Genomic DNA, 250,429 nt, shown 5'->3' with positions numbered 1-250,429 from the left:
TTTTTGTTTTTATATTCTGTCTTTTTATTTTACTTTGACTTATGTACAGCACTTTGGTCAGTCTTGTGACTGTTTTTAAATGTGCTCTATAAATAAATGAACTTGAACTAATATATTGCATATACTATTGTTATTCAAATTTACATATTTACATAAATTAACATTTAACAAAAGTTGTTTTAGTTTTAGTTAACTATAACATCCTGAATTTTTGCTAAACATAATTTTGTTCATTTATTTTAGAATTGTTAATGCTGTTTATTATTGTTTTGCATACAACAATTCTTCATTTTTAAAAATTATTTATTCCAATATTTTATTTTTAATTAATTTAAAAACACCTTGGAGGATCTGGGGGAGTTCTATTCAGACTCTCTCAATCTCTGAGGCTTTTTGTGAAAAGTCCAAACAACCCAAAACAAATGAACATGATTGGCCAAGATTGGCGATAATTTAAAAAAAAATGTGGTTCAACCGGCATACTTAGAGCTGTGCATAAATAATAAAAATAAAAAAAAACAAACAAAAACACTTTGGATTACCTATCTGATGTACTAAGAGTAATCAGTCAAACATAAAAATAGTATTAGTAAAATTCTGAAATAAAGTCTTATTTGTTAACATTTGATGTTAATTCCTGAATTTATAATGTGTGACATATTTTCATAAAATGTGTTAATGTTAATGAAAATGTTCATGTTGGTTCACAGCACATTAACAAACTATTTCTTTTGGTGTTTATTATTGACGGTTGAAATTAACTTTGATTATTAAATGCTGTAGTATTTTTAAACTGCTGTATAATCTATTGAATTAATACTAACAAGTAAAGCCTTATTGTAAAGTGTTGCCAATTAATGTTCTAGACAAATACATGCTACGGACATTCAAGTTTATTATTTAAAAAAACCATTGGGGTATCTGAGGGAGTTCTATCCAGCCTCTCTAAATCTCTACGGCTTTTTGCTGGTTGTGAAAAGTCCAAACGACCCAAAACAAATAAACATGATTGGTTAAGATTGGCAATGAAAACTATTAAATGTGGTTCAACCCATATGGGTTCAACTGGCTTACTAAGAGATCAGGATAAGGAAAAACCAAACAAACAAAACATTTTGGATGACCTATCTGTTGTACTAAGACTAATCAGTCAAACATAAAAAAATAGGTTTTGTACAACTTTAAATTAAGTTTTTTAAGTTAACATTTAATAACTTATAGTGAGTGACAATTTTGTTCATAAAATGTGTTAATGTTAATAAAAACATAAACAGACTATATGTTTTTAGCATTTATAGTATTAATTAATGTTGAAATTACCTTTAAGATTATTAAATGCTGTAAAATTTTTAAACTGCTGTACAATCTATTGAATGAATACTAACAAGTAAAGCCTTATTGTAAAGTGTTGCCAAATAATGTTCTTGACAAATTAATCCTCAGCACATTCAAGTGTATATTAATGAATGGGTCAAACTGAGAACTTTGAAAAACAAAGCAAAATTCAACACTGCTGTTTTCTTTTAACCAAAGAAAAATATCATGCAACAGACCGATACATATTCAAGAGAGAGGACTGAGGAATATTAGATAGACATTCGTGACAATCAGACAAAGGCATTTTATTCAAATTTACAAGAACATACAAAAATCCAAGTTCAGGTTAGGCTGTCTATTCAGTCTTTAAAAAAAAAATCCACCACAAAAACCTGCAAGCAAATAAACCAAAATGTCAGCAATGTAAATCTTTATGAGGAAAATACTGGGGAGGATGTTTGGCGGAGTACGCAGTGCTAAAGAGGGCTTGTGTGAACTGCTGGAATCAGTAGATGGGACGTGGAAACACTGTAGATTGTCCTAAACGTCCCATCACATCATCTGAGTTCTGGCCATTGGGTCTTGATGATGACCCGGGTACCAGTGTCCGAAAGAGTTCATATATCCTCCAGAGTGGATTGGAGCACCTTTGCTGGGCATGGAAACATCCCATAGGGGTGGCATGCCTGGTGAACACGGGGCTCCCGAAGCAGACGCTGCTTGAAGGTGTTCTCCTTCAGGTCCACTTGAGCCATGTTTCATGATCTTTTTGTACTTGGAACGCTTGTTCTGGAACCATATCTTGACCTGCAATATGCAACATCATTTAATTTGATGAAATGAATATTGTGAAACTCATTAAGTACAAAATACAGAAATCTAACTAACTTAAATATCAATTTATTTAAATACAAAAATGTATTAATTAATAATTTAAAATATTAATTAAAAGAAAAAAAATTCTGGGGTGGGGTGGGGGGGTTGTAACCTTTATTTTAAATTAAAAAATTAAATATTTTGTTATTTTTAATTATTATTATATGCATGCAACTTTATAAATTTTCATACATTTTTGTGTACTTGAAATGTTTGTTCTGGAACCAAATTTTGAGCTGCAATTAGCTTCAGTTTAGTCTTTTTAAAAACATATTGCGAAAGTTTTTTATAAGTCATAACCTGTTAAGTGGCACTAGACAGAATCAGCAAAGTGAATAACAAAAGAGTATTTTTCCCTAAAGAGTTTTTTGTTGTTAAAAGTTGTTAATAAAACAAAACAAGGTTATATGTTTTATTTAGAAAGTAAAAAATGATTTTTATTTGTCTACTTTACTTTTTTTATTATTTATTCATTCAATCTATTACTTCTCTTATTAATTTTTATTTTTTGCAAAATGTATCATTTTCTGAGTAAAATATAGTTTTACTCTAAATATTATTAAATAAACTGTATATATGGTGACATCAAATAGAAGGCTATATTAATACTGCATTAAAAACTACCTTTCACAATAAATAAAAAGCAGAATACCTTAAACACAGACACTGAATATTAAAATAATGCTACAAACATTTACTTAACAACATACAAATAAAACTCATCTCAAAACTGAGATACTATATACAGTGCTCAGCATTATTGAGAACACTTTGAAAGTGAATTTTTTCTCCATTTCTCAGTGAATATAGTCAATGTATTTTGGTGCATTTAAACAAAACAGATTTATTAAACAGATATATTTATTAAAATAATATTTTAGACACCAAACATATTTACAAATTGGAAGATAATCCAACTAAATTCAAGCTAAATATAGCAAAAAAAAGAATCACAACCTACAAACTAATTTTTTTCCATTTTTTTATTTGCTTCTCTTGATTTTTCCTTATTTAAAATTGTGTTTAAAATTTATTTATATAATAACATATCAATTTTGGTGTTCAAGTTTTTGGACCGTTATCGCAAGTTATTTTGTTAGATAAGCTCCAGATTTGGCTTTAGTACTGACTAATCTAATGTATATGCACAAATATAATATTGTATAGCTTCCTATTAAAAATATTAATTCAAAAGCTAGATTTGTGAGGGATGTACTTATATATGCTGAGCACTGTATATGATGAGATCTTTAGCATTTTATAGCTCATTCCTTTATGTTTTATTAACTAATAAAATAGCATAAACATCAACCAGAAGGCTATATTAGCACTGTATATATTCATCATTAAAAACAACCTTTCACAATAAATAAAAAGCAAAATACTTAAAACACAGACTGTGAACACTAAAATAAGACTACAAACATTTGTTTAGCAACATACAAATAAAAATCATCCCACAAATTAGATACTGTATAACTGTGGACTGTCTTGCAGAGACCTATGTCTCTTAAATTTTAAACTGTAAATTATTTTGTATGTTACAAATAGTCATTTAAATGTCCTGTGAAATGCTTTGAAATGTGTATTTTTGTTTGTGTGTGATGTAATTTAAACTGAAAATGAAGACGGGGCGGAAGTAAAGTAGCTTTCTCTCTTTTTAAAAAAAAAACAGCCAATTAAAGTTTGTTTAAATCAACAGCTTTGCCAGTGAGAGTGGTTGAGCGCATATAGCAATAGCTTCTTGAAGGGGGCAGGACATGTCAGATACTAGAGAGCGTTTGATTGTTCAGATTTGATGAGAAAAGGCAGTATGAGCTGATATCAAAAAAAATGTTCATTCATTTTATACGGAAGTGATAAACTTCGGTTATTTTTATGTTTTTAATGTGAATTTGTTCATTTTTTTTGAAGCACACTAGTTTATAGATATTCTTAAAAGTGGCATACTGATACTAACATATAAAAAACGTATGATTTCAGACTTAAAGTGCTATGACAGTATTCTTTTTAAATGCATTAAACACATGGTGTCACGTTGGCGTAGTGGATAGCGAGATTGCCTCACAGCAAGAAGGTAGCTGGTTCGAAGGTGGAGGTTCATTCCGCTGTGGCGACCCCTGATTAATAAATGGACTAAGCCGAAAAGAAAATGAATGAATGAATGAATGCATTAAACGCACTATAAATGTACATGTATTATCTTTCTAGCTTGTGTCTTTCACAGTAAATATTTTAAATGTATAATCTAACAGTTACATGTTTAGAAAAAGTTTAGTTTTTTATACAGTTAATGCTTTACTATTCAAAATAACTCAATTTATAGTAAATAAAATGTTAATTTTTTCTTTAAGTTAAATCTATCACAAAGTTGTTGCGTTATTCTAAACCTTCCCTAAATTTTCTCTCTCAGGACATCCAAGATGGAGGGGGTTTGTTTTCTTTAGAACATTAAAGAACATTTTTTTAGCTGAAACTGTGATCTTTGGTATACATAAAATACATTATTGACACTTTGAGAGTAAAAAAAAGTGAGGAAAAAGAGAAAGCAGACTAAACAAAATTAATTATGGCTCCTGACTGAACAACGTTACAATTTCTTTCATTATTTGGCCTTATAAGGCATTGTACGATCAAAAGCCTCATGTATTAATTTTGTTTTGGCTATGTGTGAATAGATAGATAGATAGATAGATAGATAGATAGATAGATAGATAGATAGATAGATAGATAGATAGATAGATAGATAGATAGATAGATAGATAGATAGATAGATAGATAGATAGATAGATAGATAGAAAGAAAAGAGTATAATATAAGTATATATAAGTATATATAATATAATCTTTTACCTGCCATTTCTTAGTAATTCTTTTGTAAAGTTTATAGCCATTTTGTGAATAAATATGACTTCTACAGTATATACTAGCCAATATGTAATGTTTGTAGTTGTATGGTGACATCTTGGGGATTTTATAGTTCATACCTTTATGTTTTATTTAGTGATCAAATTTAACAAACATCAAACAGAAAGCCATGCTGAAACATGCTGACGTATACATTTATCATTACAGTTACAATAATTAATGAGCAGAATACATGTGCTCATAACCGTTTGCTGATGGATTAGAGGTATAAATGTTGTAAATAACTGTCTTTGCTATATTTATGTGTATGCGTTATTATTCTTTTGTTGATGTATTTATTATTGGTGTTCTAACGGTGAAAAGATCAACAGTTATCCCTTGAAATGAACTAACCCTTTAACTTTTACTAAACAATACAAAGCAAAGAAAGGCAGAATTTTTCCCTTTCTTTTTGAAGTCGAACAGGGAGTTCTGAAGACACAGATTTTAATTTTTGCTTAGACATTGTAAGTGTGAATTTCTGCAAGCTTTCATTCTGCACGAATGTTTGTGGTAAAGCAGATCTCTTGCCAACATCAGCTCGCCTTCAGCTTGCTGTGAGTGAGAGAGAAAACGCTTGACAGTTCCTTGGATGCAACAAAACTCCAAACTTGCGATCGGTCCAAATTTACCCCAAACTCTTCCTAAAAACAAACATGCACGCCTTTTCAGGGATAGCTATATGATATAAACAAGCCTCGATATTATACTCGTAGTGTTCTTAATTATGTGATTATTATGTGATGTGGAGCGTTCACGCTAATTGCGATTTTACAATGACACCCACAGAGCCGTAAAATCTTCTGTAATGAAGCATAATTAAAGCGATGTTTTCCAAAGGACTTTTAAACAGGATTAAAGTCCAATTACCCTTTTAACGTTTTCTCTGACACCCAAAATAATTATTTTAATTTGCACTTTCACTCCAGCCACATTTTGAACACCTCTGTCATGTGGTGATGCCCTGCTTTTTATAACTAAATCTTTGTTTGCATGTAGAAAATAGATGAAATGAGCCGACTTGAACAGGTGCCAGAGGCAAGATTCAGCTCTCGCTGACTGAAGTGATGACAGGCTCAATTGCTAATTAAAAAGTATTTGGCTCTGCAAACTGGCCACACACCATCGGTTATGATACCTGTGTCTGCTCTCTTGAAATGTAAGAGATTTGAACCTGTCCTGCTGAACAGATAATCATCTATAAACGTCTTCAGAGAAAACATTAACACTTATCTGAAATATTCATTCTGATGTGGATGATTCATTATGAAAAAAAAAAAATATCATATAGCTACAGTGTAAACACACATATATATATATATATATATATATATATATATATATATATATATATATATATATATATATATATATATATATATATATATATATATATATATATATATATATACATACATACACATACTGTACATATATATATATATATATATATATACACATACATATATATATATATATATATATATATACACATACATACATACATACATACATACATACATATATGCTACAAAGTAATTTGTAATTAAGAATGTATGATAGTGCAATTAGATTTTATTTTATTTCAATTCTGCGTCAGAATTTCATATTATGAGGGATGAATGCCTCAGTGATTAGACTAAATCTGTTGTGATGTTAATATGAATATGATAAATTGTACAAATAAAACCAGCATGGTCTAAAGTAAATTCAACACATCTAACCAGATACTACAAGTGATTGAGATAATGATTTCTAAATACAGTATGTACATGAGTGAGAAATGATAAAGCACTGTTTGATGACATGTATATGCTTTAAGTGATAGTTCACCTCAAAATGAACATTTACTCAGCATTTAGTCACATAACTTACTCACACAGTCATTGACATTCATGATAGGAACAAATAAATACAATGGAAGTCAATGACTGCTGCTTTCTGACATTCTTCAGAATGTTTTCTTTTGTGTACAGTAGAAGAAAGAAACTAAAACAGGTTTGGAAGAAATCGAGGGTGAGTAAATGATGACAGAATCTTCATTTTTGTCTGATCTATAGCCATTTAACTATCTTCAAAATGAAGTTGATAGTGTAATGATCCACAACTTTATTCAAGAAAAAATCAGATCAATTCATTTGGAAATGTTTACCACAGACATGGTTCTTTTCATCTCAAGTCACCACACAGATAATGTATTATAAATGCCTTTTTTTGGTTAGAAGCAGAAACTGTTATTTTGTGTGTGTGTGTGTGTGTGCCTCTTTAAATGTAAATGAGCTCCTACTCCCCGCCTCCTTTTTAGGGGCTGTGCCTACATAAATACAGTTCAAGACAAAATTATTAGAAATGTTCATTCTTTTTCAAATGTTCTCTGACTACTGTTTAATAACAAGTTTTTTAAAACACATTTATAATAACATTATTACAATAAGAAAAAAATAATAGTTTTAAATAATAAATTAATAATAAGTTATTTCATTTGTCTTTGGCATTATGGCTATACGGAATTATTTTGCGAGATCTATTATTCAGCTTAAAGTGTAAAGGCATAACTTTAGGTTAACTAAGTTACGCTGTAAAAATGATCTGTTAATTAACAGTTTCCATATCTTGTGATTCACAAGTGTTTTCCCTTTGTTTTATGGCTGAGAATTGCGTTATGAGATGTTGATCTCTGCTCTGTTGACTTTTGATGTTGAAAATTCAACTCTGCAGTTTAACAAAGTGACTTTTATTGACATATTAGTTGTTTGAAATAATATAATGTATGAGAAATAATATAGAGAGAAATAAGTCTGTAAAATAACAGAAGTACTGGCAGTTTATTACTGGCAGTTTATGTACCATATTATACAACAACAACTCGGACAATAAATCACTTTAGACGATTAAAAGTGTTCATAAAAGTCACTTTTTTAAGGTAAAAGTGGTTTGTAAGAAAGATCAATGGTCCATAATGCAAATCAAAAGCATAAATAAATAGGGAAAAATACAAATCAGAAAATATGGAAAACTGCTAATTTACAGATCTTTTTTTTACAGTGTAATAAGGTCAGGTTATCAGATAAGAGTGGTTTGCTCTGTAGCCAAAAAATTAACAAGGAGCTAATAAATTTAGAAGAAAATATAATTGACAATAGTGTGTAAAACAAATTCATATACTGTAGGTTGTACATTTGGTCGGTCCAGACACTTAACATGTCTGCAATCTTGAAAAAGGTCAACGTGTCATCACACACAACATCAAAGCATGTTCAAGTTTCATTTACCACAGACCGTATTTACTCATAAACTGAAAAAAAAATCTATGATAAAAACCCACTGGCAAATCTCAAGGGAAACAGTGGTGAGTTAATATTGTGGGTTTTAATGTCATCCCTTGCAGCACACTATTGTGGACATTTGAGTACAGTTCTGAAAGAGACATTTGAGGGAGTTGAGAAACCGTGCTTAGTAACGTTAGAGTGGACTTTTTAACTTTGCAGATCTTATTCATGTCCGAACAGATATGTTATCTACACTAAAGAAAGCTGGAAGTGTAATAAAAGCATCATAAGGCTCATTTAATAACATCAAATAATCCTATGACCACATTTACATTATGAAAAAATGTATCTGTTTTTATTTTTTATTCAAAATATGAAATATGATGTGAAAACATTCAAACGCGTATTAATGTAGCAGTTATTTGCCCACTCTAAATATGGAAAACTTCCCTTTAGTTCTTTGCTTTTAGATTCTTTTAGTTTTATGAATGTAATAATTCATGTTAGTTAATATTGGAATTGTTTTACTGCCCTCCCATACCTACATTTCAATATGTAGCATTTTCAATATATTTTTATAGTAGTTTTCAAGAGTTTTAATTGAGCATTTATATTACAAAATAAAAAGTTGACATCAGTTTTTTTTATAACAGGTAAATAATGTTTTTTAATACAAATCATGTAAAAGTGCCCATGGTTAAAGAAACACCCATTTATTATTTCTTAAAAACTGCTTTATATTTTGTTAGCTGCAGGAGTTTGAATTGTTTTTGAGGTCAGACCTCGTGTGGGTGGATGGTTTGTCATTTTTCTAGGAGGTTCAGTCAGTGTGTCCTTTCATTACGCTCTCCGAAGTGTATAGGGTGAAGTCAGGTGAACTGGTCACTGGGTTATATAAAGTTGCAATAGAAAATTATTGAGTGAAGACGAAAAATTAAAGGGGGCCAAAGATGAGGCTTGTCAATAAGATCTGAAGATTAGATTAGATTTTTGAAAAAAATATTGGATTATTTTATCATATGTGTTGCTACTCATTATAACTTAACTTAAATCTCAGGAGTTTGCAGGTTCCTTAAATCAGATTTATTGAAACATTATGAAGCGAATTCTTTAATTATCTTGGATGAGTATAATAGATTAACATTTCATTTAAAATTGACTATCATGAACAATTATTTATTTAGTACAATTGTGTCTCTAACGGCAGGCACTTGCACCTGCAATAACTACTTACAACTACTTACTACTAATTCAGATAAAAGCAACTAAATAACTGCTCGATATTATTATTATTACCAAACAAAAGTGTTATACATGTTATGTTACAAACAGGACATATTTTTAAATATTAAAATAACTCAAATATTTTACATGCTCAAAGACATCTTAACTCTCTGGTGAAATGGGAGTTTTGTATATATAGTTTTATATAGAGAACTGTGGTTACCTCTGTACATATTTGTGCATATTTGGAAACTATAACTGTCCTGCATCATAAATGCACTGCAGATCTGCATATTGCTGCTTTTTAGAATAATTTTGACTGTCATTGTGTATTGTATGGGCTGCTATGTTTCTGACTGCAATTGAAAAATCAAACTACGCTTTCTCACTTTTCTTTTTTGATTTTGAAATAAGTGCACACTGTACACTGTTTGCAATCTAATGTTATTTGCAAGAAATATTAATAAAATACTAATTTAAAAGTAGTTTTTTTTATTCAGACCATAAAGAACCATTTTTGATCCCTAAAAGGACAATTATGTGCTGTTCTTAAACATAGTTTTTCCTTTTTTCTATAAGAGTTTATAACTTTTGCACAACCCACAGTACTGTAAAATATTAAGTTAAACATTGCATATATTTTAAAAAATGAAACCTGATGAGCTTATTAAAGTTAAAGTAATTTAAAAACATCTGTAGTGATGACTTATTTTATATAATATTTTAAGTGTAGGCTTTGTCACTTACTGTTATTTCCAGTACATAAATATAAACTAATAGGCCTGCAATGATATTTTGTTTGACATATGATTCTATAAGTCGAACTAAGTTTTCGATAGGCCTTATTTTCCACTACGCGTTACATGTTTTGTCCTTTGTTCAGTCCTGTCAATCCTATACACACATTTACCTAGTTAAACACACATTTACCTATCGTTTGGATTTGATTTTATAGATCTGACCCAGCCTTCAGCCAGTTATAATAGTAATAAAGACATTCTTTTCGCCGTTTTTCATTATTTCATTTGAGGATCGTCTTCAAAAGCATGGTAAAAACAGTATCATTTTTCATCTTAAATGAGGTTGTCCTGTATACATACCTGCGTTTGTGTCAGACCCAGTTTGGCCGCCAGATCAGCGCGTTCGGGCAGCGCGAGGTACTGGGTTTGCTGGAAGCGCTGGTTGAGCGCCTGCAGCTGTAAGCTCGAGTAAATCGTGCGCGGTTTGCGAATCTTCTTCCCCTTGCCGTTCAGCCGTATTTCTCCACTTTCGATGGAACTTTGCTTCTCGGAATCTTGCGTGAAAAAGTAAAAAAATAAATAAATTATAATAATTATAATAATTGTCTATAGTTATTTGTTTTTTTAAAAGATGTGCTCACCGTTCAATCTATAAAATGGTTGTAAACCCCAAACAAAACTACTGTCACGTTGTCATTTTGTCTGCAGTTGTAGAGTATAAAATATCACTAAAGTTGTTGTATGTAATGAATGATCTGAAGCTTTAGTTAAACTACATTTTAATGAAAAAGATAGATAAATTATTATAAAGATAACATTTGCTATCATATGTAAATGATGCATTTTAAAAGCTAACCACGACTAAACAATCATTATAGTATTTTTTTTTTTTTTTTTTTTTTTATTGTGCGATTTTAAATGTAAAGACAGGTTTCAAACAAATGAGAAACTTGTAGCCTACCTGTGTGTAATTCAGGTATTCTTGTTGGATCTTACATTATAAATACTATATAACATTCTATATAACATCTACTAAATGGTTTTTAAAATGTTAATTTGTTTCTGTGAGGGTTGTATATTATTGCAGCAAGGCTATATATCCATTATACAATTAAACCCTGAAATATAGCGTGTTTGTGTGTGTGTGTGTTTTCGGGATCCATCGATCGTTGTTTTGTTAATTGGAGTGCTCACAGTATATTAATCCTTCTGAGTAGCCATACATTTTATTGTAGCATTTAGTACTAATATCTGGATTTAATTAGAAAAACTAAAGTAAAAATCAATTAAAAATGCACGCGTTCATATGCCAGTTTAACTACTTTTCAAAAAGAATGATTTAATGTGTATTATATGTCTAAATAAATTAGCACTTCTTTAGTTTCTCCAAAAAAATGTAATGCTCTCAGTTTGTTTCAAATTTGTAAAGATACGAAAAACGCCGATAAATTCCACAGGTTGCATTTTAGGCTACATTTTGATAAATAAAATTAAGTGATTGAAGATTTAAAGTACAACAATATGAAGCCCAACTGCACATTGCTGCAATTAGTCAGAAATCCTGCGCCTTGTGGCATAATTTTCCAAAGCCATTTTTTAGTAAGTGAATGAAAGCACACTCTACCTGCATCCTCTACTCTTGAATATCCGACTGCGCTGTTGTGTTGATAGGGTAGGTAAGCTCCTGGATGGTGGTGTGCGGTGGAATAGTGGTAAGCGAGTGGACGGCTGTAGGACGCAGCGCCAGGGGAGAAGGCCGCGTCGTATTGCGAATGCGCGCCTTGATGCAAACCGTGCACCGGATAGTGCGCGTGAGACACACCGGGTGAATGCTGCTGGTGAGACTGGTAACCGTGACTGAACTCCAGAAAAGCCGACTTTGAGGGATCTGAAGCCTCCAAACTTTCAGACAGTGAAGTCATAGTCATGTTTTAGAGTTATGTCCATTAGACCGGTGCACCATAAAAGTGGCATCTATTTAGAAGTCATGTAATTTCCATCTCTTAAAGAGGGCCATCAAAAAGATCCATGTCCGTGGGGCTCGTGCGTTTGCTTTCGTTTTGGCCGTGTGTGAAGTCTGTGAAGTTCATCTGAACAGCCTCGTCACATACTGGAGTCCTGCAGTGAGAACGCTGCGCTCTCTTATTGGCTGCATGCGCAGACCGCGTCATTTCTTAATTCTTCGTGACGTCACTATAGTGTAGTATGCGCATAGCATTGCAGTTTGCCCTTTTGTGTTTATATATATATATATATATTTTTTTTTTTTACGATGAACTGGTATTTAAAGAACAAAATTTTGCTTTGGGTCCATACCATTTCGGGCGTACCAATATCTTAAAATAAACAATTCTAAAAATAAACTATCTGCTAGCTAAAGATTTATAAACCATAACAAAACAAATTAATCATGGGAACTTGATTGTGTAAACAGACAAACTGTTATCGGAAGTGTAATAAAAAAAAATAAAACTGTAGTTCACATAAATATAGTATTTGATTTAAAATGTTAATGCGCATTAAATTGACATACGCATGTACAAAACTGAGCATTAAATATGTTGATACTGTGCAGTCATTTTGCTACATTCTTTATTTATATACCACCTTATAATGTTTATATTAAGAATAGGAAAGGGATATGGAGAGCAGCATGTCTTAATCTGAACTAAGTGTTTAAAGGTGTGATTATTAAAAGGTGAAGAAAACATATTTGGTAACCAATATTATCGTTGCCAGGCATGCGTTATTTTGTAGACAAGGTTTCCTGAATTGGAAAAATGTTTAGCAGCCATATCCTAAACAAAAGGATGTGAAAATGTTCAACAAAATAAAATAAATAATAATAAAAAAAAATAATAATACAGTTAAAGTATCAGCCCTATAAGAACATAGAAAACTTAAAAGATACGACTAAAAACAGTAAAGCTACATAGAAGGTGAAGATGGTGACAGGTTTTTTTTAGCCTATGCCTACTTATTTTTATGTGAAGAGTTAAGATGCAAAAAGTGCCGTCTGAAATTTCCATTAAAATGAAAATTTTTCTCAGCCTCCTTTGTTTATGTTGAGTTATTTCAAGTCAAAGACCATGAAAGGGAATTATTCTTTGCCATAAACGTGACATTACTGATCCTACACTCAGGAGCCTGATAAAAATGCTCATTTTAGACGAACATTTTTTATATGACATTTAGAGTTTTTTGCATCTGAACTCTTCATGTATTTTTCTTATCTCATAATCATATATTTTAGATTGTCTACGTTTATTTTTCTATAAAAAAACAAGCATAAAAATAACAGAAGCTTTAACTTTTCTAAATCAGATTCTGCTGTTTTAGCAAAAACAGTTTAATATTTTCAAACAAATTAATATTGAATAAGGAAGTTATATAGACAACACAGAATGGCTGCAGCATCCCACGGCTAATTAATCCGCCTCGTTTGATTTCCGTTGAAATTCATGTTTACAGTGGTTGAGAGGAGGAGCGACAAAAAAAGAGCCGCTTATTGATGCACGAGGTTGTTACATGTTTTGGTTGAAGGACACGTGTTATTAAACCAAAATAGTGACGTGACGAGAGAATTACACAAATTATAGGTGCTTTCATCTTGTGCCAACATTCCTCGACACACAGGTACAACCAACCGTCACGACACGCCCAGAATGTGTGTCTCAACCCCGGTCCAGACAACGCTGACAATGCTGAAACCTGACATTTAATGGCCGAACTCGACGAAAAATATAGCGAAAGACACCTGCGAAATATAATTTATAAAGGTATATTCAGTCCAAAACAGAAATGTCCTCACCAGGCTACTAACACTCTAAACCTGAATTTCTTTCTTCTGTTGAACGAAAAAAGAAGATATTTTGAACAATGTTGGAAAAAAGCAGCCATTGACACCCAAAGTAGGAACAAAACATGGAAGTCCATAGCTATGTTTCTTATTTGTCACATAAAATATGATAAATAACCAGCAGTGAAATGTTTTTTAAGAAATTGGATAGCCATTTGGAACCGCAAATTAATTACAAAAAAACTTTGGTTAAACTAGCAATAAACTATAATTATTCTTCTTTTTTATTTCATACAAAGATTTTTTGTTAAACCATAATTTCTGTCAGGCTAACTTAGACAAAACTTAGTTACATTATTCAATTCAGAGAATTAATTAGCTGAAAATATTCGTAATTGGCTGATGGCTTCTGAAAAACGGTCATAATCCTCTTATATAATTGAGTAAGCATCGCTTTAATAACAGATATGACAAAAAAGGAGAGAATCGAGAGCGGGATAATGAAGGATAGAGAACGGTTGAGTCTTGACAGGGATTAGAGATAAAGACGTAAGAGAGAAAGAAAGGATAGCGCGATAGACACAGAGAAAGAAAGAGAAACGGAGCTCCATCACAGTCTGTAATTACGTGTACATTATAGAGGAGAACAAAGCAAGCCCCTGAAGTCATAACACAAGGATATACCCTCACTTTGGTTTTCATTCACACTGGGGGAAAAAGAGGTTAATAACAATACTTCTCGTCCTAGGCCAGACTAGCTGGCGTCATAAATGTGTGTCTCTCTCTCTGCTGGTGTGTATGGACATTTCCAACGCTGCACTCGGTTGCTAAGATGTTGTGTATATGTGTTTACCGTATAGATGTCACCTTATGGTTTGAGGGCAGGTGTTAATATTATCGAACTTCAGATATGCTAGATAATGCAAAAAAATAACAAATTAGATAATTTGTTAAATTGACAGGCAATTTAAGCTCTTTGAAGTTCTTTGCAATTAGTTTAGGTGTGGATAGGCTGTCCATCAGTTGGCTAATGATGTCTTGTATAAGCAGATCCCTAGTCTGATGCCCAAATGACATCCCACGCAAAAGTCCCTGCAAGTCCGCTCACAGCTCTTGATATTGTCAGTAACTACCTGCTTTACGAATGGTTCAAGAGAGTGCGTTTTAATGAAGGTTTCTCATTCAATTGGCAACGTAAATTCTTCTAAATATATCTTGGAAATTTTCGCTAACTGCTCGGCTGATTCATTTAAAATGCTCTTAAAAAGAACTGAAAAAACGCGACTTTGTTATAAGAGAAAACGCGCATGCTTATAAACGTGCTGACTAAACATGTACACTATTTTAACATCCAAAATAAATGAAATATGTCTTTTGGAAGTTTATTATAAGAGTTTAATAGAGATTATTTATTTAATGCATCCAGGCGTGGAGGCAGCAAACAAATTTAAACGCATCACATAATTATAATGCACGACAAGTCCTCATTTATGTCTAATTTTTCATGCGTTTCTGTCAAATATTTTGGCCTACCCATTTTAACGAGGTTCCATAATCGCAAATCTTCGCTTTCAAGACGAAACAGCATGTTCAAAACCATTTAATTTATGAATTATGTTAAATAATAGACAGTCTGGTACATTTTAGCTCCGTTAATTATGAGGCCTATAAAAACTTGAATAATTTTATTTTCCAATCCCATCATTATTAGTTTTATTGTTATTTTAAATCAAAATGTTCTCTTTAAGTTTTTTGAAGCTAAAGTTATTTATGCTGTCTAAAAGTTAAATTATGTGGAAGAATGACGCATTAATACATAACACATAATTAAAATAATGCCGTAAAAATACAGTATGAACGACTCAAACTGTTGTATAAAAGCATATCTGGAGCTCATTTGATAATTTCTATGTACAAACTTTTTATTTAGAAAACCTCTTAAACAAAAATCTTATTGAAAAGACTAATGGTTTATATAGTTTGATGCTTTAATCAAATTTATCCAAAAAACTTCATTAATTTTACCTCATTCTCTTTGAGGCAAATTGGATAATGGTTACATGGAATTAATTGCTCAGATGAATGTGGAATATAATGCGTTTTAATATGATATTGTTTTTGGGAAATTAATGTATACTAGCAATTTACTAGCAGCTTACTTTTATCGTCCTAAATTTTATTTGTGGACTATAGTTAATGCATTATTACCAGGCTTAGTAAGCAGCAAAGACTTCAAAATAAAATGTTCAACTTAAACTGCATGTGAGAATATGTGAATGCGTTGGCGCACAGACCTAATTCTGCAAAGGTTCTTTCCTTTTCAGATTCAGAAAATAATTATTATTCAAATTTGATATGAAATGTTTTTATTCAAAAACTAATTTTATGCAAAAAATTGAATAAAAAATAACAAAAAGTAAAAGTCATTAAGTTTTGTTTTCAGTTTGAGGTAGTTTGGGAACATTACCTAATGTCTCCGCTAGAAAATTAGAAGTTTCACATTTAGTTGTGACTTTTCAGCAACATTTAGTCTTTGTTTCAAGTCTGTCAAACAAACAATACAATTATAAATACATAACCTAAATAAAAAATACACCCCCAAGGGTTGTATATTATTCATTTATGAATTAACCATAATATATATTTTTTAATTTACTACAAGGTGAAACAGATGCTCTCTTGTGGTGTCTCATCATCTCTGTGCATGATTTCCTGGAAACTTTCAGGAGAAAAAGTCAGTTTCTGTAGCACTTTAAATGACCAAATGTCTCTGAAGCCATTTTCTAAACATCAGGTTAAACTCAAGCTCTGACGCAGTAATCTGTGACCTCAATACAATACACAACCAGACTTGAATGATCAGCCTCGCTGGAGTGAATGAGTGACTTATCTTTCCTTGTAAAGGGCAATTAGTTTGAACAATAGTCCAGATATTCAAGCTTTTGTCTGTACTAAATGGTGAAAGTGAATATGAGAGATATCAACGTTCAAGATTGACCTGTGACCCTGCGTCTCACCAGTGTCTCAGGTGCCTCTACCTGTCAGTGTAATTGAAGTGCTTGACGAGCACGTTTCTGTGAATGTGTTTTAAAACTAGCTGCAGGGTTTTGGGTGGTTTAAGGCACTGCTCAAGCTGGGCGGTTCACCAGAGAGACAGATTGTCTCCTTCTGTCTGGCGGCTGCCAGCAACTTCAAAGGTGTTGATCTGAACTCATTTTGCCTTTGAACATTGCTGAAGTTCTCTCTACCTTACACTGTGTGCTTGTTTTATTTCTGTCTTGTCTCTCGCTGACTGTGATCTGCCATCTGGGAGCAGGCTCTGGCAGGTCTATCCAAGCCTGGGGCAGTGAGGGATGAGTGGGTAGATGGCGTTCTGTCTGTCACTCTGTCTGTCTGCGTTATTGCTGTGTCATCCATCCATATATCCACCGTTCTGTGTCATTCTGTTGCATGGTTTTGCCCATCCTTCCATTCGTATATCCATCCATCTATTCTGCTGGCGATCTATCCATTCATTCATCCTTTAATCTGTCATTCTGTTAGTCTAGTTTTATTCATTCATACATCTATTTCTATTCAGTGATTCTATGATTATTCTTTCTGTTTGTTCTGCCATTTATCCAATCTGCTGTTCATCCGTACATCCTTTCATTCATCGATCCATCATTATATCTGTCCTTCTGTCTATAGTTTGCCTATTCATCCATCCATTGAGCTGTTGCTATATTCCTTCCACCCATCATCCATCTGTCCGTCTGTCCGTCCGCCATGCTTCCATCCATCTATCTGTCCATCCATTCATCTGTCCATCTGTCCAACCAACAATTCTGTAGTTCACCTGTACATATATTTGTTCTGCCATTCATCCATTCATCCTGCTAATCATCCAATTTGCCATTCATCTGTGTGTTGTTCTGCCGTTCTGTCAGTGTATAGTTTGCCCATTTATCTTTCAATCTGTCCTGCTGTCCATCCATCCATTCATCATTCAATCTGTAATTCTGTTGCTCTATAGTTTTACCCATCCATCTGTCCATCCATCCTTGCTAGCATTCCATGGTTCATCCAATCAGTCATCAAACCATTTTGTGATTTGTCCGTCAATCCATCCATCCATCCATCCATCCATCCATCCATCCATCTTTCCTTCCATCCTTCTTTCCTTCCTTTCTTGTTTCATCCATCCATCCATTCCTCCATCCATCCGTCCATCCATCTGTTCTTATGTTCCATCCATCCTTCTTTCCATCTTTCTTTCCTTCCTTCCTTGTTCCATCAATCCATCCATGCATCTGTTCTGATGTTCAATCCATCCATCCATCCATCCATCCATCCATCCATCCATCCATCCATCCATCCATCCATCCATCCATTCATTCATCCATCCATCCATCCATCCATCTGTTCTGATGTTCCATCCATCCATCTATCCATCCATCTTTCCATCCATTTTCCTTCCTTCTTTGTTCCATCCATCTGTTCTGATGTTCCATCCATCCATCCTTCCATCCATCTGTTCTGATGTTCTATCCATCCATCCTTCCATCCATCTATTCCGATGTTCCATCCATCCATCCATCCATCCATCCATCTTTCCTTCCTTCCATCCTTATTTCCTTCCTGTCACAGGTGAAACCCCACAGGTGTTACCCCACCAGCAAAACAAAACAGTGGAAATCTGAAAATGAATGTTTGTAAGTGAGTGATGAAAGAAGGATTTCCTCAAAAAATGCTTGGTCAGGGGAAATTCGTGGCAGAGCAAGGTATAACATAACCACGAGAAAACTCTTACCCTCATCCTGGAAGTACAAATCAGGTAATTAAAACAAGCAACACAAATGTAGGCATGAAGGTTATAAAGGAAGGGGAAAATAAGCTACAGAGAATCAATCTAATGACTCTTGCTTCAGTGGTTACAGCTAAAGACAGGTAGAGATCTGTAACACACAGAAATGAAGGAAATAGAAGGAGTCCAGCGTTGTGATACTGTTCATCTATCCAATTGGTTTGCCATTCATCCATTTATGCATTTGTATATCCATCTGTTCATCTACAAATTTATATTTTCCATTGTTCTGTCTGTTATTCTCTCAGTTTGTCCATCCATCCATCCTTCCGACCATCTATCTATTCATCCATCCCATCTACGGTTCATCTATCCATTCATTCTTTATGCCATTAGTCCATCTATGCATCCATCTGAAATTCTGTCAGACTATAGTTTTTCCCCACCCATCTGTCCTTTCATCCATCCATACTGTGGTTTATCCATCTATCCGTTCTGCCATTCATCTGTTCATCCTTTCATGGATCTGTAAATATATTTATTTTGTGAACAGCATACATTTACCATTTGTTTCTAAATATTTTTATACATCAAAGCTATAAATTTTTCCTTCCCCCACTGTATTGAAGACTGTATCAATGCACTCATTACTGTATGGTTCAATATCACCTTAGAGGACAGATTATTCAATTGGTGCCCAAAGAATAGAAGAAGACTAAAGAAGTCAAACACAAAATATTATGTTCAATAAACTATTAATTTCTTTAAGATAATTGAAGATTAACGTTGAAATGTGTAAACATAAATAGTCACAATGCAAATAAAATAACATAAATAAAATAGTCTAGGCTCACGTAAATAACAATTAACATACAAGAATGCCAATAATTACAGTACTGAAAGGTGGTAATACAGTGGTGAAATGAGTTCCAATATTTTCAGAAAATATGTCCACTCTATAAACAGGAGGTGCAGTGATCCCTTAGAAGTGATGCCATAGACCAGCATGCAACATTGTCCGGGTCTTATCTTCGAATGTTGTGAATGTACGATGGGGTGTGTGTATTCAGTGATCAAGATGGATTTAAGTGTTTGTGTATATTTGTAGTTGCGAGTGACTGTGTGTCTGTTCTGCAATGACGCACACCATATAAAGTTCTGTCGAACTCCGAAGCAAATCACACCACATCTACATCCCATCTGGTAAGATTCAGTCACACTGATCACTCTGCGGATGCTTTAGTTACAATCCTAGCAGTTTGTTGGCTATAATTCTCTAAACTGGCGACTGAGTATGACGATGCACACCTGCCTTTCCCTTTGTTCATCCTCCATTACTATCTAATAACCTCATGATATAGAGCGGAGGAACTATGATGTCAGCTTGTAGGCTAATCAGCTGCTAGCATAAAACTGGTTCCCTCTATAAAATCCCTATAGGATTTTGCCATTGGCTTTTTGAAGATTTCAAATAATAAGCTCTGTGTTCAAACACTGTTCATCACACTTACATGTTTTGTCAAACAGATAATCCTCATATGATAAAATAACTTTTAGCACATTTAGATCTTAAATGCAAACGCAAGAACTGAAAAGCTAACATTAGGCTATAAACGGACTACAGTGCCTTCAGATAATTTTAGCTACGCTAATTTTTAGAAATATGGTCCGTGACAAAGATTTACTCTCTCGGTTTATTATATTATAATCCACACTATATATTATAAACAAATAAATGCGCTATAACACATTTGTAGAGACCTACGTGCCTTTTGGATATTTTTTTACATGGGAAATACATTTTATTTTGCTTTACGGTTGTTGTAAAAGTTTTAAAACTGTATGTATAAATGTGCCTACATAGTATTATCATAAGACATATTTCAATAAGTGTATCTCTCATGTGCACAGACCGCTTACCTTAGTAATAGATGACAGAAATGAGGCATGAGGGACAAGTCTATATGCCTGCAAGTTTCATCATGGATAGAGAACAACATTCAGTATTCTTTTTTTGTCACAAAGTACAGTGAAAAGCAGCCCATACAGTCACATATGCTGTAAATTTAAAGGAGGAGGGTAAATATTGCAGTTATGGCATAGAGTTAATGTGTTAAAAACTGACGAAAAATCAATTGATCACGTTAAAATGACAGTTAATATGTATTTTTACACATTTATTCACACGCTTGCATTACTGAGAGCAGGAAAGAGAAAGGCTGCACTGGTAAGCATTATCCCCATAATACTGTTTAATTAAAATAAAGGAAAATACTACAAACTATAAAATACTATTCATGAAAATACTTAAATGACAGACAAATCCAAATGCCCAACGGTAGCGAGTTGTGTTCCAGACCAGTTCAGCTCAAAGACGTATAATGTCTCCGACACCGCCTGTAGTCCCATTTAGCAACCTAAAAGCAACCGTCTTTTTAAAGAAGCTTTACCGATTTAAAAAATCAAGAGTGTGATGTGTGATGATCTTGAGTTTGTGTTAACCACAGAACCCTATTTAAGCGATTTAACCGAAATCCCATGAATAAAAAAAAAAAACATTGACTTTGGGACGAGGGAACTGGAACTGCTGAAATGCTAACTTGCTTCCAGGTTTTTGCATTCAAATTGACGTCCACTCTATTTAATGAACTCGCGAGAGGGCTGCTTAACCACGACCACATAATAATGTAACAGGTAAAATAACGAATGTGCATTTAGAAAACAGAATAATTAAACAATCTTTTGAACACCCATTGAAGTACATTTTGAATGTTTTTATCTGTCTTAATAGATTTGATTGTGTTAATAATGTGGTGGTGTATGTTGCAGATGTCTGTAACTCCTCATTGATAAGATATTTTAGCACTGTAGTACAGTGAAAGTGAACTTTGAACAAGTTCACTTTTTTCCCTTGGCAGATTTCTTCTTACTCAAAACAATTCACAAATAATAAGTGGTAATTACCTAAACAAGTGGTCAAAGATACAAGCGAAACACTCCAAGCACTTAATTGCTAAAAGCACTAGTATAACAGAGCGCATCTGACACTTTGATTTACGACTACAAGTAGCCTATTGTCTGGGTGTGATTGTTCATTGTTTCCAGATAAAAACCTACAGGTAATTTATCAATGTCAGTACAAGTATTCCTTCATTGATTATTCTTTTATTTTAAGGCTTACAAAATGTTATATTGGCTCTGTATTTCTTGTTTGCACCTTTAACCAGGATATGCGGAAGTTTATACTAAAAACTGGCGCCATTAAATATGATTAATGAGCCTAATTAGATGATATCAGTTGTTGGTGTTTAAAAAATATCATTCTCCACAAACATTACATTGAATACCTACAGTAAATGATGCTTTGGGTACAGTACACACTTCCTGCTCACATTGGCTGAACTGCTCTTACTCCAACTGGGGATTTCGAATGCTGTTGTAAAGGTTTTGAATGGTTTCCAAGAGCCACATCTCTGCATTCACTTTCGCAAGTAATCTGCCAGAGGAATGTTGTCCTGCTACTCTGACCGATAAGCCAAGTCCGCTTTTAGCAGTGGGTGTGTCTCTGTCCCGAGGCTTTATCGAGGAGGCTCAAAAATGCAGGAGAATCAAAGATGGAGGATTCACACCTCTGCCAGGAGGAAACACCCAGTAGCCTCCTCGCAGGTGGTAGAACTTAATCTCCCAGTACACACACCCTCTTACATACTCTTTTTTTAAAGGTCATCAATCATTCAGGGGCTAACGTTACAGCTGAGTGTCAAAACAAAACCTCATGTAAGAGGATAAGAGCAAAAAAGTTTCAGATCCAAAGGCACAAAGCACATCAATTCAACAGCTGGTGCTTTGGTTAGAATGGTTTTGGGCATTATGTAACTTTGTATATTCGATCAGTCAATTTGGTTTCATTTAACCTTTTTTTGTCTTTGGATCTATTTTGTCACATTATTATCTAATCTCCCCTATATTTAGTCTCATTCTGAATATAGTTTTCCATGATCTTTGTGGAGTTATTTTTGCAGATGATTAATTTTGCATGTGAGATATTCACATTATAGCCTACAGTTCACTCAAGAATGAATATTGTCATTGTTTATTTACCCTTTACTTGTTTCAAACCTTTATGAGATAAGATTTTGAAGAATGCAGGTTTCATAGTATTGGTTTTTCCTAAATGGAAGTCAATGTTCATAGGTTTTCAGCTTTTTCAAAATATCCTCTTCGTGTTGAACAGGTGAAAAACTAATGGAGGTTTGAAACCACCTGAGGGTGCAAATATAGTGAGTACATTTTTTTGGTAAATCCCTTTAAGGACAAGAAGGATGTTTTTGGACATGTTGTACTCTAATGACCTAATTCACAGTCTGTGTAATACTTTGGTCAGGATGGTTAAAACATTCCACAACTGTTCTGAGTTTACTGAATACTGCCCCAGCCGTCTGATCTCATCCACTTTATGCACCCAGTGAAATGAAAATTGAGGTTTGTGGCTTATATTCAATGTCTTTTAGTCTGCACTTCTAAAAGCTGTCAAAATGTCCTTTTAGTAGCAGATATGCGCATTTGAAAACTTTAAACTGTTCAGGTAAATTGAGCAAAATCATGATGACTCATCCTTAGGCATGGACCGGATTCTGACGGTATGATAACCTTGGATAAAAATATCCCGGTTTCATGGTGATGTGATTACTGCTCTAAAATATATTCTTTTTAAATGTCTGGGTAAAAAACAACACCTTTTCCCCTTTGAACACAAAATATTTTATTTTGTGAAACATTTACAATATTTTGGAGCAGTAAACATGTCAGGCTAATTGACTTCATTAGTTTCAAAAACACAGATTTCATTACAACTTAAAACAGCATCTTTGGATATCTTTTCTGCTGGAGATGTTGTTGTCCTTGTAGCTGCCGTCAGAAGCAATTCTTATAAATTACACTCTATAAACATACACTTTACAGTTAAAAGGTCAATAAATAGTTAAAATGTTCAGAGTAATCATTAGAATAAATAAGTAATGTATATTTGTTGTTAATGCATGTTAATTCATTTAAAGTTATTTAACTAAAACTATAAAGGGGAGGGAGGAACCTTTTCTTGTTATGTTTAGCTTGGGAATTATTTCATTGTTGCAATCAAGATATTCTTCCGATGCACTACAAGTAGAACAGCCACGAGGTGCTGTGCTAATAAGACCGATTAAGGATTAAGAAGTACAAAGAATTAAAGAGAAACTGCTACCCCTCAAGTTTATTCCTCTTGAGTTAGAGAGGCCAATGAGGTATGTGTCGTATAGTGTTAACGGATGTGAACATGTATGATTATGTGTCCGTATGTTAATGTATAATTAGCCAATTAAGTGTATTTCTTTACATGTTTAATGTGCACTTTATCTTTTGATTGTATGTATGTTGTTCATTATGTGCAACATCACTTTTAAAGGGTTAATTTAAGTTTATGTATTTATTTTCGTAGTTCTGACGGCATTATTGGGACATAAAGGAGTGCAAGGCTAGAATGTACAAGACATACTACAGACTCGCGTCCGAATAAATGTCTGTTAAAATCAAAACGACTTGAGCCTTTGTTTCATCTCGAGGGGAGTAACAGTCTTAAAGAACTAAATAAAAAAAAAAACATAAATAAAAAATCTTGTACATACCTTAAGATAAAGCAGAAAATTTTGTAAGTAAGTAAAGGTTTATTTATATAGCACCTTTCCCAGACATTAAGTCACAAAGTGCTTTACAATAAGAGAAAACAAGTAAAAGAACACATATCAATAAAAGAAAACATGTTAAAACATATTAAAACTAATTAAAAATCCAAATACAGAAACACTAATACTGTTCATTAAAAGCTTGACCAAAAAGGTGCGTCTTTAAATGCTTTTTAAAAAGTTCAACTGATCCTAGAGTTCTCAGTGCTATCGGTAGAGAGTTCCAGAGCCGTGGGGCCACCACACAGAAAGCACGGTCACCTTTAGTCTTAAGACGAGTTCTGGGAATGGCTAAAAGGTTTTTGCCAGCAGACCACAGAGACCGGCTGCATGAGTGACTGCTTAAAAGATCTTGAATATACATGGATGCTTGACCATGCAGAGCTCTATATGTAATGACCAGAATCTTGAAATTTACTCTAAAGCTGATAGGAAGCCAGTGAAGTTCCTTAAGCACAGGTGTAATGTGTGACCTCCTACTGGTGTTGGTTAAAAGCCTCGCCGCTGCATTCTGCAAAACTTGCAATCGATCCATGGTGGAATTGTTCAGACAAGTGAACAGAACATTACGATAATCCAGTCTAGAAGAGATGAAGGCATGAACAAGCATCTCCATCTCTTCTTTTGACACAAGATCTCTTATGGCGGTAAAACCTTGACCACTGTATACTTTGAAAACATGCCTACTCATCCTGCACCACACAATTTTGTGCTCAATCAAATCACTAGTTGATATTGTGGTTTCAAAACCATTCCAGGGAATACATCATTCACAATACCAAATATATAGAAATAGACACTAAAGACCAAGTATCCACACTTTTTTTGCAGTTGGCCACTTGTCTACTTATTTTCCAAGTTGGTGTTCAAGTAGGTTTAAATTCTGCAAGTGTGTGTCAGAAACACCTGCAATGTTAAACAAAGTAGCTTTACAAAGCTTTATTTTATATTTTAATATTTTGCAAATTAAAATAAACCCCTAAATGTCTGTTCAGTAGTCCCTCTAGAAGATGACACAATTTTGTAAATGTGGTTGTAATCGATTGTACCCACAAAAAGAAAAGTACTTTATTTTACTTGCAAATTGTATATGAAATTGAGTTAATTTAACCTAAAATAGAATGTTTTCCTCTACATTTTGGGGATTTATGCTCAATTTAATGAACAATGGATTTTGCTTCGAGATTTGGGATTATATTTGAGAGCTGATGTGCGTTAATGGCACTGCGCTGTGTTTTTTATAGACACCGGACAGTCTTCCTATTGCTTGCATGTGTTCTCAAGTTGGCCAAGACTGTAAATGTGAGAATTTGGAAGGGCCCAAGATACAAGACATTCCTCTTTTTTCTTGCTTAATAGAAAGATTATTTCTTGTTTAATTTGTTTTTATAACAAAAGTCATACTTGTTTTGTTCAACTGAAATTAAATAGAACGATTAAACAAAAAACTAAACAATATAGCTGTATATTTTTTTTATATTTAGAAATGTATTTATTTTGTAAGTTGTTCCAATTAATACATTTAATCAGATCACAATTTAACCTTCATTGCAATAGCGTCATTATATAAAAAATATTATATTGCTTCAAACAGCTCCCACCAAAAAATCATTTCAGAGCAGTGCCATCCTGCATTAGAACAATAAATTACAGCTTAGAGGAAACTTGGCCTGGCTGACTGTGGAGTCTGCCAAACATATAATCATTAAACTCATAAATCCGTACAAAGAGAAAACCAATTTCACTGTAAGATAAAGTGATATAAGACCTCAGCATAAAAAACATCCTGGAGAAAACCTCTGGGGAAATGTACCAAATCTCTTAAGTGAAGCATTAAGTGACATCTGACTTCATTCGATTAAGCAACTTTCCTGCCAAACATCTGCTTTATCGTTTTCATTTGTATTAGACTGTCAACAAACGTCCAGCTTTATAAATCCTTATGATAGTCAGGTGTCTTAAATCCAGAGTATTTTATATTGTTTTCAGCCCTGGTATCTATAATCTGGATAACTTTATCAGCAAGCACTCGTACATGGATAAAATACAACAACACTTGTCTTAAACTGGATTACATAGATGGCTGCGTCAAAAGACCCTTCACTCGGGTTAAAAAGAAACATAGATGGACACAAATACATAAGAAGTATTGGTCACACTTTATTTTGATGGTCCGTTTGCTGAATTTAAGTTACATTGCATCTACATGCCAACTAATTCTCATTAGATTATAAGTAGACTGTTAGGTTGGGGTTGGGGTTAGTGTAAGTTGACATGTACAGTACTTGCAAAGTTTCTTATAGTCAGTTAAATGTCTGTAGAACGAGTAGTATCAGCAGATATTAAGCAGACAGTCTACAAATACTCATATGGACCATCAAAATAAAGTGTTGCCAAAGTATTTAGTCATTAAAGACAAATAGTTATCAAAACAATTGGAAACAAATGTCCTTAACACACTCTTTAAAGCAGTATTTGGTCAAATTAACAGTATTACCAGTTTTGGATTATGTGGATTTAATTTACAGCATCAAAAACTCCTTCTAAACTGGATGGTATTTACCATGCAGCAATTCGTTTTGTTACTGGTGCACCATTTAATACTCCTCACTGTCAACTGTATTCTTTATTGAACTGGCCTTGGCCTTCACATGGACAAATTCATTGGTTTCTGTTAATTTACAAAGCTCTTATTGGGAAAGCTCCACTTTATTTACAGTCACTTCTTAACATTCAGAAAACATGTCGAGATCTGTGCTCTAGTAATTTTATTTAACTTTGTATACCCAAAGTTGGATCTTCATTTGGTGACTACTCTTTTCAGATTTCAGACCTTAAATCTCAACACTTTCATTCTACAATCATGCTTTAAAAATTCAACCCAGTCAATAGTACAAGATCACTGTGCTTGTTTTAATTTTTTTTTTCCTTGGTTTTATATGTTATTATCGGCATCTGTGAAATTTTGTATTGTGTCCCTTGTTGTTTTTTATCTGCTTTTTATGTTGCCTCTTGGCCCGGTCGTCATTGACTATGCATACATGGACATAAGTAATTGAATTATTTTGCCTTAATTTGAGTAAGATAATAATATGATTAAGGTCTTTACATGAGTTGCTTTTTGAATGTTCCATTCATGATCCAGTTTTACATGTTATAGCACATAATTCGATTAACATCATTGCGTCACCACGCAACCCACATTTTTTCTGGAGTTTCATGTAATTTCAGATGTTTCAATTTCAATTTGTCGACTTTAACTACAGTTTGACACTTTCACCTTTATTCAGGAATATGTCATGCATGCCCCCATCACAAACAAGGTACTGGATGTAAGTAAGAACTGCTGAAAAAGTGTAGTTGTAATGGAATTTTATACCGCTTGCAGAATGGTAGAAAAAAACTCTTCACTTCGCGGCGTATTTGTCTGTCATCCTTTACTGATTTGATAGGTGCAGAGAATAGTGTATGGACTATCCTGTCGCAAACATGGTGAAAAGTCTTACATGATGGTAATAGTTTGATTAAGGTGTTTCTGCAATTGGCAAAATCGGCATACTCCATGTCTTAATCTGATTTCTGTTTAGTTCGATTATGACCATAATCAGATTAAATTAATCAAAAATTGCTGTTTACATGGTAGACTCTTAATCAGAGTATTGTCTTAATCGTATTAAAATAGGATTTTTGGTGTTCATGTAAACGTACTCCTTGTAAATGAGAACTGGTGCTCAATTGACTTACCTGGTTAAATAAAGGTTATTATTATCAAATGTATTTAAATAAAATACAAAATACTGCTGTGAGAAATACTTAAATATTGAATTAAAATACAATAAAAAAAAGATTTGCTAACGTTTCAAACATTTAAAGAAGCGCAGTTCTTTTTAAATCTGAAAAACTGCATTTCTTAAAACACAAAACTGCTTGGTGAGCTGAGCTTGTAAGACATTGATGACATTGTGTACCAGACAATTTGCCAGTTTGCTCTAAACTACTTTGAGACAGTCTGGATTATATAAAGCACTATAGGAATAAAGATTCACTTAACTTGGCTGGACTTGATTATGGAGATATACTAATGCAAAGATGCTGTATATTGATCATTTTTATTTACATGAACATTTACCAAAATGACCTTTTTAACAAAATTTTGTTTGCATTTAAACTTTTAGTAAATGACATTGTACAAATTTGAATAGATCTTTCCATTTGACTGGGCTGGGCTTATGACCCTATGGTTTTGCATTTGGTTATCATTAGAGTGAGTATGACATTGAATTATTTTTCTTGGCTTTACACACCATTGAGTACAGTTTAAGAACATATTTAGCCTCTAAAATTAGATTTCGTTAATAGATTAAAAATAGCTGGCAGCTAGCTCTCTGCTCTTACATGGTCACCCACTGAAGCTAAGCAGGGCTGTGCCCGGTCAGTACCTGGATGAGAGATCTCGTGGGAAAGCTAGGTTGCTGCCGGAAGGGGTTTTAGTGAGACCAGCAGGGGGCACTCAACTGGCGGTCTGTGTGGGTACTAACACCCCAGTATATTGATGGGGACTCTATACTGTTCAGCGAGCGTCTTTCGAATAAAATAATTTAACCGAGGTCCTGACTCTGTGGTTGTTAAAAATCCCAGGATGTCCTTCGAAAAAGAGTAGGGGTTTAACCCCAGCATTCTGGCCAAATTCGCCCACTGGCCTCTGTCCATCATGGCCTCCTAATTATCCCCATATCATAATTTGCTTCATCATTTTGTCTCCTCTCCACCAATCAGCTGGTGTGTGATGTGCAGTCTGGCGCAATATGGTTGCCGTCGCTTCATCCAGGTGGATGCTGCACACTGGTGGCAGATGAGATTCCCCCCAATGTGTAAAGCACTTTGAGTGTCCAGAAAAGCGCTATATAAATGTAAGCAATTATATAAAAAAAATGATCTATGTTAGATAGCAAGCTTCACACATCACCTGCAGTAGCAAGAAAATTCTCAAGTTGTACAGTGCAAAAAAAAGACCTGTATGATGTACAGTAAAAAAAACAGCAGCTGTGGTCGACGGAGTCTAACTGTTAAAAATACTGTAAAGGAATGTAAAAGAAACGTAACATTTTATGGTAAATTGCAGTAAAAACATCATAAAAATTGAAGTGTTATGCATTGAATTCTGAGAAATTGAATTTATGGTTATTCACTGTATACATCAAGGAAACTTACAGTTAGGTTATGAGAAATCTACAGTAAGGTTATGAAATTTTACCGCAGCATTTTTACTGTATTTTACCATTGTAATCACAGATGTTTCTTTTACAGTGTAGAGCAGTGCAGTTAGTTTGCTAATTGCTTTATTTTTCTAAATATTACTGAGCAGGATGTGAGTATTTTTTCAGCTCGAGCGATGTGTCATGATTTAATTATATCTCAAAAGCTGTTTAGTAGACCTTTTAAGTGTTTTAGGTACACATTTGAGATTAAAAAGCATTTTAAATGCAAAATGCAGATTTTACTACTACAGATAGGACTACAAACAAAACACTCTAGGATGTTTAAATATTTTTAATACATTTAAAGGGCCAGTAGTTCACTCAAACGTGCAAATTCTGTTATCGTTTGTTCATCCTTCACTTGTATTAAACCTGTTCTTTCATTTCTAGGAAGCTATACTGAAAAATGACAGGGAGAAAAAAAAAAGTTTCTACTATTGATGTCAGTGGCTGTTTTTTTTCCCCCAACATTCTTTTATATATCTTGTTTAGATGTCAGTAAATTTAAATTAGAATCAATTAAGTAAATGGTAAAGTATGGTGACATTTAAATTTTTGGCAACTATGCCTTTAGAAAAACAGCACAAATCTTTCTTGAACAATAGTTGAAAATCATAACTTAAGGGTTTATATTTACTGAGTTGTAAAAAAAAGGTATACGCACTTTAGAAACACATTTCTCTGGTTTAAAGACACTCAGGTTGAGTAATATGAAAATGCTGCTTCTTGCACACCTTTGGAAAAGAACCAAGAAAACCCAGACGGATACACACTGTACCTTAGGCAACCCACAGGCTGAGTTGGCATTGAATTTATCAGGCGTCAGTGCCCTATATAATTCACACCTTTGAAAAACTAGGTGTCACAGTGTCTGCTAAACACTGTGTTTTGTGTGGGATGCATCTGGCATTAATCATCTACAGACAATTCGTTTGACAGAACACAGCACCTTTTCTCAAAGTTTGCGTGCTCTGCCACCACAATTTTAGCATATTTGTGATCCTTCTGGCCTGATATCAAAACCTCACCCTTAAGTGGGAGACATGCAGATGGCTAAAGGGAGACCACACAATATACGTAGAGACAACAATAAATAGAGAATCACTATGTTTGCGTTAATGGAATCAGTTGACAATGTAAAGCTCTCTTTTTGCTTAAAGTAAAATGTTCATGTGAAATAACATTTCCAGATATATTTTTTTTCTTTATATATAATTAAATATGTTTTTATTTTACTTTCATCTCCATTGTAATGCTTTCATACTAAAAAATCTGCCAGAAAAAGTATGGTGCTATATCAGTCTCAAGAATAATACGTTTACAAAATAAAATGTATACATCCACCACACAACTTACATTTACAAAATCCAATTTGTAAGTTCAAAATATGATTCAAAAATACACAAATGCAATTTGTAAATTCAAAACACGATGCAAAAATACACAAATTCAATTCATAAATTGAAAATGAGATTTAACAATACACAAATACAATTCGTCAATTCAAAACATGATTTAAAAATACACAAATACAATTCCTCAATTCAAAACATGATTAAAAAATACACAAATACAATTCGTCAATTCAAAACATGATTCAATAATACACAAATACAATTCGTCAATTCAAAACATGATTCAAAAATACACAAACACAATTCGTCAATTCAAAACATGATTCAATAATACACAAATACAATTCGTCAATTCAAAACATGATTAAAAAATACACAAATACAATTCGTCAATTCAAAACATGATTAAAAAATACACAAATACAATTCGTCAATTCAAAACATGATTCAATAATACACAAATACAATTCGTCAATTCAAAACATGATTCAAAAATACACAAACACAATTCGTCAATTCAAAACATGATTCAATAATACACAAATACAATTCGTCAATTCAAAACATGATTAAAAAATACACAAATACAATTCGTCAATTCAAAACATGATTAAAAAATACACAAATACAATTCGTCAATTCAAAACATGATTCAATAATACACAAATACAATTCGTCAATTCAAAACATGATTCAAAAATACACAAACACAATTCGTCAATTCAAAACATGATTCAAAAATACACAAACACAATTCGTCAATTCAAAACATGATTCAATAATACACAAATACAATTCGTCAATTCAAAACATGATTAAAAAATACACAAATACAATTCGTCAATTCAAAACATGATTAAAAAATACACAAATACAATTCGTCAATTCAAAACATGATTAAAAAATACACAAATACAATTCGTCAATTCAAAACATGATTAAAAAATACACAAATACAATTCATAAATTGCAAATGCGATTCATAAATACACAAGCCCAATTCATCGATTCCAAACACGATTCAAAAATACACAAATCCAGTTCGTAAATTCAAAACACGATTTAGAAAACTCCACATCCAATTTGTACATTTAAAACACAATTAAAAATAGACAAATCAAATGAATTTGCCAGAAATATTTACAATTTAAAATTGTGAATCTATAAATTATGTTTACAAAATTTCTAATTGGATTTTGTAAATGTGAATTGTGCTGTGCATGTATTCATTTTCTTTGTAAATGTGTTATATTTGAGACTAATCTGGCTTTATAGTAAAAACACCAACAGTGATATGCACGCGTATTATTAATTTGCATGATCTAAATATAAACATGTGTACTGCAGCTCTGGTGTCCATTTTCTATATAAAGGTTTGCAGAATTTTTTCAATAGCTTTGACATGTGACAGGATTTGAGTGAGAAATTCACAAAAATTTCAGCCATTCACCATTGAAATTCTACTATAAATGTTTTATTGTTGGTTTGTTTTTTAAATATGCATAATGATGGTAACATAACTTTCATTTTCATATACTTTCATATACTTGTCATACAGTATATTTATATGCTGAGATCCAGAAACAATCATATACACTATTCAATATTTCCCCAATGTTACAAGAAAACTATGTTGTGTGTGTGTGTGAGGGTGTGTGAGTGTGTGTGTGTGTGTGTGTGTGTGTGTGTGTGTGTGTGTGTGTGTGTGTGTGTGTTTGTGTGCGTGTGTGTGTGTCTCTGTGTGTGTGTGTGTGTGTGTATTTAAATTAATTGATTTCTGTTATGGCAAAGCTGAATTTTGATAATCTTTACTGAAGAAGCAATTATGAAGATTGAAAACAGTGCCTTAATATTTTTAGAAACTGTAAAGCTTTATTGTAGTTTTCTTCAGTGAAAAGAAATTTGACAATGGCAGAACTTGATTTGAAAGAGAAATAACATCAAAAGCCAAAATCATTACTACTTTTTTAATAGCTGCTGTAGTATATTTTGGAAGATTAACATGAATTCAGTAATTCAGTCACAATTAGCACAGCTATGCATCATTTAGGTCAGACTGAAAAAACAGAAGTAGAAGAAGAATGTTGCTTTTTCAGAGGCTGAATGCTTTGGTTATGTACAGTCAGAGTGTGATTGGACTCATAGATAAGTGAGTGAAACTCCTCCCTGTCTGACCCGCCGCTGCCGCTCCTCTCCACCGTGCCCTCTGTGTACTGCCAGAGATGGCAATCAGTCTGTGCCTCCCCTGTGTTTACCCACCCAGCGGTTTGATCCTGGAGGCTGAGCCGCAGGCCTGGGGCACATATGGGAACTGGTGGTCTGCTGGTGGTGCCCCTTCCTGTGGCTGTGGTTCATTACTCTCTGTAATCACAGCACTGTGGGTGTCTGAGCTACAGGAGACCTGCATGTCGTAGTGGGCATCAGGACACCCAGGAAAACAAGATGATGCCTGTCTGGCTGACCATATGCTGCTTCATAGAGGAGAAAAAAAAAATTTAGTTTCACTTTTAATTAAACTGTGATTTATTCCATTTTAAATGACTTCAATTAATATTGATAGGTAATTACGTAATTGGTTTTGCAGACTTTGTGAAAAGCATTATGCAAATAATAGTCACTGGAAGTATTTAAAAATATATTAAATTAAATGAAATAAATATTTAAAAAAATAACTATTTACAGTTAAAGTCAGAATTATTAGCCCCCCTTTGAGTTTTTTTTTTCTTTTTAAATATTTCACTAACGATGTTTAACAGAGCAAGGAAATGTTCACAGTATGTCTGATAATATTTTTTCTTCTTAAGGATAAGGAAGTCTTATCTGTTTTATTTCGACTAGCATAAAAGCAGTTTTATTGCAATTTTTTAACCATTCTAAGGTCAAAATTATTAGCCACTTTAAGAATATATATTTTTTTGATAGTCTACAGAACGAACCATCATTATACAATAACTTGCCTAATTACCCTAACCTGCCTAGTTAACCTAGTTAAGCCTTTAAATGTCACTTTAAGCTGTATCGAAGTGCCTTGAAAAATATCTAGTCAAATATTATTTACTGTCATCATGGCAAAGATAAAATAAATCAGTGATTAGAAATGAGTTATTAAACTATTATTTTTAAGAATGTGTTGGAAAAAATCTGCTGTCCGTTAAACAGAAAATAGGGGAAAAAACAAACAAACAGGGGGCTAATAGTTCATCTTATTTGGGATATATTTTGCCTCAAGCAAAAAACTTTTGGGATATATTTTGCCTCAATGAGCGTTGAATGTATGATACTGTGTTTTTTTTAATATGTCATAATTTAATGCTGTAGTAATATAAAATCTTGATATTCTCGACTTTCAGTTTCCCATTTTTTAAAGATCTTTTAAGGGTTTAAATTCGTAATTCCCCCTGAAATGAAAATATCGTCATTATTTGCTTATCTTTAAATAATAAGAATAAAGTTATTTTAGTGAAATCTGGGATATTTCTGTCTTTCTGTTGAAGTTCTGAAGTCAGATCTTTAATTATTTATTTTATTCAAATATGATATAACGCAAGTTCAAGGATGATTGCTTGATGCAGGAGAACCAATCAGATCCATTTGTGTATGTCACATGGTATGTTTGAGCATCCGCAAGAACCAATGAGATTTGTTCTCATGCAATTGTTTTAAATGTTCATATTCAGGGGGACTATTCCTTTCTTTTATTTTACTTTAAGTAAAGCATTAAAACATAGTTTCACATCAGAGCATGCATTTACAAATTTATTTTGTGTAGGTGTGTGTATGATGATATTTTGGAATGTGAATACATTTTACAATAATAAGACAGCTTTACATCTTGTTTTAGAAATGCATTTCTCCAGATCTGTTTGTCTAACGGCTAAAGAAAAGCACCAGACACAAGGCAAACAGAGAAAGAAAGAAAAAAACATTGGAATTTTTTCTCAGATCTTCAGGGTTTTGCAGCAATTATTGTGAAGTGTTACCAGATGGTCTCGTGGTGGAGGTTATCTTATCCTTGAGCTTTGCTTTGCTTAAAGCTTTCTCAGATTAAAACAACAAAAACACCATACAGCCACATGGCAACAAGCTATATGATTTATGATGCCATCCACGCAGAGTATAGCTGCATCAGTAAAACACAAATCTAACTCTGTACTTTTCTCACTATGGAGTTTATTGACAGCCCATCCTGCAGTAGATCGCATTTCAGCTTTCAGCCTTTCTTGGAACGAGCCATTTTACCTTAATCCCCAAATTGCGTTGGAAATTTAGCTGCATTAGCGGTTCTTTTCTCTGCATAGATGAAATATTTACTTAATCTATTTTAATCATTCAGGGTAGTCTCAGTTATTTAACCGGGGCGGTTCTGATTGTATCCAACAGCGTTTTTCAAAGAGAGAGAGCTCTGTTGTTTTTGGATGAATCGGTATCATGCCACGTTTGCTCTCCAGCAGTTTTCAGTGTGACGGCTGAGATTTTATTTAGAGAAACATGCGAGGCTGCTTTCAAAGCCAAATCTCCAATACCCCAGAGAATGGGTAAATTGCAACGGAAGCCTATGCTACTAAGCACCGGTTGTTCATTTCACAGATAGGGATCAGCAGGCAAAAGAACACACATCTGGGAGGTTTGATGCAACGTACATGAGACGTGCCACGAAACACAAAGGTTTGCACCAGCTATCTTAATTGACCTTCGCAGGGTCGGCGCACATAACATTTAATACCACATAATCTACATTGTGCAGATGATTTTGAGCACAAACACCAAGCGCAAAGCATTCATGAATGTCTGGCATGAGATGAAGATGGCAAAGCCTGCGTTCTCCATTCTGAGGTGACAAACAACCCGTAAAGTCCCAGCTGGAGGTGTAATTGAGGCATAATGGAACTTTTTATTGTCTAGTAATTGTGGGATGAAAAAGAATAGCTTTAAAAGCAGCACAGATGCGCTCGCACGTGCGCGCTCACATTGGTATAAATTCCCTCTTTGTAGGGCATCGAGTCTCTGAGATTTGATTGCATTCTTGTATAACTTGTGTCAGTTTAATGACAGGATGGCAAACCCACGCTGTGTTGTGTGGAAGCCTCCAGCCCTGTAACTTGGAGTTCATGGAGGCATTTAATGAGGGACCTGCAGATTTAAGAAACAACATTTTGAATTCGGTGTGCGGTAGGGCAAGAACACAGAGGTGGAAAGAAAGACTGAAGAGAGGAGCAAATGAGGAGGAAGGAGAAAATCATACGCTGTAAATATATCTGCTTATAAAACCTGCATCAGTATGGTTTGGTGATTGACTTGGTGGCCGTCTAGCTGTTGGAGTAGTATCTTAATGTTATTAACCATGAAAACTTTATAAGCGGCTTGATTTTCTGCTCATGTTGGTGTATATAAGTTGATAGTTTAGCTTGTTTGAAAGCATAATCAACAATTGATATTTCTGCAGATGCGTGATATGTTTTTAACATGGATTTCCATGAGATTCCCCCCAAAAATCCGTAAAGTGCTTTGAGTGTCCAGAAAAGCGCTATATAAATGTAAGGAATTATTATTATTATTTGTATTATTATTATTATTTGTTCATTTAGCAGAAACTTTGATCCAACATCACTTACAAATGAGAATAAAAAGCACTTCAAATTATCAGAGAGCAGCAGAATATAAATATTTAAGTTTAAGTTTGTGTCTTGAGAATATGTGTCTTACAGGTGGTTTATCAAGCCCACTCACCAAAATCAGAATTGTGCAAGAATTGCACAATATTTTCCAAAAAGCATGGACTGTTTATAAGGCGTCTGGTGCATATGTGGAAAAGAATGTGTTTCTACAGGTGGTTTTTCAAGCCCATTCACTTGCATCAAACACACTAACGCATACAAAGTTTTCCCGAAACATTGTGTTGATAAGAAAGTGTCTGGTGCACACAAAGAGGATAGAGTATGTCTTACAGGTGGTTTGTCAAGCCCACCAACCTACAATAATAGACCCTTTTCACATTTTCGCGTTACTCAGTAGCGGAAGGCGTCATAGTTGAGTAAACTTAGAGCGCAGTGAATGGGAGAGTACAACAAATATTTTTTTACAATCATATTTGCTGAAATAATAAAAGAAAAATGCCACGATCGTGTTATCAAGACTTTCAGAAAAAGGAAAAAAAATAGTGTGATACTGATGACGGCAGCCAGAGAGGAGAATAACGTCAAAATTAGTCTCAGCCTCATAGATGCTGCATTACAAACACATAAGCGGTAATTCTTTTTTTGTAATTTGACAAAGATGATATAATGCATACATATATGCATATAAATATACATGAGTTTTTGTTTTCAAATAATGGATTTAAGATTATGATGACCATTAAATGCGTCACAACAGTCTTTTGAAAAGGGTCCAAAGAACAAATAACATTATATTCAAATGTATATGTTGTAATTTACTACATGCAGAGAAGAGATAAGAACTCCCTATATATAGTGGCATGTGTGAGTGTGTACATGAAATTCTCCAAGATTTACTATATTACATTATTATCATATCATCATAATCATAATAATAATCATCATCATAATAATCATAATATAACATCATTATTACATATTATTATACTACATGTCAAAAGGTCACTAAAGTGATCCTTATTTTATAAGGTATGCATAAATCAAATAAAATTATTCTCATATCTTCATTTTTTTTAATGACAGTGGGATTGGCTACTAATTATTAAAAAATGAACTTGACTGTTTTATTTAAACTGTATTTCAAGAGTTCACACTTAGCCGATGATTGGTAATAAAGCTAGCTTGGCATGCTGTCCCGGGAAAGAGCCCTGAGCTCATAAGATCCTCGAGGACGGGGCTCCCTCTTGTTTGCAGGGCGAGAGGGGAGTTTGAGCTCAGGTAGATCTTGAGAAAAACATGTCTCATGTTTTGGACTGTGGAAGGAAACTGGAGGACTGGGGGAAAACCCACGCGAGCACGGGGAGAATATGAACTCTGCACAGAAATGCCAACTGGCCGGGTAGAGACCCGAATCGGAGGCATGCTTGCTGAGAGGCAACAGTGCTAGCCACTGGGCTGCCGTGCTGCCCTATAGAGGAAAAAGAGGAGGAGAGGGGGTGGAAGGGGGGATTCTTCAAGACGAAGATGACTAAGGTAAGATGCTTTGGTTTTTTATACTAAGTTAGGAATCGTCTGATTGGTGGATCGTACATTAGCTTGACTCAGGGCCAGCCGTGTCAATCATAAGCATATGATCCTCTCGAAATTAGCTTATAAATAAACTTCACATAGCTTTACTGAGGAAACCTGACGATATATTGGATTATACCAATAAGAATAAGGTCGAAACATTGCATCAAATGCATCACTTTGTAAGCACATAGCTTGGCTTTGAGAGATTTCAAGAAAGTTTTAAATGTTTGGGGCTGATAAAATTGTCCCAGATTTCCCTTAAGGTGCAGTTCTGATACATACAAAGTAAACTGTGCCATGCTTTTGCTTCCCCTGAAGCAGTTCAATAAGTCCAGAGAAACATCAGTCACATAAAGCAACATGCTTGTTGTAAACACTTCATCTGAAGGCGTGTATGTGTGTGTGTGTGTTAGTGGGAGGGACAGTGGAGGTCCGTCCTGCCCCCAGTCCTGCACGCAGATGGCTTCAATTCAGCAGGAGATGGTGGGTGGACGGGCTCAGTGCTAATTACTAGGACACCTCTATATGATTCCTTAAATAGCAGCCTTGTTTAGACTAAAAATAAACTGTGGAGTACAAAAAGGAATCGTGACCTCTGACCTTTGACAGGAGGCTCAGAAGACTTTGACCATGGCCCCATAAATAGCGGAGGTCCCATTTACAGCTCACCTGCAACACACACACACACACACACACACACACACACTCAGACGTAATGAACGATAATTGTAGCATAGCCTCAGGCAGCAGGGCTTTGGCTGAGGATGGATGGCAACTCTAGTTTAGATTGCAGAAGATTGTAGTCTAGAAATCCCATTCAAGTACTCTACGACTGCAAGTTAGTGTTAACTTTCGAAGCAGCCTCACTCAAAACATCAAGATATCAACTGACAGTGGCATAGTGACTTTGGAAAATAATTAAATGCTGGAAATGCTGTCTTAATATATTGACTGGATCATTTACTTCACGTTGTCTGGCAGGTTGTTTGATACACATGCCCATGCCATGCATGTTGTGGCTCGCAGACACCTAGGATGAAAACTATAATAGCTATAACATTTTAATAATCTTTCTAATTCTAAATCTAATTCTGAAGACACAGCATTATAGCATATAGCATAACAGAGGAACAGTATTGCTGAAGTTACTTTCAATATGGTAAGATGATAATTAGGGGGCGGTGCGGTGGCGCAGTGGGTAGGGCTGTCACCTCACAGCAAGAAGGTCGCTGGTTCGAGCCTCAGCTGGGTCAGTTGGCATTTCTGTATGGAGCTTGTATGTTCTCCCTGTGTTTGCATGGGTTTCCTCCGGGTGCTATGGTTTTCTCTACAAGTCCAAAGACATGCACTATTGATGAATTGGGTAAGCTAAATTGGCCGTAGTGTTTGTGTGTGAATGAGAGTGTATGGGTGTTTCCCAGTAATGAACTGCAGCTGGAAGGGCATCCGCTGCGTAAAACATATGCTGAATAGGTTGGTGGTTCATTCCGCTGTGGCGACCCCTGATTAATAAAGGGACTAAGCTGAAAAGAAAATGAATGAACGAAGATGATAATTAGTAAAAACAAAGATGGCTAATCAAAATCTAACTTTGAGTTTCAAATGATCAAGTGTTTAATATGGCAGTGGAACACTGTAATGTGCTTATAAGTGAGACAGCAAGTTATTTCCATAATATGGTTTAACTAAACTAACTTCGACTTGTCATGGCATTTACACGCACCGGCTAGTACCGTGTTGGACCCTCTTTTGCCTACAGAACTGCCTTAATCCTTTGTGGCATAGATTCAACAAGGTACTGGAAATATTCCTCAGAGATTTTAGTCCATATTGACATGATAGCATCACACAGTTGCTGCAGATTTGTCAGCTGCACATCCATGATGCGAATCTCCTGATCACCACATCCTAAAGGTGCTCTATTGGATTGAGTCCTGGTGACTGTGGAGGCCATTTGAGTACATTGAACTCATTGTCATGTTCAAGAAACCAGTCTGAGATGATTCACGGTTTATGAAATGGCATGTTATCCGGTTGGAAGTTGCCATCAAAAGATGGGTACACTGTGGTCATAAAGGGATGGACATGGTCATCAACAATACTCAGGTAGGCTATGGCGTTGACACGATGCTCAATTACTAATGGGCCCAAAGTGTGCCAAGAATATGTCCACTACACCATTACACCACCACCACCAGCCTGACTGTCATACAAGGCAGGATGGATCCATGCCTATATATTGTTGACACCAAATTCTGACTCTACAATCCGAATGCTGCAGCAGAAATCGAGACTCATCAGACCAGGCAACGTTTTTTTCAATCTTCTATTGTCAAATTTTGGTGAGCCTCAGTTTGCTGTTCTTAGCTGACAGGAATGGTACTTGGTGTGGTCTTTTGCTGCAGTAGCTCATCTGCCTCAAGGTTTGACATGTTGTGCGTTCAGAGATGCTCTTCTGCATACCTCAGTTGTAACGAGTGGTTATTTGAGTTACTGTTGCCTTTCTATCAGCTCGAACCAGTCTGGCCATTCTCCTCTAACCTCTTGCATCAACAAGGCATTTGCGCCCACAGAACTGCCGCTATAAACATTAAAGGTTGTGCTTGAAAATCCCAGCCCGTCTGGCACCAACAACCATGCCACGTTCAAAGTCACTTAAATCACCTTTCTTCCCCATTCTGATGCTCGGTTTGAACTGCAGCAGATCATCTTGACCATGTCTACATGCCTAAATGCATTGAGTTGCTGCCATGTGCTTGGCTGATTAGAAAATTGCATTAACGAGCAGTTGGACAGGTGTACCTAAAAAAGTGGCCTGTGACTTTATATAGCTCTACTCTCTATTATTCTCATTTGTAAGTCATTTGTGATAAAATCATCTGCTAAATGACTAAATGTCTCATGGAATGATTTGACAGTGTGTTTGGTTTCTTTTGTGGTCTTTGAATGTCTCATGACCCTTGTTGTACATGGAGGGTGAGGGAGCTCTAATCAACTAAAACATCTTGAAATAAATTCATTGAAAAGACTGTGTTAAGGAATGGAATTTAATGCAATGGGAACAATGGGATTTAATGCAATAGGAACAATGAGATTTATTGCAGTAAAGCTTGTCCATGTAAAACCAACTTTATATTGGATCTGCAAACCAGATCTTAAACTTGGTGAGTTTATAATATCATGACAGTTCACTGGAAAAGCGCTTAAGTGGACTTACAGTATTCAAAATTTCCCATGCATACAGTTTACCACTCATTTTCATTATCTATGACCACCAATATAAGACCAATATAAGATTCACAAAGTCTATTTCTGTTTTATGTAGCTTATAAAATATCCTATTTTTTCTTGAGAACATTAGAGAAATTCACCTGACTGCTGGTCTTCACCAGATGTTTGGACCCAGGTCTAAAACCAACACAGAGAAGCACACAGCCACAAGCAAATGAAAATCTTCTTGTTTCACCTGGTAACACTCTACATCCAGCCAATGCCCAAAACCATCAAACCTGCATGAACTTTGACCCGGCCTTCACCATGCTTCAACCAATAGAGAGTTGGCCTGCCATAGACATAAAGACAAATGGCCCTATCAGAGTAAAGTGTCTAATGACTGACAGGTGTGTGGGTTTGGGGGGGCCTGGTGTGGTCAGACACATGTGGTGGCCCTTGATAAAGCCGCTCTGAAATGAAAGGGCTCATTTGTGGTGCTCTGCAGATCAGGAGCCTCACCTCCAGCTGAGGGAGGAAACAGCAGAGTCTACCACACAACCATTATCCCAACTTGACCGTGACTGACAAGTGTACTCGAGCGTACAACCAGCATCTAGGATGCGTCTCAATTATGGTTGCTCTGCTGTAATATGCAGTGGATTGTCATAGAGGATTCAGACATGGGTTCTTTCATGGCATTTTCGCAAAATCATCATTGATTTCTCATTTGGGTGTGAGCTTGAGAATAGTTTAATCTGAGTATTTAAGCTCAAAAATCAAAACAATGCTGAAGAAATGGGCTCTTTTTAATTCTGCCCTTTAGTTTGACCAACTTAAAGTCTGTCTGAAATCAAAATTTACAATGTTTATATTGCTAGCATAGATTGTTATTCTTTAGGTGAACAATTAATCCATGCAAGTTACTTCACTGGAATTAATGTGTTTGTTTTGATAATCTCCAAAGTCTGAAAACGTAACGTATTGTCAGAAAAATGATGTATTGCAAATGGCGTAAAGGCAAATTTTAAGTATTGTCAGAAAAATGGGTAATTCGTATGAATTCATAAGATTTCTTTTGTATATGAATGTATAATTTGTAAAAGGGGCGAGCTCCCAAACCCCACCCCTAACCCTACCATTCATTGGGGGATGAGTTTATCATACTTAAATTTATGTGTCAGATTGTACAAATGAATTACGAATTAACGAATTACCCACTAAATCAAAAAGTTACGGATTCCCATGAGATTGCATTGAACCATTTGCTTCTTCATTTGCTTTAGAGTGGCGATGCTTCTCAGGTGACATCGATTTTAAACTTGAGCTACAATATTCTTTACCTCGTCCCTTTTACTATCACTTTGCTATGAGGGAATGATGCGCAAAAAGATAGCCCCGCCCCTACACAATATTCAGTTTCAGTTTGAAGTACAATTATACACTGAAACAAATGTCCAGTTCATGTGTGTTAATTTATTTGTTGCTGGAACGCAATCTCATGGTAATTCGTAACTTTTTGATTTAGTGGCTAATTTACAATTTAGTACGATTTTCTCATCACCCAATGATGGTTGTGTTTAGGGGCGCGGTTGGATGCCACGCCTTTTTTTTTAATCATACATTTTTGTACGACTGAGATTGAATGAATTTGTACGAATTAGCCACTAAACTGACAAAACGTAAAATACTTACATTTTCTCGTGAGATCAGGCTGGTATTGACCTCCTATTGACTTCAAATGATTAATAATACCGGGTTTGTAAAAGTGAGAACATCTTATTCAAATTTGTAAGTCTCTAAATTGGTTGGCAGTGCATTACAGGGTTGAATAAATAAAAAGTTTGTTTTTAAGTCCTTAAAATTTGCAGGAAAGAAACAGTTGCTGAGAATTTTAAAGTTGTTAACACGTATGTTAATGTACTGAGATGGGGCTTTCTTTTTGAATATCTTTCTCTTGTAGGAACTAATGGTGAAGAGCGTGGTTAAGATTATTGTGGCTGAAGAGATCAAACTGACGTCAATAAAGAAAAAGTAATCAGTGGATTAACTTGCATGGACATTTTTCACATAAAGAATAGCAATGTGCACTAGGAAAATAAACAATGTAAATTTTAATTTCACACTTATGTTAAATGGTTTGACACTTTCTTATTTGTCTGATCTTGTAAATGAGAACAGATCAGCCAGATGTTTGCAGTTTACAGACAGTTCTACCCAGCAAGCAATAGCCATCATTTCACCAGCAAGGTGAAGTATAGACCAGATTTAGTCCGGCTATGTGTAACAAAATTTTAGCCCGAATAACCTTAAATTTGGTTGCCTGTTTTTTTTTTTTTTTTTTGCAAAATAAAGCTTATGATATTTATACTTCATCATGTAAGCAAAGTCAATAACATTTATGAGGTGTTTGGGTTTTTAAAAATATATATGTTATTTTCATAGCCTGAGCATAGCCTTGTCATAGCTCGTCATCAGGCAGGCTTTTTATAGCCCACTGATAGCCTAAACTGATTCTCTGTATTCTCTGAGCACGTGCATCACGTATGCATTATCGGTACTACATCCACAAGTGTTAAGGTGTAATTTCAAGACATGTTCTTCTATTTGTAGTGATAATTTAGCTTTTAATTAGATGGGCTTTACCCACCTCGCAAAATTGACATAACATTTTTATTGTAGACTTAATGCCTTTTTATTTAAAGTTAAAATAAATATGGTATAATAAATCTTATATATAATATCTTATATATCTTACGGTGTCGAACAAGCCAGATCTATCAGTTAAGCAAAATTGACGCAGCTCTGTACTCCACACGATAGATGGCGGTATTGCACATTTGTCAAGTCGGCTGAAATGGACCAGCAAATCAAGAGAAAGCTGTTGTCGTTGGAAATTTGTAGTGCAGTGGATTGTGAGCACGAGTGCCCTGCAAGGTAAGTGTAATCTGCTTTAATATCATGTTGTTTGGCAATGTTTTTATTATATGTGCATGCTTTAATATAGTATCATGCTAATATCAGTGCACAGGGACCCTTTACTCCGTAAATCTTACACGAACATAAAAACGGTGTGAGGGAGAGTTACAACATTTTAAACACGCAAAATGAAACACTTATTGAGCAAAGTTCGGCGATTAAGAGCATTTATTTTGTACATTGCGAGTCATCTTAATTAAATTGCCTCATGAAGTCAAATAAAAAAGTCAGTCATGAAATGAAACTTCTGCAGTTCTAGCTTTTAAAAGAATTGTTTACTTGTGATTTCATAACAAAAAGAGAAACTAATTCAAGCATAATTTGACAAGAGCGCCTCCTCTACTGTGTATGCTGATACAAGGTTATTAATTTAGATTTGATAAATAAACTTTACTATTTTATGTAAAATGTCATTATTTTAGGAATATGAGTAACTGTATTTTGACTAAAATCAGGGATAAAGTAAGCTGATAGTTGTTGTTATTATTATTATTATTATTATTATTATTATATTGCTTCTCTAATATTTGTAACTATTTGTTTTTCTCCACAGATATTTGACTTTGGCTATGTAAAATGAGCAGTCTAGCAGGTATGAGTTGCGTAAACATTTTAGACTAAAACATTTTCACTATAGCCACATTTGCTGGTTTTCCTGTCCATATACAGATTGCCCATGTACATTTACAAGCTGCAAGAAGCCTTCGAGTCACATCAAACACACAGAATGAATATGAAACAATATTTATGCATTATTCATATAACTGCTGTTGACATAAAGAAACAATAAATATAACACATTGATTCTAAAATAGTTAAAAGAAGTGAATAAATAATTGCATTAAAATTGTGAATGTGTAATCAGCCTTAAGCTGTAAACTTGTGGCTAAGGTTATATTTTTGTTGATGGGTGATGGTTTTTTCTAGTTTTAATACGTAACAATCAAGTGTGATTGTGTCACATGAGTTTAGAACACATCTCAGTATTTTTTTTCCAGGACTGAAAGTGCAGAAGCTGAATTTCAAAATGCACACAGCAGTAGAGATCTTTATCATTTGGGCTAAGGATGCTGGTCTGGAGGACAGACCTACAGATGTTGGTGTAGAAGTTCTAGAGAACCTGCTGAGTGTCACATATGGATTAGATGGACTTTTTGGGTTCATGTACACTTAAAGGGTTTGTTCAACCAGAAATTAAAAATTTGAATTATTCATGTCCTTCCAAACATTGATTTTGATAGTACAAATTAAGATACTTCAGGTGAAATCTGAGAGCTCTCTCATTCTCTATAGACAGCAATGGTCCCAACTTGGTTAAAGTCCAGAGAAATAGCTAAAATATCCTCAAAACAGACCACATGCTTTCAGTTGTTCAATCAGAATATTATCAAGCTACAAGAATAATTTTAAACGCATATAAAGCAAAAATAACAGCCTTCTTTCTTCTGTTGAACACAAGATCTTCTTCTGTGTTCAACAGAAAAAAATCATTGTTTTATGTTGTTTGTTTTGTCATAACTTTAATATTTTATATATATTTATTTTGTATTGTTTAATGTTTTTAATATTGCCAATGTTGCTTTTATTAATAAAAGCTTTAAAAATGTTGATATGCATATGTATATAACAGTCATTCATTGGCTGAAATTTTGATGACTTGTTTATGCTTGGGCTGTACTTAGACGTTTATTAGATTTTTCAAATTTAGTCTTGTTTTAGCCTAGACCAAAATTCACCACCTGTTAGACGTATACATGTAGTCGTTGTATAGGTGTCTAAATGAAGACTAGTCTAAACTTGGGCTATGGTTAGATGTCTATTAGATTTTCACTGACAGCCCAAATTTAGCCGTGATTTAGCCTAGACGTCTAAGCTATGTTTAGACGTCTGATAGACGTCTTTTAAACCAAAAAGTGCTTGCTAGGTACTTAAAGTCGAACGGTGAGCATGCATTTACAGTGGCCAGTTATGTCTTGCCTTTTCTGTGAGATCAGCATCTTCTGTATAATTTAAAATCTAAAGTTCCAAATCTAAAGTTACAGTCTCGTTTTCTTAGTCTTGCTATCTTCATTTCTATCTTCTTACGTAAGACGTGACAATGAAATCAGCTAAATTTTAGGATGAGAGGTTTTTGAGTTTACATTGAAATCACTTGTGTTTGCCAATCTGAGCAGATGTGTGTGACATGCGTAACATGTCTTTTGAAGCTCTAGATAACACGCATGAGATTACCACAGCTTAAATCTCTTTTTCAGCCTCAAATTTTTTAAACAATTTAAAGCTGTTAAAGCTTTGATTTAAGACTTCGGGTAAGGAAAATAGATGATTTATTTCAAATTTGAAAATAATGGTCAATTTACAATAAATTTATAACATTATAAACTTCTGTTTTCTTTAAAAAGAGACCGAACAAGAGACCTGTGCTCCAAAGCTCTTTAAGTTTACATTTTACAGAATTAAATGTTGTGAAAAGGTGATGAAGAGGGAAAATGGATTTTAACTGCTGTATAAATAGAATTAAAATAAGGAATTAAAAAATCTTTGCTGAATTAAAATAGTTCATTCATTTTAAAGGGGGATCATAGTTGACTGCCATGTAAGCAGAGCAGAGAGTTAATTTTACTGTTGAAAATGTTAAAAGTTAATAAGAATTTATTTCTGACAGAAATATATTACATTGTATTATATTAAATTATTACAATGTAAAAAATGCAATGTTTACTGTCATCAGCCTTGATGAGCAAAGACCCCACCTAGCCACTCCCCCCACTATTTGATCACTATTTGATTAGTGAATATATGAAGAGTTTATAATGTACTTGTAAATTATGACAGCAAAGTGATACAATTAAATGTTCATTAAATTATTTACTCATAAATTCTATAATTATTTCAATTTATAATGTTGCTGCATTTCAGCTGAGTATAATAAAATGAGACAAAACACAATGTGTTTTTAGAAAAGTTATATTGTAAAACATGACCATTTTCTTGTTGGTTTGGGTTTTTTGGGCTCAGTCATTGCTCTCTCCAGAGAGGTTATGGCACGCATTTGGCCCCAGTGGCTCTCCCTGAGACTATAGGAACTGATGATTGTTTCATTATGTCTGCTGGTCCAAAGTCTCGAGAGTGTAAGAGGGAGGGAGATCCGTTCGGCTGCACTAACAGAAGAAAAAAAAGGCAAAAGTCTTTTCTTTTGTGAGAATTCAGCCTGATGAGATCTGTTTTTTTCACTGTGATCGTCTGACATCCTGGATGCTTGTTAGTTTTAGCTTTGTCACTTCCATTAGATGTTATTAGAGCCCATTTTACTTTAACTGAGCAATTTGTTTGAAGTTAGAATTTGCTTCGCGGCAGTCAAGGTTTACTATTTAATCAAGTATAAGAAAAAGTGAAAGGCTTTCTATTTATTCAAGTAAAAGAAAAAAAGTTTAGACAAATTATAAGAATAGAAAGGGATTTTAATTTCTATTTAATCCAGTTTTAGACTAAAAATAAGTTAAATGTGCTTAACAACTAATTCAAATCCTACAAAATGCTCGCAAATAATCTTTGGTCATTATTAATTAAAATGTCACACTTTTTTATTCTCAGGCATGTCAAATAAAAAATAACTATTAGCAGCAAAACATTACACAATCTCTTTTGATATCTCATTGTTTATTTGTAAAAGAAAAAACCCAGTGATATTATTTAATGTAGAGCATTTATTTCTGATTCTTGCTATGTATGTTATCTTATAATCAAGCCGTCTGTTTATGTTTATGATGTGAAGCCAGGCACTGAATGCTGCTTTCTTTCTGTTTATTTACAGTATTGAACGCATGCTTTCTTACTATACAGCTAGAAGAGCGGTGATTGCAGTAGAACAACTGCTCTGTAAAACTATTACGAAGGCCAGGAATGAAACATCCAGCTGTTCTGTAATAGATTTGCAATGGCTGAAAGTAAGCGCTCCAGCTGCTCTGTAATAGAGTTATAATGACTGCAAACAAACCCTCCAGTGATTTTGTTCTTTACTCTCGCGTCGGTTAAATCAGCTGCTGTACTCAAGCACAACTGAGCTTTCCGTAATGCTGCATTTGCACATTTCTCAAAACTAAAGCCACAGGCCTACTTCAGATACCACAGCCTTTCAACTTTTGACAGCTTGTGTTGGTAGACAAAAATTAAAACAAGTCTTGTCATTTTTTATGTACTATAAGTGGTTATTTGACTTTATTTTGTGTATTTAAGTATTTATTTAAATATGATTAATTAGAGAGAGTTGTAATATTCTTTTTAATTGTTTTTAATATCACAGAGAGTAAATGTTTATTTTACTGATATTCTGAAAATGAGCAAATAGTTCATATTTCTATTTCTTAAAGATTTATTTTTTATTTTTTTATTAATTTTCCAGATTTCTACAGTATAAATTGGACGATTGTTTAGATGGAAACAACGACCATACAGCTTATAATAAAATTTAACTGAAAGTAAAGTAAAAAATGTAACAAAGAAATACATTTTTAAATCTATATCTTCACATCATCTCAGATTATGCAGATGATTAGGACACTAAATTCAAACACACTTATCACTAGTTTATTTTACCAGGTTTGTGAGAGAGAGTATGAGCATAATACTGTACTACAGGTGAAGCATTTATTGTCTGATCATTTCACTGCCTCACAAATGTGTTGCCATTTTGCGAACACTATTGAGTTGCTGCCCTCTACTGGTGATGTTCATTGCCTTTTGAAGGGGTGTTTCACCCTAACATTAACGTTTACTTACTATTTAATCACCCCCAAGTGGTTCCAAATCCATTTATGAGTTTCAACATAACCTGTAATCATTGCCTGTCTGTTTGTTTGAATTTCAGTTAGTGAAATAAGTGTTTATAAATATGGACCCTTTAGGTACAAATGTGTACCTTTTGAAAAGTTGCAGCCCCAGTGGAAACTTTTGTATCTTTATTTCTACATTTAATCAAACACTTAAACATTTAGACAATATTTGGGTTGCAAATTTGGACAATTACAACTTTTTGGTGTCACAGACATCCAGACGTTGAGCAATGCTAATGTGAACTCTGTATGTGTGTGTGTGTATACGTGTGTGTGTTGAGTCTCATCCTCATCAGCTCTTCCCACGGGCTCTTGTCCACTTAACGCTCAAACCCCAAATCTGGCTTTGCAAGACTACAGGGAGTGTTTGACTGTTAAAGTTAAATTAGCATTAATAAGATAATTGATAATAATTGAAGAAGCCACAACTGAACAGTTAGCCCAACTTCAAAGCTTGCGAATAACATCCAGAAACGGAGGCGGATGTACATTTCTTTCTTTCTTTCTTTCTTTCTTTCTTTCTTTCTTTCTTTCTCCCCTTTTTTCAGAATCTGTTTCAACATCAGATTCAATATCACCAAAGAACCCTTTCAATGAACTTTCCAATAAAAAAATGTCTATTACTTGATAAAAATATTGCTAAATATATAATATTGTCCATTTATATGTCTATTTATGCAGGCATGGGATCAGAATCAGATTTATTGATTTATAGAAGTCACTGATGTTTGAGATTCACATAAAGACAACAATATCAATGAAGCTAATGATAAGAAGAGAAAAGGTAACACCTTATTTTGATGGTCTGTTTGTTGAATTTAAGTTACATTGCATCTACATGCCAACTTATTCTCATTAGATTATAAGTAGACTCTTAGGTTGGAGTTAGGGTTAGTGCAAGTTGACATGTACATGCAAAGTTTCTTATAGTCAGTTAAATGTCTGTTGAAGGAGCAGTATCAGCAGATATTAAGCAGACAGTCTTACACTCAAATGGATCATCAAAATGAAATGTTACCAAGAAAAGAATTAAAAGCAAACTGTTCTTTGCTCAATTATGCATTGTAAAAGTTAATCTATAAAAGGCATTCTTATAGTGTCTTGTGTGGATGGGTGAATATATCACTGTCACACTGTTCTGAATAGTGCAAGCCACTTAAAGTACAAGGCAAACTCAGTGAAGTAAAAAGTCATTGGTAACACTTAAGGAAAAGCGGTTTTCTGTACAGCGCATTTTTTTAAGATCTTAAGATCTTTATGAAACTTGAAGCCACCTCATTTTAATAAAATTACTGTAAGGAACAGGATAAAAAAACATTACAGGAGAATTAAGGAAATAATGTTGGCTGTTTCATTCAAATAGGGCATAATGGTCTGTTAGTTTAGGACTAGCTGGATTTGCCCTTAAAATAATGCAAATGGGTTTTAAAAATAGCCTTGACATTAGACCAAACACTTGTCACTTAATTTTAATCCCATTTGAATTACATTAAAATAAAAATGTTGTGTATGATTATTATTTTATTTTATTTTATTTTTTTCTATTACAACCACTACTACTACTACTACAATGTCTACTACTACTGTGAAACTATTACAATGACTACTACCACTGATACTACTACTACTACATCTATTACTGATACTACTACAGCAATGACTGCTACTACAACATCTACATCAACAACGTCTACTACTTCTGATACTACTATACCAACAACATCTACTACTACAGATACTACTTCAAAACCCCCAACTACAACTACAACCACTACTACTACTATGACTACTACAACAACTACAGTAACCTGAATAATGACAATAGTAGAAATACTTGTAATAATGATAATGAGGAGATAACAGGAGGACAAGTCAGGACAGTACTAAAAATAATGATTACAAAAGTAGAAGTAATAATATTAATGATAATAGTGAGGAGGTGAGGGGGGTTAGGAATTCAGGAGGAGGACACATAATATTAATAATAATAATAAGTAGAAAAACGAAAGAGAAGAAATGGAAGAAGATTAGTAAAAGAAAAAAATTGAAAAGGAAGGAAAAGAAAGAGTAGAAGAAGAAAAGGAGAATAAGAAAAGAAAGTGGAAACAATTTGCAGCAGACAAAACAATGGGAATATTGACAGAAGAAAAAAACATTACTATAATAATGATAATATAGAGATAGCAAAAACTCAAAGTAAAGGATAATATTGAAAAGAAGAATTTAGGTAATATTATGATGAATTAATAATAATAATAATAATAATAAAAAGAATGAAAGATCGAGAGGAGGAACGATAAACGTGATATATATGATGATAATAATACGAATAATAATAATAAAACAACAACAGCTTTAACAATAATTTGAGGTGGTGGAAGATATAAAATCAGATATAAGGGCAGTTGCTTTGTGATGCATTAAAATAGTATGACGTGTGGCATGGATCAGTCCACTGCAATGCCCAGGCTGCCATGCCCACGCCACACTTACCCTGTGAGTGTAATGTATGTAAGTATATGCAAGGAGTTTTTTTTTGTTTGTTTGTTTGTTTTTTTTATTAAATCAAATAATTGTTATTGTTTAGTCTGTTGTTGGACTGGTCAGAGGAAAAACTGGTGAAACCAAGCCCCACATATGTTTGGGGCCAAGTTCAAGTTATATGGAACTTGGGTGTGGAAAAAGGAGAGGAAAAACTAACTAAATAAATAAATAATAATAATAAAAAATGAAAAAATAAATTTGATAGAAACAGAAATAAAGAAGTGTGTAAATAACGAATTATAATATTGGGAAGTATTAATAAGATTTATATGAAATACTTTGTTTTGTTTTTTCCTTTCAATTTATTTATTTTTAATTAAACTTCATATTAATGACATTTTTTTTAACCTCTACCTGACTCCCTCTCCCGCCCTCCCCTCTTGTTTATGTACTGATGAAGGTGTTGTTGGGGAATGGCTTCAGGCACAGAGAATCTTCAATGGAGATGAATTCTGTTAATAAGTTTTTCCAGGTTGAGATGTGAATGGTATTTCTTGATTTCCAGTTCATGAGAATAGTTTTCTTGGCGATAATTAGCGCCACCAGTAGTAATTAACCATTTGTATTATTTATATCTATTGTGGATATGTCACCTAATATGCAGAGGGAAGGAGACAGTGGGATGTGACATCCCATTAAGTTGGGGAGTGAGTCAGTAAACTTTTCCCAAAATGTTTTAATGTTGTGTATGATTATTAATAACACCGCACTCTCACTTGAACACACTTTTCACTTTACTTACTTACTTACAGCCGAAGTGCCAGTAATATACTGTTTTACAGCAGTTTTGCAGTAAAAAATACATGCAATAAAAGAATTCTCAAACAAAACATTCTATTTCTAAAAAATTATGGTAACACTTTATTTTGATGGTCCATTTGAGTATTAGACTGTCTGCTTAATATCAGCTGATACTGCTCGTTCAACAGACATTTAACTGGCTATAAGAAACTTTGCAAGTATATGTCAATTTACACTAATCCTAACCCCAACCTAACAGTCTACTTATAATCTAATGAAAATTACTTGGCATGTAGATGCAATGTAACTTAAATTCAGCAAACGGTCCATCAAAATAAAGTGTGACCAAAACTACTGCCTCAAATAGGCCAACAGCTGTTTAAGCTTATGAAGTGATATTTGTTATGTGTTATATATGCTTAATATAAGCATATTTATAATGACAGTGTATCTTAGTTACTCAAGAACATCAAATTGGGAAAAATCCCTTGGCTTAGTAAACACAGTAAATGAGCATCATTTTCATAAATCTAGGCAATATCTTATGAACATTATATGGCTTCATTTAAAACATTTTTTATCGTAGTTGTTTTTTTAAATATTGTGGGGCACTTTTTATGGAATAAGCAACATTTGATATTTAAAGCAGAGATTTGCAATAAGTTTTTTAAACATTACCTTTATAAATCTAACATTTTGTGGGTCTATGTACTTGTGAAAGAAATTATTCAAAGATGATTCCTTGGTTTGCTCAATATTTTGAGCAGGAGTTGTAAACAATTTATTTGGGCTAAATTTAAACAAACAAATTAAGTTGAACGTTACTAAATTTAATTTATTTGTTTAAATTCAACCCATATAAATTGTTTACAACAGTTTTGCAGAAATCATTTTTTCAGTGCATTTGTGCTTTATATCAAGGACCGCAATGGAAACATTTTTTTGTTTTTAAAATATAGTATCATCCTTGACAGCTTGAGTATATTCATTTATTTTGCAGACAAATGAAAGAATCTATAGGCTATTATTTTAATAACAAATATGCAATTATTAATGAAATATTAACCTTTATATTCAATTTAAGAATAGGTGAATATATTATGTAAATAAACAAATATAAAAGTAAATCTAATGAAATGAATATATTTGCACTGTTTAAACCATCATACCCACATCAAATACAGCTTATGGTTTGCCCATAAACACTTGTTGAAGCTCCTGATTAATCTGTCATTTGGTGATTATGGGATGCTGAGTCATAAAAATATATAGACAAGGTTAAGAAACAATCAACATGTCAAGACCTGTGAAAGCGTAAACACTTGCTGAGAGATGTCTGACGCTCTCCTCAGGTTTGATCTTAATCTCACAGGACGGCAGAGGAAATGATTCATTTCAGAAGGCTATCTCGTATAATATCAGGCAGACTTACATGATGTGACATTTAGGTTCCTAGAAGACGTTTTCAAACTCAACTGAAAATGATCACAAAGAAAGCAAATGAATAATGAAGCAATGTAGAAATACAATGTTTATGACAGAGATAATCCTTGAAAAACTAAATAATACTTAATTTCATAGAAATTGGCAAGCTAATATAACTGTATGTATTAATATTTAGAATGAATAATACTATTTCATATGCATAAATGAATAAAGGGGAGCATTATACCTTACAAATCCAATAATTACTTATTCCAAAATTATTAGTGTTGACGTCTTCCACTTCCACTATATGTAATTATTACATAGCTCTCTGGAATCCTACAGTATATTCCGATTGGTCAATCATGACATTTCAAGCTATGTTATTTCCAGATAACAATGAGTGAAACTAATTAAACAGGACTATGCTGGTATTAAGAATCATCTTGACTGTTAGTAGTGAATACATTCATATCCATATTTATATGCTTATCTACATGCCGCTGTTCTTTACTGTGCCATCTTGTGACTGAATAATAAGGTTAGTGTAAGCTGCATTCAGCCATTTCTGTTTATGTCAGCTTAATGTTTAATTAGAGAGTTAATTAATGATTAAAGCTCAGATTAGTATTTTGTGTCTAACTGTTTAGTTTTGTGGCAAGTATAGCTGGGACAATGTGTAGGTGGACGCCAAGTTTAGGCATGGAACGATAACCAGTTTTAAGGTTTACCACAGTTTTGAAAAGTCAAGGTTTTTAAACAAGTTATAAATAATCCAAACAAAATGTAGTATAAATATCACACTTCAATCCCCCCACATTTTATCCTGCTATCATCCTGTTTAAGAATTTTCCCTTATTTATTTTTATATAAAAAATGGAAGTAACATCAACACAGACCAATCTCAATCGTGATGAAATTGCAAAAGCTTTTCAAGAGAATTATGCTTTTGCTTTATTTTGGCTTCAAATCACTTCGTAATTGATATAAAAAAGTCAGCATTCTCTTCCTTTTCATTATGCATCATCGCACTTTCATGAAAGCTCTGAGTCAATACATGTAACGGTGTTGGTTGACGGACGCTCTCCATAGTGATGCAATAATTAATGAAATTGAAATTAACATTTATTAGCAATTATGGGGTGGGTGAGTAGATTATGCAAATAAACAAATATAATGTCTGTAGTGATTGAATGATTGAAAGAAGAGCGAGACACTTTTATTTTACTTTAAACAGCTAATTTTATCTTAAATGAGCATTTTAAATGTTAGTAATCAGATGTTTTTATTGTAGATCTGTGTGTTCTTAAAGCGATGCCTCTGTTATTAGTTCTGTATTTTTACATCCCATTGTTGACAGGTATGACAAATACACATATAAATTAATATTTGTCATATTTAGAATTTCTCATAATTAATATCTCATTTATTTTTTTAAATGAGAGGGTTGTATGGGTAATAGCCTATAACATTGCATATCTTAATGTTTTTTAAAGTACTCTACTAATTGAAAATTCACAATTCTGGTAGTACCTAGAATAGCAAAGTCGAGTAAAGGAGGTCGAGCCTTCTCATTTATAGCTCCTAAACTCTGGAATAGCCTTCCTGATAACGTCCGAGGCTCAGACACACTCTCCCAATTCAAAACTAGATTAAAGACCTATCTGTTCAGTAAAGCATACACTTAGTGCACCACTTAGCGGGCTTCCACACAGGTTATGCATCTTGTTGATATACACTGTGAACATCAGCTACGCTGATTATTTTCTTTATTCTCCATTTCCACCTGGGGATACTCTTCCCGAGGCCCTCAGACTATGCAGAGTCACTGATTCGATCCAAGACCAACGACGAGATGATCCCAAGGTTTTTTATATCCTGGACCTGGCCGAATCCTGAGCAGCTACTGTGATGGTCATGGAGGAGTGGAGAACATGAGACTGATTCCTGTGACGCTCCAGAGACAGACGAGTCTTCGCTGAGGCCAGCTTCCAGCCTCCGCCACTGAGACTACAGCTCTGCACAAACGTTTGGCCAGCGGAGAAATTAAAATGGTCGTGCCCAACTGAGCCTGGTTTCTCTCAAGGTTTTTTTTCTTCACTTCCGCCTTTAGTGAAGTTTTTTTTCCCTCTCCGCTGTCGCCACTGGCTTGCATGTTTCGGGATCTATAGAGCTGTGCATCGTTGGATTTGCTCTTCAGTATTTGGACTCTCAGTAGTGATTATTAAACCACACTGAACTGAGCTAAACTGAACTGAACTTAAACACTACAAACTGAACTACACTGTTCCTATTTACTGTGACCTTTTATGTGAAGCTGCTTTGACACAATTTACATTGTATAAGCGCTATACAAATAAAGGTGAATTGAATTGAATTGAATTGAACAATTATTACCCACAGAAGCTGTGTGTGTGGGGATCTCGACAATCTAAATTAACATTATTCGATGTAATCGAGGTGTGAACTTGGAAACTTTAGAAGTTGACTAATGAACGGATGAAGCCAAAACTGCCGTCATCCCCCAAAACAATCAAACAACACTGAGATTTATTGCGCAAGATTGAAAATCATCCCACTGTAGCCTTTTGGCTCAGAGTGAAGGGAGGAAATGAGATGAGCCGCTGAACTCTAATATCTGCAAAGATTACTGCAGGGCTGGAAGCGGTGAATTCATCAATACACTCAGTCCAAAGCAAGAGACCTAAAGACAGAAAACAAGATTGGGCACCTAAGCCAAATATTGTGTCACACGTACAGGAATAGCCTGTAACCCTAAGAAGCAATGGTTTACAGAGGCTGTAGAATTGCTATGGAGCATTATTATGCATAACACAGACCAGATACAACACAATATACTTAATAATAAAGGTATTGATATGATACTTGTCTTAAGTTAAGTCGGGAAATGTCATTCTACCCTGAAAGTCACAGTAAATGGCAAAACAAAGTATATTTCTCCTCTCTCACACACACAGACACACACTTTTTAACCTTTAAGATAATTTTTTTCTTATTACAAGTGTCATTAAGGGCTGCATGGTGACGCAGTGGGTAGAATTTTTGGCTCACAGCAAGAAAGTCGCTGGTTTGAGCGTCAACAGGGTCAGTTGGCATTTCTGTGTGGAGTTTGCATGTTCTCCCCGTGTTTGTGTGGGTTTCCTCCGGGTGCTCTGGTTTCCCAAAAACATGTGGTATAGATGAAGTGGGTAGGCTTAAATTGTCCGTAGAGTATGGATGTGAATGAGTGTGTATGGATTTTTCCAGGTGATGGGTTGCAGCTGAAAAAAACATGCTGGATAAGTTGGGGGTTCATTCCGCTGTGGTGACCCCAGGTTAACAAAGGGACTAAGCCGAAAAAGAAAATGAATGAATGAAAAGTGTCATTAAGTAAAATTAAATAAACACCCCATGTACCACCCCTAAAAAAAGAAAACTTTGAAAAAACAGCGCGTGCACAAAATATTCAGATAATATTTCATTTATAATTATTATTTTGTGTGTGGTGTGATAATTCTGGGGAAAAAAACATTTTGAGAATCAGAATCAAGAACCTGACTTGTTTATTTGACAATGTTGTTTCTGAATAAGTTTTCACGAGTCAAACAATCTGTATACATGTATAAATTAGTAAACTAAAAACCACAATATATAATATGTGTATAAAAATACATTTAATGCATTTAAAATCCAAAGAATACAAGAAGTTGACGTGCTGTCCGGTGGAAAGGGAGACAATAATCAAATGTAATACTCCTGTTTTACCACTAGATGTCGGTTTAGACCAAGAATTACATAAAAAGAAAATTTGAAAATTATTAAATACAAATTTAAAAAAAGAGGAAAAATCAAGGGAAGCAATTTTTTTTATTTAGTTGAAATTTTGTAGGTTGTAATTTTTTCCCAATATTTAGCATTGCATTTAATTGTATTATCTTTCTAAAATATTATTTTAATAAATATATCTGTTTAATAAATCTGTTTTGTTTAAATGCACCAAAATACATTGCCTATATTCACTGAGAAATAGAAAAAATCATTTTCAAAACGTGGTGTACTCAATTATGCTGAGCACTGTACTTGCGCTTGGATATATGCTATATTTAGATATGGTTAAAGACTACATTAACAGACTTTCTCTAGAAGAAAATTTTTTTTTTTGCTCTTCTATGCATTATTTGAAAAATATTTGAAAAAACAAAATCAATTCACAGGAGAGTTAATAATTTTGACTTTAGTTTTGTTGTATATTTGTATATCTTGTTGACAAACCAAAGAACTTGAAAAAGAAATAAAAATCACTCAAATAATTCCTATTAAATGTTTACTACCTGCTGTAATTTTACTGATATATAGTGTCAGCTTACCTTGAAATGTTTGTCAGCTCATTCTCTTCATAAAATATGGATTGACTAACAACTATAGAAAAGACAAGAATGGAATAAACTGGTATTAAACTTGACATTTTGTCAACCACACTTCTGAAATGACAGCTACATCCTTCAAACCTCTAACAGAGACAAATAATAACTAATAAACTCATTGAATATCTTCTATAAGGGTTTTAAAAGTAAAAAAAAGATGAATATACTCTAATATTCATGTGAATGGGAGGAGCGATGGCTGAAGTCTCTATAAAAGCATCTGCAGCAAACAGCAGTTCTGTGTTTTCTTTGAACCGTAAAAAATAAAGACAAATACATAGCATATAAAGAATGGACATACTTAAACTTTCTGCTTTAGCGTTCATCCTTTACATGCAGGTGCACAATGCTGGAGCCAGTCCCAGTGAAGACGGGGATATCTGGACTGTGGAGAACCTGCAGGTTGAAATCATTTATTATTCATCAATAGTCATCACTTATAAGAGTAAATAAAAATGCTGCTGTCGTTTCTGTCAGGAGAAGCCACAGGTAACGGACGTATTCCTGCGCTTTGCTGATTTGATGAAACGATCCAAATCTCAGCATGGATTAATGGGCAGCAGTGCAGGTACTGTTTGTTTACTTTTTTCACTTCAAAGACATTACTGTCATTATTTTATATAATCCACCATCCATCATAACATCTGTAATAAATATGCTCCAATAAATATGTGACTGGTTAAAAAAAGGTGTGTTTTATTTATGTTGTTTAAGTTTTTTTACAAAACATATTTTTATTTCCTCTGTGTAGGAAATACTCAACCTCTGCGACTTGGCAGGAGGAGTAAGTTTTCTTTATTATTTTCTGTGTGTGTTGTGTGCGTGTGTGTGTGCGTGTGTGTGTGTGTGTGGTAGTAGAAATAGAAAAAGATTAAGCTTTATCATTTGCTTTTAGGAAACAAGGGGGAAATCTTTGTTGGACTTATGGGAAGAAGATCTTTAAGTGGCGGTAAAAATGTTCCTTTTTTGTTACTACATTTTTATTATTGACTATTTATATATATTTTTGAGTGCATGGATGATGTTTAACCAAACCAGAAAATGTTCTTTTATATTATTAAATAAATAAAGTAAAAATCTAATGTGAATGAATATTATTTTTTGTTTGCTTGAAAAATTTTATTGAAATTTTGAGTAGAAAATATGCAACTTATATGGTTGTCTTCTGGACTTTACTGAAATTTATTAGTCATTTATTTCTTGTTTTCAGAATTGCAAGAGCAACTGGAGAGACCGCAACTATAACTTCATGTAACTGCTCATGCAAGCCTTCTGTTTGGTTAGACAGAAATTAAAATGATTGTTCACTCAATAATGAAAATTCTGTCATTATTTACTCACCCTTGACTTGTTCCAAACCTGTTTGAGTTCCTTTCATCTTTTGAACAAAATACAAAATGTGTTAAGAAATTTGGATGTTAGCCATATATTCTACCTTCTATGTTATGCTCTTTATTCCAGACACTTTGTCCAATTGTACAAAAGACAGACAAAACAATACAAACCACACAATATACATTAAAAAGCACACTTATGCCAATATTTCATTAAAGGTGACTGATAACACACCTCAGTAAGCACCCTAGCACCCTGGAAATTATCAACAACATTAAGAAGCTATTCTGAGAATTCCCCAATTGACATATAAACGTATGGATCAAATTTCTCATCAAGGAAAAAAAATTATCAAACTCTTACCTTACAGAATAATTCACTTGCACCACACCATCTATGTTTTTCAAGAGGAATCCTTATACATACCACAGAGGAGCTGTGTATAAAGAACTGCATTAAGTTCTAAAAAGGTTTACCTTAACTTGCTCTGAGCACAAATAAAACTTATTTGCTTGAGCATATAACATATATGTCAATGGCTTGGTTACATCAAAATATTGTGCAAAACAGAAAAAAGGGCAATTAAGTGGTGAGGAACATTTCCTGGGTGAACAATCTCTTTAAATTAAAACACACACACACACACACACACACACACACACACACACAAATATTATAATATTAATATTATCCATTATAATTATCCATTATAATACATAATATTATCAAAATAGTATGACTATGAGATAAAGATATGAAAGTTAAATGTGAAATAAATCATCTGTGCTATCAGTCTTTATTCTGTATTTCATTTCCAAATCTGTAAACCTTTAAATGTCAGCACAATTAAACAACTTCTATAAGACAAAGTCATACACAGCTAACATCATGTGATAGCTTTCCAATTCAAAGTCATTTTAGCGTTTTCTGGATGAATCGTTTGTTTAAGTATGAATATTGCAAGTTGATATTTAATAACAAATAATGATTTAAGGGGCGGAAAATAAAATATTTCTCAGTGATGGGTTGCAGCTGGAAGGGCATTCGCTGGATAAGTTGGCAGTTCATTCCTCTGTGGCGACGTCTGATTAATAAAGGGACCAAGCCGAAAAGAAAATGAATGAATAAGATAAAATACTGAAAACCTTGCAAAATATAAGAGTATGTGTACATACATTGCAAAATATAGAGTTTTATTTTGTATATGGTGTAAAAACAACAACAACAAAAACTGGGTAAAACCGTTGTGATGTAAAATGTACTCAAAAATTTCAAATGTACACCTGCAACATGAAACAAATAATATTAATAAAAAATTATGTTTGAATTGTCTAAATTTTTTTTAATAATAAAAAATACAGGGTGACACGGTGGCTCAGTGGTTTGCACTGTTGCCTCACAGCAAGAAGGTCGCTGGTTTGAGTCCTGGCTGGGTCAGTTTGCATTTCTGTGTGGAGTCTGGATGTTCTCTCCATGTTCGCATGGGTTTCCTCCAGGTGCTCCGGTTTCCCCCACAGTCCAAAGACATGCGCTATAGGTGAATTGTGTAAGCTAAATTGGCCGTAATGTATGTGTGTGTGAGTGAGAGTGTATGAGTGTTTCCCAGTGCTGGGTTGCAGCTGGAAGGGCATTCGCTGTGTAAAAAATATGTTGGATAAGTTGGCAATTCATTCCGCTGTGGTAACCCCTGATGAATAAAGGGACTAAGCTGGAGGAAAATGAATGAAGGAAAGAATAGAAAATACAAACATATTCAGGAATATTTAAAAGACTATTGTATGTCAAACAAGGAAGGATATGAGGAGAGGAGAGAGTCCATCATATGATTTTAAAGCACTTTTGGTGTTCTGCAATGTATTTGCCTTATTAATGCACAATAAAAAATAAAGAAAACCGAGACAAAAAGTGAAAATGAATGAAATAGAAAACAATAGATGACAGAACTCCAGCTTAATTGTTATCAGGAATTAATCTTTTATATGTTTACATGTTTTTGCTGCTATAGTCAAGTAAAGAAATGAAAGCTGTGAGTCCACATCAATTAGAAAATGTGAAGAAAGTAGGCCTAATAGTTCAATAACATTCATTCATTCATTTATTTGCTTTTCGGCTTAGTCCCTTTATTAATCAGGGGCCCAGTTATCCAGCATATGTTTTACACAGTGGATGCTCTTCCAACCACAACCCAACACTGGAAAACACCCATACACTTTTGCATTCACACACATACACTAAGGCCAATTTAGCTTATTCAATTCACCTATAGCGCATGTCTTTTGAATTTTGGGGGAAACCGGAGCACTCAGAGGAAACCCACGTGAACATGGGGAGCCGGGGGAGAACATGCAAACTCTACACAGAAATGCCAACTGACCCAGCCAGTGCCTCTTCGTGTGAGCACAGGACTCAGGAGGAGTCATTGTGTCCAGTAGGTGGCGATGTTTAAGTTTAGAGTTCTACTGTCTCGACACCACAGATGCAGGCGGAGCTGAGCACGATTGGCTGTTTCAGTCTGTTTTGGTTTTTGTCAGAGCAAATTCTGTTCGTCAATAAAGCGCATTTACATTAAAAAACATACACGCTGTAGGTCAATGTTGGACACACGAACACCATGGTGTTAGTTTGTAGTGCTTATAACTGTAAAAACACTCTGAGGAACAAAAACGTCTCTTTCCACATGTAAACTCAATAACGTTGTTGTTTCTTAAGAATATAAGTAGCGAAGTGGCGGTGTGAAATTACATTCATGTTGTCATTTTTATTTCAGATTCCCTCTGAAAGACCCCAACTTGCTGAAAAGGTGGCTTAAAAACTTAAGATGGAAAGACTGGAAACCCAATCCTAACAGTAAGATCTGCTCGGCCCACTTTGAAGAGAAGTGTTTCATTTTAGAGGGGAAGAAAACAAGACTTCATACATGGGCTGTGCCGACCATCTTCTCATTTCCAAACCGGTATTCAGAAAGAAATGTGCGTGAATATGTTTTAAATATGTGTTGTTGTTGTGTGCACTGCAGTACAGAACAAAGCACAACAGGGAAGGTCTTTTTACCATTAAGTTTTTTTACCATTTAAAAATAACAAGTCTTTTTCGAGTGAATTTGTAATAAAATAGGTCAAATACATTATATAACATAATATAATATAATATTGTAGGTTTTCAGATGTCTTATGTATATATTACAGGTTTTAATTTGAAACAATTATCATTTTCCGCAAAAAAAGCTCTATTGGATAAATTCTTATTTGTAAATTTGAAGATTTGTTAATATGCCTCTATTAATGGGAAAATTATTGTGATTATAGCATATGCAACATCCACATTACAAACAGGTATGATAAATTCAGTTGTATGTGTCAAGCATTTGGTGTGTTGCATGTATAGGTATTAAATTCAAAAGGGGCCTTATAACCACTTTAGTAGGTGCTGTTAAGCTATTGGCTGGACCAGGCCCAAAGGTGAACCTACACTTACTTGTACCTTACAGCAGAGACTCGACAATAAATACTAATGGCGAGTTTTTTTTTCTCCTCTTTCAGGTCAAATGTAGGTTTAAAATTAATCAGAAGTCTAGAAGTAATTATAATATGTTATATCATTGCCAGATACTATTGAAACAGTTCTTTCTGTCAACCGACCATTTATATGTAATGTCTTTGAATGTTCCTATACAGGTTAAAATAAATCCCAGAAGCAGAAGAGCTCAGGTGAGTAACGCAACATTTTATTTGTAATAATTTAATCATTTATTTTTAACTTTTTAATTTTGCACAAACAATTATTTGAATAAGACAAGAAGGTATATGTCTACAGATTGTTCATTTAAAATGCATGAACTGCAAAATTATTTATTTTTAAATTAATATTTTTATGTTCAGTAATAAATATTAAAGTCTATGACGGATTTCAGGGTCTTACTAATACTGCATAGTTTACACTAAACCAAGTAAGTCACCTATTACTAGTAATGCAACTGGTATATAGTATGTCTTTTATTTAGAATTGTGTGATTTCACCAAATAGGGACTTAAAACAGTTAGCTCTATATTATTCAATATATACAGGTATTTCTGTTTTTTTGGATTTATTTTTTATTCTATTAAGGTCTTTTAACTCTTCTAACTTTTAAAGACAAATATTGTAATGTAAGTCACTGTTGTTTTCATTTGTTGTGCGAGAGAATCAGACTTATTGCACCACATATTGATTACTTAATTTCTTGTTGTTTTGTTTTCTTAAGCAAATGAATTGAAATATGTCAGAAGAAAAGCTAAAATGAGCTTTCAGAATCATCACAACAAACATTTGCTATTATTATATTATAGACTAACCCTATATGCCAAAAGTGTCCAAACTGATCGAAACATTACAAACTGGCGACACCTGCTGTCAACACACCGTAAATACAACAAATACAACGGTAACTCGAAATCAAATCCTTTTTTAGTCCTGTTGCAAATGTTTTCTATACTGACAATGTAGTCTAAAAAACAACATTTTCAACAAATATAGTATATATTTATTGTATATATTTACTGTATGTATTTATTAATTCAATAAATGAAAAATCAGCACAAGTTTTTTTTATTAGTTTTTGTTCAACTAGTCATGGCAGTTAAAATTACTACTCTGACATTTTAATTAACCATATGTGTCATTAAAATGTCCACAATATAAACTAGTCCAAGATCATATAGGCCAAATAGATTCTGTGATCAACACCCAAATCATAATTGTAAAAATGTAATGAAGCCTTGACCCAAATCAGAGAACTCCATGCTTTGGATTATTGTTTCTAGTAGAAAAAAGTATAAGGATTTTTAGCTTAAAAAAGCCTTTTGATTGTCTTGCTCTTTATTGACAACTATATTTTCCTCTTCCCTTTGTTTTGGCATTGAAGGGAATTGTTGGCGACTCCAGCTCTTCTCTTCAAGCAGCAGAAACATCAGAAGAGTCCAACTCTGTAAATCCAGCTCAGAGAAGCACAGACACGAGTTCACACACAAACACTTCTGAAGCAAACTGTTCAGATCTAACAAGAGCAGAGCCGAACGGTGATTCCACACAGCAGCTGACAGAACCAGAGAAAAGGTGTGTGTTTGTGTGTGTGTCTGCAAACAATAGTGAACAAGCATCAGAAGCATTCAAACTGCAGTGATTTCTGTAGGATTGTTTTCCAATTGTTGTGGAAAGGGGCATCACACACACTGGAAATCTGTTATTAGCTGTTTGTTTTCACTATCTGAATAAAAAATAATGTGACTATAATAGATCATCATACCATTGAGAGGGCAGTTGGTCATCAGTCAGCTTTTAACATTAGACTGTCGGTTACTGACAATTTGCAGCCGTGATGGTGATGATTTCTGGTGTGTATGAGGCCTGCCACGCAAGAATGAATGTGGTGGAAACACTGAACTCTGGTGCTGTTCTGTTTAACTGTTTTTTTAACTTGGTGCATATTTTATGTGTTTGTTTAGTCTGCAATGGACCATCCTGGGTGATGAAGTTCTGGACAGAAGCATGACAATACCCAGTTTCTTTCACAGTGGATATTGTTTTCCCAATGTAAGGATGTTTATGTTCATTTTTTTCAACATGAAATGTTTGTGAAGACATTGTAATAACTATGTACATATATTACATTTTAACTTCAAAATGTGGATCACACAAATAACAAAAGTCATTTCTTTTCTTTAGAACATCCGCTGGGCTGGTGACGATGAATTAAATATTGTAAGTAATCATGCTTTAAAATAAATTCCAGTAGAATTCTTAATAAATAGAAATCTCAATTAAAGTATTGTGAAATTACTGTTCATCTGTATGTAACCATTTCTTAATCAGGTGCCCCATGTGGTTTATGGAGTTCTAGGACAAACCAAACCCCAAATAATTGAGGTAAGACCGTTTATCTCAGAGCTGCAAAGTTTGTCAGAAATATTTATCTGCTAGTAGTGATTGAGTTTTCATTAGAAAGATTTACTTAGAGTAGGTTTCTGGGGAATTATATCTATTTAAAAGATGATGGCAACTGGTGAGGTCCTCTAGTCTATTGCACCATACTGTGTTGTACATGGAGGATATGACCACAACCCTTTTGGATTTACTCCAGTTTTCTATGAAACTTACTTACTTGCTTAGGATTTGGATTTTCCCACATGGAGCTGTGCTCGTAATTGGATTATTTTATTAATTCGTTACATTTTAATTATAAGGCTGTATCTGACATTTTTGTCAAAATTGAGTTATTCACATATTCTTATTCTGTGATAATTTATTTAGAAGATTTGATTGTAGTTTTTTAGAAGTTATGTACATTTCTGGAGTTTTTAAAATTTAGAAAACAAAAAGGTTCTATCTGCAAAGTAACTCTGACTTGATTTTATATAGTTTAAAAGATGTGCACATCTATGGAGATTATTTTCTTCTTTTAAATGCACGGCTCAAACATCTCACTATTTAAAATCTTTGAACATGATGATTTAGATTTGCTTAAAAAAACACTCTCCTTACTCTAGTACCTAATTCTCGGACAGTTCCTTTGTATAATTAGCATTTACTGTGTGTATTTCCTCTTCTTGTTGAATCGCTGAATGTCTCCTCATTTTTGAGTCACTTTAGACAAAAGCATCTGCTAAATGACTGAATCTAAATGTACTTCATGACAGTGTAATATTTTTATTGTTGATAAAAATTGAGTTGTTGTTTGGTTAAAATAATGTAAATATTTTAAATATGAATTTGCATGCTAAAACCTTATAATTACTAGCAGATATTTCTTCTTCTTTTTTTCAATTGGATGATTCACTCATCATTTGACCTGTTTCAAACATCCTCACTTAATTTTGATCTTGTACACTCATAAAATATTTAGAGGGTTGTCATTTTTTAAATAAATGTTCTCAATTTTCTATATATGTTTGGCTGATTGGGATACAATTAAAAAGTGTCCAGTTTTGTTGTTCTGTAATAGACTGGAAGATCAATGAAAATAGAGTACTGGTGATGCTGTAATCACCTCAAGCATTATTATTATTATTATTATTAGCTGATGAGTGATAACATTGACTTCAAAATCCATTTAAGGTGGCAGATGACATCACAGCAATACATTTATAAAGTTATCATCCAGTGGTGTAGAAATCAACTGCCCTGTATGGCTAATAGAAGTATTAAAGTTTAAACATTTACGCTGTCTTTGATTCAGGTTAAAGCGAGGTGGGAATGGCTTGGTCTGGATATTAGAGGCCCATTCTCGCCGACTGTCGACAAGCACACACACATCATGACTCTGACTGACTACCACTCCAAATGGGTGGAAGCTTTCCCTCTGACTGAGAGTCTGAGTCAGGACGTGGCCCAGTGTCTCGCTGAGGTCATCAGACAGCAGGGGTATCCTCTCGGAGTTCTGTCCCGACTCCCCAAACGGATCCTCTTGGAGGTTAGAGACCTTATAGTCTTTCTTTAGAAAAAAAACGTATGGTTCCTAAGATGAAATGGTAGATTGATTTAGGTAAATCAGCACTTTTTTAAAAGAAGGATGTGTTCAGTTATCAGCAGAGACTTTTACTTTGTTTCAAAACATAATTTTGTGCTTTTAACTCATCAAACATTAGTACAAAATACAAAAATTGTATCATATTTTTCACAACAATATTAAGTTGTTTACAACATTGATAGTATGAAATGTGTCTTGATCACCAAATCAGCATATTAGAAAAATCATATGAAGACTAGAGTAATGATGCTGAAAATTTTGTTTTGACATCACAGAAATAAATTATATTTTAATATACACTCAGCGGCCACTTTATTAGGTGCACCTGTCCAACTGCTCGTTGACGTAAATTTCTAATTAACCAATCACATGGCAGCAACTCAATGCATTTAGGCGTGAAGACATGGTCAAGATGATCTGCTGCAGTTCAAACTGAGCATCAGAATGGGGAAGAAAGGTGATTTAAGTGACTTTGAACGTGGCATGGGTGTTGGTGCCAAACGGGCTGGGTAAGTATTTTAGAAAATGCTGATCTACTGGAATTTTCATGCACAACCCTCTCTAGGGTTTAAAGAGAATGGTCCGACAAAGAGAAAATATTCAGTGAGCAGCAGTTCTGTGGGCACAAATGTCTTTTTGATGCTAGAGGTCAGAGGAGAAGGGAGTGCAGAAGAGCATCTCTGAACGCACAACACGTCAAACCTTGAGCAGCAGAAGATCACACCGGGTACCACTCCTGCTAAGAGCAGGAAACTGAGGCTACAATTCGCACAGGCTCACCAAAAATTGGACAATAGAAGAGTGGAAAAATGTTGCCTGGTCTGATCAGTCTTGATTTCTGCTGCGACATTTGGATGGAAGGGTAAGAATTTGGTGTCAACAACATAAAAGCATGGATCCATTCTGCCTTCTGTCAATGGTTCAGGCTGGTGGTGGTGGTGTAATGGTCTGGGGGATATTTTCATCCCAGACTGGTTTCTTAAACATGACATTGAGTTCACTGTACTCTAATGGAGTCCACAGTCACCAGAGCTCAATCCAGTAGAGCACCTTTAGGATGTGGTGATCAGGAGATTCGCATCATGGATGTGCAGCTGACAAATCTGCAGCAACTGCATGATGCCATCATGTCAATATGGACCAAAATCTCTAAGGAATATTTCCAGTACCTTGTTGAATCTATGCCACAAAGGATTAAGGCAGTTCTGAAAGCAAAAGGGGGTCCAACCTGGTACTAGTAGGTGTACCTAATAAAGTGACCGGTGAGTGTACATTAAAATTAAAAAAAGTCATTTTATTTGTAGTAGTATTTCACAATATTGCAATGTTTTTACTGTATTTTTTATTATTTGGCTTTGGTGAGAATATAAGAAATAAAAATGCAAAGGCTCATAAACTGTCTTTAATTTAAGATTGATTGCATTGATTTCAAAGCACAAAATTTTCCTACAAATTCATGCTGCAATTCAGCATTATGCACAACAAAATGCATGTATATTCTATGTGTTTTATACTCTACATTATACAAGCACACATATTGTCTTATCTGTAATTTTTTTTATTATTAGAATATACAAAAAGGTACACAAATTGAGATCATGCAAATAAAAAGAAAATCAAACAATAACAAAAACAACAACAACAATACAGTCAGATACTGGCTGTATGTGTGTGTGCATGTAAAGGTAACTTGGTAAACAGCCCTACTGAAAAAAACAGCCTAAACCAGCCTAAAACCAGCTTGACCAGGCTAGCCAGGCTGGGAGCCCAGACAAAACCAGCTATGTCCAGCTTAAACCAGCCTGACCAGCTAATACCAGGCTGGAAATGGCTGGAAACCAGCCTGGAAGTGGCCAAAACCCCTCTAAAACCAGGCTGGTCAACCAGCTAAAACCAGCCAACCAGCTTAGGCTGGTTTAAGCTGTTTTTTTCAGCAGGGAGGTCTGAGAACATACATAAGGAACAATAACAGTCAATGAATGAAGCAAGTAACAACCTCTTCAGTAATAATAATAATAAATCACAAGTACTACACCAACTACTACTACTACTACAGAGAGTTTCTAATGTTACAACTATTACTACTACTACAAGACCAATGTCTACTACTACTGATACTATTACATCTACTACTACTACTACTACTACTACTACTACTGATACTACTAATACTTTTTTTCTCTTTTTTTGTCTTATCTGTAATTAAATGCACAAATAAATGAACAGCAGTTCGTATTTGCCCTTTGCAATAAATATATATGAATGCCCTCATTGTGCTGTTGTATATTTTAATGCCTTTTTAATGCTGTTTGATCTGTTATCTCATGTAGAAGAACTGAAGACCTTTGAACAGCAGTGCACATATTTAGGCACTTATTTTTGGTCAGTTGTTTTGGAAAAACAGTTCAGTATTGTCATGCATTAATTGGTTCACAATTTTCTGTCTTTATCTCTGTTAGATTAATCGTGAACTGAAGAAACACCTGAGGTTGAATGCAAACGCTTTAGTGATACACCACCGGCAAACTGGATACATGGACCTGGTCACAGAATCACTTCTTAATGGGTACGTCATTTTCAGGCTATCGGTGCTGTCAATATTTAGTTTGAAGGACTTTTAACATGAGAGATTTATTTAGTATCTGAGGATCTGTTATGATTTACAGTCATTTTAAATACATAACAGAAAATAGTATTTAAAGCGATAGTTCATCTAAAAATGAAACTTTACTCATCCGTCACTTGTTCCAAAGCTGTTTGGATTTATTTCATTTGTTGAACACAAAAAAGGTATTTTGAAGAGTGTATTATTGCTGTGAATAACATGGCAAGTCATTTGTAAAATGTACTGGAGTCTGATTTCTACTAGAAATTAATTTTTAGCTACTAGTATCTTTTCTCATTAGCTAAGTACTTCCTTAAATGCTACTGTCCACTTATTCATGACACACTTACTAATCAATAGATAGATACTAGTACTTGCTAGATACCATCTCTTTTTCATTAGTACTAATACTCATTTACTGTACTAACCATTATTACTAGTACTTAAAGGGATAGTTCACCCAAAACTGAAGTTATTAATACAAAACCAGATATTTTGAAGAAAGCTGGCATCCTGTAACCATTGGCTTCCTTAGCATTTCTTTGTCCTACTATAGAAGTCAATTGTTACAGGTTTTCAGCTTTCATCAAAATATCTTGTTTAGTGTTTGTCAGAAGACAGAAACGCATATAGGTTTGGAACCACTTTAGGGTGAGTAAATTTTGGGGTGAACTGCCCATTTAATATCAGCATTTATTACAATAGTGGCTACTAACTACTGTAATCTATTGCTACAGTAGTAAGAGATTTTTACATTTTTTGACATTGACTTCTATCATTTTTTATCACTACAGTCTGTTATAAATCTGCACCAATATCTAATAATCGGCCAAACTTTCTTATGAAGGGCCAAAAATCAAACTTGCTTGAGGGTGTGGACCAAAGGTGCATGTGTGTGTGTGTGTGTGTATATATATATATATATATATATATATATATATATATATATATATATATATATATATATATATATATATATATATATATATATATATATATATATATATATATATATATATATATATATATATATATATATATATATATATATATATATATATATATATATATATATATATATATATGTGTGTGTGTATATATGTGTGTGTGTATATATATATATATATATATATGTATATGTATGTATGTGTATATATATATGTATATGTATGTATGTGTATATGTATGTATGTGTATATATATATATATATATATATATATATATATATATATATATATATATATATGTACTGTTTAACAATATTGCCATGGATAATTTCCTAATTGATTTAAAAATAAACAGAAAACATTACTTTAGTCATATTAACTAATACATTATATCTATTTTTACATTTTATAATAGCCCTATTAAATTGAAATCCTAACGCCCAACCTAAACACAATGAAGTTTAATGCTGAATACACTATTCAAGCTGTCTTTACCTTGATTTGCTCACTGAGGACTTGTGGTGTATATGTTGAGCAACAGAATGTTCATTTAAGAAATTAGATTCATTTACAACATTTAACTGAAACATATTTGCTTTTTTGTAGCCTAACAATAAAACAAACCAATGAAAGGTTGCGTCAAATAAAAAAATGACAATGTGTATTAAAGGCATTAACCCCAACCCTCCCCAAAATTCTCCCTCTCTTCTCAGATGGGATCATGGGTCAAATCAAAGGTTACTATAGGCCAACTTTGACCCGCGGGCCCTGGTTTGGGCATCTCTGATCTAACCAGTTTATGAAAAATTGGGACCCATTTAGGCAATATATCGTTTGTTGCAGCAAATTGATCATTTTCCTTTTCTAATTTCAAAGTATTGTGTATTGTGTGATACAGATTTAGTTTTTGCTAAGCCACATTATTATTTACCATTTTATTTGTTTTTATGTTTTTCATTTATTTCATTGTGTATGCTTACGTAGATATTATATATACTTTTTTAAATAATTATAATTTTCTTTTTACTGTAATTTGCCATAAAATCCATAAATAAAACAAAAAAGAAAGAAAAAGCTAGGTTAGCGAATGAACAAGTAGCTCAGATTTTAGTATTTAATGGAAAATGTTGGAAACCGGCTCTCATTGGCTTCCATTATAATTTTTCTTTGTATAGAAGTCAGTGGCTACCAGTTACCAACATAACTCAAAATATCTTCATTATTAATAAAGAAACTCATAAAGGTTTAGAACCGCAATTTACATTATTGGATAAACTATACAATAATCCTAAATTATATGAATATTTAATATATATATATATATATATATATATATATATATATATATATATATATATATATATATATATATATATATATATATATATATATATATATATATATATATATATATATATAAAATGTATAGTGCCTCACATTACTTGTTGTATGTTTCAGTATGCTGGATGAGCTGGTGAAGAACCACAGTGGCGTCTGGCACATCCACCTCCCTGCTGCCACGCTGCGCCTCTGCTGCACAAACCATCCCACAACCAAAGAGAAACCTTTCACCCGCATGTGTGCCAGTGACTCGCCATTTTCCTCATCACCTCGAGAACTGCCTGTGAGTCACACTTTACAGTCTGTCAGATGAATATACTAAATCCTCATTACCCAATTTGTACTGTACAGTAAATTGACACTCATTGCAGTTTGTTTGTCTGCTCTCTATAGTTCAGTGCTACTGATATTCGCTTGAGTTCGTTTGTCATCCCATCCACGAAGCAAACAATCTAGCAGTTGCGTCAGAAACTCAAGTAAGATGCCTGAATAAAAATAAAATATTTTGGTATTTGATATCATTAATAGGGCTGTGGCATATATAGTTTGAGAAATAGATTCTGAAAATGCATGGCCCTTCTCACTTGATTCTGAGTTTAGTTTTAACAGCAGATGGCGCTGTATGCTTTTAAAGCAGGGGTGTCAAACTCAATTCCCGGAGGGCCGTAGCCCTGCAGAGTTAAGTTCCTGGCCTGCTTCAACACACATATCTGTAGGTATCAATCAAGCCTAAAACACTCAATTACTTTGATCAGGTGTGTTTAATTAGGGTTGGAACTAAATTGTGCAGAGCTGCAGCCCTCCAGGAACTGAGTTTGACATCTGTGTTTTAAAGGAAGGAAGGATAACCAGGATAATCATAACTCTGCTTGCATCCAATTTCTTTAAATACCACTTAAACCTAAAACAGTCAAAGTTAGTAAAGGGCATCTATCATGCAAAATCAACTGTTGGAAGGTGTTTGGACAGAAATACATGTAGGTAATGTGTGTCCACAGTCATATTGGTGTCATATGAACACAGTAAGTCTCTTTTTGAAAATTTCCTGACGTTAAAATAGGATTTTGAGGCCCAGTGTAACGTGATGTAGCAGTACGGTTTTCCACAGCCACTGATATTGATTGACAGGCAAGTATTATGCTGCAGTCACACTAGAGTTTGTGCGTGCGAAATTCTGTTGTGCGGCACTGCGAAAAGGGGCAGGATTAAATAAGATTAGACATTAAAAAAGCGAGCGATTGGTACATGTTTTAAAATTTCTGTCCTGAGAAGTCATGTTTTGGTCTTTGATTGATCTCACGCAATCATGTGATGCAATTTCGCAGGTCAGAGTTCACCAATTTTAATCTTTCCAATGCAGAAGTCTATGGGGAGAAAAGTGCAGTGTGACAGCACCTTTACCATTTCTTGGTATTAACACATATAATCATGTCCACAAGACAGGATTTGCAAAGAAACTAGCATTAAAAGATCTGACTCATTATCAATCATTGTCGAGGCATTGGTGTGTGGCTCATTCATCTTACTATGGTATGTGTGACTGTGGGTCTCATCTAAGTTTCATTGTGTCTAAGTTATAGTTTTTCTGTGATTATCCTGACATCTGACCCTGGTTATGCTTCTCTGAATTGAAATTTCCCAACAGTGGGCAGGGAGAACCAGCTTTTTTGTATTTAAAGGCACAGGCACAAAAGAGCTACAATTCCCTCTGACCCACAAATTTAGATTTTCAACAGGGTATAATAAATGATCTCATGGGTATTTTGACCTGAAACTTCACAGACATGTTCTAGAGACACAACAAAGACTTATTTTACATCTTGTAAAAAGACCAAAATTGGAGCCCTTTAGGTGAATTACAAGAACGTTCATAGTGAGCTGTTGCGTAATCTTGTGACATGAAAGCCAATTTTTTTAATACTAGGCATGGGCTGGTATATGATTCTGATGGTATGATAACCTTGGTGTCATATACCACGGTGTCAAGGTATCACTGTATTGTCTCTAAAACATATTCTTTTTAAATGTCTGGGTAAAAAACTACTTTTTTCCCCTTTGAACACAAAATATTTTATTTTGAGAAACATTTAAAATATTTTGGTAAAGTAAACGTCAGGCCAAATAATTAAAACAAATCATTGACTTTTGCTGTCTTCGTTTGTTTAAAAGTCACAGATTTCTTTACAATTTTAACGACATCTTTGGATATCTTTTCTGCTGGAGATATTGTCCTAAAAAAAAAAAAATTAATAAATAAATCTTACAGATACCTTAGGAACGGTATTAAACATTTTTTGGGGTGGTTTTAAAACCTTGACTTTTTTAAACCACGGTATACCTTCAAAACAATTATCGTCCCATGCCTATTTGACACACGAGTGCTCTTCCTGGTGAGCATTTGAGTGCACAGCTAAAAACTAGCATAGAGTGCCATCTGTGTTAAAAACTAAGCTCAGAATCGATTCAAGAGAAAATCTCAGAATCGTTTTCTCTGTTTATGTTTAATCATTAGTGTCCTTAAACGTGATTATTATTGTTTTTCAGGTACCCTGCTTGAGGAATTAAAGTTTTCTCAAGGAAACGAAAGTTTTATTTATTATATGATCTCATGTTTTTTCATGTTTGTACTATATACTGTAAATAGACAAGCACATTTGCACAGTTACAAATTTTACAAAGAAATAAAATGAAAACAAAAAGAAGCAATACACTGCACCTTTCTTCTCATTTGTTTGTCCCTTTTCATTAATGAACTGCCCATTTTATGTGTTTTAAGTTTAGGTTTTGGACTTTTTCACTGATCTTTGTTGAAAGACTTGAAATATACAGTTCAAATGACAATGGGCAGTTGTTTGTGTTTTTGTGCTTCTCTGACAGGCTGTGCACTTTAGTGGTGGGGACTTTAAAGAACAAAAGCACTCTTTAAATAGCTTAATAGCTTAAATGCATTATGATTAATTCAATAACCACATTTAAGTGGTTTATTTACAGGATGTAAATTAGATTGATCTTCCTTTTAAAGGACAGTTCACCCAAAATGAGCATTTCCTCATCATTCATGTGTTACTTCTGAGAAATACAAAAGATATTTTGAAGATACGAACAGTGGTGCCCTTTGGTTCGCATGGACACTGAAACAATTGTGTGTACACAAAAAATATTAAAATACCTCCTTTTATGTTCTGCAGTGTAAATGAGGGCAAGTTAATAGTGATGTTGAGAAGTATTCCTTACCTTTTGCCATATAATGGCAAGTTGTTTTAACATTTAGTCTATAATATGTACTAGTGTCCACCTTCAGCTAGTAATTATTATTTAGCTACTAATATTTAGTATCTTTGATATTAGCATATATTCAGTTAAGATAGGATTTAATATATACTTGTACTGTAGATAATATAGGTACTATATACAGTAGGTACTATAGATTCATTAGTACTGGTACTTACTAAATACTAGTACTAATTATTAGGTACTAGAACTTTTTCTTTTATTTCAACAGTGGCTAATAACTACTCTGTTGCTTGTAACAAATTTTACAAAGTTGCCATTGATTTCTGTCATTGACATTGTCATTTGTACATTTATTTTTAGTTTTATTTTTCAATAGTATACATTTGAGGCTAGTCCTTTTTTAGGTAGTACTAGTAGCTATTAATTAGATATTAGTACTTTTTTTAGATACTTGTTTTCATTACCAGATACGTGTGTTTCATCAGGTTTCTAATGAAGAAGCAGTAGCTATCTTAAAAAATCGTACCTAAATAATTTAAGCACTAGTAGCTGATTGATATGTAGTATTTTTGAAGAATATACTAGCTAAAATTACAAGTACTAGAAGCATTCATTCATTCATTTTTCTCCGGCTTAGTCCCTTCATTCATCAGGGGTCGCCACAGCAGAATGAACCACCAACTTTTCCAGCATATGTTTTACACAACGGATGCCCTTCCAGCTGCAACCCTGTACTGGGAAACATCCAAACACACTCTTTCACACTCATACACTATACCCAATTTAGCTTATTCATTTCATCTGTAGTGCATGTCTTTGACTGTGGGAGAAACCGGAGCACCCGGAGGAAACCCAAGCCAACACGGGGAGAACATGCAAACTCCACACAGAAATGCCAACTGACCCAGCCGGGGCTCGAACCAGAGACTTTCTTGGTTTGAGGCGACAGTGCTAACCACTGAGCCACTGTGTTGCCCTTCTAGAATCATGAAATAGATAATAGTTTGGTTTTTAGATTAAAGGTTTCTCTATTTCCACCTGGGGATACTCATTCCGAGGTCCCTAGAGACTATGCAGCACCATTGATGCGATCCAAGACCTGTTAAGAAATGATCCCAAGGTATCCATAATCCTGGACCAGGCTGTATCCCGAGCTGATGCTGTGGTGGCCATGGAGTCCATGGAGTCCATGGGACTGATTCCTGAAAGACCACAGTGACAAACAAGTCCCCGCATTGATCCTGTGGGCCAGCCTGACCTCCCGCAGGTGCCCTACTCACACATGCAGCTTCTCCACGATGGACGTCCAGCTTCTCCAGCCTCCGGCACCTAGACTGCAGCTCCACACAGGAAGTTTGGCCAGAAGAATAATGGTCGTGCCCAACAGAGCCTGGTTTCTTTCAAGGTTTTTTTCCTCTTCACTTTGTCAATTTTTGAAGTTTTTTTCCTTTCCACTGGCTTGCTCGGACTTGTGGAGCTGCGCTTCGGTAGATTTGCTCTATTGTGTTTGAACTTTCAGCAGTGAATCTTAAACCACACTGAACTAAACTAAACAGAACTTCAATTCTGAAATCTGGACTTTACTAGAACTTAACTTATGTTAAGCTGCTTAGACACAATCTATATTGTAAAAACGCGCTATATAAATAAAAATGAATTGAACTGAAAGGTTTTGAATGCCTACTGTGGGTGCTAGTAACCTTTTAAACAGTCTGTGAGTACTTTTTTGTCTGTGAGGATGTGACTGTTTGGATTTGATCGCAAACCTCTGATTAATGTTGCAAATAAAGCTACGAGTATTAATGTAATTTAAGTAACTGAACCAATGAACTGAAATGAACCAAGCGAGTAGCAATAAATATTACACTGACCTCTATTGACAACCCGGCGCTGCAGGAGGCGCTGTAGAGCAGGTTTGATCTGGCTAGTGAGCAAAGAAGAAGAAATGATCTCAACCTGGTTGGTTGTTTTTGTTTACAGTCTGGTCTGCATTTAAAAGATCCTGTAAATAAAGAAGTTTACTTCAAACGCATGCTGCTTGCTGCTTTAGAAGCTAGTATAAAATGTGAGACGTTGAATAAAACGTTTTGTTTTCAGTATTGATTTACAATGAGAAAAGTAATCGTAGGAATTGGTGGGTGAGTAAACTAAACGTGCTCAGTTCGAATGTTATGTAGAGTATATGAGTTATACATGAATTGCTGTGACAGGATGACAAACGGGGGAAAGACCACTCTGAGTAAAAGTCTTCAGGAGCTTCTGCACAACAGCTGTGTTATTTCTCAAGATAACTTTTTCAAGGTGCCATACTCGATTTATATTAATATTCTGAATGTAAATATGTTGTTGTACGTTTGCAATTGTATGGTTTGGTCATTTATACCCAACAATGTAGTTGACAAATGTGTGTTTGTTTCTCAGGATGACTCTGAGGTTCCTGTTGATATCAGTGGCTTTAAAGAATATGACAGTAAGTGTTGTGAAATCATGTTTTGATTGAAATAAACAATATATGTATTTTTATTTATTTTTTTATTATTACAAAACTCATCTTCAGCTTTGGGCGCCCTGCACATGGACAGAATGATGGGAGACATCGGCTCGTGGCAGGAGGATCCTGTGGGATTCATGACATCTCATGGTTGTGCAGTGAAACCCACAGCATCAGAGCCGAGCAGTGCGTTTGTTCTTATAGTGGAGGGATTCCTGATTTTTAATCACCGGTAACTTCACAAAAAAAAAGTCACAATAAATCTTACAGGACCCACTTGAAATCCTTAACATAATGATCATGATTTTGAAAATTCTGTCCTCAGTCAAGGAAAGTTTGTAGCAGTTCTTCAAAGCAACATTAAATTATATCACCTGATTTAAGATCCAAATGCATGCTTTTGCAGATTGCCGATGAATTATCAGTGCTCCAAATCATAGAAATTATTCTAACTAAAACTAATAGTGTGCTTGCAGGTTTGCTGCAATTAAAACCAAATTTGGTGTGATTGCTCTAATAGTGCAGTTGATGCTGTTCATTAAAGTGTAGGATGTAAATGCATCTCCTTGCAGCAAATCTTAGTGCATGATTAAGTCATTGCTTCTGCTATTTTAACTCCTTAAAACAAAAAGTAAACAAATACATGAAAGTATTATAGAAGTAGTTAGAAGCATTTGTCTGGTTCTTTTCTGATGATCAAACCATTGCAATATTCTTTCTTAATTTAAAAGTAAAATTTTATTATTTTGTGTATTATTGGTAACTAAATTTTTAAGAACAAAAACTGTACAAAATGCATTTTTTATTTTATAAATCAAAGTATTGATTAATTGATTATTGATTACTAAATTTCAGTTGATGACAGTTGCTCATTTTACCATTGATCTTGTTTTCATGACAATCACGCTTTTAATTTTATTATATATGTACATACTGTATATTAGAAATTGTATACATATTGTAAGAAATTGAGCGTATATTTTGTATAAATGTATATTTTAACCCTAATAATCTGACAAATAACATTAACATTACATTAAATGTTATTTTAATGGCATGTTTGCAACTAATGTTGGTTACTCCCTGAATTAAAAAAAAAAAAAAAAAAACAAGTATGGCCAGGTGCCTGTACCATGAAGCTGGATAGCCAGTTAAGTTTTAGATTAGTTTGCACCAATTTTGGGTTTTAGGTACCATGAACGTAGCTCAGCTCAGCTGTTCCATCATACCATGGCAACAAACAAAGGTTAAAACTGAGCTGCCTTCATGTTTCCTAGAACTTAAGATTGGTGCAAACTATACAGACACAGTTTTGGTCAAATTTTTGGTCCTGTAAAAAAAAAATACACATATTTCCCAAGAACCGTTTAACATGGAGAAGTAAAAGTTTTAATTTAGTTATTGTAATTATTTATTAAATTCTAACTAATTTCTTTTGCTTTTGATATAATGACAGTACTCAATGTTTCTAGTTATTTTGCAACATGCTAGTATCTAGTTTAAAGTGCATTTTATAGGCTTAACTAGGGCAAGTTTGGTTAATTAGGCAAGCTAGTGGATAACAGATGTTTGTTATGAAGCGAATAAAAAAATAAGTTAAAAATAATAAAAAATAAGGGGATCATATTGAATTTTATTTTTTAAAAACTGCTTCTATTCCAGTCAAACAAAACAAATAAGACTTTCTCCAGACGAGAAAGTAGTATAGAAAATACTGTAAAACCATACCTAATCTATTAAACGTTACTTTGGGAAATAGTTTTTAAATGATACAAATTTTGCTTCATCTCTATGTTTGATTCCACAGTTAAATATATATATATATATATATATATATATATATATATATATATATATATATATATATATATATATATATATATATATATATATATATATATATATATTTATATATGAGGGGTTTACTTGGACAAAAACAATTTTATCCTCAAATACACAAGTGAAATATCTTGTTTTGCTTGTTACAGCAGAAATGTGTTTTATATAGCCTGTTATATTAAACTGTTAACAAATCTACAGTTTAGCAAATTGATATTTGTGCTTTGTTATTCATTCGTGTGAATGACCTCAGGGTCACTAAAACATGCTTGTTGACCTTTGGTTATGGATTGCATCATTTATTGTGATTGTGTTTCATGTGTTTTCATGGATTCTTGTCTTACCTCTAGGCCTCTTAATGCTTTGTTCGACAAGAAATACTTCCTCCAGATCCCTTATGAGACCTGCAAAGAGAGGAGAAGGTACGATCTAGACTCCTGTCAGACGTCTCTAGTGTAATAAACGTATCATTAAATGAAGTAAAATCATCTCTTTAATTTCTCTCTATTGGGCAGCTCAAGAGTCTATGTGCCTCCAGATCCACCAGGCTACCTTGATGGCTACGTTTGGCCCATGTACCTAAAAAACAGAAAAGCGATGGAAGAAAGTGTAGATGACATAGGTACTGTAATATTATAAATCGCTCTAATCACAGAGTTGTGGTAACCTGTGAAAGTCTGGCTGAATGTCTTTGCACTTTATACAGTGTTTCTGGACGGCACACAGAAGAGAGAGACGTTGATCTCAACAGTTTTTGCAGACATCCAGGAAATGCTTCTGGTTACAGGGAGATGATCTGTCATTTGAGTAATTCAGCATTTACGTAATATTGAAGCACACTTGCATGAAATTCCGTTTTTTCTGTGTTTGCATGTCATTGTCAGATTGAGAGGACCACACTTTGAAGCCGTTTATTCCCGCAAGTACACTTTTATCAGCACATTCTTTATAGTATTCATTAATGGGCAATTTCAATTCCTCATTAAAGTGCATTTACTGTTATCATGAAGCCTAGAAATCCCTCAAAATAAGAGAAGCTCATCATATTTTCTAGATAATGTATTAATGCTGATTTAAAATGGGGAACTTGTATTGAAGACTTCCGATTTTAGTGTGTGTGTGTGTTGAAGTGAATTCATAAACATGATTTTATATACATAGAATATAGAATACTTGTGTTTCATGTTTAAAAACAATATTTGTTTAGTGAAAATGTCTAAATGTGAGTGAAGTATGAAAAAAAATATATAAATAATCTGACTTGAACTTATCAAAATATGAAAAATATGTTTAAGCAGCATGGCCACATATACGAATAGGTGATAATATATGTGATCATCATTTTTTTTAAATTATAATTTAGATATTCATTAAAAACATCTTACTGACACATGGGTAAACCCAACGTGGTGTGAAGGATAGTGGCAATCAAACCGGCTTAGTCCCCAATTTATTAGGGGTTTTCACAGCGACATGAACCAATAACTATTCCAGCATATGGTTTACATAACGGATACCCTTTCAGCCGCAACCCTGTACTGGGAAACACCCAAACACTTGTATTCTTACACACACACACACACACACACACTACATCCAATTATGTTTACCCAATTCATCATTAGCACATGTCTTTGGGCTGTGGGAGAAACCGGAGCATGCAAACTCCACGCAGCAATGCCAACTGGTCCAGTTTGGACTCGAACAGCGAACTTTTGCTTTGAGGCAACAGTGCTAACCACTGAGCCACTGTGCTGCCGGTGTTCTGTAGATTTGTCCTACCTTGTCAGGTTGTCCTATCTCCCATTCAAAAAGTAGGTGGCACATTTTGATGATGCAATATGCTACCCATCAGATTTTGCTACCAGTGTAAATTTTAATGCACAGTCTTCGTTTTTAAATCAAACTTAAATATGACAGTTATGCAGCAAGACAGGATCTAAAACATTTGAAAGTTAAACAATAAGACAGTTTTTCTCTTGTGTTTTACCTAATCATGATTGTGTCCTTTTTTCAGTCTGGTCTGCACTCATTACATGCCATTACATAACTTATTAACTCATTCTTAGGTAGAAATGTGTATTTTTTGAAAAGATGCTACTGCAGGAACATCTTTAATTTATGTATAACCTTAATACAGCTTTAATACAGCTCAGAATGAATAACTAAAGAATTTTTATCTTAGATGGTTTTTTTTTTTGCTTTGTTCTTATAATAGTACTAAAAAGAAAACATCTTAACCTAGATGGAATTGTATATTTATGTATATTAAAATAAAAAATGTCCTGGCTAACAAACAAAGAGCATTCTTGGAGCCATTTGTTATCTTAGATTCTGTAATGCTTTTTTGTGCAGCACAACGATAATAAATGTGCTTCAAATACTAGGGTGATGCAATTAAACGGGTTAAAATGAGATGTGTCTTGTTAGAGGTGTTATGCATTCAACATTTGAAGATGTACCGCAAAGGTGAATGGGCTATCAGAACACCTTGTTTGGCAACACAAAGCCTCATATTCTAGACTTTAAGCACACAGTGTCTGGAATGTTATTTCAGAAACAAAGTTGTCACAAAGCGAGAGTTGTGATCAACTTTTCTCTCCTAATTATCCAAGATTTTTCTTGGTTTGTACTGGATTTTATCCAGTGGGAATTCACTTATTACAAACTGTATTAGGCATAAGCCTTTATAAGAAAATCTGATCATTGCATGATGCACAGTCTGACAATGTCATAACAAAGATGTACAGTGAACAGCTGCTGTCTTAACAAAAGAGAAGAAATGTTGTTCAGAGAAAGGGATTATATTTTTAAAGATTTGAATGGAAAATGTATAAAAATCAGGGTATACACGGTGTCTTGAAATGTCTTAAATTTCAATAACAAAATTTTAGGTCTTAAAAAGTCTTAAATTCACAGAAAAATTGACTTGTAGGTCTTAAATAATTTTAAACGGGTCTTAATTTCAAATGTAGAGCTACCCAATCAGCCCAACACCTGGATCCAGTTACCAACAACACATCTCAATAAAACATTTGTTTACAATTTATTTAACACTATGGTTCCTCACATTAACATTTGTAAGTTCTCCATGTATTTATAGACCATATGTGGTGAGGACACTGACCTGGACAGAGCGTTGTACATTTAGTTTATTACAGTTTTTAAAGCTTGTCAAAGAAAAGTATGTATGGTTTGCTTGTTTTGACACATTTTTAAACTATTATTCATTCATTCATTCATTCATTTTCTTTTCGGCTTAGTCCCTGCATCACCACGTTGCCCTAAGTATTTTTTAAGTAATTCAATTTTTTTGGAAAGTAAAAATCCTTACGGTTTAGCCCTTTGTAAGTCTTAAAATTAATTCATAATGGTCTTAAAAGGTCTAGAATTTGACTTGCTGAAACCTGCAGAAACCCAAAAAAATGCTGCAGGTTCCAAAAAAAGAATAGTCCATGTTGATTTAATTGAGCTTTAAATATATTACAACATTAATTTATGTTATTGATGCAATTAGTTGTCCATTGTAGATCATCTGAATTCACTAAATGAATCAAGTAGTTATTTTTTACGCATTTCAAAGCAGAACTCTTGGAAATGTGTTTGATTTCAGTTGCCTGAGATTTGCTGACTAAGATGTTTGTGGTGGAAGTCGTAGGCTGTAGCGCGTGTGTGTGTGTGTGTGCGTACGTGTGTGCGTGTGTGTGTGAGAGTATATATACATTTCAGTGCAGACTTAAGATCTGGTTTGCTTCCTGTGTTTGAGATGCTCTGAAGAAAATGAGAATGAAGTCTCTGCAGTTTACCTTCCTGTTGGGTGTTCTTTGTCTCAGCGGCTTTGTTGAAAGTGCAGGTTAGTGTTTTGTGTTTTATTGTTTTACATTTGGGCAGTTTGTGCATGTTACAGCAGTATTTAAACTACTTTAGATTTGACCTACATTGAATACTTTTTTGTTGTACAATAGCATCATGTCTTAATATTGAATGGATAGTGTGTTAAAGATATATATTTACTCACCTTCATGTTGAACCTACATGTTTTTCTCTCTTCTTTAGGACATGCAATATTTTTTTTTCATTTCCACCTCTCTCTTTACCACATTAGACATTGAAACTTAAAGGCATATACTTCACCTAAAAATGAATATTAAGGATTACCAAAACTGTTTGTTTAGCACCATTCAAATGTGTTCTTTAATGTTCCACAGAAGAAAGCAAATGCTATCTATGTCTGATAATAGTGTAAAAAATATAAACATACTGCATATTTGTATGCTGTAAACTGATCCAGACTCTTTCTTTGAATCATTTTTCAGATTTGATCAAATTTAAAGGTGAAAATGCAACCATGAAGTGTCACATCTCTGAGGAACAGGTGATGGGAGTGTCTCTGTACACCCGGCATGAGGATGAGCTGCAAGTCGTATACTACCATATGATGTCAGATAAATTAACTATTAAGTCTTCTTATGAAGGACGTGTTAAAGCCAAATTTGAAGGCAAGACTCTGACTGTAGACATCTTGAACCTGCAAATGAAAGATGCCGGTGCCTACTGGTGCAAGTGCAGTCTTCTATTGACTCGTGTGTGTAAAATGGATCAGTCTGGTGTTCTTCTTATGGTTCGTGGTGAGTAGTTATGTCTTATATACTTTTAAATATCTCTACTTGCATAATATTAAGTAATTATAGACAGTTTTGAATACCTGTTGAAATAAGTATAGTTTTTGTTGTGCTCTGATCGTTTTAGCTGTGATGTATTGTTTTATATTTGTGCAATAAATCAATCAAAAATTACAGTGAAAATTAAAGAAAAAAATGGGTATCACTTTATTTTTTATGGTCCCTTTAATGCATTTTTTAAAATTTTATTTTAAGTTCCATTGCATCTACGTGCCAGCTAATTCTCGATAGATTATAAGTAGACTGTTAGGTTGGGTTAGGGTTAGGGTTAGTGTAAGTTGACATGTACATGCAAAGTTTCTTATAGTCAGTTATATGTCTGTTGAAGGAGCATATCAACAGATATTAAGCTGACAGTCTACTAATACTCAAATGAGGAGTAATTGGCATGTAGTTGCAATGCAACGTTGTCAACAAAATGTGCAATAAGGACCATCAAAATAAAGTGTTACCAAAAAAATCTATTTCGAATGAATGCCTTTTAACTTTGATAATAAATGTTTTCTTTACAGCAAATCATGATTAACAAATCATTTCTGAAAGCTTGAGCGATGATGCTGAAATTCAGCTTCTATATAAATATAAAAGTATAAATGACATTTTAAAATATAGACATAATGAAAACTTCCTTTCTACAAAAATATTTCACAAAATGTTGGCTATTAAATGATAAAACTTAGGGAATATACGACATTTCAGAAACACTAAAAATCTCAATTGCAAATATTTAGTTTAGTCTAAAATACAAATATTTAGTTTAGTCTAAAATACAAATATTTAGTTTAGTCTAAAATACAAATATTTTGTTTAGTTTATAATACAAATATTTAGTTTAGTTCATAATACAAATATTTAGTTTAGTCTAAAATACAAATATTTAGTTTAGTCTAAAATACAAATATTTAGTTTAGTCTAAAATACAAATATTTAGTTTAGTCTAAAATACAAATATTTTGTTTAGTTTATAATACAAATATTTAGTTTAGTCTAAAATACAAATATTTTGTTTAGTTTATAATACAAATATTTAGTTTAGTCTAAAATACAAATATTTAGTTTAGTCTAAAATACAAATATTTTGTTTAGTTTATAATACAAATATTTAGTTTAGTCTAAAATACAAATATTTTGTTTAGTTTATAATACAAATATTTAGTTTAGTCTAAAATACAAATATTTTGTTTAGTTTATAATACAAATATTTTGTTTGTTTATAATGCTTGTTTTAAAAGCTACAGCTAGTAAAGAATATAGGAAAATATCTCTTGGCAATCAGATTAAAGAGAAGATTATTCTTGTCAAACCAGCAAAATTCCGTTCACTCAAACTTAATTCAGGGTTTCTGCGGGGTGTTAAAATGTCTTATCTCAAAATCCAAATTTTAGGCCTTAAAAAGTCCTAAATTTACTGAAATATTGTGTTGTTGGTCTTAAATCTTTTTTTAAACGGGTCTTAATTTTCCTTTGTTCTTGTATAGCTACCAAATATGGCCAAAACCCATACAATCCATCACGATAAAAGTTTTAATTTAATTTAATATTTTATTTAACTCTATTTTTCATAATGGTTTAACTATTTTCCTTACAGTAACGTTTGTTTAAAAGTGCTCAGTGTATTTACTGCTGAGGATACTGACCTGGACAGATTGTTGTGCATACATTAATTTTATTATAGCTTTTAAAACTTTTAAAACAGTTTATGTTGGAAAAGAAAGTGTATGGATACAAGTAGAGCTTGCTTGGTTTTACACAATAAATCAATATTTTGCTAAGAAATAAAATGTAAATATTTAAATTTTTATTAAATTATTATTGTATTATTAAATGTATTAAATAAAAAAAATTTATTGGGCAAATAAAAATCTTTTCCATCTGGGCCATTTGAAAAATTCCTTAGCCTTTAGCGCTGTATGGGTCTAAAATTTAATTCATAATGGTCCTAAAAATATCTGAAAAAGTCTTAAATTTAAGTCTGTGAAACCTGCAGAAACCCTGTTAATTGGACTTTCAATGAAAATTGTTTTAATGCAGATAATTTTGAAGCAGGATACGCATGTTTGTGTCTGTGTTTTGGCTTTCCTGATCTTACATTTCTTTTGTAGACCGAAAAACAGAGCAAGTTGCTGCTTCCACTGCTGCTTCAAAGCCTGGAGGCATATACAGCTTTCTGGTCCCAGTGGTGGCTGTGACTGCCAGCAGTGTGATTGTACTCTTGTTTCTGGTACTGGGAGTGTGGATCGTGCCCAAGGTCAATATCATTCACGTAAAACACAATCCATATCTTTAAATCTGAAGCCTATCAACATTTTTGTAAATGCTTTGCACTTATGGTAATTATAAAATAGCTATTTTATAAGACATTTGACCAGTAGTGTATGTATATATATATATATATATATATATATATATATATATATATATATATATATATATATATATATATATATATATATATATATATATATATATAGGACATATACATAAGTCTGAGGTCAGTATGGGGTCAGTAGGATTTTTAAATGTTTTTAAAATAAGCTTCTCCTGCTCATCAAGGCTGCATTTATTTCATCAAATACAGTACAAATTGTAAAATTGTGAAACGTTATTTCACTCTAAAATAACTGTTCAAAACTAGTTTATCATTTAATTGAATGATTTATTCCAGTGATTTTAAAGAGGAATTTTCAGCTTCATTTTCAGAAATCACTCTAATATTAATTATTGTTATTATTATTATTATTATTATTATTATAATGACTGGTGTAATAATGTCACTTGAAACTAAAAACAACAAGAAAGCAGCTATTTAAAATTTTGATAAATGTTTCACAATTGAACTTTTTTTTTTTTTACAATTAATTTTTTCAATAATTATGAACGGAATAATTTTCTTATATATATATATATGTATATGTATATAAATACTGGGGTGATTCAAATGTCCGGTTAATATGAGATGTGTATTGTTAGAGGCGTCATGCATTCAACATTTGTAGATGTTCCTTTAAGGTGGATGGGCTATCAGAATACATTTTTGGGCAACACAAAGACTCATATTCTAGACATTAAGCATATGGCATTTTTAGGCATTTTTTAGCTGGTGTGTATAGAGGTTAATGGTCTTTTTTCTGTTTTGCCCCAGATTAAGGAGATGAGAATAACCGCAGAACAGGGAAAAAGGTCTATAAATGAAGTGTACGAGGTCATGACTGTGAAGAGGGAGTACAGATGAGAAATCAACACAGTGATCTCAGGTTCTGGGCTGATGTTTTTGTGTGTGTAGGTGTGATATTATCATCAAACATTGTTACATGACAGCAACTCACTGAAATTTATCTCTTCAGGGGTTAAATTATTGTTATTATCAATATAATAGCCTGAAAGAATGCAAACCTTTTGTTATTTTGACCAATTTTGTCATTTTATGCTGTAAAGGCCATTAGGGCATTATTATTTTTACATTTAATTTGAAAGAATGTCATAAGTATTTGACAGATATATATATAAATATAATATATATATAAATTTCTTGTTTATATACAGATGGAAATATATGAGTAAATAAAGAAAATGTATAGAGAAATATATATACACTTAAATATAACATTTATTTTTGTACTGTTAGTGAGTTCTATCAGATTTGAGTTTTGTTTGTATAATCTACCTTTGTTGATAAATTCATTCATTTTCTTTTTCGGCTAAGTCCCTTTATTAATCTTGGGTTGCCACAGTGGAATGAACCGCCAACTTATCCAGCATATGTTTTACGCAGCTGATGCCCTTCAAGCTGTAACCCATCACTAGGAAAAACCCGTTCACTCTCATTCACACACACACACTACGGATAATTTAGCTTATTCAATTCACCTATAGCGCATGTCTTTGAAACCGGAGCACCCGGAGGAAACTCACATGAACACGGGGAGAACAATCAAACTTCACACAGAAATGCCAACTGGCCCAGCTGAGGCTTGAACCAGCGACCTTCTTGCTGTGAGGTGACAGTGCTAACCACTGCGCCACCGTGTCAATCGATCTGTTGATATATCATTTTACAAATTCAGAAAAAATCTGTTCTATCCTCTTCTGTTCTGTGTGTATTAAATATGAGTTTTATTCCGTTTTAATGAGGTGTAAGTTGTTTAAAAACCTGAATGTATAGTTTCACCAGTGCGCATTGCTATACAAGAACAAAAATAACAAGACAACAAAAAACAGGATGTGAAAATGTCCCTTAGTTTCAGTCTGTGCTGTATATGTGACTTGCGGTCTGTAGTCTGCTTCAAGTGTCCTTTTGCACATTCTGCTTCTCAGATGAATATGCAGACATTTTCCTGTGGCGTAGCATGTTCAAGACCACTTATGAGCAAGCCTGCATCTCCTTAAGAGAAGCTCACCAAGTGTCATCTAACTTTAGTCCCCCAAAGCATAAAGATCGAAACTTCAAGTGTGAGAACCACATTGGAGAGTTACCAGAAGTCAGAAGACACAGAAAATGTCAGCTTAAGAGTCTTTGCCAAATCAGTTTGTCTTTGTTTATATGTTATTTCTTTACATAAATGACTTGTTGTATAGACTGTACATTGAAAATGACATGTAGTTCCCATCAGGAGAATGTCAAAAATAAAGAAATCTGTAAATAAACGTATTTTTTTAAAGTAAGTTGTTTACTGTAATGTGTACTTGTGACTGGAAACACAACCAGCAAAAGGTTTTGGTTTTGACAGCATAGGAAACCAAATGAGTTTTAGTCTTTCTTGGTTGTTTACTAAAACCCATAAACCACAAAATCTTTTTTTATACACTTTATACACCCCCCCCCCCATGAGGTGCTTGTGTTTAAAGCCCCTCCATCATTACATGTGGACCAGGTAGTGTAGATTTCTCACCATGTAAACATTAGACAAAGCTTCAGTTCTAGAAGCATGAGACCTTTAATAAACTAAACATAGTTTTGATAGCAACAGTTTTGTGTGTGGGTTTAAATGGCTCAGTCTCAAAGTAAAAAGTCCATATATAGCTACTACATGATGTTGTATACCACCTGAACAGTGGTGTAGTCCTTGCTATACTCACGTATACTCAGTATGCCTACTTTTTTCCACGAGCTGTTTGGGTATTACGACTTCTGAGGATCATACACTCGATATACTCACTTGTTTATGTGATTAAACGTCCCTAATTTATGTGTATTCACGTCTCCTTTAACAGTATACTAAATGTTTTTTAACTCACATCTTCATTTGTTGCAGTTGGTGCATTTTTGTTTAACTTGCACCATTGCGTATTAAAATGTGTTCCTATTATAACTTATATTATGATAGTGAAATATGTAAATTCGTCTTTAAGTTTTTAATATGTTTATATTTATGCTATTATGAATTTTTAAAAAAAGTGGCAGTTTTATTTAATATATTATAATAATATTTTATTTATTTAATTTAATACCTGGATAAAAATGTACTTGAGTATAGGCTAGTATATATATATATATATATATATATATATATATATATATATATATATATATATATATATATATATATATATATATATATATATATATATATAGGCTCATATACATTTAAATACAGCTCAATGTACTCAGCCAATCTCCGGGTCTGCTGGGGTCACTATTACCTAAGCATAAATAACTGAGTTGGGATTAAAATGAATAAATTTGTTCAAATATTTTTCTTTTTTAAATGAATAGTTCACCCAAAAAATTGAAAATTGTCATCATTTACTCAATCTTTACTTGTTCCAAACCAGTTTGTCTTTTTTATTCTGTTGAACACAAAAGAAGATATTTCAAAGAAAGCTGGAAACCTGTAACCATTGACTTTTTTTTCGGAAGTCAATAGTTACAGGTAACTGATGTTTGGTATGTATATGTGTATATATATATATATATATATATATATATATATATATATATATATATATATATATATATATATATATAGAGAGAGAGAGAGAGAGAGAGAGAGAGAGAGAGAGAGAGAGAGAGAGAGAGAGAGAGAGAGAGAGAGAGAGAGAGAGAGAGAGAGAGAGAGAGAGAGAGAGAGAGAGAGAGAGAGAGAGAGAGAGAGAGAGAGAGAGAGAGAGAGAGAGAGAGCTAATGAATCAAAGAAACATTGACACTCGTTGTTTCCTTGCCTACTTTTAAAATTTGGATTGGGTGGGTAATAGTACACCACCTTTTTTTTAGGACTGCACCTGAAGTACATATAACTCACTTGTACAGTAATGAAGACATGCAGATTTAGACTGAATTTTGAAATAAAATATTTAAAAAGTAATAAAAAAAAATAACTTGGAGGGGGGAAGATATCAAAAACAGTAGGAATGTTTTCTATTTTGCTATTTTTTATATAATACATTTCAGATTGTGGATGTTTAACATTGCTTTTAGTGCTTTCTAAAAACACTGGATTAGCATTTTGTGGAAGAACATGGTAATAAAAATCACTTACAATTTACTACACTGAAAAAACACTTTCAAGCAGTACTTCATTTAATAAAAAAATTCTCTTTCGTTTCAATTTAATATGGTTTGTTTTATTTTAATAATTAATATGTTCAAAACATAGTTAAATATAACTGTTCTTGTTTAAGAGCTCAACTAAGAAATATTTGTTTTGACCAATGTAAAATGTTTAGGTAATTAAGGGAGGTGCATGTAGTGCTGACAACTAGGTGAGATAAAAAATATTGGGCCCACTGGTGTAAAAATAGTGAGAAGAAAGCACACAAAAAATACAATTTTAATCTTTAAGTCTACATATGTAAACATATTTACTCAAAGCCAGAAAACAAACCAAAAAATATATAAGTATGACATATGCAAATAAAACATGAACCAAATGCCTTTTTTTGTAAATGAATAACAGAAATATATGCATATTATCTAACTAGAAATCCAGGAGACATTTTAGCTTGTTTTACACAGAGATTTACACAAACAAAACTTCACATGTTTAGAACATAAGTGAATTTAAATTAATTGACTTTCACCTACAAGACAAATATGCTTTGCACCAAGTTATGTAAAATTGTTCTCATGGAGAAAATATTCATTCTTTCATTCTCTTTTCAGCTCAGTCCCTTTATTAAACAGTGGTCGCCACAGAGGAATGAACTGCCAACTCATCCAGCACGTTTTCCGCAGCGAATGCCCTTCCAGCCGCAACCCAACATTGGGAAACACCCACACACTTTTGCACTCACAAACAATAGGCCAATTTAGTGTATTCAATTCACCTATACGTCTTTAGACTGCGGGGTAAACCCGAGCACTCGGAGGAAATCCACGCCAACATGAGGAGAACATGCAAACACACAGAAATGCCCGCTGGGGCTCGAACCAGCAACCTTCTTGCTGTGAGGTGATTGTGCTACCCACTGTGCCACCATGCGCCACAATTTAGATGTGAACATTACCCTAAATTTCTTTACATTGGATGAATGAAAGCTTTTTTACAGTGTACAACACCTAATAATAAAAGCTACGTGTTACTTTAAGCTGAAAATATGCAGACAGAAATGTCTTATCCATGTTATTTGTTTACTCCTACAGTTCCAGCAATCTGTTGTGTCGTCATACCTTCATCCATAGGCGGAGTTTCCACAGGTGTGTGTCTGTGTGGACAGGTAAAGCTGGAGGTGTATGGGAGTATTAGATTAGATCAAACCGAACTCGTAGGTTTAAGTTCGAATTAAACGCAAAGCTTTTGTCCGTGATAGGTACATGTGCTTTACGGAGCGACAGAGAATTTCTCCTCACCGATAGATCATATTTCGGATGTACAGATCTTACACACGGACCTTATAGACTGAAGTTGAAATTCTCAGGAGAAAAGGGAATCAATGAACATGAAGAAAACATACTCAGGTGAGTACCTATTTCATTTTAACGACCGATGTGACATTTGCTCTCATGGCAGTAAATCTTCATTATTTAACCACTGTAAAGTGAAAGCAAACTTAAAATATACTGTACTCTATTTTTAAGTGAACTCTATTGTAAAATATGCATGCAAGTTAGAATTTATTAAATAAAATGGCAAGCCATTACCTTATATAATAATTTGAAATTGGCCTAGGTCTTTGTGACAGGAAAACACCCGCCATAATTTATTTCAGGCTACATTCAGTAAACAATCTGCTTCATTTGCATTGCGTTTGCGTACAGTAAGTCAGATAGATTCGACCTGGTGTATAAATATAATTTTTTTGGTGTGTTTTTGTAGATAATCCGATCAACGTCTGCTCTTGCATGACTCTCAGATTAATAGTTTCGTTAAGGGTGTAAAAGAATGTCCGCTATTTATTTATAACCGAAATGTAGTATCCTTTAAAACTCTACTTGTTTAAAAAAAAAAAAAAAAAAAAAAAAAAAAATCAACAATAGCTACAACTTGGTGTCAGTTTGTAGTTTCACTTTTTAATTTGCCCACTTTCAGTAACCTGACATTTGCATATCTTTAACTTAAATTATCATGTTTCCTGTTCATGCGATCTGTATGGAGCAAGTCAAACAATTTCTGAAAATACTGTATGTGAAATAAGCACTAAACTTGTAGGCTAATAGGCTAATGTGAAAACCTTTATTGTACTAAAGGTAAATAATAAGGCCACACACCTATTTTCAGTTTTTCACATCCATACACTGTAAAAAACAAAAAGAAGTTGACTCAACTTAAAATTGTAAGGAGACTTGCTGCAACTTGAGTTGAGTTAATCAAGTAAAAGTAAAGTTAATCGTAAAAGTAAAGTTAATAGGGTATATGCACAGCTATTGTTTCTTCCCATACTGATAAACTTCCGGTGAACGGTTAATGTGACTTTTTCTCATTTTATACGGTTCCTTTTACAGCATCGAGGTTGTTCATTCATTCATTCATTTTCTTTTCGGCTTAGTCCCTTTATTAATCCGGTTTAGCCAAAGGGGAATGAACCACCAACTTATCCACATGCAATTAACATTAACATGCAAACTCCTCACAGAAACGCCAACCAACCCAGCCGAGGCTCGAACCGGCGACCTTCTTGCTGTGGGGCGACAGCACTATCTACCGCGGCACAGCGTCACCCGCATCGAGGTTGTAATGTAATTAAAATACAATCAGTTAAAAGACTTTGGCATTCATTTAATTGCTCAAGCATAAAACGAAATGAAAAGTCATTTAAATGCACGAGCCGGTAAGGATTAGGAGGCTAGAGCCATTGAATATACTGGGGTAAAATAAATGTTCATATGTTAAAGACATAGCGTGGGGGAAAATGTAATTTAATGCAGTGCTTCTTGTACAATCTGAGACCCACTTTATGTTGGATATTACTCAGCCATTGGAGATCGCTTATTTTTAAAGAAAACAGACCTTAAACACACAGATTTTGCAATGGCATACAGTTCACCAGAAGCGCTTGACCTAGGTTACTGACAAATTAAAAGTCCTTTTGCATACTTCTGCATATACCCTATCGAGTCAAGTGCAGTACTTGACAGTTGAGTCAACTAAAAAAAAACTCTGCAGCAAGTTGCCTTACAATTTTGAGTTGTCAACTTTTTTTTACAGTGTACTTTGCTCTTAACACTGACAAAAATGTTCAATATTGAAGCATTCACTGTTAAAAATGCAGTTTCACACAATTCATTTATGTTTTTCCAACACATATCGAATAAATTAACAAATTTAATTGGATTCAATATAAAAAATTAAGTTGTCCACTCATTTTAAATAAGTGGTTTGAACAAGCAGTGAGTGTTTTTGAGTGTTCTCTTAAAGTTCCTCTTAAGTGGAACCCAAAATGGCATCAGTGCAAAAATAAATAATAATTTTGATACTATATATTTGGTCAGGGTTGTCTAACATTTCCTAATCCCAAATGTGTAATTAAGAAAATCAAAAAGTAAATTAAGAAGTCATTTAGGCTCTTCAGGAAAGAAAACCTCAAGAGTTCTTTAATTGTGTAAATATTTATATAGTGAATGCAGCAACTAATTTGTGCACCAATTTCATGGGATTTCCTGTATTACAGTGGCAGTGCATTATGTAGCACGAGGGAACATTCATTGCATGCTCCCTACACCGTTTCCCTTTGGTTGTGCAATGGAGCCTGCGGCGCTACATAGAGGCCTTCCATTGAACAGCCGCATGTTGCTTCCCTGTAATCTCGACAGACGCATAAGCCGAACTCTCTGTGTACACAATGATTTGGCAGGAATGTAGAGTTTCCTCGGGCCTGCCAAAGTCATTGTCACAGCACACCCAACTCCTTGCACACACATGTTGGATCATGTAATCAGTCCGTCCTTTTTTCTCGTCTTTCCCTGGCAGCATGCAGTCTATGTGATCTCATACAGAGAATATCCCTCAAGTACAGCCTTGGCCTCCACAGCGAGGTCCATGGTGCTTAAAGGGAGACTTCACCCAAAAATGCACGTTCTGTCATCAGTGACTCACCTTCACCTTCTTCCAAACCTGTAGGACTTTGTTTAATATTTTGGAATATTTAGAAAAAACTGCTTTTGTCTGTAAAAGTTACAGACTTAAAAATAAAGATGACAGGAAGAACTAAAAAAGAAGGGGGTTCACAGTGACGATCTATAATAGTGTTTTTTGGTTTTCCGACAGAACGTTTTTCCATAGTGTGAAGAACATTTGAACACTTCCATTCGTTCATTCATTTTGTTTTCGGCTTAGTTCATCAGGGGTCACCACAGCGGAATGAACCGCCTACTTATTTAACATATGTTTTACACAGCGGAGGCCCTTCCAGCTGCAACCCAGTACACGCAAACACTGGGAGAACATGCAAACTCCACACAGAAATGGCAACTGAAACAGCTGGGACTCGATCCAGCGACCCTCTTGCTATGAGGGGACAGTGCTAACCTCTGAGCCACCGTGTCGCCCCATTTGAATACTTTAAAAAACTTTTCGGCAGAACAAAAAAATTGGTTGCCCCACAGAACAATCAATCCCAGTAAATAACCTATTTTTGGGTTGAAGTAAAAACACAGCAACAACATTCTCCGAAGTATCTTCTTTTGGGTTCACTGGAGAATAAAAGTCGTACTGGTTTGAGGGAGAACAATAATGACAGAAGGGACATTTTGGAGAGAAAGATCTCTTGAAAGTCTTAAACGCTTCAAGTGTTTCAATGATTTACGTATATTTCAAGTGTGCACATTTGTCGTGCAACGCCCTGAGCACCCGAGGTAAATCAGTAACTCACAATAAGAACTAATCAAACACTTGCACAATAAGGCTGTGCTAGACATGTTCGCGCATAGTAAATCACACAAATCAATTTATAAGTCATGACAAACTGTCAACTCTGTTTAATGCTTGGATGAACTTCTGATTCGTGCAAGGTTATGAGTCATTCTGCCTCCATTTCGTGTATTGGACAGCGTTAAGTGTGAAGATTATCTACAAAAAATGAAAATCTGCATTGCAGCACTTCCCATGTGGAGTTCTGCATGCTAAAAAAAATCTCTCCATCGTCTCATCTGGAAGTGAATCATATTGAGCGGATGAATGAATCTCTTTGTTAATCCTTTATTTTGGATGGTTGCCCAACAGAGCTTACTGAGGCAATAGAGACTCTGCACTATAGTAATTTCTTTTTTATCAGTATCTGGCTCCTTTTCCTTCATTGCTTCCCTCCCCTTTCCTGACCGGCCCTGTCATCACAGTGGAGCTGACAGGTGAGTCAGCGGCAACACAAATCTCCTGTGAAATTAACCCGGGCCCAGAGCGCTTTGAAATTCCTCTCTGCTCCAGAGGCATGTTGACTCGGACGGTTGATCACAGTCATTTTCAGTGCCGTCACACATTTCACATGTGCTAAAATGTCTTCTTTTGACAGCACTTTGACTTGACACTGAAACTGACAGATGGTTTGGACTTTTCTCACCTCCTCTGTGTCTCTCAGATTTTGTGTTTGACTCTCAAGACTGTTAGCTTGTGAATGCGGACGAAGGAATGACACATAATAATCACTCGAGTTCATCTCTCAATAATGACACAAGTTCATCTCAAAGGATGTGTGTGTGACTAAGATTGCTAAAGATTGTAATTATCACATGTCCTGCCAGCATCATCGTTTTCATGAAGAATATATAAACATTGGTTACAAAGTTAAGAGCTTTGAAACTCAAATTCCAAAAAACCCAGGCACTTAAAAAGGTTCCATCCCTACTGAAAAAAACAGTTTAAACCAGCCTAAGCTGGTTGGCTGGTTTTAGCTGGTTGACCAGCCTGGTTTTAGAGGGGTTTTGGCCACTTCCGGGCTGGTTTCCAGCCATTTCCAGCCTGGTCTTAGCTGGTCAGGCTGGAAATTGACCAGCTAAAACCAGCTAAAACTAGCTTGACCAGCCTGGTTTAAGCCTGGACATAGCTGGTTTTGGCTGGGCTCCCAGCGTGGCTAGGCTGGTCAAGCTGGTTTTAGCTGGTCATCTCCCAGCCTGACCACCTAAGACCAGGCTGGAAATGGCTGGAAACCAGCCCGGAAGTGGCCAAAACCCCTCTAAAACCAGCCTGGTTGACCAGCTAGGGATGTAGACTAAATGAACAAAAAGAAAGCCGAAAAATTAAAACCAGAGCAATAAAAACATAAATAATTAATTAACATTTAACTTTTTTGTTTTAATTGATCTTATTTATCTTTATTTTAATTGATCTTTGTTCTTATTTAACTACAAACTACAAAACCTAGTTTAGACATTGAAAATATTGTAACGCACACACACACACACCACTTACCACACAACAACGTCCATTAGTGCACCTTAGCAGTACAAAATAGTTACATATAAATTGTTTGATTAAAATAGATAGCTGAGGTGCTTCAGCAGCCTTGTGAGTACTGGAATTAGCATGCAAGCTAACCAATCCCCTAATTATGGTGTCATTCACAACACTGCATGTGTCCCATACATTGATTTACTTGTGGTGGTGTGGGATGTTTGCACACATATATAGTCCTGATATAGTTAAAATTTGTACACAACTGCCATTGATTTTCAGAACTTAGCCATTTCAGGCGCTTATTGTGAAGTAACAAAACCTCCAGAAAGTATAGTGCTGTGTTAATGCACCTAAATCATTAATTAGCATATTCAGGTTATTATATCATACTTACAGATGCTACACGGGTATTGAGCCAACATACAAAATTCTACATTTTTTATGCCAAAAATCATTAGAATAAGAATAAGTAAACATCATGTTTGAAGAAGATATTAAAGGGCCGGTCCAAAGTGTATTTTTAGGGCTTGGTTGTGTTTATAAGATGCAAAGCAATGTGTGCTCATGCTTCATTTGTAGAAAATCACATTATTTTATTCATATATCTTACTTTGAGTATGTACAGCTACTCAGCTAACATGAAAACGACTGTCATATTTCCTAGTTCCTTTGAAAGGCCCGGCCTCAAGAGGCTCTGAATGGTCAGCTAACATAATATGCTGTGATTTGCGGACTGAATACTGTCCATCAGAGTTGCTGTTAGCAGTATCAGTTTGAGCCTGAATTAGACAGAAAATGACACAGAGGACACAGCTGAACCGCATGACTGCTCTCTAAAATAACATCTGACAAGTGTCTTTCATATACATAGTCATATTCAGGTTATAAGCATGTGTAAGTAATATGAAATGTTCACATTTCTTTCGCGAGTTTGTTATTTAAGTTGTATAATACGGCCGCATAGAGACACTTGTAGCGCTGCTGAAGATTGTGGCTGTTCACATCGATTTGACGGATAAATATGAATTTGTAACTAAATTGTTAGCGGTGTCAAACAGAATTTCCCATTGTTTACATCCTTGTTTACGTCCTTGCTGTAACATACTGTTAACACTAGACAATGTGCATGTCATAGATCAAATTGATCAAATAAATATACTTACAGGTTGTGGCTCACAATCCACAGCTTCTGCAGTTATGGTTGAAGCTGCTCTTTCTTTGAGGAGTTTTTAGCCGAGTCCAGCACTGAACTGGGAGAGATTCTGGAAGTTCTCCTTTGTCAAATGCTAGCTATATATATATATATATATATATTTTTTTTTTTTATAATTCTCTGAAAAATAATTGAAATTAAACTGTAGGGACTTTTCTCTTTGTGTCGTGTCTTTTGGAAGCCCAAATACAGAAACAGAAGAAGCTCTGTGGAAAAAGCAGTGTTTGGATGCCAGTTTAGCTTTCTCTGCCATAACATTACAGCACCTCTGGCCACATCCATTTGCTGCACAGGGTGTATGCGCACAGTGAATGCATGTAACCTGAAGCATTTGTGATCTCACTAGCCCGGATGTATTTTTTTTTGTAGTCCCCAAACTTCGTTTACTGTAGGTTTTGCTAAGCTAACTCTGTAAAAGCCAATGTCTCCCTTTGCATTGAACTTTGAGCGTATTACATTCAGAGATGTTGTCTATGTTCACACAGCTACATTACACATCAACTAAAGTTTAACATATGATATAATTTACTTTATGTAAAAATTCATTTTTTAATTAATAATGTGTATTGTTTAGCACTTCATTTAGACAGCTTTACATGTGATTTTCTCAATATTTAGATTGTAGTATTGCAAATCTGAACTCTTAGGGTTCCAGATTTAATAGTTGAATGTTGGCCAAGTATTGCCCTGTCCTAACAAAGTATACATCAATGGAAAGCTTATTTATTCAACCTTTGGTTGATAAATCTTATGTTTCTGTCATCTGGCAATGAAATAAATATAAAAAATGGCCAGAAATGTGGGCCACTAAAACTATACTGTATTTTAACAAGTTTCAACTTTAAACTTTCAGACATTAGGAATTGAGACAGCAAATAATTGAGACTAGACAGCAGATGCAGAGAGAGCATGCAAGACATTAGGGAACATAGATAAGGTTTGTCCAAAAAGCTGCTAAAGTGTTTAATGGGACTATAGTAGTTAAATTGGCAACATAATGCTAAAATAATGATTGTATAATTTCTTTTTTAAAACACTCCCCCTGTCTGCCATTGGTCAGCTAAACTCAGAGCCCTAAACAAACCTCACACAATTGGGATAATCGGGAGGTTTTGATAGGGCCACAGATACACAATGTTTACATTTTTGAGTAGAATAAACCTCTAGTTTGCTTTTAACAGTAGCTGTGGGATCAACAAAGAATTTAAGACAGTAAAGACACACTTAAGATTTAACGCTTAGATTAAACATTACACAAGTGACTCACTCAACAAGACACTGTTTATTCTGCGCTAAGCTGCTCACACTGTATTTACTATACACTCTTAAAATGGATTTTTCAAACAAACTGTGTTGTTTCAAAGCATGTCTGTGTGTCTGTTTTTGGGTTTCTTTTAAGTCAGTGTAATTACTCATAACAGAGTCTTATTTTGTAATTTTTAATAATTATTTTTAGGGTTTTTTTACCATTTATTGGGCAAGGATAGTGAAGGACAGACAGAAAAGCATTGGGAGCAGAGAGAAGGGAAGGGTCAGAATAGAATCTCGAGCCGGGAATCAAATTTGTGTCGCCGTGAGCACCATGGTGCTATATGTCAGCGCACTTAACCACTAGGCTATTGGCACCGACAGAGTCTGGCATTTAAACTTTTTAATTTAATTATGTAAATTTTATAATTTTTTATTATAAAATGTTTATGTCGCTATTAAGGTGGCATATGGTTAAATTGGGTAAACTCTTAAAAATAATGGATGTTTATTAGTATCGATGCTAAATCATTAACGTTCGTGGAAAATTTTCATTCTATAAAAAGTTCTTTAAAGTGCTCTGGGAGGCGTCACGGTGGCACAGTGGGTAGCACGATAACCTCACAGCAAGAAGGTTTCTGGTTCGAGCCTCGGCTTGGTCAGTTGGCATTTCTGTGTGTTTGCATGTTCTCCCCGTGTTGGCGTGGGTTTTCTCCGGGTGCTCCGATTTCCCCCACAGTCCAAAGACATGCGCTAAATTGGGTAAGCTAAATTGTCCGTAGTGTATGTGTGTGAATGAGAGTGTATGTGATGGGTTGCAGCTGGAAGGGCTTCCTTTGTGGAAAAACATATGCTGGATAAGTTGGCGGTTCACTCTGCTGTGCCAACCACTGATTAATAAAGGAACTAAGCCGAAAAGAAAATGAATGAATGAAAGTGCTCTGGGAAACAAACCTTACAAAGTAAGCACATGTTTCTGTTTAATAAGTGGATTGTGTCAAAATGAAGATTTATAAACTAATTTCGAGAGGAGCACGTGATCTGATTGGTCGCAGCTTCCCTTGAATAATCATTGCTAGTCTAATCAGATGAATTCTAGCCTCCAAAAAATAAACCCATTCATCCTACCTTCCTTATCTTCATTTTTGAAGAAACCCCCCATCCACCCATCTCCCCCTTTCCTCCTTTTCCCAGGAGGAGCTCTCAAGACCTGGTTTCGTACCCCTGTCATGCTACATGACCGGACAGAAGCCCTGGGCTCAAGTATCTCCAAACTCAGGGTACTCTCCCAGGACAGCATGCCAAATCTGCAAAATATGTAAAGCAATAGCTAAGTGTGAACTCTTAAAGATTAACTAAATTGATATTATATAGTGGTTTATGTAATAAAATATTAAGTGAGTCATAGGCGTGCAATAAAAGAGAAAAAAATGTTCACCTTAAAATAGTGAGCGTTCTATAAAATTAAGTAATTTAAATGTTCATTAAGAATTACCATTCCTTATTGAGACTAACAGTAACACACACACTCCTCAAAGTTAGAAGTTGGACTTTTAATACAAATTGTGCACTTGTATTACCTTTTGTACAAATTTGTTTAAATCTACTGATGTTCATCTCCCTGTCATCACTACCAGTTTTTTCATTGAAAGATGAAAGAGTGCAAATAAAAAGACTCATTTAATATTAATAGGTAATTTCACCCATTGCATCACCCTTAAGGGTTTCATTTTGTGAAAACAATGGACTGCAAGGATATTATTTTTTTCTCATTACACATCTACTTCCCCATAGGGTAAATAACTACAAAAGGATACATATTTATTTACCCATAAAGTAAGTAAAAATGAAAAGATACTAAATATTGATTTGAGTCAAATTCTATTACCTCACTGAATAAAAAGTGTTAAGATCAAACTAGAAAGACATTTAAAGGATATGGTACATATTCTGATCAAACCTGCATTTTAACCCTCTGCACGGTGTCACCATATGGCAAAATAATATTTATATTAATTTACCTGCCACTGTTTCTTTAAGATCAACATAAACAATTGTTTTTGTTGGAAAGAGAAGACCTCAGTTTAGCCAATGATGTGCTTTGGTTAAGTCACAGGACATGCATTGTTTTTCTGTAGCGCGATTTCTGACAGACTGGCGTTTATTGTGAGTAGTTGCTAAATGTAAACGTTAATAAAAACAAAGGATCAAATTATGTCAGATCCACAAAAAACCTGAAACATCACCTCCAGTATGTTATGATGACATATTCACAACTCTTTTTTTTTTTAATCAAATTAGTTTTTTGTAAATCGATCAAATGTGTGTGTTGCCAAATAGCAACACTGTGCAATAGTGGAACATGCAATATTGCAATAGGTTAGCTAGCTAGCAAGGTCAGCTGTGAACTTTTGAGTTGTAACAATAACAACATGAATGCTAGTAATATAATGTTGATTAGCTGTATGTTAATGACATTTGCATTATGGATAAAATGCATTAATGGCAATACTACTTTTGAATAGATATGAATACAGGGAACAGTGTATTAGTGAGCACCACCATGCTCAGTGAAACAAGAAAAGGACAGAACTGGAGATGAAAGTGAGGGTGAGATGGGTTTTAGTGACCATGAGAATGATGCAGATTGGACATTTGATAGAGAGAGTTCAGGTTAGTTAGCGCAGAGGCAGATAAGACAGCCGTAGTATAGTATAATATATAAACATTATTAGTAGTTACATAAGTAGCTACATTATTGTGATGCATCTGGATATACTAGACTTGTTATTTATTTGTTATAATATTTACTGGAGACACTATTTATATTTATTGCATGCTGTATACATGATAATACAATATTATGATTGTTTTCAATAATATTCAGCAAAAATAATGGAATAAATGAAAACTGTTGGAATATTAGTTGTTGGAAAGTGTGTATAAGGTGTCATTTATAAGTTATGTGTTGAAGCTTATAATACTGCAACACCAATAAATCATTTCAAACAACTAAATTATATTATTAATTATAAGGAAAGTTTTAAATTTGAAATTTCTAAGTTAGATCCATTGTTGGACGTTGTTGCCATATGGCAACATTTTATAAAGTACCTTAAACAATTTATTTTTCCTATTTTTTTTTACAGCACTTCAAGTTAAGCCATTTTAAGAACAGAAAAACAGTCAAATATTTTTTAAATATTTATCATAATACATGCGGTAGAGGGTTAATGCACATTACAATCGAAGATAAATACAGCAAAAAATGTAAAGTATGATTAACCGCTGACCCCTCGTGTGTTTTTTTTTATTATTAATGTGACTAATTTAAAACACAACGCTTTAATGTTTCCATTGCAACACATTAAGTTTATCACAACACTCCACAGCCCTGATGATTTATATGTCGTTTTCTGGTTTATTTCCACTATTCTGCAAATATTGACAAAAGCCTTGATTATATTATGCAACATCTGATATTACGAATCCCAAGTATGTGTAAGAACAATACTTCATTGTTTAAACAGCTTAATAATGATCAAATTTTATTAATATATATGAATTACACACCTTATAGGGATTGTTTAAAAAAAGAAAATTCTTCCATCATTTACTTATTCAAACCAGCAGCAGATATTTTGAAGACTGCTGGAAAACTGTAACCATTGACTTCCATAGTATTTGTATTTCCTACCATAAAAGTAAGTGTTTACAGTTTCCAGCATTCTTCAAAGTATCTTTTGTGTTTAACAGAACTCATATAGGTTTGAAACAACTGAAGGATAGTTGAATGATGACAGAATTGTCATTTTTGGGTGAACTATCCCTTGTAATCGCTCATCAGCCAATCATTATCACAGTCATTGCTGTAGCAAAGTAAATAGTTAAACTCAATTATGCTTTTATAAAAATAAAACATGACGGCAGTAGACCACATTACATGCGATGCAACCAACATTTGAGCAATGCTGGCCTGTTCAGTCATGTCCCAATGTTATTCGCCGGGACCCCTCATATTTGCACAGAAAACAGCCCGAATGATCTCATCCTTGCTTATCTCTGTAGCGTGTCAATAAAACTGAGGGCATTTTCAGCCACTTCATAACACACGGATCCACTTTGTCAGCTTGTCAGTCACCGTGCGTTATGTTTGAACCTGAAGGCACTTTTTAATTGAACATGGATGGCGTTACATGATATACACTGTGTTTCTGGAGCATTATTTCTGTCACCCAGTTGCTTTATCTGCATTGTGTGATTATTTCCTGTAATTACGCTCATATCCTATTGCAACACTATTATCTTTAGACATGTTGAATAGAGTATCATGGGGCTTGGCAGGAAAAACCATCGGTTATTTTTGTTGTTGAATGTGAAAAAACAAGTTAACGGATTATCATTAATTAATTACAGCATCGAGGCGAGCGTTTAATATGCAAAAGAACAGCTGGGGAAAGCTTAGATGGTCTAAATCCGTGGTTAACCAAAGCACGAAATGTTTACTGTGGCCTTGTCTAGTCATAACTAACAACATAGTGGTGGAAAGAGGGAAATGCTATTTCAAAGTGGCCTACTTTGTAATCATTTTGGTTTTGCATGAGAAGTGTTGCGTTATAAGAGCTAATGGCTTCCATACATTCATTGTTGAGCGATTTTGTTAAATCTGAGTTGCATGCCGCTGACAAGTGTCAACAGATTTTGTGAATCTGCTTTAGATATCAGACCTTATCAGACATGCCTGTTGATGTTTTATTGGTGCCAGAACATTTAAGAGCCCGATTTATCAGCATGAATAGTGAACTGACTCAGCACAGAGTTTCAGGAAAGAGTATCTGGCAAACGGTTTGCCAGAAACGATGAATAAACCTGCACATCTGAATGGAAACAAATTAATGCCTTGTCACCTGCTGTGAAACGCAGTAATTGTTATGCTTGTACGGACTAAAGTAGAGCTGTTTCATGTTTCCTATGTTAAACAGGAAATTCACACTTTCAGCACGTCTTCGCTGTTTCTTTGTCGCTCTGTAGGCCTATCAGCATAAAAATCTGACCTAAAAGAATGTGCGTTGATAGTGATGCATTTCTTGGAGACTGATTCAGAGGAAACTGACGCCGGATGCTTCAAAACCTATCACATGTCAAAAATCTGTGATTGTTTATGGTTTTTCTTTGTTCCATCTTAAACTTTGTTTTTAAAGTGTGTTATTTCTCAATCAAATTTTAAATGTACTGTTACGTAACATTCTTGAAAATGTGAAGTTGCTGCAGTTTTGGATGATTTTTATGAAAATAGCCGTTCAGCAAAAAACATGAAACTTACATTTCACTTCATCTGAAATTTTTATCTATTTGACATTTATACATTTAGCAGACATTTAGCACCAAAAGTTATAATGTGTCTGCGCCAACAGCCTAGTGGTAATGTGCGCTAACATATAGCACTGACGTGCTCACAGCAACCTGGGTCGATTAATTTAATACATATTACGTAACTTACAAACTCACTGGCCACTTTATTAGGCACATCTGTCTAACTGCTCGTTAACGCAAATTTCTAATCAGCCAATCACATGGCAGCAACTCAATGCATTTAGGCATGTAGACATGGTCAAGACGATCTGCTGCAGTTCAAACCGAGCATCAGAATGGGGAAGAAAGGTGCTTTAACTGACTTTGAATGTAGCGTGGTTGTTATTGCCAGACGGGCTGGTCTAAGTATTTCAGAAACTGTTGATCTACTGGGATTTTCATGCACAACCATCTCTAGGGTTTACATAGAATCGAAAAGAGAAAGTATCCAGTGAGCGGCAGTTCTGTGGGCACAAATGCCTTGTTGATGCCAGAGGTCAGAGGAGAACGGCCAGACTGGTTTGAGCTGATAGAAAGGCAATAGCAACTCAAATAACCACTCGTTACAACCGAGGTATGCAGAAGAGCATCTCTGAACGCACAACACACCCAACCGGATGGGTTAAAGCAGCAAGAAGACTAAGAACAGATAACAGAGGCTACAATTCATGCAGGCTAACCAAAATTGGACTATAGAAGATTAGAAAAATGTTGCCTGGTCTGATGAGTCTCAATTTCTGCTGCAGCATTGCTAGGGTCAGAATTTGGTTTCAACAACATGAAAGCATGGATCATCCTGCCTTGTATCAACGGTTCAGGTTAGTGGTGGTGGTGTAATGGTGTGGGGGATATTTTCTTGGCACACTTTGGGCCCATTAGTATTTAGCATCGTGTCAACGTCACAGCCTACCTGAGTATTGTTGCTGACCATCTCCATCCCTTTATGACCACAGTGTACCCATCTTCTGATGGCTTCCAGCAGGATAATGCACCATGTCAAATAGTGTGCATCTCAGACTGGTTTCTTGAACATGACAATGAGTTCACCCGGAGGTAACCCACGCAAACGCGGGAAGAACATGCAAACTCCACACAGAAATGCCAACTGAATGAGCCAAGGCTCAAACCAATGACCTTCTTGCTGTGAGACAAGAGCGCTACCCACCGTGCCACCGCGTCACGGTTAGCATTTATTACAAAAAATAACATATGTATATGTATATTTCATTATGAAATTTCTAAAGTAAAATTTACTTACATTTCATGTAAATATGTTTAAAAATGGTTCTAAATCTAATTTTTTATTCTTGTTTTTTTTATTTTAGGTTAAACATCATTGACATTTTCCCCTAAGCTTTCCATATGTGGTTGTTGTTTTCTCATTTATTAACACACTTTCCAGTAGCACGGCTCTCATAGCAGCACACACTATAACCTCATTTCCATCCAAACCCATGCAAACAGGGGACTTTGGTTGGCCTTAACTTTGACCTTTAAAGTCATCTCTGTATGTCTCACATAAGTCACAAACAATCACTCACCAAAACCCCAAACTGAATCATAATTTCTTGTACATCGTCTGATCCTTCAACTCCCTCAGGTGATCTGAAGTCTTTTAGTACCAGCACACATCTGAAAAAACGAAACAAAACAGCAGTGTTTGATCTGTCCCTGTTTGTGTCCCATCTGACTTGATTTTACACACACATGCAGCCCATAATTGAGTGGGCAGATCTTAATGGCTCTGATGTTGATTCCCAGCACATCTGCTTTCCTCTGCTTGATTTTTTTTCTGGACACTGTGTCCTTTGAATGTTCCTCTGTATCCATCCTTCTAAGCAGATCATTTTCAATCGTGTTTCTATTATGTCTTCTGTGCTGACAGGCATCGCAAGGTCTACCAGCGGCAGGCTGCGGAGGCCAGAGAGAGGAGAACCAACGAGTCCTACTGCTAGCGGTGCTGGTAAGTGCTATTGCTAATGCTATTAAGTTACACTATAGATCTGTGGTTCAACTAAAACGGTCTGATCTGGTAGGTTCTTGCACAGGAGAGGAAAAAAACTGTATTAAGAGGATAGTTCACCTAAAAATTAAACTTTAACCACAAGATCTTTTAAAGAATGGTGGAAACCAGCAGCCAGTGACATCCATAGTAGGAAACAAAATACTATACAAGTCAATGGCTAGCATTACAACATTCTCTTCTGGAAGAAAAAGACAGATTTCATGACATTTTCAGCCATAATTTGGACACTTTTTATGTATTTTACCTGTTTGTTCACATGACAATGTAATTTTTACGACTGAAAATGCATTTGAAATTTGAAAACGGGTTTCAAAGTAGACGTTTTTTGAAAAGCCACTGTTACTGTGTCCATGTAAACATCGGAAAATGAAAGTCAGATAGAATGATCGCATCATATGCATGTATTGGTAACTGTTTAGTGATATGTTGATTAAAGACAAGTGCAAACAAACATACACAACATTGGTGGAGCATATGGTAGTGTTGCTGGTCAGGTGTTTCCTAACAGTGTGGATTTCCCATTAGCAATATGTGGATTTTCTTCACATTAAAAACAAGCGGAGACACTTTTTATTACGCTTGTCAAAGTATACATAGAAAGAGCACCAAGCCACCAATGGCAAATTCCTACAGGTACTGTTTACTAAAAAGATGACATTAGTAAATACAGGTGTCCTGACATTTTATCTTACCAAGCAGATTATGCTACAGACACTATGTTTGAATGGTTCTGAGGTTGGGGTTAGAGGTTAGGTAGGTTAGGGCGATATTACAGTTTCATATCACACTACTCCACATTAAAATTTACACTGGTAGCAAAATCTGATAAGTAGCATATTGCGTTGTCAAAATGTGCTACCTACTTTTTAAATGGGACAGTCTGACAAGGTAGGACAAATTGACAGAACATCGGCTTAACATACATACATAATACAAAGTTTTTGGACATTTTTGCAGAAATTGTATAAATGCAGATTATGTTAAAGACTTTGTGTAGATGTGAAACTTTTTTCAAAATGCATGACAAAACATTTTCAGTTTTTAGCTACGTCATTATCGCATAAACAGAGTTTAACATGTTTAAGAACAAGTGGACGGTGAGTAAATGATGACAGAATTTTCAGTTGAACTGTCCCTTTAAGTACAAATGATAAAATATAGTCGAACCATCATGTACATTCACTCAAATTATATATTTTTGCTTGTTCAAACTTCTTATTTAAAATGAGCTGAAACAACACAACTCTTGATATTTCATTGGGACAACCTAATTATTTTTATGTTCAATCCACATAAATTTGTTCAAAGTGTTAAGGGAACTTAATCAGTTTAGGGCAACATGAATGAATTGTATGGAACCCTGCATTTTTTACAGTGTTCCTTGTTTAAACTTTTTATTTAAAATGAGTTGAATTAACACAATTCTTAAGGTTTTTTGGGGAACACTTATTTGTTTTATGTTCAATCCACTTAATTGTAAAAAGTTAACTGATTTCTGACAACATAAAGGAATTGTATGGAACATTTTTTTACAATGATCTTTAGACGTTTTCTTGACTGTTAGTTACTTGATAGTTTTACAGATTAACTTACAGTTAACTTTATAGATACAACTATAGTTGTATCTATCAACTGATTCTATTAAACATTAACATAACCTTACCATACACCAATACTTGAGTTAGTTGATCTGTAATTGTTTACAGTCAACAGAAAAACTAAAGGGGGGCATCAAAATAAAATGTATCCTAAAATGCATGATGTATAGCGAAATTAATATATATCAGATGTTATAAGGAGCAGGGTCCTCTGCTGGCGATGATGATGTCAAAGCTGTGTGTTTAATCAAACTGTACAGAAGTAACCTAATTAGGCAAATGCCATCCTGGGCGGATTATGCAACATGAAACTATGGACGAACAATTCCAAGAAAAAAAAAAAGAAAAGATCCAGGTTAGGTAGGTTAGATGCAGGTTTTCAACAAGGATAAATATAGCTCAGATTGGAAAGCAAAGACATTAAAATTTTAAAAAACAAAACTTCTAGAGATACTCAAAGACAGTAAAAAGCCAAGCTGTTCATGATTGCTGATGTTAGTATGTTAGTATTATAAGTACTATATAGCAGTATCATATAAAACATATATATATATATATATATATATATATATATATATATATATATATATATATATATATATATATATATATATATATATATATATATAACTTTAATACTTATTTTACTACTACCAGTAATAGTAGTAGAAGCAGTATTTTATATCTATATATAAAAAAACTATAGCTTTTTATTTAGTTTTCTGAACAGAAGGCATACAAATTAAAGTATATTTGGATGGATTGATTAAAAAGTGTGCTGCATTGCTCATAGGCTAAGAATTACGATTGACGTTGATTGTAACTTTCCAACACAGCTGTTCACAAAGTGCTTGGAGATAAACTACAGTAAATGGATAGCTGTCAAGACTCGCAAGGCATTCGACACTCATCACCCACGTTTATGCTTGGCATTTGTAAAAAAACACTTTGTCACTGAGTGGAAAATACAATGTCTCAATGTTTTTAGATGTGAAATAATTTTGTAGACTTCACAATATAAAGATTTAAACTTCAGAGCAGTAAAGAAATCAATATTGGTTTAAATTGATCATAAGCTCCAAATTGATAATAAATGGACTCTGGTATTTAACTAAATGCTAAACATAAAATAATTAATGTTTTTTCTATATGCATCACAATATATTTTCATAAAGCAAACAAGATCTTGTGAGAAAATCATGATGGTGAGATTACAAGTTTCTCTGACCCGTTTTTAAGTTTTAGATACGCTGTAAAACAGTCAACTTTATCAAATGAGATGAGTGTAGTTAACTCAAAATGTACTGAAAGTTAAATCTACTCATTTGAAAAGAGTTTTGAACTCAGTGTTAAAGGTAATTAGTTAATTAAATACCTGATTACTTTAACTTAAATGGAGTAAGTTCACAGTACTCACATAGATCAGTTTTTTTTTAACTCAAAGGGTTTGTAGTAATCGGTTTCCTCAAACGGTTTGAGTTGCCTTATCTTATTGAGTTTTACAGTACTCAGTTGGTTTGAGTTCTCTTCATTTATTGGGTTTTACTGTGCTCAAATTGCTTCGTTTACTCAAATGGATTAAGTTCACAGTGCTCATTAGGATTAGTTTTTGAACTTAAATGGTTTGATGCAATCAGTTTCCTCAAATGGTTTGAGTTACCTTAACTTATTGGGTTTTCGCTGTAAATGTACTGTAAGAATCATTTCAGTTTTTAAGAACATTTATTATACTAATACACTGTTTTTTGTAAAGTGGTTTAGTTTTAGCTATGTGTTAATGTCACAGAGGGCAGCGGTTTCAGCACCTGTGTGCTTGGGTGGTTTTCTGTGCAAAAAGGTTACAAATATGTTAAGCAAGAGAGCAACCACAAAGAGCAGCGCAGTTGTTTTACATCTGTTTCTGGAAGCCTTCTTTCACAATGGATGGGTCAATTGATTTCCGATGTATTGTATCTGTGGATGTGTGTGCATTTGCACATATGTGGTTGTGTGAGCACACACACCTACTGAAGCATATGTGTTTGTTTGTGATATCTCACCACTGAAGCATCCTCTCGCAGCGGGAAGCGCAGGCGGCTTTTGCAATGTCAGCACGTCTGCATATGGGCGCTGGTTGAAGATCCAGTGATCTGCCAGACAAACTTCACAAACAAAACATACACATAAACACATGCTCATGAATGACGCACACGGGACAAAGAATGCTAATTAAAACGAATGTTTGTTTGTGTGCCGTCCAAGCACTCTTACATTCATTTAAACCTCAGATTTGATCTTACATAAAATTTCCCCAAACTGTGCGTGTCAGGTTTTGTGTGGTTACAGACGTGTTCATGTTTTTTTTTTTACTCCTCTGCGTGCTTATGTGTCAGCCTGGCAGAAAACAACAAAAAAGAGAGGCTTTTAAGAGAAGAGGCATGAGTATTACTGTAAAAATATAAATAAATATGTTGTTGTTTTAATTTAGCTATTGTTCATTTCACTGTCAGACCTACATTTCAAAAGTGTGAAATGCTCATTTTTTTCTCACTGTATAATGTTGTGTAAAATGTCAACATGGTCTATCTTTGTTATGCATTAAACAACCATGACATGTTGTTGGTTAGAGAGAACATCCTGCCTTATGTTAGACTAAACAGCACCACAGTCTGAATCACTGCATAAAACTGAAGATATTTCTGTGTGTGTGACTGTGTGTGTGTCCAGATTCAGAGATTCAGAAGGTAATTAAAGCTAAACTTTTTTTTTATTCTAGTGTTATGTTTAATCCTACACTCTGTTATCATGTATTATCAGACAGGTAAACCTGAACCACCACCTGCTGTAGAGTTAAACTAAAACAGAGTATGCAATAATAATAATAATAATAATAATAATAATAATAATAATAATAATAATAATAATAATAATAATAATAATAATAATAATAATAATAATAATAATAATAATAACAACAACAACAATAATAATAATAATAATAATAATAATAATAATGATAATAACAACAACAACAACAACAACAACAACAATAATAATAATAATAATAATAATAATAATACAACCCCAAATCAGAAAAAGTTGGGACAGAATGGAAAACGTATATAAAAAAGAAAATAGGGATTTCTAAATTTACTTTGACTTGTATTGCATTGCAGACAATACAACAAACATTATTTATCATGTTTTTTCCTCATGTTTTTTATTTTGTCTTGTTTTTTTTTTGTTTTTTTTGTTAAAATAAACACGTATTGCAATTTTGGTTCTTGCAACACATTTAAAAAAAAGGGTTGGAACAGTTAAGCATATCACTTTGAAATGTTGCCATTCCTTTTCAATTAAACCCTTAAAAGACATTTAGAGACTGAAGACACCAAGTGATGAAGTGTTTCAGTTGTAATTTTATCCCATTCTTCCTGCAAACAAGTTATAAGGTAGGCAACAGTACAGGGTCTTTTATTGTACCATTTTGTGCTTCAAAATGCGCCACACATTGCCTATTGGAGATAGGTTGGGACTACAGGCAGGCCAGTCAATTACCTGTATCCTCCTCCTCCGCAGCCAGGACTTTGTAATCTTTGTAATCAGAATGTGGTTTTGCATTGTCTTGTTGAAATATGCATAGGGCCCCTGGGAAAGAAGGCAACATACTGTGCCCCAAAATCTCTATGTACTTTTCAGCATTTATGGTGCCATCACAAAAGTGTAAGTTAACTTTGCCAAAGGCACTGACACAAGCCAATACCATGACAGACTCTGGCTTTTGGACTTCTGGCTTTTCTTCTTTGGTCCAGAGCACACAGTGTTTGTTTCTCCCAAAAAATACCTGAAACACTGATTCATTTGACCACAGTAGACTACCTGTAGAAGTCGATGGCACTTCAAGACACCGTTAACATAGGGCTTCCTTTTGGTGCAGTACAGTGTTGGGCACGTTCCTTTAAAAGAGTAATTAATTATAGTTACTAGATACTTCTCATAAATAATAACTGAGTTAGTAACTGAGTAATTTGATTACTTGTTACTGAAAAAGGCATCGCTGTTAATAAGGCCGTTTATTTAAAGTGCCGTTATTTACCTAAAAGTTACCTGATTACTAGCCATAAATTTGCTCCTTTCCCAACTTTTTTGGAATGTGTCGCAGGTCTGACTGACAGGAAAGGATGTACATTAACAAATGAAATGAAGCTGACCAGACAAAACTTGAAGTATTTTGTGTTCATATTGTCTGCAATAAAATACAAGTCAAAGTAAATTTGGAAACCACTACTTTCTTTTTTTAATGGTGTTTTTCCATACTTCCCAACTTTTAAACATATTATAAATATAAAAAGAACACAACAAAGTCACTGATATGTGTCAAACTTTCTCCAGCCAGCAAGTGGTGCTATGACTATAACTGAAGATTTATATATATATATATATATATATATATATATATATATATATATATATATATATATATATATATATATATATATATATATATATATATATATATATTCTTTATTGTTGTTATTTAAATGCAGGTACACCTCAAGAAAAGTTTGCATAGTCTCTTTTTTTTAATTGAGGTGTATGCAGCCTGCAGCCCTTCATTCAGTAAGGCAGAATATCTTGCTGTCTACTGCTCAAAATATCACTGCTCAACTACTTTCATTTATTTATTTGCTTGTTATTACTTTGTATTATTACCTGACATGATAGTGCAATAAAAAATTAAAGCAGAATGGTGTTAAAAATTCCAAGGCAAGAACAGTGCTTCACTTCCTGTTTTGAGAGGTTCCATCTTCTGATCAAATTGCAAAGGCAGAATACATATCCCCTTCTTCGCCATCAATATTTTAATATAATATTATAATTAATATCCCAAAATATTCCAATTCCCACACCTGAGCTAATGATACAGCAGAAGGATATAAGTAGGTGGGACTTGAGCTCCAAGTGGGCTATGTAAACCTCCTGGAGTTTTCATTTATTTAATGTCTTGTACACGGCACAAGGTCCAACCTATTGTGTTTTATGAACCCTTAACCCAACCTCACAGTAACCTGTTATGTTTTATTATTGTCTACGGGGTGTCTGTAAGATTTTATTTCAAGGGACGCACATAACCTACACTGCCCCTCCCCATCATCCCTTATTCTTATTTTAATCTCAAGAAACACTGATGCTTGCTGTCAAAGGCTACATTATTTGAGGGCATTTGTTACAGCATTGATAGGATCAAACTTATGTATCCTTTTTAATATTAAGATGTTTTCTTTGAAATCTAAATGTATATTTTCATGCCAGGGTTGCTTATGTGCTGCAAGTGAGACAGAGAAGAGGAAAGCACATCAGCATCAAGGAAAAATCAGATGCACAAGATGTAATTTTTAAAATTATGACATATTAAAATATTTGCAAATAAATGACTGAGGTTTGTGATACAACAGTTACAGTGAAGCATTAATTAAATCCTTATTTTCCACTAAACGAAACAAATCATCACTCGCACCACCAAGTTGTGGACGGCACAAACAAAAATATAATTCTTATTTTTTTGGGGGAAAAAAATCTTTTTGAAATGAATTTCATTTGGTAAAATTTGCATCTTCAATTTAGTTATCTACTACATAAACAAGAATATCGAATAACATCTAAGTTTAGCTGTTTTAAAGAGCGTTTACTCATTTTGAATCTTGTTTTAAACTACATCTATCTGAACTGTAATTTTTAGTGTGTGAAAAAACTGCCAGCAAAACTAAAGCCAATAGATTTCTTTACCTATCGCCCACCATGCAAATACATACACACTTTAAAACACACAAACACACACCTTTATTTATTTTCATTTTTTTTGCCTTGTCAATATATCAACGTGTATACTGCTTAATAATCCATTAATCCATTTAAATTATGGAACAATTAATAAATAAATAAGCTGCATTAATTTGCGTCCTCTCATGGTGGGTACGCACGTTGCATACAGCCATATGGAATGTCTGAATCTCTACACCTACCCAAAACATAAACCCAACCTCAGAGTAACCAGTTGTGTTTTGTTAGCGTCTAGACCTACCTCAAACCCAAACCCAACCTCACAAAAACCTTTTGTGTTTTATTAACGTCTACACCTACCCCAACCCTAAACCCAACCTCACAGTAACCTGTTATGTTTTATTAATGTCTACAGCTACCACAAACCTGAACTCAACCTCAGAGTAACCTGTTGTGTTTTATTATTGTGTACCACCTACTTGTGGCATAAGTCTCTCCCACTTGGAGGTCTCCAGGCTGCAGTGACACCTAGCTACTTGTCATGAAGTGCTGCTTGGATGGAAGTCAAATGTGAATAAACGTATGTTTTTGACCAACATTTTCCATTTTGATTGCATTTCTAGCATAAAGTTAGTATTGGAGTAAGTAAATATCCCCTTAGTCATCTCCAACTTTCTCTTTATGTTCTACGTGATTGAATCTTTATGATGTCTCTGAAGTCTGTCTGAAATCATACAGTATCCCTTTATGCAGAAATGCTGACTTCGGAGCTGCTGCCTGGTAAGGCAATGAGACAACAAGTCAACAACCCAAGTCTTCATATGCATCAATAGCCTAAATAATGAATTTGCTAATGCACTACTTACCTCATTTCCCATTAAGTGCTTCTGTACACAGGGAGAGGCTTTTTCCTGATGGATCTCATATCAATACAGTTGGATTCTGCATGATCTTACAAACTTCGTTCCCTTTCTCTGTGTGTGTGTTTTTCAATAATGGGCTCACTACTAATGCTCAAATTCCTAGTGAAATTCTGAAAGGTCAAATCTTCTTTTTTTTCATCTTCAACTTCATTACATGTTATAACTGTTGGGTCTACTTGGATACATTTGGAAAAAATAATTAATTACCCAAGACCCAAGGCCACTATAAATCTGACCTGTTTCTGAGCCAGTCTTTGAAATTTGGAAGGAGACGCATGAAAAACTCAGCTAATGAAGTACAGTGAACACTTCTGCTCAGTGCATTGCAGTTGGTAGATTATTTTAGCTCATGTATGACCACTTATGCATGTCACTGTTAGCAAAGCAATTAAAGACTGTGACACACAACCTCCCTTTGATGTCTATGAGATGTCATGTGTTTGGGAGTTTAAGGCTGTGTGTCTGATGAACTCTTTTGTTTGTTTGTGTTAAAAGGCCTGTGGAGGAAATGCTTTACAAATCACAACTTTACTAAGCACAAGGCTTTACGCACATGATAACAGCCAACTAAATTGATTGCTTTGTTTTCTATATGCATTTCTTTGAGTATTTTTATTGAATATAGTATGCTCCACTTATACTTGAACTGCTTGTAAATACAGTACAAGCAAAGAAGACTGCGAAGAAATGCCTTTATTGTTTAACCTTTGATCTTTCGTTTAAAATCTCAACGCAAACACAGCTCAATTAGCACTCCTATAGATTCACATAAGCGAATCATTTTTGAAGTATGTACTAATTTATATTTTGCGTGTTGTCGCAATGTCTGGGTGACTATAGGAACAGGAAATTGTTCAACCATGGCTTTCTGTTTCTCGGGGTATAAATATTAGGTAACACAGAGACCAAAGTCACAATGGATCAAAAAGCCTAGTTGTGATTTGCAACAAACTGTTTTGCATTACAAAATGGGAAGTGGTCTGGTTACAGGAAAATAGCAGAAACACTGAAAATGTCCATTTCCACATTGAGGACATTTATGAAGAAATTCCAGTCAATTGGAAGTGTTTAGAAGGGTTTCATGAAAAAAAACTCTCATTCAAAAACTTGAATATCTTCTGTTTTTTGTGAATATTTTAAGTAAAAGTTTAAACAACAAAGACATTTTCCCTAACCCTCTTTGCTCAAAGTTACTGAAATTGTTAACCTCAGTGAAGAGCTCTATGAGCTCTATTTAGCTTGGTCTAACAGGGTTGTGCTTTTTTTCTGAATGAGTTAGGGGTGTGTTTTGAGCATAAGGTGCATTAAACCAATTAGAGTCTCATCTCACATTCCCTTTAAGAGTCGCATTCACTATTTACATGGCAGACTTTGTAAGTGGAAAAACTCAATGCTTCACTAGCAAGAAAACAATTTAACAGCCATCTGGATAAAGAATGAGCCTCCTCCATTCGGCCTCTTTATTTTCTCTTTACTTTACTTCTACTCTTTACTTTACTCCTTTACTTTTGTGGATAAGGAAACAGTGTTGTACGCACTCCACTGAAGACATCCATTAGCCTACATATTTAATTTGGTTTGTTAAGCGCAAAGATTTGTTTCAAAACTATTTCTAAATTCAGTTTTAATTTCCAGCAAATGAATAAATGAACAATAATAACAAAGTGTGGTAATAGGAGTTATATCCAAAGACACGTCCTTATCTTATGCCACATATAGTGACGCAAACGTCTCCAAAACCAGACAGGGGGACAAATCTAAACTTTGTTTTTATTAAAACAAATATAAATATGCATATAATAAATAATACTGCTTATAATAATAACATTATACAAATGCAAATTGTCATAGATAATCTGAAAAAAGCCCCCTGAGATGAAGGCATGGAGACAGTGGTTTTTATATTTATGATGAAAATAATAATTTTTGTAACATTTTATTACTTTATTTTTCATTTGTAAAGATATTTGTGTATTGCTGTACATTTAAGCAATGTGTATGTGTTTTGGACCTGCATAGGCGCACAACTAATGTGCTTTGCGCTGGACTTTAGACCAGCTTTCAGCTGGTCAATTGCGCAGTCTATTTCAGTTCCTCAAAATAGCACCAACTCACCAACAATGTGCTTTAACACACCTCCTTTTTAGACCTGAACACCCATGAGTCCAAAAAGTGGTGCAAATGTATTTACTATTTAAACAGTGTGTTGCGCTGGTCTGAAAATGGCAACAAATCACGCCATACACACCTTTCGCAGGGTTTACGATATGTTAATATATAATTATTAAACAAACTATATATTAAACAAAATAAATAATACATTAAAGTACAACCTCTATATATTTTTTTAATTCTACAGAAGTTTGAGTCTGAGGTGACAGATCTGGGCCTTTGTATTTCTGCACAAGTTTTTAGGCTCGTCTCCAGATGTCTGCTCGCCAGACGACCCTACCACCCCCCCAGAAGAAAAAGTCAAAGGTCGTTCCCACTTCCTGAACAAAGACACATCATCCTGACTCCAAGCGCTTTCAGCTGAAGGTCTGCATTTGCTCTTGTTGAGCAACACAAAGCAAAGCGAAGGAATCTGCGTTGTGTGTCTTGGCCGTACTTGAAATTAGGAGCGGCAGGCAGCGTATGAAAATGTTTGTCTACGGTCTGACTCAGTGTTCAGATGTTTGTTTTCGATCACAGGGTGTGATGTCGGTCACGTCTATCTCCTCGACCCTTCGCTCGTGACTCACCAGAGCCCTGAAGAAAATCAGAGGGCAGTCCAGGATTCCTCAAGTCATCGAGAGAAGATATTTTGGGACGAAACGCTCATATCACATGGCCTTGGGTTTCCATCTCGCACACAATGCTGCCTCAGTGTGAGAGGGAGACTTCGAGAAAGACGGACTCTAAAGAGAGGACAATAAAAGCAAAAGAGCATGAATGCTACATATGATCAGCACATGGGCATGCCGTAATTCTGCATCCGCTCATTATTACGGCACACAGAAGACATTAAAACAAAAAGATTGGGGTAGAGTTGGAGGGAGACAGAGAGAGGGAGGGAGGGAAAGCAAATAAGGAGGAGAAAGTGTAGGAGCGCTGGGAGAGAGAAAGAGGAAGTCAGACAAAAAAAGGTTGGAGGAGAGACAGGCTACATGTGGCAGAGGAGGGTGTGCACTTAGCCATGGAGGGGGACAAAATCGCAGGTAAGTACCCGGACACTTCCGAAGTAGACTTGAAGATTGTTTTTCCACCCTTTTCCTTAGCACTGTAGCATTTCCATGGCCGTGTTTTTAGGTTTGTTACTTTAACTAGAATATGTGGCTTGAGTCGGATGAAGTAGATTACTTAAAATGTGGATAAAACTGCATCAAATGTATTCATGTGGCTTCTCTTTTGACTTTGTCCACCAGACAAAGCTTTTACGCGGTACTACTTTTGTCCCTGGTGGCGTTGGTGCTGCAGAGTGTGTGCGTTTGTAAGATTTTCCGTTGACAAGGCTGGATTTTCCATAGGGTTTGAGTGGAAGAGGGAACCCGCTCATCAGGCTGTGTGAAGAGCCAATAAAGAGAGCTGTGTGTTTGGATGAAACACTCTGTATCAGTGCTGTGGTGTGCTCTGCACTGTCAGCACACAGGCTTTTTGTAAATGTGTCAGAGACTCTGAGAGTTTCAGAAGGAGAGAAAAGAACAGCGCTGCACTTCAGCTGTATGAAAAAAAAAGTTGATACAGTATATAATAACGGCCTTTATGCTTTATCAGATTTGACACACCTGGTGCCCTGAACGAGAACCAGTGCCAGGAAAAATACACGAGGAATGACCCTTATGATCTCACAGGTCTCAGATCACTTCTGAGATAGTTAGCCTTCAGTCCAGGTGCATCTAAAATACATTTTCCCAGAACTTGGGAAGAAATATGCAACAAATCAATGTGATCTCATTAGCTGGGCTTTGCAGGTTAAATATGGTTTTAGCAGACGTATCATATTTTGCGTAGACATAAATATGTATATTATTGATCTATTAAAAGCATTCAAATGCATCCATTCATCTGGCAGATGCTTTTATCCACAATGAAAGTTTACAATCGAGGAACTAAGCAATTTGTTACAGAGCCAGCAATGTACTTTACAAAGCCAGACTTGTTAGAAAGTTAGCCTGGGAAACAAGCTAGAGCACAGGAGAACTGGAAGTGTTCTGAGTGTGTGTATGAGCCATGGTTTAATGTTGTGGCGTGGTGTGTGCATGTGAAAGAGGTGTGCCTTCAGCTGCTTTTTGAATAATGTGATGTCTCAGCAGATCAGATGGATGCTGGCGGAGAGGAGCAGAGAGAGTGAAGGTTCTGGAGAGTGACTAATTAGTGCCTCGTTGTGAAGAAAGTTTACAGCTTGGCATGCAGATGTTTATGAAGCCTCTTGGTTTTTTATAGGAATTTGAATTTCATTTTATATAAATTGCACTTAGTTTTGAACGATTAAACTCGTTTTCAAGGGTGCTGTTATTTTACTAAGCCTAAACTTTAAATTGTTCAAATTTATTGTCAAGAATCAGAATGTAAGCATTTCCTTTTGTTCTTGTTTGACTTGTTTTGTGCCCTACAATGGCAAACTTCATAAAACAGATTCTTTCAAAAAGGAGACTTGGGTTAATCTATATAATATTTTAATTTAAAATTATTCGTTCTTTCTTTCTTTCTTTCTTTCTTTCTTTCTTTCTTTCTTTCTTTCTTTCTTTCTTTCTTTCTTTCTTATATTATAAACCTTCTTTATTGTACATATTATAAAATTAATATAAAAATATTTTAAAATCCTGAACAGCATTATCACCAACTCTTATTACCTAGTATTGCCAATTATAACCTACATGTAATATGCTGGTGCATGCTACCAAAAAGCATCAATCTGGCAAGCTGTGAGCTGCGAATTCCTGTACGTAGTTTCAAGGTAGAGCTGCTGTGGATTAAAATTGTTGGTCCAGAACATCTCATAGTTGCTCAACTGCACAAGATTTGATACATTTAATAGTGTAGTCTCAACAGTTCTCTTTCATCAATGAGTCTTGGACACTCTGTTCTACCAGTTTGTGCAGTTTGTTCCTCCTCTAGCACTGTTGACCCTAATTAAAGTCGAACAAAGACTGAGGGCCCTATCATACACCTGGCGCAATAAGGTGCAAGATTTTGGCCTGATTTGTTGCTATTTTCAGACCAGCGCAATACAAATGTTCATGTTTTGCACCACGCAGTATTATTAATTATATGCATATTTATATTTGTTTAAAAAAAACAAATTTAGATTTGTTCACCTGTCGGGTTTTGGAGATGTATTCGTTACTATGTGGGGCATAAGAATAGGATGTTTGTTTATATATTGACTACACTTCGTTATTATTGTTCATTTATTCGTTTGCTGGAAATTAGAACTGAGTTTAGAAATAGTTTTGAAAAAATCTTTGCGCTTAACAAGCTAAATTAAATATGTAGGCTAATGGATGTCTTCAGTGGAGTGTGTACAACACAGTTTCCTTATCTATGAAAGTAAAGGAGTAAAGAGTAAAGTAAAAAAGAAAGAGAAAGTAAACAGGCTGAATGCAGTATGTCCTCGCGCACATTGTTCGTTTAAATGTTTTCTCGCTAGTGAAGCGTTCGGTTTTTCCGAGATGTTACGAAGTCCGTCATGCAAACAGCAAATGCACCATGGCGTGACGCAACTGACTCTTAAAGGGAATGAGAGATGGGACTCTGATTGGTTTAATGCACTTCATGCTTAAAACACACCCAGAACTTATTAAGAGAATAAGCACGACCCTGTTAGACCATGCCCCAAGGTGCAGAGCGTATTTTTCTGTCCTTAAAATAGCAAAAGTGGATTCGGACACACCCTTAATGCTTTGCGCCATGCACTTCAGACTTTGCGCCTAGATCGTTAAAATAGAACCCTAAGTTACTTTCATATCAATACTGAAAACTGTGTGGTTGTTACCCACACTTTAATATGTGGCCTTGTCAGGAGATGATCAGCCGTATTCGCTTCACCTGTGTCAATACCGTCTATATTGGGCATGACAAGCAAGAAGCACAGTATGTGTAAACATTATGCATAAATAACTACCAATAGGACCACGCTGGACATATAATAGACTTTACAGAAAGAATAGAGGATACGGTGATGGCAATGCCATAGTCCTCTTTTGTTAGTGGAAAGCTAGTGAGTGGTGTAAGCAGAGCTGAATGAACAAGCTCTTTTATAGCACTGAATCAGGGCTGTGTGGATGGATGGACAGAGAAAGAGAGACAGAAAACAGGAAGTGGTTGTGAGTAAGAGATATTATGTAGGAATGAACCTTAGTCTGAGTAGATGTTTTTAATTCCACTAGGTTTCATACGTCACATTGTCTTAGGTCTTGTCAGATTTTTTCATGATCATGTGGGTGAATGATTGGCATAGTGAAACAGATTTTCCATGCTGCACTTTTGATCCTTCAGACATCAGTCTTGTTTTCAGTTGTGTCAAATGAAAAACATGTCCACATTGACCACAATGTGTTAGGATAAAAATTGAAAGCACTATTTGCAGTTGCCCGGCTAACCATAAAACAGCGTTCTCACAGTATTTAGCAATAAATGATGTCTTGAATACATGAGCCACCTCCTTAAAGCTATTAAAAAAAGGCAAAGACTTTACCATACTGCTTTGCTTTGGAGATTTTATCATGCCTCACACAGTTGACATTCTACTCATTAAAGCTAATAGTAGTACGCATGAGAACCGAAGACAATAGCATTGGGTACCATGATAAATGACAGAGGTTACAGCCAGTCAAACAAACAGTGAAATATGATGAGGTGATTGATATTTTTGAGGTATGATGTCAGGTCTAGTCTTGTCTAGAAACGGTTACTGTTATTTAGACTCACTAAACGTGTTTTGACTCTTGGTTTTTCAATACTTTTTGTTTTTAAATGCTAACTTCTCCGCAGTTACTCAAATTTCACTTGTTAGAATCGTCTTTTGGCTTGGTTGTTTAATAAATAAAGTTTATAGGAGTGGTCAGATGTGGGTAGCAATATTTGGTTAATATTATTAGTGTAGTATTTGTATTTATCTAAGTTTATTATGGTCTGCGTTTTTATACCAAAATCTGGCAACATGAATGAGTCAAGCTTCATTATAATTATTAAGCAAATACAGAAGAGAGAAACATCTGTAATGTGTATTAAATGTGTCACCTAAATGTGTGAACCTATTTGTTTGTAGAATTGATGTAAGAAGTTAATTTGGTTATTAAATGTGATTATCACTTCTGAAAATTCAACACAAGCTTGTTGGAAATATGTGCTCAGGGCTAGATTTTTAGGAACCATGAAATATGTGCCCGGGGCTAATTCCGACTGCATTTTGTTTGTAAAATGATACCTATGGGGCGGTATGATGCCGTTGATATCTTCTGTTCCTTTTTGCTCTACTGCTGACCGATTAATGTCGGATTCACACCAGACGCGGATGAAGCATTAAGCGTGAGTGATTTAATTAAGTCTATGCAAAGACACGGATAGACAAATCGTGGCATGATTCGCGTGAATGATGTGGCGTGAATGTCGCGATTCGCATGAATGAAGGGGCGTGATTATGACATATTGCCTATTGTTGGTGTACCTTAGAAACATCCTCTTGCCAACACTGGAAAACAGCTCATCAAACTGGGCTCGGCTGGGCACAGCTGAAAGCCTCCATCATCAGTTACAGTTTTTGGAGGAGTTGATGAACTCACAGAGCTGGGTGCACCTCTGAAAGGATCTAGTGGACAAATGTACACTGTTTTTCAGCCTTCCTAAAGCACATAAAGTACAGCTACTATCTCAATAAAATCCATGTTAGCCATTTAGCTACGAATCTAGAGTCATTGGACAGACAGTAGCCCTGCCCATGATGTGAATCCACGTCTATTGTGAATCAAATTTGATACACGAATGAAGCGAATAAACTCAAAATGTTCACGCGTCATTTTATGCGCTAATAGAGCGATTTGTTTGCGTATGCCGTGCCTGGTTTGAACACAGCATACCTCTGTATGGACGACTTTTCCAGCGTGACCAGTTTGCTAAGTAGCTTGCCTCGTATGGTGTCAGACTTCAGATGCATAGCAGACTGGTGTTCGAGCCCGCAAATGATGTTTCCAGAAACCAGGTAGAACAAAAGCAAAAAAAAGGAGTGTAAAATTGTTGTGAAAGCATGTAGCCATGATGGCTTTACTCTTCTAGTTTGCTTTTGAAAACACTATTGGTTGGGTTTAGGGAAGGAAATGCATGGATCAGTCGATAGCAAGCTGATACAAGCAACTGAGTGGCTTTTCTCACGGATGTACATAAGAAGGTTGTTGAGATTCACAGTAATGTACACATCGGCCTCTGGTGGATTTATGAGAAGGACATGTAAATGGCACAGTAACATATTTGAGATTATCCAAAATGAACACAGCAGCCTTTAGTTGATTTATGAAAACAAAAACTGCAACCAGACGTAGCCCAGGGCACTTTTTGTGGTTTGCAAAAATGTAGCACTTGTCGCATATCTAGAATGAGCCTTGTGTAAATTGCTGTGTTGACCCATCAGATCTAGCCTTGCCCTTCTTCTGTCCCTGTAACCGTTCCTAACATGAACTAACAACCTTACTTACTTTCTTACAATGATAGATTTGAGTGTGAATACCTTTTCCCATGAGATCTTTGGATCTTCCAATGTTTTTCATGCACTGGTTTGCTTTTTGTGTATATATTGCAATTTTTAAGACCAAAGGTGTATATATATATATATATATATATACAGTCAGGTCCGTAAATTTTGGGACATCAACACGATTCTAACATTTTATGCACCAACACAACACAACTGAGGGTATTTACATCCAAATCAGGTGAACGGTGTAGGGATTACAACAGTTTGCATATGTGCCTCCCACTTGTTAAGGGACCAAAAGTAATGGTACAACAACTTAGCTGTTCCATGGCCAGGTGTGTGTTTTTCCCTCATTATCCAAATTACATTGAGCAGATAAAAGGTCCAGAGTTCTGCATCTGGTGATGTCTATGCGTTCCAGACTTCAGGCTGTAATTAACTGCAAATGATTTGCAACCAAGTATTACAAAGTCAAAGCTTAAGTTATGATTACTATTCTGTCCAATTACTTTTGGTCCCTTAACAAGTGGGAGGCATATATACAATATGTTGTCTTTCCAAAAATGTTAGAATTGTGTTGATATCCCAATATTTATGGACCTGACTGTATGCAGTGTATACACACACACACACACACACACACACACACACATATATACAGTATATATATATATATATATATATATATATATATATATATATATATATATATATATATATATATATATATATATATATATATATATACGTGTGTGTGTGTGTGTGTGTATATATATATATATATATATATATATATATATATATATATATATATATATATATATATATATATATATATATATATATATATATATATATATATATATATATATATATATACACACACACAGTTGAAGTCCGAATTATTAGCCTCACTTTAATTTATTTTTTTCTTTTTTAAATATTTCCCAAATGAAGTTTAACAGAGCAAGGACATTTTCACAGTATGTCTGGTCTCTGGAGAAAGATGTCCTCTGGAGTAAATATTATTACTGTCATTATGGCAAAGATAAAATAAATCAGTTATTAGAAATGAGTTATTCAAACTATTATGTTTAGAAATGTGTTGAAAAAAATCTTCTCTCTGTTAAACAGAAATTGGGGGAAAAAATAAACAGGGGGGCTAATAAGTCAGGGGGGCTAATTATTCTCACTTCAACTGTATTTTAAGCAGATCTTATAGACATTCCAAAACAAATGTGGGTTGTCAGACATGTAATGAGTTCACTATACTTTCAATATTATACAGATATTATTTTGCAACACAAAATGAAACCATGTTCTGTGAATTCAGTACCTGCTTGAGGTTAATGATAATAAGCATAGGTTTTAGTAAGTGGTAAAACTATTTACACCTCAAGCCACTGCGGTTATAATTATAGTACATTCAGATAGTATGATTATAAACACCAGTTTGTGATGTCATGCAGCATATTAAGGTGCTTTGTACAGCTAAAAATGAATTGAGATGGATGAGACCAGATGTCTGAACACATTGAAGTTGATCAATTGCGCCAGCTCTTTTAGGAAGAAAGTATGGTGGAGAGCATGTACTCATTTTCAGATGATGTATTATTATAAGAATATATTATGCTTTAATCCTGTAATTTTTTTCCAACAATTACACTAAATATAGCAAGAGTGTTAACACCTTAAGAACTATTATCAACCTATCAGCAGGTTGTCAGCAGGGCCTCGCATGTATAAAACATCATAGTGTATAAAACTGCACACAAGGCCAAAAACAGGAAGAGAGAGACTGAGACCCCCGTGTAAATTAAAGAACTGTCAGCAGGACCCCTTCTGTGTGTGGATGTTAAAAGCGGAAAAAATAGAGACAGCTTTCCTGTTTACATGCAAAAACAGCATCTTGCAAATGAGCACACATGCATTTGGAATGCTTTGGTCAAGGTGTGAAATGCAACTTTTCTTGCAACCTTCTATCTATCTATCCATCTGTTCTATATACAGTTACTATATATATATATATATATATATATATATATATATATATATATATATATATATATATATATATATATATGTATGTATATATATATATGTATATATATATATATGTATATATATATATGTATATATATGTGTATATATATATATATGTGTATATATATATATATATATATATATATATATATACATATATATGTATATATATATATATATATACATATATGTATATATATATATACATGTATATATATATATATATATACACGTATATATATACATATATATATACATATATATATATATATACATATATATATATACATACATATATATATATATATATATATATATATATATATGTATGTATATATATATGTATATATATATATATGTATATATATATGTATATATATATATGTGTGTATATATATATATATATATATATATATATATATATATATATATATATATATATATATATATATATATATATATATACATGTATATATATATATATATATATATATATATATATATATACATGTATATATATATATATATATTTTTTTTTTTTTTTTGTGTGTGTATATACAGTTGAAGTCACAATTATTAGCCCCCCTTTGAATTTGTTTTCCTTCTTTAAATATTTCCCAAACGATGTTTAGCAGAGCAAGGATTTTTTTCACAGTATGTCTGATAATATTTTTTCTTTTGGAAAAAGTCTTATTTGTTTTATTTCAGCTAGAATAAAAGCAGTTTTTAATTTTTTATGAACCATTCTAAGGTCAAAATTATTATTTTTGACTGTCTACAGAACATTGTTATACAATAACTTTCCGTAATTACCCCAACCTGCCTAGTTAACCTAAATAACCTAGTTAAGCCTTTACATGTCATTTTAAGCTGTACAGAAGTGTCTTCAAAAATATCTAGTAAAATATTATTTACATAATATCATGGCATCATGGCAAAGATAAAATAAATCAGTTATTAGAGATGAGTTATTCAAACTGTTATGTTTAGAAATATGTTGAAAAAATCTGCTCTCCGTGAAACAATAAATGGGGGCTAATATTTCAGGGGAGCTAATAATTCTGACTTCAACTGTAAATGTATGTGTAATATGACATAAGTAAACACATTGTTATTTTTTATATATAAGAAATATATGGCCACTTGAGTACACTCAATCAGACAGTTCTATTATTAGTTTATGCATTTACTTATTAATTTATTAAATGTTTGTTAATTTGATAATTAATACTTTTTTAAAAGTAAAAAATCTATGTAAAAATTGACTAGTATATTTGCAATTGAAATAATTATATCGTTTGAGCATCGATATCGCAATGTGTGTATCCACAATAGTCACATTGCAGGATTAGATTATATATTTTATTAAAGATTAAAATATAAAGATAATATTAAATATAATTTTTAAATATTATTTATATAGTAATAACCATGTTTAATTCCATGAACCATGAATACTGTTAGACTTCCCATAAAGCACTGTTATTTAACTTTTATTTTTGCTCTGTTGTATTTATATATGCTTGCAATTTGCTTTATTTTGTTCAGTCTAAATTAATATAGATTATATATATATATATATATATACTGAAATGAAAATGAGTTATTAAAACTATTATGTTTAGTTAGAAATGTGTTGAAAAAGTATTTTCTCCATTAAACAGAAATTGGGGAAAAAATAAACAGGGGGGCTAATAATTCAGTTATTACATATTATATATATAATTATTATAGTCTTAAATAAATAAGATTAATTTAATGCAGCATTATTATTTATTTATTTATGTTTATTAGTAGTAGTATTAGTATTAATATTATTATTACCAGTGTTATTGTACAGTGTCATCAATATACCCACATAATTATACTTACATCATTTTAATTAATGTGGCCGGTAGTGTTCGAACGCAGATCCGGGCAAAAGGTGAGGATCTGTCAAACTTAGAAAAAAAGGTGCTAAATGATAAAAAAGAGAAGAAAAAACATTTTTAAAAACATTGTGTCAAATAAGATCCAATTTGTTTACATTTCACTGGGACTGACTGATGTATTTTTAATGAGTTTCAATTGGGACGTTTTTGACCTGACAGCCTTGAGTGTAACTATTTCTTTAAACCTTTAAATGAAAATTCATTCATTTATTATCATTTTTGCTGAGTCCTTTTATTAATCAGGGGTTGCCACAGCGGAATAAACTGACAACTTATCCAGCATATGTTTAATGCCATTCCAGCCTCAACCCAACATTGGGAAACTGATTCACACACATACACTAATAACACATACAGTCAATTTAGCTTATTCAATTCACCTATAGCGCATGTCTTTGGAGGAAAATAGAGCACCCGATGGAAACCCACACGAACACAGGGAAAACATGCAAACTCCACACAGAAATGCCAAATGACCCAGCTGGGGCTCAAACCAGTGACCTTCTTGCTATGAGGCAATCGTGCTACCCACTGCACCATCGTGACGCCTAAATGAAAAATTATTGTGTGTGTGTGTGTGCGTGTAAGCTAGTGACAAGGCCAGTGCACCTTTCAAAAGCTTATACAGTCACTTTCTCCTCCTCCATTTCTATACTCAACTGACAGACAGAGAGTAACCCCTCAGAGAGTAAACATGAGTTATTCCTCACAGTCTGTGTGTTGAGGAGCCTCTGCAGATGTTCTCATAGACTCCTGAGGGACGCGGTGCTGCAGAGTCTGACTGCTGCTCTGAGGCCCTGTGTAAACATGCAGAAGACACCACAGCTCTCCTTCCTCCTAAATTCACAACTCTACACATGATTTACACACTTCTGGAGAACCATCAACACAACCGTAACATAGATCACATGCCACTTACAGGTTCCACATACAGTATATGGAAGCTAATACTGATTGTTTTATATTTTTCAGTGTCAGGGATATCTTTTCTCTCTCTCTCTTTCTGTGGTATGTCAGTGAAATGAGTTATGCTTCAGATGGCATGTGTTTACAGAAGCCTCTCTCGGACTGGTACTGCTCTCTATAATGTAACACGTGAGATCTGTGTCTGGAGAGGACGTGTCAGTGTTCATTATTTGGGTTTTTGAATGGAAGAGCTGCTTCTAGAATTGAGTTCGACGTTCTCTGAAAAGTGACTGATTGCTGGATATATCATATCAAATTTTCTGTGTTACAGCGGCATCTAGTGGTTATTGCTATTTTATGAATGATCTGTTGTGGGGTATTTTTTTGAAGGTGTGAATGTGCCATAGATCAGGGGTTTCCAAACTGTTCAGCTCGCAATCCCCAAAACAACAACTCCAATGACTTGCAAGCCCCACTATCATCGAAGGTGGTTATAAACATACAAACATTGCACACAACGGTGCACAGGCACTACTAGGAACAATATAAACAAGCTTATTGACAACACAAGAAAAGTGCAACAGTCTAACAACCATATAATTTTTTTATAGTCATTATTCATTTGTTTAATTTGATATTGACCTCACTTAGAGAGAATGGTGGGCACAATGTTTACAGCACAAGAGAATTCTTGGTTTAATCTTGGAGACCGCGACTTGGAGATCGTCCTCTTTGTTCATTCATAGCCTTTATTTTTAATGTACTTGAGTGTTGTAAAGTGTCAAAGTTGTGCTGTAAAATGAATCTGCTGCCACTAATATTATTGCTGTGTCAGTAATCTAGCGTAATAACCCCAGGGGTCGCAATGCAATGGAAATAAAATTGAAAGGCTGATGGATTTTTATTAGCATTTGTTTAACTATTAAATACTATTTTTTTATCTTCTGCAGGTTATGGATAAAACATTCTAATACTTTAATAACATATATGATATTTTTGGAAATCACCAAGCAATCCCCCCTTTTTGTCTCGCTACCCACCAGGGGGTCCCAACTAGGGCTAAGCGATTTGGCCTAAAATCTAAATCTCGGTTAATTGAACATGAACTCGATTACAACTAATAAATTATTATTTTATTTAGCTATTTTATGTTTTTGCCCTCATAGTTCACGGACAAGTAAATACAGTACAGTAAATATGCTCACATATTACAAGTGAAAGATTTATGAATGAAAAGTGCATTAAATTAATTGATAAATTGATTGATTTTAAAATAATGGAAGAAAACACACACTATCTACTATCTATGATCATTTACTGAACATCAACTTTGAACAACTGAAGTTAAAAACAGCTAAAACAAACTTTACTTATAAAACAGTAAAAATAACTTGCACTTTTGGAAACAAAATTAATTATTTTCAGTGTTTTTCATATTAAAAGTAGAAAATAAACAGGATCTCTTCTAAATAAAATAATTCTTGTATATTCTGTAAATGATGTTTTAAACTGTGCATTTTATGCATCTTCTGTAATCAAATATTTTAATGTAAATAATAATTTTAATGTAGTGGAAAATATGCCGTCACCAGAGATCAGATGTGGCTGCAAAGTGGCCGTGAAAGTAAAGTAAAGTAAAGTAAAGTAAAGTAATTGAAAAAATGGAAAAATAAGATCGATTATAGATTTTGAATGTCGATTTCGATTACTTTTCGATTAATTGCCCAGCCCTACCACTGTCATAGATGACAGTTACGTTAGGAAAAAGTAGTTACCCACATTACAAACTACTAAAAAGTTGTTAATTATACTTATGTTAACACGTTTAGTGTGATTGGAGTGTTCTCTGATCGCCACTGCTCCAATTGTCCGATTAAAACAACAATACAGTAACAACCATCATGTGAAGTATTAAGTATTAAGTATGTTTTAAATAGCTGTTTTTTTAATGTATTTTAAAATGTAATTTATATTTCTGTGGTAGAAAAGCTGAATTATCAGCATCATCACTCCACTGTCACAATGAAATCATGTGAAATAAAAAATCTTATCGTATCTGTGTAGAAATCAGATTAATGCTGAATGATTTTGTTAACAAAAAAATGAAAAAATAGGATGCTTAGATGCTTAAAAATAGAAAGAACAGAATTTAATAGAATTTCAGAAATAAAAATTATTACATATGTTGTTGCTGTCACTGTTGATGATTATAGTATGTCACAAAAATGTGGGTTTTCATTTTTATTAGGATAGTACAGTGGAGTTTACAGACATAAATGCATTGCGAAGAGAAAGGGGAAGGAACGGCAAAGGGCCTCAACCTGGGAATTAAACCCAGGTCACCATGAGCACCTCAGTGGTGCTAACATAGCAACAGCTGTGGCCTAATGGTTGGAGAGTTGGACTTGTAATCGGAAAGTTGCAGGTTTGTTGGTGGTGAGAGTGAATAACTAGTGCTCTCACCACCCTCAATACCACAGCTAACTCCCTTAAGCAAGTCACCGAAACCCCCACTGCTCCCCAGGCATCGCAGCAATGCCTGACCATTGCTCTGAGTGTGTTCACAGTGTATGTGTGTTCACTGTGCTGTGTGTGCAGTTGGATGGGTTAAATGCAGAGCACAAATTCCGAGTATGGGTCACCATACTTGGCCACATGTGACGACTTTCACTTTCACTTATGTCACCTGTTAACTTATTAAAACAGTTTAGCATGTCGTCACCTTATAATTATAAGGTTCTAATTGACATTTTTGTCAAAATTGAGTTATTGACATATTCTTATTAAACGACAACTTATTTACATTATGGGATGTTTTTTATAAGTTGTTTACATTTAAAAAAAACGAAAAAGTTTTTATTTACAATGTCGAACTCTAGCTCTAAAAGGTTCTTTCTGTGAGCCAATCAGCATTACAAATACATGCACGAGGACCAATCAGGATCAGCTCTCTTTGTTATTCCACCCAACTTCTCTGTTGTATATATTAAATGTAAATATTTATATTTGTGTATATATAGTCAGTGAAACATTTTTCAGTGTCTATTAAATTTTGTTAAATAACTCATTTGCTCATTGTCTGTTTACTTTTAAAGTCTTTAAATTTGATATCAAGCCTTGAAGGGCAAATACTTAATTGAATTCATGGGGTCTTAATTCCTATTGGGGTCTTAAAACCTATTAATACATAAAATTAACAGCTGCACTGGACAAAATATTGAGCACAGCCTTCTATGCTTAATTTGAGCAAGAAAAAATATTCATCCTGAAACATTAAATAAATGTTATAGAAACTTTCTTATTTTTACTTTCTCAAACATCAACATATTGTTACGACACCAATTTTTATTTTTTTATATTAAATTAGTAAGCAGACTGATTGTATTTCTTTAAAAGTAATGCTTCACTTAATGATCTGCCAGACAGAACCTTCCAAGCAGAAAAGGATATTTTACAATTAGAAGATTCGATCTGTATTTGCCCTGTTTGTATAACACCAATTTGCATACAGTATGTACGAGAATTTTAATAATTTACATTTAGAGTACATTTCGGGTCTCTGTCATGTTAATGTATGAAACAGAACTGTTACACTTATATTGTTTGCTGTATGTAATGCAAAAAACTTTGAAGCTCAATATATCAAAACCATTTAGAACGCAGACAGAACCTTATAATTCCAAGGCAACAATGTTTTAACAATATACAAGTTATAATACAAGATGTCTTATACAAGATTCAGCTTTATATTTAAAGTCAGTTTAATCTAATGAAAACTATGTTAAACTGAACACTTCATTGAAAACATTTTAAGCACAAATTAATTTTAAAAAATTTACTGATATCAAAAATATTTACCTAAATATTTGACTACAAGAAGGACATACACTAATAATGACAACACTCTAAAAAAGTATGGTTGTTTCAATCCAAATTTGAGTAAAATATGGAAAAACCTAACCACTTGGTCAAAATGTAATTAAAATTAAACCAATTGGTTGGGTTTTTGCATATCTTACCTAAATGTGGAGTAAAAAACCCTGTATATTGTTGTATTACCTGATTGTCAAAAAGTGCACAAAATAAATCATGCACACATCCGTGTAACCAATCTTTCAGAATAATAAACAAATGCGTTTTGACTTCTTGGTGTAACTTTACTTCATCTAATTAATATTCATGAGTCAGGCTGACAAGGTTAATACTATGTTCCCTATGAAACCTTTCAGATTGTTCCTATGTGTCCCGCTTCTGCGTTCTCCCTTGTCCTGGATTTGTGTGGCATGTAAAAGTGTGTTTGCAAGCCTGTATACAGAAGGCCTGGTGTTTGCATTAGACATGCCTGAAGAGCTGTGAAATCTGCTGTATGATTAGTCACATACAGCTCGACTTTCCTGTTTTTGTAGGCTCCAGCCCACGACATGCACTTCAGGCATCGGTGCAACATGTAACCCAGCATTTCCCAACAGTGTCACAAACACAAAGAAATTTCCTTCCAGGAGACTCTAAAAAAAACCCAACAAACCAGTCATGCAGCATCACATCAGCAGTTAGCAGAGCAGATCCCTAAACGATAACCAGAGCGGTTAATATTTAGATCAAATAAAAACATGTGCTGGTGGTTTATCAAGAGATGTGGGCATTAAACACAGTCCCAATCAGAGATTTGGTCACAGAGTTATGAGACCCTCAAGCCATCCTCCCTTCATATATCGACAAGCAGCATTTTTGACCTGGAGCAATAGATGTGTGCTCAATTTCAGGAAACTACTGGGGAAGCCGCAAGCGCAGACGTGCTCTCCTCAGGGACTGTGATGAAATATATACCGCTGCCCTCACAAAAGAAAAAGAAATTAAACTCTTCCCTCACAATCTGAATGAGTTTAATCTGAAAGTGCTCTCACATGTTATCTACGATTGCAAAAGAGCTTCGTTTATGTGCATACCAGAGTGCATTGGAAAGTAAAAGTTCAGCACTGACTCAAATAATTCATGTGAGACTCTATCAGAGAGAGAGGGAGGAGAGAGAGAAGGAGTGAGCGAGAAAAGGAGTGAAAGAGAGTGAATGGGGGTGGGGGTTTGTCATCGGTTTCTCATTCTGAGCTCTGCTATAGTCGGAGAGCTGGAGGAAGTGGGAAAAACTCAGTTGGTCCTTTAAGAAAGTGCTGGGCTTGGATCTGGGGAGCCGCTCCGATCGCTTTCTCTTTTTTTTATGTCCTCTCCCCCCACCCGTTACCTCCTAATTTGGGATTTGTTTGGGAGCTGGAGAGCAAAGTCTGTGAGAGTTTCGCCCTTGCTGGGAAAGGTTGCTTTGATCCTGCAGATTCAGCTTCAAAATGTCTGATTCCACTGTCAATGCGCATTTGGAGGGAATTATCTCAGATTTTGAAGGTTTGTGTTTTTTCTTTTTGTAGGGCATTTTAATAAGTAACTTTTGAGTGATCATTTGATGCTGTTCGGTCATTTTTATAAAATGTGTGTATTGTCTAAATGGAGTTTACTATTGTCAACAGTCTGTATTTTCAATTTTGACACATTAATTCACATTTATTTCAAAACAGATAATGTCGTAAAACAAATGTTGGATTTAAAGTAGTAAATATTCATTGCATTTGTTTGATATAGTTTTGTATCTAGTCAATGTGAAGATGTTATGGTTAATTTCTGACTTTATAATTAAAAAAAAATGTGACATTTGCTCATTTATTGTCAGAAAGACATTGACAGTAAAATATTTATCAGACTAATTGATGGATTAGTTCTGTTGCTTGTGTGAATGGTCAATGTGATACCAGTTTTGATCAGTGTCTGTTTCTATAAGCTTTAAAATGCAAACAGTCCATGTGAAGTTGTCAAAATTGTGAATAGTCAATGTGAGTTACGCTTTTATTTTTCACAATATCTGTCTCTTTAAGTATTAAAAATTGTGCAAAATCATTTCATTCAATATCTGTCTTTATAACTTTTAAAAATGTGCTATATGCGCATTTATTATTAGACAGATATTGATAATAAAACCAACTTGAAATCACAAAACAGAAATAAGATTAATTTGATATAGTTCTGTAACTTGTGTGAATGTTCAACGTAAAGTTAGTTACTGTCAATTTCTGTCTTTATAACTTTTAAAAATGCGACTACATATTTATCTTCAGTGTAAACAGTCAATATGAAGTGAGTTTTGGTAACACTTTATTTTGATGGTCCATTTGAGTATTTGTTGACTGTCTGCTTAATATCTGTTGATACTGCTCATTCAACAGACATTTAACTGACTATAAGAAACTTTGCAAGTATATGTCAACTTACACTAACCCTAACCCCAACCCCAACCTAACAGTCTACTTATAATCTAATGAGAATTGGTTGGGATGTAGATGCAATGTAACTTAAATTGAACAAACGGACCATCAAAATAAAGTGTGACCTGAGTTTTTGTCAATATCTCACTGACTTTTACAAATGGATCATTTGCACATTTTTAAAGGTTATGGAGACAGATATGAACAATAAAAACAACTGTTGAACTTTGCATTACAAAACATTCATTGTTTGATATAGCTATATAAAAGTACTGTATATGCAATTAGTCAATGTAAAGTCAGTTATTGTCAGTATTTCTTTATGCACCTTATAAACAAAACGGTGTCAGTGCAAAGTTAGTAATTGTCAATATCTGTCTTTATGACTTTTAAAAAATGTGACTACACATGTGTTGTCTGACAGTGTGAACAGTCAATATGAAGTCAGTTTTTGTTAACATCCCTCTGACTTTACAAATGTATCATTTTCTCATTTTAAGGGTTATGGAGACATATTAAAAACAATTATTGAACTTTACAGCACAAAACATTCATTGTTTGATATAGCTGTATAAAAGTACTGTATGTGAATAGTCAAAGTAAAGTCAGTTATTGTCAGTATTTGTTTCTGTAACTTATAGACCCTTTTGAGAGATGTAAACAAAAACAATGGTCCCAAAGTATTTCCTCTTATACATTTTTAATTTCTATAGCTTTTGATAATCCAAAAAGAGCCTCATATTGATAAATAATGTTATCAATGCTGTTTTAACATTAAGTTATGATTGATTTGCCTGGTCAATGTAAAGTCATTTATTTCCAAAAACTGTCTTTAAAACACTTGAACGGTCATTATTGTCAGTATCTGTCTCATAGTGAGTGTGTGTCTCTTCTCTGGAGCCTTTTGTTTCTGTAGCTGAGTGTGTTGTGGTTGTGTCACGCAGGTCATGTGGCCGTCTAGAGATATCTGTGTGTCTGTGTGTGTGTGTTATTTACCCTTTTGCATGAGCTGTATTCTCATGCATGACAGGAAACGTCCTCGCTGCGCTAACACGACAGCAACTTTAACCATCACTGACCGTCACACCTGCCCACCTCCTCGAGCTGCACGTCTCTGTTTCTGCCTTTAATTTTTTTCATGGGCCGCTCCTGGCATTGATTTGCTCTGTCATCCCTCCCTTCCCCCTTTCCTCTCTCCTCTCCTCTCTCAACACCTCTCATCCAGCTGCCAGAGAGCCTGACAAACACACGCCTCTCATACGCAAAAGACGCATTCCCACTTGTCTGGCTTCTTCAGTGTCATCACTTATTAAGTCTAGGAATGCGTTTGGTGCCAAATATCGGGAGGTTAGAGGATGAGGAACGGCATGCGGGTCAGGGCATGGTGGTCTTCATGAGTAAGCCAGATGACCTGGGTCACCTGGACAAGAGGCTTTAGTTGTGCACCTGGCTACGTTTTTGGTGGACATTCACTTTGTGTCTGACAGAAAGAGATACTTTGGTCAGGAGGAGTGAATGCATGACAGACTGACAGTGTGCTCTGGCTTTGAGCTAAAACTTGAGCTTTAAAAGATGGACAAAGGAGGAAATTCCACAGAAAGCGCTGAAGTCTGTGGGTACTGAAAATGGCTGGTTTGCCAGACGTGAGGTTTTTTCTTAATTTAGACTTGTCTTGATGGACTTCAATGGACTTGTGTGTTTTTGACAAAACCAGATGTTTGACTAAACGGCAAGAGGTCTCGTTAGCATTGGAGCATAATGTGGACAAGAAACATCTCCTGTACTTAGACACTGCCCAGCAGACACACAGCATCATAAGACATTAATATTATGTTAGATTTAGGTCAACAGCATCTAAGGACAATGTTTTTTTGACATCAGTAAACAACGTGAAATGACGTTGATATTTTGTTGATGTTAGGTTATGTTGGAAAGTGACCAAAATCCAACGTTGAGCCAACATCTTAAATCAACATCATATTAGAATCAAATACTGATATTTTTTTCATCAGGTATGGCAACCAAAATTCAACCTCTGATAGATAACATTTTTAAAATTCAATTCACCTTTATTTGTATAGCGCTTTTACAATGTAGCTTTTGTCAAAGCAGCTTCACATAAAAGATCATAGTAAATTGAAACAGTGTAGTTCAATTTTCAGAGTTTAAGCTCAGTTCAGTGTGGTTTAATAATCACTACTGAGAGTCCAAACACTGAAGAGCAAACCCATCGATGCGCAGCTCTACAGATCCGAACCATGCAAGCCAGTGGCGACAGCGGCGAGGAAAAAACTTCACCAATTGGCGAAAGTGAAGAATTAAAAAACCTCAAGAGAAACCAGGCTCAGTTGGGCACGACCATTTCTCCACTGACCAAACGTCTTGTGAGCTGCAGTCAAGGCGCCAGAGGCAGGAAGCTGGACCTCAGCAAAGACTCGTCAGTCCCTGGAGCGTCACAGGAATCAGTCTCATGCTCTCCACTCCTCCATGACCACTACAGTAGCTGCTCAGGATACGGCCTGGTCCAGGATATGGAGACCTTGGGATCATCTCGTTGCTGGTCTTGGATTGAATCAGTGGCGCTGCATAGTCTAAGGGCCTCGGGTTGAGTATCCCCAGGTGAAAATAGAGAATAAAGAGAATAATTAGTGTAGCTGCTGTTCATAGTGTATATAAATGAGATGCAGAAACCTGTGTGGAGCACCTTCATGTATCATACTGCTACGTGATGATAGGTCTTTAATCTAGTTTTGAATTGGGAGAGTGCGTCTGAGCCTAGGACGTTGTCAGGAAGGCTATTCCAGAGTTTGAGAGCCATAAATGAGAAGGCCCGACCTTCTTTACTTCATATTGACTTAGACTTCATATTGGTAGCGTCCACACAATGTCAAGCTGTAACAACATTAGACGTTGATATTTTGTTGTTTTTAGGTTGTGTTGGAAAGTAACCAAAATGCGACATCTTTCCGACATTGGACATTGACTTCGGCCTGATGGTGGGTTTCGACGTCAACCCGATTTTCAATTCCAAACAAAATGCAACGTCTCACGACTTTGGGATAGAATGTCAAACTGACGTCGTGTTGACGTCCTGTGCCTGCTGGGTAAAAACTCTGGCTGATATATATATATATATATATATATATATATATATATATATATATATATATATATATATATATATATATATATGTTACATTTGTTACATTACAATTGAAAAACTTCTAATTAAAATGAAAATACATTAATTAATAATATTTAGACAAATAAATCAAATCAAGCATAAAATACAAAACCCAAAATGACAAAAAAAACAACCAAATTGCTAAGCCATGAATAATTAAATACATTTAAAAACAAAAAATACATTTAAGAACTTTTAAAAATAAAAAAAATTAATTTAAACTATTAATAAAATATAGTTGCTCTATACTAAAATCGCCCTGCATATATATCCTAATATATATATATATATATATATATATATATATATATATATATATATATATATATATATATATATATATATATATATATATTGCCTTAGAACATTTGCAAAATGTAAAAATAACGAGGATAAAAAAGAGATTTAAAAAGGTGGAATCAATTAAAATAAATAAAAAATCGTTTGCATAATGATATGGTACCATTATATTTTAAATGTCTGATAAAATATTAAGTGCAAACCACTATATATTTATGTTTTTATGTATCATTTAAAGGGTGGGGTTATCTGAAATAAGTTATTTTTGGCATGACATAAATAATTTCAAGAAGTCATTTAAACAAATGTTCAGAATCAGCAGTCATAGCAAATAGTAAATAAAGATCACTATACGTCCAATGCTGCTTCTTGCTGATCTAGAAAGTATTTTTCAGCTATGTGAACGGTATGCAACAGACTGTCAGTGGACAGACGGTGGGCGCTCTCAGCCTGAGACTAAACCAATACAGACATATTCAGTGCCGTTCATAAGTAAACACTCAGTCAGGGTGCTTGAATGAGTGAGACAGACAGCAACATATTTACGTGTTTGTTTTTTAGACTATGACAATGACCAATGTTTATTCGTCTTTTGGTCTTTGCTGGATTGTAGAGTGAATGACCAAAGTCGACGACCTAAATTGGCAGTTTTTTCCGTTTTAGGAACACATGACAACCATTTCAAACCGGGACTCATTACATTTCTAACAAATCAGACATCAGCACAGGAAAAGCACACTCATTATACTGTGACCAAATCACTTTCATGTTGCATGTAAAGCTAAATGTTGTCTCTAAATTCATCATCAAGCGGGGCTATTTGCAGAGCTTTAGGGCAGCACTGACCACACCATAAAGAGAAGTATGCACTTTATAGTGCGGTTCTGTGCAATGCTACCTCAGGGTTGGAAAATAGTCTCACTGCTGTATATTCACAAAGCCCATTAGTTTTAGTTAATGATTAGAAAATAAACAAGTGAATGCTTATCAATGCTAAGGTCACATTTGCATGATTACGATAAGCTAATAATTTCAGAATTGCTTAAAATTAGACTGGTATGAAGATACTGGTTAGCCTGATAATCCAGCTAGCTTTCAAAAGCTGGTGATCAGTCAGTATACTGTGTGTTACTTTCAGTTAAGCTAGCTGAATATATTGTCTTGCTAGTTAAGAATCCTAGTGGAAAACCAGTGCACACTCTATACTACACTAGCAATGCTAGCAGGTTAGCGACTAATAGAGGAAAGCTAGCTGCTAGCGCTGACTCTTGCCAATGACATCACTTGCACACAGCCCAATGCTGTTTTCACACATTCAGAGAAGGATTGAGGTTGGGAACGGTGCAATAAATGACTTCCTTTTATTCAGTCCTGGCCTCCATACAAGGAAATGGACTTAATATATGTAGCTCATAACTTCTGAAATTCATAGCCACACTTTTGAAGTGCGAACATATTGAAATACTCCCTGGAAACAGTGCAAATGTTATGGTGAGCAGTCACATGACTCTGGAGTTTATTGCTATGTGTAACTGAAAGGATATTAAAAGTTCTGATTTGTGAACCTTTATGAGTGTCCTTAAGCTTATCATAATATCATAACATGCCTGACCAGTTAACCCTTGTTGTGCTGTGGTACAATTGAAAGGCTGATTGTTATGAGCATTGATTTAATCTGGTTTAATGCCAGAAGTGTTTGTGCAGAGCTGATGTTACACATGACTGGTTATGATGCACTCAAAAACATAGCTTGATCATTTCGAGTAGATGTGGGTGTGTGGTCAACAGTCCAGAGGGAGAATAAAAATAGAGACAGGAAAAGTTGATAAAAATAGTTAGAAAAGAGAGGTGCATGAGAAAGAGAGTGTAACGATAACAGTTGTGTCGTATCAGCCTGTTTTTCATATTTTTTTCCTGTCTTGTGATCGTTTTTGCCTTTCTAAGAAATAGCCTTAAGAGATGGTATTTTTATATAAGCACCATTTATATAAACACACTTGTCTAATTGAAAATCCAGTTCAAGTGGGTAGCTGAACAAGTTATTAGCTGATTAACAAGCCACCATGTTCTAAAGCTTGACAGCTAGGCCAGAAAACAGAGTTAATATATTTTCACAAAGCTTTTGTCTTCTGCATAGTGTTATCAGTTTCATGGCAATGGTAAACCTGACTGGTAGTCACTTAGCCCTGAAGTCATTTAGCGGTTACTACTGATATTTCCCATTTATAACTAAAATGTTTATTTTCGCACAGTGCCTGATCAAAATGTTATATTTCATACACTCACCGGCCACTTTATTAGGTACACCTTACTATTACCAGGTTGGACCCCATTTTGCCTTCAGAACTGCCTTAATCCTTCGAGGCATAGCTTCAACAAGGTACTAGAAATATTCCTCAGAGATTTTGGTCCATATTGACATGATAGCATCACACAGATTTGTCCCAAATCCACATCCCAAAGGTGCTCTATTGGATTGAGCTCTGATGACTGTGGAGGCCATTTGAGTACAGTGTCATGAGTACTCATTGTCATGTTCAAGAAACCGGTCTGAGATGACTCATGCTTTATGACATGACATGATATCCAGCTGGAAGTAGCCATCAGAAGATGAGTACACTGTGGAGATAAAGGGATGGAGATGGTCAGCAACAAAACTCAGATAGGCTGTGACGTTGACACGATGCTCAATTGGTACTAATGGGCCAAAAGTGTGCCAAGAAAATATCCCCCACACAATTACACCACTACCAGCGGCCTAAACCGTTGATACAAGGCAGGATGGATCAATGCATGTTGTTGATGCCAAATTCTGACCCTACCATCCGAATGTCGCAGCAGAAATCGAAACTCATCAAACCAGGCAACGTTTTTCCAATCTTCTATTAGCTGGCAGTAGTGGTACCCGGTGAGGTCTTCTGCTGCTGAAGCCCATCCACCTCAAGGTTCGGCATGTTATACATTAAGAGATGCTCTTCTGCATACCTCGGTTTTAACAAGTGGTTATTTGAGTGACTGTTGCCTTTCTATCAGCTTGAACCAGTCTGGCCATTCTCCTTTGACCTCTGGTATCAACAAGGCATTTGCGCCCACAGAACTGCCGCTCACTGGGTATTTTCTTTTAGATAATTTAATTATTATTATAACTTAATAATTTACATTATAATGAAAGGTATGTAATTTACTCTTACAAAAGCCTTCAAGATAAATGTATTAGATAAATTAATAAATGTTGGTAATTAAACCATTTTGAGGACAATTGGCTTTCATTCTATAGCCAAAAAATTAGGTAACAGAAAATAACAGAAAAATAATTAAAATAATCTGTCAAAATAACTTACTTTGATCCAGCTCGAGGGTGACTAAATTATACTAATAAATTATTCTAATAATATCATATGAAAATCTCTATAATATGGTTCAGTCAAATGGTAGTTGACTTTTGCTGATACTGATCCGCTAATATCCGTAATCCAACCTGCCAACTAGCTCAAATTAACCCGTAACCCCATACTTAGCTTGTTGTGTATCACATGACATCAGTTGATCTGGTTCTACTGTATATGTTTCCACCAGCTGCTACGATATATAGTCTACTGTAGCTGTGCCCCTTATACACATGCATGGCTACCTACAACCTAGAATTGCACAATAGCAAAAATAAAGTGAACCCAAAGAATCATGTTATAAGCAAGCCACCCTGGTGCTGTAGACATCTGAGATGGAGTTCACTTGACGGTTAACATATAAGCCAAAGTTCTTGCAAACCACCCTGAAACTAATCAACTCTTGCCTTAAGGCTGACAGAAACTGTAAGCAAGTGAGACATGGGTTTTTTGCACAGAGATGAATCTGGAAAAACACACACATTTGTCTCTTAACCTGCATTGTCTCTGTTAAAACCACACTAAATGTGAAAAGTGAGGACTGCCGAACCACCAGTGCGTTTTGTGAGTCACGAGTTACGTAAGGTGAAGCTTGACAAGTATTTATGCATGCATAAAAACCATTTGCAAAATCTTGCTTCCATAGATGTGCATGTGTTTGTGTGTGCCTGAGCAGGGTTGTGTGAGAGGATGAGTTTGCATGTATGTGTTTACTCAAAGCTGCAGCTGTGTGTACTGTGGGAGAGAGAGACAGCGAGGGCTCTTATGTGTTTTTGTGCAGGCCATTTCCCACCACAGCCTGAGGCTGCGTCACACAACTCCCAACTCTCACAGATCAGCAAGGCCAAACATATCATTACAGCAGAATCATACTATCTGTTTGTATCCTGTTGTTTTTGCCGGCACATACCTCAAACACCTCTGTTTCTCTGGCGGTTTGGGGTTGAGCTGCTACAGATATCTTTTTCTGGCTGGGTAGATGTGATTTTGCTAATTACGACAGATTGCTCTTGCCTGTGGGTGCCACAGTGGTGCAGTAGGTAGTGCTGTCGCCTCACAGCAACAAGGTTGCTGGTTCAAGCCTCGGCTGGGTCGGTTGCCGTTTCTGTGTGGAGTTTGCATGTTCTCCCTGCGTCCGCGTGGTTTTCTCCGGGTGCTCTGGTTTCCCCCATAGTCCAAAGACATGCAGTACAGGTAAATTGGGAAGGTTAAATTGTCCATAGTGTATAAGTATGAGTAAGTGTGTATGGATGTTTCCCAGAGATGGGTTGCGGCTGGAAGGGTATCCGCTGAGTAAAACATATGCTGGATAAGTTGGCGGTTCATTCCGCTGTGGCGACCCCAGATTAATAAAGGGACTAAGCTGACAAGAAAATGAATGAATGAAGGTGCTTGTGCTCTTGTGTTGTTGTTTTAACAAGAAAGCTAATTTTTAAAATCTAAAGTATTTAACTGAGTACAGCAAGTGATGCTATTTCACATTGCTGTGCCTTGTCCTGCAATGTGGTTAGCTAGCAAATGGCTAAACAGAGTTGGCATTTTAATGGTCCAAATATACCATTTTTCAGAACATAAGCCACTGTGTAAATACAATCCAATGATGCCAGGGGAGACTAGGCAATAGAACTAATGTGTAAGAACATTGCGCTTACCAAAATAACAAGTAATTTGACTTAGACAGTAAACAACATCCAGCATTTTTGAATTTTCTTAGTGACCATGTAGCAATGCATTAATTCTTAATAAATGTTGTGTCATAAATTAGGTAGTGTACTGTACACAGTGTAAGAACTGTTTTATTTTGCCAGCAGGGATCAGAAGCACCCTACCCTTAATCCATAAGCCGGTTAAGTTTGTTGGGTTAATGAAGTTTGTTATTTGGGATTGGCCGGCAGCTAGCTCTCTGCAACTCTCACATGATTGCGCACTGAAGCTAAGCAGGGCTGCCCCTGGTCAGTACCTGGATGGGAGACCACATGGGAAAGCTAGGTTTCTGCCAGTAGTGGTGTTAGTGAGGCCAACATGGGGCACTTAATCTGCGGTCTGTGTGTGTCCTAATGCCCCAGTAATGTGAAGGGGACTCTATAATAGCACCATCTTTCGGATGTGATGTTAAACCAAAAAAAATCCCACGATGTCCTTCAAAAAGAGTAGGGGTTTTACCCTGGCATCCTAGCCAAATTTACCCACTGGCATCTGTTCATCATGGCCTCCTAACCATCCCCATATCATAATTTGCCTCATCACTCTGTCTCCTCTTCACCAATCAGCTGGTATGTGGTTTGCGGTCTGGCACAATATGGCTGCCGTCGCGTCATCCAGGTGGATGCTGACACTGGTGGTGGATGAGGAGATTCCTCCAATGTGTAAAGCGCTTTGAGTGTCTAGAAAAGTGCAATATAAATGTAAGGAAATATTATGATTATTATTATTTGAAGTGCAGTATCTTTGTTTTTCATTGATAATACATTGCTCATATAATTCAAAATGAGTGCAAAATTGATGCATACTTACTAATTCCCAGGGCCATTTTATAACGAAGTTGAAATTTACCCGCACCATGTTGGTGTTTCGTTACATCTAATTTTTACGAGGTGGGTCATTAGCCCAAGCTCCACCCCCAACCTGGAGGACCAGGACATACACACATACACTATGAAAAAAATAATTCACCTATAGTGCTTGTCTTTGAACTTGTGGGGGAAAAACGGAGCACCTGGAGGAAACCCACGCGAACATGGGAAGAACATGGAAACTCCACACAGAAATGCCAACTGACCCAGCTGGGGCTCGAACGAGCGACCTTCTTGCTGTAAGGTGACAGTGCTAACCACTGGGCCAAAATTGACGCATACTTAATACTAATTAAAACACCTTCTGGTAAATACTGCTTATGGACTGTCCACTGTTCTAATTTTCCGAAAACATTGAATGAAAATATGAGCTAGATGAACTGTAAAAAAATCAAATGACAAAATGTCATGGAGAGTTTTTTATGTTACTTATTAACTTATTTTAGTAAGTCTTAGTCTCTTTATTCATCAGGGGTTACCAATTTATCCAGCATATGTTTTACACAACAGATGCCCAGCTGCAACCCAGTACTGGGAAACATCCATACACACTCATTCACATACTCTACAGCCAATTGCTTATTCAATTCATCTATAGCGCATGTCTTTAGACTGTGGGGGAAACTGGAGCACCCAGAGGAAACCCACACAAACACGGGGGAACATGCTCCACAACTGAATGCCAACCGACCGGGACTCGAACTAGCAACTTTCTTGCAGTGAGGCAACAGTGCTAACCACTGAGCCACCATGTCACTTCCTAATCAGGTTTTAAGTAGTTTTATTTTAAATTATACATCGTTTACCTTATTATTATTTTGTGTTAGACTGATGTAAGTTGAAATGACAAGAAAAGTTAAACACATTCTACAAAAAAAATAAGGCAGCAAGATTTTAGTTTACAGTGTGAATGGGTTTAACCTTTATCTTTTAACTTTGCCTCTTTTAAAAAAACAAGTCTAGAGTTTTTGCATTTTTCTAAGCAAAATCTCTTCTGGGTGATTGGCACTTTATGACAATCTAAGCAATTATGATAATGCATAGCATTCCTGGCAATTTTTCAAAGTTTAACACAGACAAACGCAGAAAGTATATATGTAAATCTCCTGAAAATTCCAAAAATAATCAGGTTTACCTTTACATTATTTATGTTTATTTATTTATTTATTATTTATTTTTACAGGCATATGAGTGCATTTTTTGATCTTGATCTTTTGGATGCTCTAAATACCTTTTGTGACTTCAAATAGACCACGGTTTGTTTTCAGACATGTCTAGCTGGTTCACCCTATCAAAAATACACTTGCACCATATAGAGATTCTTATGTAAGTGATCATGTGCTTGTTTTGGCTGAAGTGGACACAGTATAGTTTTTGTTCTGCACTTCATGCAGTCTGAAAGCACAGAGCAATGAATACACTACACAATAAAATCTGTCTCTGTAATCATATGCATCCTGTCTGTGAACAAAAAGGTTGTTTGAGGACAGAACCTGAGAGAGATTAATCAAACTGTTATGATTCATGCAGTATCCGTGTGTCTCTATATAGTATGCTGTTCCAAGTATATTACAGCTTGGACTAAAGGAACAGGTTTGACAATGTGTCTTCCTGTATAACACACATTCACAATCATTTTCCACCGAATGATAATCCTGCCCCAGGGACTAGCCGGTATATGGACTACTACTAATGTTTCATTTGTTTGTTTCATAGATTGCACACATTTTTGTAACAAAGCAGTCATGCTGATTTTGTTTAAATCCAGGCACATTTTGAAATGACAGGAAATGACACGATCAGGGCGCAGCTTAAAAGAAAGCCCCTGAAGATGAGTCATGAGAAAAATGTTCATTCGCTCCTCTGGATCATGCAAAACAACCACATGTCATGAGCCTTAATTCAGTGTATCACATTTCCAATCATAACACCAGTGGTGTCAGGAAATAAAAAAACATCACTCAACTACTCAAAAATGAATCAAAGCACAAGCAAGCCTCATTTCCTTATCCAAATGAAAGGGAGGTACTGTAAAACAGGACCATCGACTTCCATCCTTTCCTGATGACCGGAGGTCAGTTTTCCTGTGTGTTGGAAGAAACTGGATCCATGTGCTTTGGAGTCGACGAGTCCTGCTGTGTTTTGATAAGCATGCCAATGACTAGCATGACGTAAAATGCTGAGCTTCATAATCGACACCTTTACTAGACGGGGAATGTCCTGAGTAACTTTAGACCAGTCATACACAATGATTTGCATTCCTGTCTGTTTCTAAAGAGACAGTTCACCTATCAACAGGTATTTTGAAGCACTGTTTCTGCACTATAAAAAAATATCAATTAGTCCTGACAACATATGTTTTTAGTTCATTAAAACTCATTAAATTAAGTCAATCATGTTCTAACTTAATTTCATAGGTTACACAAGCTGTTTTAAGTCAGTTTAACATAATATAGGTTCAATGGACTCATAAGGCTAATTTGATTTAGCTTAGAATTTTAAGGCAAACAGGATTTTTTACAGTGTTAGACACACAATGAAAAAAAAGAAGGGTCCAAAACAACACTGGTCCTCACTTACTTTTATTGTCCAAAAAAGCAAAACAAGCAGCAATCACTACTTTTTTAAAAACAACAATAGAAAATATAACTACAGTTTTTGGTATAACATCAAAGTGAATTTATTAACTAACATTAGCTTTATTTATACATTTATTTAAAAGTTATAGCTTCAATAATTTGATGTGTTTTTGGTTGTTTTATTTATGATTAATTTATTTTAAATATTTAATAGTTTAAATATATTTCTAATTCTATTTTAAATATTATTCTGGTTTAAATAATTTATGTAATATTTATATTTGAAGAGTTTGGATGCAAAAACCTTTTAAGTGCCGTTTGTTTTAAACTAAACTTTGCATTTTTCTCAGGTTGTTGTGTGTAGTTTCAGGAATTTAACCCTTAGTGCAAAGAATAAGTTATTTCTTTGCTTTAAAGTGAAATAAATGAACATAAACAAAGAAGGCTGAGAAAAACGCAAATTTTAGAGAAAATTTCAGACAGCACTTAGAGGTTTTTGCATCTGAACTTTTATTTTATTACAGCTTTATTTCATTTAACATTTTTAAAAGGTTTTGTTAACAACTCTAAAAATTCTTATTTAAAAATGTATTATTTTATTTATTACTCACCATCATGTGGTTCCAAACCCCTGAGACCTTCGTTCATCATCAGAACACAAATGAAGATATTTTAGATTACATCTGAAAACTCTCAATACACAGAAATGGTCCAGAAAAATACAAAAAATCATTCTCAAAACATAGCCTATGGTTCAGTTGAAACATTATGAATATGATCATAATTTTGTAATGTCATAATATGACCTTAACTTCAACCGTTTCTTCTCATCAGTGTCAGTTTAGGGATCACATTAACAAGACTACTGAGCTGTTTTTGTGTGTCACACTATATGGTCGCACTGCTGACAGATATATTTCAGTTTTAGTGAACTATCAGTGGCGTCACGGTGATGCAGTGGGTAGCACAATCGCCTCACAGCAAGAAGGTCACTGGTTTGAGCCTCAGCTGGTTCAGTTGGCATTTCTGTGTGGAGTTTGCATGTTCTCATCTTGTTTGCGTGGGTTTCCTCCAGGTGCTCCGGTTGAGTTGACATATTCTTATTAAATGACAACTCATTTACATTATGGGATGTTTATTTTTATACGTTGTTTACATTTTAAGACTTTATTTAAAAAACAAATGTTACACACATATTGTTTGCTATATGGAATGCAAAAATTTAGAAGCTCAATATCTCAAAATCATTCAGAACGCAGATAGAACCTTATAATTCCAAGGTGACTATGTGGTACAGGTGAATTGGGTAAGCTAAATTTTCCGTCGTGGTATGTGTGTGAATGAGTGTGTATGGATGCTTCCCAGTGATAGGTTGCAGCTGAAAGGGCAACCACTGCGTAAAACATTTGCTAGATAAATTGGCGGTTCATTCCGCCGTGGCGACCCCAGATTAATAAAGGGACTAAGCCAAAAAAGAAAATGAATGAATGAACTCTCAGTTTCCTGTGCCTGATACTTTTACTGCCCATTGCATACCAATGCATGTTCAAGCTTTTAGGGTGGTTTAAAAACAAAAAAATGGCCACTTTTAGCTTTGGCGCCCAGGGACCGACTTTTAATTTTCAGATTTTGTCCCACAGCTGGCTTTATCTGATTATGCACAAACAGCTATTGTTTATTTCTCATGAACATGGCTGCCAATAGAGCTTCAAACACTGATACTCTCCCACACTGAACTAAGATCCAGCTGTGAACTGGAAGACTTAAGGTTTGAATGACAAAAAAAGCAAGACTTACAAAGACTCTTTGCATCCATCCAGCATTCAGTGACTTAAGAGATGTGAAATCTGCTGAACTTTGGTTTCAGAGTATAGCTTCAGAAAGATGCCAACAAATGGTTCCAGTAAGAAGATTATACTGTTTATTTTGGCTAGTGAATCATGGGCATCTGTGTGCCAAATCACACTAGGCCAGACTGCTGTTTCAGTCATGAAATAGTCACTGAGCTCCAAAACCATGTGTTGATATGAGCCATTTGGAAAATACTTAAGGTACACTTTCAATTTTTTGCCAGCTCCATCTTAAAAAATAATGGGATGTTGTTAACAAACAGCAGTGCCAAGGGGTTCATGCATTCCATTATGCAAAAAAGACAGCGGGCAGTGTGGACTAATGTTTGCACAGACCAACTGGATGGAATAGCAACCACCTGCTCACAACTTGAAGGCATTGCACTGCTGTTGGCCATTACCACGACTGCTGTGTCTGTGCATGACTCCAGTGTCTAGAAATTTCCTGGGGATTAGAACAGACAAATGTGCCGAGTGACCAAACATGCCGTTGTGTGTCTGTTTCTGTCAATTGCCACATTTTATATAATTGAAAAATCTCTTAAGGCTGTCCAGCTCCAGTTTCAAAACCTCTTCAATTTTTCCACATAGATGCAAAGTTTTATTTGTCTTGATGTAATGCCAAAGATCCAATATCTCTCAGAAATAAACCAAAGCTTCAGATTAAAATACCAAAAGTTACAAAAAAGGTCTTGATGTACTGTATCATATGTGGTTGAATTACAGTTCTGTTTGTTATCTGCTATAACAATTTTAGCTTTCTAGGAATCTATGGACAATGGGCTATCCACAGCTAGTGTGACTATTTTCAATTTCATAAGGTATCTTTTACAGCATCGATGTAAAATTAATTTCCATATTTTAAAGACATGCCACGGAAACATATAATGTAATGCTGTGCTTCTTGTTTGATACCCACTTTATATCGTATTTTTACTTTAAAATAAATCAGATCTTAATCGCTGTGATTTTGTATAGGGTGACAATTAACCTGAAGCCCCTGAGGCTGCTTTTTAGGTGCTAGTGCTCTGTTTTTTGCTGCTTACAGATTTAATATCTATGGGACATCTATGGGACATATGAATAGCCTATTTTCATTCTCTAAATGTTTTAAATTACACATATGATTTGATAAAGTTTTTGGAAAAATTGGTAAATCCATGATGAGCAGAGATCATTCAAAATTTAAAACATGATTCACCCAACACAAGAAGGAAATGGTGGATTGCAAAGAGTTCAAAGCCATTTGAAACAAATTAGGCTAGAAAAGAAAGAAAGCAGGCAGACGTTTATTAGGCGACATTTTCTTTTACCATAAGAGACATCAAAGTAAACAGGAGTTTTACAATATGTGTTGATAATTTCTTTAAATTGTTAACATGTTTTTTGAAAATAAATTAAAATTCTCCCCTCCCAAAAACATAAAAATTTAGGCCAAACTCAGTTTCAACATAATCTTTCACAATTTGACTGAGACATGTCAGATATACAATTAATTAATCATAAAGCCATACAATTACACAAAACAAACTAACAAACAAAAAAGTGTATAAAATAACTTAAAAAAAAAAAAAAAAAAAACAATGTGCAGACATCAAACTAAATCTTTAAAAGTGGTTAGATAAAACCATATATTTAAAACAGTTGTTTAGCCTTCTCACCCTTTATTATTTTAAAGCCTCTACATAGGTGGCAAACTCCTTTTTAAAGACAATCAACTGAGGAGCTGTTTTCAAAATTTTGTATTTATGAATGAAGAATTTAAGTAAAATAAACAAACAATTTGCAGTTACAGTTGCAATCAGAATTATTAACCCCTCCTTTTATTTTTAACAGGTGATTAATAATTATATGAACGTATGATCTCATACAGCCCCCCCCCCCCCCCCCCCACTCTTAAAAAATCCACTACGCCCCTGATTTGGGGGGTTTAATAAGTCTTATTGCAACTGTAAGTCATCATCTTTGTTGTTCAAATGTAATCCAAATTTCACAATGTCCCAACAAATAGAGGGAAACGTTGAAATATATTTTTTTATCCATTTGCCCACATCAGACCAGAAAGGATTAACCAAATTACAGCGAGGAAATAGATGTTCAACATGTCACTATTGAATGACTCAATGAAGTAAAATCTGAATCATTGTGAGTGAGCAAGGTTCAAATGAGTCAGTTCCGGCTCAATGGCTCGGTCAATTTTCCCGCTTCAGCTGTGATTGGTTCAAATTAGTTCAGTCTATTTTCGGAAGAATCGATTCAAAGAACGACTCATTTATAACGTTGCTAATGTTTCGCGCTCGCGTCAGGCGAGGTGTCGGCGGTGTTTTATTCATTCAGGAGCGGTGAACCTGCAGCTATGTTTAAACATCTGAAGCGCGTGAAATCAGGTATTTCGAAATGTGGAAATCCAAAAACTCATTCAAGCAAACGCCTTTCAGCTTTATTTCCCCACTGACGCTAAAGTAGCGTCTCTACAGCGTCGACGCAGCGTTTTGTTAAAATAGTCACGACGTTCATTGAGACTGTGCTGATGTTTGTTTGCATTTTAACAGAGGTTTAACGTTAACAGCTTAAAGCTTATCTAGTGGACTAAAAACTACATTCTTTTTGATGATACAGTATTGATGGCTTTTATTATTCTAGACCATTTTATACTAAATATACTATGCCTAACTAAACCAGTTTTCATATATTTTTTAAGTACAGATGTACGTATTTATATTTAGTGGTTAGTTTTAAAAGTTGCCTGATTTTAATGCAGCTTTTATATTTGTTCACAGCACTTAAGAGGTCATTTGAAGTGGAGGAGGATACATCCACAAACCCTTCCCCACTATCCCGTAGAACAACCAACCCTCTGCGCTCCTCCGGCACTTCTTCAAGCAGTCGTTTCCATGATTTGAGATCCCTGAACTCTGAGTCCATGTCCAGGCACGCTTCAGATTCCTCCTCCAACCAGCGCTCTCCAAAGTCCAGCCTGCGCCGTGTGGAGTTATCAGGAGGCCGCGTTCCAGAGACCGTGTCGCGTAGGACAGAGATCTCCATCGACATCTCCTCAAAGCAGGTGGACAGCTCGCCCAGTCCTGGCATTGCCCGTTTTGGCTTAAAAAGACCTGAAGTCTCGCTTCAAAGCAAAGCCACAGATGCACCTCTCCACAGAAGGGCTGAAGGTAACCACAGCAGAGCCCAAGAACCCCCAGCACCTCCTAGAAGAGCTGACCCGCCAGTATCTACATCTCGGATCCCCGAGTTGTCCCAAAGGCGAGCAGAGCCTCCCAGCCCTCTTGAGATCTCCGCTCCATCTAGACGGGCTGAGATGCACGTTAACAGACAGCTTTCAGACACACAGTCTCCTGCAAGAGAGTCAGAGAACAGCTTCACCTCGGCAGCCAGCATCACTCCTACCTTCAATGAATACAAAACCCCTCCATCAGTGCACGAAGCCCCCATAAGGCCTCTTGAGAGTAAGTCACGTGTGCTTTTTCATTGCTAAGCTGCTGTTTGGCTAGATGCCTACATGATATGGATCAGATGTTTACATTGTGAAGTGTGCTTGGAGTGCCTGCTGAGACTGTTTCATATACAGTGAGCTTCAGAAGTGTGACTGACCAGTTTGCACTTTTCTAGCTTGAGTTTTTGGTCAGTAGAATTTATTCATTTAATATCACAACATTTCTTTTGACAGTTTTCAAAATCATGAAATGTCCATATTTGTAGGTAAGGGGTGTGCAATATTAACAATAATATTTTTGTAAAATTTGGCATTTCACTGATTATGACCGTTTTTACCGTTTAAAACATGAACTATTACAGAGCTCCCTATATAATAGAGCTCTATTAAACAGAAGCCTTTGTGGGAAGATGATGTATTTAATAGGTTTAGGACAAAAAAAGTTAAATGTTAAATGAAGGATTTAAAAAGCTATTTCTATCCTGAACAGCTTTTCACATGCTTCATTAGCTATGTTTCCATCCAAAGATGCCAATTAAATTTATGGGCAAAACAGGAATATCACATATAAGACATGCAAATAAAGCAGCGTTTTCATCCAAGTAGTCAAAGAGAACAAAATCGTCACTTCCTGATTAGCTGGTGCCAAATATTAAAAGTAAAAATGGAATTTGCTGTGGTAGGAGAAGCTGCGTGAATCTTTAACTTATTTAATAAATGACTCAGAAGATGATGCAGACACGCAATGAACGCTCAGTGGCGCTTGAAGGCATCACAGCAGGAGCACAGACGCTCTTGACAATGCTGGAGGTAATTAAGAATATAATAACACCAATACCATTAGTTTAATTTAATACCAAGAATTTAGAATGACCAAAACAACATTTCAGATGTTTTACAGTGTGCTCAGCCAGCTGGTTTGTCCATTCACACACATTTTTATCATCACATGATCTCTTAGAACAAAATCACATGACTTTTTTAATGCGCATACTGAAATTTGTTAGGTAATCGTGTTTCCATTGTAGTTTATGCGTATCTTTTCTTATCGAATCAAAAGTCGTATATGTTTTATCCATATTTTCAAAATTTATGCACATCTTGGTGTTTCCATCAGCCGGTTTTTTATGTTTTTTTATCCAAAGTGTGCATAAAAATAGGTGGATGGAAACATAGCTGTTGTCTTCATGGGCAAGTAAGTGTTTTCACAAAACACCACTGTTTTTTTTTTTCAGGTGCTGATCAATAAGTCATGCAAACATGTTTATTTTACTTTCACTTGTAAGCCTTGTAGCCTTGTTTCAAAGTCGAGGTTGAAATAACTTGAGGTTAAATTGATCCAATTCAAATTAACACGTTAAGGGAGCATGTCCACCGAATTGCTGAAAATGCCAGCGCTCTTCATAAAATTATGGAGCTTCAATTGACAACAGAAAAAAAAGCTTTCCTCAAGACAAAATTCTTAAGTGGACATGTGCCCCAACTTATAGTGTGCAATATTTGCTTCTCTGGCTATCTTTGAAACTTTTAGTGGCTTACTAAAACGCTCCATTGAGAAATGTGTTTGTTTTGTTTTTTTGCGAAAGTGAATGAAATAATGAAATATAATCTTGCTTGCTGTTAATAGAGAAATTACAGTTTTATTGAAGATTATAAATGGGGTTTGGTTGATAGACTATACCATCGTCCATGGCTGATAGACATAACGATGCTGAGCCCGCATCGCGATCCCCCGCCGTAGCAGCCACCCGCTAAATGCACACTTATACGTCGTTTACACTAATACGTCTTAGTTTTAATATGGCATTTTAGAATGAAAATGATCCACGTTTACACTGGCATTTCATCTATCTTTTCTGGAAGGATCTCCATCCATACTATACCGCTGAAAACGCACATCACGTGACCTCTGGCATGCGCTGTAGCATATGCGCGCGTATAAGCCCAGCACCCCAGAGAGCAGTGCATGTCGGACGGTTTATCTCACTATAGTTGTTAAACATGATATTTAATTAATCTTGTCTCTGTCTAATGACTCTTCACTCTTTTAAATCTATCAGGTAACGCGTCACAGCGTAAGTACACTACTTCAATCTTTCGCTTTTATGCTTGTACTTGGTAATTTTAGTGAACCTCAGATACTGTTGGTTGTGCACCTTTTTTACCAACCAAGTTTGTTGACGCCATTATAACGACACAATCACTCTGCCTATTCATGCCAGTCCTGCAGGAAAAGTGATTAATAGGTGGTAATTTGTTTAAATTATGATTTTTAATTACAAATTATGATTTTATTATGGGTAAAACAAAGACCATGTGGGTAAGGTAGTTGAAACGGGCTATAAATCAATTTGTTATGAATTAATTAATTACTCATAATTAATTCACGATGGACGATGTCATCGTCGTAGGCGGCTATGATGCCTACAATGCCATCGTCCATCGTGATGTTTCAGATAAGACATCGTACGATACATATTACAATACATATTACGCACCCATATTTCAACATTTAAATAAAGTTTTAAATTCACAATTTTCCATGGTCAACCCAGACTTTTGTCCTCCACTGTATACAGTCGTTTCTGTTGGAATTAAGGTGCTTTATAGCTTTTGTGTTTTGAGAATCGTGGACCCATGAGAGTGCCGTCTTCTTAAGCATACTTCAGGTCGAGTCGTGATCAAATCACACAGCCTAAGGTAATGAGAATAACAGAAACTCCTCATAGGAAAGAATGTTGGAGCTGTATCATTGAGTGAGATCAACAGATCTGATGCATTGTTTTAGCACTGGATCAATCCTAAGATTAGCAAGATTTCTTTTAGGCAGTCAAAAAAAAAAGAAGACGAAAACGTTCCCTCTAACCCTGTCTACTCTCTCGATAGACAGGGCGTCAGACTGTTTATATGATCAGATTTTCCCGTTTCTGTTTTAAAGTTCTAAGTAATCAAAGCAAATGGCTATTCTTGCACTCGGTGTACTGGAAAGGCCTGTTTTTGGGGGCAGTATTAGTTCTGAGTGTAACTCTGGCTCAGAGACCATATTCCAAAGTCATGACTAAAACTGTGCATTGAGCCAACCTAGAAGAAGATCAGTGAGGCTTTAACACTCCAAATAAAGAAGCATTTATGTAAATCTTGGACACAATACAATAGTTTTCCTTAACCTTCTGCTCTCTCACTCTCCTAAAATTATCATGAAATTTCTGTATTGCTCTCAATGTTGAAAGGATAGTTTGTTTAAAAATGAGTCATTCTCCCGCATGTCATTCCAAACCCATAAGCCCATCTTTGAAGCAGCAGCTTAATCTAAATCTCCTGAATAGACAATGATTATTTTGCATGATAGACCTATTTAATCAAGGCTTTTATTCACTTTAAAACTTAAGGCAACATGAAGCACCTCAAATAAGATCAACAAAAGTTCAACCATTCTAATATTAAAGAACAAAACAAAAAGTCAGATCTGCTTTTTACACCTAACCCTGGGCTGTTGTTGTTATTAGCATCGCTTTTAATCCTGGGTAAAGTGTTGTTAGCACTGCATTTTACTCAGGACTCAAGGCAGGGTTGGCACAGCATTTGTGGTGTTTACTCCACATTGCTGTCTTAAGTTTATACAATGTGAAACAGCAATATTTGCTTTTTACTTCTGGACGCTAGGCAGTAGGGCTGCATGGTATTGGAAAAAGCTGATGTTACGTTATTTAATTTTTCTGCGATAAATATTGCGAAATGATTACAGTTTCAGAAGCTGTTTTGAAAAGCACTATTTAATAGTTTTCTGAAGAGTCTAAAGGCCATCACACACCGCATGCATCGCTCAGCGCCGTGACATGGTGCGCACATAACAGTTCAAAGTATCGCACACCAGACGCGCACACTCGCATGCTATTTTAAACGGAACTATTCAGTTGACGCTCTGTGACACGGCAGAAAAAGGAACCGTGTCCTGAGTCCTTGCGGCGCCAGTGTGTGTGCCCTGATAGAAACCTATGTTTAGAATGCTGTATGGCACTGCGTGACGCTACGAGGCGCCTCCGCGCGGCGCTTCTGGTAGGTGACCCCCTTAACAGTATTTGGGTACAGAAGTTGAATAATCACAATGCAAAAAATGCTTTTCTTACTTTTTGTCTTGTTTCTAGTCCAAATATCAAAACAATTCTTAGACCAAGTTAAAATGTTTAGTTTTCACCGTCAGAAGAAATAAGTGAAAATTAAGAGGTTGCTTTGCTTGTTTTAAGGAAATTGTATGCCAGTGGGGTAAGAGAAATCTTGTTTTTGCTTTGAAATGTGAAAAGACAAAAATTCTACGTAAATGTTTTTTTTTTTTTGCATAAATCATGTAAATTCCATATAAATACGGTGATTAAATACATTTCTGTAGCTCCTGGTACACTATAATTCAGACTGGACTTTGCTTGTCTTTGCGATGTGACTATTGAGAATGTGCACGTTGAGATATCAATGCTGAAATGATATCTTGTGCATCGCTACTAGGGAATGAAGACAACCGATTATAAATTGAGCAGCAAGACATCACATCACGAAATGCACTGGTATAAACAGAAGCCAGTGAGAGGTACGTTTAGAGTAAATCCAAATGTAACGAATGTCAAAAGATGGGAAGGATATGACACCGCAGATAGACATCACGAAATGCACACGGTATAAATAGAAGCCGGTGGCGGGTAACATTAAATAAAAACAAATGTAAGGAATGTCAAATGGTAACAGCACAGATAAGAATATTAACCCGGGTTTAGAAATGTACAGTGTGAAATAACTGGTAATAAATCCCTGGGATTATTCGTTAACCACCAGGTATACAGATAAACCAGGATTCTGTCTATCCAGAGTTTAGGGTGACCCAGGGTTAACAATTTTAAGTGTTAAAAGTCCTAAAGTGATCTCGGGTTTAGTAAAAAAATTTCTTTTGAGGATGAAGAAAAGTCTACTGGGTTTGCAATGACACAAGGATGAAAAAACAATGACTTCGTTTTCGTTTTTGGTAAGCTATTTTCAGAGCTTATGTTTTTCTCTCAGTTACTTTAAGTGCTTTCATTACCAAGCATCTGTTTCATATTGGTGTTATTGGTCCAAGGTGTACTCCATCAGATTCCACATTTGCATATGAAAGATAAATAAGTCTCTGATGACTTTTCTCTCCCCTCTGGCTCAGTTGTTGTGAGATTGTGAGAGCACAGTCTTGCTGGTTTGCGACACATGCGTGCAGCTGGTGGGTGTGGCTCCAGATCTGGAGTTTATAAAATGCGCTGCATATAAATAGACATCGTTTAAATTTAAACTTTTACACTGTATACTGAAGGAGTTGTTGTGAACTGGTGTGTGTCTTGTGATGTTTACTTCGAAGTGCTCCATTGATTCGCTGTGCTTCAGATACAGGACTTGTTTTTCCTTGTTATTTTCTTGTTATTGTGAGTGCTTGTGTCTTTGTTTGACCCTAATGGAGAGTACTTCTCTTGAGTTTTTGAGTATTAAAGTGGACCGAAACTGGAAAAGAGATGGAAAACCTTTTCAGGATGTGATCCAGGAAGCCTGCGGCACATTTGGGTTTAATTAGTGTTCCTGCAGAGCCTCAGTGTGGATGCAGTAAGCAGAGCGCTGCTAACACAACCCAGATAAGCAGAGACAGAAAGAGATGAAGCACTAATGCCAGGCAGGACCAAATGAGGCTGTAAAGTGTCTATGAGGGGGAAAAAAGGCACTGACCTCTAAGTAAGATTTTTGCAGTGACTAAAAACGTTAAAGCTGAAACATTAAAGCAACTTTAAAGCAGCATGTTTGCAGTGGGCTGTAGTTCTCACAGTGTGATGTGAATTGTAAAACAGCATCTAGTTAGAAAAAAAAGATGCTTTTTGACTTACTTGAATTCTGTAATTTGACAGCAAATCAAATTCAGAGCAACAGTGAAATAATAAAAAAAAGTATATTTAATTAACATACAATTCAGGTTTATTTCTATAGCGCATTTCACAATAATTACTGTTTCAAGTCAGCTTTACAATAGTGCACAATATTGCATTACAATCAAATAAAAAAAGTTATAGTTAGATTAGTTACCATAACCTTTAGTTACTAATAACTACGGCCAGACAGAATCTACTGAAATATTTAGCTATTTCTGCGGACTGATTTTGGTAGTATCATAACTAGAAACGTATGAACATATGAAATAAAAAACAATACCTTTTAAAATATTTATTTAATGTTTACAATGCAAATCCAATTAGATCCACTTTGGTAATGGTAAACAAAGCAAGTTTCTCATTTATTATGTACTATATGACAGAAAATGTTACTTTACAAACTGTATTGTAAATAAATCATATCAACATTTTCATATTGGTCAATAATATTACTGAAATTAATTTAAAAACTGAAAAAAAAATGTACATACATTTACACAAGTAAATAAATGGACTTGATGGGCTAAAAATCTGCATATTTCTGTGTCCGCAGATTCCGTGTGGGCCTACTAATAACTTTAACTAATTAACTAGTAACTAATAGCTTTTAACAGTTAAAGTTATAGTATATAAACATAATTAACTTGCAGTTATATAGTATATAGGTGATGTCTATTTGGCTGATCACATCGAACATGCTTTTCTGTTCTAAAAACGTGAGGCGCATCATACTGCCTTTTTTATTGACAGTTAAAAAATAAAAAGCCTTGTTCACCTTTTAAGTCTGCAGCTTTTAAGTCTGACTGAATCAGCTGGGAACTGTTTGCAAGTGTTGCTGTTGATATTGGTATAAGTTTATTATTTAATAATATTGTGAAATTCAAGATTTGTTAGTCATACAGCTCTGGACAACTCAAAATGGCAACCACAAGTCTCTCCTCTATCTTCAAAAGTTTCTGTAGTCGTCTTGACAACACAAACGCTGCTGTCACCTCAAAGGAAACCCCGCCTCTGCTTTAATTTTATTGGAGAATGAAAAAGACGTGACTGTAACGCGCTTCCGCTGCGAGTTTGCTGCTTTTTTTCAGCAGGCGGTTCAAACACGAGGCATGCAGGGCGCATAAGCAGCGCTCAACGCTCGCGGCCTTTAGTAAATAATTCAAAAAAGCCGCCTCTTGACGCAAAAATTGTGTTCGGTGTGACTGGCCTCTAAGTGTGCATGTTCAGTTAAGTGTATTTGTGTATGTGTTGTCTTTAAAGTCTTTGACATTAAAGCTTTAATATGGAATAACATATTTTTGTTATTGTTAAGAGAGAAAAGTTTTAATATTGATAGTTTCTATTATTATTGTTTAACTTTCAGAAATATTTGCCTTTATTGACCTTATTCTTCAATGCGGAAGTGCTCTCGTTTTTGCGATTGTTTTAGAACTTCCGATTCAGCTGCCTATGGGAGAAATGACTGAGAATAATAAACGGCAGAAAACAGTCAAACTACTTACTCTACAAACAATTGTTTACATGACAACACAGACAAAGTAGAATATTATTATAAGAAAATATCAGTTTGCAACATCAAGCAGCAAAACGAGCTGTTTTAACGTCTAAAAAATAATGGAGTGAATGAGACCGGAAGTCTCGAGCCAAAATGATTCAAATGGCTGCGCCCACTCGTACGCGGAGAATAAGGTGAATAGTTTGGATGCAAGGTGAAAAGTGGGCTGTGCCTCCCCACAGTTTTTAATTCCCGACAGTTACATACTATTTATTTCTCATTACGTTTAATTGCTTTAAACGAACAGAATATGCTATTTTAATCTGCAGTAATTTAGATATTAAATCCAATGTCTGCTCTAGCTTCAATGTTTCCTCAAATTAACACCTAATAGCCGACAATGTGGATATCATCATGCTCTGTCATTTCAACTGTTAATCAAACTAACATTTACATTTAATCATAGCGAAAAGTTTATTTAAAAAATGAAATGACTTTCAAATGAGTAGAACAGAAGAAGCAATCAGACCAACAAAACACAACATATAAGGGTTATAAAAGTCCCAGTTAAAGGATCAAGTGTTGAGTTTGAGAAATAAAGCTGAATTGTATCTTCTGTTATGTGACCTTTAACAGATGATGAAAAGGCTTTACTCACTAGTTTGTGGTTTTAATCTGCATTACTCATGAAGAATCTGAGCATTGATTGCTTCAACGGTGACTGCTGCATGACTGTGACCATAGGGTTGAGAGGGAGTTGAGCTTCCACAATGAGCTGAACAGAATGACACATTTACCAGGTGACCGTTCGTCTGTTTCTGCCTTCCTGCTGTGTGAATTCCCCATGTGAATGCTTGTGGGAAAATTCCTCCTGATTCAGATCACCTGAAAAGACATTGCGTTCTATAACAAAAGCTGGATTAATCATTAATAGTTTCATCGTTAAAGTGATGGTTCACTCAAAAATAAGAAATGAAATTAAATGAAAAATGAAGTAATTTATTCATGCTCTGTTTGTTTCAAGCCTGTTTGAGTTTCTTATGTTGAACACAGAAGGTGATGTACTGAAAAATGTTGCAAATGGTAATTGTTGACTTTCATAGTATTTTTTTTTTCTTCCAACTTTCAATAAAAAATTTTGTAAATTGGTAGCCATTGATAAATTATCTTCTTCTGTGTTCAGCCAGTTTAGCCCCTTGTGCTTGTATTTGTATTATATAGAGGGGGTCGGGCTTTTGTTGATGGTTTCACTTTTATTTAAAACATTAGCATTCATGCAGCTGCTTTGTGAGACATCCAAAGGCAGAAGCGCGAACCAAAGCTAAATGTTTACACATTTGTCTACGTTACAAATGATGTGGATGAATAAGTATTGTGAACAACTTCAATAAAACACATGGAGGAACACTTTTGCATGTCGAGATTTACAAAATGTGTGTGTGTGCTGGCACTCACTGGCTGCTTCACGTAAATGCGTGTCAAGCAACTGAAGCAGAGCTTGAAGGTAAACAAAGCGGTCTATCATAAGCATTTTATCAATAATGTTTTACACAGTTGGCATTAAGAAGCAACATAAAAACGTTATCTGACTAATGTCTAGCAGCTAAATATGTCTGGAAAAATATTTAAAGGCTTTTATTTTCATAAACAGCGCGGATGTGAATGTGTCTGAGTGTTCTGATTGGCTGGAGTGCACGTCTCACGTCAGCACGTTCTAATCATGAACATGCTGTTTCCGGTAATTTTCCTTCTGCGTTCACACAGAGCAAATTACCGGTAATGTTACAACTTCTCTTTCCGGAGAAGTGCCGGAATGAATTTACCCATATTTTCAAAAATATTTGTTCACACATACAGACCTTTCTGGAAAATTGCTGTTCATTTTCTGTAAAGGTCTGTACTCTGTGTATGTGTACTGTACGCAATGATAAATCAAAGTGCCTTACATAAACGAAAAAGATTGAAAAATAATCACACTAAGTATAAGAATAATTAAAATGATTAAAAACAGATTTAAATGCGTTTAAACCGTTAAATTTAATAAACAGAAAGAGAGGCTTAGAACTGTGTAAAAAAAAGTTTTAGAACCACTTGAGAGTGAGCAAGTCTTCATTTTTGGGTGAACAATGCCTTTAACATAGTATAGAAAATGAGTAAAGCTCAAAAAATACTTTTCAGTCTTAAAGTGGATAATGGTTTAAAAATGTCTAAAAAATAAAAAGCAGAATGGTGAATATTCATCCATGGAAATAAGTGTGCTGAGGTCAGCTATTGGACTCCTCTCTTTTTCTCTATTTTTATCGTAAGTGTATCTCTTCCAGTTTTTTTTGTGAGCACATGCCTTTTTGACTAGTCACTGTGAATTTGTTGGGAAGGCCGTCAGTGACCTGCAGTCGTGGTGTGTGTATTGCCTTCTCCCTCAACCCAGTGGCTAATGGAAAGTTATATCCCTGCAGGGACTGACTCTTGTCATGCCAATTTTCTCTTAAATGAGGTGTGACCCCTGATTAGACCCCAGCCAGCAGGACAGACCTCTCAGATTTGTTCTGCTGATACCGGACCTTCAGCTTGCATTTGGCAATTGGATTTGCATATTGTGAGGGATGTTGTGCAGCATTAAAAAATATTGTGTAGATTTAGACTGTCTGGAAACTGAACATTTATTACCAGGGGGATAGCTGAGAATTTTAATGTATCTTCATGTCTTTTTCTTCAGCTATCTGTGCCTTTGGCCCTTTTAACATTTCCACCACAATTCAATATTGCGATATTTTGTTTTTCTGTGATATATATTGCAATATGAACATAATTTCATCAGATGAATTGAATGGCTCTATTTGGAAAGATTTAATTCATTCAGATGGATTGGGATGATCAAGTCTTTTTATTGGGATGATCAAGTTTTTGCACTGTGTTTGCAAAATTTTTTATAAATTACAAGCATATATAAATTCGGCATGGGACGATAACCGTTTCCAAGGTATACCGCGGTTTGGAAGAGTCAAGGTTTAAAAACCGCCAAATACCGTTCCTATGGTATGTGTAAGATTTTTTTATTTACATTTTTGTTTTGTTTTTTAGGACAACAGTATCTACAGCAGAAAAAATATATCTAAATTTGCCATTTTAAATTGTAAGAAAATCTGTGTTTTTGAAACTAATAAAGGCAGCAGTCTTCATTATTATCCAAGGTTATCATATTATCAGAATCCTATACCAGCCCATGCCTAATATAAATACAACAGAGCAGAGATAAAAGTTAAATAAACAGTGCTTCATGGTTTTCTGCGAAGTCTAACAGGTACAGAAATTGAACAATCAAACAGAAAATAACATGGTCATCATAAACCATTTAAAGATAATTTAATAATACCATAATGTTTTCATCTTTAATAAATAGTATGATAATCCTGCTGTGTGACTATTGCGGATACAGCCATTACAGTAAAAAAAATTATGGTCGGGATTAAACTAAAGGAAGGTTGTATAACTCTAATTTTTATCCACGATCTTAGTTTCTTTCAGATTTCACTCCCCGGATCATCAGGTAACTCACTCAGGACATGTGTTAGGGATTCCACTACCGTAATATACCTAAAACACTGATTGCTGTAAAACTTGTCAATGGCAGGGACGTCTTTTCTCTCGTTAACTGCAGGGAAAGAGTATCGATTTGGAGATCATAAAACCAGTCATACATGTAAAGCACAAATAATGTTCTTCAATTTGGTCACGTCCAGCGGCCGTCACCCTTGAACCTTGATCTCCATCATTGACTACGTTTACATGGACATCAGTAATCAAATTATTTGCTTTAATTAAGAGAATAATAAGACTAAGGCGTTTACATGAGTTGCTTTTTGAGTGTTTCTTTCATGATCTCATTTTACGTGTTATAGCACATAATTCTATTAATGTCATTGCGTCACCACAATATACACATTTCCTCTGGAGTTTCATGTAATTTCAGGTGTTTAATTTTTAATTTGTCGACTTTAACTGCAGTTTGGCACTTTCATTCAGACGATTTCATGCATGCCCCTGTGACAAACGGGATATTGGATGCATAAACTGCTGGAAGAGTTTTACGTTTTAATAACCATCATGTCGCAAAACACTGCGAAATTTCTACATGATGGTAATAATTCGAATAAGGTGTTTACATGTCTGAACTGCACTTCAGTAATGCAACTAAAATCGGCACACTTCACGTGTCTTAATTTGATTTCTCTTTAGTTCGATTATGACCTTAATCTGATTAAATTAATCAAAAATCGCTGTTTACATTAACTATTAATCAGAGTATTGTCTTAATCGCATTAAAATCAGATTATTGGTGTCCATGTAAACGTACTCATTATAAGCTGTCTGTTCCACTACTCCGTTTACTAGATGTTTGCTCACACTTTATTTTGTAGTCTGACGCACGCCAAATGCACAAAACGCCTAATTCATGCCACAGGATGCCTATTTCAATCTTTGCATTGCCTTCGCAAACTAAAATAAATATAATTTGATTATATGATTTGGAATTGGATGTTTTATGAGATTATTTACGTCTTTTGTGATTATTTTGCGCTCAAATTTTGCAGGATTGCAAAAATTTACTTGTTTTTGAGTTGAATTCAGTTTTAATTCTATAATATTTGTAATAATATTAAATTAGCTGTTTATTAGTTTTAATGCAAATTGGAAATATTTTTTATGTGAGTATTACTTTAAGCTGTTTCATATTTTGAAATTGGGAAAATCTATGCATAAAAGGCATTTAACTATTTCAAATTAGATCATGTTAAATGATTTTCAAGTTTAAAGTGATGATCATTTGGCAAAAATAATAGTCTGTAAAAATGAATGACAATCATTACAGATATTGTGTGTTGTTAAAGAAAACACCCACATTTCCTGGTGGCATTTTTACAGAAAAGCTCTTGTTTTGTTGGCTTGATCAGGAAGTGATCTAAAGTGGAGTTCATATTCTTACACAAACACACACTTTTGCACACATTCACATAAGCTTCCTTCCTTGAGCCATCAGCTGTGACTGGTTGACCTTGCTCCATTTCCTTTGGATTCGACTTGGAAAACGGTGCAGAACTGCTCCTGGTATTTGCAGGAGTCTTTTAAGTTTGCTCATGGGTTTGTTGAAACTATGACGTATATTTTGGAAACAAGCTGAAGACAGGAAGAGAGACAATGTCACACTTAGGTCATCACTGTCATCCTGCTGTTTGGTGCTTGAGGCTGAGATGAATTGAGAAAGCTGTTAAAGTAATGTGAAAGACTTTCCTGCCTCCTAAGAGTTACTTTTGTGATTCAGACATTGTTCAGACGCGTTTGCTGCCTTTTTTTTAAACTTAAGAGTGACCTCCACCCTGACTTCAGGATGTAGTCCAGTCATATTTGTCTGTTTCATCAGGCCAAATCCTTTTAAGTGGAATACTAATAGTGTGAGATGTTTTAAAGATATTTGCTTAAAGGGATAATTGACCCAACAATGAACGTTTTGTCATTTTTTACTCACCCTCACCTCATTCCACACCTGTATAGCTGACTTTCTTCTGTGGAGCTGAACTGACCTCTATCCATAAATCTGCTGACCTTTCTATGCACTGAGGAACTGCTTACTACTGCAGAAACCATGCGTGAACCTTTAAGGTCTTTTTAATGGGATTTGAGTCCAAAGAAAAGACTTAAAGATTTGTATGTTGCTGTAGTATCAAGATACTAATTGAATTTGTGCTTGCCACTTAAATTATCTTGCAATTATTTCCATCTAAGTTGGGGAGACACTTTATAAACAATAATAATGAGTACTTCTAAGCCAGTCCATAAATAGTATCATAAATTGTGGCACATCAAAGATGTGTCAGAAGCCAACTTGCCTAGTGCCAAGAACTGTGATTAGTTATAGCTTCTAGGATGGTGATATATAGTGTTTTGAATGTGTTATTTAGGACATATACTCTAAATCAGAGATGCCCAAACTGGGGCCCGTGGTAACCTTTGATTTGGCCCTCTATCTCATCTGAGAAGTGAAGGAGAATGATTGGGATGCTTTAGAGATTGTCAGTTTAAATTAAATGAAACCTTTTATTTGTTTGTTTTACTGTTAAACTGAAATTAAATATTTCAATTTAAATGCTGTAATTTAGTTTAGAATGTACCAACTGTCACCCGATAGGTAGAGGACAATGCAAAGACTTTGGTGAGCAAATCACCAGAGGCGGATTCTACTTGACCAGTGTATTCAGCATTGAACTCCACTGTGTTATAAATATGATTGTTTATGCTTTTATTGCCATAAGTTAAAAAAAAAAGCTGTACTGCATTAGTTAATACAATTCAAAGTGGTTCTTAAATATTATGAAATAAATGAGGAAATTGCCCATGTAAAATAGTTTGGTATATTTATCTTCCTCCCACGACTCAATGATATTTGGTTTTTGGACCTTCATTCATTTGGGCACCACTCTGAACACGGCCAGTGCCAGCCTATTCATTTAAATTATTATTATTTTATTTTCTGAAGCAACAGAATAGCAAAATTCACAATCTAGATTCACTGGAAGTACATGTCTGACTACATCTTTTTAAAAAACAAAATCGTACATATTCATACAGACCCCCTAGTTTTTAACGATTTCCCGATCGATGTGTTTTCTGCTTGTGCAGTAAGCAGACGCAGATGAAGCGCAAGTGATTTACATGTAAAGTCAATGCAAAGATTGGAATAGACATTCTATGGCCCAAATTGGGGGGTTTGTATGTTTGTATGTTCAGATTGCAAAACAAAGTTGGAGCAAATGGAGCAATGGAACAAACAGATGGAGATTGGTTCAAAGATAATGGCTGCTGGACGTGACCAAATTGAAGGACATTATTTGCACTTTACATGGATGGCTGGTATTATGATGTGTCATCGATAAATGTTTTCATTTAACTCTTTCCCTGCAGTTAAAGAGAGAAAGCGCCTCCCTGTCATTGAGTTTTATGGCAATCCATGTTTTAGGTGTATTACCTTAGGGGAAGGCGTAATGCATGATGTCATATGCTCCGGTGAGTGAAAACTGAGAGAACAAAAAAATCGTAGATAAAAATAAGAGTTCTACAAACTTCCTTTAGCTTGATCCCTACTGTTTTAGATCTGTTTTAGATCTTGTCTTGACAAGAGACCAAACTGAAGAAACTTTGTTTTTATGATTTGTGTCATTGTTTCAGATTTCACACCTAACATAGTAGGCTACCTAAACGCTAAATAAGATGTGATGAGTTCAGATGCAAACGCCTCTAAATCCATCAGACCTCTTTTCTTGTAAATGAGCATTTTCTATCAGGCTCCTCTGATTTGGTTCAGAAGTTTCATTTTATATGTAATGATAGTGTTATTAGCAAAATACTTTTTTCCCCATAAATGTAACTTTAGACAATTCCCTGTTTTTTAACAAGCTAAATTTTCTTTTGCTTCAATACCAGCTAAATCCACTTCTGCTTTTTATGCAAAACCCTCTAAATCCACCTATTGAGACAAGACTGTGTCATTAGTTGAAAAATCACTAAAGATGCCATTAGAGATTATTTTATCAAACATAAAACACATTACATAAACCACCTGAAATTAAAAATACATTTGTCAAGTAAGTGGCGGTTCATTCCGCTGTGGTAACCCCTGATAAACCGTGGCAGTTTATTCCGCTGTGATAACCCCTGATAAACCAGGGACTAAACAGAAGGAAAATGAATGAATGAATGAATTAAATCTGTTAAGCGCAATAATCAATAACATTAAAATTTACATAAAATTACAATCTATTGTAATTTCTAATATTTGGGATTTGGATTTAATGCAGGTAGAGCAATGTAAACAAGCTTGTTAGATTCATATAATGTACTTTAAAAACATTGTGGAACATCAATATCTGTGCTTTGTCCATTACTAAAAAATAAATAATGTATTGAAGTAATTTAAATAATATATAGTTTTATACATTATATTTATCTTTTAAAACATTAGCAAAATAAAACACAAGGTAGGCCTACTGTGCAAAAAAGATGATGTCTCTCAGCTGTCATTTATTCATCCTCACTATACTCAAGATCTTGGTCTCTTTTTCGTCTCTTGTTTATCCTCATAGCACCCATGCGGAATAAAAGAACAGCGTCTTCACTTCGTCTTTCAAGATGGAGTTGCCGTTTAATGTGTAATAAATCGGACTCATTCAAAGTAGCGTCACTGCGCTAACAAACCTTATGAATGCATGCTTCACTTCCGACTGTACATTGTGTTTTCTGTTTCTTATAATGCGCAGTTTTGAGGTAAGGGACATTTTCTTTTGCCATTCACTGACAGTCGGACAGGCTTCTGCAGCTCATCAAACTCTGTCTTTTAAAATCAAAATTAAAAGCGGAATAAAACAGTCTCCTCATAAAAGCCAGCGTATTAGCGCGCTGCTACATTGAAAACATACGATTCGATTCGCGCTGCCTTATTGGTTCTTTGGATAGAGCGACTTTTGCTGTCAAAGGCAAGTGGCGTTTAGCGGGTTTTGCACATAAACTGCTATTTTTGAATGTGCTGACGCTGGGATTTGGATTATTTCAAACAAAACTATTTGTTTAACATGTACTGTAGTTGTCACTCAATGTCATAATCTCATTTTGGCAGATATGGCGTTTAGTGGCTTTTGCATCTGAACTCTTCATATATACCTCCACAAATTAGGATTGTGCTGATAGACGATAGTATTGTGTATCAACGATAGACAAAGATATCGCCAAGAGCCGAGACCTATGACAATTTTAAAGACGATATTTGTCTGTTCGCATTAATGTAGACCTATTACATGTTTTAATTGCATTATTTAATAAAATGAATAGTATTGCTTTTTTAATCATCATCACTAATAATAAATGAGCTACAAATAATTAGACAGCTTCAGATGTTCACATCAACGTCACTTGACTGACACTTTCGGACAAAAAAAATTATTATTTCGATTGCTTTCTTGCACTCTCTCTGTCTCAGCAGCAGCAGTGACGTGAGGGCACAGCCACATCTCATAAAAATAATAGTATAAATAACAAAACTGGATTTAATTAACAAACCAGTTAAATAAAACGATTTAAAAAAATTATACAACTGAAGAAGAAAGTGAAAGAACTCTGAAACCAGCTCAAATGTTCTGGAATAAAACGCGTTGGGGTCGTTGGAATTTGAGACTCCTTTATAACAGCACTCCCGCAAGATTCTCTCTTGCTTTCACAAAAAAGTTATTTATATTTTATATCCGATATTAATAGCCTATTTAAGTATTAAGGTGGCTAACCTATATTTTCAGTGCATGCATTGACTGCTCCTTCAAATACACTGAATATACATACCTGTCGTATTTGTGTTTATTGGAATGATAAACAGAAAATAACCTATTTATTTAATTTAAAATATTTTCGGCCTATATTTATTTGTATAGGCTATTAAAATATATATTTTTAATTTATTTAAAGTAGCCAATATTAAATTAAATGTCTATCTGTATTTTACCAATCATTTTGTCATTAAAGAATTATTGAACAGATTATTAATAACTTCTCAAAGAACATTTCACTGAGCTAAGTGAAAAGTTTTAGGTCAAGTAGGCTATTTAATATTAGAGTTATTGCTGACTCTCCGCAGCCATGTCTAAAATGAAACTCCTATCAGAAAACAATGAACACATATGCCAAGTGCAGCATTGTGTTAGATCTTATCAAATACAAATGTGACACTGTTGATGATTTGTGATGATTAGATCTGAAGCCGCACCACGCTCAACTACACAACCACTTCACCGCATAGAAACGGTCACGTGCAGGCGGCGAGTCCTCCATCTCCCTCCCCTCTGAAAGGACCTTAATGTATCCTTGTTTCTTTCGAGCGTAGATAAATATAATTTCATTTGCTTTCCTCCATGTATATTATATCCATTTTGCAGCAGTCCCGTGTGCCGAGGATAACGGCATGAACCCGAAGTCACAATCAAATCCTGTCCCGCGCCACAATGTTGCATCGAGTCTTGTTTGAAATAATTTTGGTCTCTATTTAGCTGTAAGAGCGCAGTGATTTGGATTGATTTGAACAATTACTTAAGATCAAACGTAATGCAAATGCAGAAGGTTATTCAATAAGTTAAAAATATCAGCCGAAAGGTTATTGAATATGTTGAGACATGGTTAAATATAATAATAATAATAATAATGAACTATTATATATTCAAAAGCATAACACTGCCGTGCGATATGGCAATCTTTTTGGCAAAAATTTTGTATATCGCCCAACACTACCACAAATTAGCCGCCACAAAATCAGTCATTTTTATCACAAAAAATCTTGAAAAACTAGGGGGTCTGGTTATATTGAATATTGAATATCAACTGAATTGACCACTAGAGGCAGTAAAATTACAATGAAGATTCCTTTTCTCACTAGTTACTGCTTCTGTGAGATGATTATGTGTTCGTGTGATTATTAGTCACACTGAATCAATGACAGCAGATGAATCTTCTGTTTATAATGCAACTCAATGGGGAATTCCTGAGTTTCTTCATTTTCTGCTCGAGAGCACCCTCTGGCCTTCGAGATTTACTGCTGAACTCAACCGTGCTTGCCTGACCAGATCTGCATGACAATCACAATCAATAACATTTGCATTTTCATTTTGACTTTGCGTCCAGCCTTAATTAAAAACAAAAAATCTGCATTTATTAGCTGATACCGATAAGGCCACCAATGCGCTTTTTTTAATGCCAAAAAATGTTGGCACAGAAAACTTCATCCATTAACCCTAATTTGATTAACAATGACCATTTTTATTTTCAGAATGATTTCCTGAAGTTCCTTGTTTTAGTGGTCACCCAACAGATTCCTCAAACTCGAACCAGGAAGGACTGGATTCTCAGAGCAATATTTTGATGAAACCAAAGTAAACATAGTTTTTGGGGACTTGCATTTGAGCATTTTAACTTTGGAAAATTACATGAATCACCTAAATTGGTGAAACTCTAGTTTATTGCTGACTATCGTTTGCTTCTTTGCCATTAAGCGCATTAGATGACCATGCATCTTTTCTAGAGGGCTTAAAGGAGTGAGTTCCTGAGAGGAGTGGAATGCTAGGAGCGCTCTTAATTTTACTGTGTTTGGCACACACAATCTCCTCGGAGAGCCCTGCGAATGTCAGCGATGGGATGATCTAGAAGTTTCCAGCCTCCTTTGTTATTTCTCTTTTCTTGTGTGAAGTTTCCGAGGAGACTGAGAAACAAAAGTAAGTGAGGGAGGGTGATCTGGAGGTTAGCGCTGCTCATTGATGCAGCGGTTATGGTTTGCCAAACGATCACAGTATCTGACCACATCTGTGATTTCAAGCCTCTGTTTGCCACTCATTCAGCTTCTCTTCTGCTGTCTAGCCAGAGATAAGTGGTTTGAAGTTGATAAGTTGCTTATTATCTGTTCAGATGTTTAAAAAATGCTCATATTGATCTCATTCTTGGCTTTACCACATCAGCAAAGTTTTCCATTAGACACACACACATACACACACACAGTGTTGGATGGCTGAGTTGGCTTTGGTTGGTAGTTATTACTCAGTCCAGAACTATTCCTGTGAATAGTTCCCTCCCCCGATAACATGTTGTATGTCTTTGAATAGGTGCTGGCAATAACTCCCAACTACATTCACATGGATCCAGAAATTAAAGAATAAGTGAAGGAAATAAACTCAATGGAACTCAAAAAACTACTTGCTTTTGAGCGGAAGTCATAAATCTAGGATGTGGTTTTGATGGCTATTGTGTGGAGTTGCATTTCCACTCATAAGTCATTTTAGGTTGAATTCTTGCTGGAGTTTGAGAGCTGCATTGTCAAAGAAAATCTGCCTTTTTTGCCTTTTTCTCTACTTGCAGCTGCTTTAAGTGCCAGTAGGAGTCACTCTTCTACAGAAGTCTTACCTTTTTGCATCAGGTGAAGATATTAGGCTGTATTTCAGTCATGACAGTTCAACAAACCTGTTTTCAAGATCAGAGCTCTGCAATATGATTAACTGTGGTCTGCATCCACACTCAACTGTTCGAATGCAAGGAGCTTTTTCAGATGATATTTTGCAAGGCGTACATTACATTATTGCCGTATGTTGTCATGCTGTACTATAATGTGGCCTGAATTTTTCTTCAAACACATCTGCAGCTGTTGTGGCATTGGGTATTGACACTACCGAGAATGTCAACACAACACATCCAATAAAGCAACATTTTGCCAAGTGAGTTTGCAGGAGTATTTTCGGTGAGATTAGGAACAGATGTCTTGTAAGTTGTGATTCTTCAGTCTTTAGTGACTTGGAGGTTTGCTGAGGTCCCCTGGTGGCCCCGGCCCCATGGTTGAGACTTTTTGTATATCTTTTCTGCTGGAGATACTGTTGTTCTAAAAAACTGAAGAAAAAAAAAACGTAGGAATGGTATTGCAGAAAATTTTGACAGTTTTAAAACCTTGACTTTTCCAAACGATGGGATACCTTGAAAACGGTTATCGTCCAATGCCTACTCTGGAATACTTGATTCTGATCGGCCAATCATGCCATCTAGATTAGATTTGAAATGACAATCTCTAAAACATCTCCATCATTCTCCCTCTCTTCTCAGATGGGATAATGGGCCAAATCAAAGGGTGCTGTGGGACAGCTTTGGCCCATGGGCCCTAGTTTGGGCATCTCTGTTCTAGATGTTCAATGTGGAAAAGCACTTTATCTGTGAAGCATATTCTATTGTTGTCGACTTTAATTCTTTGAGGATTTTTTGTTATTCGGCTCATTCTTTTGAAGTCATTTAAATACTTAAACCAGATACAGCTTTAGAGTTTTTTTTTATGCTTTGCAATAATAAATAAAAAAAAAATAAAACAAATTTCACCATGAAAATAGTCATAAGCATTGTGTAAAACACAAACAAACTGTGTTAAATATGAAAGAATGTGGGGAGTCCTGCTCGTAACATCATTCTGCAATTGAATATATTTGTCCAACACTTCAACTTTTTTTGTAGGACATCATTTCATGTTGGTTAAGAAAAGTATAGGTGCGTTCTGCTGCTGAGGGAGTTTCCTGTGATGTGTGGTATGTGGTGATAACCATAGAGAAACCACTGTTGTAGACATTTTGTGTAGAAACTGTAATTCCTGGACATGGTCCAATGTTCCCACTGGACCACGTCACACACTGCCCCATGAGACGCCTGTGTGCTTAATTTGAGATGGACTTTACTGTGGTGGCTTTGATATGCTAATAGAGTGAGTTTATTTCTCTTTGATCGCCCTTGTCTCATACAAACAGTAGGAGTTTACATAGTTTTGATGCATGCTGAATCTCAGTGTGTGTGGATGATTTCTCTCTGGTAAGCGGTTCTATGTTAACTCTTATTTGAAGCTGCACTTTCTCCTTTTCTACAGAAAGGGTTGATCCTGAGGTCAGTCAGTCAGTAGTTTTAGTTTGTTGTAGATCAGCTTTAGAACAAGTTTTGCTTCAGGACGTAGATTTTACATTGGGAATTAAAGAAATGATTTACCCAACAATAAAAAAATGTAATGTACTGCACTGCTGTAAATGTAATGTAAAGTGCACTGCTATCACATAGTTTACCTTGATTTTACATTTTGCATCACAAGTACAACACTACAATATATCATTACTATGTAATGGAACAAAAGTTGTTAGCATCATACTGCCCCGAAGCTTCCATATTAGCAAGAAACTGCAGTCAGTTATATATTTAAGTACGTTTTTGCAGTTTTACAAATATGTAGGCCGAAGCACATATTTACAATGATCCTGTGGATACAATGGTTCTCTGTTCATAAAAGGTTGTTCAATGACTGTTGGCACACTGAGTAAAACTGTATATGAACAAAACAAAATAAACAGCCATGGCTCTTGATGATTCCCTAAAGTGAAACTAAACCTTACAACATTATTACCTTTAATCCACAGCATTGGGAAACAGCCCATGTGTAACTAGTGTTTCACATGTGAGGTATACTGTTTGTAGAGGGAGGATGTGATTGTTTTGTTGTTTTTTTCTGGATGCTTTAGATGATGTACAAAGTCGTATATGCTTTCTGCAAAAAAAAAAAATAATAATAATAATCTTCTTTTGAAGCTGTACTGAGGGAGAGAAAATTATAATTTGTGGGTGAACTATCTCTTTAAGTGAAGACCAAACACACTATTTAATTTCCACCATAACCCTTATCAGATCTGCCACCCATTTCTGAGCAGAACCTACTAATTGAGAACCCCTGATGCAGAATAATTCCGCATCTGATCATAGGAAGATGGTTAGAAGTGAAAAGTGGTCTAGATGGAGCACTTTCATGCAGTCTTGTTCACATGTCTCCTCCTCAGGCTTTTGGTTCTGGAGAGAACAAAAGCACTGCTGTCTGTGTGGTGCGGAAACGAGTGGTGGTTTCTCATCTGCATGAAACATGCTGCAGTGCTGGACAGCGGGTGACAAACAGGCCTTTGACTGGGTCTGACTCTGTTTTCTCTATAACAGCCTCCTCACCATGACTCTACATTCCCAAACACTCCGGAAAACAGGGCGGCAGCTGCCCACTGAGGTTTGCTGCTTCGTCAGTGTTTCCCATGTTAAAGGTTAACACATTTTGGTTGGAATTTGTTTGGGATTTTTATTATAATTATTCATTTACTTTTTTCTGTTTTGGCTTTTTAAGCATGTTGGTATGTAATTTTTTAAAGTCCATTTTGTTATGAAACATTTGGGAGTCTTGAGGTTTATCACAATAAATCAGAGTTAGGCTCTTTAAGAATTTTTGTTGGCTTGTTTTGTTGCTACTTTTAAAAGCATAGAAAATCTAAACTTGTATTTTTAACTCTAATTATAGTCATTGTAATTTCCATTATAAAGGGTATTAAAATCACTTCAAATTCCAAGATGCTTTTGAAACTATTAGTAATTATTATTCTGGTGATTTTGACTTGGCATCATCAACAGTAGTGGTCAAAAGTAATATGTGGAGGGGACATTTGGCACAATATTTACTTAAAATGACCAGCCAATTATATATCCAGCATCAAAATTTGAGAAACGTGCTATGTAGACCAAAGGTAAAAACACTCAACTTAATTCATGCAAACTGACAAAATTATTTGGCAAAAAGGTAAACTACGTCTTATTACAAAATAGAGTTGCACGCTTTACCTGTACTATGGTAGTATCACGATACTATGGCTCTAAAATACTGGCGGTGCCACTATAATTTGTAAACGGTAGTATCGTCATGAACGGTCTATCTACAATAGATAATGTTGGATGTGGAAAAGTCACTAAAATACTCACACTTGTGCAACAATACATTATTTTATTTTAATAGTCTGTGGCGCCCTTTAAGGCTGCAAGTTTTCTGAGGTTTCAAACGCACATCTCAATCGGTTCATTTCTGTTCCCCTCAATAAAATCTAGTAGCTACAACAACTGCAACAATCTCTTAAAAAGAACTACTCTGAAAGTGGAAAATTGTATTACTTTGGATTGTTCCCAAATAAGACTGAAAAAAAAGACAATAGATGAAAACCAAAAATAACAACAGGAAACATTGAAACTATTTTTGTCCACTTCATATAACCTAATTGTGTTGGGAAAATGCATTTGGTATAATTTGTATCTTTATTTTAATGTTATTGTTTTTTGGACACCCCTGATTTAACCGTTCCAGTGATGCCATTAATCGGTTAAAAATGCATCCTTTCGGTTAACGGTTAAATGGTTAATATGAGCATTCCTAATAAAGAGTTAAGATAACCCTTTACCAAGGACTGGACAGGTTTGTCACAACCAGTGTCCGAATGGGAATGTTTAGGGGGAAAAGAACACTTTAATCAAAGGCATCCAACAAACTCCTAAGCTCATTATAAATTCTGTCATCTCACTGTCTGTATGTCTGGCTGTTGGCCCACTATGCGGGGCTGTGGTGTGAAGGGGTCTTCCAAACTGTGAGAGAGTGTGATTTGTGCAGAGCTTATCCTTTTACAAACCCCAGGCTTCCTCTTTCTCTGCTTGGGTCTTGTGGTTTTGACTGGGGATGAGCATGTACAGCTGTCCCGCCTCCTCCAGTTTCAGCTGTACCCCCTCACACCAACCCATTCCACACACAGTTCCAGACTGGCACGGCTTGTGGGCATACCATGTCTCTTGGCATCCAGCGGGAATAATGATATGTGTTCTTATCTGTCCGTCTGCATGTTCTGCAGAGGATAAACCCAATCCCAGCAGTGCTGGCCAAGCTGTTGATCAGACAACTTGGGGCTGGATGCGAGGATGAGGGTCATTGTGCAGTCAGACGGACAAGGAGATGAGAGGCTGGAAAGTGATACTCTTGTTGTTTGTTGTGAAGCATGTTGAGTGATGGGTCATCTGATATAACCACTGCCTACGTCATGATCGGGGGCTTTCTCTTGGTGGCCTGCTGTGACGTGTCAGATGAACTCGAGGCTTTTCTTCTGTCGGAAAAAGGAAGAGTAGGCAGAATTAAAGTTGGAACAGGGCTGCCGGTATTTTTTTTATTTTGTACAGACATTTTTCTGTATTTTATTCATTCGATTTCTTTCAGCTTAGTCCCTTTATTTATCAGAGGTCACCACAGCGGAATGAACTGCCAACTTATCCAGCATATGTTTTAAACAGCGGATGCCCTACTAGTACCAGTACTGGGAAACACCCATACACTTTCATTTATAGGGATGCACCGATCCCAATACATGGATTGGATATTGGTTCGAAGTCGCATATTTTTGCTGGATCAGGATTAAGCCAGCTGGTACCGATCCAAATCCAATCTTGCACGTGCACAATATTCTGTGTAATTTATAAGCCAACAAAAGCCATGAAGGTAGCCTATTATGAGGCGCTAGAAAGTTTTCATGTAGGCCTACTATATCCCAAATATTCTGAAGCCATTCTATAGTTTAATGTGAAGTGTGAAGATAAGTGTTCACATGGTTAAATTCATGTTCAATTCAGTGCTTCCCGCTGCTCCTGTCAATTTATTCACAACTGAAGCTCCGCGTTCATTTGACAACACGAAAAACTTTCTCCAATATTTGTTCGTTAAAATAAGTAATCAGTGGAGAAATGCATTTAGTTCTGCATTAAATGGGTTAATTTTGACCTGCAACAAGGAGTTCATTGCTGTTTTTAAATCATGTGACTGTTAGATCAGCAGATCACATTCGTAACTCTGGAGTAAAGAGTGTTATTACGTGTTCTTCACACACAAAGCAATGAAGTTCGTCTAATTTACCTATAGCACATGTCTTTGGACTGTGGGGGAAACCGGAGCACCCGGAGGAAACCCCACGCGAACACGGGGAGAACATGAAAACTCCGCACAGAAACGCCATATGACCCAGCCAGGGCTCGAACCAGCGACCTTCTTGCTGTGAGGCAACAGTGCTAACCACTGAGCCACCCTGCTGCTCTTTTGTATTATTTTTTTATAATTGTTTTTATAAAATGTCAATTAAACTAACTAAACTACATGTTCTGTTTTTATTTTTAACATAAATCCATATCTCAATACACCACAAATGGATAATTTGATTATTTAAATGTATTTTTGAGGGCACAAATTAAATGTAATTAAATTTTTTTTTTGAATTAACATGCAATGTACACTAAGTTCATTGTATCAGATGATTGTCTAAAACAATACATGGTAATTAGAGACGCTACCCGAAGTTGAGAACTAGTTTATTCACATTGTCAACTAATCATTTAAAGCAATACGTTTACTTAAAGTAAATTCAACTAATAAATTCAACTAATAAAAAATAATTAAAACCAGAATAAGCATCTGACTTATTAGCATTGTGTGCAGTTTAGCTAGCTGCTATTTGTACAGCGGAGCATAAAACACAGAAGATAGCAGTGGTAAATTTACTTGTGTAAAAGTAATAGATGTTGTTTATTTGCAGGCAACACATGGAGGAAAAATGGAATTAAGGAGCAGTATTTAATATCTGATTTTCTACGCAATAAATAACCCTTCTTTCATAAAATGCTTTCATTTTGTTTTTAATAAAACCATACAGTGTATGATACGCTTTCTCTGCATGGCTCCCATCAGACCCAGCTATCTCATAGAGTAGTTTATCGTTATCTAAGAATGTAGACTTCATATATATAAAAAAAACATCTCTCCCTCTCTCTCTCTGTGTGTGTGTGTGTCTCTCTCTCTCTTTCTCTCGGTTTACTCTTGTGGTTTAAGTAGGAAGAAATTAAATTAACCACCGGGTCTCGGTTGCGAGCAAATAATCTGTGCCAAATCACGTTCTACGATCAAATGATATTTGACTCCAAATTGTGTTTGCTTCATATGAACAGAGTTTAGTTTCCCACTGTAGCAAAGATACAAGTGAATCCAAACATTTGAGCAGATTGATGCAGTTCATTCAAGGTAGTTAATAATAGAAGCCCACGAGTGAGTGAAGGAAATCTTCAATTATTGTGAGACTGAAATGACCTCATTGACGTTTTCGTCTCTCTGGTTTACATTCATATAATTTTTTTAAGTGCAGGGTTTTCTTTTTTTCTAAGATGCTCTCTCATATTACACACTCTCAAAGCCATGTACGCTGTGCCCTTGTGACCACTGTAAAACCCGAAGCCTCGAGACAAATGGTTTGCGTTAGGCTTAAAGACGAATAAATCAGCCCTTCTTTCTCAGCACTAGGGAACAAAGATGGCGCAGCTCCATTGTTTATCTGCTGTTGGACCTCCTAGCAAGGGAACTAATGTCTCTCGATCTTCCCTCCAGTTTCTTTCTCTCCTTCTGACATCTGGCTTTCCAGAAACTCAATGTGGATATAGTCAGAACATTTCAGCAGATCCTGTTCATCTCACAGGAACATTGGTGCTGGGTGAGCTTGAAGTATCTTTATTCTTATTAAATATACTTTATAAGATGCATTAATACAGGGTGATAGATCTGTTGATTTTGCACATGGTTATGTGGTAATTTACACGTACCAACTTAAAACAACATCAGTATTACTGGTTAGAAAGATACTGGGAACAAAAATTTGTTTTTTTGCATCCATTGACATTATCTAGTACTTTAAACTCTTAAATGTATGCTCACTTTATGAATATGCATTCATGTGTATAAGGAGCAGTGGGGCTACTTGCACATTTCGTAAGATATACAGTGTGTCAGTAGACTTCACCAAACAAAATTAGCTTATATTGGTCATATTGGCACTTACTGTGCTGACAAACAGGAATTTGCTTGCTTTCGAAGTGAATAGGTTACAAACAAAATGCCATGCATGGAAAATGCCATTATATCATTTGTTGAAACTTTCTTTTGAACATCACAACTGACTTTTCTATGGTGTCACTGCACATTTTCTTTGTTTTTAAGAATGTATGGGTACATAGTGACCACAACATTTCCCACTAGGAGTTCTACAAAACGTAAAATTGTTTTTTTTTTCTTTTGGGGGAAATGCTCAAACAATCAAGCAAATATATATATATATATATATATATATATATATATATATATATATATATATATAGGCCTGTCACGATATCTGCATTTTGTTGTACAATAAATTGTATTGCACCAAAAATAGATTGTGATAAACAATATTGTTATCATTTTAAGGTCATTTTATGCAACTCATCATATAATTCCAGAATAATAGTATTATAATGCAAGCACACTCTTCCAAAAAAAAACACATAATATTTTATTTATATTAATTAAAGTGATTTTAACGAATTAATAGTTAGGCATTGGAATCAGAATCTAAGAATGCTTATTCTAAATAAATATTGATAAATATAACAAAAAGGTGCAAGGTAAAAAAAGTAACAGAGGCTGCAATATCTGCTACCACATCTATATTCAGTTTTTCAACACCCAAATGATGGCTATATACTATAGTAATTTATAGTAAGTACTACAGTGTTTTTTTTAACCATGCTGACACTGACACCTCCAATAGAGATCGAGATGTTGCAGTAGAGGTGTTCCCAGTATACTGTGTTGCAGCTAAAAGGCCATCCGCTGCGTAAAACATATGCTGGAATAGTTGGTGGTTCATTCCACTGTGGCGACCTCTGAAATAGACACTAAGCTGAAGGAAAATGAGTGAATGAATGATTAGGGTCATTTATGGCCGACATATATTGCATCACCAAAAATGATTAAGGTCTTGTCTGTGTTGTGCGATAATTCGATATATTGATTGTGACAGGCCTAAATATATACAGTATGATGTTGTCTTTAACCACAGGTTGAGTGGTTTATCTAGTGTGTAGTCTCATTTTAAACACAGAGTTTGCTATTTTCATCAGAAGAAAAAGTGGCCTCCTAAAGAAAAAAAAGGAACTGCAGAGAGCAAGGGATTTTCCCTCTGAGACTAGAAACACTGGGCTTTGGAATTGTTGTAAACTCAGCCAAACATCGAAAGGGTTTATTTTCGCTCTGTGTTAATAAAAACTGATGTTGAAACTCAAGCCCCCCGCTCTGATGGGTAACAGAATGGAAGTGACTGATTGTCAAGAGCAGTTTATGATGCCCTACATCTGCAGTAGTGCTGCCTGTTCAGTTTCATGGTACACGTTTGGAGTCACCACAATAATCTGCCATATCTGACTCAACGTCAAGGGTATTATTAGTCTCATCTTCTTTTGAACGTGTAACTTTAACTTGCAGAGGGAGAGTAAACATGAAACAGACATGCAAACAGAGCGAAAAGTGCTTATTGATTAAAGCTTAGTCATTTAGGCTGATCCGCTGGTGATGGTTTGCTGTTTTCCATCTCAACTCAGCAGCTTTAAATTTAGGCACACTGACTGGTCTTTGCTATGAAAATCATTTTCTTTTCTTATAATTTATTTATTTAGCTTTTTTGGTGTTGGTATTTTAATTTTTGTATTAGTTTCATTTTTTGCTAATTATATTATCAGTATTAGAATTGGGTGTTTAATTGGAAGCAACATGATTTGGTTTTCTAATTGTTGGGAGTTTGTTTTGTGGTGTTTAAATTCTAATAAATCCGTTTATTTTGTTCATTTTAAAGTGTATTATTAATTAAATTTAATGTAAAAAACATGAAAACCTTTTATATTAATCACTTGCAATGCCTCGTACTCTACTACATCCGTTTTACTCCCCATCCTCTAGACTTCTTTAGTTTCTCCCAGAATAATTGAAATCCCACAAATTCTTTGTGTCAAAAGAACAAAAAGCTCAGCTCAGGTAATTCAGAGCTCATTAATCATTGGTGCTGGACAGTCTGAACTCTGAGCTTGCTCTGTTTTCTCTCAGTTCAGGCCTGGAAAGGGATAGACAGCCAGCCGCTAAGCTTGTGTGCACTTGTGCGTGTGTGTTTGTGTGCTTTGTCAGGCAGATCAGCCTCCTGCTTGCTTTCTCTCTTTCTCTCTCTCTTTTTTTTTCTCTGGCCATCTCTTTTCACTGAGTTCTCTGGAGTTGGGGAGGGGTGTGTTTATTGCGTGTCACATGACGCTGTGTGGGAGGAGTCACCGAGAAGCCCAGAGACTCCAGCTGAGGCTCACACTAGAGGTTTGAGGCTGAGCAGGGACGAGCAGAAGGGTAGGTCAACACTTTCACTCTCTCTTCTTCTGTTTTCTCTTATCTTTCACTCGATCTCATCCGGTATGGTGGTTTATCCCTGTCTGTTGTTGTTTTGCTTCTTTTCAAGCATTAACCAGCAGTATAGTAATGTGCACTTGAAGATATGTTGGACTTTGCTGTGTATAAGTAGTGTGTGTAAATACATGTTTAAGTGTTATTTTTTTCCATGTTCACGCAAGAGGCTTGGCCTGTTTTACATGCTTGAGCTTCACAGATGTTTAAGCTGGAAAGTTCTGAGCGTGGAAGATTTATTAGGGCTCTTAAAGCATCTGTGAGTTTGCAGAGGGGGCGTGTTTGCATGTTTCGCTCTTCTTTTTCATTCTTTACTCTGTCTGCACCTTCTCTCTTGGCCTTGTAATTAAAAGTGTGCAGGTTACAGACACTCTTGCCCTGTGTAATTTCACCTCTGCAATGCCTTTACAAGGTTTTCTTAAAGGTTTTTGTAGAGACTAGTTTTATTTAAAAATATAGTTTGCTTAAAGTTAAGCTTATTTGTTTTTATTATTATTTGTGTAAAATAGTAGATATTAGATTTTAAGTGAAAATGATTTAAATGTCATGACCGAATTGTTGTTATTATTATTATTAAATGAATTTATTTATTTAATAATCTAATGAATATCTAATGAATTTATAAATCTATGTTTAGTAAATTAGTATGTTTAGTATGTAAATTTACATATTTCCATGTATTTAACATATTTATTTATTACTGTATAATTTGATGTTTCATTCTTTATCTCTGATCTGTCCTTGACTCTTATATATATTATATTGATGAATTAACAGCAGAGACTTTCTCAACATGTGTCAGCCCACATCCTGCAGGGGACCAGGAAGAAAGCCACACAGATCTCTTCCTCTCAATCCTGGTCATGTCCATGTCATTATCCAGTCAGCCGTAAAAGAGGAGAAAACCCACGTTTTTCTCATCCGTTTCCTTTAACCCTTTCAGCTGTCAGCTACCACCCATGACACTTTCACAGGCTTCACAGCTTTCTTGGAGATTTTAAAAACATTTGAAAAGCTGTCTTGTGTAATTGCTCAGCTTATGTTTGGTCTCGTTGTCAACAGTTTTGACATCTAGCCATAGCTTGGTTATGAAGTCACCGAAACTAAAAATAAATCGTTAAGACCCAGTGTCAAATCTAGCGAGTCGTTGTTGGTGGTCATTTGAGTGCTAAAACCTGTGATCATCACTACAATTTAAGTGAAACTTCTACTTAGTTTTACTCCTCATCTGTGAGAAGCTTTTCATTTTGATGAGTCATTTCAAACTACTTTTCACTATTTATACTGTCGACGTACTCTCCCAAACCCAGAGCAGCAGACCTCTGAGGGTTTCAGCCCACTTCCACTGAAAACTCCACATCTCTGTTTGTAGGATTCTTGTGGGATGGAAACGCTTTCCATAATTGGGTTTGTTGGGAATATTGATGGTGTGTGTGCTTTTGCTTTCCTGTATATATCTGCTATCCCTAAACCCATCGGTCTTTGGCAGTAATGGAGCCTGGCCACCATGGACTTCTGAACATTCATCTAGTCTTTGTTGAGGGTGAGCAGTGGCATTGAAGTGTCATTAACACCTGCTCAGCACATGAGGTTAACACATATATATTTTCATATATGAGGTGAGGTACTGCTACTGTGTCTGTCATTAGCGCAAAGTAAAGCAACCGGGAATAAAAGGTCTGTTCAGTTTGCTAGGATCATCATTATATGTAATAAAGAGTGAGGTTTACAAGTTTAAATGTTTTAAAACGGTGCACGTGTGTAATGAATTACAGCGATTTACTTCAGCTTCACTTCATCAGCACAACCGCGTGTCAGAACAATTTTAAAAGAAGACGCTTCAGTCCCGGTTTGTGGACGTTAAATCAGTTTATTTTGTACATTAACATAACAGATATTCATACAGCAGTGGAGATTAACCTGTATTCTGTCACATTTGCGTGCTAATAGATTGCAAAGCTAAACGCACGCGCTTACTGTGTGTGTGTGTGTGTGTGTGTGTGTATGTGTGTCTGTGTGTATGTGTGTCTGTGTGTCTGTGTGTCTGTGTGTCTGTGTGTGTGCGCTTTTGTAACGACATTGTGTGCGACTCATCGTTGCAACTTAACACAACAAATGCATCAGATACTCATTGGTATAGTTCTTACTGTAGTATTTCCCACAAACGCTACGTGAGATCTGCTTCCTTTATGTCTGTCGATTGTCTGACGCAGCCGAGGGAGGAGATTTAAGGCACGCGGAAAGGCACATAGAAACGGTGGGCGGGGAGGACTAGCCTTAAAGGTGCAATACAACAAAACCGCCACCTGGTGCAAAAATGTATAAAATAGAATCTTATAAAAGGTATAATAAAAAATCTGATGGGTGTTTTGAGCTGAAACTTTACACACAGGTTCTGAAGACACAAAAGATATTAAATCTGAAAAAAGGGGTAACCTAGGTGCTAGGTTTAAATGTCAAAAACCTACATATCAATGGTTTAAACCAGTGTTTCTCAACCACTTTCCTGGAGGACCACCAACACTGCGCCCATTACAGGTCTTTCAGTCCCTGCTAATGAGCTGATGATCTGAATCAGGAGTGGTTGGTTAAGGAGATATGGGAAATATGCAGAGCTGGTGGTCCCCCAGGGACATGGTTGAGAAACACTGGTTAAAACTATGTATTTCCATAGGTTATTGGTAGAAAAAAATTGTTTAGATTATTAATGTTCTTCCCGCTATTAAATGAAACGCTTCTTTTTTAGAATGAATCACTAAAATGTTCTTTACTAAACCAAAATCTCTTCTTCAGTGTCTTCGACATGGTACATGTATTTTGGAAACTTGTGTAGGCTATTTACGCATAAATAATCATTATTGTACATAAACAGTAGCTTGCCTGTCTGGTCTGTGCATGTTGAAGTGCTGTTTGGCAGTTTTGCTCTGTACTGGATGTGAACATACTGGTCATGAGATCCATTTCGAAGCTCAACAACCATGGTTTCTGAGTCAATTTGGTTAATCATATGATTTCTTTTAGCGCTGGGCTGTGCGAGCATGTTCATTTATCTGTGTACAGGAATCTCCATTGAGCCTGATTCCACTGAACTGATACTGAATGTAAAATGACTCCTTGCAACTGGAATTCATGTTGCCTGAGAGAGTTGAAGGGAAGAGAGCACAATCGCTTGCTTTCTATCTCTCATGTGATCTTCATCTTGATTTTCCGCATTGTAGAAGTAATGTCACCATGCTGTCTCAGCTTTCCCTCGGTTGTGTTCCTTCTGGCTGTCGTCAAACTTTCACCTCAAGGTCAGATCCATGAATCTTGCAAAGGTTATACCGAAGATAACCTCTCGGGACTACTGTTGGATCATTTGTAAGGAATTCCAGGAACTGATATCCAAAGGCTCTGTCCCACCAGCTATGCCATACAGGTGGCTCATATCTAGTTAGCTGGAGGAATGGATTGTGAATGACTTCATTTCAACTAAAAGCTTGGCAGAAGATTTCCTCTTTGCGCGTTTCAATGTTTTGGCAGTCAGGAGTGATCGCAGTACATTTAACAACATTAGGAGTTGGTGAGGTTGTTGGCCAAGTCACGTATTTATTTTCATTTCACTCTCCTTCAAACGTAAAAGTCGATGAGCAGAATGTTTGGGAATGTTTGCTGTTCCACATTGTTTTTCACACCATCCTTATCACGCACTCGCACTTCTGCTGTCCTCTGCCAGTTTGGGACTCTGATATCCCTCACTTCCAGAAGTTTTTCCACTGTGTGCATGACACCATCTGCTTTTACAACCCCGAGCATCAGAGATCACCCTCTCTGTCCCAGTGCGCAGAGCAAGCAGTCATCACACCTACACAAACAATATGAGTCTAACGCTGTTTGTGGAGAGTTAACATCAATTTCCCTTCTGCATTGAACTGCTCTCTGTGGGAGGCCAAAAGTTTGCTTGTTCCCTCTCTTCTTTTGTCTCTCGTGTGTCGAGTTGTTAATCTTCCCAGTCTTCTGGAGTCTTTTTAACCAGCTGAATCTTGACTCTGCATCTTTTGTAGCTTGCAGGAGCTTAATCATAATCTTTCATATAATTGCATGCATGTTGTCGTATAATGCATATCCTCAGGCTTATTCCAGGCAATACTTAGTGTCTTTTTTGTGTACCTCTGAGAAGGTTGTAGAGAAGTAATGGCTGCCCTTAGTAGTGTTTATTTTTTTACCCCCATCTTTGAAATGGTAATGCTACCTTTTTGACTAGTAGAGGACAAGATAAATGAATCATCTTCCCATTTTTTGTTCTTGGAATCATACTTTATGATAGGGAATGTGTAAGGAGAAGAACAGACATATTGAAAGAGTTTTTTCCAGAGCTCACAGGAAATGTCCTATCAGCTGAAGTTGAGATATGTCTTCTGCTCGTATGCATTTGTTATACAGCTCATGTCTGTCTGGTCATCTGGGGTTCCTGTCCTAGAATGAAGAGCTGCTTGATTCTAGAAATCATACAGGTGCAGTTTAGGCTATATAAGCTGCAGATGCACCATATATGCAGCATGTGCAATAATGAGTTTCCACTTATTTTAAAATATATTGTTTTAGGTCAATAGAAACAAATTTTCTTCCTCAAGTAGGATGTATTCAAGCAAAACACAGTAAAAACAGTCATATTGGAAAATATTATTGTAGATTATATTTTTGTTCTGTTTTATGTTTTAATCACTAATGTTTAGGTAATCCTGTGATTCAAAGCTGAATTTCCAGTTTTTAGTGTCACATGATGCTATAGAAATTAGAGGTGTGAACCTATATGCTGGTCTCATGGTTCAGTTATCATGTCATCGATTCAGTTCAGTTTGCCATCACGGTGCATTGACGATGCTTTCCATACACAATTTAATATTTTTGTGTTTTAATATTTAATTAATTAAATATTTATGTGTTATTTGTAATACAATTTTGCCCTTTAAAACAAGCAGTCAGGTATATGAATTGTACCTTTAAAAACTGAAGTATATGCACAGAGCAACATGACCATTTATAGCAAATAAACTAACATAAATATTATCCCACTCTCTTTGAGCATTACACCTCTATTATTGGTCACGCGCTAAACAGAAAGGCCTGCGATTGGCTTTAACGCTCTGGCGCTGTTCACCGATGAGTGACTCTCAATCACAGCTGATCCATGATAGACGCGGAGAAAACTCGCTCTGCAGACACGCGCAAGTCTGATTCATAAGTATCGTTATAACAGCCGAGAGGAAAAGTTACCTCACGACAGCAGGTCAAATAGAGAGAGAGAGAAATGGAGTTTACTTTCATTTTCTCAATAATAGTGACATAGGGGCTTCTGCTTTAAACGCAGTCAATTGTACAGAGTTTCTGTGTTTTTAAGTAGTTGCAGTGCTTTAATGACTGTCGGTCTCCTCGCTCGCCATAGTTAGCTACCGTAATATAGCGCAAATGAGATAAATGACGTCAGTATGTAATAACCTGTTATGATTATTACTGAATCGATACCGAATTGTGCACTGAAGAAACAATGAATTTTGACACCCCTAATAGAAAGCAATCGAATGTGCTGATTTGGTGCACAATAAATAGATCTTATTTGTAATACTGTTGCCATTTAAAACAGTTTGAAAAATTGTGTTTTAATCAATTTTAGGCGACTCATTTCATCTATTTTTGAGTATTTAAAAAAAAAACTGTCTTGTATAATTAAATATTCGTGCTTGTTCTCCCAGTATTACATTGTACATTTTTATTTTTTGCAATTGAAAAACTGAATAATAATTTATGTGAACTACATTCACTTACTGCATTTGAAATGTTTGCTTATTAATTTACTTTATTATATTGACAAGTACTGTAAATTAGGTACAGTTTAACAGCAAATCTGTTATTGACCTTAATATTACAATATAAATATTTTTGGCTGCGCATTCCTATTAAAGAAGCTTTGCTAAGCTTTTTCCATACATTCATTTTGACTGAATAAAATGTGTGTATAGAGGGCCACTCAAGATGGCATTCATTAGAAATGGCCCAAACAGGAAGATGCTAATTCATGAAATATGTTCTCACAGCTTGACCTGAGCACTGTAGACTCCCTTTAGTCTGGGATGAGACCGTTTCTTCCTCCTTCCACTCCTCTGGGTCTACTTTACAAGTGTCCCACCTCAGACACCGTCTGTGATTTGCAACCTTTACCTCAAGCTGAGAGGAATAAATCAGTTGTTCGGTCTGACTTCCTCTCTACTTTTTACTGCAGAGTCACTGGCAACTATTTACAAAGCTATTGAGTGTTTAGAGACTGGGAGACAGCGATAGAAGAAAGCCTCTAATTGAAAACAGAGGAGGACTAATACTGTCCAGCTCTTCAAATGGAAAGTTATGTTTGGGTCCTTTGGGACTATAATAACTTGCTGGGTTGTTTAACTACTCACATTTTGCAAAATAGCTCATTTTAAAAATGTATAAAGTAAAAGGTAGTTGAATTCTCACTGATGATGATTATAATATCTGCTTGTGTTGTTTATAGTGGCAAGAACTTGGGTTTGCTTCTCATTATGTCAGACATGTAAAATGTTTTGTTTCTGATGAAGGCTTGGAAATTGTATTCGTCATTTGTATGGATCTCATGTTGGTTAAAAACAAGGCTCGGAGTTCCAACATTCTCCTGCAGGAAACGGCTAATCATCGACCGCAGGGCTGTGTGTTCACCTCTCTGCTCACCCTGAGCTTGTTTTTCCCTGCGGGGTGTAAGTGTTCAGTTGGCCCGTCTCACTGTTATCTCCTCAGGCATGGAGTCTGTCAACGGTGGAGGCCCCCAAACCTGTCAGTCCACACTCTGTCTGTCACAGCATTCACTTAGTGACGACTCGCAGGAATGAGAGAGGATTGCATACGTTTTTCAGTACATGCCTTTGATCTTGTTTTATTAAAGTACACTCTTAAAATTCCTTCATTCAAAAATAAGAAATTACGTAGTTTACATGTGCTTTTGTTTCCAATCCAAGCCTTTTTTATTTTGTGAAATGCTTAATTTTATTTGTTTTGTTTGTAATTTTTTATTTACAGCATTGTGTATATAAATACTAATCAAGTGCAGAATTTAAGTAAAAATTAGTTGACGAGTATATAAAAAATATGGTTTCAGAATCATAAAAAAATTCCTTGTTTAATGTTTGAATACAAAGAAAACAACTATGAATATTAGTTTTATAATTTTACTGGTATACGAATTTAACATTCACAATTAATCAAACTAAACACAAATTAAACAAATCTTATATAAAGACTGAACTTATATAGAGACTGAACAGCAGTGTTTTCAAATGAAAACAGCCTCTTCAGCGTTTCCAACATGCTCAGTACGTAGTGTGGACGGATGGTGTAACCGTAGCAAAACTTATGCGTTTTAGAACAAAAATGTATTAGTGTAAACGGGGCCTGAGTGTGTATGGATGTTTGCCAGTACGCTGGGTAAAGCATATGCTGGATAAGTTGGTGGTTCATTCCACTGTGGTGACCCCTAATGAATAAAGGGACTAAGGAAAATGAATGAACAATTTGATTAACAGCAACAAAAACAAAACAATAATAGTAATAATATTTATATTCGCAAATTATTCTGCCTTTTTGGCAAAATGGTAATTTTTGGACCTTTTTTTGTGCTTTTGCATTTTGAAATGCTTAATCTAGAGTTCCTGTTTTAAATACTTAAAGATATTGATTAATGTGAAAGTGAGATAAAAAGAACTATTTAAATTTGAGTAAAATAATAATTTAAATTACTGCAAATGTTTTGCTGCTGGTTTTTACATTAATAATATCGTTAATGCAGTCATATTTTTTTCCTTTTGACTTTAGAGAAATACCCAGTACATTGAAGGTCAATTTGTCTAATACTTTTGAGTTGGGACATAATCTCCACAAGCAGGCTGTACTATTTCATATAGCCCTGTATTAAGTGTTTTTTTATTCTCTCTGATAATGGGATTTTAATGTCTTCCAGCTGTTTTGCTAATTTGGCAAAGTTGTAATGCTCAGGCTAATGGTAGTAGAGATTTATAGGGTCGCTGTGATTGTGCGCAGACACCTGTGTTCACAACTCCTTTTACAGGCATAGATTTCAGGCCATAGATACAGGCTGTGGGGTCAGTTTACTTTTCTGTGTTGCACAATATCACTCAGGAAAGACGTCACACGTGGTCCTGGATGAAGGGAATCCGTAGATCTGTAGGTCAGCTTGTTTCCTCTGTTGTGACTCTGCCTGTTGTCAGGGAGTTTAAATATGCACCTCGGTTTATTCCATTAGTTGCTGAAGCTGTTTTAAAAACAGATGGATACAGAAATGTGTCATAGTCAAACATTTCCACAAAATGTTCCTGTGAAGGAGTTCTGTTTATAGTGCATTGTCAAGAACACACTGTGATGAACTCGACAAACTGCCATGAAGGGTTCTGCTCTCGAATCACAGAAGAGAAAGAAGGGCTCAAATGACTTGTGTGCTCAGTGAGGTAAAAACTAATGTTTGTGTTTGATCAGGATTTGTGCTGTTTGCAGATTCCTTCGTCAATACAGGTGGGCTTTCTGGAAACCTCTAGCTATTGTCGAAAGCTCTCCTTGATTGAGGGTATTAAGATGCCGGACATTACTGTGAGCCAAGGAGGATCTGCTCCAAATCCGCCTAAGGGCACCGAGTGAATGCTCTTTTCCTGAACCTCATGGACATTCTTCGTGAAAAGCTTGTTTGTAGAAACTGAGTTTTGGCAGAAAATGAAAATGTTTATGAAATCCCAATCTAAGTTTGACATGTCAAAAGATGCACTTAAGTTCCAGAACAGTATGATTTTGTTTCATTTTATATATTTCAAATAGGGCTGCACAATATATTGTTTCAGCATCGATATCGCAATGTGTGCATCTGCAATAGACACCTCGCAAAGATATGTAATGTCCAGTATGAACTGAAGTTGACAAGGAACTACAAATTTGTATTTAGTCACAGTGTTTATAAGGAATTGAAATGATTTATGCAAAAAAAAATGTTTGTTTTTTCTTTCTTAGAATTTTGTCTTATTTCTAGTCCAAATATCTACATTTCAAAGCGAAAACAAGATTATTTAATTTACTCCATTGGCTGATCATTTTGCTTGATTTTTGGAAAAAACTCTTTTCACTTATTTTTCTGACGGTGAAAACTAAACAATGTTTTTTACCTGCTCTAAGATATTTGTACTAGAAACGAGACAAAACAAAGTAAGAAAAGCTTTTTTTGCATTGTGATTATTCTATTTCTATACCTGAATACTGTTAGACTCCCTTGAAAACCATCACTTAGAGCTATTCAAGCTGTATTTTTTGAAATTGTATTAATATCGCAATATTAATTGCAGAAAAATAAAATATTGCAATATCATATCTTTCCATTATTATGCAGCACTAATTATGATTTGGCAAGAACACACTCCATTGATCAAAAGTAGGGATGCACCAAATTTTCAGGCAACAAATTGTTTGGTTGAAAAGGCCTTTTTAAAAATATAATAAAATTTATTTTTTCATTTGAAAAAGAAAAACGGCTGAAAATACAAACCATAAAAGCCCATTCAAAGGCCAATTTGTTGCAGCTTGACCAAAGTGCAAGAGCAGCGGAGTGTGTGTGTGCCTAGTCAAAGTTCAAAATAGCTCAAAATTCTGCTCTGTGGATATTTCGTTCATGAACCTGTATACTCATCTGTGCGAGAACCACACATACTCTACTCAAGTCTGCTCCAATAACCCTTTGACAGGACATTTTTAATTAGTATACTTGGTTCTGTTGCTTACAGAAGCCCTGCTGTGTTGTCATGGCAACACTGGTAAAATGATGCCTCTTTCTTAAAGGTGCAGTAGGTGATTGTGTTCAGAAACATTTGTTGTGCTGGTTGAGAGTCTCTTAACATTCCAATAGTAATGATTAAAGTAAATGATTGAAATGTATTTATATGTATTTCTATATTCTGAGTAAGGCATAAGACTAAAAAAATGGTTCATCCAATTAAAATTGGTCGTGCTGATAATTCTGATAAGTAGCCCAAACTGTCTGTAAGCAAATGTAGATTTGTACAACTGCTCACCTCTGTTCACGTAGATCCGTCAATGCATGTGCACGGGCACCGTGGTCTCGTGGACGCGAGTGACAACGCTTAAAACAAATACTATTCCACCTAGCCTGCTTTACTGAGGTGAAGTTGGTTTTATATTCACATTGGTTCATTTTTTTTTTTTTTTTTTTTACAATGACAGCCTGTGACACGTTCCCTATATTGTTTACCATTCTACTTTGAATATTCACTCTGAAATAGCATGTAAGGATGGCTTTGTAATAAGTGTAATTATTGCACACTGCCGGCCAACCACTAAGCATACAGTAGTTGCTTTAGGACAAAGCACATGAGAGAGTGAGACCAGCGATCCTTGCATGCATGAAGTATTGCGCATGATGACAAGTTTTGCTTGCTATCTACATAACTGAAAATGTGCTAGATATAAGTTTTTCATTCAGAATTGTAGTATGAAGTTTTCTAACTGGTGAATGACATGATCTAGTGGGTCTCTGTCATTAATGTGCACATTTGTGATTTCAAGAGACGTGGCTTCGGACACCAGGCAAGGGATTGTATTTGAAAGATATTATGCTAACCAGTTAGTGTTTAGGCAGCTCACCTACTGTACCTTTATTATAAGGCTATTTTCATGTGCGTTTTGTCAGTAAAGCCAGATCTAGTAAACCTCCAGCTTTTGCGGTATCATAAATAGATTATCTGAATTATCTGCATGTGTTGATATTGATGTATATGCTTCCTAGTCAGAAGCTTTTTCTGTGGCCAGTGTATGAGAAGTTTTCCAATCTGTCTCTAACATCCTGTCAGTGGAAAAGAGCCCTTAGGAGCTTCGCATGAATGACATTAGAAAGCATCTGCTTTTCCTCCCTTGTGTATATTTGATCAGTTCCTCTGAGTAAAGAAAGTACATGCTATTCTGCTTCTTGTCTTTCTTTCCCATTGAGGTTTTTTTTTTTTATTTGGACAATCATACATTGACGATGCAGTGAGCTTGGAGTCAGAGATGGATATGTTTGATACTAATTTATCTATCCGCTTGTTAAGTGTGACGTCACGAAGCGGCTTCCGGATCCAAGCGCTCTATCAAACTTTATGGGAAGACTCATCAAGTGGTAATAATAAACGTTTACAAAGCGCTGTAATACTTTGGAAAATCACCCAGTCGCAATGGATATATATCCATGCCTAATATTAGATGGCCAGAAAGTGATACATTTTTTACAAATTGTTAAAATTTTGGTATTTGTGATGCAGCAAGTCCAGAGACTGTTGTGTACACCATGATTTGATTTAAAATTCACTTTAATGTGTGATAGGACTAAAAAGTGGCCATAAACTAATATTTGCTCAATTCAAATGAGTAGTAGCTTGGACCCGGAAACAGTATTCCATACTTCACCACTTAACAAGCAGATATTTAAGCTTGGTTAGCAATGGCTAAATGGCAAGAGAAGAGAACTTTTAAACATTGACGTCAGGCCCATTGCTCTTTGACAGTCTGTGTTCATCAGTTTGTAGTTTATCAGGAGGAGGATGCTGGGATGGATAAGAGGCAGTGGGTTGAGAATGCGATTCCCTCAATGACCTTACTGAATGTAAAAGAGGAGGTTTGAAAGGAACTGAGGAAGTGGTCTGTTGGCCATCACATGTGGAAGTTAGGTGTGTCTGCTCAGTGGCTCAGCGTAACTACAGTGTAAACAGTGTGCTGGCGAAATATGATTCTCTATTCATGCAGTATAGCCTTCATAGGAAAAGTGCTGTTGGCACATGTCTGCCATCTGTTCCCAGAATACTTAATCAGAGCAGAGAGAGAGCTGGATCAGCTGTCTGAACACAGGTAAGAGTCTGGGTGATGCAGGAAGCTCTTTTTCCATGCTGAAGTGGTGTTTTGGTCTTCATGACTTTATAGATTTGTGTTTATGGCTAGCCCACTAATGGAAGCTTAGAGTGCAGTCCTGTAAGCATATTTGTAAATTTTACTGCACTGTAAACCCTAATGCTGTAACTAATTAATTGAACTGAGTTGTATTAACTTAAATCATTAAAATTCGTTAATCTTAATTAACCTAGATGAGTATTTAGAACTTTTTCTTATTTTTGAGTTTGTAAAAATTAAATCTTTCAAGTAAGGTGAACGATTTTGCTGTGTTTAATTTATACAAAATGTCTCTTTAAAGTTTCATTAACTCAAAACCTTTCAGCCCAGTGATTTTGCGTGTGACGTCATCCAGGGTCACGTACGTTCTCGTGCTTCATTCGTTTTTTCAAGATGGCGGATCGGCTTCGCTTCACACTACAGTAAGTAAACTATTTACAAATCCAAGAAATATTAAATTTATGTTTTAATCAATATAATCACAGTAACAGTTCAATGTAATGTAGAGTTTGTCTGAATGCGTTTACATGTCGTGCATTACAGAAAACGTATTTAGCCCCACTTGTTGCTAACTAACGTTAACATTACTGTTTAAAAAAAATTTGAATCAGTGCAACGTTAGCGTTAGTTGTAATGTGTTAACTAAGAATTTTAACAGTGTTAAAAGGACAAAAACATTTGAAATCGGCAGATTCAATTTTTAACATATTTTTAAATCTTGGCGCGAGCATGCGTTTAGGTTGTCATGGTGACGCGCGCTCACACAACCGCACGTCATGGCACTGCGCTGAACTCTGTCCAGACTGTGAATGTGGTATTATCTTCGCGATCTGTAGGCACTACGGAAACGAAAGGCGCATAATCATAACTCAAATAATCTCCGCCTAAATACTGAACGGTATTTTCTGATGACGGGCAAAAACTTAGCCTCAAAACGTAGCTGTCTGTCACACACAGCTTGTTGCATGCTGATCCATACACGAGAGCCTAACGGAGAACATTTAAGCTGTGCTCCTCACCTGAGCAGGTACAGAGCAGAGCTTCATCTCACACTAGCACATTGAGGTAAAGTTGGTTTTATATTCATACATTCGTTTAGTAACAACTTGTGACTCTCTCCATATGTCGTTTACCATGGTACTTTGTGTATTCGGTCTGAAATCACATGCAAGTATGACATGAAAACAACATTAACGTTACACTTAATGCACAATTTTTTTGACTGAACAATGTTGTACTTTGAAAGTCATTGGCTGCTAATATGATTTTACTATTTAGAATATGCAAAAACTACTTTTCTGAAATTATATTATTAAGGAGAAAGTCTGAATGTGTAAATATAAAACTAACTTTACCTCAATCACCAGTACTGATCAACACTGATTATTTCCCTGCGCTCGAGAAGACATCTCTGCATATCAATGATTACCTGATCAATGCGATCAGTTAAATGATTTTAAATGTCATTTAAGTCAAACATATGTTAAAGGTATGGTAAACGTTTTTTTTCCAATCAATTTTTTTATGTTTACTCTGGAGAGAATATATATAGCCTAAAAAACAAAGTATGCCTATCTATAACACAGTAATACAAAGTAATTAAAATTATTAAATAAAATAATAACAAAACAAATATTCTAATCATCCAGTCGTGGTAAACAAGAAATAGTTTTTCTGATGTGCAAATTTTGCAGCTTAAAATTATATTTATATCTTAAATATATATTTTTTAGGCTATATATTTTTACATCATTAGACAATAAGGTAAGTTTTGTTATTTCTAGCTTTTAAAAACAGGCCTCAAATTTATTTGTCGTCCTATTCAGTTTTCAAAATTTCAATACTGTTTAAGTTAAATCCGTGTTCATCGAATCAAAGCAACTAACATGATGATCAGCTCTATTGCTAACCGTTTTGGGGGTTGAAGTTAGACATCATGCAATTGTACTACTTCCACTCTCAGCTGAATGACACTGTGACTTTGTATACATACAGAATTGAAGGTCCGTTGTTGCTGACTACAGAAAGATTCTTATATGGAGGCATGTAAAAGGTGGGTAAAATATTCATTTTGTACTACTATGCCTGGCATATCCAGTTAAAATAAATATTACAGTGTATTTTGCAATGATACTTTTGCAGCAAGGAAAGTGAAACTTCAACTAGACCTTGAGTTCAGTTTACAATATGAAGATCCTGATATCAACATCTGATCTTATCAACACCTGATTTTCATCTGAGGTAAAAAAATAAATAAGCAAATGAAACATAATGATAATATTAATATATTAATTTTTTCTAGCATTATATATTTTGTAGTGTGGGTTTGTTTTATGAAATTTTCTCTTGTTTTTTTTTTTTTTTGCTGCAGAGTACCAACATGTTACAAATGAGAATTTTCCCCACAAATTCTTTGGACAACTGCACCACCACCTATTTCATTTGATGACAATTTTAAGGCAAACAGCATCCAAAACTGACAAGACAGCAGATACCCTGGCTAATGTTTTGAAGGTTTATGATGAGCAGGTATGTTTAGGGTCATGTATTAAAGTATTAATTAAAATATAAATATATATATTATTTAGATTTTTTTTTTCTTAATTTTTGTCTTTGCAGGAACTGCATGATGTCAGTTCATGATGGACTACTGTTATCAGAGGTCTTTTGGTCTTGCTGCGTGAGCGTGACTGGGGATTCTTTAGGACCACCCTGGTAAGACTTCATTCATTCTTTTCACAATTAGGCATGTTCTATTGAAAAAATGAAAGTTGAGGAGCAACTTTTACTTAACATATTTGTAATCATGACTTGTTGATGAATCATGTAAAATTGGCTCAGTCATATTGATATTGTCCTAACATTAATATCCTTGAATTATATTTTAGATTAATAATCCTGAAGCGCTGACTGAAGATGCTTTATTGGCCCTGCAGTCACTGAGGGTCTCTGCTGTCCTGAAGAATGAATTGGACACCACCCACAGCACACTTCCAGACCTTTTTTGTCTTGTTTGGATTAATGTATGCTCTTCACATAGTATATAGTAAAGGACTTTGAACTTGTACATGGCATGGATGATAGAAAATAGAAAGTCGATTAGCATAGAATCCTTAAAGAATGAGTTGATGTAGAGCCTTTTTTTGTACTCAATAAAGACTGTCACTGGGGTAGTAACTTCAAAACATGTATGTACCTTTAATTGGTAATGGTGCATTTTATTATATATATATATATATATATATATATATATATATATATATATATATATATATATATATATATATATATATATATATATATATATATATATATATATATATATATATATATATATATAGGGATAGGTTGTCTAAAACGTAAAATTCTGTCATTTACTTACTCTTCACTTGTTCCAAACCTGTTTGAATTTCTTGCTTCTGTTGAACACAAAAGTTATTTTGAGGCATTGACTTTCTAATAGGAAAACAAATACTGTGGAAATCAGTGGTTCCAGGTTTCAGCTTTTTTGTCAAAAATAACTTTTTAAGTGTTCAACAGAAGAAAGAAACTCAAACAGGTTTGGAATAAGTTGAAGTAAATGACAGAATCATACTTCAACCAAGACTGAATATTTATATATATATATATATATATATATATATATATATATATATATATATATATATATATATATATATATATATATATATATATATATATATATATATATATATATATAAACCATTTGATAGTTACTGTGCCAATGACTTTTTTTTTTTCTAAACAAGAGTCACTTCACAGAATGTGCACTTATTCTTTATTAACGAATGCTTTAAGACTGTAAGTTTAGTAGTTCTTATTAATCTTATTATTATTTAATTTTGTCAAACTTATAGTGTTTTTTTTTCTTGAAGCTCTTGTTTGATATATTTGCATTTTGGGAAATTCTTATTAATTTCAGAATAGTGTTTATTTTAAATCTCCTAATGTCTAATTGTTTTTATTGTTTCATGACATTTGTAATTGCACAGGAGGCACATTTGTACTGTTGGACATTTTTTCTTTAAAAATAAATGTCTAAAATGGTATTGTCTGTGTGTTTAAAATTACATATGTATTTTGATAGATTTATGGGGTTTAAAGATTAAAATTATGGCTAATTTCATTTGTGAAACTGAGATGGAGAAGTTAATTTAATAAAAATGCTATCAAAATGTATGAGCTGGGTGACTTGAGTATTTAAAGTTGAAGGAAATTAAAACAATTAGGTTAATTACTATTAAAATGTATGAGCTAGGTGACTTGAAGATTTAAAGTTTGGAGAAATTAAAACAATTAAGTTAATTGCTATTAAAATGTATGAGCTGAGTAACTTGGGTATTTTAAGTTAGGAGAAGTGTCTTGCATGAGTACAACAAACTCAAAACTTGATTCTGTTTACTTAAAATAGAAAATTTCATAACTTAAAAAATTTGACGTAACTGATTACCTCAAATTTTTTGAGTTTTGTCAACTTATTCGGGATTACAGTGTGGGTAAAATTCTCTGTATTTGTATTTAGTATGTTATTATAATCAGTTATTAAATAATATTAAAGATTTTTAGTTCAGACTGCATGATTTTCGTTGTGTCACTGATGTTTTCTCACTGCATTACTATCTGGGGTAGCGTTCTATCAGAGTTGTGTTTACAGTACACTGCAAGATGGATCAGTGACGGGGTTTGACACTGCATGACTTTACAATAGGAAGAATCGCCGACAACTTTGTCTTGGTCTGCAAACTACATCTCACAACCAAACATGCAGTAAGTGAAATGGAAGCAATGGGAGGTCACGTAGTATATCTTTTGTTATTAACTACATAATGAGAAAGAAGCCTTTAGTGGGGTATAGAATGTACTCATTTTCCTCACCTGGCCAGGTTCATTTAGAATGTACTCATTTTCCTCACCAGATGAAACGTCAAACAAACACAGGTGTTTCTGTCCAATTTTTCACTAGCTTTTCTTCCATTTCTTGGGTCTATATAAACTAAAAATGAGCGCTTTCAATTTCTCCCCAACCTCCCGCTGGCCTGCAGTTACCCATACTAGTGGATGCTGCTCTCCCATTGGCTGTAGGTAATCGCTGATGTTATTTTCAGTCAACGAAAATGTCTGTGTCAGCGACTCATTTCTTTTCTTTGATCGTTAACAGTTTGTGATTGTTACACATGTAAACGAGCATCGATTAGTCTGTGATTTCAGGCATCTGTTGGCAATTTCTCAAATCCTGTCGGCGGGGCTAAAATCATGCAGTCTGAACTCTGCGTTAGATATACGTGCTTATTCTTGAAGTTAATATTTTAAAACACTTATAGTAACGCTAACATGGCATCTCAAAAACATCCATTTTTCATATTCATGAACTGAACTCTTATCCAGCAATTTTCATATTATATATTTAAATAATGGCTCTCATGGTGGCACAGTGGGTAGCACGATCGCCTCACAGCAAGAAGATTGCTGGTTTGAGCCCTGGGTGAGTCAGTTGGCATTTCTGTGTGGAGTTTGCATGTTCTCCCCGTGGTCTCGTGGGTTTCCTCCGGGTGCTCCAGTTTCCCCCACAGCCCAAAGACATGCAGTACAGGTGAATTGAATAAGCTAAATTGGCCATAGTGTATGAGTGTGTATGGATGTTTTCCAGTGTTGGGTTGTGGCTGGAATTGCATCCACTGTGTAAAACATATGCTGGATAAGTTGGCGGTTCATTCTGCTGTGGCGACCCCTGATTAATAATAATCGGGATTAAGCCGAAAAAAAATAAATGAATGAATATTTAATAATCATTCCTAAATTCATTTCTTAAACACATTAATTTTAGTTTTAGTTGTTAGATATGTATTTATTTATTTACACATTTAGCCATTTGTTTATCTGAAATACGTATTCCTAAGAATAAAGAATTATAAAGTTATAAAGTGTGTATTTACATTGATTTATATTGACATGTAATTTTATGAAAATCTGACTCCGATATTGAACCATTTTAATAACTGTTTGTATCCATTTCATATACTGTATGTACACACGCACGCACACACACACACTGCCATTATCAAGCATGTGTTAATCACAAATAATTTCTCATTTAAACGATAGCATTAATGCGCATATTTTATGCACATAACTTGAATAGCTGGTTGTCTGTTTTCTGTCATAAAAGATGCCCTTGTCTCTAATCACCACGTCAAGGTGAAACATGAACATCTCTTTCTGCTCACCAGTTCGGTCTTGTCATTCTGTAAACGGCGAACAAATATTCTAAACGTATCAATTACTTTTCACAACAAGTTTCTGTGCTGCCGGCCGCCCTGGTGTACCTGTAATAATGTCGTGTTGGAGAGTCTCCAGGGACGAGCGTGTCTTTTGTGAAGTGAGGAATCCAGTGGCTGTGGGTCTGTTGGCTAGACGCCCTGACAGGGTGGAGAGGAGCCGAACGGCTTTCTGAATAACTGTACCGAGCCCAGAGAGCTGCCAGTGGATCAGGTTACTTACTTGAAGAATTTTGAACCGCTTTGTCTGCTGGAAGGTCCCGCTGATCCATGGGGCTCGCTTTGGGGCCGCAGGCTTTGTGGTGGGGCCCTCTGAGGAGCTGCACACTGGGGTTCCATTCTGTTGCATTTTCTGACTAAAATATTGTGTTTCTATCTCCTGTTGTTTTTCTAGTTTTTACTTGCCCAGCTTTTTGTTTTTTTTATTATACGAATATCTTATCGCTGATGTATCTCATCACTCCTGCTTGTGGAGAAATCACCGTTGCAGATGATGAAAGAAAAATTCAATGTCTCAATCAAGAAAACGTTTGCAGTGCATATTTACTGCACACAAAGTTAAAATGCACACCTATAAATCCATTACTTCCTTACTAAAAGGAAATAGGCTTATAAACTACTGTTTAATGCAGTAAGTAAATTACATGACGTTATATTATTAAATATTTATGTAAAAAAAAAACAATATTTAAGTTTTTTTTTTTTTTTTTTTTTATTCATTTAATATTTCCAGCCAGTTTTTTTTTTTTTTTTTTTTTTTGCGAACTTGGAATATTGTCAAAAACACAGAACTCTTAGTTCTTTTATGTAAAAAGGCCTAAATACTGCTGTATGTATACCCCAGGTGTGCACGTTGCTTGTAAACGCATAAACACTTGCTATTCGTTTTATGCTGTCAGCCGGATCACTGAGTGCCAATCGAGTCATTAGATGTAATTATTGGCTGATAACGATCTCTGGCCAATCGATCGGAGCATCCCTAGCTAGTAGGATTAATTGAATTTGCTTTTTGATTAACTTTTGCTTCAGTTTTATTTGATTACTTTGATTATTTTAACCAATAAACTGTTTTGTGATTAAAATAATGCTTGTTACATGATGTAGTATTTGTGTATGGAATAAAAATCATAACATTTCAGTTGGCATGCTTTTGTTCCTAAAATGATAGTTCACTGAAAGTTTTAAATTCTGTTATGATTTAATCACCCTCCTTGTTCCAAACCTGTTTGAGTTTCCTCCACCTGTTGAACACAAGGACGTTATTTAGAAGATTATTGGAAAGTAGCAGACATTCAGACTTCCATAGTATTTTTTTGTTTCTAATATGGATATGAGATTCAGCAGTCTTAAGATCATCTTTTTTTTTTGTATTCAGCAGAAGTTCATTAAAGTTTAGAACCATTTGCGTATGTATGTCAAGTAATCTGATGGAGATATGTTATTGTTCTTGTTGCACCTGTATGAAGCTTGATAACTGAAGCATCTAGTCTTTTACATAACTTTAGAAAACATTATAATAATGGGTAAAATGCTTCCTTTCATTTCTTTTAAACACAAAACAAATAAAAAAATTGCATTCCAAATGATTTCTCTCATTTCTCAGTCTATCATATTCACACCTGCAGTTATTTAGCTGTACATTCTCATTCTGTATTATTTGGACAGTTGAATGTGCTTTATAAAAATGAATTTGCATTTACATCTTAATTTAAATGTGGTCAGAATGTGTCCCAGGTCACCTGCAAATGTGGTTTAAGCCATCCAATAATAATTCAGATCCAATCTTCTTGACTTCTGATGCAGTCTAGGGGGATCCCAACCCGATCCCATCACAGAGGAGTCATAAGATTGTTACGCTCTAAATAATGTTAGTAGAAAAATGTGGAAAGGGGCTCTTTCACATGATGGATGCATTCGAAGAGCGATGAGAACATTTTTGGCCCAATAATACACCTCAAAAAATGGGTATTTATTTAAATCGGGAAGTAAAAATGTGCTAGCTGGCTCAATGCCGGAGATAGTCCCCTGTTTATTATGTCTATAGTCCAGCTGTGTAGAAGCACATTCTCTCTAAGAGTTTCTCTATCAGCTTATAAAACACCCTGTAGTGTAAATGCTGTTGACTGCGGTGGAGTGCATATGAGTGTTAACTAGTACCCCGTGATAAATGGCTCCTCATTGTATCTTCTCTGTGTGTCTGCAGGGTCAGAGGTCACTTCCAGCTACAGCAGCAGTAGCAGCAGCAGCAGTAGCATCATGGCAGATTCTGTTATCTCAGAGATTCCCCCAACCATGTGCCTGGAGAAACCGAGCATCGACTTCAGCTACGTGGGCATCGATGCCATCCTGGAGCAGATGAGGAGGAAGGCCATGAAACAGGGCTTTGAGCTCAACATCATGGTAGTGGGTAAGTTGATTTATGAGCTAGTGTTGAGATTAGTCATGTAAATTAAATGGTACTGGAGCAGCAGAGGGGTTATTTCAAAACTCACTAGATTTATTTCAGACACTTAAGTCAAATTTAATTTTAATCAGAATTTGTGCTTTTTTTTCACCACGTTGGTAATAATAGCTTGGCTATAAAAAAGCTCTGTAATTTAGGCATTTGGTGAAATTGCTTTTAAAAAAGCTAGTGAAAGTGTCATAAATTCTAATTGAAGAGAAGCATTTATTTTCTCGAACCTTTAATAAAACAAGCTTATGGTAATCAAAGCTTCAATTTTCCATAACACTAGCAACCACACACCTACGCTAGGCAATTACACGCAGGCTTTCATAAGCAGTGCTCAGTTAAATGCCACAAGTCTTTTTTTATATTCATTCATACATGTTAGTGTATTTTTGTGTGCGTTTAAGCTCAAAGCTCACGAGACATGTGCTACTCCAGCATATCAGCGTTTAGAAATTTTAGTCTAATAGGTGCAGGTTATTTAATAACGCCTACTATAATGCAACTGAAAGTTATGAACCTGCATTTTAACTGCTACTGAAACTGCTGCTACTTCACTGACTTTTGGTGTCAGCTTACATTTAAGATACATGGTAAATAGTCAACAATACTTGACAGACTGCATACTTCAGGAAATTTTTCCACTTTGACATGACTGATGCAGTGTACTTATTAATACTTGTATGATTCCATTGGTCAAATCAGTCACCTGTCAGACTTGATGCTTTTAGTACAGATAAACCGCAAATACACATGACAAAAAATAATTCTGTTTTTAAAGATGTCCTAGCGATGCAGTTCCATGATTAGGTTTGGGCAACACACTGATTCCAATTTCAGATACTGTGACATGGAGTAGTATTTGAATGCAGCGAAAGTGTTCTTTAAAGCCCAGCACCAAGTGTTTATGTGAACATTTGTCAAAGCAAGCTGAACCCCCTAAACCCTACGTGTGAGCAATGGAAATAATGATGCTGGCTTTATGAACATCACTAATTAGCAAAAAGCCACAAGAGGCTATAACATTTTAATAATGCCTTCAGCAGTATGTGAACTAATGATCAATAATTACATTTATTAGTAATAATGACCATCATAAACAATTATTTCAGCAGAAGTTCATTGTGTTGCTGTAGACTGCTTGTTGCTTAGCAACGTAGTAACGTGATGCATTACTGTAAAGAACACAAATGACTTGCAGTCGTACATCTGCATGTATTGGCTATTCTCAGACCATAGGTCTTCAAATGTTCTGATCCAATCAATTTACAAAGCTAGAGCAATTTTATAATCACGAAGCACAAATTAATCTTCTGTTTTCCTTGTGAAAATTAGTCAATAACTTAAGACAGGTAGAGTTTGGACTGAAAAAAAAAGAATATAAATAAGGGGAAAATGGATTTTAACTGCAGATCTTGATGGTCAATTCTAATTTTGTGACCATATCCATTTTTTTTGATGACCAGCTTGCATCATCCTTTAAAAGTCACTCGCATCCGATTGTCTGCATTTACACTGGACACGGCACGATGCGACTGACACCGACACAAGGAGTCATGGTGTTAATTTGTTTCTTTTAATGACAGCAGTAAAAAACTGAACAATCATTTGAACTGTACAAGCTAAAAATTAACATTTATTTGTATATCTTTTTTAGCCACAAAGTGCTTTTGTCACTGCAGTGTATCCTGGGCTTAATTGCTTACTAAATAAAGTATACTTTTATACTTGACCTTTACTTAAGTATACTTCTTTTTCCTAAGGGTGTATTTACTGACTTACCAAGATCAGTCTTGTACAGACAGGGGGTGTATTGCTGCTCTGACAGCCAAGTTGGGTCAAAGCTAGGGATGCTCTGATCAGGATTTTTGCAGCCAATACAGAGTACTGATTCCTTGTTATGGTGATCGGCTGATACTGAGCACCGATTCTAATGCTTCAAGCCTAATAATGCATTGAGCACATTTTCCCTCCAAGTATAAACCTTAAGAGAAGATCTTGCCTTACCTATGAGAAATAGCAATGAGTGTATTTCAAGAATTTATATTATTAATTAAGTTTTAATTCCAGCCGGCTTTTAGTGAATTTGCAATATTGTCAAAACAGGGCTTTCAGTTGTTATTTGTAAAAAGGCATAAATACATGCAAGACCATTCAAATATTTTGATGGTCTCCAACTATTGACAGCAGTTCATTCAGAGATGGAGGAATTTCTACTTCTATCCACTTACCCTGCAGACATAGGGCCTGGATCCGATTCATATCAGATAAATTTCCACATATGAACAAGGCCTAAATCTGAGTAAATTGGAATCCATATGATTTTTTTTATTTTTTTCCTGCTTACACGTACATTGGCCATATCTGTGCCACATGAGAGAAAATAATCAGAATTGAGTCACTTGAACCATGCAGTGTAAATGCAGCCGATGTGTACTGTATATTGTAAGGATGTGCTACTTGACTAAACGATACAGCTCCCACTACTTGACACAGAAAATAATTCAGATCACCATCATCTTGACGTTATAACTTAACAAAAGTTAATAATAACATAAAGTTAAAATAAAATGTTTGAAAAAGAATGCATTGTTTCTTAATGGCATCTGACTTTACTTTTGACCTTGCATGTGTTTTCTTTGTGTGAGCTCTAAAATGATCACATGAGCAAAGAGTAGGAATAATCTGAATTATAAGAGAATGAAGACGTTTTGTGTCCGAGAGCTTTTTTTCTGGCATAAATGGTAATCTAGATGAGCTGGAGCTCTGCTGGATAGAGCTGTCTGGAGGTGATACGTGACCTGGATAGCATGTAGTAATTGAGCTTGGTTGACCTGCGGTGCCCTCGGTTCAAACTCTGTATTAGCTTGTGTTATTCCGGGTAAGTGTGGCCCACTATTCACAGCTGTCCAGGTGCTTTACGAAACACTTATAAACTTGATCTTTCACCAAACCATATTGATATGTTAGGGTGCTTTCACACTTGGTTCAATTGCCTTGACCGTACCCAAGATTCCCCCCTTGCCACCTTCTCGGTTGGTTTGTGTTCACATTCTTTTTTCCTTCTGAACCCCGGTACTCTTCCATCATCGAGCTGCTGCTGTGTGTACGGCTGTTGCCAGGTGACTGGCACGAAAGCAAGACTCTAAAATGGAAATACGTCCGCACATCACATTTGGACATACAGGAAGCGACTAGCGTCTATCTGCCGCAAAAATATTATAAACGTTCAGAACATAACCCGATGTTTGCAGAAGTTGTTTTTGGAGGAGACAAGTAGACATTTTTACTGTGATTGCCCTGGCTCAGTCCTGCTTGTCAGCAAGGTACAGTGCATGACACACAGGCACACGCACACGAATGAATGTTATGAAAACGACAGTTGTACTGTTGGCATTTCACTTTCGTTATTTGGTACGTTTCCATTCATACCAGAAGTAAACCGGACCAGATTTCACACAAACCGTACCCCAGACCACCTCTTCCAGGCAGACTCTGGTACGGTTCGTGGGTGCGCACCAGAGTTCAGAAGACAGCGTTCACACTAGCTAAATGTATCGTGCTCTGACGTCAAACGAACACGCGTGCGGACAAAGTGCTACTATGAAAGCACCCTTAATTTCTCTGAAAAAAAAACGTATGGCCTGAGTAAGTTAAATTGCATTACATTTTGTTTGACATTACATTTTGTATTACATTAACTGTTTTTAAAGCTGATTAATTGCTATTTCTTGATAAACATTCTTATTTTTTATTTGTATTTAATTCTGGCTAACATTTGTATAAAAGATGAAAATTTCTCTCAGGTTATTTTATTTTATTTTTTGTGCTGTATTGCTGTTATAAAGAACCTCCTAAAATTGATGATGATAATAACAATAATTTGAGATAAGTGCAAGGCATATGAGCTTTTAGTATAGTTAACAAGTCTATTACAAAATGCCTGTTTAAATGACCAGTATCGCACATGCCTAGTTATATTGAGTAATTGGCAAAGAGTTTAGGGCACCTGGTGGTATTTTTCTGTTTCAGTCCCAGCAGAAACAGTTGTTCTATTAAACTTCTGATGATTTATTTGGTGTTTATGAGAGGAAATAACTAAGCGCAGCACTGTTGAAAACAGCTAAATGAACCTGTACTTGCACAAGTCTGCAGCTGGATTCTCACATGTGGTTCTCTGGGTCAGTGTGGCCAAACCTGCTGTTGACTTAACCCAGTCAGAGCTGAGAGAGCCAACCCTCAGCATCGGCGTTCCCATTCCCAGCTGCAACTCCTGTCTCTCATTCCATCACATTTTCATGAAGAAAGTGTCAGAAAGCAGAAAGGGGCTCTGTTTGTTGGCAGTATTGGGGAGTAGGAATGCAGCAGGGCACATCTGAATCCAATGTCAGGGGTGGGATTGAATGACAGGGTGTTTAGAGAGCGAGAATTAGCAACCCTGCCCCGTGCAGAAAGGAGCAGGCACTCATTACTCCAGTGTGATGAACCCCATGCTGACGGATGCGAGTTAGCAGAAACCGCAGCTAAACACAAGCTCCTGTTAGTAGGAGCCAATGAAATGATAGTTTCATTCAAACCAGAGAACAGGCAGAGTGGAAGCTACACTCATGAATAAGACCCCCAGTGCATATAAATTGAATTCTACTTCTTTGAAGGCTTTTGAATTTTGTGGCTCTTATGACTCGCTGCTTTTCTTGTGATTTTATTTTTATTTATTTATTTATTTTGGATAAAATGCCTAACTAACATCGTATCCTAGCAACACATGATGCCACATGTTTCCAGCAACAAGCAATCTGGCTGTCCACACCAAACACATTCTGACAGAATCAATAAAACACCATACATTAAGAAGCACAGAATAGTACACTGCACTCCCAACTTAACGGACAGGTGTATAGACCAATTAATATATATCAAACCTCATTAACATTATTAAAACTACATTCTGAGAGACTGATGTGGTTGGCTTGCATCGAGTCACTTCTAGCATTCATGTTTAAAGTACACTCACCGGTCACTTAATTAGGTACACCTTGGTACACAGTGGTTGGACCCCCTTTTGCCTTCAGAACTGCCTTAATCCTTCATGGTATAAATTCAACAGGGTACTGGAAATATTCCTCAGAGATTTCGGTCCCTATTGATACGATAGCATTATGCAGTTGCTGCAGATTTGTCAGCTGCACATCCATGATGCAAATCTCCCGTTCCATCACATCTTAATGTTGCTCTATTGGATTGAGAACTGGTGACTCTGGAGGCCATTTGAGTACAGTGAATTCATTGTCATGTTCAGGAAGCAGTCTGAGATGATTCACACTTTTTGACATGGTGCGTTATCCTGTTGGAAGTAGCCATCAGAAGATTGGTACAGTGTGTTTATAAAGGGATCGACATGGTCAACAACAGTAGCTTGTGTGAATTGTAGCCTCTGTTTCCTGTTCTTAACAGACAGGAGTGGCACCCGATGTGATCTTCTGCTACTGTAGCCCATCTGCCTCAAGGCTGGACATGTTGTGTGTTCAGAGATGCTCTTCTGCATACCTCGGTTATAACGAGTGGTTGAGTTACTGTTGCCTTTCTATCAGCTCAAACCAGTCTGGCCATTCTCCTCTGACTTCTGGCATTTGCACCCACAGAACTGCCACTCACTGGATATTTTCTCTTTTTCAGACCATTCTCTGTAAACCCCAGAGATGGTTGTACATAAAAATCCCAGTAGATCAGCAGTTTCTGAAATACTCAGACCAGCCCTGATGGCATCAACAACCATGCCACTTAAATCACCTTACTTCCCCATTCTGATGCTCGATTTGAACTGCAGCAGATCGTCTTGACCATGTCCACATCCCTAAATGCATTGAGTTGCTGCCATATAATTGGCTGGTTAGAAATTTGCATTAACGAGCAGTTGAGTGTACGTTTGCTTCTGCAGTATGGCAATAAATGTCATTTTAAAATGGTATTCAAACTCCCATTGTTTACATTAAGCACAGAATAAAGCCTATAATAAATAGCTGAGGTGAGCATTGTCATAGTTGCTTCTGCTTTTGTTCAACCATGACATTTCAGTAATAGAAACTAAAATAAAAGCTCTGCATGTCACCAGATAGGACAAGCTCTTTTTAACATGGAAAAGATAGCTTTTATTATGTGTTGCAGCATCACATTTTGTGTAATAATGTCGAAACTATTTTTAGTTTTTAAACAAAATAACTTTGCACATTATTTAATTTATGTATTCATTTGTTTGCTGTTTTTAATTGTATATTTATTATTGAAATGTTCTTGCCATGACAATAGCCTTGGTTGCTGACATTACACTGCATTACATTACATTCTCAGTTGGATGAAGATCTAGAGTTTGTCTTGTTCACCGCATTACTGTTGTTTTTTAAGTCAGTATTACTGTATGTGGTATTTATGTTGATGTGCAAGCAGCTTCTGTCATCCCCATACAATATGATGCTGCCACCACTGTGCTTCATATTGGGTATAGTGTGCTTGTTATGGTGGACCAATTTTGGCTTTCTCTAAACGGGGTGTTTGGTCTGACGGCAAAAAAATGGCTCAATTTTGGTCTCATGAAACCATAGAAGCTTCTTCCAGCTGGCTACAGAGTGTCCCACATGCCTTCTGGCACACTGTAGCTGAGATGCCATGTGACATTTTTTACAGTGGCTTTCTCTTCGCCACTCTCCCATGAAGCTGTTAAGCTGTTTCAGCCAGTGGAGATCAACTCTTCACAGTCTCATTGGTCTCAGTTTTTGGAAATCTCTAGGAAGATTTACAGGCATGCTCTTTCTGTTTCTTAATGACTGATTTACTTGTGTACTCGAATAATGTTATATCAAAATAATCACATTCATATATAAAAAAAAGACCCTAGTATAGAAGCTAGGGTCTGGCCAATCAACTTAAATAAGGACTATTATTTTAAAACAATTATTTCCATAGTACTTTATAACTGCATTAAGTTCTGTTATTTTTGTATTAATTTAATAAAGCTCTGATTTTCACCCAGAAGGAAAATAAAGGCAAAATTACTATAGTAAATTCCAGCCTTAGTTAACATGGGTTGTTCTTCACGTGTGCAGGTCAGAGTGGTTTGGGGAAGTCCACACTGATGAACACACTCTTCAAGTCTAAGGTGAGCCGTAAGTCTTTCATGGGTACAGCTGAGGAAAAGATCCCCAAAACCATCGAGATCAAGTCCATCAGTCATGGTAAATCTGCACGGTTGGAGGTTCAGTTTTTTCTAATTGTCATTTCACGCATTATTCATAAATTCACAGCATGTTAGGTCATTCACACATGATTTCAAAGAATATAATCAGCCACTTGAATGCATTAAAATATTGATTCAATTTCAGATATTGAGGAGAAAGGAGTTCGTATGAAACTGACGGTCATAGACACACCAGGGTTCGGAGACCAGATCAACAATGAGAATTGGTAAAGTAGACTGACCATTTGTTTATGATGTCTAGTTTAAGTATAAAACACACTCTGTTTGTCAGGATGTATTATAATAAGTTAAATAAATAAATAAATGACAGGTTTAAGCAGTTAGGGTTATGGTTAGTCTTGGCTGTATAGATTCTCCCATCAATCTAGCCATGACTGGAGAACAGTAAACTCTCCAAAACAAAACAAAACCAATATCGCCAACCATCCTAGTAAAACTGATCATTTATTATACAATAAAATCTAACTGGAATGTCTCCAACACATGGTGTAGACACATTTGAGGAAAAAAAAAAGTCATTACATTTGTCTCTGTCAACAGTTGGCAGCCCATAATGAAGTTCATCAATGACCAGTATGAGCAGTACTTGCAGGAAGAGATCAACATTGACAGGAAGAAGAGGATCCCAGACTCACGAGTGCACTGCTGCATATACTTCATACCACCCACAGGACACTGGTTAGTAATTTATACTCTTTTTACTCTATAGAAGTGTTAATTATATATAAATATCAGCTCTATTGGGATGAGTTAGTGTTGTAGACTAGTGTATTTATTTAGATGTTGTCTGCCTATAGATTTTTATTTACAAGTAAAAATGTACCATCCCTGATGGCATGGCCTCTAGAGGGCAGTGCTGTTCATCCTGCAAAATAAAGTGATGTTCAGTGTTGATTGTATATAAAAAAAGAAATATGAAACCTTAAAAACTAACCCTAAACCAATATGCAGATTACTTGTTTTTTTTCTTCAGAATATTGTGTGTATTTGCTTTTTGCATGTAAATTGTCTTTTTAGTCTGTCCTTTCAGCCAAGTATGAACCCCTAGGTTTTTTGTTTTTTGAGAAAAAGGAATAGACTGCCGGGCATCTGTCCGTTTAATAATTTTAACCATAAAAACCTGACCTGCTTGTAAATGTGGTGTTGAGTGCAGTCACCACACTTCTAATTTTAACAAGACTTGTATAACACATTGCTGCTGGACCTTTGGCTGGACGAGCAGGTTTTTAACAATGTGATATTTACAGAAATGCTTAGCAATAGAGCAGTTTCCCACTAGCTATATATTTCTTTGGGATTTTATAGAAACATTTTATAGATTGAAATGTACTTTTTGAGCAACTATTGTTTACATAAGGGATTTTGTATTTGTCGTTTGCCATTAGCGCATTTCCTTGCTAATAATCTAATAACAAGTTTGTGCCAAATTAAGTGGGTGGTCTGTTCTGTTGGTAGTCTCTGATAGAGAATCATTGTGTATGCTTGTGTGTTTATAGTTGTTGTTGGAAAGAATGAGTCTTCAGACATTCAGAATTATTCTTTTTATGCTGCAGGAAAGTTTCTAGCAAACTTCAAAATAAATAGATAAATATATTAATAAAGATTGTATATTTAATTGCACGCCTGGACTTACATTATGAGAGATGCTTTCTGTAGCGCAGAGTACATATTGCGAGACCAGTCACCTAAATGGCGTTTAGACCAAAATATTGATTTATTTTAAGCCTAATATATTAGTATGTTAGATGATTTTATACTACATTATGGCATGTAAATCTTAATTAAAAAAAAATATATATTTTTTTTTAATTATTAGATTAAATTATTATTAAATTATTTTTTTAATTATTGTATATTGAATGAATATTAGGAAAATTAAAAAAAATATATATTTATTGTAAATGTAAAAATTGTATAATATTATCAAATGAATTCACACCATTGTTCATTCCTTCATTTATATTATTTTTATTTCATTTCTTTTACTGTAAGATAATTACATCATTATATTATATAAATTTAGTTTGGGAAAACAATATAAATACAGTACTCAACATATTTGTGTACATCAGATTCATTTATGTTGTGTCACAATTCCAAAAATGTGGAAATACTGTATTATGCATATTGTAATACAGTTTAAAACAGAGATGGCCAATGTAAGGCCCAAGAGCAAAAGTTGGCCCATTGTAACCTTTGATTTGGCCCGGGTTGGGGCCAATCCTTTTAACAGGGGTAATTTTTCGTTTAAATAACCTTTTGTGTTTGTTTGTTTTATTGCTGAGCTACAAAAAGACCAACTGAAATAAATGTTTAATTTAAATGTTAATTGCAAATACGTAAATAAATACGGTCACTTGACAGATAGAGGACAGTGCAGAAGACATCTGCGAGCAAACCAAGGCAAAATCAGGTGCAGCTTGACTAGCGTAACTCCTTTCTGTTATAAATTAAATTGTTTTTACTGTATTAAGTTTATTTTAAAGCATAAAAAAAAAATATATATATATATATATATATATATATATATATATATATATATATATATATATATATATATATATATATATATATATATATATATATATATATATATATATATATACTGTAGTAGTTAACACAAAGCAATGTTTTCAAGCTATTTTTAAATAAATCTAAATAAATTAGGAAGTACCCATGGCAGCTATATTGACCTTCAGCCCACTAGTCCCACTAGCTTTTTTTTTGGCCCTTTATAAGAAAAAGTTTGGGCACCCCTGGTTTGAAATAATATTAAATTGACTGTATTTTTGTGGCAAACCTGAATTCTTAGCATTATTTCTCCAGTTTACAGTGTCACATGTAGTTTCAGTTTATTCTCAAGGCATATGTCTTATTATAAAATCTTAAAGACTTTTTCACAGTTTATTATTACATGTGGATAATTAGGATTCTTTGATACTAAGGATTCTTTGATTCGATATAAAATTCAACATTTATTTGAAATAGAAAAACATTGAAGATTTCTGTTGCTTTTGATAAATCTAATTCGTCTTTGCTGAATAAAAATCTAACTGACCCCAATTATTTCGACAGTAGTTTGTACTCTAAATGCATAGAGTATATCTTGTGTTTCATGCACATAAGATATGCATATTAGTAAAGCTGTTTGATGAGATATTGAAAGTCCATGTCACTGTAACGTCTGAGACATAAGACCGTCCATCCAACCTTTTCTTTTTTAATAATAAAAAAAAAAGATCTGAGAGCCTTGAACACACATGCTAGACACACAACCATGGATGTGGAGTCCTGATGCCCCGTAGCGTGTGTTGCAGTGCTTTCAGTGGGCCGCTGTGAATGACTGACTGTTTCATGTCCATCCAGCACTGCAGATGTCACCGCTCCACAGCTGCATTCTGGCTTTCAACAACTCGGCTAATTAGAGTCGAACAGTCAGCCATAGAGACTACAGTCTGCATCCGCTGCTGTCACACCGCGGGAGATTCATTCACTTCTGAGAAAAATAGCTGTGTGCCTTTTCCTTTCACATTCACAGGCCTCCTTACACCCCTGTAAAAAGCACTGAGTGAAGAATAATTCCATGCCTAAGTGTTTTAAGAGCATGTGTATTTTGGGTGGTTTTCGCCCTCTGGTGGTCATTGTGCAGTCCTGTAAACTGCATTGTAAGTTTAAAAGGATAGTTCAGCCAAACATTCACTCAACCTTTATGCTTCAAACCTTTAAGGGTTTCTTTCTTCTGTTACGATTAAATTAAAAATCCTTAATCAAAAAAATGTTTAATCAAAACGTAACAAGATAACAGGGATTAAAAATATAATTCCTGGTGCCCCCGCACTCTGTCTCCCCAAAATATAAACCAAACCACTGAGAATTAACAAGAACATTTTATTTATTTACAGAAAATGAGCAAAATAACATCGGAAGAGGTTAAGCCAGAATAAATAACAATAAATTAAACTAACTAAATTAGAGCAAACTTCCCTGAAAAATAAATAAGAAAATAAAAAATACAGAAAACTTACCTCCCTACTAATAAAGAGAAAGGTTAGTAGGGAGTTGAACTAAAATAATAAACAGAAGGCAACAAACCTCCCTACCATGCTTCAAGCCAGACAGGGAGACAGAAAACCGTGTTTCTCCGGTTAGAATGTACAAATTCACATCGGCATCTCACAAAACGCCATATAAGAGACATCAGCAACAATCACTCGTTTTTATCACTCAAGTAACAACATCTCCACAAACAATAACGAGTGGGGAATCGAGAGGGAGAGCGGGGAGCCGCTGAATCCATGTTGTATGAGGTTTTAAATACGCCCGCCGCCAATCCAAGCACCAATCACGATCTGCCGTAATCCGCTGCACCTGCGAATAATTCAGACCGAGAAAGAGATAGTGAGAGCAAGAGAAAGACAAACACAACACACACACATACACACACACACACACACACACAAACACTACAGCAACTACTCGTAACACTTCTGTTGAACACAAAAAAAAAATTTTGAAAAAAGCTTAAAATCTGTAACCATTGACTTTCATTGTATTTGTTTTTCCTACAATGGAAGGCAATAGTAACAAGTATTCAGCTTTCTTCAATACATCTTTTTTATGTTCAAAAAATGAATCCATAAAGGTTTGGAACCACTTGAGGGAGATTAAATTGTGAGTAAATTTCCATTTTTCTGGAATGAACTATTCCTTTAACTGAAGTGGGTTTAAGATGTGTCCATCTTTTTGGATTTTTCCACAGTCTTAGGCCTTTGGATGTGGAGTTTATGAGGCGTCTCAGTAAGGTGGTGAACATTGTTCCTGTTATCGCTAAGGCTGACACTCTGACTTTAGAGGAGAGAGACTTCTTCAAAAAGAAGGTAAGCTGACTCTGATGGCATTGTGGGTAATGCAACTACATGTACCACAACTGAGTTTCAGGCATCCTGAGTTTGAATCCAGGCTCGCGGACCTTTCCCAAACTCACCCTCTGTCTCGCTGTCTCTCTTCAATTTGACTTTCTGACCAACTTCTAACAAAGCTAAGTTACAAAAGTCCATGTGCCACAGTACTTATGTGTTAAGACAAAACATTTACTGAAGAAAAAGCAGCAATTTTGGTTGACTGCCATGTTGTGCTGCTGGTATTGTTCTTTAATAGAAAGATTTTGTCAGAATCAACCATTTTGTTGAAAAAGGAATTAAACGTGGTTTGCTAAATCTTGTCAACTAAATGTCAGGATAGTACTATTCTAATATCATAATAATAAATAAATAATAAATCTTTTATTCAAAAGACTAAATGTTAAATAAATTGACTGCTACAATGTTTTTTCTATCTTGAATATATTTTTTGCCAAGTATATTTATTGACATTTTGTGCAGATACACACATCATATACATACAAAATTAAGTAAAGACACTATTCTGCTTTTTCACAACTAAGAACCAATGGCCATAAAAATAATAGTTATTAAATAACACAGTAAATGAATAAATAACAAAAAACTAACAATTATAGTAATAAATAATAAAAAAAGCTTTATTCCTCTTCAATAGTAGATCAGTGGTGTCAATATAATTTAACAAAGGTTTCCATGTTTTGTAGAAAGACCCTCTTAATGATGAATTTTTTCCAACTTTAAACACAAAACAATGTCTTTTATCCATCTGTCATATGATGGTGGAGATGTTAGTTTCCATTTAAGGAGAATAAGCCTCCTAGCAATAATAATGTGGTAAAAGCCACAATGTTCTGTGTTGTTTAAGGCAAATTTAGCCAAAAAAAAAAATTCCGAATAGTGCTGTTAGAGGGTTTGGAGTGGCTGATATGTTAAACGCTTTTTCAAAAGTATCAAATATTTTAGAGCAAAACTCTGTCAATCTTGGACAAGACCAAAACGTGTGTGCGATTTTCTGGGGATTGTTGACACCTATTACAAGTATTCTATTTGGGTATACTTTGGTTAATCTGGCATTAGTGTAGTGTGCTCTATGAAAAATCTTGCATTGCATTAAACTGTCATCCGCCAATAGAAGAAATTCTTCAAATAACTTTTATAAAGGTGCATTTCATTTCATGTTTGAATAATGTGTGAGATGTAGTAGAAAACCTTCATGGGATTTAAAAGTTAAGAATTTTTTTCATATATTTTAAAGGGGAAAACTGAGAAACGTATAAAAAAAAATATATAAGCATTTTTTTACTATATGATTTGAGTTTCCAAAATGATTTCTTGAAAATGGCAAAAACAGTTTTCAGAATCTTGTTTCCGTTTACATTAAGTCAAAGTCAGCTTTGTCAGTTTAGCCCCATTTACAGACAAGCAGAGAATTGAAATTATTCTCAGACCCTGCATGTATACAGATAACACAAAAACAGATAAAGATTAAAAAAAATACAAATAAGATGAATAAATTTAAAAGAAAGATACTAAATATAAAAAAGAACAAGGAACTTTCCATGCACCACATTTATTGAAAGACTATTCATTTTCTTTTCTGTGTTCCAAGATGTATGAATTTATATCTAACACGGAGATGGACTGAAAGATTTTAAATAAAAGACAAAATACAGTGCAGATCTTTGTGCTGTGATCCCCATTGGAATACTCTGAAGACCACAAACCAATGCATTGATGCGTGGAGGAACTGGTACATGCTGTCATGTTGTTATTCTAGCTGAAGTTGGCAAACGGACTCTTTTTCTTCCCTAAGAGGTTTCCAAGATTGCAGATGCTGTCTGTCTACTACTCCTGCAGAAACAATACTGCTTATTTATAACGTGAGGTTTGATTACTTCAGACAATTCACACAGCAAAAAAGTATTTTTATTATTCTGAAACAAAGTCAGTGTACAAGTTTCTGCTGTTTTTGAGTAGTGGTACGAGACTGAGGTGACACATGGTGTGATGAAGTGTATGTAAGCAACATCTGTTTTGGGGTTGTTGGTTGCATTTCACATAGCAGAAAAGAAGGGATTGCCAACGTCAGCAACTTGTGCTTGTGCTGGCGTGTTTTTTACATCAGTATAAAACAGACATACTGTAGACCTTTCTCTGTTTTGAAAAAAAAAAAATTGGCTGTCAGATTCCAAAAACGTTTGTTTCTTCAGTCCCAAAGTAGTTTCAGAGAAGTCCATGATAACCATGTGTTGTCACTTCTCTTGCAGACTGTTGTAGCTCTGAGGGATGTACATTGAGTTCAGTTTCTTGTACACTGTAAAACCCAACAGTCAACTTTATCAAATGAACTGAGTGTAGTCAACTCAAAATTTACTGAAAGTTAATTTTACTCACTGGAAAATAGTTTTGAACTCAGTGTTTAAGGTAATTAGTTAATTAAATACCTGATTACTTTAACTTAAATGGAGTAAGTTCACAGTACTCGTATAGATCAGTTTTTTTTTTTACTCAAATGGTTTGTAGTAATCGGTTTTCTCAAATGGTTTGAGTTGCCTTAAATAATGGGTTTTACAGTACTCCGTTGGTTTGAGTTCTCTTCATTTATTGGGTTTTACTGTGCTCAAATTGCTCGTTTACTCAAATGGATTAAGTTCACAGTGCTCATTAGGATTAGTTTTTGAACTTAAATGGTTTGTTGCAATCAGTTTCCTAAAATGGTTTGTTACCTTAACTTATTGGGTTTACAGTGTACTGTTATTTATCAGATTAAACCATAGATTATAAAAACTTTAAACATCCTGTGAAGTGCTTTGAAATGTGCATTTTTTTTATGTGTGATGCAAGTTGAACTAAAACATAAAGAATGGGCAGAAATAAAGTAACCCTTCACCTTTTAAAAAAAAAACAGCCAATAACATTTCATTTTTATCATAGCTTTTGCAGTAATAGTAGTTGAGCTTAAGCGCATATAGCAATCACATATTGAAGGGGGATGGAGCATGTTAGATACTAGAGAGCATTTGATTGGTCAGGACATTTGGTGAGAAACTGATGTATGAGGTGACGTTTAAAAAAGAAAGGTTGATCCATTTAGGCGGAAGTGATGAACTTCTTTTAATGCAAATTCTTTCACTTTTTTTTGGAGGACACTAGTTTATAGATATCCTTAAAATTAACATATGGAGTCTACATCTAAAAACTTTGATTTCACAGGGATTTGTAATGGACAAAACCCCCATAAAGTTTTGTAAGTTTATTAGTTGTGAAAATATTCTGTTAGATATTATAGAGGTATGGTTAAAATGTAGTGTTTGTAGTTTAATCATTAAATAATAATAGGTTGTAGATAATTAATGAAGATACCATGTTTTTAGTCTTAAATACAATAGAAAACAATATTTGGTGGAATAACTCTTGTTCAAAAACATTTGCTATTTTTTTTTTGACCAATTGTCATTTTCTGCAAAAAAAAAAAAAAAAATCCTCTAAATGATTATGGATTGGAAATGATGAACTTGTGCGTGCGCAAAGGACAGGATATGTGAACGGCATTAAGTTAATAGCCTCAGCCATAGTTAAGATCAGCCTTTAATCCAATGTGCGTGCCTATTGTGTACAAGCTTGGAATTTTAAACTAGCGCACAATTGGCATAACTTTGCAGCAGTTTTGTTCCATGCAGAAACTTTACGATTAATTAACCATGATGAATTAAAGCATGATTAATAGTTAAATAAGTTAATCATTGCATCCATATTAATGACATTTGAATTTTTATTTGTTATTTGAATTTGAAATGCTGTAGAATGTCCTTATAGAATAAAACTAACATCAACATTTTACTTGTAAACCTAATAAATCCAGTACATTCAGAGAAATGGTAGCTTTTTTATGATGCTTGAAGGTCTCTTTTCATATTTGGCCCATCTACTTTTTTTGCCCCTAAAGATCTTTTGTTTTGATTTTGTGCAGATCAGGGAAGAGCTTCGAGCCAATGGGATTGACGTCTATCCACAGAAAGAGTTTGACGAGGATGCAGAGGACAGAATGATTAATGAGAAAATCAGAGTAAGCTTGTACTACACTAAGAGAAAAAAAACATTCATAGTTCATTAAAAACATGGTGACATTATTTGGTTCTTTCCGTTCTCCATTAGGAGATGATCCCTTTCGCAGTAGTAGGAAGTGACCAGGAGTACCAGGTCAATGGGAGAAGACTCTTGGGAAGAAAAACAAAATGGGGAACCATTGAAGGTATTGTGACTCTTTTGGTCTCTAAGCCTCTTTAGAGAAGAGAAAGAGTAGGTGATTAGCTGACTATGCAGACAGCAAACGTTCCAAAAGCACATCAAGGGAGCTCATTAGCTGCAGACGCAGGGCTGTGAGTCAAACATCAGAAAGGCTTATCCTCTGTAAATGAGGAGCCACTCACAAGAACGTTATGAGTGAGTCATGTTGACTGCCGGACAGTTAAAATGCCTTTATCATGAGTGCCTGCAGGGATGTGACCCATTGATGATGATGACATCACCATTTTCCTTGCTCAAGGAAGATTGTAAAGGAAGTCAAGTACTTAAGCACTCGTAAAAGCAGCAGGCGAGATCATATATTGCTTGCAGTCAATTTTAGAGTTGTAACTCTTTTTGTTTTATATATACAGTAGTGATATATTGAAGTATAGTAATACATGTAATAATATCTTAATGTACATATTCTTTAGCTGCTCTACAACCACACACTCTTTTTTTCTAAAGGACAGCAATTCAGCTGCTTGTTAAATTTTGACAAGTATGATCACAGCAAACATTCAGCTCTGCGTTCAACTTAGAGCAGTTGTCTTTAGTCTTCAATCACATGATTTCATCATTTCTGTTACCAAAACGTCAAATTACCGTGAAAACAGATTAAAGTTTAGATACAAACACTGATGTCTATGGTAGCGATCAAAGTAGGTTTTTCAACAAATTTTGTTGTGAATTTTCTTTTCCTGCAGATGATGGCAAGAAACGATTTAAAATGCATTTTCTATTTATGCACATTCATTTAAGAGATTGAAGAATCACTGATTTCATCCAATATTGAAACGTGTGAAGTTATGTATGAATCATTCATTCTGACCTGTATATTTTAATTATTAGCCCACCTCTGAAATTCTATTTCTTTTTTAAAAAAATTCCAAAGTACTGTTAGTTGGAGAGATGATTTGTTTAACATTATAATTTTAATAACTATTATATAATAGCTAAGTTTGTCTATGCCACAGTGACAGTACATAATATTTTACACATAATTTTGCAAGATACAAGTTCAGTTCAATTCACCTTTATTTGTAAAGCGCTTTTACAATGTAAGTTGTGTTAAAGCAGCTTCACATAAAAAGTCATAGTAAATTGAAACAGTGTGAGTTCAGTTTTCAGAGTTTAAGTTCAGTTCAGTTTAGCTCAGTTCAGTATGGTTTAATAATCACTACTGAGAGTCCAAACACTGAAGAGCAAATCCATCGATCCACAAGTAAAGTGTAATTTAAAGGCTTAACTAAGTTATTATTAGGCAAGTTAATGGAGAATATGGGTTTGTTTGTCAAAAATGGAAGAAAAAAATCTTTAAAAAACTAATAATATTAAAAAAATAGTTTTAATTTTTATTCCAGTCAAACTAAAATAAATATTTCTCCTGTAGAAAAATACTAGGGATGCTCTGATTGATTGGCCGGAGATTGGTATCGGCCAATAAGCACATTTCATGACTCGATCAGTACTCTCTAATCTGGCTGATATCATGAACCAATCACAAGTGTTCATTTATGAGTTTGAAAGCAAAGGAAGATCCATTTTAAATTCTTATGCATCAAATATGCATTCCAAACTTTTTCTTGATTTGAGACATGTTGAATTCTTCTTTCGTCATTGCAGTGTTTCCAAATGACATTGTAAGTCAATTTTCTTACCAAATTATTTATCTGTTTTATCTATTATTTTCTGTAAAGCTGCATCTGACCATGACATGTTCACACCTAAATAGTTATGAGATGTGTTTGAGGGATTATGTGCAACATCCTTCATTTATTCACTTAGAAAAGGAGAGATCTCTACTTAAGTATCAAATGTGCTTTATGCAATGTTAAAGTTATATAAAGCTTGAAGCATCAGAATCAGTACTCCGTATCGGCTGATCACCATGACAAGGAATCGGTACTCTGTATTGGCTCCAAAAATCCTGATCGGAGCATCCCTAAAAAATACTGTGAACATTTTCTTGCAATGTTAAACATAACTTGGTAAATAATTAAAAAATATATAATAGCTGTTTATATTAGATTTAATATGTTGTTAATTTGTAGAAAAATATTTAATGCTATTATATTCTACTGACTATCTGAGTTATTGTCTGTAAAATCAACATTATTCAACTCAGATGCTTTTTGTAAGCACGTACTTGAGTTGTTATTGTAGAGTTTTATTCTGCCTTGTCTAAAGAGTAACTATCTGGGTGGTTGATGTACTTAGCAGCTCACAGTGAAAACTCTTTCATTTTTGGTGAGATGTTTTGAGAGTTAGATGACTCTGTAATTATCCTGTAATCTTTTTGAAGAGCTTGACTCCTCTTATTAAAGTCTCTCTGTGAAAGCCTTTCATTTCCTACTCCATGGTGGCTTTCACTGCCTCGCTCATGGAGTTAGACATGATCTATAATTCATAAATGATTTTTTTTTCCACTTGCAGGTAGATATGTATTTGTCACACAGAATTTGTCATGGTTATCTTTCAGGAAGACTGTGGTTTAAATTGAGTTACTAGAGACTGAAGTGATTAAATCTTATCTCTGTTCATCTCGCCTTGAGTACTACAGCTCCACCTAGTGAACAAGTGCTTATTGCTTTATTTGATGCTCCAAATGATCGGAGAAAAAGAAGTCAGTGTCAGTCAGTCTGATTGGTACTGTTTGAATCCTATTTGTAACTGTGTTTGTTGCATTTTGCTGTCTGTAGTTGAGAATATTGCCCACTGTGAGTTTGCCTACCTGCGGGACCTCCTCATAAGGTCAGTGGAATAATCCATGTTTGGTTTAGTGAACAGTGTTACAGTATTCTCTAGTTTGTAGACGGTGTGTACTTTTAGTGTACTTAAAATTCATAAACATGTTAATTTAGTTATTAAAATGTCATGAAAGTGTAATTAAAGACAATTTGCAATAAGTCAGACTAGTTGTACTTCTAAAATTGTTTGTTTATTTTGGCATGTTGACTAACATACTAAAACAAATATTAATAACATGCGTTATTATTACATAATTGCAATTCTAGAGTGTGTACTTGTATTGAGTTCCTGACCAGTTCACCAACATCCTTATCAGGAAATTCAAATTTTCACCATATCTGCATGCCAAATGGCACACTATACACTATGCACTTATGCAATTACACACTCAACAGCATAGTATATGTATGTAGTGTCAACCCAAATGAAACACTAATGTTTTTTTTACTAAGTGGAAGTTTAAACCCTTTCCCAGATGATGTTTGATGGTTGCCAAATTAGTGATAAAGATATGACAAAAATAAATGACCAAACTACCAAATAATACCTGTCACTAGTATAACCGCATTCACCATCGGGAGGTGGTATAATCACTCTCGTAGGAGAATTTTGCTTTCATAATCTAAAATAAATAAAGTGATCAAACATCAGTGCCCTAAAGCTCCACCCCTTCCGCTGCGTGAGCAAAGCAGCAGCTGTTGAGTGCGTGAAGTGTCCATCATTCCACAGTTATTTTTAATGGTTAAATAAGTGCAGCATCCGGGTATCTGAAGTGTACTTATTCTTCTTTAGAGGTTTCAGTGTGAATGCATTACTTACACTATTTATACTACTATTTATTACACTGTTTATACTACAAAATGGCATAGAATAGTGCATACTGTAAGTATGCGTTTTGGGACACCCACACAGTGGAACTATGAAATCATGTTGGTTCCAACCTGTTTCTCAAATCCAGTGGAGTCCAAAATGTTATTTTAGACTCTGTTGATTTTGGTCTTTTCTTTCCCAAATTATCTACAATTTGTGCTCCTCCAACAAAATTAGTTCACATTTGATTTTTGTCAGTAAATAGCGACAGGATTGTTATTATAGCGACAGGAGAGTTATAGATATAGTGATTAAGATATAGTTTCTAAAAATATATCTCTAAAAATTAAAGAAAAAATATAATAGAAAAATGCTATATATAGCTGAATGAATAATTGTAAAATTCAAAGCCAATCATAATCCATCCTACTGTAACTCACTGGAATTTGCACTTATACAGTTTGCTGGTGTGGATGCTAATAGAGTTGTTGTTCTAGTTTTCATGATGGTTGGTTATTGTTCTTGGTGTGATCTGGTCTTTTGGTTGCATGACTGATACTGTAGCTTCATGTCTATTGATCGTTACTTATGCCAAACTCCTAACTCTGTGATTTGGCTCATATCCTGCAGAACCCACATGCAGAACATTAAAGACATCACCAGCAGTATCCACTACGAGATGTACCGTGTCCGTCGGCTCAACGAAAATAACACTCAAGCCAACGGTCTCGCCGATCACCATCCGGCCTCTCACGAAATATAGCGCTCCCATCCCAACCGCCCGTCCACCCCAATTTTTCCACTCCTCTCCAATCCCCAACCCTCAATTCACCAAACTGCCCCCTGAATCAGGCTTGGACCAAGGTGAAGAGGTCCATCAAGAGAAGCACATAATGACTTTACCTCCCAGAACCCATTCAACCCTCTGCATGGGCACTGCAGGGGTGAAGGTCAAAAAATACAGCTGTTAAAGAGCCTCTATTTACCGCATGCATTTAATTCACTCTGTCGGTGTCTGTGTGTGATATATATAAGGCATGTGAATGGTTAGCTCTTTACATGCAGCATCCCTCTTCCTTTCAATTGATCAGCAATGCTCCTTCTCATGTGATTCGTCAAACGTTTCTCTAAATATTTATTCTTCATTTTGAGTGAGACACAAGTCATATTATAAACCAAAAGCTGTACAAACTTAGATTCAGCATTATAAAACTACAAGTTATACTGTCTCAAATACTAGTTCCCTTTAGCATTATAGGAAACTTGGCATTTTGTTTAAACATCTGCAAATAATTACAGGAAAACTGTCTCATTGGACCCCCAGTATCATGTAAAAGCAGTAATGATTGGAGTTACAGGTTTGGGATTTGTGTTGGAAAGATTATCCAAACTGAGTAGTATTTATGTTAATTAAATGAGATCGTTGCATCCTTTATTCAAACGGTCTTATTTATTGCAGAATGTGACCTGAACTGGACAGAGAATAGCAGTGCTTTCAACAGGCTTTTAATGAGTTGTTTAATTGTGTTTTTATCAGGCAATGCTCACTGCCGTTTATCTTAAACCTTCAAGATCGCCTGGTTCTCTTCCAGTCATTGTGAATATGTACACCATCTTTTGTCAGTTTAGGTGTCTCGTGTTGTTTTAGCCTAGAGGAAAGGGCCTACAGGAGAGGATATGTCAAGTGCCAAGATGCCCGTGTGCCTTAAAGCTGCCTGCCAACAGTACAATTCCTCAGGCTTTGTTCTCGTCTGCAAACCCCTTTATAAATGCTTGTCATTGGGAAAATATCTCTGTTTTGTCTTGTGCTGTATATTCATAGTGATACAATTTTTTTGTATTGGTATTCAGAGTAACACAAATAACTTTGATATCCTGTTATTTTAAGGAAATAAAGATTTAAATGGTAAATGATTATTTTGAGAGGTTTTTATTATATTGATTGACTCTTAAATGTGTCTAGACTTTGTAATTGCTCAAATGATGTGGTACTGGGAGAGATTTGCTGATTTAATAATGAGTCCTGTTTTCCGTTTCTCTGCGTGATGCTATTTTTGTGCGACATTTTCCATGTTGGGGCTAAATTAGATTGTCAGTCAGGTTAAATGAACTGTTTTTATTAAAGCCATATAATTGTGGCATTTACTCTTCTAGAAGCGCAGCAAATTAAAAATGTTCCTTTCTAACACATTTCCCTATTAAATATTTATTTCTTTTATTATTAGCAAGGTTTATGCGGTCATGGAAAACCTGGAAAAGTCATGGAATTTTGACATTGGCATTTTCCAGGCCTGAAAAAGTTTTGGAAAACCAGAAAAAACCCACAAAGTTTCTGTATAAGAAATATCTGTATACTTGAATTAGGGCTGCGCGATATTGGAAAAGTCTGACATTATGATATTTTGTATTTCTGTGATGTGATTACAATTTTACCAGATGATTTAACAGATTTATTTGGGTTGATTGGGGGATTTTGTAAGGGAGTGAATCTCGAATAATATATAACAAATAAATTACAAGCATAGATAAAATATAGTAAAGATAAAAATGAATTATAGTTTTCAGCTATTTACTATTCAGGTACAGATATTGATTATTCAACACTGCATAGTATTCATTGTATATTATTTAATCTATATTAAAGTAAAATAAAAAAAATTAAAAAAAAAATTATAAAAAAAAAACCAACAACTCATAAATGTTTTAAACAAGTGAAGGGTGTAATGAAAATAAGTCATTTTTGGGTAAGTTATCTCTTTAAAAATGCATGCAGATGATAAACTTTTACTCCATTATGATTAAACTATAATTCCAACATTGCATATCCTGCGTTATGACTAATGCGGATGCACACATTGCGATATCAATGCTGATACGATATATTGTGCAGCCCTATTTGAATATACTGTAGGTTAGTTGTCTTTACCTCTTTTCTATCCTTGGCCAAAAACTGTCTCTTACATTGTTAGTTCTGTGTAAGCATTATCAAAAATCATTTTTACATAGATATAAAAACACATTTAAACTAAATAGATTGTTGCATGTTCTATGATATGCTGTAATAAACGTCATTGTTTTTCTTATTATTTACCATGTATATGTAGACATTGCATGAAACATTACATCATGAAAATGTACTCGAAAGTCCTGGAATAGTCATGGAATTTTAGTAGTAAACATGTGTATGAACCCTGTATTAGTTATTTTATATCAAAAAGTGCACCTCAAAATGAAAATTCACCCTCATTCTGACCCTCATAACATTTAGTGAATAGACTTTCAGTAGGAATATTCCAGTATTGATTGCAATTTACCTAATTGTGTGTTTTTAAGTGGAATTAAAGTCTCAAGGGTTCAGAATGACATGAGGGTGAGTGAATAACAGAATGGTTTATTCATGTATTTGACATGCATACACACACAAATGTCAGCACTTATATATACCAAAAACCAAAATAATTTAAACGAATGCTGTCTCGCAACATCTTTATCATTATATTCATGTCTTTCATGTCTGTATTCATGTCTTTTCTCATCGGTTCTTAAAATGGTGCTCTTTTTACCACCTTTCCAAGAGCAGATGGTGCCCTGCTTGCTCTGCTTGCACTTTACTGTGTCTGTCTGCACCTCTGCTTCTCTGTTTACCAGTCTTTCCATATCCCACAGAATGAGAATGAGAGAGAGAGAGAGAGAGAGAGGGTGTCTGTTTCTCACTATACGCTCTGTTTGCTTTCCCTCCTCCCTGCTGCTCCTCCCTTTATTTGCAGCAGCAACGCTTTTACATGTTGCTGTAATTAAATTAATTTGCCATTTGAATGAGCATCGTTTGTTAGGATGCCCTCATCATGAGAATGAGAGAGAGCCCTTGGAGTGCACTTCCTAGTGTGCAAAGCACCCACTGTTTACAAAGCGTTAAACTCTGAAGGTGGCACAGTTATTTCAGTAGTTGCCGTCTCCTTTCTGTTTGTATTTGCTGTCACTTTAATTATATGCTGTCCTATCTATGTTTTGGGAAAAATGAGTCCGCTCGGTAACTACCAGTTGTCATCTGAACTCTAGCAGTCAAACACTTGTTTTGATGTTGATGTCAAAAAAACTACAGCATTTTGGAAGACATTCATGTCACTTGATCGATGCTGGTGGCATTAGGAAGATACTTCAGTTAACTAAAATGAGCTGTTTACTTGAGTACGTATATTCAAATGAAGGTGAAATTTCATACATTTCGGAGTTGGTCATGTGAATTTGCTGCATTTACTAAAATAAAATGAGCTGTGCTTCATATACCTCTGCAAAATACACTATATGTGGCACTATATGTAACCCTGGTCTTATGTTGCAAGGGTATATTTGTAGGAATATCATATGATTTTTCTTTTATGCCAAAACACATTACGATGCTTTTCAAAGTAAAGATCATGTTCCATTAAGATAATTTCTCATTTTTATTAGTGATGTACATTCTAAGAACCTAATTTGAGCAATATTAAAGACAATTTTCTCAATATTTCGAATTTTTTTTAATCTCTCAGATTACAGATGTTCACAGTTGTATCTTGGGCAAATATTGTCCTTTCATAGCTAATCATACGTCAATGAAAATCTTATTTATTCAGTTTTCAAATGATTTATCTCAATTTCAAAACATTTACCCATGTGTTGGGCCAGACAGAATCTGTGGACATTTTTTGCCATTTCTGCACAGAGTTTTGTAAAAAATCTGTGGATTTATTTGGAATGATTTTGGGAGTTTCACAACTAAAAACTTAATATATAAAATAAAAAATAAAAAAAACCTTTTTAGCTTTTATTTAATGTTTCCAATGCAAATTGAATTAAATCTGCTTAATTGGTAAACAAAGTAAGTCTCGTATAGGCCTATAATAGATGTGCTAAAAGACAGCAAATATTATTTTACAAACTGTATTGTAAATAAATCATATGAACATTTTCAAATTGGTCGATAATATTACTGAAATTAATTTAAAATCGGAGTAAATTTATATTTACACACATTTACACAAGTAAATATATAGACTTGATGGACTAAAACTCAACATTTCTGCGCACAGATTCCATGTTAACCTACCCATATGGATAGTTTGGATGGTCCAAAGTCACATACTGTATTTAAATACTTTATACAGTATGTTTATAACAGTGTGTGGCATTTCTGTAGTTTGTTGATGCCAAAGGTCAGACTGGTATAGGTGATAGAAAGACAACAGTAACACATTTAACTTCTTTTTCCCAACCAATCTCTGCAGAAAAGCATATCTGAACACACATCATCAAAACTTGAAGCAGATGAGCAACGGATGAAAAAGAGCACAGCTGACACACTACGTTCTACACAGTAAATTGAGACTACAATTTACACAAGCTTGCTAAAGGGTTGGGGGAAAAAAAGTCAGATTTTTCTCAAATTCTGCTGCAGCGTTCAGAAGGTAGAGTTAGAATTTAGTTTTAAACAACATTTCTGTAATTTTAAGACCACAGTGGGTTCATTTTGTGGTAAAATCATCCCAAACTGACTTTTTGAACATTGTTGAATTCACCATTTCAAATGACTCCACTTTAACCATGTCTCAGTCCAATACAGAACATTTAGGGTGTGCTGGAGTGGGAGATTCATATCATTTATATGCAGCCGACAAATCCTCAGCAGCTGCATTATGTTATCACAGCCTGATCTCACGTGAAAACGTAAGTATTTTACGTTTTGTCAGTTTAGTGGCTAATTCAGTCGTACGAAATTGTACGATTTTAAAAAGGAGGCATGGCACCTAACCCCACCCCTAAACCCAACCGTCATTGGGAGATGAGCAAAATGTACAAATTAGATCGTACAAATTCATACGAATCACACAAATTGCCGTGAGTTTGTGTTGGTTATCATGACAATATGAACCGAAATCTCAGAGGAATGTTTCGAACACCTTTTTTTTTTTTTTTTTTTTTCTATTGGTGTCAGGAATCAGGAAACATTAAAGCAGTTCTGAAGGCTAAAATGAGTCCAACCGTGTAAAAGCAAGGTGCACCTAGTAAACCATTTAGGGTGTTATAATGCATGGCTAAAATTAAAGTAGCACTCTGGTATTTTGGAAATAGGTTAATTTTACAACTGCCCTAGTCTTAAATGGTTGAGTTTTACCATTTTTCCATCCATTCAGCTCTCATCACCAGGTCTGGTGGGGGCACTTTTAGTTTAGCTTATCTTAGCACGAAACATTAAATCTGATTAGACCATTAGCATCTTGCTCGCATAATAATAAAAAAAAAAAATGGTTTCAATAATTTTCATTCTGGCATAATAATCAAGGACTTTTTTTTCCCCCAAGTACTATGAGTGCAAGGAGAATGACATTCTCAGCACCTTAAAATATTCCCAAGCCTGGTAAATAAGTAACAGTGTTGCATAACACTGCATCATTGTGCCTGCTGCAGCCATGGTACAGCAGGAAAGTTCCTTGATTATTACGCTAGAATAAGAGTATCGTTCCTTACCATGTTGACTAGTTTGTCTTAGTACAAAGCTTTAAATAGGTAAAAATTATTGACAAATGTTAAACTCTAGGGGAGTTATTGATTAAAATGAGCCTTTCCAAGCTAAGTAGAGTGATTGTATAATACATTTCATTGTTGAAGTGCATTATGTGCATAATAACCAATGTTACTTGTGAAGACCTTGCAGTTGAGAATCAATGATGTTCAGTGTAACGTTTTCCTCGATGCTCTATGTTTGTGTTCATTTTTTAATGCCAACTGTATTAATTATTACATTATTCTAATGGGCAAGTGTATTAATATTTGATGTAGACAGCCTTTCTTATGATGATGTGATGTTTGTTTGGACCACATCAATGAAAGTTGACTCAAACTGCACTCTAAATATTGGTTTGAAATGTTTGCATGGTTTGAGTAGCCGCTAATGTAAATGCCTGCAAAGAAGCGGTGCAGTGAATGTAGTCATTATCTAGAGTATCCATACTCGTATAACGCCATGACCTTTGTTCAACTCTTCGTTTTTTCCCATAATAATCAGCATACATTTTGCATCGTCCTTGAGCTCTCCTTTGCAGTAATTAGCAGAGAGTCGACAAGCTCCAATTCGAACTCCTCCTCTCTAATCTGCATATGTTAGCCGCTATAAGACTATGTTAATTAAAACGGCTTATTTCAAAAGACCTTTCCGTAGGAGCCCGCTTTAATTAGACACTTTACCTGCCATTTAGTTTTCTATCAATGCCGAGGTCGTCGCCACCTGCCGTCATGCTCCACCTTGCCTCTTGATTGCCTCTGCTGGCATCTGTGCCATTTGTTTACCGATTTGTTTTTGCTCATAGTTTTCCTGCATGTCTTCGTTTTGCTTGCTTTTGCTTGTGGGTTTGCGGTGTCTCTGTGCTTCGTGTGTCAGATGTTCTCTGTTAGCTTTTCCTGTCCGCTGTCTCGATGCCAGGCTCTCAGACATGAGATGCAGCCATATGCAAATCGCACTGGCCTTGATTAGGAGGTAGAGGCAGATTCAATTACATTTGGTGTAGTGGGATGGGGGTGGTGGTCTGTCATGTCAAGCACAATCTCTTTGACATATAAAATATTAGCTTTTTGTTTTTCCTGTGATGCTGTTGGGGGAAAAAATCAATTCCGGTCTATTTATTTTTTATATAACTTTTATAACCATCCTATTTTTATGTAAGACCCTTTTTCATCTTTAGTTAAACTTGTTCATAAAGTGTCAGGAATTAAAAGTTGTGTGTTCTTTATTATTTATTTAATTATCTTTCAGGCATTTTTTTTTTCACATTTTGCGTTAAAACATATATTTTTTTAAATTATTTCTTTATTTGATATTTCTTTCTTTATTTATTTATTTTTAGGTACACATTACTAGTATCGGGTTGGACCCCCTTTTGCCTTCAGAACTGCCTTAATCCTTTATGGCATCGATTCAACAAGGTACTGGGAATATTATGAGATTTTGACTCCATATTGACACGATAGCATCACACAGTTGCTGCAGATTTGTCGGCTGCACTTCCATGATGCAAATCTTCCGTTCCACCACATCTCAATGGTGCCCTATTGGATTGAGATGTGGTGACTGTGGAGGCCATTTGAGTACAGTGAATTCATTGTCATTTTCAGGAAATCAGTGTGAGATGATTTGCACTTTATGACATGGCACGTTATCCTGCCTGAAGTAGCGATCAGAAGATGGGTACACTGTGACATCAACAAGGCAATTGCATCCACAGAACTGCCACTAACTGGATATCTTCTCTTTTTTGGACCATTCTCTGTAAACCGTAGAGATAGCTGTGCGTGAAAATCCCAGTAGATCAGCAGTTTCTGAAATACTTAGACCAGGCTGTCTGGCACCAACAACCATGCCACGTTCAAAGTCACTTAAGACACCTTTTTTTTCCCATTCTGATGCTCGATTTGAACTGCAGCAGATCATCTTGACCATGTCTACATGCCTAAATGAATTGAGATGCTGCCATGTTACTGGCTGATGAGAAATTTGCGTTAACCAGCTGTTGGATAGATGTACCTAATAAAGTGGCTGGTGAGCCTGTTTATTTATTTACATTATACATAAGTAGATGTTTGTAATATCAAGCGTTAGAATTTGAAATCCATGAATTTAGTGTGCATTTCCACTGCATGTTAATGTAATTCTAAATCCTTTTATTCTAAACATGTTAATCTAATATTTTACACAACTAATTCAATAATATTCAATAATATTATTTATAATTTTATTAATTTAATATGTTTGAATATTTATTGATATTTTAGTTTTATTAGTATTATTATTATTTGTGTTTTACATAAGAAACCAATTATAAGAGCAGGGTGGATTCCACTGTATGTGTAACGGTTTATTAGAGAAGTAAATAGCAGAGCAGTAGATTAAAAGAAGAGAGAGAGAGAGAGCAAGAGAGGATACTCCGTCATTTGTTTTAATGTGATGGTTTTTCCTGGAGCTGATGGCTGTGAGTAATTACACCAATCGGTTTATCACAGCATTGACTGAGAGCATTTGTGGTTCAGGTTCAATATTGCTAATAGTATTGAAGAATATTTATTTCAGTGTTTTTTATTGTGAACTGATGCTAATGGAAGTAGAACTGATGGTAATTATTAAATGCAAACCTCAATAAAATAGAAATACAGCCAGTAAATTTAAAGGTGCAATGAGAGATCTTGGAAAATGCTAACGTTAGCCTGATAGCACTGAACGACTTTACACTTTACATATCTTGAATGCGCAATAGACAACATCACTACAATACATCACGTAACATTCACCAGAGAGAAAACTTTATAATATAGTTAGTAATTCCAATATTAAACTTTAAAAAAATAAGGTAGGTTGATGATGTTTGCCTGCAATTCTCTACGCAAACAGGGTGCTCGAGAGACCACTGTAAATATAAATATATTTGAACCAACTAATTTAATGATTTCTATCAAGATGTAAAGACTTTCAACTGGTATAACAAAAGATGTTTTAGATGTAATCACCTACATGTATTGCAGCTTTAATTTTATAATATTTTTTTTACCCATTGGATCCATATTGCACTGCTAGAGCACAACTAGATTAGTCTATAACTTGCCAAATGACCACAAAATAAATGAGACATTCAACGACTTGCCGTACATTGAAGGGTTTTATCTACACCTTTTGTGAGGTGTTTCTTTACCTTCTCATCATGCATTTAAGTCAGGTGATCACAGTAAAATGTTATTTCCAAAATAATATTTGTTATATTATACTAAAAATATTCAGTGTAATTGATATATAAAAGCTGTCACATGCAGCCAAAGGCCCTATCAATATAAGAGCTGTCCAGCAACTACAGTGCTCAGCATACATGAGTACACCTCTCACAAATCTCTCTTTTAAATTGATATTTTCTGTAGGAAGCTTTACTATTTGTGCATATACATTAGTTTACTCAGTACTGAAGCCAAATCTGGAGCTAATCTAACAAAATAACTTATGATAATGGTTAAAAAAATAGTAGCCTCAATGTATATGTTATAGAAAAATATTAAATAAAATTTTCAAAAAGAGCAAAAATCAAGAGAAACAAAAAATATCAAAAATTTTGCTGAAATTTTGTAGTTTGCAATATTTTGCTTGAATTTAAATGTATTATCTTTCTGTGACTAAAATATTATTTTAATAAATATATTCCGTTTAATAAATCTGTTTTGTTCAAATACACCAATATATATATATATATATATATATATATATATATATCACCCATATTCACTGAGAAATGAATTAAAAAATATTTATTTTCAAAATGGGGGGTACTCCATTATGCTGAGCACTGTATGTACATTTTCTTGCAGGGAGTCATTCACTGAGTTCAGTTTTAATTTTGAACCGTGTCCTCTAGATGGCTCTCTAATGTCCATGCATAAAGACTAGAGTGTGTGTGTGAAGCTCAGTGTAATGTAGTGTGAGCAGGTCTTTTTATGATCAGAGTGACTGTTTGCAGCCAGGTGTAAAAGCTCTGGTTAGCAGATCTGTTTGCTCTCTAGTAGTCTTGCTGGATACAGGGAAAAAACATAAAAATAAAATGCATACAGATCTAGGCCCGTAGCCAGGGGTGGCTCGAGTGGTTCGGAAGACCCACCCCTCACTCACAAAGGTCCAAAATGTGTCCCTTACATGCTCATTTGTCCTATTTGGCCTGTTATGCCATCATAAATAGTGAAAATAACCCATAGAAAAAGCCATTAAGACCAAACGGAATCCTCTGTTGGCTGTTGCTTCGGTGTGGATAATCAGTTTTGGCCAATGGAAACAATTATTTTTCTTGAGTCCTACAACTAACTGCAAGAAAACATACAATCTGATGCAAATTAAGTCATTTTTCACTACTGTATTGCTTTTAAATGGAGGAAAGTAGCTTTTATTCTAAATCTTGGACTATATATTTGAAACAACTGACCAATAAAAAGGTGTCCATCTATTTATTTTTTTGTCTATCCAATTAATTGTTGTTTTGAACTATTAACCTGTCTCTCTCAGACCCCAAACAAACCATCTGGAATTATGCAACCCAATTTTGTCATTGTTGCTTTTTTTTTTTCTCCTGAAAATCAATTATGTGTCACAGGAGATAATTTCCATCTTGTGTCAGTGGAGTCAGTGGCCTGTTTCCTTCTTCTCGGCCAGGATGTTGTTATGGTGTGTGTGCGTGCCTGCTGTTGCTCCACTGGAGTTAATTATCTGCATTAATGAGAGCGGCTCACTCATTTATCATGATCTTGTTCGGTCTGCAAGTGTCTGAGTAGAGCTGCACCGCCCTCTGTCTGCAGTCTGAGAGGTGTTTGTGTACACCTGATGCCATGACTCCTCAACTGCACTCACTCGTGATTTCAATCCATATTTAGTATAAATTTAAATCAGAAATATACATTTGTCCATGGCGTTCATGCCTTTCACTCACCACAGCTCTTATTTATGTTGATCGTGTTATTTTCATCCGTTCAGAGAGAGAGAGATGAAGGCTTCGCTGAATCACATTTCTCATATATCATCCGCTGTCCGGTCTGCCAGTGGCTTTATAACTTTACATCTAAGATGCAACCGGCCAATCCTAGCCTTGCAAGAGCTACCCAACATCATGATCCATAAAACCAGTCATTCGTTTTCTGAACGAGCGTATATATTCCATCTCGGCATCAAGTGGACGTTTGGAATGGGAGCAGCTCCTTAACCTCCACACCGTCTCTATCTCTCTCTGTGTTTTATTTCTTCATTTTGCTCTGTCTGTGTGAAATATGGAGAGATTGTTTGATGTATTCAATCAGGTGCTGTCGGTGATGCGTGACTGCAGGACGGCTGGGGAATGAGTTTGGGATGAATAAAAGAGAGGAGGGGGCGATGAGGAGTCTTAACGCTTGTAAAAGAGAGAGGTGGAAGGGGCTTCCTCCAGGTAAATTGCCCTTTTGCAGGCATATTGCAGAAGCCTGTCTTTATCTCATTCGATGTCTATGGCCATTACTGTCCCGTATGGTGAAAGTGCTGATGTGGGACATTGGACGGACACGTCTGTGCTGAGGCTAATAGTATAATCAGGTACTGAGGAATTCATTTTCTCCTCGGCTGCTCTCTGCATGCGGTGGGGAGTGGAGAGAGATCTGCGGGTTAACCTCTGTCCCGTTAACCCACGCTAACTCCCCCATTCGGCATTAAACTATAACCTCTATAACTCCCAAAGCCCTCGGCAGAGGGTCAGAGGTCAAGAGTGAGGCATTTGTTTAATTCTCTTGCTATTCGTTGACTAGAGGAAACTTTACTTACTGTATGTAGCACCGTTTGATGCATCAAAGGATGTGAGAAATGATGGTGGAGTGGTTGGTTCTGCAACGCACACAGATGACACACAGACAAGTATAATGTGGTGGCTTTATGCCTGGTATTTATTCTGAGTGAGTGTCATAAATGCTTGTCTGTATTGGGTTATTTAATCGAAAAGTACTGATTAATAAAAATGACAGAAATTCAAATATTGGGTTTGTTTAGGCATTGCTATATTAATTCATAACAATTCAACATTACTGCTGAGAATCCAGATTATATTTTAAAAAACATTGTTCTTTCTGTTATTATTATTATTATTATTATTATTATTATTATTATTATTATTATTATTATCATAATATTGTAATTTACAATAATTATATTTTGAAGTTTAATTAGTCTTGCTCAATGACTTTACTATGAAATAAATACTAAAATAAAATACAAATAAAAAATGAGCTTAATTTTTCTTTATTATTCATGTTCTTCTTCTTAATGAGTATTACATATATGCTGTTAAAATGAAATAAAATAAAAGATTAAAATGTACCAGTGTTTTCTCTATATTATTATTTTTAATATTATTATAAAATATTTAGGATTCATACTGGTTCAAGCCTCGGCTGGGTCAGTTTGCATTTCTGTGTGGAGTTTGCATGTTCTCCCCGTGTTGGCACGGGTTTCCTCAGGGTGCTCCAGTTTCCCCCACAAGTTGTAAGACATGAGCTAGGGGAATTGGGTAAGCTGAATTGGCCATAGTGTATGGCTGTTTCCAAGTGATAAGTTGCCGCTGAAAGGGCATGCGCTGCTTAAAACATATGCTGGATAAGTTGGTGGTTCATTCCACTGTGGTGACCCCTGATTAATGAAGGAACTAAGCTAAATTTTTCAATAATGTATATCAAGATAATTGACTTTGATATGTGTTATAATGTAAAAATGAGGGGGAAAAATGTTATAGCTTTCATATGTATATCTGTATGTACTGTGTATGTGTGTGTATATATATTTGAAGAGTTCAAATGCAAAACCCTAAGTGCCGTCTGAAATTTCCATCGTAAATTAGCATTGTTCTCCTCCTTTGTTTATGTTGAGTTATTTCACTTTAAAGACCATGAAAAGGACTTTTTCTTTGCCATAAAAGTGATTTTACTAAAACCTACACATTAAAGGCTGATAAAAATGCTCATTTCAGATGGCATTTAGAGGTTTTTGCATCTGAACTCTATCTATCTATCTATCCATCTATCCATCTATCCATCTATCCATCTATCCATCTATCTATCCATCCATCCATCCATCCATCCATCCATCCATCCATCCATCCATCCATCCATCCATCCATCCATCCATCCATCCATCCATCCATCCATCCATCCATCCATCCATCCATCCATCCATCCATCCATCCATCCATCCATCCATCCATCCATCCATCCATCCATCCATCCATCCATCCATCCATCCATCCATCCATCCATCCATCCATCCATCCATCCATCCATCCATCCATCCATCCATCCATCCATCCATCCATCCATCTCCCCTATTTCTGTTTAACGGAAAGCAGATTTTTTTCAACACATTTCTAAACATAATAGTTTTAATAACTCATCTCTAATAACTGATTTATTTTATCTTTGCCATGATGACAGTAAATAATATTTGACTAGATATTTTTAAGACACTTTTATACAGCTTAAAGTGAAATTTAAAAGCTTAACTAGGTTAATTAGGTTAACTAGGCAGGTTAGGGTAATTATTCAAGTTATTGTATAACGATGGTTTGTTCTGTAGACTATCGAAAAAAATATATAGCTTAAAGAGGCTAATAATATTGACCTTAAATGGCTCTCAAAAAACAAATAAGGCTTTCTCCAGCAGAAAAAAATATGATCAGACATACTGTGAAATTTTCTTGCTCTGTTAATCATCATTTGGGAAATATTTAAAAAATAAAAAAAATTCAAAGGGGGGCTAATAATTCTGACTTCAACTGTATATATATTATAGAATATTTAAAAAACTTTTAAATCTCTTTAGATACATTCATCTGGACATTTCCTTGAGTCCTTGAGAGCTTTCATGACATTTCCTCATTGATAAATAAATGGTCAGTGTCTTTTGCCACAGATGTTATGCCAAAGTGCAAGCCGAAAATCTCTTTCTGCCAGTGCTGCCCCTCATGTCTCTTGCCGTCAGTCTCTTTCTCTTTCACTCCCCCCTCCAGCCTGATCCTCCTCTCCTGTTTACCACTGCCTCGCTAATGGAAAAAATCTGCAGCAATATGCAAAAACGGCGCTAAGGCAAATGCAGGTTGCCCAGGCAACAAGGAGGTTATATTCCAGTGCGCTGATGGAAATCAGTGTAGCGCCTCGCTCTCGCATCCTGACCAAAATTAGATAGCGGAGAACACAAAGCCGGAGATGGGGAAGAGCGAGAGGAGGAAGGGTCCCAGGGGCCAGTTCTACTTCAAGCCATGTTTAGTTTTCATCAGCGGCCCTGCAGACGTGCTGGCGCTCTCTCCTTTTTGCATTTGTGTGGAAGAAATCAGAATCTCACTGCAACAAATATAGCTTCTTCACTTTGCATATTGATTGTCTGTAAAGCCGCTTCAATTTAGCTGTATTAATATAAAGGTATGACGCTGCAGAAAAAAAATATTGTTATGCTTTTGCAACTGATTTATTACATTAAAAATTGCATGTATTTTCTACAAATATTATGTTCTATATGCAAATGAGGTATTTTTCCATAAAATATTCATTGAAGTGCATTCATTCATTCATTTATTACCCTTTATTAATCTTGGGCCGCCACAGCGGAATGAACCGCCAACTAATCCTGCATATGTGTTACGCAGTAAATGCCCTTCCAGCTGCAACCCATCACTGGGAAATATCCATACACACTCATTCACACACATACACAACGGACATTTTTTTTTTAACAAGGGTATTTTGGGAATATATTTTTATTACTCCATAGCTTTGAAAATACTGTGAACAGTCAGGAAAAATGTATAATACCAAACAAATGATGTATTTCAGCTCAAAACAACCATCAGATTATTTATTATACCTTTCAGAATATTGGAACTTTCAGCTCTGAGCACAATGTAGCTGTTATTGTTGCCAGTGCCTTTAATGCTGATTTTCCACGCCCACCGTTCCCACGTGCCTGTCAGAGTGTGCCTCAATCTCCACCTCGGCTGTGTCAGATAAACAGCACAGTGACAGACATGAGGGAAGCAGCTCTCACGTAATGTTTATGAGAAATACTACAGTAAGAACTTTCCCATTGATTATTTGATGTATTTGTTGGAGATAATTCAAGCCTTTCTGCAATGATGAGTCACACACAAAGTCACAATGGCACTGTTTTTGCGTGGCAAATGTGACAGGAAACCCGTTAATATCCACTGCTGTATGGATATGCTTTGTTAATGTAAAAAAATAAACTTCATTTTACGTCCACAAACTAGGATTAAAGCATCTTTTTTTATTATTTGCACTAACACGTGGCTGTGGTGATGACGTACGAAGCGATTTTACTGACTTTTCTTCATTACAAACATGCGTTGATTTAAAATGTTTCAAACTTATAAAACTCATTCTTGATCACAGTTGATGATGATTGATGATCACAGAGCGTTGAACAGATCTTTTAATCCCAGTTGCTTTGCACATGTCCAGTCTTGTTGATATGATTATATGCATTACTACGGAGACGTGTTAATAAGCGGCTGTCACTCAATTTGGTGGGCGGGGAAACCGCACTCCTACGTCATGTTGCGGTTGGCCTCAAATGGAAGGATTTTGGATAACATCAGGAAATGTAAAAAAAAAAAAAAAAAAAAAAAAAAAGATTTATTTTGTTTTTACCTTTCCACCACAGTTCTGTCCAGCTTCCAAAAGATGATTTTCATCATAGGTGCTCTTTAATGTATTGCTATTGAAATCTAATGACACAAAACAAGTGGAACAAGAGTAACATTTAAAATAATGCTGCATTTTGAATGTTTTCTGTACATTAGACTGAAAAAATCTTCATGAAAATCTCAAAATTGACATGTTTTTCCTGTGTCTCTCCTTAATGTTTGTAAATGTGTTATACTAACAGCATGAGGTGAATTTCACTGCAGTGATTTGTGTGTTTAACCTGCTCCGCTTTGAATGTAATAATTGAGTCTCCATGTGTAATCTTGTTTCGTTAACTGGCCGGAAATGGAAAGTGCCATCAGGGTGTCTGTGCATGGAGAAACCGCAGACCACGAGTGTGTCATTGAGAAATCTAGTCCCGAGTAAATTTGCGGAAGGTAGTGAACAAGAAAAAGGGATCAATTAAAATGAGAAATGTCAAGACGTCTATTTCTTTCACATTAAGAGATAAGGACTTTGCCTCCAGGCATTCTTGAAATTCATATGTATTTTTAGCATCTTCACATCTCAAAGGTAAGTTTTCCTGGTACGTCTCTATTCCCACTGAACCATAATTTAAAAAATATATGTATTACTGTATGTCTTCAAAAATTGTTTCAAAATGGAAAATAAGTACTTCAACTTGGAGCTATTAAATGTCAGGTCTGGTGAAATAATATCTCCATAATATCAGTGTATCTATTCTGAAAATTGTGCAATTACACCACAGACTTCCACTAAAAAGTAGTTCAAGGTGAAAACACCTGTAGTCAAAGGAAATTATTTTTAGAATTAGTTTTCTGCTTTATGGCAAAGAGCTTTCATTATCATCGCTTTATTTTGTTTAACTGTATGCATGAACCCTTACCTTTCATCACTTTATATGGGGTTATATTTTCATAGAATCTGATGTATTTCATTCCACGTCGTTATTTTGCTGATGGTGACTTTTTATGTGTTTATCTTTTCTCTTTTTTAAAATAAGTACAGCATTCTTCAGTCCAAACACTATGGACTCTATTTTAACAATCTAGGTGCAAAGTCTAAAGTGGCACAAAAGAATTAAGGGCATGCCCCGAATCCACTTTTGCTATTTTAAGAACGGAAAAAATACGCTTTTCGTGCCGAGGCACGGTCTAACAGGGTTGTTCTCGTTCTCTTAATGAGTTATGGGTGTGTTTTGAGAATATTGTGCATTCAACCAATCAGAGTCTCATCTACCATTCCCTGGTAGAGTCAGTTGCATCCTGCCAATATCACATTGGGTTTTGTAAGTGGAAAAACTGAACACTTTACTAGCGAGAGAAAAAGTTAAACAGACCATCTGCAGCGAGAAGGTAAAGAACGAGCCTCATCCATTCGGCCGCTTTACTTTCGTGGATAAGGAAACAGTGTTGTACACACTCCACTGAAGACATCCATTAGCCTACATATTAATTTAGTTTGTTAGGTGCAAAGATTTGTTTTAAATTATTTCTAAATTCAGTTTCTAATTTCCAGCAAATTAATAAATGAAGTGTGGTCAAAAAGTTATATCCAAACACGCGTCCTATGGGCCAAAACACGACAGGTAGACAAATCAAAGCTTGTTTTTAATCAATCAAATATAAATATATATATATATATATATATATATATATATATATTATATATATATATATACACACACTACTACTACTAATAATAATAATAATATTATGCAAATGAAAGATGTCATGAATAAATTGAAAAAAACTGAGATGATGGAGGCATTTATGTAGAAAAATTGTAGCTTTTGTAATATTTTAATCCTTCATTTTATTTTTTAATATGTAAAGATATTTGCATATTGCTGTACATCCTGTTTGTATTAAGCAATGTGTATGCGTTTAAAGCGCACAACTAAACATGCTCTGAGCTGAACTGTCCAGTCTATTTCAGTTCTCAAAACAGCAACATGTCAGCAATTCACCTTAACACACCATTCATTATTTTAGACCGGAGCACCCATGAGTGCACAAAGTGACACAAATGGATTTGCTATTTAAACAACGTGGTGCACAAACGGGAAAATTAGGGTTGCGTGGTCTGAAAATAGCAAAACTATAGACTCTATTTGCTGGAGGGAAAAAAAATTATATACAAACAATTACATGCAACCTTGCCCTGAAAAGTTTTTACCAAAATAGTGAGACCCTTTCTACATTTTCTTTTGTATAGCCTTGTATTTTATCGTATTGTAAAAATACTCAAAAATGTCTCTGTTAATGTTTTCAAACAATTATATTTGATTTACCAAAGTCACACGTGCTAATTTCACATCTGTCACATCCATAACAAAGCTTTTTCCTCATAAATGCAAAAATGTCAAATAAGTGAAATCAATCATGTTTGTTCTATAGTAAGCCAACTCTTCTTCTTCAGATTAGCATTGTTTCTTTTGGTTTGAGCAGTTTAATTGAAAGAATTTCTACAAAGTATGTTGTTTACTGTAAACTCGCAGACTTTTTTGGTCACATCCATAATGCATGTTTTATTTTCTTATTTAAAATATAAAAATGTTTAGAGATTGATTTTTTTTTTTTTTTTTTGCTCTCATAACTCTGTGGTTAGTTGTTTTGGAAATTATAAACGCGCCCTCAATATAATGTTAACATAAGCTTTCTATGTGAATTTATGTTTGAGTTTTTACTGCAAATGTCACATCCCTAATGCTGGAATTACACTTATCTGGAACTGTGTTTTAAAATGAGTGTAAAAGTATGCTTCACTTACTGCTGTACCTAAATAGCCTTTGTGTTGCATGAAATCTTTTTTTAATATAGTTTTTGGCCAAATATATTCAAGGACAACAAAAAAACTGAATAAAGTTCGTAACACATAATAAGCATTGTAATTTGTTCCCAAAAAGAATAGTGTCTTCAGCAAAGTAGTGCAGTCAACAATAAATTAGACAGTTAAGAACATGCGTTAAAGTACCACAGAATACACATACACAATATAAAAATGTATACATACAACCACAGTAAGTAAAATGGTATGTGCAGGTGGTATAATATTCTTGGTAGAATTTAACTGGCTTATTGAGGGCAGGAACAAACAAAGTTTTAGTCACACAGACGCATACCCATCTCTAGCCTTAGCTTTTTTTTTATTGAAATGTTTATATAATCAGACATGCAAGATTCTGACACCTATGTAAAGATCCTTTGTTGAGTGTAAAGGTAAAAAAGAATTCTCATTTCCTTAGAAAAAATTAATTAACATTGGACAAGATTCTATCCAGCAGCGAGCGAAATCATTGTCCACTATTCGATCTTGTGGCTTTAAAGCCAACAGCAGCTTTAACTGTTAGCTTTAACAATGAACTTTAGCATTTTTTCACCTAATATTTGACTTTTTTTTTCTTTCTTCCAGTTTTTTAATCGAATCCTTAAATACATTTTTGATTGGCTCTGAACAGCTTAGCTCTTTTTCTCAGCTGGAGTTTTCCTGCGGGAACGGAGATTTGCTGCGCTAGCTTCAATCTGGCTGCCTGTTGATATTAAACAATAAAGGAAAGACTATTGCCTGTGGAAGCGCCTGTGTTTATTAAAGGGGAATGAAGGCTTATGGACTTCTCAACTGCTAATGTTGCTTTACGTCTCTCCTCACCCTTTTTCTTCACGACAGCTGTCAGTCCTGCTTTTGTTTGTTGTTTTACCTTCTTTCTTTTCATTTCTATGTTACATTTCTGTTAACACGCTAAGGAACTGACATTTACCCCTTGCTGAAACGACATGAAGACACGCGCGGTCATGTTTAATTAGCGGCTGTTACGTGCTGAGCTTGACTGAAATCTATTCATTAACTGCATATTTATACCTCCGCTGACCACAGGATAGAAACACAGCCTTGGAGCTGTCGTAAATAAGGAATAATAGAGGACAGAACTGGAAACAGGTGATCTTAGAAACTGTGGGAGGTTCATTTCTGTCACACTTCTTCAGCTTTGACATTTCTAATTATGTATTTTGCATTTCTGCACTGTTGTTGTTCTTCCCACCTGCTCCCACTTTTCTCTTTCCCTTTCAGTTTGTCATTTCCACAGCACTATTTTAACTTGGCAATAACCTGAACGGATGTGATTTGTCGCATATAGGGTAATTTATATACAAATATTGTCAGATTTATTAGCAATTATCCAACCTTTCACTGCATTTGTCTTCATTGTCATCTTCCTGATTGAGTTCCCATTTTCATCTTTTTCTTGTTTGCTTTCTGATGACTGCATTGTGATCATCATGATAGCCGTGATGATGCTTGACCAAGCACATCAATCTTACAGGGCTTGTAATTGGTGTTTATTTACCTTGAGTCACTTTTTATGTGTCTCTCTTTTCTCCTTGTCTTTTTAAATAGTACAGCATTCTTCAGTTAAACATTGTGTCTGTAAATGTAAACGCTTTATTATTATTTTTTTTTTTTAGTAGTAGAGAAGATCTTGGTTTAGCAGTTGTCATGTATTCATATGCAGTGGCCAGACAGGAGATTGAAATGTTGTGCTCCATACAATATGGCTGATAAATCCTTAAATCTACATGAGAATCATTTACCTCAAACAACAAAGTTACTTTTAATTTTAGAGAATCTATTTGCAGGAAGAAAAACACTTTATATACACTTTTATCTGGAACTGTGTTTAAAACGAGTGTAAAAATATGGTTCACTTATTGCTTAAATGCCTTTTGCGTTGAACTATATCTTTTTTAACGTGAGTTTTTGGCCAAATATTGGGACAAGACAAATTGAATGCCCAAAAGGAATTGTGTCTTGTGCAAAGTAATACAGTCAACAATAAATAAGACAGTTATAAATATGCATTAAAATACCACCGAATACACAATATAAAAATATACTCAAAAAAAAAAAAACAGTAATTGTGTTTATTTTCCTTGAGTAAGCCTAATCTTTTGATTCTGAACATGTATTATTAATCTCATGTATTAGGGGGACATGTAAAGCTTTTTTTTTCTATACATAAATGTACAGTTAGCTGATGCTCATGTTTAGTTTGTAAATGTAGAGTCTTCTGTGCTCACATAGTTGTGTTACTTGATCAAAACTACATGAAACATTAATAATAAGACTACCATCAGAGCATTTTAAACAGTCTCATTATGCTTTATCTAAATATTACAGTAGTGTAAATAAGAGCTGGAGTAATGGAATTCTCTGGGATGTCATACAAATGGTTAATGTATAAATATATACAGTTGTTGCCTTGTAATGTAAACAATTCAACATCAAATTCATTTTTCTTTATATAGCACTTTTACAATGTAGATTGTGTCAAAGCAGCTCAACAAAGTAGTTCTAAATTGAAACTGTTGTCAGTCCCAATTTTCTGAGTTGAAGTTTAGTTAGTCCAGTTCAGTGTGGTTTTAAATCTCACTGCTAAAAGTCTAAACACTGAAGAGCAAATCCATCGATGAAAAGCTCCACAAGTCCCAAACAAAGCAAGCCAGTGGCGAGGAACAAAACTTCACCAATTGACAAAAGTGAAGGAAAAAACCTCAAGAGAACCAGGTTCATAACCAGGTAAACCACTAAAAAGCGATATTGATGATGATGTTTTGGGGATACTTTTTTCTGATATTTGCTTTTTTCCATATAGTTTAAAAAGATTTATAAATAAATATCACTCTGACCATGTAATCCATACAGCCTTTTATTCATCATTGGCTTCCTGTGAACAACATCTGCTTTGAGCGTCAAACACTGTAGTTGGACGGTGTCATTGATATTGAATGGAAACATTTATCTTGGAGGCAAAATATTGCAGCTTAAATCTAACTTAAGTACTTTCACAAAAACGTCTGTTATTCTCAATAATATCAAAATAATCTTTCAATTACAGTACTGTCACGACTGGTCTCAGGAGACGATAGTTATCCAATCAATTATAGTTTATATACAATCTCCAGCTGGACTACACAGGAATTCTGCATAAGAATGAAGTTAAGATCACACACAGACGCTGGGGAGTCCCATCTGTAGTTTGTTCATGAATCTGATTTGCCATTGAATATATTAGTTCAACAGCCAAATTGAGATATAACTTTAATTGTGATTGATTTATGATGATGATGATGATGATTATTATTATTATTTTGTTTCATTTTGACTTTATTTCTTTGCTTGATAGTAATTTTGCCACAAGCCCTTCTTCATTTCCAACCTAATTTACATACTGTACACATTTTAATGCTGATGCAGAGGAATTACACAGCTAATCATTCTTGTGATGTACCACAAACAAAATAAAAATGGACCACCTAACACACGTCCTCCTTGAAATGTGCTCTTGATGAAGGTTAAGTGATAACTTAGTCGACTAAGTTGACTCAACTTAAACTTTTAAGGCAACAAACTTCAGGACATGTTTGAGTTGACTCAACTTTCGACCCAATTACTTCACTTGGCTCAATTTAAGTTGACCAAACTCAAAAATGAAATGAAGTTTGTTGTCATAAAATTTGAACTTTTCTTTTACAGTGGTTCTGTCCAGTGTTTTATCAATAGATACAGGCTTGGATTGATATGATAAAATCAATAGCATCTTATTATGGTCCTACAATGTGTACAGTCACAGAAATATTAAAAGTTAAAGTGTCATTTGACCTTTGATGGATTTAAACTTTTATAAGGCACCTGTGGGTATTTACTGAAAAAAAAGATTCAAAGATGATTCCTTGGGATTACTCTTTTTTCATGTTAGGTGGTTGTAAACAATTTATTTGGGCTGAACAAACAAATTAAGTGAACATTACTAAATTTAATTTATGTGTGTAATTTCAGCCCATATAAATTGTTTGTTACAATTTTGCGTGAAATATTTTTTCAGTGCAGGATATAATAATAATAATAATAATAATAATAAATAATAATAATAATAATCATAATAATAATAATAGTATAATTATTATAATTTTTTTATTATTATTATTGTTTGTTGTTGTTGTTTTTATTATTATTATTATTATTTAACATATTTATCCAATACAATAATTCATTTTATATAAAAAATTACTGAACGTATAACTGAAAGAAAAAAAAAACTGCACCATTAAACATTACATTGGGATAGTTTTTTTAATTGAAACTGATGTATCGTGAAGCTCAATCTAACTTTCATGACACCATGTCTCTTGATAGTCTATAAAAGTCCCTAAAATCACCCCAATAAATGAGATAAAATCATTCAGGATATGACAAAACCGTTCTCTCCTGCCAATTAAAAGTTTAACTCCTTGATTTAAGCTTATTATTTGCTGTAAATGGGCTGTGAAGTGGCTCATCAGATAGGGGCCGACGTTTTATAATCAGATTTTGACTTGGTTTTTACTGAAAGCAGTACACACAGTGAATCATGGTGTCAGATAAGATTATTATCTTGAGGTATGATATGATCTCGGTCTTATCTGATAGGCTCATCGGTGTCAGAGGCAGGAAATGCTAATGAAGGAGGAATGATGAATAGATGAGTATAAGTCTCGGCTCTTGTCCTTTGACTGCTCTGACAGCCAGTGTTCGTCTGTCCTGTGCCACAGCCACTCCATTAGAGGAATGAAAGCCCTTAGCTGGACTGAGCCACAATTACAGGCACAATTAATTCCTCTACAAATCGCCCCAGGATCCCTATGCCTGATATCAAATTAGAGCTATTAATAAGCTTCCCGCTGTGTTCCGCGTGTGCAAGGGGGAGAGTGCTTCTCTCTGCCAAGAAAACACATTAACATAACATCCTAGCTCTCTCAAAATATGTGAAGAGCGCTATAGGCAGAGCCATTTGTGGAGAACCTGGTTATGAGCATGTAAACACTTAGTGACGTTACTTAGACTTAATGCTGCATTTCATGGAGCTCAACAGTTTAGTTATTTCACAAGGAATATTTTTTTGTAACATTACATGAACTAAAGACAGACCTACATTCTAAAAATGCTGGGTTTGTTTTAGCAAAGGTTTGGGTAAAATATAGACAAAGCCAATTGTTTTGTGAAAAAAGTATTATTTCAATTTTATTCAAGATAATTAGGGCGTCACGGTGGTGCAGTGTGTAGCACGATCACCTCACAGCTGGAAGGTCGCTGGTTCGAGCCCTGGCTGGGTGAGTTATCATTTCTGTGTGGAGTTTGCATGTTCTGCCCGTGTTCGAGTGGGTTTCCTCCCGGTGCTCCGATGTCCCCACAGTCCAAAGACATGCGCTATGGGTGAACTGGGTAAGCTAAATTGTTCATGGTGAATGTGTGTGAATGAGAGTGTGGGTGTAAAACATATGCTGGATGAGTTGGCGGTTCATTCCGCTATGGCATGATTAATAAACAGTAAGCCAAAAAAAAAAAATGAATGAACAAATTAAAACAATGAATTTTAATACATATATTTCTTTCGGTTCAATTACAACTCTTGGAGCACATTCTGAGCACCGTGTTTGGTCCTATTAACAGCAGAATTTCACTCCTGCGAACATAACTCTTGATGCTATCAAAATACATTACTATTGTTACAAAAAAAAAAACTATGCTATTTCAAACTAGCATTAGCTAAAATGTGGACAAACGGGTTTAAACTGATACAAAGCAAAATGTTGGTTAATGTAAAATATGATTTTCTGTTGATACAGCCAACAACTGTTTTTAAGTCTCAATAGGAAAATACTTCTGGAACAAGTGCTGCTGGGCATCAATGCATTAAGGACATTAGAGGTTAATTCTGTTTGTTAATATACATTGAATAAATCTCATTCTCTCAACAAAAAAACCTCATTGGATGAACTCACATTAAATGGAGGGAAGGATTTTGATCCAATAAATTAAACACCAACTACTGTAATAAATAAATAATAAATAAATATAAAATAAATAATAAAAAGTTCACACAATTAAATGCAATTGAGTTGGTCCACACATGATTTTATCAAATAAAAGTTTAAACATATTTGTATGTTTATTTAACTTAACTCAGAAGGTCTGAAAATGCATGTCTGTCTATTATGTGTCGTACCTATTGAGGTCTCTTAGTTTTCTTTGAAGTTATCTTAAATGAACAAAAAAGCATTTTTATTTCATGAGCTACCTATACAGTTGATTGAGACTTACCTCAGAACTAATTTTAGGATGGTTTTGGCTCACTGAGCAAAGTAAAAAACTGCATTTTTACTAATTACGCTGCCAACACCCAAAGGGTTGCTTCTGCAAGGTGGTAACCTCAAACCTCCAAGCTTCTAATCTTGAAACTAAAGTGAAGATTAAACTCTAACAAGTCTTTCTATAACTTTATAAACACATAAGATTACTTTTATTGTCAACATTTCCCTCTCTTAATTCAATCCCAAACAAAGCTGGAAAACTACAAATCCCCTAACCAGGTAGTTGGACCACAACTATCCTTCATGTTCTCCCAACACAAAACACTTAAGTTAACTTAATGGTTTACAAATTTAAGTGGATTAAGCAAAACAAATCAATTGGTCTAAAGAAATGACAAGAATTGAGTTGTTTACAGCTCATTTTAAACATGTAGTTTGAACAAGCAGCAGTAATGATTTTTTTTTGAGTGTACAAAATGTGCTCTGTGGATTGAAATGGCTCAATCAGAAAAAAGTCATCTATTTTTGTTATTCCTTTTTTATTATTGAACATGAGGTGTAATAAACATACTAAATAGGACTCCTTTCAGCTAAAACAGAAAGACTGTGTTGAAGTACCTCAGAGAAAATGAAAAAGACTTGCCAAGGAGGGCGAGAGACTGAAAATGCTAAATGAAATCTGATATTAAGGCAATGCATTGGCTGGATTCCGGCCTTGATGCGAGGAGGACCTCTCCATATCTCTAAATCAGAGGCTGTATAATTGAAAGTGTCACCTAATTGAAAGTGATTAGAGCCCTGCATTGGCTGGCCGTGCACCTATAAATTCACCCCTGACAGCCACTCGAAAGTCGCCCGTTATCAAACATTATGAGGCATTTGCATGGCAGAACCTTGGAGATTATGCACACATGCAAATGATTTGTAGCTCTCCCTTGGATGAGGTGATTTGAGTTCTCCCCGCACCCGTCCTCGCCCTCACCACCCCAGGGGATTGGAGCTCCGCCTTATTCGCATATTCATTTTTCCCCCCTTGTTTTTGCATGTGCCTGGTTTTATATGCTCGCCTGCTTGGGCATCTAAAGGCATCAGCGCTCACAGGGCTCCTGGGACACAGAAAGCCATTTTTCATTTAAGACGCGTGGCAGCCCAGCACTCCGCCCCAACCCCCATTGTACCTTTTAATAATGCCCTCTGGAAATTTCGATATTTTTTTTCTCATATCGAGTGGTTTTGTGGAAGGTGCTTTAACAATGGCTGAATGAATAGAGTGATCGTGCGATAATTCTATGAATAGCGCCTTTATCTTGTGCTATTACTCTTCATTTTGCCATCTGAAAATGCAATGAAAACAGATCATTTTCTGATATTTCCTTTTTAAATACAGTGTCCTAAAAAAGTGTGGATGCTTTGAAGATGAAAATCACACTAGAATCTGTGAATTTTAGTACATTAAGTGCAAAATAATATAATAATGATAATATAATAATAGTAATAATTAATAATATAATAATAATAATAATAATAATAATAATAATAAATAATAATAATATAATAATATATAATAATTGCTTACATTTATATAGCGCTTTCTAGACACTCAAAGCGCTTTACACATTTTTGGGGGGAATCTCCTCATCCACCACCAGTGTGCAACATCCCACTGGATGACATGACGGCAGCCAATTACGCCAGACCACCACACCACACACCAGCTGATTGGTGAGAGGAGGACAAGTGATTTAAGCCATTATGATATGGGATGGTTAGGAGGCCATGATGGAAAGATGCCAGTGGGCAAATAAACCCTACTCTTTTTTCGAAGGACATCCTGGGATTGTAAAATGACCACAGGAGAGTCAGGACCCTCGTTTAACATCTCATCCGAAATACAGCACTCACTGAGCAGTATAGAGTCCCCTTCACTGTACTGGGACATTAGAATCCACATAGACCGCAGGTTGAGCGCCCCCTGCTGGCCTCACTAACATCACTTCCTGCAGCAACCTAGCTTTTCCATGTGGTCTCCCATCCGGCTACTGACCAGGCGCAGCCTTGCTTCGCTTCAGTGCGGCGACCCATGTGAGAGTTGCAAAGAGCTAGCTGCCGGCAAATATAGTTTCCAGTTTTCCTTTATTTTTGTCATTCAATACATCTTAATAAAATTGTTATACAGAATGAAGTTACGTTGCATCTGACCCAAGAACATAAAAAACCATCAACACTATAAAAACCTAAAATAATAAATAAGCTTTTATATTTTCATAAATATATTAAAATATAGTTATATAAATATAGCCCTAATTTAAAAAATCACAGAAAGGAATCAATTAATACTTAAATAACTATCGCACAGTTTGCTATAATGATTACAATATCGAAAATTTGTGCTAGTTGAACTATTATTGCTTTGTTATACATACTAGCTATCAATAGTATTTAAGATGTGTATTAATCAAAAGTTTTATAATGACGGATAAAAACGATCACGAAAACTGCACCGATTTGCTCCACAGGCTTCTGTAACGCCTGCCTGATAGCATGATTGTGAGCAGACTATGGACAGGGTGGGTTGGATCCCT

The 250,429-nt window shown here is 35.1% G+C and overlaps 6 protein-coding genes and 1 long non-coding RNA gene across 14 annotated transcripts; 6 read left to right on the top strand and 1 right to left on the bottom strand.

The window, feature by feature from the left end:
• Window positions 1-1,601: 1,601 nt before the first annotated feature.
• dlx4a (distal-less homeobox 4a) lies at window positions 1,602-12,439 on the bottom strand. The gene is made up of 3 exons (XM_056453803.1): window positions 11,957-12,439; window positions 10,693-10,886; window positions 1,602-2,124 (listed from the first exon to the last, which is right to left on the bottom strand). The coding sequence occupies exons 1-3, from the start codon at window positions 12,258-12,260 to the stop codon at window positions 1,870-1,872; spliced, it is 753 nt and encodes a 250-aa protein (XP_056309778.1). The 5' UTR covers window positions 12,261-12,439; the 3' UTR covers window positions 1,602-1,869.
• A 46,444-nt stretch (window positions 12,440-58,883) lies between these two features.
• On the top strand, window positions 58,884-59,862 carry tac4 (tachykinin precursor 4). The gene is made up of 5 exons (XM_056453806.1): window positions 58,884-58,994; window positions 59,070-59,160; window positions 59,344-59,376; window positions 59,488-59,541; window positions 59,803-59,862. The coding sequence occupies exons 1-5, from the start codon at window positions 58,884-58,886 to the stop codon at window positions 59,835-59,837; spliced, it is 324 nt and encodes a 107-aa protein (XP_056309781.1). The 3' UTR covers window positions 59,838-59,862.
• A 2,552-nt stretch (window positions 59,863-62,414) lies between these two features.
• On the top strand, window positions 62,415-75,015 carry zgc:163143 (uncharacterized protein LOC795946 homolog). Its single transcript, XM_056451564.1, has 12 exons — window positions 62,415-62,606; window positions 62,695-62,896; window positions 63,602-63,634; window positions 64,828-65,018; window positions 65,408-65,495; window positions 65,628-65,663; window positions 65,775-65,828; window positions 67,138-67,371; window positions 69,888-69,994; window positions 72,440-72,605; window positions 72,716-72,798; window positions 74,867-75,015. The coding sequence occupies exons 1-11, from the start codon at window positions 62,539-62,541 to the stop codon at window positions 72,776-72,778; spliced, it is 1,242 nt and encodes a 413-aa protein (XP_056307539.1). The 5' UTR covers window positions 62,415-62,538; the 3' UTR covers window positions 72,779-72,798; window positions 74,867-75,015.
• Window positions 75,016-77,481: 2,466 nt separating this feature from the next.
• Window positions 77,482-83,737, top strand: LOC130221359 (nicotinamide riboside kinase 1-like). Of its 3 annotated transcripts, XM_056453798.1 has the most exons (8): window positions 77,482-77,694; window positions 77,767-77,857; window positions 77,978-78,026; window positions 78,114-78,279; window positions 80,237-80,308; window positions 80,402-80,508; window positions 80,593-80,693; window positions 83,653-83,737. In XM_056453798.1, the coding sequence occupies exons 1-7, from the start codon at window positions 77,666-77,668 to the stop codon at window positions 80,679-80,681; spliced, it is 603 nt and encodes a 200-aa protein (XP_056309773.1). In that variant the 5' UTR covers window positions 77,482-77,665; the 3' UTR covers window positions 80,682-80,693; window positions 83,653-83,737. The 3 variants fall into 3 exon arrangements, with proteins under 3 accessions (XP_056309773.1, XP_056309774.1, XP_056309772.1); XM_056453799.1 differs by lacking the exon at window positions 83,653-83,737 and having other exon boundaries at window positions 77,482-77,690; window positions 80,593-82,039; XM_056453797.1 differs by lacking the exon at window positions 83,653-83,737 and having other exon boundaries at window positions 80,593-82,039.
• Window positions 83,659-89,229, top strand: LOC130221358 (uncharacterized). The gene is made up of 4 exons (XM_056453796.1): window positions 83,659-83,739; window positions 84,203-84,514; window positions 86,670-86,815; window positions 87,710-89,229. The coding sequence occupies exons 1-4, from the start codon at window positions 83,667-83,669 to the stop codon at window positions 87,797-87,799; spliced, it is 621 nt and encodes a 206-aa protein (XP_056309771.1). The 5' UTR covers window positions 83,659-83,666; the 3' UTR covers window positions 87,800-89,229.
• A 2,984-nt stretch (window positions 89,230-92,213) lies between these two features.
• septin9a (septin 9a) lies at window positions 92,214-224,394 on the top strand. 6 transcript variants are annotated; one of them, XM_056453789.1, is made up of 12 exons: window positions 92,214-92,461; window positions 107,027-107,104; window positions 151,951-152,634; window positions 202,234-202,437; window positions 209,580-209,708; window positions 209,856-209,937; window positions 210,272-210,409; window positions 214,491-214,608; window positions 218,603-218,698; window positions 218,788-218,884; window positions 221,619-221,670; window positions 223,108-224,394. In XM_056453789.1, exons 1-12 carry the CDS (start codon window positions 92,437-92,439, stop codon window positions 223,238-223,240), a joined length of 1,836 nt encoding a protein of 611 aa, XP_056309764.1. In that variant the 5' UTR covers window positions 92,214-92,436; the 3' UTR covers window positions 223,241-224,394. The 6 variants fall into 6 exon arrangements, with proteins under 6 accessions (XP_056309764.1, XP_056309766.1, XP_056309765.1 ...); XM_056453791.1 differs by lacking the exons at window positions 92,214-92,461; window positions 107,027-107,104 and adding an exon at window positions 118,511-118,645; XM_056453790.1 differs by lacking the exons at window positions 92,214-92,461; window positions 107,027-107,104 and adding an exon at window positions 134,107-134,387.
• On the top strand, window positions 194,030-196,944 carry LOC130221357 (uncharacterized). The gene is made up of 6 exons (XR_008836279.1): window positions 194,030-194,156; window positions 195,730-195,787; window positions 195,877-195,975; window positions 196,106-196,263; window positions 196,354-196,449; window positions 196,623-196,944. It is a non-coding gene; the product is annotated as an uncharacterized LOC130221357 (long non-coding RNA).
• Window positions 224,395-250,429: the final 26,035 nt, after the last annotated feature.

Source organism: Danio aesculapii, chromosome 3, assembly GCF_903798145.1.
Source record: "Danio aesculapii chromosome 3, fDanAes4.1, whole genome shotgun sequence".
NCBI lineage: Eukaryota > Metazoa > Chordata > Actinopteri > Cypriniformes > Danionidae > Danio > Danio aesculapii.
The sequence above is the reverse complement of the archived record's forward strand: the minus strand, read 5'-3'. Positions and strand labels throughout refer to the sequence as shown.

Coding starts and splice junctions, on each gene's coding strand:
- dlx4a (XM_056453803.1), bottom strand. CDS start 12,260: ATGACTATGACTTCACTGTCTGAAAGTTTGGAGGCTTCAGATCCCTCA. Junction 10,887..11,956: donor TTCAAGAGTAGAGGATGCAG/GTAGAGTGTGCT, acceptor TTTTCACGCAAG/ATTCCGAGAAGCAAAGTTCC. Junction 2,125..10,692: donor TGGGTCTGACACAAACGCAG/GTATGTATACAG, acceptor TGCATATTGCAG/GTCAAGATATGGTTCCAGAA.
- tac4 (XM_056453806.1), top strand. CDS start 58,884: ATGGACATACTTAAACTTTCTGCTTTAGCGTTCATCCTTTACATGCAG. Junction 58,995..59,069: donor GGACTGTGGAGAACCTGCAG/GTTGAAATCATT, acceptor CGTTTCTGTCAG/GAGAAGCCACAGGTAACGGA. Junction 59,161..59,343: donor ATTAATGGGCAGCAGTGCAG/GTACTGTTTGTT, acceptor TCCTCTGTGTAG/GAAATACTCAACCTCTGCGA.
- LOC130221358 (XM_056453796.1), top strand. CDS start 83,667: ATGAGAATGAAGTCTCTGCAGTTTACCTTCCTGTTGGGTGTTCTTTGT. Junction 84,515..86,669: donor TGTTCTTCTTATGGTTCGTG/GTGAGTAGTTAT, acceptor TTTCTTTTGTAG/ACCGAAAAACAGAGCAAGTT. Junction 86,816..87,709: donor GAGTGTGGATCGTGCCCAAG/GTCAATATCATT, acceptor GTTTTGCCCCAG/ATTAAGGAGATGAGAATAAC.
- zgc:163143 (XM_056451564.1), top strand. CDS start 62,539: ATGGTGTTAGTTTGTAGTGCTTATAACTGTAAAAACACTCTGAGGAAC. Junction 65,829..67,137: donor CCAAACCCCAAATAATTGAG/GTAAGACCGTTT, acceptor TCTTTGATTCAG/GTTAAAGCGAGGTGGGAATG. Junction 69,995..72,439: donor ACAGAATCACTTCTTAATGG/GTACGTCATTTT, acceptor TGTATGTTTCAG/TATGCTGGATGAGCTGGTGA.
- septin9a (XM_056453789.1), top strand. CDS start 92,437: ATGAACATGAAGAAAACATACTCAG. Junction 218,699..218,787: donor TGATTAATGAGAAAATCAGA/GTAAGCTTGTAC, acceptor GTTCTCCATTAG/GAGATGATCCCTTTCGCAGT. Junction 218,885..221,618: donor AAAATGGGGAACCATTGAAG/GTATTGTGACTC, acceptor TGCTGTCTGTAG/TTGAGAATATTGCCCACTGT.
- LOC130221359 (XM_056453798.1), top strand. CDS start 77,666: ATGAGAAAAGTAATCGTAGGAATTGGTGG. Junction 77,695..77,766: donor GTAATCGTAGGAATTGGTGG/GTGAGTAAACTA, acceptor TTGCTGTGACAG/GATGACAAACGGGGGAAAGA. Junction 80,309..80,401: donor ACCTGCAAAGAGAGGAGAAG/GTACGATCTAGA, acceptor TCTATTGGGCAG/CTCAAGAGTCTATGTGCCTC.